The following is a 288,358-nucleotide window of genomic DNA, read 5'->3' on the forward strand; positions in this document are numbered from 1 at the left end:
AGAATATTTCTGATTGCCTTCCTGGTATCACTAATAAAACCATACCAGTGTAATTAGGGATTCATCCAAAACTTGAAATCTATGCTGAAAAATGAAATGGAGATTTTGCAGTTTAGTTTTCCTTGGGAATTAGGGCAAATATACAGCCTTCTAAGTTGTTTCTGTCAGCACTGAAAACATCCTTACCCTCGACTAACATAGGCAGTGCAGCAAGCTCTGCTGAGGCTTTCAGCCCTGGAAGTCCACAAAACTTCTGTCTGCCAGTGGTCTGTTGGCCAGGCAGACTACTCTCCTTGGTGCCTTTTCCCCAGGGAGGTGAGCTACCAAGAGACTGGAAGTGGGACAGGCAGGAAACCTGCCTGAGAGCTCTTGCTTTGCTTCTTTCTAAATTTCACTGGCAGTGGTGCACATTTGCATAGTGTTTCAGGTTCAGTTAATACAGCACTGTGTAGTGAAAAAAGTTTTCTCTGTTCTTCCCTCCCTGCTTTTGTTTTAATCTTATCAGAAAACAGCTAAATTTTCTGGTTACAAGCTTCCATTAGAAAATGTCAAAGAAAAATTCGTAGTCTAATTTTTAAATGGTAATAACTGCAAACTTTCCCACTGGGATGCTCTTACCCCAAGAAATCGGGTTATTTTCCTGTCTCAGTACTTTCTGAAATAAGCTACATTCAGTTCTGGAGGAGGTAACTGTATTTATTGCATGAGAACTCAGGTTTGTGAGAGTTCAGTGTTGTTTTCCAAGACTGTCTTGTTTTATTCTCTGGATGGCAGTCCCACTACGACTGGTTATATAAAAGTGCCTCAGTCTCTGCCTCAAAAATAAAAAGTTCAACCCCAAAAGCAAAGGGCAGAGAAAGTGTAGAAGAAGTGAATGGATGTTCTTACTCAGGATGATGCACAGGGCAAGGTCACTGATGGAGCCAGGAGCCATGTCTAGATTGTCTGATTGTCTTTTAATTTAACCTTCACTATCAGTTAAAAATGAAATTGAACACAGACTCTACTGTCCTCTCCTTACCAGTTGTCTTCAAATTCACCCCCTCTGGCACCTGAGCTTAAGAGGCAGATGTTTCCTAGGGCCATCCACCTTCAATTCAGAGCCACTTGTATGGTGATGCTGTGCTGCTGCTCTACAGCTGCTTTCCAAGTGTGCTCCCAATGAGCCAATTAAAGCAGGCAAGATACCTAAAGAAATAAATAAATAGTCTTTGGCAGCCACTTCATTAAGGAATCCAAGTGCCTGTCTCCTGTCAGAACCACTGGAAGCTTTTTGCAAATGTGTAAGTGCATAAATTATGTCTGCGTGATTGCAGCTACCTATGCTCCTGGAGCAACACAGAACATCATGCCAGCTTGCTCTGTTTCTGTAATAATTAAAGGCATAAGTGATGGCTATGTGAAATTCAATGATGCTGAAACAAAAGCACGGACTTTTTACAGCCTTAACAGTGCTGCTGTCCTCAGTGCTTTCTTGGCTGACATCCTCCTTTGCCAATTATTTCTGTTCAGTTGTTTACTGCTACTCCTGAAACAGGCTGAATTCAGGAAGAAACAAAGTCCTGTCTCCACATAGGAGCACAGACCTTTCTTCCTTGCACAATCAGATAGATGAAGGAGGCACTAAAATACTGAGACTTTACTATGTTAAAAAATACAAACCCCTCCCTCAGAAGAATATCCTGTACCTTTGTGGCAGTTTAGATCATGTATCAGTCACAGTTAATATGATGGTTACATGCTGGGTTTTAACATTTTATTTCAAGTTATGTTACTACTGAATTTGTACAATAGGGTTACCATGTTTTTTTTTGTTTGTTTGTTTGTTGCTATTGCTAAAAACAGCACAAATTAATGTGATTTGTATAGAAATGACAATGCTGGTGTGAGACCCTTCCACTCCCCACTAAGCAGAAGGTGGGGCAGGAGGTATTTTGTACTGTAATTCCTACCAAGGGCTGTCATTGCTGCTGTTTTATGCTTAGAGGGAGGCTAAAAAAGAAAGTTTATGTATGATAAAAGAAACTGAGATCAAATGGTTGATCTTTCCTTAGTGACGTTATTGCAACCATGTTACCTAGGAATGCCAAGATAACAGATACAGAAATAGATTGGAAAATTTCCCAGAATGCCTTAATGAAATTATAAACAAAATGGGCATTACAGAGACGCACAGATCGTCTCTTGCAAAGCTACTCACTGTGATCAGTGCAGAGGACTTAGGAAACTGATAAGCTTCCATTAAGTAAATACTGACCGATTTCAGTGGGGTCCATCCATGAAGGAAATGGAAAACACACTTGTTACATTGGCATGTACTGGAATTTAGGTGCCCATTAAAGCTACTCCTTGCTAAGCTCCTACATTTAGTGGAGAATGTCATGGTTTTGCCTGTAGGCCTGGCACCTCGAGCAGCAAAATCCTGCTGGCAGAAATCCAGGCTGCTGTTCTGCAGGCATAGCCAAGGAAGTTGTCTGTATGAGATCACTGTACTGCTCAGCTTGTCAGGGAAGATGCCGGGATGATCGCCGATGTGCTTCAGTGCACACCTCACAAATTACAGCTATACCTGCGCATGTCTATAATTAGGCGTGTACAGAGGAGCTGAAATATTTCAGCATTGTCTCTGTCAGTACCTATTCTCTATACTCTGACATGAAGAGAATGAATAGAAGGGCTCATTTTCCTAAGAGGGAGCAGGTAAGCCAGAAGGGCCACACACAGCAAAAGCTGGCCAGTGCTTCCCATTGTATTGACAGTGCAGGTTAAAACTTGCAGGTACTAGTGGGGACAGCAGATGTGCATAGGTGCTGGGAAAGGCAGAAAGAAGTGCTAGCAGCAGCACAGGAAGCCCAGGGCAGGCAGGATGGTATCCAGCCTCATAATTGGGTTCAGCAGGACTCATGTGGCTCGGATTCTTTTAGACATTTAGCTGTGTTTACTAACAAAATTTCACCCAGCCTTGCCTAATTGGGATCATCTGGTAGTAAAATCATTGGAATACTCTATGTAAGGAGTAACAGTGTGCTTAGAATATATGAAACAGGTGTTGACCTTGAAGTGTTTCTGCAGTTAAGGTCCATATTCCGCTTAGATTTGTGAAGTACCTGAATAAATGAGTTATCAACCAACACATGATGGCTTCACTTCCCTAACATCCGACTGAGGTCACCAGTTGTCAGCCAGGCTCTGAAAATGTGAAGAGCGAAGTAAACGATGTTGGAGCAAAGTGGTGATTACAATGGCCAGCAGGAGGACAGAGGCTAAAGATATGCTAGGAAAGTCAGAAACCTACATTTCCGTAATCATAATGTACTTTGACTCACTCTTCCCTGCAGCTTGAGCTACTGCACAGTGCTTTCTAAAGAGGGCTTTTCCTGCTAGAAAAACAGAGTGGTGACCTTCAAGGCTGAAAATGTAGGTAAATGCCTTTTGAAACTCAGTAGCAAAGCTGTACTTAGTTTCAGCTGCCAAAAATGAAAGGCACATCTATGGTAACTCATTATATGTATTTATACATAAATACGTCACTAAATTAATCTCTGATGCTCTTTCATCTCAGTGCTTCAAACAGGACACAATATGCGAATACTATTTGATTGCGTGTTACATTGTATTTAGTGAAAGACGTAGTAGGTACGTTATATTAAAGGTAAATGTTTTTTACCTACAGAAATGTGTATGGTAAACTAAGATGCAGTGCATGTTTGTTTACATGTGTAGCAATGAATTTGATATTTTCCATTGAGTATTTCTATACGCAAAAACAATGCTGACAAATTTAAATGAATATAGTCACTTAAATAGTCTTCCAAGAATAATTCCACTTTTTCTTCAGTTTCTGTTCTCTCCTCTCTTTGTGGACCTTCAGTAACTGCATAGGTTTCTCCATGGAGAGATGAGAATACTTTAATTTCATTTAGGATCATAACTGTGTCGATCAGTACACAAGAGTGGGGGCTGAAGGACCAAGTCAGGAGGCTTCATTCTATATGCAATCAGGTACATCATTTCACAGGACATTTCCAAAGGTTCACGCAGGCAATACAAGCCACAAGTGCAGTCTCACAGCCACTTAAATGACTTTGAAGCCGAGAATGATGAGGATTTGTTTGTAGTAGTGTTGAACACAACAAGTGCATTAGGCCTTTGAGGTTAAATGTAGCCCTTGTGGAAGCTGGGTGTTCATGTCACCGGAGTTAAACCAAGGATGTATTTAGGCTGACGTGCTCACAAATGTTTGTGGTGCAGAAGTACAAAATGCCAAGTATAGTTGAAAGGTTCTGGGGCATGTGTGTGCAGATGGGTAGAAAGATAGGATTTCTTTCTGCTCTGTTTGGTATTTGTGTTTTGTTGTTGTTGTTTAATGTTTTGAAGTAATAATTTATTCTATATAGGATAATTGTTTGTTCTCTTTATTTCTTACTTATTCCAATATTGAGTTTTGCTGATTTGAAGCAAATGGAGAGATGACAGGTGTCAGATCAACAAATCTGAATGGAATGGGAATGAAATGAATCTGAAATGTCTAAAAAGGAAAAAAATCCTAGAAATTGTTTCTGTCTGAGGACAAGGGTACAAATAAGGAAAATGTATTTGTGTTTCCTGTTTATCTAAGTGAATATAAACAATTATGACCTGCACAAGGTCTCATAAGCTTACAAGGTCTGTTTGCCTGGGCAAGGTATTAGAGATAGCATGGCTTTGTCTGCAGCAAGTCAGTATGAAAGCTTTCACTTGTGCTAGAATGCTACTAGTGCAACAAATATGGGAAGATGTTTTGATCCATTTGCAGACTGATACTGGAACGCCTCTCCTCTCTGTGCATGGATCATAGTAACTCTGAGGGTGAATGGAACAGATTTTCCTTAGTGAAGAATATCCTCTTGAAAATGTTAAACTATTTTAAGGTAAATTCAAAGTGATCCATGCTCCTTCTTGTGAGAGCAGAAACTATTCTCACCATGCATATTATGAGTGTTGATAATGGCAACTCTGAGAGAATAAGCCAGTAACACACATTTTATTATTAGTTTTGGTTCCTGGGAGGTCTTTGCAAAACCCTCTAATGGAAACATGATTTGGCATGTTTGCAGCAAAGGGGAAGTTGGAGTAGAGTTCAAATTTGTCTGCCATAGGCAACCTGGCTTCACAAAATACTTTTGCCTGCTCACATCCTGCTGCCTGGCCATTTCCCATCTCAGGCTGGGCTGAGCTGCATTGGCAGGGCCAGACTCAGGTCAGGGAGTGGAACTCTGAGCAACTGGGATCTCAGCACTGATAGCCTCTATCCAGCTGGTCCAGGACAAATTCCGGGCCTGGTTCACCCTGTAGCACCCACACGGCAGGCTCCAGCAGGGGGCACAGCCACCCAGCACAAGGGGGCTGCTCCCAGCACGTGGCAAGCAGCAGGGTGCTGTGGAAGCAGGTGTCCCATGGCTGGATCCTAAAAGGATCTCCTCCCTGATAGCTACACAAGTCCCTGCCACTTTCAAAGGCACAGCACTTTGCCACAAGAGCACATAGTCCTTGTGTTTTATTTATAAACAACTTCCAACAATTCTGGGGCAGCCTGATGACCAATCTGTCACAACAATTATTTTATGAAAAAAAAAAAAAGAAAGAAAAAAGAAAAAAAGAGGAAAAATGTCAACTTCAACTCACAGACCAGATTTTTTGGAGCGTTTTCCCCAGGGACCTCCCTTGGTAGGGGTTATCCAGCAGGGCATATTGTGTGATCTGGCCTTTCTCCTTCATCCATCTGCATGAAACTCCATGCAGAAGAAGGGGCTCCCTCTTTCTGAGCCAGCTTGTGCAGGGAAACTGATATACAGCCTTCTGGGAGGTACAAATCAGGAGACTACTTAGGGAACAATCCTTCCCACAGTGCCTCCCAATGCACGCTTTAGCTCTGCATTCTCCTCAGTCAGGGCTCTGCCTCTGTGGCATAATTAACAGCCACTTGAGTTGTCTCTGTGTGTCTCAGTAGATCATCATGACAAGCGCAACACTGGCATTTTAGAACATGGTAGTAATTGATACCTAGATACAGCAGGTTGGCATCCCGATCTTTCTTAACTGATGACCAGAATCACAGATAAGCATTTATACTATTAACAGCATGAGTATGACACAATTTAATTTTGTGTACTATGTATGTAGCAGATAAGCAACGTAATAATTATGCTTTGTATATAACGTAACACTTTCCTTTCAGGGCTTTCCAAACTTTTGAAACTCAGTAATGAGTTTAGTCTCACCACAGCTGTTGCAATGGAAAAGCTGCTTGTTTTCAGAAACACCAAAGCAAAGATGTGAAGTGTTTTGCAAATTTTAGCATTAACTCACTTAGGGACAATGAACAAAAATCTCAGTTTTGTGGTATAAGTGTAAATTGTGTTTGTACTTGCCTGAAGTCTGACTGAAGTCTAACAAATATTCTGTTGATTAATCAGTAATTAATCATTTTACCTTTGGAACTCAAACTTTGAGCTTCTGGTGACAAAACTTAAGATTGTACAAACCAAGTGATAAAACAATCACTGTTCTTTTCCATAGGGTATTGTTTTAAACAAGTGAGGTATTCAGATATTAAATGCATGAATTCACCATCCTTTCCTATGGGAGTTAGGGAAAAGCCCTGGGCAGAAATCAGAACACTTCTTTTGATCAGTGTCTAACCTCTGCATATTCAAGTCATTATGATTATCAGAGTGATAATTTGGTAATTATAATCATGCTGCAAAACTCTTCTGTCATCTTTGGATTGTCCTGGAAAAGGGGTGAAGGAAATGGCTGGGGAAATGAGTATGGGATTAAAGACAGTGGTTATATTTCTGTAGGAAGGTGGTTCTTATCTCTGGAAAGATTTTTCTCAGTATCTGCACCCATAAAAATTTTGAAAAAAGTCAGTATTTGCACACATTATAATCTTTTTTTTTCATATTCAGTAATAATTGAACAGCTGTGTTCACATCTTACCTTATGCCCATGTGATAATTTATTGCTCAGACTGTATTACAGAACTCTCTGGTTTCTGAATCAGGATCTCCTGAAGCAGTATTCTCTCCCTCATCTAGCTCATGTCAGCCAAGCCAAGCCAACTTTTGGCTTCCTTTTTCCTCCTTTTGGAAATTCCTCCCTTTGGCTAGGATAGCCAGCCCATGGCCTACCTGCGTTAGCACTCCACTAAGTGGAGAAGTTGTTGCCACAAGTGAGAAGTTGTTTCTGCTGTAAGATTGCACTGTAGAAACATCCTTGGTCAGCACCTGGCGGATGCAAATCACTACACAAGCTATTTACTTTTTTCTTGGTAGGTGACTTATCCCCTTTAATGGGTTGAATCAGCTCACAAAGGGGTTAGGGCAGTGCCAGAGGTGGGGACCAACAGGAGAGCGAGCAGCAGAAACTCCCCTTCTGTGGAAATGGGGTTGGTTCAGCCCTTCCACTCAGCCAGTCTTCACTGGCCAGCATAGTAATCCATTGATTCAGAGACCAGAATGACCTGTCATTTGGGAACACTTCCCAAACAGCATTTATCCTCCACATGATCAGCAGCCTCCAGTGGAGTAATTTATATGGCCTCGTTGGTGGAATGAGAATAACTTTAGCACACAGCCATTGCTCATGTACCCACGTGTAGATGTCTGCTTCCAAGGGTAGGTGGGCTAGGGCACCCAGCATACCCCTGAGACTGGCAGACAGGACATGGCATAAGGGGAACAGCTGCTGGAGGCCGGGTGGGGCACAGGAGGACATCTCAGAAGGCACTATGAAACACCCGCATCCTTGCAAATGCCTTGAACCCGAAGTGAGTCCTCAGCTCTGACACTACACAGCTTCATCTACACCGATAAAACTGCCCGGGAGATCAAATAGTATGAGGCTAGAACAGTGACAGTGCCTACCCACAGACTTCCCTATGCCTCTGATCTAGTAACAACATACCAAATGTACAGCTGGGTACAAGTGCTTCCTCTTGACCCTACTGACTTCCTACAAAAACCCTGGCAGTTTTATTGTCATCTTGTTGTCCTCTTATTTCTTCGTGCCTTCTTTTAATCTAATGCTAACACAGAGCTTTTTATTTTAATACCAACAAAGGATTTCTGTGGCCAAAAAATACCTGCATAGTCCAGAAAGTGTTCAAAGATATATAGAAAAATTAAAGGCAGCCTTTTAAAAAGACATTCTCTCTGCAACTACTTTTCTGTACAACCACTTTATTGCATGACTTTTCTTTCCTGTACTCTAAAGAGCACGTAACTCTAAATTGCAAAGTAAAGTTCTTTTATAGACTATTTTTGCACAGATTCCAGATGGCACAGAGCAAGTGACTTTGCTATGTAAAGCTAAAGATTTCAGAGGAGGTGACTATAAAGACATACTCAGCTTTTGTACCCCCTTCATCACTATCTGCAGGATTAGTTCAGCCAATGAAGTAGTAGAACAAGAGAAAATCCTAGCAATCACTTCCAATTTTTGGTTATGAAGGTAAGCATCTTTTTACTCTTTTTTTTTCCTTTTTTTTTTTTTTTTTGCTGAATTGCCAATATGGTATATAACCAATATTTATAAAATTAAGCATGATGTTCTTATACAGCAAAGTGAGACATTCTTTTCCTCCTTTTAAATCAGTGGGCCACTGTATGCACATATGCATACCTGTATGGTCTCAGCACCATCAGAGATATTATGCAGTATGACTGATTGAGTTCTATCCTTCATTATAACAGCCCCTGCATGGGATTTGTGTAGCACATATTTTATTTAATAACAGTGATAAGTAATAGTAATACTAATCATAATAGATAAGTAGTAATTAACAGGAATGAATCCTGTTATTGCTTTCCTGCTGTGGGATTCCAAGCGATGGCTCTCATCTTCTAATGGGACAGCAAGTGGGCCAAGCATGGTTTCTAAATGCTATTATTGCTTCTGTTGCCTCAGGAGAGCAAGCACTGTGACACAGCTCATCCCTGTTGAGTTTGGCAGGACTTTCCAGGGCCATTGCAAGCTGGCCTCTCAAAAACCCATAGCAAACTGAAGATCTGTAGGTACTGCAAGCTGTTACAGTTGGGATGGAGCCTGTGAGCAGTTTGGCAATACCACTGTTACATATCAAGGTTTTTAGGCAAGAGAGAGCAGTGAACTCGTTTGTTCAGGAGAGATAGTGATATCAGTTTTTCTGGCTCTGGAAGCAGATAAACCTGAACAGAGCAAAAGAAGGTGAAAAGCCTAAGCCTGCTTAATTACACTTTCCTAACCACAGCTGGTAGATAAGCTCTGTCCTAGAGGCTGAAACCACTAAGACAAAAATCCAACCAAAAGATTCTCAGGATGCCCAGTATTTTCATAAGCAGCCACTTTATCAAAGCAACAGTCAGGCTTTTGCTCTCTTTCAAGGATCATGAGTTACACAAAAACAGGTTTTCAAGAAGTGTGAAAAAGTATGGAGAGTTAAGGCTGATGTATACATGCTCTTTACTGCCTTATCTCTCCACATGCATCACCCAAAATATGCACATACCCACCCACAAATGCACACCTGAAATAATATTACTGATCACTTGAAGCAGCACCTCCTGCTCCTGTGATTCTTTCATACTGCTATATAAGAGCAAATGTTTAGCACACAAATGTTTAGTTCCACAGACCCCATTATTTCAACCTCACTTCCTGTTCCTAGCCTAACACATTTAAAAAGAAGTATGTAGGAATGTCAAGCAAATATATGCATTAACATCCAGCACTGAGTACCACAAAGCCTGTCTCATCTTCCAACTTCTGCCACAGACCTGTGGCATGACCTCAGTATGCAGGCTTGGGTGGCCAGTGTAGGTATCCAGCTCATGTGCCTGTGCTTGAGATTTTTGCTTTTCACCTCTTTCTTGCCTCCTTCCCTTAGAAAATAGATCATTTTGTTGACCCCTCAGCAGGGAAAATGAAGGGATCAAACCCAAGAATCTAGCGAAGAAAATAAACTTTCTGTGGTGCTCTTTCCCAGGCTTGCAGGGATCTCAGATTCCTCTACAGATCTGCAGATGTACTTTCAGAAAACATACATAGGAAAAAAAAATCCTGCCTTTTGCCTATGAATGGATATCATCTGAGGCACACTTGGAACTACTACTAGAGTACAGAAAAATGGGAAATATAAATTTTTATATGGAAATGGTTATAATGAGGGAGTTTTTGTTGTTGCATTGCATTTTATATGCAAGTCTTCATGTACTTCAGAACCACAAAAGATCTTGCACTTTTTGCAATAGAACTATGGCCTCAAACTTAAGTGTGAATTGTGAAATGCTTCTGCTGCTTATGGCTGTGAAGAAAATACTGGGGGTAGGGAGTGAGGAAATGAACCATCGCGTGAAGGCAATGTTCTCATCACCCCACTTGTAAACACACCGAGCTGTTATCTAACCCATCTAAGCCATAGCCCCAGCAGAGAGGAGGGGCAGGCTTCTGTCTGAGCTGCCCACAGGAGCTGCACCCTTATGCGGCATTTCACTCCTGCACATTGTCATTTCCCTTCTATCTTGCATGAGCTGTGCTAAGAATAATGCAGGTGAGCATAGAGATAGGTGCTTTCAGAGCATGCTGTTGTTTTTTTAAGCATGTGATCAACTTGAAGTCTTTGGCTACTGTAGTGCAATGGAATAGGATTATGTTGAGACATGGCTTATTTTACAGATCTGAAAGATGACACAGTAATTCAGCTTTAAATTCCTTTACGACATTTTAATTCTGATTAGTGCTGTGTAAAGATTTATTACCAGCTGGCTGCCCAGGCTCAACAGTTTGGTTGTGGGATTTGCTCTGCCCCACCGCAGCAGCTGATCAGGCTGTGGCTGAGACTCAGTGCAGTGCAGTGGCACAGAATGACCCAGCTGTGGGCCTTCACTGATAAAACAGGCTTGGGATGACAGTAAATGGTCCTTGGCCACCTTGTTGTTTATTCCCTGGTACTCGATGAAAACTTCCTCTTTGGAAGGACAGGTCAGGATCAGCTAGTAGTCCCAGAGATGCCTGGCTTCTTTGTTCTGCTACTAGCAACATTCAAGGGCACCACTGAATTGTTTCCAGATTTCAGAGTATATAGGAGCCCTCTGTTTTCTCTGGCTTCCATTATTTGTGCGTTGTTTTGCTTTCAAGCAAGGCCAAATTGTAGAGAGAAATTACATCCTTTAATAAAGCAATTGATGCAGATGGAAAAAAAAAACCTTTCAGCACACAGTCTTCCTTCAAGTTTTTATTTATTTTAGTAACTGATGCTATGTTTAAATCACAATGTTGTCTCTCGCTGCTACTTACTATACCTTATGTTGACTTGTCAGCAATATAGTGCCTCATTTCCCAGCAGCTGCTAAGAGTTTAGTCAACATCCAGCCATACATTGGGATGGCAAACTATTCAAAACCACTCCTCACAGCAATGAAACCTAATGGTTTTTCTAGTAATTGAACACTGTGACAAGGGAGGAAAAAGTATTTGCTAAGTAGAGAGAATGATGATGGTGAGGTGCTCAAACTGACTAGACAGTTCTTTGTAAACCCTGAATGAAGCCACTCGTATTATTCAACCAAAGGTTCTTTGGTAAAATATAAATGGCATTGCTGTCTATCTGGTATAAAAATCAGTGCTACACATTCTGTACAGCCTTAGGAGGCATCCTGAATAAGGGATAGTTAGCCACTTACTGAAGGAGACAAGGAGCCCACAGAAAAAAAATTAAAGGTATGCGCATGAATGCAGGCAGAAGGACTTGCTAAGATTGTGCTCCTTGTCTTTTGAAGACTTAAGTTTGAAACCTTATCATTCTCACCCCATCCTTCCTAATGAAAGGTTATTTACAACTTGCACTGCTTTCTTGTGAGAATTTTTCAAATTACTTTTTTAATGGTTATGTAACAGTTATTTTCCCCTAAAAGAGGCTATGCATTTTTGTTTACTGCTCTCAAATGTAACTTATATAAGCATGAGAAGTGAGGCTTACGTACTCCTCAAGGCTGTGGAGGTGTTATACACTCTTTCAGTGTCCATGAAGGTTTTTGTATGTGCTGCAAGTAGAAGTGTTACCATTCAGAAAGCCAGGCAGTGGGAGGAATGTTCAGGTAGCCTACATGGGACCAGGACAGCAGAGGAAGAAGGACTGACGTTTCACCTAAATATAAGTATACAATTCCCAAACCTGGGGTCCAGATTTACTTGTTTAAGAGTCACGCTCGACAAAAGCAAGCTAACGTACAACAGCGTTTGTTGAATTGTGAATGATTTCTCCACATTCCTGTATCAAAACTACTATTTGGACACATGAGTAGAGCACGCCCTTGGAGCAAGCCCAGGCACATGCTGCCATGAGGGCACTGCCAGGTGACTTTTCAGCTGAGGTAGCATAGCTGGGGCTAACCTACAGGAAGCCAGGCTGGCACAGGAGCAGGACGTGCAAACAGAGAGCTACTGTTGGGGCAGCACTGCTCCTGGAACGTTGGTGGGGAGCCTTCCCATTGCTCAGACCCTGAGTAGCTTCAGGGGCAGTCTCATGGAGCAGGACAGTGAAGGAAGGTGGCTGCACCCAAATCCTGCCCCACCTGCAGTCTGGTGGCTGCAGGAAGCAGTTCTGAAAAGCTCTGAGCTGCCTTTCTCTGTGTGGAAAGCAGAGTTCCTAAGCTACTGCATCATGTCTATGCAGACAGCAGTCTCTTTGAGGAAGGATTGCTGGACCTGGATTTGCTAAGGGCCTCTGGTACAATGAGAGTAAACAATAATTTAGCACTGCCTCGTCAATTTCAGTGTGAGCAGCTGAAAAAATGTGACTCTGAAGAGCACAGTGGTCAAAATGCAGATAGGAATACCAAACAGGTTAGCTGTAGGTATCTCACAACCTGAGGGCTCCAAGATCTGGGTGTTTTTGGTTTTTTTTCTTCTGTGTTTGGACAATGTTAGACACTTCCATGTCAAAAAGCTGAAATTCACAAGAGCTAAGAGTGTGCCTCCACTTACTTATGGCTGGCATCCACGAAAGCTGGGGGTTGGACTTGATGATCTCTAGAGGTCCCTTCCAACCCCTACGATTCTGTGATTCTGTGATTTAACCCCGCTGCCTTCAGACAACAAAGCCAGCAGGGACTGGGCCCTGGAGCTGTTGGGAGAAGCACGGCCAGGGTGCTGGCCCTGCTGGAGCCAGACGGACTCGGCTGGTGACAACAGCAGATGGGCCAGGAAAGATGAAACGAAGGACCACGACACAAGCGGGTGATGGCCCTGCGTCAGGTCTCTGCCCTAGGTGTGGGTGAAGCTCCGTGCCCCATCGGCCCTACGGACGCACCGACCCCAAAGCAGAGCTACCCTCCCGCTGTCCGGCGCCCCAGCAGCGCGCCGTGCCGGGCAATGAGACACGGGGCCCGCATTCTCAGCAGGTGTACGCTGAACGAAGGCGCAGAAGGGCCGGGGGGCCGCAAGACGTTTTTGGGGTGCACAGTGCTGCTTGAGCCTCACCCCCTGCTTCTTTACCTGGGGGCCGGGGGCTCCCGTTCCGCAGCTGGGCGGGGGGCGGCGGTGGGCGGGTGTCCCGGGCGGTGGCGACGGCGGGCGGGCACTAAGACCGCACCGCCCCCGGGCGCTGCGCGGCGCGGCGGCTGCAGAAGAGGAGGAGACCGGCGGGCCCGGGAGGAGAGGCGCGGAAGGGAGCGGAGCTATGATAAACCCGGGGTACCGCTGAGGCGGGGCGGCCAGGCCGGAGGCGGGAGCTCTCCGGCTCCCGAGGCGGCAGGCGGCATTTCGGCGCGGGGAGCGGCTCCGCAGCCACCGGGCCAATGAACATGTCCGTGTTGACTTTGCAGGAATACGAATTCGAGAAGCAGTTCAACGAGCATGAGGCCATCCAGTGGATGCAGGAGAACTGGTGAGTGCCGGCGCCGAGCCCGGCCGGCCGCGCGGCCCCGCGGCTCCGCCGCTACCTGCCCGGCCCCGGATCCCCGCCAAACTTCATCTCCAGCCGCGCCGCTATCAACTTTGCGGGCTGCGCGGGGAGCGCTGGGGCCGGGATCCCCCTCCCCGTCACGGCCGCTCGCCCACGCCGCCCTCCGCGTCCCGGTGCCGCGCCGCCCGCCTGGGCCTCGCCCGCGCTGTGCCGCGCCGCCGCCCTCCGTCGCGCGGGCACCGGGCTCGTCCTGCGCGGCCCCGCGGTCCCCTCGGCCCGGGGAGCTCAGGGGGACGGCGGGCAGCGCCGTGGAGGCAGGAAGGTGGTGGTAGAGCTCGGGCGGGGGCTCGCAGCATCCTCCCGTGTCTCGTCCGGGCTTTTTCTTAAGGGCAGGATAAGCAACATGACCAGCTGGGGGTTGTGTATCCCTGCTGCCCTGCAGATGAGCTGTGTGGGTACCTCGTGTCGCTCGCCGCTCGTGTGGGCGCTCCGTATTGTGGCTCATGTGGGTAACTTGTTTTGGTACCCCATGCTGCGCTCATCTCTGGAGAAACGACAGCATGTAGGTGCTCTTCATCTGAGGGTGTTGGATGCTTCCCATTTCATCCATGTTCTGGAAGAAAACTGCCATCAGAATAGGACAAACTGGTAGAAGAGGGACGGGGTGATGTCTGAGGTGTGCATTAGCTGGATGAGCCACAGGAGATACAGTTCAGATTAAAGAATGTGACTGGGAACCAGGACTCCTGTGTCGTCCTCGTGGTTCTCCTGCTGTTCATTATATGACCTTGAGACAATTACATAACCTTTCCTGGGCCTCAGTTTCCCCAGCTGGTGAAACCCAGGAGTAGTAATGCTGAAGTGCCCTTGTGGGATGCTTTGGTGGCTGAGATGCTGTTTGCTGAGGGCCGAGGGAACATCAAGCACTGTATAAATGCTAAGCAGCGTTACTGAAGTCTCCCTGGCTGTCTGCTTGCTGCAGTTAGCTAGATGGGACTCAGCAGCACCAGGCCCTGCCACCCAGGCCCAGCAGAGGAAGCCATCAACTCTGAGCTCTGCTGTGCAGCCTGAGAGATGGGGTGATCTGTGTGCATGGACTCTCAGTGTAGTTTCTCCTAATATAAAAGAGCTGATGCATTCATAAGTTTCCTTTATATAGAAATAAAGGAGAAGAACAGTCTGCCTGCCATGATCTCTCTCCTAGCAAGCTTCTCTTGAAAATACTGGTAAAGCTTCTCTCAAATTTCAAGTTAGCTTACACATCTTTGTCTGACGAAAGTTTACGCACTTAATGAAACAGGTCCTGTTCCAGCACATGAGATGGTGGCAAACTAACAAATAAAAGATACCTGTACAAGGAGGCTTCCCCTCTTCCCATCAGGATGACTCTGTATGTTTGTCTGAACTGACACTGATGGCAGCGCTTGCCTTCCCTGCTTAGAAGGCATAACTTGGATGCACAAATCATGACCATTAGACAAGGTTATGAAGTAGGGATAAATGCTGTTGTTTCATCCTTAACAGGAGGGTGAAGGGGTATGGCTTCCTAGAAGTCTGTGGGAAGAATTTTTACTCTTGATAGTCATTATTTGTAGATTAAACAAGTCCTGGAAGTGTGGCATTTGTTATTTTACTTCCATGTCAGAAATAGTTCTTGATGCCTTACAAGTCCAAAAAATAACGATAAATAAGATCCATAGCATGTATGAGGCAAAGAAGTGGCTCTGAGCGTTGAGTGTGTCTTCTGGGTTTGGTGAAACATCTGTGGAGTCCAACTTGATTGCATATGAAGACAGACCAGATTTAGGCAGCATATGAATTCTTTTACATACCCTCTGGGTTCTTGGCTGTTTAAATACTAACAAACTCTTTAAATTATAAGTCTTCCAGCCAAGAGCTGGAAAAGCTTGAATGCAAAGTTCTAGGGTAGTGGCATGCCACTGTGGTTGGTCTGTATTTGTGATGGTGTAAGGGACAACATGGCTGCTTCTCTTTCACTATGGCTGAACCTTTTTTAGCTCCATCCTCCTGCTCCAGGCTGCTCCTCAGGGCGAAGGAATGTCGCAGGACACTTAGCACATCACCCATTGCAAATACCTGTGCTTGCCTTCAGCACTGTGTGTGCTGGGGTTGTTCTCCTTACTCCCACATCTGCTTCTAGAAGTGGTCCCCTGTGAGGCTGATGTGGATGGAGCCTTCCTGACAGCTGAGAGCTCTGACAGCAGTGTGTGAAGGCCTCCTTTCCTCATCCCAGGTGTTCTTTCAGTTTATGGAGCCCCTCATCCCGCATTGAGAGGGCTCTTTGGAGCGCTGGCCTACATTAGCTGTGCTGTACATAGGCTACTGTCGGCATCAGAGGGAAAATGAATGGTCCCTTCCCAGTACTTCCAAGCCCATGGACTTCCCGATGTGCTGTCCCACTACCCTCCTGCGTGGTGTCAGGGTGCGTGCGAGGCCACCAGCAGCAGGGGCAAAGAGCTGGTTCCCTACCCAATACCAGTAGCAGCAGGTTTGGGAGAGGCTATAGTGCTGCTAGGTCTGTTGGGTTCTGTGGAGCTCCTTGCACTCATGTTGTGGGAAAGCTGTTGTTTACCACCATCTACCATCAGATAGATGGATTTTCATGTAAGATGCAGCACCTCGCTGATCTTATCGTGCTTGTGTTGTGGGAGTTGGGATTTCGGCAAGATAAGAATTAAGCCAGGAGTTTATTAAAACAATTGCTTAAAATGAATTCTTGGATCAAGCTGTCCAACCACCTCCTCTCAAAATTCCTTGAAGAGAGATGAAGCAAATAATTTGTGGAATATTATTTTTAATCAGGCTGCTCTATGAGAGTGGGTGCTGCTCTAACCCTTGGTTTCTCAGAGTGGACGTGTTGTTGATTTTGCAGTGGGCTCGGGGCTTGGGCAGGCGTGCAGCAAAGGGACCGGCAGCGCTGCGATCCTGACTGCAGGCACTGCGGCGGCGGAAAGCGGCCGGAGCAGAGGTGGCAGAGATGGGTGTCGGGAGCGCTGGCAGCCGGGTGCCGCCGTGCTGCAGAGCGCCAGGTTGGGGCATCGGCACCGAGTGATAGTTGTTCCTGTTATAATTGTCTGGCCAATAATAATTATCTTCAGATGTCTGCTGACGAGGGGCTCGCCAATGGGGAGGCAGGAGGCCTGTGCTGACTGCACCGAGATTATCTGCCTGGGGTGACGTCACGCGAGGGCTTGCCGAAAATTGCAGAAACTTTTCCTGTGCTGCTCTGGCGGCCGCGGCAGAGCCCTGGGATCCCATCCTGAGCAATTGGTGCTCTGGGACCTCTGCACTGCAGGGTGCCGTTCTCCACATCCCTCTCCGTGTCTGTTTCCTTTAACCCTTGGTAGCCAGCAGTGAGCTCTCAGGTGGCAGCAGGCGGGTGAAAGCAGAGCTAGTTGCTCCCCGAGGATGCTGTGGGGCTGTAGTAAGTGGCCATTTTTGTTAATGGAGCTGTAGAACAGAGCGAAGCCCTGTGGAAAGTCAGAAGCACTTTGTTTTCCTCTTTAAGGGCTCTGGCAGCTCAGACATGACTGTGAAATGAACTCCATGAGCCCTAGATTAGTATAAATGCTTGTGTATTTGAAAAGTTGGTGTTAACTTTTTGTTACCAGAAATACTTATGTGACAGGAGACAAAGCGTACCCCTGATTCTGGGAGGCACTCACGCCCTGCTGTAAATCTCTTTCCAGTCTTGACTGAAAATAGATGTAGAAAGGCAATAGGTGAGCCAATTTGGGTTTCAAGATGTGCTTGCTTTTTAATAATTCATGCAGGCACCATCGTTCTGGACAGGTTTGTTTCCTAAATGCAGAACAAGCTTCTCTAATCCACTCAAGTACTCTTACCTCATGCAAAAATCAAGAATGAGAGGCTGTGCCTATCTCTCCAGGCATATGTGTGTGGCAGCCAAAGATTGATGTAAATTACATATTTATTTATTTATTTTTAAGCCGAGTGCTTGCAAAATGCTAGAGGAACGTAAAGAGGGATGCTGCAGGCACCCTGTCCTCCCGAGTGCCAAGGCAAGAGCGCAGAGTGCAGCATTGGAGCTCTTCTTCTCCACAGACGCTGTTATATTTGACTAAATTCAGAGAACCTAGGTTACCTTTACATTTATTCCGGTGCCCAGAAGGCTGTTCTGCTGTTCTCTGGTGCAATCTGGCCAGAAGATGGAAGGTATGGAGTGGTTTTGGTTCCACAGAAATTAGTGAATAGCAACTCCTTTGTGTTTCCTCCATCCTTTCCTGAGCAAAAGACTAATGTACTGCAGCATCACAGGACTCTGACTCTCTGAAAGTGCAAGGACAGAGCCAGTGGGGAGTAGCAGCACTTGTCGTTTCAGAGTTCAGATGATCAGGTATTTTCTGTCTCTGTGTGTGCCTGAGGAAAACAACAGAACAGAAAAGATGGTGGCACAGAAATATCATCCTGAAGATAAATGTGTTGGTGACTTCTTGATTCAGCCTGCTTCTGAAACACAGTCACTGGCCTTTCCTTCACCCTACTCCCGGAGTTTGAGCACATCTCTTGTCGTGCAGCTTCATGAATTTTTAAACCTCTGAGAGTGAAGACATTTCTTCTGCTTTGTATGTGAAACACTGCGTGCTCGTGGGAGTAGCCACCTAGTAAGAATGGCTGGCATGAACTCATTTAGGAGATTGCCATTATTTTCAATTGCAAATTTGAATCCTGAGGAGAGTTTTCGTTTAGGAAGAGCTGTAGAATGCTGAATTACTTTGGCACTTAGGAAAAATCAGCTGACACCTTTAGCTAGGTTCGTGTCATGAGAGCAGAGTGCAACTACCATGGATAGGACTTCTGATCACTCCATTTGCTCTCTACCTAATGTAACTGATCTCTCAGACCATTGAAAATGCAGTCAGCCTTTGTGACCAGTGCATCTATTGCTTCCTAAGGAGTAAAGCTGTGTCCCGTTCCTGTTGGCCTCAGCAGAGAAAGGTCTGGCCAATTATCGAACCCTCACATTTTTGCTTTGTGTTTGGAGTTGATGTCTTCTCCACAGCTGCCTGTAGTGGCACTGGTGATAAAGGGACGTTTGTACTTATTTCTTCCTTTAAATCTTTACTCAGACTCTACCCCTTGCTCAAGAGCCTAGCCCAAGCCCTTCTCAACTGACTTTCATCTGAATGATAAATGAAGAGATAAAAGTGGTGACATCTTGTAAGGGAAAGGCTGTAATGTTGCTGTTTTCCTAACAGTATTACCACTGGACTGGTTCCCCGAGTTACTTGGGGGTGCAGGCAATTGGGACAGGCTGATGTGTGAACACAGAGGCTCTGCTCTGCTTCAGAGTCCATTGATATGCAGGAGAACAGAAGTGGGATTTCCCTTTTTGCTTCAAGGGTAAACTTTATGAGTGGTTATGGAGCTTTCAGTAGCTTTGAGAGTGATTTTGTAGTACAAGATCCACTGGGAATGCACAAAGCAAGATGACAGAAAATAGTCTTTGGAAAGCTTAATCAAGGGAGAGTTTAGATGCTTTTTTTTTTTCTAATGAGCACTGTTAGAGATTAAAGTATATTACTGTTTTTAAACATAAGTTGGCATTGGCTAAAATGTAAACTAAGCTTTTTACTGACTGTATTGACATATGAGCTATTAATGCAACCACGTCACCTATATACTGCTATACTATTTGCTTGCTTATTTATTTATTGATTGATTGATTGTAAAACTGTTTTGTCAGACCACTTGAATCTTGTCCTAGGCTGTAGTTTGTGCTGACACAGTGCTTTGCAACATGATGCTTTATCCCATAGTGAAGCCTGCAGCGCTGCTGGCACTATGAGCCCTGCTGTTCTCTCTTCCATGTATGTGTGTCACAGTGAAGCGTTCTGTGGGCTTTCTGTGGGATGCAAGTGCAGTCTGGTGGGTTGCTCTGCAGGGACACTCAGGTTAGTGGCATCCTGGCCAGTAGTGATGTAGGTAGCAACATTGCAGTACGTGCACCTAGGCTAATTCAAGGAAGAAGCTCTATCACTTCCTTAAGATTGGAAAAGATCTCTAAGATCGTTAATCCATCCCCAGCCTGCCCCTACCATGTCCACTAACCACGACCCTCAGTGCCACATCTACACGCTTCTTGAACATGTCCAGATATGGTGACTCCACTGCCTCCCTGGGCAGCCTGTGCCAGTGCCTGATTACTCTTTCCAAGAAAAAAAAAAATCCTAATATCCAAGCTGAACCTCCCCTGGTGCAACTTGAGACCATTACTTCTCATCCTAAGGGGCAAAGCCGAAGTGGCAATGTGTATTGCTTTCCCATCCAAAGTAGCAATTGCACATGATGGCAGCTCTCCTTGTGCCCTTTGTACTGTGCTCCATTGCACATCGTCAACTGCAAGCCTTATTGACTCTTGTGGGGGCAACAATCTTACCTTTGATTGCCATGAGGCTTATTTGTGTTAATTATGGACTCAGGAGCAGGTGGAAATGCTCCAAAAGTAACATGACCTGATCTGTCAGGAAAAGTGGCCAGGATGTTGCAGAGGAGACATGCCATAAAGTGATGAAATGATGGGCAGATCTTGTCTCTGCCAAGCAATCTTTGACCCTGTATAGGGAGAGTGGTTATTTGGAGTGGTGAAGAAGAGGAGGTTGGTGGTGAAGAAGAGGAGGTTTACCTTGTGCTGGAGATCCCGGGGCTTTGCAGAGGTCGTGCAGTCATTTGTGCAGTGGGCAGTATGCAGGAGAGTGATGATTGGTGCATCCATCCCTGAGCATGGGGGAATCTGGCTTCAGATTCAACATAGCCATAGCCCAAGCCCATGTAGCCCATATTACAAACCATCATCCAGGAATAGTGTTGAGAATACGCTTGAGTCCCATGGTTTCAATGAAAGTTGGGGACTTACGTAATCTCTGAAAGCTGCTCCTTGTGTCTCAGTTTCTTAGCTAGAAAAAATGAAGCAGTTTCTTCCTGAGATATTACATTTTGTTTGCTTGGTTGTTTTAACCGTGTCACAGAGACTATTCTGAGGTGGTGAGACCTATATGGGTAGCTACGTTACAAGGATTCAGAAAATGTAGCTTTTATGCTATTACCATGCAGCTTTACATTTCTGTAGCACTGAAGAAGATTTTGTTCTTGGCACAGATGTGAGGCAAAGTCTGTCTCCTTGACTGTGGTAAATGGAGAGTAAGAAGCTGCTCTAATACTGGAGAGAAGGCAGTTTATTGTTCTTATCGTGAGATTAAACTGCAGAAGTCCAGACCATTCGTAATTACAAATTCATGGAAGGAATTGTCCTTCAGATAGTCTAATAAAGCTTCAGACATCTTCTGGTGATAACTTTTAAGTGGAAATTTTAAACCTTTCTGGTAATTAGCTCCAGCATATGAAGCTTGGAAATGGAGTGAAAAATAAATGATTATCCAGTCACAAGCTCCTCAATTTGAATGCACTGCTTCTGGCATCTGATGGCTTTGCTTACCTCCAGACGTGAAATTTATTGTCAGTCCAGAGTATTATTAAGGATGAATATCTACCCTATATGTCTTGAGCCATCAGTCATGTAAACACAACTAGAAAGAGCAATCCCAGGGATTGCCAATTAACATTTTAAGAGAAAGAGACAGTGGAGCAAGTTCATCTAGGTAAGGACACCAACATGGTATTGTTGAGGAGTCTAATCCTTTGACTAATAGAGTTGTCTGGTTTTCTTTTGTCTTTTTCATTTAAAGCTGTTAAGAGGTACTTAAGATGGTAGTAAATTCCTCTAAGTATAAACAAAAGTGGGATGCTGAAGTTGTTTCACTGTCCTGTTCAGGTAGTGGTTTTATTAAGAAATTTTTACAAAGTCTAGCTTTCCTCTTATTTTAGCTTTAATAGGGAATTTTCCCAGTTCTCCTATGCATCTACCCAATGCAGGACTTCTGTAAACATTGTTGGGAGTTTTGTGTTTTCAAACATACAACATACCCAGGCAGCTGAAAGCCTTGGGCTTTCTTCTTTTCTTGCGCTCTCTGGAGGGGATAGTTTTCCAACTCCTTTTTCATGTCTTCGCAGATCACAGTCAAGGGAGGTGTTTGTTCAGAACTGAGAACTTTTTGGACAGGTTTAGATTTTAGGTTTAGATTACTTGCTTACTTGTTTCTTAAACATCCTTGTTGACAGCTGGTGATTTCATTGTGTTTCCTAGGGAGAAGCTGAAATCATAGAGTTGCATTAATTGAACTAGGTATGCAACACTAATTGTGGACCCATGATTAAACGAATTATTCAAAAGACAAAAGTGTTTAGAGATGCAGAATGCTTTCACTATTTTGTCAGGGCATTGCCCTGTTAAGTTTTTGCGTAAGACCGCTGTTGGCTGCTATCTGAAACAAGATACTGACCTTGTTCAACTTTTCACCTCGCTTGGTCGCTCCTGTGTGCTGAAATACCATTTTCTGATCTCACACCTGATGAAGAAAATACTATTTTTGGTACCAGTCATGGCAGAACAGTCCGATAGTGACCTTCTGTGTTGCAATGGCTCTGTGTACACAGCGCAAGTTTGTTTTTTTTACATCATTATTTGTTGTTTAAGAACTCTGAAATACTGTGGAGTTAACTCCGTGATTTTCAAATCTTACTCAGATTGGCGATTTGTGCCAATCATACTGCCTTCACACCACTGCATTTTTGTGGATCTGACACTACACGAGATGCTCTTGTTCAAGGCACTGTCCATGTATGTTGCTTTCTGATGCAGTTGCATGGTCCTTGATTTCTGGAATAGAGCAATAACAAAAGAAGGCTGCTGGTTTGTAGCTTCGCTCAGCCTGTGTCGTATCTCATAACGAAAGGCACATCTCTTCTATAAAGCACATTGCAGCAACTAGCTGCAAAAATCCTGGACAAAGTCTATAGTAAATTTTCTGCTGAATTCAATATGAGAAAGTTTTTAAACTTGTATGTGTTAGATAAATGTAATGTAGCATGCGCTATGCGAAAATCTTTGTGACAACATGCATATTTTGAAATGGTCCTTACTGTAAGTAGAATAATTGGAAAGGATGCTGGAGGAATATGAAGAGAAAAGAAATTGTCTACGTTTAGGAAAAATGCATACCAGGCTAATAAAATGGGCTATCCAGGGAGAAATAGTAATTACAAGAGCTAACACATTGCTTTATTGCCTGGTGAGCGACCAGTGCTCTTTCCTGTGCTTTTTCCAGTAGTATGCCCTGATAGAAAAGAAAAATAGACTAGATTAAGAAAATAGGTCTATTAACATCTATTGTGTATCAACATTATAACTGGGAGCACAGATTTCAAACCCCAGGCTTTCCAAATTCTCTTTTTGCTGTAGCAGTCTCCATGACTCCAGCAGCTTTGATGTCATGAAACATATTCCCTGGTGGAAGGCCAATGGCTCCAGGGTAGACCTGCAAGGTATATAAGATCCTGAGGGCAGTCCTTGGATCTCTGAACTTCTATGAATAAGGTGAACAGTTTTGAAGTACATCAATTTAAATGGTATATGTAATTGAGGAAGCCCCTTGAGAGACCACAAATATTTTGCTTCGCTTTCCTTTTATAATTTTTGCCAGTCTTTTGTCATGATGGGCTGTTTCCTGATGACCTTACTAGTTACAATCCATATTTATTGCTGGCAAAGAGTAGGTCCGGTTCCATTAAACAAGATCATTAAAGTAGATCATGCTACTGCTTAAAGGGGAAGTGAATTAGACTTCAGACATCTTAAGTCCATTTTCCTTGCTTGAATTTTCAAGAATGAATCTTAGTGGAATTTTGAGAAGCTCTTGTATTGTAAAAATAGATACACTTGCGTTCACTGTATAACTATGGAGAGTTACTGTTTTTTAGTATCCTTTTGCCCTTCACTGAAGTCTAGACAGAATATTCCAGTCATGTGCTAGGTGAATTATATGCCTTAATGACAGAAAGCTAGGTAATGTCTCTAATGAGAGGAGGGATGCCTTGCAAGTAGTGGTTCTGCACCACTACTGTGGCTGCTCTGAGGGCTACTCAAAGCTGCTGTGGCTGGAAATCTCACCAGGCTAGCTTGGTGAGTTGACAAGCTTCGCTGACTTTCACCTGAGGTCTCTTCTCAGCTCCAAAGTCTTACATTACATTAAAGTAATTTTGACATTTTCAGTGCATAGAGTAGTCTGAAGCACATTGAATGTAATCTTTAAACCATCATGTGTGTTCCTTGGTCCTGCCCCTTGAATGTCAGCCAGCTTGTGGGGCAAAAGTGGCCTCCGTGTTACTCCTTGCTTATGGGGTTGATATCAAAGTGGGTTGGCCTGCCAGTGTTTGCTGGGTCTAGAGCAGGCAACCACAGCTGCAGTCAAATGACCAAGGCCACCTGACATGGCTTTGCCTGCGGCTATGACCTGTGGAGCTCAGAAAGGCCTGAAGAAGGCTGTAAACTAACTGCTCCAGCTTGCTTTTCTGGGAGCTGACTGCGTGTCTTTCCCAAAAGCAAGCCCATAAGAAATGGAGATGATGTGTCCATTGTGTGCTTCCATTGGTACTAAGTACCATGTGACTTGTGGCTCACACACTCAACAGTCTCCTTCAGGCTGCCTGAGCAGGCACGAAAGCTGTAAGCTATGAATAACTCCAACCCCTGGCTCCACTCAGGCCCACTCAGAATCCAAAACCCTTTGTCTGAGAGTGTTGTCCAAATGCTCATTGAACTCTGGCAGCTCAGGGCTGTGCCCACTGCCCTGTGCAGTCTGTTCCATGCCCACTGCCCTCTGGTGCAGAACCTTTCCCTAACCCCCAACTGTCCCTCCCTTGGCACAGCTCTATGCCCTTTCCTCAGGCCCTGTCGCTGTCCCCAGAGAGCAGAGCTCCCTGTGAAGAGCTGCAGTCACCATAAGGTCTCCTCTCAGCTTCTCTGCTCTGGGCTGTGCAAACCCAGGGGCCTCAGTGCTCCATGTTCGTCTTCCCCCAAGGGGGGTCAGACACCTATGTGTGAGTATGTATGGTGGCAGTGATGTTCGACAAAGCATTCGTTCAAATGGCAATGTGTGTGCTGTAAGTCGAACTCAGCTGCTGTTCCGTGGGCTTCCTGCAGGGCTGCCATGGAAAGGAGGGACAACACATGAGGAAAGTACATATGTGGTTAATGGGGTTATGTGTTAGATCAGAGGCTTGTTTCCCAGAGATGCTGGTTAGCGATAGCTTGTGTGCACCATTATCAGAAAAACAGACAACTGGTGGTAAGTTTGCTGGTGACTTGAAACCCTGTGAGTTTTTCAAGTCTTCCCAGCCCTGTCCCTCGTTGCCTTGTCCTACTCACCACTTTTTGTAGCAGCAGTTATAAGTGCAGTGCAGCCATGTGTGATTCCCTGGCCAAAGGCAGAAGGTCAGTGACTTGGTTTGCGGAGCTTGTGGGAAGATGAGCCAGGACATGGGCTAATTTGTAAACAGGTTCAGTGGAGTGTTTTCTGGCCTACAGTGCCAATGGGCTGATTCTGAGACCAGGCAGGCTTTGCAGTGACAAGTGACTAGATCTCTAGCGTCACCCTTTTATCTCTAAGCGTGATATAGATTTCTTTTTCCTACTCAAGGGGAGAAATGGAAGAAATCTGCAGCAAAACCTTCCCCAAAGCTACATGAAAATGAAATTGTCCTCCTTGCGATTGTGGCCCTTTGCACAGGAATGATGTGTCACCAAGTTGATAGGGTGGTATGGCTTTTCATCTGACTTCGCCTGCAGTACTTCTAGCAAGACTGCCCGACTAAGGTGTGCTGCCCGCATCTGCTGACTCACACTAGTGCTGCCTTTTTTCCTTGTGTTTCCTGGTGTTTTGATTTCCATCTCTGCTCCCAGGGCTGTGCCTTGGACGCTCTATGATCAGAGTGTGTGTGTTTGCCTATGATTGTGGTGAGAGGTATCTACATTTCAGGACAAATGTTAACATTGCTCATGTACAAGTGAGCAACAGCAATAAAATAAAGGGGATGAAGGCCCTCCACGGGAGTGACTGCTGTGCCTGTCCTTTGCTGCAGTGCTGTTCCCACGTGAAAGTGCTTCCAAAGCTGTGCGGTGCAAGAGCTGGCTGTGGGCATGGCTTAGGAGCATGCAGGAGCTTTAGGTCTGCTGGAGCCTTGCTGGTCTGCTTCTTCCATCTGTGGATAGGGAATCAAAGACTGACAGGATGCTTCCAGATGAGGTTCACCCAGCTCCTCTCCCTGTGTGATCTTCTCCCTTGCAGCCTTGCTTGTTTTCCCACTTTGATCTTCCACCCGAAGCCACTGAGTGACTGGTTCTCTTGTCACTTGAAAGGATGGCTGATCTTGATGTACAATACTTAGGTGCATCTGGAAGTACAGCTTGTTTCCTACTTATCTGCCCAAATACCATCAGATCCAGTCTTAGGCAAAATTCCCTAAAATGTTTGAGGAGTATGCAAAGACAATTACATCTTCAGTTCTTTTCACTTTACCGTCGAGCCTTCTAAATCTTCTCTGCGTGTATCTCAGCTGGTTGTGTCTATCTTGTCTTCTCAGTCTCTTCGGATTGAGTCACCATTTATTTTTCTTATCCACCTGTAGATTTTCGGGCCCACTTGTCAAAGCTGATTTGAACTCTGTCTCACAAAGTTGCCTCCATGTAATGCTTTTTTCTTTTTTTTTCTTTTTTTTTTTCAGCCAGATGATATACAGCGCTTTACTAGCAGTCCTCATACAAGGAGTGACATTGCATGGTCAATTACCAGGAAGCTAATTAGCAGGCAACTTCTTTCCTCGTGGAACAAAGAACATTACTTACCCCTTCCCAGGAGGTTGTACCACACACGATAACATCACAGCAGCACAGCTGTAAATGAAATGTGCTTTTTCCTGTTTGCCTTTCCCTGCTCATCAGTTTGTTCACAGCAGGAGTGGGCAGCCAGCACTCCCCAGCATCACCTGGTATAATGCAGCACTGAAGATGCCTTTGAAATCCTGTCTGTGTTGAAGATGACCTCTGCATAGCAGTTCTTTTTTTATTATGCTAACCTGTATTTATGATACTGCTTATTGCAGGTGTGGGTATTGCAGGTTTAGTCACACCAGGGATAGGGATAGCTGGCATTTGCAAACAGAATTTTAGGACTTGGAAATCTTGACATTTTTGATTTGGGACTTCTGCAAGTGCTGGAGGGCATTAAACTCACAGCTCCTCTGATATTTTCTTCTGTTAAATGTTTCTGCATAGCAGCAATGACTGTTGGCTTCTCAAACTGAGCACTGAAAGCCCTGCTGGCATTTCAGTATCAGTACTAAGGACTCATGACCAACTTTTCTCAGATTTGTATTTAGATTTTTGTCATTTATTCTGATATGCGCGGTACCAGATATGTTTGCAGACAGTACAAGTAGGGTGTGTGTACTCTCTGTGCTTAGTGATTCTCAAAAGCAGGGCCTGGCACTCTGGACCCATTCAGCAAGGACTAAATGATGACCAGAGCTGCATGTCCTCCATTAAATTAGTCCTTCTCTACTCCGGCTTCCTCTGTTGGCTTTTTTTACGTTATATTAACTGGAAAAGAAAATCTGACATCAACAATTTGTAAATAATAGATTTATATTCGTTTTACCCAACCAAACAGAAACCAGTCCTGGAACAGACAGTAATATGAGAGCTTTAGAAAAGATGCCTCATCTTTATCAGTCAGTGGTATCGTGTACTCTGCGCAGGCACTACGAGTGGGCTTTGTCTTCAGCGTGGTGCTATGTCCCAGGACAGTGTGAGCAGTGATGCTGCAGCAGAGGATTTCTCCTCCACCCCAGGCAGCAGCAGCTGCTTCCAGTGATGTTTGGATGTTCCCTTGTTCACCCACACAATGAGCTTGGAGGATGAATGGCTGCTTCAGAACTCAGGAGTGAAAATGGGAACCAGGACTCCATATCCATTCCCTGGCCCAAATCAGGCCATCCAGCTTTTTGTTTAAGATACAGGGTAGTGATTAGTACCTCCTGAAGATGCCTGGCTATGGGCAGAGACAGGGAAACATCCATTTATTAGTCCTTTCTTAGGCCAGATTTTCCCGCTGTTTATTTTACAAGCATGTTGAAGTATTTTAATGCAGTTAGTTGTTATTAAGGCTAAAATGTTAATTTTAATGACTTTAATAGACCTTTATTGTTCGTGTTTAATCCACTACTATTTACTTCTCTACATGGTATGTTGATACCTTTTAAAGCTTCAGACTTTGCAGCTCTCTGAAAGAGTACTCATTTTTCCCATATCCTTGGATGACTTTCTTTCTGCTATTGTTAACCAGTGTAGACTTCAGGACTGTATTTGGGCTAAAATTTGAAACCATCTTCACAAGACAGACTGATGTAGTTGTGAGAAGCATCAGTGGCTGGTTTGGAAAGAGCACCTGTGTCTGCCCAGCAGAGGTGGAGAGCGAGGCGAACAGATTTGGACTGATTCAAATGAGGCATAAGAGTGTGTACTAGCCAAGGTGATGTAAGAAGCTGTCCACAGACCGTCCGCCCTAGTTCAACTGAGATGAAACCCAGCTCTGGGTGTTTCCAGCCCACTTCAGGCTCCCAGAGAGAAACATCCTGCTGGTTACAGCATGAGAATAAGTATCAGCTGCTGCTTTTTTCTGTTTCGTTTGAACTTCTTTTGACATGAGAGTGCTTCTTCAGCAATTCAATTGTAAGTTCCAGAGTTTCTGAACTATATTAAAGTTTAATCTGCCCTCTAGTAGCTGACAGTTTCTATCCTGATTTGCAGTGATTCAAAATGAATCTAGCTTGGATTTAGTGGTACTCCAGGATACGGACATTTTGATCTTGTAAGTCAGGTTTTAAACTAAATGCACATTACATATACTCCTGCTTTATATAAGAAATAGAGTCAGCATATCACCTTTAAAGGTAAAATTATTAATGATTTCCTGACTAACTGAGAATTGCTGCTGTATTACTGTAGCTAAGCTATCAGAGAGCATCTTCCGGTTGACAATTCATCTCCTACAGGAATACCTTCTATGATTGGTATCAGAAACATGTACAAAAGGGGTACCTGTGGATGCCATGTTTCTGATACAGTGTTTGAGCTAGCAAACCCAGCCCTGCCACGTTTGGCTGAGGCAAAGTTTCCTCTAGTGCTGTAGGACGAGTTTTCTTCGTGAGCCACGTAATAGCATGCAGATTTTACAAAAGGGATTCAAATACATATCTAGATTTGATTCTTTTATGGATGTAATCCTCCTATGATTTTTCTATGTATTTTGTCAGGCTTTTCTGTCTCAATTTTGACATTAAATGCTTGCTAACCTTCCTTGGATCAGCTTTTGTTGTCTAATAACTTAAGGTAATATGTACAAATCCTGGGACTTATGTATTTAACTGATTTATGAGTAAATATTTTTCCACTCTTGTTTAAATTTTTGCTCGAGTTCAAAGAGGTGTGAAAAAATGACTGGTGCACTGCAGTCATTTTGCAGTTACTTGCATCTGAAGGATTTTCTACATTGACTCTTTTCTGGACATGACAAGTACTTTTCCACCAAGTAGATGCACCACTTGGGATACTTTCCATCAGATCTGTGCAGTTTTTACAGAAGTTGCACTAGACCTATTCTTTTGCAGGTATTAACACCATTTTATTTCTCTGCAAGTTGAGAATAATTTGGTATGCCTCCAAATTTGTCTTGTTGGTTTATTAGTTCACAGTGGGCTACCACATTTTCAGTGCTTAAATTCAGCAGCTCAGGTGACAGCATGACATAACCCATCAAGTTGAACCTGAAGTATTTGATTCCCATTGTCACTGTTGCATCTCTGTGACATTTGTTGCTTGCTCCTTGCCTTTTTCAGGATTTGATTTGTTTAGCTTAGAAAGTCTTTCGATGTTTCATTTGTAAACAAAGCTGATAAACACTTCTCTGATGTATCTAATCCAAGCAGGTAGGAAATGAAGCATTAAGTACAGACCTTTCAGAAGCAAAAAGCACAAGAACATTTCAGCTTTTAATATGTGAAATGTTCTCACCTTGTGGAGATAAGCTCTCCAAAATCACAGTTGTCCTTAGGTTATTCTGTGTGTACGGTCATGCTGTCTCTACTAACAGCTAATCTTTGATGCAGTTACTCTTCAGTTATGAAATCATCATTTTACTTGAGACACCAAGGCTTTTTGTCCTTTTTTAGTGCTTTTCCTTCTTTTTGCTCTTTATCGGTGCACCTGTAATATCTGCATTAAGTGTACATAGCATACAGGGCAAATATAAATGCAACAGTTTTTCCCAAGGCAAAGATTTTCTACAGACAGAAGGTAAAATCATATAGCCAGGTCCCTGAGAGCCTAGAAACTTCAGCACATGATATGTGGGAATCTGGATATTTTACGTGGAATTTTGCGTGACAGTCAAGTGTGGAAGCAGACTTAGCTCTGGATTTAAATGGAAACCTTTTAGCAAGTGATAAAATCATACGACCAAGTTTATACAGGTTATCTCTCAGCCATAACAGGTGTTCAAGCACAGATTAGAGTGCCCAATCCAGAATTACAGTAACACTGTTTTTTTTTTGCTCTCAGTAGAATGGTGGACAACTCTTGCTGTAAATCATATGGATACTGGTCATCCTTTCCCTTAGTCTCACACTTGCAGAACTGCAGAGGGATCAATCTGTTCTTTGTGGCACTTAGCTGCCTGCATGAGGAGAATACACTGGTTTCTGATGTATTTAGAGCCACTTGCCTTTTTCACAAGGGACAAATTAGGAAGTTGTTTTATAAGAATGAGTGGCTAGCTCTGTATATTTTAGTTGTTGTTAGAATTACTGCATATTTGTTTATTAGAGTTCATTCAAGCCAATGTTGTTTAGGCAGCATAAATAGCTGGAAAATAAGTGGGAAGTCTGAAGGATGAGTCTGAGGAGGTGGCGGTGGGGGAACACTATTCCCTTCGGTCTGTGGTTGTGGGAAAATATCAACCCCTCTGGACAGCATCCCAAAAGTTTGGAAAACTAGCTCAGTTTCAAGAGACTTGAGAATGCCATCTTCTGCGAGACCAGGCGGAATTTGCTGTATTCTGGCTCGTCTTTTTACCTCTCTCATTGAAAGTCTTCTCAAGCATAAATACTGCTAAACCTAAGTGCTCATAATGAAGGGGATTGCATATTGGAACCTCTTCAGCCACGGACAGGAGGAATTTGAAAGTGGACATCATTTGAGGCATGGTGAATCTCTTTGCAAAATTTAATTAACCTGTGCAGTGTTTAGCTACTGTGGTAATTATTGTGATTGGATCCCTTCAATGCTGGGTTTTGTGTAAACAGGAAATAATTAGAGAAGAAATGTGTTACTGTGCTTCCATTGCATTTCCTGTGCAAATCTGTAGGCTGAGCCGTTTGGGAATTTTCCCTCTAATTGTACCCTTGGTTGTATGAGTGGTGTTGATCGACTTTATGTGATGCCCCCACGCACACCTCATTGGAACTGATTCAGGCAAAGCACCTAATGTAATGAAAGGTGTTTCAGCTCAGTTTGCTGTCTAAAAATACCGAGGACTGAATTCAGCCCTACATTATGCAAGAGCAGTTTCAGGAAGATTGCACCCATGGGATGCTATGGGCTTGGCTCCATCCTCCTTGCAGACATCCCTGGGCAGGATCCACAGGGACTGTAGGTGTTGCAGTAGTAACAATATAGGTTAAAACAGTAGAAAAGACCACCTGAAGCAGAAAAGTCTTTGAAATGTTAATAAGGGGCAGCAAAGTGAAACTAGGGCATCAAGACATCAATAAAGCCTTGAAAATTGAAGGAATTTGTGCATAATTAATAGCAGTAACCAAAGCAGAGCAGCAGCCAAACATGAGTCTCAGCTGTTGGGTATGTCCTTTCTACTGAGAAGGAGAGGCAGGCTCAAGCGCTGTGAAACAATTCTAGAGATGCCAGCGGTGATTTTTTTGCTGGTGAAGATCTCAGAATTGTATCGTACTTTAATTTGGCCTCAGTGATATGTAGCTCTGAGGCATCTGAGAGTAGAATTTGTGACTGCATGCACGCAAGCCAGAAAACTTCCAGAATTGCCCCAAAGGACCAGGATCTTTCCAGAAGTGTGTAGTGTTGACTTAGAGAGCCATTGCCTGCATCTTACTCTTAGGTCTCAGTATATTGGCAACTAAAAGCTATGGATTTTCTTAATACTTTCTGCGTTAACAATCTGGATTATCCAAAGTTCATAGCTGCACTATATGGATGGATATGTAAATGTAAACTACCGAGTGACAATTTACGTGGAGAAAGAAATGAACTAATACAGCAGGAGAATTGCTGCCAGAATGCTCTGTAAGCTGCAGAAAGGGAAAGTATGAAAAATACCGTATTTTAATTTAATATCTATGGTTTCTTTGTTGTTGTTGTTGGGTTTTTTTGGGTTTTTTTTGTTTTTTTTTTTCCTTGAGTAGCGGTGCATTCACTCTTCTGCAAAGGGGTTCTTGATATTAATGAGCTACACTTGTGCCACAAAGATGATAAAGATAGGAACATCTCCCATGTGAAGAAAGGCTGAGTGACATGAGTCTGTTCAGGCTGGGGAAAAGAAGACAGAGGGGATCTAATAAATGCTTTTAAATATATAAAGGGAGATAGGAGGCAAATGGATGAGGCCAAGCTCTTCTTGGTAGTGTGTAGAGATGGGACAGGGAGTAATGGCCTAAAACTTGAAAATAGGAAGTTCTGTACTAACACGCTTAAGAACTTTCTTTACGATAAGGGTGATGGAGCACTGGAACAGATTGTCCAGAGAGGTTGTGGAGTCTCCTATGAAGATATTCAGACCCATCTGGATGGCTACTTGTGTGACCTACTGTAGGGTCCCTGCTTTAGCAGAGGGGCTGGACTCGATCTCCTGAGGTCCCTCCTAGCCCCTGCGATTCTGTAATAATATGAAGATACAGTAGTGGGAGTTAGGTGTTCCTATGTAAAGTGCCATTTTGCTTCTGCCCGATACATTTTCATCAAGGAGCATTTTTATGAAAATGCAGTTGAAATATGAAATAGGATATGTAATATATCCAGCTGTAGAGAAGGGTGCCTTTCAAATCTCTGTGCTCACTGGAGAGCTCATCTTTTATACATAGTTGCATTGGAGGGACTGTATTTAAATAACAGCCTGGAAAAATTACAGAAAATCAAATGGCTACATTTTTGCATGTAACATTTCAGAAGTTCAGTATCTCATATATATTTGCTGAGTCACAGAGTCACAGAATTATAGGGGTTGGAAGGGGCCTCTAGAGATCATCTAGTCCAACCCCCCTGCCAGAGGAGGCTCCCTAGACCAGGTTACACAGTTAGGCATCCAGACGGGTCTTGAATGTCTCCAGAGAAGGAGACTCGTCAGCCTCTCTGAGCAACTTGTTTCAGTGCTCTGACACCCTCACTTTGAACAAGTTCTTACACACATTTGTGCAGAACTTCCTATGCATCAGTTTATGGCCATTTCCCCTTATCCTATCACCATGTACCGCTGAGAAGAGTCCCGCTTCATCCCTTTGCCTCCTGCACCTTTAGATATTTATAGACATGGTTCAGATCCCCTCTGAGTCTTCTTTTCTCAAGGCTGAACAGACCCAGGTCTCTCAGCCTTTCCTCGTAAGGGAGGTGTTCCATGTCCTTTATCATCTTTGTAGCCCTCCAATGAACTATTTTCAGGAGATATCTGTCTTTTTTGTACAGGGTAGCCAGAACTGGGCATGGTACTCCAGGTGAAGCCTCACCAGGGCAAAGCATGGGGGGACGGGGGGGCACACTCTTTTTAATGCACCCCAGTATGAATAAATAAATAAATAAATAATGAAATGAATGAATGAATGTCACCTTGCCAGAACTTGCGCAATCAGGTGATGTATTCACTTGCACAATCATTAGAAACTAAAGTGTAGAAAGGTAAAACTGCTTTTGTAATGATAAAGCCAAAGATCTTTATTTCTGTGCAATTAAAATTTCACCTAGAATTGCGTAGTGAGTTGTCTGCACGTTTCCTTTGGTTTGTCTTGTCAGGTATCTTACCTTCAGAAAGATACATGGAAGATATGGGACATATGTTCTGGGCTACAGGTTGCCTGAACCTTCAGCTTTTCCTTCCACTGGGATCATGGTTAAGGCCTTACACTATGCTTTTTATTGTAGCCATCTGAAGGTTTCCTTCTTCCTATTTCTTCCTAAGGGCTGAGGATGTCCAGCAGTCAAATATTTTGGGTAGTCGACTGTTTTTTGGTTTGTCTTGTGTCATTTAGCCTCTGAGCACTTTGGTCTTTGATTTTTATAGCCAAGGAAGAAAGCCCAGCTTTTCTTCATGCTTTTAATCTTTGGGAAAATGCCTAGTAAAGAAAACAAGCAGGTACCACCTGCATTTGTGGTCCCTGATTATGCATAAAGGAGTGCTCACTGATATTGACTGTGTTTATATTCAGGTGATCAGGACATCACAGAGTTTAGTAAAAATGTGGAACAGCGCACAGAGAACACATGTAGAAAACATTTTGGTACTTTGGAAGATTTTGCCCTTTTCAGCTGTACTTGCTGTCAGTTCTTCTGCTGAGAACTCTTACATGCCCTTAGCTAGAAGCCTTTAATATTGACTTTCTGGATTTATTTATTTATTTTTTGAACTAGGTGAAAAGTATCTATTTATCAACGTCCCATACAGTTTTTCATGTGTTATCAGTGCTGATGGTAGCACTCAGGAAGATAAGGCTTGTCACCACATAAATAGCTGCTTGGAATGAGTCGCGTCTCTTCCTTTGCCCTTAGTCACTATGGTTCATGAGATCAGCTCAAGTGTTTGCTTAATCTCTTACCTACATAGTTTTGTTACATACTGTGTGCGTAGCAGTGCCTAGAGGTACCTTTGCCATGCATTTCCCATTGAATCACTGTACTTGTTCACCTATACCTTTGCCTGAATGAATCAACCAGGAGATGAAGATCCAAAAATGAGAAACTGTAAAATACCACAGGCGTTGTGCTTGAGTTGTGGATAGCAAACCATGTTTTTCATAGAGCAAGATGATAATATGTTTATAATGCTCATCAGAACTGCCACTGGTTTCACAAACCAAATGCTTAGCTAAAGTAGAACTAGAGCCTTGAAAAGAAAAGCATTAAACCCTTGTGATGTAAGTTTTATCAATATGCAATTTTCTGCATGATAGATTAAACAGAATTGAGTGTTGCTTAGCTTTGGTTTTGCTTTTATTTATTTCTTTTTTATTTTTATTTTTCCAACAAGGCACCAGTTCAGAACATTGATGTCAATGAATTTAAAGGCATCTGCTGTCTCTGGAGTGGGAAGCTGAGTTTGAGAAAATTGTTTCTCTTTTCCAATTATACCAGCTCTCCTCTTGTTACTTCCCAATATCAGTACATAGTCAGTGTGGAGGCATAAAATCCTTGCCTCTTTCTCTTTTGCACTGTGCAGTAGACATTGATAGTCCAGACAGTAAATTCCAAGAGCTTCTATCTCCTAAATACATCTGTTAATAAAAAGCCAGTTATTGACTCTCCTGGAGCAGACCCAGAGAAGTTTATGGCAGGTCGGCGACTGGAGTCTGCCTTTTGTGTGCCAGGCATTGCCAGGGCCAGGCTGAGCTCAGGGCCAGCTCTGCGGGTGCACTGAGCAGCAGCCAGTGACCTCCTGCTCTCTGCGGGGACATGGGGACTCAGTAACAGATACATCCTATAAAAGCACCAGCAAACTGACTGGGGAGCAGTCAGGCACCGCAGCCATGGGGGATTTGAGCCCGGGAACTGCTCTTGATAAAGTGAATCAAAGGCCAAGGGAAAAAGCACCTCAAATTGTTGGGAATTAAAAAAACAAATGAAATAAAAGAACAAACCCCTAACACAGTAATTTTAGCACAATACTGATTTGCTTCTTAAGATAAAGTCTGTCACTTTCAACATGAGAGGTTTCTAGTAATCTAATCCACTATTGTTTACTAAGTCTGATTTTGACTTTCTGAAAGACTGGGATTTATAACCAAATTGCTGTTAATTGTTCAATTGTTTTGGAAGCAGGTGTTTATTTTAGTTTATTGTAGGAGTGAAATGTGCAGTTAGGTCAGCAGAGACCAGCTAAGCCTTGTAAAGCTGCTTACGTTGTATTAGAGAACCTGTAAAGTAACAGGCAGCTCATTATTTCTTCTTCAAAGTTATTTCAGGAACGTTGCTGTGAAGTGCAGAAGATCCCACTTTAGAAGCCCAAATACTAAAAATAAAGAAACTCACTGCAAACAGCAACGGGATCTGTCAATAGGAAGATAGTGCCATACAGGAAAATACGAATACAGAACAAAATGTCCCATTTCTAGAGAATCAAAGTGTAGTGTTCTAGCAGTGCTATTAAAAAAGCACTTTGAGTGTCTGCATGAAGACAAACAGAGTTTTGCTCCATTGAGGTAATCCTTCTGTCACCCTTGCCTGCTAATATCAATATGCATGCAGTCTGTTTGGATTAAGTATTAGAGTTGATAAACAAGCCATGTGACTGTGTTTGTGCTTAAAATGACAATGCTGGCTGGCAGCATGGCTTCCTGGCTGAAAGCACCAGCCAACCAATGTGATACAGCACTTGGTGGCAGGGTAACACATGAGGACACGACTGCTGTGGTCCAGTGAAAGCCTTGGGCCAGTGCCAAGCTCCCCTCTGAGTGGTGGATCGGGTGTATAATGGGGAAACCAGCAGTTCTTTGTATTGATTTAAGGTTTGGAGGATTCGTAATGAGTGAATGAGTTATTTCTTTGAGTGTTCTCTGAAAGACTCATGCTCGATTTGGCTGATTTGTAGGGAAGCTAGAAATTGAAGAAAAAGACTGCTTATAAGGTGAGTTAAGGCTTCAGGATGTAGAGTGACTGTGAGCCTTTGAAAGGAACATGGAGCGCAATACTAACCATACTGTTGTTAGTGGTTTTGAAGATGACTGTGGTTATGATGCCTCCCCAGTGGGTTCCTGCTAATAAACACCTTATAAAAATCTGGTTTGCAAAAGGTACCTGGCAGCAGACCTACTGTAGGGATGCTGGTGTCTGAAAACTTCAGGCATGTATAGTCTTAGACTGTGAAGCCTAAGACAATGCTGCTCAATAAAAATTCTTCTTGGACTTTGATGTGTTGTATATTGCTAAGGAAAGCCCAATTGCTTACATACACGTATGCATACGTACATATATGACAGCTGCCCAGTTAGTAGTTCAGTGACTGATTGTTACCTTCCAAGAAGAATGAGCTGTCTTCATATGAGGTGTACTGTTCCTGGAGGTGTTCAAGAAACAGTAAATGTGATACTAAGGGATGTGGTTTATTGGGGAAATGTGGTAGGTCGATTGTTGATCTTTATGATCTTGGCAATTTCGTGACTCTATGACTTTCAAAAATGAAAAAAAAAATGAAGAAAAAAAAGTGCAAAACTGAAGCCTAAGTCTTGATCATTATGTCAAAAATTTCTTGGGATAACAGCCCTCTTCAACCACTTAATTTATCCTCCATCTGCACACGTGGGCATTCAAAGACCGTTGCCCAAACCACATATGAAGGAGTGCTCTGTCATAGTATCCAATCCACCCAGGCCTGAGGCAGTTTCAGTTTTAATTTTCTGTAGCCAAGATGAGTGGTGAGTATTTGTGGGGTCTCTCACCAGTGATCTCTTTCAGGAGATGTTCTAGTCCAGGTAGAGAAGTACATTCTTAGGAGGCTAAAGACAGAAGGGGAAAACTAAAGGAAAAGAAACCTAAGGTACTGTGTTTAGTTTACAATCATCAAAACAACAATATTCCCAAATCGCTCCATTTCCTGGCTGCGTTTTGAGTCAATACAGAAGCAACAGTAAGCTGACAATGCAAAGGACTGGGGGTACTATCCTATTAGTGAGGCATGTAATCTGGATTGAGCTCCTGTACAGTCATAAGAGAAGAGGCATCAGCTTGAGTTCAGTGCTGGAAGTTCTGCTTCTTCCGTTGTGCCTGCCCTACCTAAAGGCCCAGTTCTGTATGTCCTTGAACAAATAATTTTGTTGCATGTCTGTAGTAGCAGTTCTTAATTTTACTGTTCGGTCATCAGGGTCAATTTGTTCATTTGGGGATGTGCTTCTCTGTGGTCTGAAATATATCACTACCCAAACAGAAAAACATCACTTTTTGAAACCTGTGTGTGCTGTGTCTGTTGGCCATTATTGACATCCTGTGTAAACTTCTGGGTTTGCTCTCGTGCTGACAGCGAACAGTGTACCAGGAATAACACTGTTTGCCTCTGAAATGTTTTGTCTGAACTAATGAGTGACTGGCTGATCCTTTGTGGGTTTTACTATTTATTTATTTCTCAGTTTTCTTTAGAAGCACGCTAGGAGGTAAAAGCCAACAATCTGCGACAGTGAGTCAGAGAGGCTAATTGTGTCTTGCACAAAAAATCCACAAGCTTTTTCAGCTCAAATTATTTCTTTTCTGCTTTCATTGAATTCATTGCTGGTGAAAGGTTCTGGGTAAACAGTCCTAAGGACTGAATTTTTCTGACCATAGCTGAATAAAAGTAGCATGCTATGGTGACCTTTCTCCATTTCGCTTTTCTGCTGAAAGCAAATTGTTAGGCTGTTCCTCACTAAGCACAGGCTTAATGCAACCAACTCATCTCATACAGATTATCAAGTAGTCTTCAGGTAGTAAATGACCTTTGGTCACGGTGGACATGGGCCAGATCTGAACTAACAAACTGTGGAGGTAAAAGGATCTATATCCCATTACAAAACCACTATCCGGTCTTACTCATTAACATTTTAGTGGCAAAAGTTCAAATGAGTTATTTCATTAATAGTCATGAAACTAATTACATTGAAGTGCATCTGTCAGTAGTAAAGGCAACTGACTTCTGTGCTTCTGAATAAATTCAGTCTGCATTAGGAAATGTTATTCTGCCTCTAAATGAGAGAAACGCATTGCAAATCATGAAGAGGTATTAAAAGGGAGAATGCAGATGTGTCCTAAATGTGATATGCTTGATGCTGCAGTTCCCTAATGCAATCAATTAATGAAATGAATAATGAGAAATGTGTTTGAGTAGAGGAAGAAGGTCTTGGGTGATACTTTGTACCTTATTTCTTACCTCAGACACTGTAAAGTCAGCAAGATAAAAAAGGTTGTGGGGCAGTAGGGTTGTCACTGACCTGGATAAAATCAAAGTCAACTCAGTGTCAAGATTAGTTTGGAAATACAGAAATGAGGCATGCATATACTGAGGAGATCTGAGCAGAGCCCCAAAGGTATTTATTCAAGTGATTTCCACGGGTTTATGGCACCTGATTATGTCTGAGGATGTAGTTAGATTTCTTTAGTCAGGAACACAGGAAATTTAGGATGGAGCAACTCAAGTTTCCCAAGCGCTATTCCCACAGCCCAACACTGTAATGACTCCAGTTTGCTGGGTGTGAGAATGTGTCCCTCACATCACTCCCATACCCAATATAGCATAACAGTTCAGGTTTGCTCCCAGTGTTAACTCACCCCCAGGACTGCTGTTAGCCTTTGCTGTCATCATGCCATGCAGGGTCTTCCTAGTTTCCCATATCTTCCTGAACCTGCATGCACCCCACTGACACCACTGGAGTTATGCACTTGGAGGTACCTGCTGCCTTTGAGAATGGAAAGCAATGCTATCTGCTTTGCGTGGTTTGTTTTATACCAAGAAGTGTTCAGTGGGGCTGGTGAGGTGGTCTGTCCCTCCCCGTGTGCATGCAGGTCATCGGGGAAACAGTTCCATGTGAGGCCCAGGAATAAATGGTGTAACTTTTAGCCTCCACTAGACAGTTCTCAAGGGTTTCTAAGACACTTAGCTGTTGCTTACAGTCACACACTGTATTTATTCTTACAAAAACAAGATCATCTGAAGGTATCCTATGCAAAAAAATTATTTGCTTTATTGACTGAGTCAGGCATGTTTATTTGTTTCCTGAGACGAGCGGGTCAAAGATTATAGAAAGAAGGGAAGGAAGCCCTAAGACATTTTCTGCTAGTTCTTTCCAGTGGATAGCATTAACCTCAGAAGGGTCTCAAAAGCAAAGGTGCGAATGTGGCCAGCTCTACTTTTGCACCACGGTCTCCTGTCACTGAAATTGCACCATCTTTCCTGCGCTTCTGGAGACTGAAAAAAAAACTTTAAAGAGCGTGAGCAGTAGCAAAGTTACACAGGTATTTAAGGCAGGTGAACCTGTATGTAAAGTAATTATGGCATGCAGTCAGTTGTGTTTACCAGTTGTGTTTTGTTGGTTAGGAAAAGTACTCCATAGAAGTGTACAATATACGCATGTGAGTATACAGTAAGAGAAACTGCTAGTTATTACTGTAAATCTATCTGTATTTAAATGTCTTCCTGTGTTTTATAATGCTGTGGCATTTTGCTCAGGTATGGTTAGGGGAAAAATTAGATTGCCCCCTACTATTTTTGTGCTGTTAACAGGCTTTAGCAAATGCGTGTTACAGACACATTGTGGGTTACAGCATCTCCAAAGTTTAAGAAGACAAGAGGCAGGTTTCATATCTCTGCAACTAAGATACTTCAAGGGACTTACAGTGGAGTTGATGAGGTGGTGTAAATTCACATGTAATGCACATGGTGTATCCAATGAGTTGCTGCTGGAAAGTAAGGTGAAGCTTGGTTCCTTTTGCTCCCAGTGAGTTCTGCTTCTTCAGACATCCTTTAGAGTGTGTGTCCAATGTTTCAGCTTGCTCGGACTGCTGAGAGAAGAGGAATAGTTATCTGCATATAACATACATAATATAGTTAATATATATAAGTATATATTATGTTTTTTATAAAAACATTAAAAAGTTGAGCAACAAAACCATAAAACGAGTGGGATATTTGACCTTGTTTTTTGTGAAACTAATGCATCAGGCTGGTTTGATGGCAGTGGCTGCAATTCTTGGTGAGCTTTCAGGGTATTTGTCACAAATTGTTGATGAAATTTTACTCTTCCTGTGCTTCATCCTTGAAAACAGTTGTTTACAAATGCATGTATTGCCAAAAGTGATAGCGGTGTTGAAGGCTAATTCTAAACAAACTGGGCTACCATTGTATTATGTATCGGAAGAATAAATACTTAGTTTCCTTAACCAGGGACTTCCCAGGGCCAGGAGACCTTGAAGGGAAAATGAATCAGGGGTCTTTGGGGACATTGCCAAATTGGCAAGAAAACCCAAAGTTCTTATAATGGTATGAAAATTACTAACAGCCATTGTGAGGAGAACAGATCGGAAAATTACTAACTTTGTGACTTTTCTATTAAGTGTTGTACAGATAGTTTCATGCAGTGCTTGATCTGTGGGGAGCCAGCAGTGTGCAGTCCTGAAATAAGTAAGCAGTGTCTCTCCTGAGTGAGCAGTGATGGCAAACAGGGCAACAAATCTGCTTTTCAGACAGCAACATGAATAAGTATGATTATGAAGTGAGGGGTAATTCTGGTAAAGAGACATGATCTGATTTTTGAGTTGAGTATCTGTTGGCAATTCTGTATCTTCCATTTGAAAATTGGCAGTACATGTATTTATGTCAACTGAAACTGAAGTCACAAATATGCAATTATTTTTTTTCCAGCAATCTTGAAATATTTTCTCTAATTCTTTTATCACAATGGAAAGCACAACTGTGGACTTTTTTTTTTTTTTTGCTGTTCAGAGCACTGTGTTTAGCCAGTGTATCACAATGCATAAACTTATTTGCCATCACTTGAGTCCAGCACTGCACTGCGTCCTCCCCGTGCCCTGGTTTCAGCTCAGATAGGGTTAATAGCACATTGAGGTTTGATTGGTGCTGAGCGATGGGGGAGTGCTCAGAGCTAGGTCAGACCACTGGATGGGGCAGAGCTGCTGCCGTGATGGTCTGGCCTGGGCAGCTGCCAGGACAGGCTGGGCCAGGCTGTATGCTGGCTGTGGGTTGGTAATGACTGCTCTAGAGTCTTGTTGCAAGAGAAACCTGTGCTAGAGTAACTGTTACGAAGGAGCTGTTCAGTGCGCACTTGGAGTACCAGCAACCTGACATCAGTGCAAACATGATTTTGTGCTGTTGCCAGTGAAATGAACCATAACATCTCTAGCTATTGTGAGCAGGCAGAAAATGAATAGAAAGAGTCATCATTTTATTTTCCTTTGGTAGAGAGATCCTTGCTCTTGCTTCACTTGCAATGTTTCTTAGCAGCTTTGGATCCTCCCAGCTCCCTCGAGCTGTAGCAGGACCAGGGACACACCTGTGTGTGGGTAGTGGAAGCTGCACATCATGATTTACAGAGGGGGGGAAGGGCAGGCTGTAATGATAACCCCTTCTTCTTCCCTGTAAATGGCTGTCATAAGTGTCCATATTTTGTAGAGGACTTACACTAACTCCTTCAATTGACCAAAACATGAACTGACCACGTCAGATGCATGGTTCCCTTCTTCAGATACCTTAGTTTAGTTGATCATTGCAGAAAGGGGACACGTGGGGCTTTTAGATGGGGGATAGCTTTTTCAAATATTTCTTTTTCACTTAGTAAGCATATGAAACCAACACACACACTCAGGGAGGGACAGTTTTCCAACCAACTCAGCAAAGAACAGTGTTGAACACTTCAGAAGTATCTCAGGGAACCTAGGGAAGGGAACAGACCCATTTTCCTGATGGCTGCCCATGAAGGTGTCATGCAGAAGGAGGAATCATTGCATGTTTATCTGTCTCCTTAGAAAGGTTGTTTAAGGACAGATATTGGGAGAGGGGCTGGAGGGAGTAAGAAATAAAATAGGATTGTTCAAACTGTCAAGTTTGGCTGTCAGAGTTACGGTAGCAAATGCTGAAAACAGCATTCCTCAACTAACATGCAGCTTTACCAAGGCACTCTGAACTGGAAGGAAATTTTTCACTAATGCTCTGGAGCTGTGGACCAGATCTAAGCACATATCTGGCAGTGGGAGTTGGTGCTGTTTCACCATGTATTTTGTCTGTGTTTGGCCTCCTTGCTCTATTATTTCCCACTGGTCCAATGCAGATAAGAAGACAGATAATAAAGACAGGTTGTTATTTGATAGGCAGTAGAGCTGCTTCACCTGCAGCATTTGAGTTTGGCTTAGAGTTGCTGAGCTGTATTTCCCAGCTGTGGAAATAGGTGCTTATGCCCTAAGCAAGGGTTGTTCCCCGCTTCCCCACCCAATAAGCTGCAGCAACCTATGCTACTTCTACTTTGTCTTGATATATTTATGGCCAGAGATAGAGAGCTGTGTGGAAAAGCACAAAGTGTGCTTTACCTACGTGTGAATTTATGGCTGGAAGCAGACAATGGCTTGGCAGCCCATTGGCTTCTCTTGCACAGGCTGGGCAATGCAGGTTTCTCTGCAGCACCTCAGCCCTGACCTGGGCTGGCCTGACCTGACCTGGATTGACAGTGACTATTCATTCCTCCTTGCTTTTCTTGGTGGCTGCTGTGGAGGGGATAATGTGCAATCAGAAGGTCCTTTGGTGGATGAGACCGCCAAAAACTTGTCAGCCTCAGCTAGTCAAAACTTGGAGTTACCAATACTTCCAGCCCAGATGGGTGCTGATGTGTGTAATATAGCCAGGCTCCCTTTCTCAATCCTCGCCATGCACGCACACGCTGTGGACCAAACCCTGAACTCTTAACCCTGATCTTGTTCCATGACAATGCATAACCAGGGCCTCTGATGCAAACCAAGCCAACATGCTCCTGCTCTTCTTACAAATGTCATATTTACTTGCAATGGGATAGCAAATACTTCTCTAATTCATTACCAGAAACGCGCTGTTGTCAGCCAAACCAATACAGTGATGCAGCAAAGCGTTTCAGCAAATGAAATGATGAGGAATCCAAGCATGGGAACAGCTCAGGCAGGTTACTCCCCAGAGAAGTGTTTCAACACCGCGTTCCGTGTTTTCATCCAAAGTGGGGTCCTTTGAGCCATGTGCAAAGCCATGCAGTGAGACTGCTCTTGGGCAGACATGGGTGCTTTGGCCCCACAAAAGGATGTGAACTCATGGGAATGGGAGGCACAGTCCCCATAAAGAATATGCTGCTTTTGTGAGTCAACCCCAGAGGAATGCAGTTTTAATTTTATCTGCATCTGGCTGAGCTGCCAGCCTTTATCCATGCAGGTCTGTGTCAGTGGCAGGCTGGCTACCTGGCCCAGGGCTGCCTGGGGATCCCTGCCACTGCCACAGCAGTGGCAGCCTCTTCAGCCTCTCTCAGGGTCCAGGGAAGTTGTAGGGATCTCAGGGCTTGACCCTGCTGTTCCAGGGTCCTGAGAGGCCCTGGGGGCAGAACCCTACCAGTAAATGTGCAAAGGGGCACTGGGCCTGCTCGCTGCCCTTGTGTGGTCCTACTCTCTTCCTTCCTGATAACTGTAGCCTTCCTTGGGATGCAGCTGTCAGGAAGGTGTCTGTACATCTCTGTTGGTATGTTGCAGTAAGGCACATGGGTCTTGGTCAGAATTTCACTGTGTGCACCTGGCTCCATTACTATCTACAGCTGCTGGACAGTGAGCTGCAGCAAGGATGTTAGTCTCTTCTCTTGCTGAAGTAGAAGTGACCCTTGAACGACCATCTAGTAATGAACAGGGACACTCACAGCTCCATCAAGCGCTCAGAGGCCCTCCAGCCTGACCTTGGTGTCTCCAGCAATGGGGTTTCCACCTCTTTTCTGGGCAACCTGTGCCAGTGCTTCACCACCTGTACTGTAAAGCAGCAGTGAAGGAACTTCTGGAAAGTGAAGGAGAAGCATTTGCAAAGTGTAGCTGCTGGATTTGTGTGCTTTGGGCCTGTGATGTGAAAGAATTGAAACAGTGATACTACCCTGTGTACCATGGAGTCTTTCCCCTCCTGGTCAATGGTCCTAGACCTCTTTTAGCACAGTCATCCTGCAGATGTGACTTGGTTGCAGGCAGGCACGTCCAGATCCTGGAGCAGCATCATTTAGTAAGGAACCTGTAAGGTCATGCAGCTCCTCAGCTGGCCCGTAATCTTTCTCACAAGCTTGCCAGTCCCTATCTTTGATGTGCTTTTGCACTTAGAAAGCAGAATCTCATGGAACTTGCATGTCTCGATGGCTGGGAATTGTCTTCCAGCTTACATTCTGTCCATGCTGGTGTCTGTGTGTTTGCTCTCTGCCAGGGAACGTACATACACCACCTCACCTTCCCCCTTGTGTGGGAGTGAAAGCAACTGACCAGGCTGTTTGAACAGACACTGAGCAGAGAAGTGCTGTGAGGGCCTATGAAAGGCATCGAGAGATTTTTTTTTTTTTTTATTTAAAGCATCTGTGGTTAGCACACTGTGAGCTTCAAGATAGTCTTTCAGAGCTTGCGAGATGAACCACCCGCTGTGTTTGTTGTGATAGCTTTGTCCCAGCCTGCTGCTAGAGACTGTCTCGCTGCTTTTTGTGTTAGTTTATCATTGAATATGAATACAGAAATCCTCAATCTTCTAAAACACGTGCTCACTCCCCCCCTCCCTCCCAAATTAACCAAGGCTGAAGAGTAGTATAGTGCTTAACCAAAGGCAGCAAGGCCTTTTTGCATCCCTAGAAATTGAAATGGCTTTTGTAAGGCAGCCACAGTATTATTCTTTTTTTAAATGCAGGGAGGCATGTTTCCTTTTCATTTGTTAATTATAAAAGAAAATTAGTCAAGGAGAGCCTTGTTAAACAAGTCTGGCATTGAAGGAGAGAGAGAAAGAGAAGAAAAGGCCCTGCCTTTACTCTGTAGCTGGCTGACCTGACTCACAGCCATGACCTGAATTTGATTTCCTTCAGATTTGTGTTGCCGCATTTTTCCTCTGATTTTTTTTTTTTTCCCTCAGTCTAGCCCTGGCAGCTTCAGAAGGGATGGCAGAGTCCTACCTTGTGCCCCCAGGCACACCATGGAGAAGACAGTTAAGAAACTAGTTGCCAGGCATTGCAGGCAATACTCAAGGAGCAACTCGAGTCCCCTCTCTGGCAAGTGGCTGTGGTTGCTTCCGTTTCTCCTTTACACCAGCACTGTCAGAGGCAAGTGTTTCCCTAGCCTAATTTCTGTCTTTGTCAGGTACTTCTCTAGGGATAAACAGAGATTGTTTTCAGGTGTTTGCTACATGGTCTGTTCTGGCAGGAGACTTCAAGAAATGAACAATTTCATGCCAGGCTTTAATGTGCCTGGGGGAAGAGTTTTGGGTTTGCTTTCAAATTGTGCCTGGAAAGGAAGTTTGGTAAATTTTTCTGAGGAAAAAACAAAATGGATTCACTGGTTGAGGGGCCCTGGTGCCTAAATTCTCCAGGGCTGTCTCTGCCACGGCACTCTGGTCACCTTGGATCTGGGGAACTGAGGATATAGGGGGTTTCCCAAGAGAGTTCACACTATCCAGCATAGCAGGATAAGTCATACAACCATCTCTTGGGCTGTATTCTGTCATCTTTCAGTTATATTAGCTGCAGGATGTTTCAGTTTCCTACTGGGACATTTTCTTTTTGGCTACAGGACATATACTACCTCTAAAATGATTTAAAATACCTCCGTACACCATGGTAAGTAAGAGAAGCTTGATATCATTTTCTCCATTGCTCTATTAGATTAGTGCAGACACCAGATTCAGATAGGCACATCATTGCTGGCTCTTTTTATTATTAATTACAGTAGAAGTCCATTGGTTCCCGAGAGCTCCCGAGCTCTCACTTTCTCTCTTGTCATCTGCAGACTTTGGAAGGGCTGCCAGAACCAATTCATTTTCTTGAGACTACTCAGAAGAGTGTGAGCTGAGCCCACAATATGATCTCCAAGTTTAGCCATATCATTTGAATATAATTCTACTAAAAAAAAAAAAAAAGTTTGCAGTCTCCCTTTGAGTGCAAACTTAGTAGTGCTTTTGGTTAAATCTCTTCTACGCAAGACCAGGTTCTAGCACACTAACCTATTTGGTTCATGAAACTTATTTTCTGTAATTAATATTTAACAAGATCATTTAGCCCGTTTATGTAATATTATTAACAGTGTTATTTTGTTATATGAGTACCCTTGGCACTACTTAATGAGAGTGAGTGGGAAGTAGAATTGGGACTCATTCTTCCTGCCATCCAAGCAAAGAGGAGCACTTGGGAGATGCTGTGAGGTGTTGGGTGTATACTTGCACAGTATTTAAATACACATCAGAAGAAAGGAATATCTGCAGACTAAGGAGTACAAGCTGGTTGGGCTGTGAATGAAGTCACGTTCAGCCTATTGCATGGCTGGTGGCCCCATAACTCCCTTGTTTTATGTAGGGCAAAAGCCCTCGGCATGGGGTGGGATGGGTGGAGTGCAGGTTGCAGCCTGGATCTGACACTCTAGAAATGTGGGTGAGAAGCTCAGCTGCAGGAACATGGCATTCATTGGCCTTTCTCTTCTGTGCCTCCTTCTACATGCTCAGTCACATTGGTCAGACCCCTCTGCACACTCAGTCAGTAGCTAGAAGCAGCTCCTGATGTCCAGGTGTAGCTGAAGAACCACGACAGGAGCCAATTACTTTTTGCTTTTGAACATGGTAGGGGTGAGACGTGTGTTTATAAGTCATAGTGGATACTGGAGGCAGGAAAGGAAAATAAAGTGAAAAATTTTTGAGGTGAGGAGGAAAGGGAATTGCTGGCATGGATTCTTAGAGAAAGAGTAAATTCTTTCCCCTTTTGAACTTGAGGTTGAAACACATACAGTAGTGAAAGCTTGGTCTGAACAGGGTAACTGTGAAATTCTCTGATCTGCATTTATACTGCTCTTAGACTCAGTAATCTGAAAGGAGGCTACAGCTGAAGGGAAAAAAAAGAAGGGAAAGCAGTAAGTGTTAGCAAACTATCATTTGCTCCAGGGTATCAGGAAAGTGGAAAAACTTGTTGAATGCACGTTGTTACACATTTTTCTCTGGGTGCTTGTGTTTGCTCCATGGCAAACATGCAGTTACATTGATCATTACCAACCTCAAAGAGATAGCATTTGCCTTTCCCAGGGAGAGAAGCTTGTAAAAGCACGCTATTGTTAATGTATGTATAGAGCATTTGCACAGAAACTGGAGTGCCCAGTTGGTGCAGGCACTGGCATGGCACTGCTTTGGGCAAGGGAAGGTTGTTGTGTTCCCCCCCAGATCCTGCACGCAGCTGCCAAGGTAGTGTCAGAGCACCCCTGCACGAGGCGCTAATGAAAATGGGTTTGTTTATAGTTGCTCATAGTTTGACAGGAACAGTGGAGAAGTGCAGGAGACACAGGATTACTGGTGTCTTGTAAAAGCCATCTATAAGAAAGTGGTAAGGATAGGTGGTGAGAATAAATGGGTACATCGTACCCTCTGCGTGATATAAAAATTAATTGAGCAGTACCCTGGCTCTTTACTAAACCAAACTTTTCTTTAGTAAGCCTGCCTTGGAGAGAAACCCAGCAGTTACAGAGGAAATCAGTGGTGGACAATTCAATTAAGAAAAGTGATAGCAAAAGGAATACCTCTGGAGATGGAAACAAATTTTGGTTATGGAAAAATGGGGAAAAAAGCCCAGGTTGGATCACTTCTTTATTTCCCTACTTTTGTGGGAGGCTGCTTTCTATTTTAAAACATCTGAAGTGGTATCACTGACATGCCAGCAGGCTTTTTTGTTTGTTTACAGTAATTTGTTGTTTTTGCCCCTTGGTCACCAAGGTCATTAAATTCTGAAGGTGGTATTTGAATTGCGTAAAAGCATTTTTGTTTCCTTCCTTAGGAACTGTGTGTCGGTCACTGCTCCCTCCTGGTCGTGCTGATTTTCTTTTGTGCAGCATCTTGTGTGCAGACACTTCCACCCTGGACAAGATTCCTTTCCTTTCCTTTTGGTGCTTCTTGTGTTTCAACAGGTCCTCTGCAACCAGGATTTGGCAGAAACCAGAACTTGATCCTCCCCATGTGTACACAACACCTTAATGTTATGCTTGCTAATCCTTTAGTAACCTGGGCTCTTTGTACTTCGATGGAAAGTGAAATACTGCTAAGCAGTTTAAGATCCTGTCTAATTAGGTGAGGCAGCAACTAAGGGCAGGGAACAGCCATGGCTGGAGAGAAAAGAAGGACCCCAACTTTTCAGCTGGGCCAAGCTGGCATGTCCCATCACTTCTAATGGAAGATGTGGGTGCCTGCCTCAGGCATGAAAGTTTAGGCAAAGGTGAAAACCCCAAATGAGCTGTCATCAATTTATTGCTGACAGGATATAGATAAGCCACATTAATACTGTGTACTTTGTACTGCCTTGTGCCACTCCTGCTGGTTTATGCCTATTGCTGCAGGCTGGTTCAGGACTGCAAACAGGATGTTTGCCTAAAACACCTGAAAAACAGCCTGGCTAGGAGAGTAATTGGGGAAGGGGTGCTCAGGATCACACACATTTACCACATTCCTGCCCAGTTTTCATTTCCACTGCAGGTTTTAGAAGTGCCATCTGCCTGTTATTGTCTGAGCTGGCTTCTGAGAAGTGTGACCATAAGGAGAAAATTACTTCCACTGGTTTGGCAGTATTTCTCAGGGTGTTGTAAGTTCTCTTCTCAAATACATGTAGCTGGATTCAGGCTGGCTTGGTTCTTTCTTTGCCTTTGTAATGCTCTGTTTTAAAGGTATTGATTTCAGGTAGAACAATTCTAGATTTAAGGAGGAAGCTTTAGGTTGTGGCTGATAACGTGGGAATTGCAACAGCTTAGAAGTACTCAGAAATGTATTAACATATTTGTCTGAGGGTGGAAGCCTCTGGTAGGAACAAAAGTGTAAAATTCTTACATATGTGGTGAAGAAGTTTAGATCCTGAAAATGTCACTCGGTAGTTATTACTTAGCCAGCTAACACATTCCTTGCTGGGGGATGTGTTGGACAAGAGGAAGAGCATTGTGTCATAAGGAGGCAGCAACATTGGAAACCTGCCTTGAGATGGCTCTGAACTTCTTCCTGCTGGTGGAAAACCCTTACATTTTTCCAACCTGCTACCCAGTTGGGAAAAGAGGGAGTGGCTGTTTCGAAGTTCTCTCTGTTTTAGAGATGTGGTAGAAAAGATGAGAGATTGCACCTTTTATCTACCTATCTATCTATCTATCTATCTATCTATCTATCTATCTATATTTATTGTGGATTCTGTTGTTTTCCTGTCAGTTAAGAATTAGGTCCAGGTTCACTGCAGCTTTTTTTTTTGTCTTCCTTTGTCACTTGATCTCACAGCAGTAGACAAAGGTCAGATATCCTGAGATTTTATTAGATACTTCAAGCAATCTTTGCCATCATGCATCAGAAGGTGCTGCAGGACTGGTCAGAGCAGGTGGATGTTCTCCAGGTGGTCTGATTTTTCTTCACTGATGGATGATGCAAAAGATTCCTTGATTTCATTCTTGACTCAATTTTTTTTTTTTTTTTTGTGAGCTCTGTTGTCCCCCCTCCTCCTCCACAGAGCAGTGAGCACTTACAGGCTTTGAAAGCAAATCATTTACTCTGCAGCTCTGCTACAGAGATGTCAGTGGAACCAGTGTCCCCTTTTAATCAGACCTAAGCCACAAAATGGCATTGCTGGCTTGCTCAGATGCAACTCTCTGGATCTCGGTCTTCAGATGAGGAGTAGTGAGATCTTTGTAATTTGTTTTGCTCTTCAGACATCCCTTCCGTTTGGTTTCCTCAAGGATGATTTAATTTTTGCCAGCACTGCAAGAGTTACAAAGCGATTTTATCCATAAGGTGGTCACTGTGCCTGACATGTAAGGGCTTATTTGTACACGGCTCATGGCTGCCCTGTTTCTAAGGTTACGCTTTGCACCAGAGGAGAATCCTGTATGTCTCTTTTGGCTGGGCACCCGGTCAGAAAGATGAAAGCGTGTTTTGTTTGTTTGTGTTTTGCAATCCAGTAGCAGTTGTGGCAACATCATTTTGAGGTAGTATTGCAGAAGGCTGAAAGGGAACAACATCTGCTGGGATGTCATTTCAGACAGGCTGAAAAACAGCATGCTACTTGCAGTCACTGCATTTGTCATGTTTCAGGGTGTTGTTTTTTTTTCAATTTTAGCATCTGCTTTTTAATTTTTTTTTCCCCAATATTTTTGGGGATCCAACTGTCGCTATTTCCAAAGGTACTTACAAGTTGCATTTGCAGTGGTAGAGATAGCTGACCTGCATAGGTATACCTGCAGATGCAGGGGTATAGGTAGTGTTAGCAAAGTGTTCTTGCTGATTTGTTCTTTCCACTGTTGCATTGTGTCCTGTCAAATAAATAAGTATCTATCCCCAAAGCACTGACTAAAGCAGCACTTGTCTATATAAATAACGTCAAAAATTGCTTCAAGAAGTCTTGCTGGACCTGTAGGTCTTATGCTGATGTAATACTTAAATATAAACTCATTAAATGTCGTAATCATTGATTGTGTTGTTCAGATGAAGCAGATCAAAGGAGTGAGGCAATAGGAGATCTAGTTATTTTCAAGCTGTGTCTGTATGACATAACTCCACTTGTATCATTAATCACTTCCAGGTGACACCTGGGTACAAATAGAGCAGCTTTAACTGGAAGGGATGTAGGTCAGTAGTCCCCAAGTTCACTTGCTGTTGAACTTGTTTACTAGCTCCAGGTTTTTATTGTAGAGGCCAGAGGTTCCAATTTGCATTGATGAAATTAAGAGTGAAAGTACTGTAGCTTTTCATCAGAGCTGCAGTGCCATGACCTACATTGGCTTCTCTGTTTTCTACTCTCTCTCCAGCAGTTGCCTGAAAAGCTTAGCAAAGCCTGGAGAAACCCACTGTGGGCCCATGGGGACACTGCTTCCATCATCTCTGATAACCATTGTAACTCTTAGCATTAAATAGCTAGGTATCAAAGTGACACCGAAGAGTTTAGCCAAGGTTCCTGTTGGAGAGGAAGTCTCTCTGGTTATATGAGCAGCCATGATGACTCTTAACAGGTCCAGGGATGGTCATCATTTTGCTGGTACGTTCCTATGAGTCAGCTTGTATTTCTGATGCTGTAAATCTTGGGCCATTGTAGTAGTTATTTATGATTAGCGTCAGCAGTGAGGTCAGATTCTGGCCTGTCCCTAGGGAAGAATAGAGACGTTGAAGATGGGCACACAGGCTTTAGCAGAGGCTGAATGCTGTCACCTGCAATGCCAGCAGAACGTGAAAGCATCCATCTGGCCAGGCTGGGATTTTCATTGTTGTGCTAGGTAAAGACACCCTGTCAACACTGCAAGCACACTGTCACATACCTCCAATAGGAAGGTCACTGTTCAAAGCACAACATAGTAGCTGTGGTACCCTAGGACAGAGCCCAAGATGAAGCTGATTTGCCTTGGATGATAAACTTCTGGCAGCTGGTTTCAATACCCACAGTTCTAGGGCTTGTTTTGTTTTGTGTTCAGCAGTGCTTTCCACTTGAGGAGTAATTTTTCTCTCGCGACATTGCAGATATTTTGGATATTTGCTGCTGGCAGAGGGGTGCATGGGGGCTGCCCTAGCTGCTGGGAAGGACAGCCCTCATGTATCCAGCAGCGCCCCTCACAAGGAATTTGGAGGTCTGAGCACTCCTTGAGTGGCAAGTTTTGGAAATCAGAAGATCACTCTGAGATGCATCCCTGCATACTCTCCAGTAGCCTGTGATGTCAAAGAGCGTCATCTGTGAGTCACCTTCCTACCTGTCTGATTTGTCCTGGCTGCTCTAAATATAAATGTCAAAAGATGGTTAGGCTGTAGGAGTAAATGAGTCTGTGCTGACATGTGCTTTTAGGGCTGGTCTTTCTCTTCTGCATTTTGCTCTTTCTCCATTATGAGGGCTAGTGTGGTCAGTAGGAAACAAAGGCAGCAGAGCAAATCAAAGCCAGACTCTCAGACTGTTACCATGCACACATCTGACACATTGCATCTCTTTGTGCTTGCTCTGTCAGGGCTGAATCCGAGAAGAGGGAGAGAAAGGGTTGCTTTGACAGCATTTCTGAAGAAGACACCCTGAGAGACTGTGAAGCATTTTCACACCATTTTTTTGTACATGCAGAATTTAAACAAGCATCTGAGAGAAAGTTCCTTTGCTAAAGCTGCCAACCACTGCTGGTGGACTGTGGTCGTGGAGGTGCTGTGTGAGTTATGCTTTTGTAGCAGAAATGCTAAGTCATGGCCTGAACCAGTGATGGAGCAGCTGGTGAGAAGGCAGGGCCAACCCAGGGGAGCTCAGGTGCATGCAGTGTATCTGAGTGACCAGATGGGTGGAGCCAGGACCCACCTCTTCCCAGACCTTGTTTAAGAAGGCATACTTGAGGCCTTCTAAGTGTAAGCAGCAATTCTCCTTTGTTTCTGTGTCTGTGGCTTTTCTGTTTGGACTTATCTTTGTTTGCTGTAGCCAAAGGCTTTGCCGCTCCACTGTTGTTACTGCACTTTTTATCAAATTTATCAAATTATAGCTGCTTTGGGCTGAAGTGCTTCAATTAGGCTCTCCAGTTTGGAGTTTCAATAATAAACACAATTGTTTTCTGTTGAAAGCTGGGAAAAACAGGTAAGAAAAGCATCCTGCCTTTCGTCTTACCAAGCACCCTGTTGTTGTTTTGTTTTTGTTTTTTTGTTGTTAAAGTTTTGTTGTTTTTTTTTTTGTAAGGTAAACAAAATGTTGGTGAAGAATGCCACAAAAAGAACATTAGGAGCCTGAAACTGCCTGTTTCTTTGCCAGAAGCACTCTGCTCTGGCGATTGGGGTGGCTTTTATTTTTTATTTTTTTGACATGTACTCCCTTTAACAGCTTATGCAGAAGCAGTGATGAGTTTAAGAATGAGCTCTGCGTGTGAAAAATAAATACACTTTATTAAAAAAAACAACATTTCTAAAAGCCTATAGAAAGTAAACAGAAGTGGATAGATAACCCTGCTTAACTTTACTGTGCTCCTGCTGAGTGCTGTTATGGGGATAATCCTGTGTTACATTGTAGGGAGTAGTTAAAAGATCACCAAAGGTTGTCCTTCGTGGGTTCTATAAGGATTTCCTTAACCATTAAAGAATATCCTTTGGAGATATTGCATTTCATATCATATATCTATATCAGTTTGTTCAGTAGCATCAGAAAGCTCTACAACAATGACTCAGGCTCCTATTTTCAGAATAACGAAGTGACAACAGTGCATCTGGGCTGCAAACGCCTCGTCAGAGGTGCTGCGGTGTTTAGGACTACCTTGCTTCACATCACAGGGTGGCTTGTGCTGCTTTATGTGAGACTCATCTGGAGGCCTTGAGCCGTTATTTTTGAATGCTGTGTCATTTCTTCTCTTTTCAGTATTTTATAAATCGTTTATTTCTGCCTCCCTCTTCTCAGTTACGCTTCTTTTCCTTTTCTTTTTCCTGTCTCTGTTGCTCTAACAGACAGCAAATCTAATGAAGGATGTGAGCCTCTGAAAAGCACATAAGTACCCAAACCTTCTATAAAACACAGAATCTCTCTTTGCACAAATGCACACAATGCAGAGGGTCAAACACTGCGGGCTGTGTTCCAGGTGAATGTAGTTAGTACCTCCTGTCCCTGCTTTAGGATTTTTATAAGAGGGTGACCAAAGTGCTCTGTGGGCAGCCAGAGGCTATTGATATGTGTCTAGGTGCAGGTGGCGTCCCTCGCATTTTCAGCCTTCCTCTTTTCGCAGGGACCTTCAGTCTGAGCGGAGCATCTTACAGCTCCTCTAGAAAATTCCTCTGCCTACCTTTTGGGGGAACAAGCTGGCAACTTTCTGCAGCGAGATATAGAGTTGTATTCAGTATACATAGTACTTAGTCCCTGAAGTCTGAAAATGTAGGAAGGTGGGAGACAACTGTGAGAAACAGAAATGCCAGAAAAATGTGGAGGATTTGGCAGCCTTGTCTTTATGTCTACTGTGTTACCCTGCAGAACAGTGTTTATGACAAACAAATGAACGTGGTAGCATCGAAGTTACTGGATGCAAGTCTGTCACAGATTTACTTAAGGCTATTTTATCTAACCTTCAAGGTGGTTTCTGCTCTGCTTAGAGAATCTAAAGATAGTAGTAATGAAAAGGTGCAGTGCTGTAGAATGACCCCAAAACTCTGTCTTTAAAAAGCCTCATTTGATATGAGCCTCCTTTAGCTAAAAGCACGACAGGTATGATTGGATGCTGCCAGATTGCTGTTGCTTTTTGTGTCCAGTCCAGTAGCCAGACTGCATTCATGAATCTCTCATGAACGTGTATCACAAAATTATTGCTAGGAAGGTGGGTAATACTGATCTAACACTGTTAAATGGAATAATACGAGTACATACTTTTACAACTCCTTTATAACTGTATCACCTGGACTGCCCAGTCTTTTATCCATTATTATGCTGAGGAGAGTGGAAAGTTAACTGGCAGAAGTAGAGACTAGCAAAAGTTGTCAGAAGTCATTAAAAAAAAAAAAAAAGAAAAAGAAAGAGATGTTCAAATAAGTGTTGCTTCACTCTTTGTCTGAAACAGCTTCCAGCTGTTCTCCACATCACATCATGCGAGCAGTTATACCTCACGTCTGGCACTGGCAGCACAGAGCCATGTGCAATAGGAATGCAGTTTGCTATCACTGCAGACAGTGCTGAACTCATTACAAAGCTGGTAAAAGTGACCTAAAATTTATCTGTTCTAATTAGTGTAATCTGGCTGTTGACCTCATTCAGCTGACTGAACTCACAAGGAATAATGTCAGTAATAAGGACCAGAATGAAATATCATCTAGTGTGAATTATTATGGTGTATCTTGCTGAGGAATAAAGAAGCCCAGTGCAGTTATGAAGACCATTGTATTCACTTTGGAAGCCTGCAGTGTGCCATGCCCTGAGCAGAGTTCAGTCTTTCAGGCTTCCTGTGACAGGAGGAACATGAGAGCTTGTCACTTGCTCTCACCTTTCCTGGGATATTGATAAAATAGTTGCCTTTCTTGAAAATGTGTGTATCTTTTTTTTTGGGATACAGAAGTAACCAACACCTCCAGCTGCAAAGCCGTATTCCACTGATATTTTTGTATATAACTATAGCTTTTATAGAGAAAAATCTACACCTAAATATAGCCACCCGGTCAGGCCATCATGAGAGCTGTACATTAATGGTATTTTACTTAGTGTAATACAGCGATGTGTGGGAAGGAATCCCAGTCTGATTCTATTTTTGGGAATTTACAATGAGTTATAGTACCAGAGTTCAAATGCTTGCTGATTATTGCTGAACTGGACTACTGTCAGGCATTTTAAAAATAAGGCTTGCAGTGTTACCAGTATCATGGAAGTTCCTCAACAGAGCCCTGCATGACCTTTCAGCACGTTCTCTGTCATTGCAGAATTGTCATTCTACAGTGACAATTGTAAGCAGGGCTTGCAGCAGGGTATGACGTGGCATCATTGCAGTTTAATGGGGCTATTGACCTCTTGCAGCTGGCTGTTGTGGGTCTCTCAGTACTGCCTGGCAATACCTAAGATCTTTAAGTGTCTTTTGGGAAGAAACAGTGGGAAACAAAAATGCTAACTAGAACAAAATAGGATATGAAAATAACAAGTCACAAACCCTCATGAAGCATTCATCTCATTGTGCTGGTAGAAGGTGGAAGACCAATGAGCTCTCTAATGTCTATTCTGATCCTCAAAGAAGATCAGTCTTCATAAACTGAGAAAGAGAGCCAAATGTGGCTGCCCTTTGGAGGAGAGCTACCCCAAAGTCAGTTTTGCTTGCTGTAATACCTGGACCTATATACAGGCATGTAGATTTGTACAGGAACAGAAGTCTCCACTGGGCTGTACGAATGTCTTCTGCAGAGTTTCATTTCAAGGAAACACATGGGTACTTGGCAGTTATGTCCAGCTGTGAATCTGCTATCTATCTGATACTAATTTGCTTCTTGACAGGCATTTTTGTTTGTTTTGTTTTGCAGGAAGAAGTCTTTTCTATTTTCAGCACTGTATGCTGCCTTCATATTTGGTGGTCGGCACCTAATGAACAAACGAGCAAAATTTGAACTGAGGAAACCACTAGTGCTCTGGTCCCTGAGCCTTGCTGTCTTCAGGTAGGCCTTTCTTCTCATCAGCTGTTTTTGATGGTAGTCTCTGGAAAGAGTTTTGGTTTCTTAAGGTTGAACAGCAGTGCTAGTATAGCAACAAGCTTGCCCAGAAGTAGCCTTTTTTTAGTGGTGCTCTCCAGGGTTATGTTCTGATCCAGTCATCACCATTGAAATGGTCCCCTTTGACTTGCCTGATCATACAGCATTCAAAGAGGGGAGAAATCAGTAAAGCTCTTTGAAGGCAAAGGTGAAAAAGAAGGTGAAGACGGAAGAAAAAGCATGAATCATTGCAATAAATTCTCTGTGCAAACTACAAATGGAAATGAACCAATTAAGATGCTAGTCTGCTTCTCATTTGCTAGTTGGTAGTACAGTTGTATGGGTGCATATGCAGAATATTTAATTGAGACTCTGACCTCTATTATAGTGAGTTAAACCTGGGCCACTGTGACTGAGATCAGAATTTGGCTCCTGGTTATTCCATCAGAAACAAATATAGCAGATGGGTGGCTCCACAGCAAAAAAGGCTTTATTTTAGTGATGGATATCTCCAGTTGTGTGTTGCCCCTCTATCACAGTATGGGAAAATCAGGTTCTCATTCTTGATAGTTCACTCTACAGTATAGAAACCATTTGTAAACAAATATCTAGCACTGATACCTGTATCTTTTTCTAATATCAGTATAATAATTACTGATTTTATTAGTTCACAAGTACAGAAAGCATGTTTGCATACTGAGCAGCTGTGAATGTTGAATTGTTTTTCACAGGATGAGAGTATTTTAAGCTGAGAGTTTCTGTGGGGTAAATCAAAGCAGGAACAGAGAAGTTTGATTATTTTGGCTTCTTATATTTATTTCCTTTCTTCTCCAGGATCATTCTATCTCACTTCCTAAAACTCTGTCAAGGAAAAATAAATTATATTTTTCACTTAGCATGTTCTAGCTAAATGAGATACCTGTAGAACTTTAAACTGTTTTTGCTTAATTTTAATTATTCAAAGATTCCTAAAATAATAATATAAAACCTTTGAGCATTCTGGGATAACTTTGAGAGCAAGTTCTTACACTGAAAATTTACTGTTTTTCTTTTATGGCATTTGCTGCTTTGCCTCTGGCTGTGTGTCAAGTGTCATTTTGTTACTATGCTGTACATAACTGTCATCTCTTGTTGAATTTCAGTAAGTGCTGAATTGTTTCCTAGGTGATGCGTCATTTGTGAATCAGTTTGTAAAGTGATTTGTAGCCAGCTGGATCCCTAAGTATATATTCCAATTACACTGTTACAGAGCATAGCCGGTAGAAATCAACTGACGTATGCAGAGCAGTTGTAGCTCCTGTCCTGATCTACAGGCAGGAAGCACAACTTCAGAACTGTGCTTTGAAGAAGGTCACTAGGATGTGTTGTTTTTTTTTTATCACATTGTTTTGAGGTGGCTCCTGTGGCTGGCATGCACAGCGTGGGGCTTGTAAGCAGTTTCACTGATTAGTTTCTTCTTGAAGACAAAGCAATGCTGTAATCAACTAATAGCAATAGCATGCGCTGTATTGTGAAGTGCTTTGTAGGTGGACTGAGAACATTCAGGCTTTGAAATCAACATGTTCATTACTTGATAGTTGGAGTTTCTCTTCACGATCTTATGAAATAGCTAATGCACAGCCTATAGTAGCTGCTGTGGAAGTCTGGGTGAAATCTGAAATTGTGGTCTTCACCTTTGTGAAGCTTCAAGTTGCCAGAATGAGCTCTTCAGAGTCACTCCCAACTTTATTGACTGTCATAAACATTACAAGGAACTTGAATTTTACCTTCCAAGAGACTTTTTTTCTGTCTCCTTGCATGACTAGGTGTTTTGTTTGCACATGCTTGGTCTGAAAGATATTTCTGCTTCCTCTAAAAGTAAACTTGGATAGATTTAGATGCTGTTGTTTTACTAGTAGACTTACAACAGATCCAGGAAAATACTTCTCAGTTTTAAAATGTCTTCCTTGTTTGCTTTATGGACTGTTGAAATTCTATGACTTTTACAATACCCTTTGGAAATGCTTAGTAATGTACCTCTGTTGCAGTTAAAGTGAGGAAGAAAAACCTGCCTAGAGAGCCCTCAGTATTGTCCTCAGCCTCAAGGTCAGAGCGAGACTTTTTTTCAGAGTCCTTGTTTATTTCTCTGCTAGCACACCTTCCATTTTACCTACTTCACATATCCTCAGAAATAGTAACACTTAGCAGAGGCAGGAAAAATTGTATTGTGGACTTTAAGAAAAAAAAAAAAAAAAAAAGAGGAAATTGCTAGGCGATGTCCCTCTTTCACAATGTATCCTGCACACCTTGCTCTTGCCAAGATCATTTAAATGTGGTAGCAGCTACTGTAGGAAACTTGCCACGCTTATAAATAAACAAAACAACTACACCACCCTACTGAGCTTGCTGAGCATTCAGGGAGTTCAGTCAAGAGTGAGTTTTGTGTCAACACTGGCAGCCAGCAGGATCTGTGAGACAGAAAAGCAGCTTTATTTCCCTTTGGAAGCATCAACTAGTTTCGAACATTTAGTCTCTGGGATAAAGTTACTGCTCCTCTGTGAATACCTCTGTAGAGGCAGTGACAATAAATCTTGCTTTTCACTTTCGAACCACTGTGAAAACATGATCTTCTGAAGTCCTTTGCTGATAAATTAGTTCGAGATGTTTTTCTTGGGTTGTTTTCCTTGTTCCTGCTAGCAGATTTCTAGCTGTTCCAAGCACTGAAGACGTTGTGTGACATGACATGATTTCAGTCTTATTTTTTTAATTCCATTTTATGCACTGTAATAGTTTGAAGCCAGTTGGCTGTACGTTGTTGTCCTGAGGGAGCAGCTCTGTGCTATTCCTTGTCAGCATGAGCCCACTTTTTGTTTTTCAGACTTGTAAGACCCCAAAGAAACTGTTGCTGATTCACCTGCAAGTCAAAGTGAATGTCAGTGGTGTATTTTTGAATATTTCTGAAAGTGAAAAACCTGCAAAAACATGAGTTGAATTGCTAGTTCTATGTTTGTTCTCCTTTTACATGAAGTTAGGGTCATTTGAAATCAACAAAGCTGAGACCAAGAGTCTCACAGGAGGACACACAGTCGTTGATTCATGGTTTCAGTACATCTCAGCTGGATTTTTGTAGTTCTTTTCATGGGCTTGGGTAGCACTGCCATCAAGGAGCTCACACAAGGATATGATTGCCTTGCCTTCACACAAGACAGTGGCATGGCACTGTTTTCAGTCGCTCTCTGTCCTCAAAGAGCTGCTGTCAGAATAATTAGGGTCAGGATACTAACTAATAATAGCAAAATGTTGTTTTCTCTAAGGATTGCAGTCACATTGATAGAAAAGAGGAGGAACCTAGAGCATCCACTGTGGTGTGGTTGTATGCAGGCAGAAAGACAGAAGCTAAATCTGATTTGGCTGGTGCCATGAGAGGCATGATTTGCCTTTGTGTGGCCAAACCACACATTCCTAATGTTGCTATCATCATCTGAGGTCACGCAGATTCTAATCCAGCTTTATCTGAGATTTGCAGCAGAGGCTGATGTCAGTATAGGGTGTCTGTATGTCATTTTTCCTGGGAAACACTTCCTCTTGAAGAGGTGAAAATGGTGTAAGTGGCCACTGGCTGCTTCCCACAAAGCCTCAGAAGTGAAATATTCCAGTAGAAGCCTATTTTGTATTTGAAAGGCAAAACTGTCTCACTGGAAGAAGGTGACTCACTTCTCTTTTATGAGACTGCTGTAATGGATTTGTTTCCACAAACATGGCAGCATTTTGTAGAAAGGTATGCACTTGTTCTGCAGATTGCTCCCAACAAGATAGCCCAAAATAAATAATTAAATGAGCAGCTCTACCCTGAGATGGGCTGAACAGAAAAGACTGAACGTAACTTTAAAAACAGGAGTCCTATTGTTTGGATTTGTGACTCTGAAATACCTTCTAGTTACTATGCCCGTGTGTAAGACTGTTGATGAAAAATCCTTCAAGTTTTCATCCTGTCTCAAGGTCTGCCATCCACCATGGAGATTAAAGCACAGCTTCATTTTGTGTGTTGCTGAGCAGCTCATTAAAATCTTAAAATACTCTGAAATTTTATATAGATTCTGAAAATGAGTTCAAAGAGAACATAATAAGTAGCATTTAAGGTGAATTAATTATCATTTTTAAACTTGAAAGCAAGCAAATTGTATTATATTTAAGAGTCACTGATATTCTCAACATGAGATTGCTCAGAACCCAAATATATGATTAATGATTTATTTCAGTTGAGCCATACTCGTCTGTACAAACGTAACTGATTTTCTTATGTAACAGATATTAGGAACATCTTTTTAATTACAATTTAGGAACCAAAGTTGAAAGCTGGGTGAAAAGCAGGAGTTCAGAGTGGTTGGAAAGAAGACAAAAATCCCTTGGATGAGGCATACCATGAATCAATGACTGTGTGTCCTTCTGTGAGACTCTTGGTCTCAGCTTTGCTGATTTCTAGGATGCCAATGTTTTTTGAAACATGCTAACTAAAAAGTACTTTGGTGTCAATGAATGACCCTAACTTCTTGTTCAAAGAAGTACAAACACAGAACTGGCAATTCAGCTCGTACATACAGGGATGTATGTGCATACATTATTTCCTGTAAGCTAAACTAATCCCAAGAGGGAAATACGAACAGTGCTATGCAGGGTGCATTTATAAATTGCAGAACAAATGCTAGCTGGCATTAAAATAACAGTGTGAAGGTGGAAGAAATATGTGGACTAAGAGCAATAAAGTCCTGTCAGGAAGACATATGCCCAATATATGTGTTATTTATTCCAAATAAGAAGAGCATCTCACTACAAACCCAGAACTGTTTTTGATGCCACATGAGACCTAGCTAATGCAACTCCACAGGAGATGCAGATACCATGGGGTAAACAATTCCTGTTAAAATCTCTTTCCTTAAAATCATAGAATCCCCGAAGTTGGCGAAGACCTCTAAGATCATCTAGTCCAACCATCCATCACCAATATTTCCCAATAAACCATGTCTCTCAGTACAACATCTAAACGTTTCTTGAACATCTCCAGGGACGGTGATTCTACCACTTCCCTTGGCAGCCACTAAATTAAGTGTGGAACTAGACTTCCTTTCTTTAAAAAATATCTTTCTTTTCTATCTGTTTTTTTATTCAAACACAGTTTGAATACAGTATTTTATTTGGAAACCAGTTGTATCACTTGTTTGGTCCTGCTGACCCAACTCAAAATCAGTGAGAGTGTTGACACTGTCACTCCAAATTACACTTTTCTCATGCAGTCACCCTGCCCCAGCCCATGGGAGCCGACCTCTCTCAACACTGAATGGTGAGCAGACCAAACAGTGTATCTGGGGAGTGAAGAGCTGAGCCTGCACATGCCACACATCTGTGATGAGCTACAGTTTAGCAAAGACACCATGTAACAAGTGTAAAATGTTCTAAGGTGTTCTTTTGTGCAGGTGAGCTTCCTCATGCCTGACAACTCCACACCTTCCCTAGATCTCTGCTCCATCCCTGGCTGATTCGCTGTTCACCAGCTGCAGGCAGCCCCCTGGGCTGGGCTGCCTGTGGGAGTGCTGAGCCAAAAGTGGAGATCAGTGACTCCAGACCTGTAGTTGCCATTCAATTTATGGCTCTGAGCATCTCATTATAGCTGTATTATAACTTTTAGCTTCTTTAAGCCTTTTTTTTATTCAGTCAAATGCTAGTCTTTATCTGTAACTTAGATCTTACTGGAGTTGTTACCTGCCTGTTTTACAGCTTTAGTGATTGCTGATTCCATTGGGTGGCTTGATTCTCTGCTAAATCTTTTACTGTATTATATTTTGGCTTTATTTGTCCAGGATAATTTCAAACTCCTGAATACATACATTTCAATGCTATTCATGGTGGTTACTTTGCCAACTTGATACATTTGATCCTATAAGTACTTTTAAATTATCCTGCAGAAAAAGATGTCACTTTTTTTTTTTTTTTAGATTATCATTTAAGTCTCTGGAATATTAGTTATTCTAAAATTTTCTTGAGATAACATTGGATGCTGAGAATAATTTCAGTGATGACACAGGAAGAAGTGCAAATGCCCCTAAAGCATTCATTAAGGATCTCTTAAGAGGTACGCTATGCTTATGAATCCTCATGGGCTGCTTTAGAAATTCTCAGATGAATTCCTTAATTCTTATGAGATTTTGCACCAAATATGGGGCTTAAGCAGAAAATGGATTTTTTTTCTCCTTTTTTTTTTATCAGTGTAGCCACAGTCTAAACTTGCTGAAATAAATATCTAAGGACTAAGAAATAGTTCTTGACAGAAAACTGCCTTGCTGTGTATACAGCCTTTGCAGGGTGCTGGGGCTCTTCACTTGCAGCCAGAATCCTGTTATTATTTAGTATTGGAAGAGTGAGTTATTGTTTGAGAAATGACAGCTTTCATCAAGAAATAGTGTTTCTGCAAGTCTGGTGTGCCAGGTGGTCAGGTACCAGCATCAGGTAAAAGCACAGTGAGGAGCAAAGAATAGATGACGGGTAATTACTATTGATTGGGTTGTAACCGACTCTTTGGAAGTCAGATGAAATACAGGGATGTGTGGGTAGAGCAGGAAAATGACTTTTCACTCTTTGAAAGAATGCAGTTGAATGTTTTTCAGCATTGTATGGTGTCTTTGTAAGCAAATTCTGATGTTCTTTCATGTTTCTGGGTGATGACCAAGCACAACTGCTGTAAAAACTACTCACAAGAATCTGATGCTGGCATTTGTTTTTCTGCAGCTCTCTGTAAGCAGCACAGGCTTCTCCACCAGCCCACAATGTGGGGCTGCATTATTTTTGAACTCTGCACCTCAGGATTGCCTGAGTATAGCTAATCCCAGTTGTAAGGAAGACAGTTGCAGGATCAAACTGCATTTCCTGGAGGGAGAATTCAGGTTTGGTGAGGAGGGACCAGAAGTCAGTAGCTGTTGCAGATTGATTTTTATCTGCAGATAAATAAGCTTTTCCAAGTAGCAGTTTCAGCAATTGAGTAGAGGTGTTGAGCTTGCTGCTTTAGCTGGAGAGAATCAAATAGGTTTTTCTCTGCTGTGGTGTTAACGTGATTAAAATTTCTCAATGACAGCATCCATTGATCTGGAGCCCTGCAGAGATGTCACTGTTGGGGATGCTCAGTGGAGGTCCCTGGAGAGGAAAGCAAATAAGCCTGTTTTTTGTTTTGCTTTCCTTCAGTTTTGTCAATAAAAAGGACAAAGAAATGGTTTTAGGAACCAGGTGAATTGTGACTGAGAGAGGGAAGGGATGAAGGGAGTGACCCCACGTAGAAGTATTTGCAGAGGGGGGAAAGAGATTGATGTAAGGAGAGCAGTGTCTGCCCTCACTTGAAGCCACAGAGTGAGCTGTCACTTTAACATACCTCCAATTCCTCAATTACTTCCCAATAATTCATCACATGGGAAAGTCATAACCACCCAGGAATGAATGCATATGCTTATGTGTATATAAACCTGAATGATATATTATTTCTTAGAGCCATGTAAAATATTTGCACAATTTTTAAATCACTCTGAGCTGGCCTGGTTTCAGGTTTGGTCCCCACTGAAAACTCAACTGATTTATATTGAAAAGCTTGCTGAAGAAACATTTGCATCAGATACAGCAAATGGATCTGAAATGCAAGGTTTATGTGTTGGAGGGGTAATGATGGAAGGGGAATTCTCTAAGTTTTGCTTTGGGGTTTTGATAGGACTGAGCCCAAACCTCAAAGTATGCGTGAACTTATGCAAAGAAAATTCTTTGGGCTAAACCAGGGATAAAAACTGCAAGGATCAGCAGAACTTTTGCTTGCACACATGGTACTCAGAGTTAGAGCACCCCATCATAATGCACGTTCAGTACCGCTGACTGCTACGCTTTAGGGTGGGTGCCACACTGAGAGGAGCATATGTTATTCCTCAATTCCTCCTTTTTTTTTTTTTCTTTTTTGAACAAAACTGTGGTTTGATTCCACCCTGAATGGGACTCCATCACCTTCAAAGTGAGTGAGCCGTGAGCTCCATCTGTTTTGCTGCCTGCTTAGGGGATGGGAGAGGGGAGAGGCTGAGGAGCAATGGGGCAGTAGGGCTTTAGAAGGAAAGTTTCTCTGCAGAGGGCTTGCCAAATTCTTTGTGCTCTTGCTGCCTTGCAGATGGGGTAACTATTTGTGTCTGTGTGTTTTGGAGGCACCACAATGGAGACAATCCATCTCTAGTTAGCAAATACACTTTCTGAAAGAAAGCACGTATTTCCAAATGATGTGTCCCCTCAGCTGCAGAAGTGAAATTACAAGTTGGAACAGAAGCATCATTTCAAGCTTTCAGGGAGTTCAGGAAGCTTTAGACATTTATTACCCCAAATCATGCGTGAAAATTGTGCTCTTAATTACAATAGTTTAGTCATTATGAAGACTATAGGTACCTTATAGCTTTTCAGATGCATGAACTGAAGAAAATGAGTTCTATGTTCTTTCTAAAGTATGAGATTAATGTAAGTGCTCTTCAAATCTGGTTTCATAACCTTTGAAAATGCGCTTCTAAAAGGTGTTCAGATTTTGTAGTCAAAAGGGACATCGTAGAACCAAGTTGTTTTTTCCATACTTTTTTCTTGTTCCTGCCAATTGCAAGAGAATAATTAATGTTCCCAAATAATTTTAGCAACCAGACAAACTTTGGAGAACACAGGTGCACAAGTTACTGTGCTTTAAATTATCTATTGGAAGCTGAGCACAAAAATGTCTAAGCTCCTGCACAAACCTACTTCTTGAATAGTACAGTTTTACACTAAAATTCAGTTTTATACTGGAAGTGCTATAGACGGAATGAGAATATAAATTATTATTGTAGTTCAGCAGTACCAGAAAAGAGTTGCTCATGTTTTCATACCTGTGCCTAAAGTTTGTTTAGTTAAAATATGGGGAAATTATAGCTAGCTTTTTTTTTTTTTTTTTTTTTTCCAGTGAAACAGAAACAGTATAGAGCAGAAAGGAATTCTACTTAGGTTCTCAGGTAATATTATGATAGTTGCAAGTCCCACCATTGCAGTCTTCGGCAAAATCCCCAGACTGACTTTGAAATAATGAGATTTCTTTTTATTGTGAGAGTTTGGGGTCCTGTTTTTGTCCATGCAGGTTACTACACCTGTGACCAGGATGACTTGGTTATGCCTTCAGGCTGCTTCTTCCTAAACTTGGATAGAAGCCTGTTGAAAAGAACTTCCCACAGAATCACTTCCTGAATGGCATTAAATAGTCACATTTTCTGCCATTTTATCAAATGAGGTCATTAGCAAAGAAAGTAGTGAGGTTTTAAGAACACTGACACAGAATTTTCCACCTTATTGGTGTTTTTTTATATCTGCACCTGTCACAAGGAGTTGGGCATGGACCAGAATCCACTGCAGGAGGGTGGTTTTAAATGCCTGATTTTCTTCTGGAGTTCACTGGTGCAAGTAAAGGGATCGGCGGGAGCAGTCATACAAAGCAACCATGATAATTACAACAGCAGCAAAAAATCCATGAGGAAAAAGAATTCAAATATTTTCTCCTTTCATAGAACAGGTTGCTACAAACTGGTCTTACAAAAATTTGGGAGGCAAGACGAAGTGAAATAGAAGCAGGGATGCTCTTAAAATTCATTATATAGGCTCTTGTTTGTGGCTTGTGTCCAGCTGTGTCAGATCAAATCCATGCTTGTATTAGCCTGATATGTCAAGGGAAAATAGGAGTACAATAGCAGGCATGCATTGCTCTTATCTGCTCTCTAGCTAATTTTTCAGCTGTTTGTGTTTCTTGTATAGCAGGGCTTTATGAACTTTTCACTGTGTTTCTCTGCACATTGCTTTGTATTTTATGTCCTGAAAGTATGCTGCCAACATACCAGAGGTGCCCATGATGAAAAGGTGATGTTAAGAAGTATATTTCTGTAGACTGTTCATCTTTTTTTATTATTATTTAATGTCTACAAACTTTTTAAAGATGTAGCTGTGCCTGGGATGATTAAGAAAGAGAATTTGGGACTTGGAAGTTCTGAGAGTACTATTAAGAAGAGAGGAAAAAAAATTGTGGTAGGTCAGAAAATGCTCTGTATAAGAATCTTCTCTCTAAAGATGCCTCAAGCCAGAGCATTTAATGTGGATTCACTAAATATGTTTTTCACTGATAGAGTGAGGTCAGATGTCCTTCTCTGGAAGTCAGACAGATCTCACGAGCGAGGCACTGAACCACACACAGTTCATGATGTTGCACAACATTGCTTGTCCTGGCTCAGGCACAGATTTTTGACGGGACACTTAAATTTCAGTTTGTCTCACCTCTCAGACTTTGAAACGGATCAGTGCTTAGCCACTTTACAAGGCTGTTGAAAGAGTAAACACCATTAAGGACTGAAATATTCACAAATACAATGCTGAGATCCTTGGATATGACAATGCAGAGAGATGTCTGAAGGAAGTTAGGTCTGAACCTGAGTGGAACCCAGCTGAAGAACAACTTTGTCCTTGGCAGATCTTTATGCATGGACATCTGAGCTAAAGCAATTGCTGGCCTGGATATTGTTCAGGCACTGGTATCTGTGGGACAACCCAAACTGGCAGTGATAGATCACTTGACTGTTGGAAAAGAGATAAAACCAACATTTTGATACAGCAACAAGAAAGGTCTACTCTGTAGGGGTTGGAGATGTCCTTTTTATCACAAGCAGATCTGATGAGGGGATGGGGTTTTTCTGTGAGGTACGTGGGCAAGTTCTGGGAGGTAACATGGGAAGGTGGTTTGTACATGTTTACCAAAAACATGTGCAGGGCCAGGTCTCTCTCTTTCCATCTCTAACTTTGACGTTGCTCAAAGCACCTCAGAAATGTTGAAAGATGGTGAGACAACAGCCTATTTATGTTAATTTTTGTATGGCAACCATTGAGTCACAGCCTGACCACTGATTGAGCACCTGGAGAAAAGACCTGGTCAGCCCTGGGAGCACAGGTGAATGCAATTCACATGTATGACAGGAAGGGGTGGAACCAAGGCTCAAACCCTCTTAGACCCCATTTAAGGGCTGACTGACACTGAGGAAGGATCTCTTGTTGGAGAGCCTGCCTTCGTGGAGTTTTTCCCTGCAAGCCTTCCATTTTCTTCTTTCTTTGTAACATCTCATTGCATTGGTCCTGGTGCCATTATACCACTATAATTTTCTTTGCCATCTCTTATAAAAAATAACAGTTGGACTAAGTTTATCTGCTGTAATTTCAACAACTGTGTCTCTGAGTTTTCAAAGGAACTCACTATTAAGGACTCTTCTCTTTTAGATGCTTGTAAAATGCCTCGTAAATGTTACATTTAGTGTTAAGAGTGGCCAAATATCCAGTCAGTATCATTTTTTTCCAAAGTTATTTTTATAATTCAGTGAATACATTCTTACCGTATATCCTTCGCTGCCCAAGAGGCTGATGTATTTAATTGAAAAATGTAATCCTTAGTTCAACAAATGAAGCAAAATATTTGTAACCTCCAGCTGCAGACATATAAAGATGGCTTTTCTAGTCAGTTATTAATATATAAGATAAATTAGAAAATGTTTTTTATGTGCTGTTGTTGTGCCATGTTGACCATTTTGGATGGTGAATGTCAGATCCTTTTCTGGGTTGCTTTTCTGTGAGATTAGAGGACATGTCCTATTGCAGTGACTGAGCCACTTGAGATACAAATAGGATCCTTGGATTTCCATGTAGACCACTGAATGAGATCCGAAAGGTCTCTCTCAGTTATTTCCCATGTTTCATCTGTAGTCAATGATCGGTTTCTTAGCTTATGGTTGCTCACTTTGCTGCAAGGATACCATGTTTTTTCAATGACAGATAGATAAGCTGAAAGCAATATTGTAGTTTCTATACTGTATGTGTTCCTGAATCCATCCAATGAAGTTTAAGGGCAATTAGTCGGGAAATGTATTTCTTCCTCAGCCCATGCCTTCATATGTTAGGAATACCATATGTATAGTATTTCACAGCAGGTCTTGCCAGTCCCCTTCCTGCAGGGGAATGAATGTCATCTCTCCGCAGACTCTTGAAAGGTTATTGTTATGTTTTTAATTCTTCCGCAGCCTGAAACTGTCTGACATGTCTACCCAAAGGCTTCAAATGTGTGCCCAGGCACCTATAAAAACCAGCAGGCTCAATCACAGCTGTAGTATCCTTTCCTCATCTTGCACCACTCAAGGAGCTGCTTTAACCTGGACATTCCCTTTTGATTTCAACTCAGCTATGTGTCATTACTGTCACTGAAGCCAGATCATAGTAGAAATGAAAGAAATGTGATTTTGTATTTTGCTTTACAGATTGAAGGGGGGCTGCCGTAAACCTCCTGTCGTAACTACTAAAATTTTGTATGAGGGTCTTCTCCTTGCTAACACAAAAGCTTGTTGGCTCTTAGAACACTTCTTCTGCAGGGTCTGAGGCCACTGGAGAGCATAAACACAGATAAGACAAGGGGGAATGGCTATAAACTAAAAGAGGGGAGATTTAGGTTAGGTGTTAGGAAGAAATTCTTTACTCAGAGGGTGGTGAAGCCCTGGCACTGCTGCCCAAAAAACCTGCAGGTTCTCCATCCCTGGAGGCATTCAAGGCCAGCTTGGATGGTCTCTGGGCAGCCTAACCTGGTGGTGGAACCAGCCCATGTCAGGGGGGTCAGCACTGGGTGATCTTTAAGGTCCTTTCCAACTGAAGCCATTCTGTGATTGATCTTAGGTTTGGAGGAGGCAAACAGCTCCATAAAATTATGCTGCTCTTCCCACTGGTTAGTAGTATCATCACCCTAGCCTTAGCAAGGTACCAAGTACACTGTGATCTGACTACTTTGCCTGTCCACACTGGTCTTAGTTTACCACTTCTTATTTCAGGAGTTTCTTGGCCATGCCAGATTCAAGGGTAGCTATCCAGTGGGCAGCTAAGGTGGCTTCAGCTGTATTTCTGTTCAAGAAACTTAGTCCAGACAGTTACTTCTCATACAGACACTTTCTCAGTATGTTTTCCCAGTATCTGCTTATATTTTATGTGTTTCCAGGCCCCCCCATGATGCCAGCCCAAGGGATGCCCGTGCACCCTGCGCTTGCCCCACGCACCACCCACTCCACAGCTTTTTGCTCCCACATCAGGATGGAAGTTCTCACGCAGTACAGCACAGAAAGGCCATTTGATTTTGTTAAGAAACTGAGCAGAAAGGAGAAAGGAAACTTGATCTGACGAGCAAAACCCTTGCTGATCAGGCCTGAAAGCTGAATGCAGCTTGATTTATCACAAAGGAGGTTTAGAAAGTGCCACATTCTTCAGTGGAGCTGACCTTCGAATGTCTCTTTCTAACGCAGGGTCCTTCCTCTGTAAATATTTTGCTTGCTAAACTAAAAAAAAAGATGCCTTCTTTTTTCTTACCATTGCTGTGTGACAAGGAAGGGCTGCAAGGCTGTGTAGATGCCAGTGTTGGTGAGGAACGCCTGCTCTTCTGGGCCCTGATTCCCCTCAATTTGGGTGTCCCCGGACCACGTTTGGAGGAATCCCATTTGCAGATATTCTGTGAGTTGCCCCCTGGGCAAACAGACAGAATTTGGGTTTTGCTTTCCAACAGCCAGGCCGTGGGGCTCTGGGTGCTCGACCAGCCTTGCCAAGTCTCTGTGCTGAGGAGTCCCTACGAAGTCCTTCAGGTAATTCTGTAGTACTGGGCAGCACAGCATGGTTTTGCTGTCCATGGGCTCCCTGCTGCTCCCTACTGGTGCCTCATCTGCACAGATTACAGCACACGGAGACACGCTTTAGAAAATAAAAGTGCTTCACTTTTGATCCCTCTAGCTAATATATTTTACACTCACTCTGGTCACTGTGTCTGCAGAGACCTGTCTAATAGGCACTGGGTGTTTGTATCAGCTTGTTTGTATTCTTTTAGGGTGCAAATCCAGAGAAAAGGATTTCCTCTCTGTGGATTTCACAGCACTAGTATGCTTTCAGGATGTGCTGCTGCATTTTATGCTGAACTGTGTGCTGAAAAGTTAGGGTGTAGGCTTGTTTCTAGATAGGAAAATGGTATATCAGAGTTAATAATGGCTGAGTAGGACATTATGAAATGCAGTAATGCCATTGCTGTGGGATAAATGTAAGCCTAGATATCTTTATCTTTTTAAATGTATTTTTTAATGCAGCAGCCACATTCCCTCTCAGTCCTGCAGCGTAGCTTCTGGGCTGGGATGTGCTATGAGCCATGCCAGCTGCAGGGAAGTAGCTGCAGCAGGAGGAGCTGGATCTACCACAGTGACAACTGGGGCCAAATGAAGGTTTCAACTGCCTGCTGCCCTCTCTGGCTTTTGGGAACCATCCTTCTGACTGCAGGGTGGATGAAACATGGAGCAGTGAGCAGCCTTTGACCGCTGTTGCCTGCTTTGCCTTCTGTCACATCAGAGAGCTCCTGGCCCTCAATTTTACTTTGGAAATGCTGCCCTGACCCATGTGTGCGATGGCTTTTGAGGCCTTCATTTGAAAAGTTTATGAGGGTAAAGTTTTAGATTTATTTTACTCATGGATGCATTTTGCTCATGTTATAGCCAGCAAAATATCAGCTGGGCATTTGTTAGCCTAGCTGAGCAGCCACTGCCTGGAGGGAGGCGAATGTAGGACATTTTGAGTCTGAATAGATGAGAAGGCTGCATTAGCTGGTGCAGTTTGTTTCTGATCTCTCTCTCTCTCATTGCAAAAGGCTGTAATTGTACAGTAATTCACTGCTACCTTATTTCTGAAATCCCTGCAGATAATTCACACTATACAAACTGCTTTGGTAAGCAGTTCACTTCAATACCTCACAAAGACTACAGCATAGAACAGGGCGAGGACAGAATGAAACAGAAATGATTTACTGAGCAAGCAGAGTCATCACTCTGCTGCACATCATGTCTTTGCAAGATAGAAATGTGTTGGTTGATCTCACAGAACAAACAAGATTAAGTGGCAGAAGCGTAACAAGCTCTCTAGATCCAAGGTATATTTGCAGGCGTGCAGTAGATCTCTTTCCATCTCTGGTGGCGTGTGCTTGTTGGCAAGTGTTTGGCACAAACTGCTACCTGCCCATGGCATATATTTAGGATCAGTTACTTGCAGTTTGCTTCTTGCTTATTCATAATGCCTTTCTTTGTGAATTATACTAAAATCTGGTTTGTTCTTCACTGATGCTGATTTCAAGTCAGTCTGACACACCATGTAAAGCCTCTATCACTTCTTCTGGAGTCATGAACCTCTCTTTAGGGAAGCTGCTGTACCACAGAATTACTTCTGCTGCAGTTAAGAATGTATGTGTGTCCATGCGCACCTGCTCCAAGGAGAGCTCTGCAGTTGATGCTGAACAGAAGGAATCAAATCCACGCAGTCTCTAGAACAGCAAATTGCTCTCTTATCATTCCAGATCAAGTCTGTGGGCACCCATTCTGAGTTGCCTGTAGTGAAATCAACATCTGCCTGTTGCTTGAGCCGATGCCCCTCTTATCTGAGTATGTGCTCATGAGTTCTCCTTGCCTTTAAAACTTCAGTAATATGTAATATTTTAGGAGAGCAGTACAATTTCTTTGCAAACAAAGACTCATAGTTGCTGCTGTTTGACTTCCTAATTTAAGATTTCCTCCTTTTTTGCCATTTTAATGTCAGCTCTAAAGTATTTGCTAATGGGAAAAGTAGGTAACTGGCTGTGTATTGTTAGCTATTCTGACTGATCTTCCTCCACCCAGTTTTGCCACCACCTAAAACACAGGAGGCAAGCAGCAACCTGCCCTGGCCAAGTTGAGGAGTTCAGTGTCTCGGGAAGTGATTTGATCACATTGCTGTGAAGATCGCCTGTCTTGAGAACAAGAAATGCAGCTCCTGGGAAAACAGAGCATATGTGAAACACTGGCGAAAAGGCATGGACCAAGTTGCACCGGTTTCAAAACTCCTTCAGCAGGCTTGGGCACTCTCTGCCAGGTGGAAGAGACTAAGGCCAGAAAGATGTGAGAAAAGCGTGCACAGGCAGCACTTCTGGGAGGGAACATGGAGGAGCTACACTACAGGCTGTGGGGATGCCTGGAGCGCTGTGCTTTCCTTCTCTGTGAAGGGATGGATGACTCCAAAATCTGTATGTAGAAGACTGCCACTGCTGTCTTGTCCAATCGTGGGAATATATGCATAACTTTGTGGCGGTATATCTAGGTTATATATATCTTAGGTTTATCTAAATTCCTTCTGTATCACAGCAGGATGGGGTTTTCGTTTGCATACAGAACAGGAGGACTTGTCTGGCAGTACAGCCCATGAGCAAGTACCACCATTCAAATAGCAGCTAATAATAGTAGCTTCTAAGGAGAACAGAGCAATGTTGACCACTGAATTTTTTGAGGAACAGTGAAACCTCACGCAACAAAACGGAGCAGCACAGGAGCATTGTTGCATTGGGCAGGGGTGGGCAAAGGGCAGTGCTGCTGCTAGCAGAGGGCAAGTTGGACTGGTTACATTAATGCGGCAGATTTGGAAATCTAAAAACTTTATGCAAATAATATAAAAATGTTTATCAAGAGCTTGGCAGGCTTACTTGAAAGATCCAGTCTGACAAAGTAAGACAGTTAGGACAGGGCCACAGGGAAGCTAGAGGGGAGATAAGGTGCGCCTGGGTAGAAGCACAGGGTTGTGTGATATAAAAGCAAGATGTACTCATCCCCAGAAGAATTTGGGCATTTCTTTGCTCCAGTTTTCTGAAAGGTGCTCATTTTATTTTGTATTCATCATAGCTTTTGAAGGCCTTCCAAGCTGTGGTGTTAAACGATGGGCAAGCATGTTCTTCTGAGGCAATTACTTCTGCAAAGTGTCTCACTGCTGAGACAGAAGCTCCTTCCATCAGCTGATGTCTTCTGTTACCTGAACCCATCTCTTCCTTAATCGTACTAATCAGTATAATTTCAGATCTCATGATGTTTCTCATTTACAAAATACTGTTACCTTGTACCTCACTGATTATATGAGGGTGAATCCATGCTGTTTACAACCATTCAACCACTCAGTTCTTCTGTTAGCAATGATCTGTCAAGAGATGAAGTCAGCACGTGCACCAGACCACCAGCCCTGACTGCAACATTCTGCTGCAATCTGTGCACCCTGCTTGTTTTCTTCACTGCTCAGAACTCCCGTGGATGTAACACATACAGGGGGAAATGAGAGAAACCTCAGGAAATCAGAAGAGGGAGTTGATCCTGGTTGTACTGATGGCAGCTCTTTATTAACTCATGTTTTGTAATGTTCTAGCCATCAGCATCAAAGCTGTGTATGTTGTTTGCAGTGGAAGTAGGTGTCTCCAGCTGTTCCTGAAAACAGAAGACTTCTTCCTGTAGTAATGAGATTGGAAAGGTAACACCAGTGTTTCTGACTTTCACCATGGAATTCTACTGCAGTCCACTTTGCAAATATGAGTTCAGAATAACTTCCTAGAAGCCAGAAGAGTTACTCCAACTTTAAGGCTGTCTCAAGCTCATTTTTTTCAGCACATCTACATCTTTTTTTCTCATAATGAAGTGACCACATGTAGATGCCAAGTATCTACTCAACTTTCTTCATTTTCTCTTTCTTTTTTAAAGTATATTTGGTGCTGTTCGAACCGCTCCTTACATGCTGTACGTTTTGATGACCAAAGGCCTGAAGCAGTCAGTGTGTGACCAGAGTTTTTACAATGGACCTGTCAGCAAATTCTGGGCGTATGCATTTGTACTAAGCAAAGCACCTGAACTAGGTGAGTACCCTGTCTCCCTTTTTCTTGCTATGCCTGTTTAGAGCAGAATGAAGAGAGCGTTCTCTCTAGATGCCATTAAGTTCAGTGCTGTCTTTCTGAAAAAATAGCTTGGTCTTTGTTGTTGTTTCAAAACTGAGTTTTTTTGCTACTAATTTGGCAGAGTGTAAAGCCCCTAGATTGGTTGCTCTAGCCATATAGGGATGTGTCATGTATTAACATACACCTCAGGTTGTCCAGGTGAAGGTCTCCGAAGTGTGCCTCACTTAGAGACATCTTCAAAGCTGAAATTACAGCTCAGCTTTGTAGTTTCATGTAAGTTGTAAGTTCATGTAGTCTATCTGCCAGCCATGGATTTCAGCTATCTAACAAGTGCTGAACATAAGCAATGAATTCACAGTTGTGAGGCATCATGTAAGTGGCAGAAGGTTTTCCTGTTCCTCCTTAGAGCTCTTGCTGTTGTACATTGTCTTCATCTCCAGGTGGCTACTCCTTGAGGGTTATTTGGCATCCTAACAGAGTCGGAGCTGTAGGCAGAGTGGAAACCAGGAAAAGCTAATAAGAAATCTCCATCAGAAAACATCAGTTAATGATGTAGTTCCAGAGAGGATTTTCAAGTCTACAAAAGTTTGCTAGGAACACGCTGCCACCCTTCTAATACCCAAGCTTGCCAAAAAGCACTCTTCATGTGCTTTGTGTTTTTGTGTTTGTTATCCCACCTCTTCCAGCAGCCTGAGATTCAATTCCAGAATTGCTTTTAGCTGGGATCTAATGCTTTGCAAGTTCAGGCACTAGATTTGTAAGTCTAGGTATAGCCCCAAGGGACCAGTAAACTTCATGATCACGATGCAGATGTTGAGAAAGCATCACATCCCTTTTGCTCCCCATGAAATTTTTGTGAGAATAAAGGGTGATTTCCTTGGTATTCTCTTCAGCATTACTACGTCTGGCCAGTCACTTCTGAAGCAGTCAGTGATTACAGACAAATCTGAGTAGCATCACTGGGAGCTGCCCACCCTGTGGATATTGGTGCAAGCTGTTGTGTTGGCAGTAAGCTACCTTTATTCTGCAGTATTCATCCTTAAATATATGTGCGAGCATGCAATTACAAACAGTAATGTGCTTCTTCCCTGAATGCTGAAAGCTATCTTGAGATGGAAATCGGTTTCCCACAACATCCCTGGCTGCTTAAATCCCAAATCCAGTATGATGCGGCTTTTTATGAACAGCTGTCTCTCCAGTGATTTATTTGTAATGATACTGATGATATGCATGCCAAAGCCAACTTAACATCCCATCTGCGTGTGTTCTGATCCCACAGCTTATTAGTATAACAGAGGATTGCTTTAATAGGAAGGAGACAGTGATTCAGCAACCCTTCAGCTTTCCTTTTGGAGGATGCCTTTACCAAACCTCAAAGGGTTGCAGAATTCACTGTGTGAAGGTGTGCAGCAAAATAAGTCTTTATGTTTCAGCAGAGAATTTGATTCAGCAAATTACAGGATAGCAATTCATCAGCATAAACACTGGAAGGGATGGACACCAACTGTTTTGCTGTGTCAGAATCCTTTGGTTTCCTGCTGCTTAAATTACTGCAAAACCACTGAAATCTCATTTGGTTAAACCTAGAGGATGTCAGCTTAAACTGTGCATCAACAATAAATTGGTCATATGATTACTTATTAACATGTGAGTCAACATCTTTCAGCTAATGAGATAAACAGAAGTATTATGGCTTATATGGCTTATTGGAGACCTAGAGCAGACAGTGCAGTTTCAGTTCCAGCCCTCACTGATACTCTTATTTGGATTTTCCAGGGATATAAATATTTGTAGAAATAGGGCCCCTGCTTCACATTTCAAGGTGCCTGTTTGGAAACACTATCTGTAACAATAGCACATAAGTAGCATACATATATATTCATTATATCTAATTATATATAGGTTATATCTAATTGGGATGCTCAGTGCAATCACAGGAAGCAGACAGGAAAAAGGCAGGAATGAGGAATTAATTTGCTTTTTTTAAAACAGTAACATGAATTTGCAGGGAGAACATTCATTTTAACATAAACCAGATTTCTTTCTAAAAGTTTTTTTTTTCCTTTCTGGCAGTTAATACATTAAACAACGTAGGTTACATATGCAATAGCTTTTTGCATAATAACTTTTAATTAGAGCCAGTTGCAGGTAGGCATTCAAATCACAGTGCTGCTTCCTCTGTAGATTTTCTGCTCTCTGGTTTTCTCTTGTGGTCAGAGTGCACAATGGACAGTCCGACAGTCAGAGGTGATGCATGTACATCCACCTGCCTCACTTCAGGCTTTCACAGTTATGTTTACAGCAAAGACCTATGGAGTTTTCAAACAGGGGCTGTCCACTCAGCAAAATGGGGATGTGTGGGTTTTCCAGAAAGAACAAAGACGTAAGACCCAAGCTGGTGCTCAGATCTGATGAACTCTGAGTTCAGTTGCTGAGGTGTTCTTTCATGCTCCAAAAGTGTATACTCCAGCAAAAGCAATGGGAAGAGTGCATTACAGAATTCAGTAACTGTGGAATTGCTTGATGTGTTTCTCATTTCCTCCCCTCCCTTTTTTTTTTTCTTTCTTTTTTTTTTTTTTGTTACAGGAGATACAATATTCATTATTCTTAGGAAACAGAAGCTCATCTTCTTACACTGGTACCATCACATTACTGTGTTACTTTATTCTTGGTATTCCTACAAGGACATGGTGGCTGGCGGTGGCTGGTTTATGACCATGAACTATGGAGTGCACGCCGTTATGTACTCTTACTATGCCTTGCGGGCTGCTGGCTTCAGAGTGTCACGCAAGTTTGCCATGTTCATCACCTTGTCGCAGATCACCCAGATGTTGGTCGGCTGTGTAATCAACTACCTGGTCTTCTCCTGGATGCAGCATGGCCAGTGCCATTCCCACGTGCAGAACATCATCTGGTCCTCCCTCATGTACCTCAGCTACTTTGTGCTCTTCTGCCATTTTTTCTTTGAGGCCTATATTGGCAAAGCCACAAAAGCAAGGAAGGTTGAGTAGTGGTAGAAATGAGACAGAAGCCATAGCTCAGGGTCATCAAGAAGAACAAAATTACAAGAAAAGAAAATGGCACAAGGAAACACATATATGTATGGTGCAGCTAAAACTTGGCAGCTTAGGGAAAGTTAGCTTGGTTTAACCCAGTAAGTTTATGATCCTATCATGGTGAGGACTCACTGAAATCTACTCTAACTCAGAGGACTGCTGACAAAAGACTTCTTCCTTCTTGTACCTGCCTGCTCCAGAAAAGAAAGGAGAAAAGGAGAAACAGAAAAAACAAGTGAGAGAAAAAACAAGTGAGAAGAAAACAGAAGAAAAGCAGAAAGGAATAATACTGAGGGGAAAACAAACTACATTAAATAAATGGTGTGTTTTCCTGGGATGGAAGAGCCTTCTATTGTGAAAAGTTTCTAAATTCCTTCTAATAGTTTTTCAGCATTAAACTTGAACAAGGCGAAGCAGAGAGCTGACAAAAAAAAAAAAAAAAAAAGCAAGCCCATTTACATTCACAGTAGGATTGTGAAATTAAAATCTTTTCTCTAAAAGCTTTATACCTGTAGCCAAAATGAAACCCGAGAGGATGTCACGTGCACCTATGTGGAAAGTGGTTGAACTTCATTGTGGTCATGAATAGCAGCGAGAAGAGATTGAGTGCTCTGCTCTGTCCCGTGCCAGGGAAGTAGAGCTGGGAGGCAGGCACCTCTCTGGGGTGCAGGAAGGAGCAGGACTGGTACAAGAGCCTAATGTGAAAAGATGTGCTGTTGCAATACATATCTCAGCGAGTGCATTTTCCAAGTATGCTTTTCAGCTAAAGGCAAGGAGTTTCTGCAGCAGGATAAGTCATAGAGGGCTAAATCAACCGTTATTTGCTAAATTACCAGGGGCTAATAGCAGATGAATGTTCAGGAAGGAGACGGAGGCGACTCCTGAAACATGATTTTTAAGAATTACCCATTAATCTCAAATTAACCCACAGTAACACGGAATGGAATGAGAAATGAGAAGCCACCCTAGCCGGCGAGCGATGCCTCTTCCCATTGATTCCCAAGCTGTGTGCCAGACTAACCCACAAGGAGAGGGGAAGAGGTGCAGGACCGGGCAGTGCTGGGTGGTTCTGTGCCTCTGCACTCACCTGCCAGGCTGGGAGAAGATGTGCCAAGAGTCCTTCTCTGGTCACATGGAGATACTACTGCAAAACATGCCAGAATAGGATTTTCTTGGGATTGGTGTAGGAAATTAGTCTGAGCGGAGTGATTTTGCTGCAACGGCTTAGCTCTAATGTCCAGAGAGAATTGTTCTTCATTAAACGTGTATCTCACTCTCTGCAGAGTCTGTACTGTAACATCAGACTGACCACTAAAGAAGACACTCTTCTTCTCTGAAGTCATCTACAGAAATAAGGAGAAACGTATTTCGCTCTGAACCTTAGAGAGCTAGTTGATAACAGCCATATTCTCTCAAAGATGAATAGATTGCATTATCTGTGATACTCCAGTCCTTACAAAGCCAAATAAAATGTGTACAAGTTCCTAGTATTTCAAAGACGCAAATATGTAAACTTGATGTTAAATGTGTTAATGTAGTACTCTAAATTGTATCAGTTAGGTAGCTTAACTAAACAATTAGAAGAACTAGATCAACAAAATAGGGACTGCTGTTCTGCGTAGAATACACACACCTATAACTACACCCATATACACATTCTGTGAATTGTCAACGAGAAAAAAGCCCAGCAGCAGAGAATCACGTTTCCTGGCTAACGCAAAAGATTGTCATTATCTTTCTTGTTTTAATTTGAGATTGTACAGTGCAAAGGGTTTGGGTTTTTTTTCTAAATTATGATTTTCAGCTTTAATTGTGCTGTCATTCATGAAAGCTGCTTTAGTATCCTGTTAAGAGATGACAAGGGCTTTCGGTGTCTCATTATTTACAAAAGAAAAACAAATAAAGTTACATTCCATGTTATGTGAATGGTCTTACAAATCAAAATGCCTCTTTAGGCTGAAATCATAATTATAACAAGCAGAAATGACGTTTACATTTGTGTTAAGTTATTGATGTGCCGACGTTATTTTATGGTACACAACAAACAGCAAAATGTGATATCCAGTAATGAAGCTATGATATTCATTAATAGGACTACTGTATACATGGGAACAATAGACAAACCAATTAAATGTGTAAACCATTCTGTTTTACAGCTTGGGATTAGATAACTGTAATGCTGAGTAAGCCTTTGTCCTCGCGCTTAATTTTGCCCTGGCTAAGAACCAGGTTATGAAGACTGAGTAACAGGGAATACCCAAAATTCAAGCCTCCTACCCCTAGATGGGAAACGCTAGTAGACGCCCCATTGTGCCTCACAAGGAGCTACATGCAACCCCTGGTAGCTAGAGGCTTGCAGGTAGAGGCTTAAAAACCCAAGAATCTTTTCAAGCAGGAAATAATACTGCAGCTACGTGAAGACCTGTGGCCCAACTTTAGCACAAACAGAAAACAGGGTGGGTTGCTAACGAGTGTGCAAACAACCCACTGTGTTTTGTACACTGTGTTCCTTAATTGCGTAAGTTAAAAAAATAAAAAAAAATTAAAAAAGAAGCATTCTGTGCATGCCAGATGGAAACGCTGGCAATGCCAACACTGAGTTCAGCAGAAAAGGCATTTTACACTGTTCTCTGAAAGCCCTTGCAGGTGCTGTTTGATACCAACCTGCCTGCATTCCCTGTGAGCGCTCAGGTTAGACTTAGAGGTGTCCCCAGCCATACCAAATGTAAGGTCCCTTCTCTGCTGCCTGGGCAGCAGCTCCAGAACAGGGGCTGGCCTCCAGGCCTCCTCCAGATACAGTACAGGCGTGCCCTAGACATGCAGGGGAACCAGTGGGAGGGGTCTGGTGGGAGGATAGTTTTGCAGGAGAGTATGTGTGCAGGGAAAGGACAGCAAGATCAGACCCGTAAGGAACAAATGAGGGTTCAACTGCCATCAGAAGTTGGGTGTCACACTGCTGTTTGCTTCAGGAGCTGGCATGTCACAGAGGCATTTCCACAGGTCATATGGCCATAAAGCTTTTGCTCTGAAATTTTACACTGGAGGCAAATGTGGCAACATTAAAGAAGTTGGAGGATAAGACCAAAGTAAACATATGCTGTTTTTTCTTTTTTTTTTTTTTTCCCTAAGAAGTGCATACTTGATATTTAGACATCACTTTTAACCCTCTCAATATGTACTTAAACAGTGAGGCAGTCATCCCTAAGTTATTGACACCTCTAATATTCCAGCTGTTCCAACCAAACACAGCTAATTGGGTCTTACTGATTTCCCCTGGTTTGAGCCTTGAGGTCACACTTGCTCACTTTTCTGTCACTACCATAAACCTTTTTTTTTTGTTTGTTTGTTTTTTGTCAAAAGCTTAAAGTAAAGCCTCAGTTCTACCATACATACTTTGGGGGACTGCAGCTTGCACAGCGCACCAAATATTATGGGATCTGTGACAGTGACCACAGTGCTGTCAGGGGATTCACTGCTGAAGTCAGGCAAGTTACACTGATGATACGGTCAGTCTGCCAGGGCTGGAGTCTTTGTTTTATGTCAGACACATTCATCCAATCTGCTGAAATACAGGGTTGTGTAGGTTTACCTGTAGGCTACCATGAGCAGGATTGGGTAGGGAAACAACAAAAAGCTGGGTAATTGCAAACCCCCTTCAAGCTGTGCCTGTGAGAAGGAAAGCCCTCGTGCTGACAAGAGTCCTGTAAGTCAGTCACTAACAACGTGCATCTCAGCTCACTGATAACACATAAGCGGCTGCTTCCCAAAGACATCTTTCACCACAGTTTCAGAGGAAAACTAATAAAAGCACTGTCTTACCATAAGGGTTGAAGCATGAGAAAGGAATCCCTTGGTGAGGTCCAGCTGAGCAGCAGGGATAGATAAAGCCTCTTTGGTAAGGGAGTGCAAGCTGCAGGCGAGGTGGCAGTGCAGACTGGTCAGTGTCCAGGCAGGGAGGAAGCATTGGGGCCAGAGCTGAGTCTCCATCTGGGCTGACTCGTGCCCGGTGCTGCTTGTCATGAGGCAGGCTGCAGCCAAAGGCCTCCTGTGGTCCGCTGATCTGTGCTTTTAACAGCCAGCCAGCTGCTGGGCCTGTCGTTTTTCTCTCCTAAAAAGAAAAACATGGGAGAATGAATTAACTGAGAGCAACGACACCTAGGGGATCAATATCAGGTTTTCAGGTAGCAGCCAGTGTAAGGCACCAATTTAAGGCAGCAGTTACCAGGGCTGTGACACAGCAGCCTTTATAAGCACGTGCCATAATATCTTTAGTATTTGTATTCTGCCTCTGTAGTTCAGAACCAATAATGGAGCTATTGATACACAAGTTGTAAAAGCACAACCGCTTTTAAATAACAAAAGTGGCTTTGGGTGAGGAAGAAAGCTCAGCAGAGTGCAGACTGTGCCACATCAGCTCAGCACGTGGCTGAATACTTACAGAAAATGAGATTGCTGGTGAGGTGCCCAGAGAAGTCCACCCGTTTTGCACTGATCTGTCGCAGCACAGTGGGTTCAGAGAGCAGTGACATGAAGCACCCAGGCCCTGGTGTTAGTCCTCTGTCCTATTCCCCAGGCTTGACTCCTTGAGCCCTCTAAAAGAGAAGCAATACAACTCAGTATTGTCAGTGTGTTTCTACTCTTTTAGTTCAGTACATTGTCATAGAATCCCACAGAATGGCAGCAGTTGGAAGGGACCTCTAGAGACCATCAAGTCCAACCCTCCTGCTGAAGCTGACAAAATATAGCAGAGGATGGTTGTCCATTCCATTTATTTTATTAACACCAAGCTAAAAGATGAGTCCCTGATCCTGCTATCACAAATGTTCCACGGTAGTCAGTGTACATGGACACAGAAACCCTTTGCTTACAGGGGCAAGGACAGGATCAGTGCCTTGTTGCAGACTTATTTTCTAGCAGAGTAACAACCACACACAGGGCAGAATTAATTTGATTTCTTAAACACAAATAAGGCACAAGAGCCCTCCAGCTAAGAGAGACCAGGGATGTCTCAGTGCTCAATAAAATGCTGCATGAAGTGGGGTCAGAGGGTATTTCCCAATGGGTATGAAGTGATATTCCCCTGATATAGCGACCTTCCTGAGAAGTCTCATGTCTGTCTGGCCCTGGACAGCTTCAGTCAGAGTTGTGTGCTGGAAAAACACTGCTCTGATTGATTTATCTGCTTTCTCTAAAGAGCCACTACATGCTTTAGGCTTTCAGGAGCCTTAAAGCTTGATCTAGATTTCTATTCAGAAAAAAAAAAGGAAAAAAAAAAAAGGGGGAAATGTAATACATGTACAATAGCTAAGAGAGAATAGTATGAGAAATATCTTTATTTTACCATTTTCAAATGGCTATTTCACTACATAAAAGGAAGTTTTTATTTTTATTTTTTTTTTGGTATATTGATATTCCAAATAAAATTTTAACTTTTGGTTCAAAATAAAACGTATCTCCGTGTTTTATTAATCCATAGTACCCAATCAGTTCCCTATAGTGCCTTCAAGTCCAGCTGTTGAGAAAGAAAAACAGTTCTCTGGCCATCAGACTATAGCTTGGCTGCTCTGCCTTTCGTTTCCCAGCAAATGTCTGCCACATTCCTATTTCCATGTGCCACACAGAAGTGCTATGCACATTTTCTTTGTGAGCACACACATGGATCTGTATGACTTGAGTGCAGCACAGCTGATGCTCACACGTCCTCTATATTCACATCTGCCCTTTGGCAGTCCTGATCTCTGCATCTCCAGGGTGAAACAAAACCTGAACCTTCGTGTGCCCTTTTATTCCTGAGCTTTTTGGAATGTGCTATATAAAATCATATATTTCTGTTGATAAAAGCTTTACATGTCACAGGCAAAGGATTTTGGAGGGGAAATAGGTATTTTTTTCCGTGAGAATTTTACTAAAAGTACCAGGATTGGTACTAGGATTGGTCAGGCCCATATTTGGACTGGTTGGGGAAAAAAACAGTGACATTTACAGCCCAGTGGTGGCACAGGAATTGCCAAGGGCACTGAAAGCCTTTTCCCCACACATTCATCAGGCAGACAGTGGAACCCAGCTAACAAGGGCTTTGCTGTTCACCTCATTGGCTTTTGACATGGCTTTATCTACGTAAGATAAATGGCACACATGGCTGATGGAAATTCAGAGCACGTCTGCAAGATACCCAAGTCTGCAGCTTTTGAGGGGAGCCCTGTTTACTCAGGAACACTTGTGCAAGCAAGGCCTGGTTTAGGGAGATAAAAGCTATCTCTTAGAGGAATGAACATGACACTGTGTCATTTCTGACTAGAACCCACAGCTACTTCCACGCACTGAGATTTAGACTGGAAGGATGTAACACATTGAGCCACAGGTAAACAAACAAACCCTCACATCTGGTAACTGGTACAGTGCAAGCATGGAACTTGGATACAGGCAAAAGCTGAAGAGGAAGAGGCGCTCTGCTCTAGCACAGCATGGGTGCAAGGAATCCTTGTCCTGAGGGTCCCTGATCCTGTCCATGGGCTGTAACTGCACTCCAGAGGGGGGCAGAGATGACCCAGGGGGCCTGGAGAAGGCTTTGGGAAATGGGGTGACCAAGAGATACTATCAGAGATGATGGGATTTTTGCTTCTGGGGTCACAGCTAATATCAGCAGTGCACTGAGGGCAGTAGAGATGGTCAGACTGTTAACAGGACTTGTTTAAAACAAAAAGTAAGGGTATGCAGAGACAGCTGGCTTCTCAGAAACGTCTATTGGATCTGGCTAACTGCATGGTCAAGAGAAAACTGAACAACTTATGAAGACACCAGTTGAAGCTCTTACTTCTGGCTGAGGGCCTTAGAGCACTCCCACCCTACCTTCTACTGGAGCAGCAAGCCTTGTGAGGGCACAAGGCAAAATCTATGTAAGCTAAGGTTGTTAAATATGGTTATACTTACCAAACAAACTTCAGGATATCTGCTCACAGAGTAATATATAACTGTCTGTGTGGACACCTTTGATCTGATATTTTCTCTGCATGATCTTGGAATAACAGTCACCAAGGTTGGAAAAGACCCTTAAGATCATTTGGTCCTATCATCCACCTATCACCAATACCACCCATTAGCCATATCCGTAAGTTCCACATCTCCACATTTCTTGAGCACCTCCAGGGATGGTGGTGGAGTCAAGCTCTGGGCAGCTTGTTCCAATGCATCATCACTCCTTCAGAGAAGAAATCCTAATATCCAACCTGGACCTCCCCTGGTACAACTTAAAACCATTATCTCTTGTGCTATCACTGTTACCTGAGAGAAGATCTTTGGCTTGTTCAAATTAAATGGGGCAAAACCTGTTCCTTTAAGCAGAAGAAGAGGAAAATGAGATGTGGCTGCATGCCAGGATCATTGCATACAGCAAGTAGTTTTGGTGGGCTACAAGGATTTGCACACAGAGGCTGGGAACACCTACCTTGCTCAGAGGGTATGGGCAAGAGAGAAATCCTTTGTAGCCAGCTGCCAAGCACTGGTAGGAAAGAATAAGGCTCCTCTCCTTTCTCTATTACAGCAAGGTTAAGAAGCCTAGGGGTTGTTCTCTGGGAATAAAAGCATCAGATTGCTGGGCAGTGGCCAGCTGTCAACAGCACCAAGGGTGCTTTCCAGACATGAATGATTTAGTTCCATGCAGGTGTCATTCTTTTTTTTTAAATGATTGAAGCAGTAATGGTAATTTAAAAGAAGAAGTCCAGACTACTGCTTTAAGTAAACTGTTCCTCAGTCCTACTGATAAGCTCAGATGGCACTCTGCAGTCTGAAGAGCTCTACTGCAGTTCTGAAGACCATTCTTTGCAAACATAAAAGAGAAAGGAAAGCGCCCAGGATAATAACAAGCCAAGACCTTGTGCATGCAGTAGCCTACAGAGCCGAGACCAAGCAAGAACCACAGAATCCTTAAAGTTGGAATTGACCTTTAAAGTTCACCTGGTCCAACTCCCCTGCAATGAATGGGGACATTGAGATATCTCTCTTTCAGTCTTTTTTGTTTGTTTGTTTTTACTCATGTAGAAGTCTTTCACTTACGCAAAAATGTAAGGCGGTATTATCCATTGGCTTCCATAACTATTTGCAAGGGCCTCAAGTGTGAAAACTCCAGTCCTGTTTGCAACTTGCCTGAACTATTCCCAGTCATACTTGCCTATATCTGTTCATGTCTGTGGCAGCAGTCATGCACTGCACAAGAGTAGAGCAAGAAGACTATGCTGAATTCACACCAGCTGTTTATACTGTCACGTAATGTATACCTTATAGTGATTATAACTTTGCAGAGGGAGGAATAATTAAAATAATTAAGTCAAGATGAACCATAAAACCTGAAGGAGTAGCATTCATTAGAGAGCGACTCATCTTTAAGCATATTCCTCAATTGCAGCTGGAGCCAAGTATTGCTATAATTATCACTAACAAGGAACATTTCAAAAGTCAATATATAGAAAGACTCAAAAGAAAATACTGTGGGATTTAAGCTAAGCTGATTTCTCCATTGGTCATGTAAATGCTAAGAAGGGAACAAATCTCTTCCATGAAAAAAAGGAATCTCGCCAGCAGGATTTCTTAACACATCCTAAGCTTTGGAGTAACTACTGCACTGACACTTCTTCAGCTTGTTTTCGAAGACTCAAAGTGAAAATCTCAATGTAACAATTAGAGGGCAGTACTAATTACAGGGTTTGTGTGATCTCATCCTCTAAGCACGATTCCTCTCCTCCCACAGCTCCTGCTGCTCACTGCCAGCTGTCTGCACCTGTGCAGAGGTCACCTATCGAGGACCTGCTGCCAGGTGGTGACAGTCTCTGCTCTGCAGTACAAAAAGACCATGGATGCACGGTGCCTGTGTGGCTCTCTGCCTCTCTTTAGTGCAGCAGGAGCAGCTCGCAGTGCAGCTAGGCCAGCCAGTGCTTCCCTTTCCTGCAAATGCTTGGGTTGATAAGCCCTCAGCTGGGAACAGATCCTAAAATAAAAGCTCACATCAGGTTCTGCTGTTGCACCTTCCAAAGACAGAGGTTGGTGCTGCAGTCGAAGGAAGCAAAACAATCAGCCCATGCAGATGTAGGAGCCACTGCCTCACCAGAGAGATTCGGCTTTAGTGCCACAATCAAATGCCATGAGTGCATGATACCCATTGAGGTTTTCTGGACAGAATTTAAAGGATGAAGAAAAGCAGCAACTTTCCATTGGGAGCACTGTGCTGTGAGAGTGGGGGACATGAATGAGGTGCAATTCAAAGCATGCTTCCACTGCACCACATGGCACTCTGTGGTCCATGAGCAGCGAATGGCAAATGAGGAAAGAAAAGGTATGCGTCCCAACACAAGCATTGCCTTCAGAAGAAAGTGAGCATCTCTGTGGCTTCTCTAGCTGCCTGCCCTATGCCTTCCCCCAGCACTTCTCTGCTCTAATTTCTTTTTAATTTTCTGCTTCCAGTTGGATGGTTAAAATCATTCATGTGAGACCACAGAGTTTACAGTGCAGCAAATCCCTCTGGCCTGCTGGATCTGCCCTATGGTGTTGGTGGCCATAGGTCAAGTTCCTGCTGCCACAGGTATATTGGGCATCTAAAGGCAAAGACTGTAGATGCAGAAGTGGCAAAGGAAGCCTCTTCTGCTCGCTCTCTCTTCAACTGCTAGCCGGAAGGATTCTCAGATCAACGAGTAACTCCTGTTTTACCAAGCCTGATACTGATCAAAGACAGCAGCATTTCCCACACCTCTAGGGAAGAGAATCACAGGTGGCGTGCTGTGCTGTTAGGATGTTTGGTACCAAGAAACCAAGCTCCTATGATGTTTCTACAGGTCTATATTTTCCCACTAGAAGAGCTGCCAAAATCAAATTTCCTTGCTTCAACTGTTAATGAAGCAGAAGACATCTCAGCATTCTTTCCGTCTCTTTCTGCTTTTCCTCCTTTTTAAGAAGTCTTTGTCTTATGGCACAGCTTGTGGAGTTGCTAAGTCTGGGACAAGGGAGCACCAATGAATCATTTCTCCATCTTTAGTGAAGTTATCAAAGAAGAACATACAAAGCCAAGAGAAGCAGAAACAAAACAATCTTGCTTGGGAATAGAAACCACTATTTTTCTTTCATATGATGCAGTTACTTTTTTTCCTAGTATCTGACATAAAATAGACTGAGGCAAATCTGTCTCTGCTACTAGCCTGACAGCCACATGGAATTTCAGCGGAAAGTACTTCAAAAAAGCTGTACAGTTCATTCAAATAGTAGTTTAAATGACAAAGAGATAAAATGAAGGAAGTAGATATCACTCAGTTACTGTTAAGTCTATAAGATCTTGTAAATAGAGGAAGATCAGTGAGCATAACTAGAATTAAAATCACTGCGTGGACCACAATACCTGTGTGTCAAGCACAACAGATTAGATGAGCTTTATTTGGCTGTAACCCAAAACCCTTTAATAAAACAGCATTGCTTATCCTTCTATTTTCAATCCAGGGTTAGGACATAGTTCTATAGCAGGTATACTTAAAAAGCAATTGTTTTGCCCAAACGGTGCAGCAAGCCACAACACAGACCAAGTTACGTTGATTCCCTGCACCATTATTTTTACACTTAGACTTCCAGACCACAAAAACCATTTACAGAAAGTCACAGAAAAAATTACTCCCATTCATCCAAGTAAGTAAGAGCCATTCAGTGTGATAAAGAACAAACAAAAATCCTATGTTACAGATAGTAATTCAGTCACTACCTATTTATGTATCAGCCAAAATTGGAAGTTTTTTCCTAATCCTACCTCCTTCCTCTACCTAAGTGGGGGTTTGATTGAATTCCTACAAACATGTCCTGCAGATAGGTGTAAGTTTTGCAGAGGCACGATTTTTTTTTTTTAAATATATTACAGTGGCTTTCAGTCAGAATGATTTAATGCCACGGGACTTCTTGCTCTCTGCTCTTGAGTAATTTCAAAACTTGATGAAATATCTCACGCAGAGCTTCTTCTGAATCATGCCAGCCACAGAGCAGCTCCTTCTCTGGAGATGAATAGAAAACTAATTCTGTTTTGAATCATACACATGCACTGTAAATTGCAAGCTGACACATTATTTTTCATTCTATGGGGTGCACGAAGGCCTTTTTGGGAGAAGAATTCTTTGCTACTGACAGTCACTTTCTCATTCATTAAAACAAAATCATGTTTCCCGATGATAATCTCTATTATTCTGAAAATAGAAAGCCTCAAAAACATCAATAGATAAATTTTCAAATAACGGCCATTCTGAAGAAGGCCATTCAGAAAGTCTCGTTCTGAAACAGACAGCTGGTTTGACCTTCTCAGGCTGTTCTTCAGAGCATCCATGGAGGATTTATAGCACATGCATAAGCAAATGGTAGAAGCAGGAGGAGAGGAGTGCTGCAGCGGACTGTATGGCAAGGCTGTGGTGTGGCATTTCTACCACTGGAAGTACTGAAGAATGGAGTATTTCTTAGGAGGATACAATATTACAGGAGAATGTGGTATTGTTATGAAGATAGTTGTCCTTCATTTCAGAGCAGAAAGAGCTAGGTAATCTATTGGATTGTCTCTCAGTCCGGTGCTCCTTCCTATGACTGTTATTATGACCCTTAATGGGTTTTCTAAGCATACTAGAGCCAGATAAAGCATTTTCTGAGAAAAACAAAGCTCATGATTACCAAGTTGTATGCTTGGTAATAACAGTACAACATTTCATTTTCTAAAAATGGCTGAACAGGTTTTATTCCAGTGGATCAGATATGGCTGGGAAAGTATACTTAACTTGTGGAAAACAATCGAAAGAAGCCTTCATGCAGCTACTGGCAGAAAAATTTTAAAAGCATAATCAGTCTATGTATGAAATTAATGGAAAATTATGATAGAGAAGCAGTAAATCTGAGAAGCAACCACTGTTTCTCCAAGAGTCACCTTGAGCCACGGATGGCAACAGAATTTCTATGAAGTTTCAACAGCAAACATTAATGTATTCTGTCCTAAGACAGATTCATAGAATCATGGAATCTCCAAGGTTGGAAAAGACCCCTATCCACCTACCACCACATTCACTAACCCATGTCTCTCACTGCCACATCCCTATTGTTCGTGAACACATCTCCAGGGACAGTGACCACAACACCACCCTGGGCAGCCCATGCCAACGCCTGATCACCTCTTTTAGAGTGGTTTTTAATATGCAACCTGAACCTCCTTTGCCACAGCTTGAGGCCATTCTCCCTCCTCCTAGTTAAACATCTGATTTTGAGAAGACAAACAAGAAAAGCTTTCCACCAGGTTTTGCATTTTCTGGTTGAAATCTTTGCTGAAGCAATAATAAGCACAATGCACAGAAGTGTTTAGGAAGGAACCAGTGTCTCTGAATGTGAGTTGCAGGGGAAAATCCTCATGAAATGCAGGTTTCTCTTTCCTACCAGCCCTTCCATGGCAGCCATTCTTAGAGTGCCCTCTGCAAGGTGCTGAGTCTCTCTTACATCTTTCTCCTTCCTAACCCCCCATTTCCTTACTGGAATTAATTTTCCTGCACACTTACTTGTTTAATAATAACTGCCCCTTGCTGAATGTTATTTGACAATATCTGATGAAGCAGTATGAAGAAATAGGCAAGTCATAAACCAGCTCCAATTAAAAAAAGTTCCACTTAGAGCATGAAACAAATACCCCAAGCAGCATCAAGTACCAATAAATAAACAAGTAAATAAATAAATAAATAGGACAATTAAGATGTGGAGATGTGTTTGCATCTGCCCAGAATGCTTACGGATGCACGTGCTGTTTATATACAGACTGAAGAGCTTGCAGGCAGCAGCTTAAAACACACATTGTGCAGGGGCACACAAAGCCAGTGGGAATCCTGCCTGTATCTCAGTAACCAGGGTCTCCCTGCAGCAAAACCCATCTTAATTGAGTTGTTGTTTCTCATTCTTCATCTAAACTTGGATCATGCTGGGAATATCTGAAGACAGATATTTTTTGCTTTAACTCCGCATGCAACAGAACACCTTGGTTTACAACTCGCATACCCATGGGCTACAGCCCAGTTGCAGTGGGGAAAAGCCCACTCATGGCTCTGCATGGAGGCTGCCTGAGAAGAGAGAGGGCCAGAACTGTTCTAGAGCCCAGGCTTCAGTATTTGCAGATCTGGTGCATGTTCTGGGGACATATAAGTGAAGCCTGAGAGGAAAATGCCTGCACAGCAAGGCCAGCTGCAAAAAGCAGTCTGAGGAGGCAAAGCACAGCTGTAAGCTGCCCCTCATCACTGGGGTCCTGTTTGCACAAATGACCAAATTCCATTTCACAGAGCTTTCATTTTCCACATGTAGAACACTAACTCCAAAAATCAAACAAGATATTTCAGAGTAATAGGCGCAGCTTATTCTTTGTTACAGAGGGCCAGATCCAGGTGTCACACAAATTCAATCCAAACACCTTTTTGAGGCTTTAGATTATTATTTCCACCAAGACCGTATCTTACAGAAACATCTGCTGATTGGGAAAGCGGAGAAGCAAAGAGGAAAGGCTTTGTTTTCAGACATAACAACTGTGTGTCAACTGCCTCGAGAAACCGCAAAATGCCTCCCGCATCGTACATTTGATCCAAGAAACCCATCACCGCGTTTACTTACGAAGCGCTCGAAATGGATCCCGGGCAGACTCGCTCCCCGACGCCGGCAGCCGCCGCCGTGTCTCCTTCCCTGTGCCAAAGCCCCCTCTGCTGGACGCCAGCCCTCCTCTGCCTCCGAGCGGTGGGCGAGCGGGGGAAACGATCCTCTGACCCGCTGAGCTGAGCCCATCAGGGCTGCCTCAAGGCACAGGTGAGCAGAAGGTGTCAGAGGACCTGATTTGACAGCAAACCACCTGCTGCTGCACTGCCGGTTTGTTCTTCTGTCTGTCGCTTAACTGTGGTCCAAAAGCATGAGTTTGGTGGGTAGCCTGTCTGTAACAAAGTCTCCATTCAGCCTGAGACATTCTTCCTGATGGCTCGGAGCAGAGGTCTCTTGTTTCAACGCTATCCAAATGGGTTATCTACACTATGCTGTGTTTTTTACTGTACTGAAAATGATGTTCTACACAAGCATGTGTTTGAGAGGCACTAATGCAGCCATTCACTCTGACTCAACAGAGACTAAACACAACAGCAAGTCCTCAAAAACAAACAAAAAACATGGGGGATACAGTTAGTTTGCAATAAATCTCTTCTAAATATGGCTTGCTGGAGTGATGTGACAGCATCCCACTATGACAGGAGGGAAAACATCCCCAGAAAGCAAAGGGATGGTTTGGAGAAGTGAGAATCCCAAACCTTTTGAAAGGTGAGAATAAAAAGCAGCTGAAACACATGACTGAGAAGGAAGGTGTAATTTTGTGGAGGCTTCCAGGGTAGAAGAGGTGGGGCAGTTTTGCGGGTAGAGCTAATGAAATTAGAGACTCAGAAAGAGACGAAGGAAGTACTCCCACCCAAAAGGAAGGTTTCTGTGAGAGGAGGAACAGCCTGCACAGCTGTTCAAACTGGTTCACTGCAGTGAACAGCCACTCAACAAATTTCCCTTCTTCTGGAAAGCAATGAAGTTATATAATGTACTTTTCCTTTGACAGACATATTGTAAATAAGTGTATTACTGTGAACTCTGACTTATTTTCTAGAGTGTGTGTTCCACATGGGCAAGAACAGGTATTCTTTCTTGCTTCTCTGTTGCAGAAGCCATCTCTACCTACCAGTCTGACCTCAGGATCCAGATGGAAAACAAACAGGACAGGAAAACCTTCCTTGAATTGTGCTTTTAAAAGCCACTAACTCTGACAAAATAAAACTTCACAAGCCTTGATTAGCAATGTCATCTAACACGCCCTTTCCTGACTTCCTTCTTTACATTCCTGGAAATTGGAATATAACATCATGCAGCAGAGAGCTTGCCTGAAGCTTCCACCATAGCTCAACTCCTTGACCTCCAAAGCATTTGCTCAAAACTGCTGCCAACTTTATCCTTTTGTCTTCTCCTTCTTCCTATGCACCCTGTAAATTCGGCTCTTTCATTCCCTCCAAGCAATTACTTGCTCAGACCGAGGCTGTGTCAAAGGGATCTTGTCCTGGGTTGTTATCTCAATTCAGCCATGTGGAAATGGCTTTTCTTCTTTTTCTGAGCTTCTTCCTACTTGAATTTTAAAACTTGCAGTTACAGCTCTGTAATTTTCAACCACTTTAGATTCAGTCTTTCATCCCTAGCTGGAGCTGGAACAACCCACTCTCAACAAACTACATCCAGGGATGGATGTGCCCCGTCTCTTTTCATTTGCAGGACACTGGAGACCAATCATAATTTCCTCAAAAGTATTGCTAGTTCTATGATTCCAGAAAGAACTATTATATTCTCTAAATTGTAGTCGCAAGTGCCATTCTGCAAACTACACAACCGTTTAATCTACCAATTATTTTAATAAATGGATGTATAATTATCTACCGAGTCAGCTTGTAAGCAAATACTTTGTTCCCAAACTGACTGTGGCTTGGCTGTGATGGATCATGCTTGGGACAAGTTCCAGCCCCTGGTTGGGAGAGCAAAAATCATTGTGCAGCAAAATTCATGCCTCTGTTGCACTGAATACTTTTGCATCACAGTCTGAATTAAACTCCTTTCAAATATTTGTCCCTATGAAATTTGTTACCAGAGAACAGTCAAAACCAAACACAGAACTAGCTGCCAAAATTCCTTCAACTGTTAATATAGAGCATACACATTTTTACAACACCCGCTTTCAAGTGCACAGCTCTACGCCCTCAGCCAGCAACAAAGCCTCTCATTGATAGTGCTAAGGTCAAAATCCATATGATTTAATAACAGCATCTTTACCAGCCTGCTTCAGAGATGATAGGAAGAGTTGTTAACAGTCTCATAAATCCAGCCAAAAAGATTAACCAAGCTGCCCAGTCATATGTTACTACTGAATATATATGTTCTTTGAGCATGGTGAATAAACACATCTGTGTTTACTGTTATATGCTGATTGGAGCCATTGTTTCCCTGTATATTAGTGCATATATCATATCATAAAAGCATAGAATGGCTTAGGTTGAAAGGGACCTTAAAGATCACCCAGTTCAAACTCCTTGCTGTGGGCTGGTTGCCCCCCACCAGCTCAGGCTAACCAGGGCCCTGCCCAGCCTGGCCTTGGACACCTCCAGGGATGGGGCAGCCACGATCACTCTGAGCAGCCAGTGCCAGGGACTCACTGTCCTCCAAGTAAAGAATTTCCTCCTAATATGTAACCTAAATCTCCCCTCTTTTAGTTTAAAGCCATTCCTCCTCATCATACCACTATCAGACCATATAAAAAGTCATTTCTGAACACCTATCAGCATTATGCTTCAATATATCTTTTGATGTATTGGCTATGGCTGAACAGTTTCTGGACTTCTGTTAATACATAGTACTAGGTAAAACTAACACTCGAAGAAACCAGCAGCCTGTGCTAGCACTCTGCAGGACTTGCATTTGCACTTAGCTGAGGTGATACTCCCCCATGACATATGCTCATTGCTCTTCTACATTTAAATACTACTTGCTTTTGAACTGAAGAATGAGCAACAGCTGATATATACCTACATAAAGACTCACCTTTAAAGGGTTTAATCAATAACATGAAAGGAGATATTAGCACTTAAGATTATTGTCTCAAACCCCAGCATGAAATCCTCCTACAAATAAAACCCACCTAACTTTCCTCCTACAGAGTTTAGAGTCCAATGACCTGGTTTCACAACAAGATAAACACACTGAAGTCCTAAGAGACACCAAATGCCTTGGCAAGCTGAACAGTGACTGTAAGCTTTACCAGAGTGGTGGCTCTCCCCCAGCTGCTCATGGGCAGAGGATCCAGGCTGTGGCTCGGAGACCTCGGCCACTGCTTGGCAGTGCAGCACACAGCCCAGATCTACCTGCAGTCACCCTATTCTTGCAGTTTTTAGACACTCCCAGTATCTTCTGACATTTCTTGACAGTGTTTTCAAATATAGGTTTGCATAGCTTGTGGCTAGTCCATTTTATATAATGTGCATTAATTGTTTTCACTTTACACAACTAATTTTCTATCAGTCTATAAGGTTAAAAGAAGTCTGTGATGAACATTTTTGAATAACAATCATCAGATCTTTCTGTAAGAAAAAGAGGTATTTCTAAACCAAACCTCCCAGATCCTTGTTTCTTTTTTTTTTTTTCTCCTATCACACATTATAGTATGGAAATCACAGAATCATAGAATCAAATGAGCTCTTTCTCTCTTCACCTTCCTACCTGTCACCTTAAAACAATGGTTTTAATTTCTATTCCTCTTATGTACATTTAATGAAATTCCTTGACAGTTGATAGTTTGGGGAATATAGCTACTACTGGATAAGATGAAGAACCTGTGCAGATCCTCATTTAGCCTTCACATCCTTCCAAGATCCAGAGGTATGCAGGGAATTTTGGTTGAAAGTAGCACCAAAAATTTCTGTAGGTACCTCCTGCCCTCTGTCCTCCCTCCTCCCCCCAAAAAAGGAAAAATTCTGCACAAATTCCTAAGCATGTCAAAGCTGTTGCTATGCATCTTCTCAAAGATACATCAAATTGCCAAATTCTCCTAGCACTTTCCAAAATGTTTAATAAGAGCTTTGGGAGAAACACTGTTTTTAAGTTAGATTAATTAGTTCATAGTTCTTTGTTTAATGGCGCTGTCTGGCAGCAGTACAGGCTGGGGTTTTTAATAGTGCCTTATTTTACAGCTTCACAGATGTTCACACCCAGTTTTTGCAATGTGAATTTATGCATTTCGATTTGATAGGTGTCAATAACAAGGATATTTATCACTTGGGAAAAAATGAAAGGGAAAAAAGAGAGAAAACAGTTTGTAGCATAAATTCAACAGGAAACTCACCTGGGAGGTCATCATCTGTTGCCTCCAAGCAGTCTTGGCATGCAACTCAAGTTATATTCCAGATGCAAAAATTGGAGTGGTAATTTCAAAAGCTTATAAGTCTGTGAGACTAACATCCATAAGTCTATGGGTCTCAATCAGATGCAATCTCAAGTCCTGAGTGAACTGGCTGATATAGTTGCCAAGCCACTCTTAATGATGTTTGAAGAATCACAGTGAACAGGTGAAGTCCTCAGTAACTGGAAACAAAATCAAGATTGCTTCAATTTTTAAGAAGGGTATAAAGGATGACCCGGGAACTATAGACCTGTTAATGTTACCTCTGTGCCTGGGAAGATCATGGAGCAGATCCTCCTGGAAGCTATGCTAAGGAACAAGGAAGAGAGAGGGTGTTATAGGATAATCAGAGCAGCTTCACCAAGGGCTGATCCTGCCTGATCAGCCTTGTATCTTTTTATAATTGTGTAACTGCGCTACTGGGCATGGGAAGAGCCACTGATGTCATCTATCTGGACCTTAGTAAGACCTCTGATACACTACCCTGTAAAACCCTCCTCTCCATATTGGAAAAATAAGCTCCAGGGGGACCTGAGAGTGACCTTTCATTATCTAAAAGGGAAGTATAAGAAAGAAGGGGACCGAGTCTTTAGCAGAGTCTGCTGTGACAGGACAATGGGAAACAGCTTCAGTTTATAGAGGGGAGATTTAGCTGGGTTATAAGGAAGAAGCTTTTTACAGTGAGGGTGGTGATGCACTAGCACAAATTGCCCAGAGAGATGGGATACCCCATTCCTGGAGACATTCAAGGTCAGTTTGGAAAGGCTCTGAGAACCTGATAGAGCTGTAGGTGTCCCTTTTCATTGCAGGGAAGTTGGATCAGATGACTTCTAAGGGTCCCTTCCAAATCAAATGATTCTGATTCTAGGAATTCACCAGGGGCAGAACCTGGAAAGAGGTAACAGTGATTACCAAATTTCTTCCCTTCTATTGCCCCAGATCTCTGAACTCCCCTGCTGGAAAATGACTTGTACCACTCCCTTGATAAACAGTCACTCCCTGTCCCTGATCCTGCCACATCTCCAACATCAGACACATCTTTCAGCCCCCGCAGATATGCCTCAAGAAAGGAGACAACAAAGTCAAAGGCTTGGAGACTGCACTCTCCTTCAGCAAGCTGCTGACTATGTGCATGTTCTCCGGATTGTGTGGTGCTGTTCTGATGCTCTGTGTTGGTCCCTGGCTGAGGCTGCCACAGTTCCTCTCTCCTGTGCTCTTAGGTTTCTGCTGCTCAGAAATCAAGGTGCCAGCGGTACCAATGTGTGCTCATCTCACTGGGAGACGGCAGCTGGCTTGGCCAAGGCATGCAGGAGACTTGGAAGCTGGGGTCCACTACATCTGTGGAGGCTGCAACCCAATCAGGAACCACTGAAAACAATGAAAATGCACCTTGAAATCAGCAGAAGCAAGATATTTGAAAGTGCTCCTCATTTTGGGTCTTTTCACTCCTGGCACACCAGCCAGGAGGCCTGTGGGGCCCACTGTGCTGAGGCTGAGGCACTTTGTGAGGCCTCAAGGAGAAAGGCACTGGCGCCAGGTGAGGACTCCTGGCTGCGAACTGCTAGGGCTATGCAGCTGACCTAATGCATTATTGCACCAAAATAACTCGCTCGCTCTCTGCCTCAGGTGCCCTATTCATAAATACAAATAATGTTCCTCCCCAGTCAGAATTCATGAACATCAGTAAGGCACTTAAGAGTTCATATGGAAGTGTATTCTCTATAAATGTAAATATAGGCCAATAATATTGCACACTGAGCTACCATTCCTTTAAGAAACAGCTGGAAATACATTCTGGGGGGATCTATGTACTTTCAGAAATTTCAAAAAGGTTCAGAGAGCAAAGACTGTGAGCTGGCTCTGCTCCATTAAAGTGAGCCCTGTTCCATTAAGTTTAATCTCTCTTTAATCAGGTACATTATCAGATACAATTTTTCCAGGACAGCACTGGACAGGTAACCCAACATTTTACTCTCTGAATGTTAGTAACTACAGTTCCTTTTGCCAGAATCTCTTTACCAATGCACACAGAAGAAAACAGCACTAGTAAATTAAAAGCTCTGTTAGATGCCTTGTAACATTGACTGGTATTTTATGACTGTTTAGGTTTCCAAAGAAACATGCACAAATTACCCAATCAATCCAGGCTGCTCAGGTTTCACCTGCCCCGTCTCACCAGCCAGCTCTATGCCTGCTGCACAGCCCAAGACCCTGTGCCAGGAGATGAATGCCACAACCTGGCACTGCCCAGCTGTCTCCAGGCCTGCCAGTCAGAGGAAAACTCCACAGTATTCAGTCAAGCCAAAGACCACTTTCCCCAGCAAGTTATTCCAAAGACAGACAATGAACTGAAGCTGTCCCTGTGCAGGCTGAAAAGCAGCAGTGGCCTTATGTGTCAGGCAAAGACAGAGAGCAGTTTGCAGGACTAGCTGAACATGATCATCTGGCCCACCAGGCCCTGGAGCAGGGAAAAGATAACAATACAACATCACGAGTATATGAGATGTGCCATGAGAGGAAGAACAAAGCCTTGTCCAAACATTCAGAATAAGCAAGTAGGATGGAATGGAATTGTGATTCATGTAGAATTCCCCCTAGCCACTTATCCCATTATAGGTGAGCAAGTTCCCAAGAGCCAAAAGAGCCCTATGCCCTCAAAGAACTACAGTGGACAAGCCCCTAGTTGCCTCCAAGAGATTCAGAATGCCCATGCAAGTTGGATGCCATGGGGTCAATAGCAAAGTGTGCTTCATAATCTAGAGTTCTGAGACCACATACAGTCTCACAAAAGCTTTGCCACTCTTACTTACAGAATCATAGATTCTTTTGAGAAGGAAGAGACCTACAAAGGTGATCTGGTTCAAATCCCCTGTAATGAACAGGAGCACCTTCAGATCTATCAGGTGCTCAGAGCCTCTCCAAACTGACCTTGGGTGTCTCCAGGAATGGGGCATCCCATCTCTCTGAGCAGTTTATGTCAGTGCATCACCACCTTCACTGTAAAAAACTTCCTTATGTCCAAGTTACATCTCCCTTTGTTTAATTTGAAGCCATTTCCTCTGTCACAGCAGACTCTGTTAAAGACTCGGCCCCCTTCTTTCTTATTCTTCCCCTTTACATAATGAAAGGTCACTCTCAGGTCCCCCTGGAGCCTTCTCTTCTCCAGGCTGAACAGCCCCAGCTCTCTCAGCCTATCCATGCAGGAGTGGTGTTCCATCCCTTGGATCGTTTTTGTGTCTCTCTTCTGGATGCATTCCAACAGATCCATGTCTATCCTGTACTGAGGACTCCATGTCTGGATGCAGTACTCTGGGTGAGTAGAGCAGAGAGCAGAGTAGAGGGGCAGGATCACCTCCCTACCCTGCTGACCATGCTTCTGTTGGTGCAGCCCAGGATACAGTTGGCTTTCTGGGCTGCGAGCGCACATTGCTGGCTCATGTCCAGCTGCCATCCACCAGTACCCCCATGACATTTTTGACAGGACTGTGCTCTCTAAAAACAAAGTTTCTTCTCCTAATGCAAAATAAAATTATAAACAGGTTAAGCCAAACAAAGCTCAAGTGTCACCTCTTCTCCTCTGGGGAAAGGGAAAGAGCAAGGCTTTCTCCCTTCTCCTTACAAACAGACAAGTTTGGGATGTAAGTGGTTTAATGCAAGTAGATCAACCTCTGGGACTGTCCACATGGGAAAAGTGAAGAAAAAACTTTTAGCCTAAGCCTTGGCAAATGAGTTTTTTCCTGTCAGTGAAGACTTTGACTAATGTGCCTTATTATCTTTCTTCACACCCCATTTCGCTTCCAGCTGGGTCTCATTCTGAAGCATTACACAAACTCTTGATACACATTACGGATCTCTGGTTGACTCTCTGCACTGAATATGCCCACAGAGCTACATACTATTCTTTTACAAAGATAGAAAATATTTAAACTACTGAAATGGTAACATGATCAAGAGTCCAGTTACCTCTGATTTTAATGGGATCAGGTTTTCATGATCTAATACTTATTAATCAATGATATACTCCCATGTTTTAGTGGTAGAGATTAGCTAAAGTAGGAAAAACTTGTCTTAGATCTCTAAATCGTTAAAAAAGAGTCCCTAGATCCATCTTCTGTGAGGTATCAGGTCATTGTCACATTTAACCTATTTCTCCTTTAATCTTATGCAGAACTTCTATTACATTTCATCACAGTGACTTCTTCTGGAGGTACAAATGCATAGGCTGACTTCTTAAAAGGTGAAAGTTAACTACAGGATTTTTGTCTTTTCTCTTCATTCTGTCCTCTCAACCCAAAGCCCTCCACTCAAGCCTGTAGCATCACCCAAGAAAGTGCTGATGGTGCATTAATTTAAATACAAACATAAGCTTTCCTAAGCTTTGGTGGTCTACATTCAAACTGTGTGGACCACTGGAGCAGGTTGGGAGCAAGAAATAGCAGTCAGCAGGAGCACTGACTACAGCACAGCACTGGAGTGCTACCATGCAGAAGACAGGACTGTATTTTCTACCAGCTTGGAGGTGAGCTGCTGGTCAAGGAAGGCATGGTTGCTAGCAGGGCCTCCCATGTAACACTAGAGAGGGCCTCAAAGCATTTTATGCTAGTGCTTTGCTTCAGGAAGTTTCTTGCTCCTTGTCAGGTGTGGGTGTATATGCTCATCAGCTTGAGAGACTGTTTACCAGACACCACTGAACAGTCTGGAGGGAGTCACTAATAAAGCATTTTTATACTCCAATTGTGGTTCTGTTCAACCAAAGCTTGACACTAGGTTTACCTATAAAACTGTGCAAGAGCTCTTAGTTACAGGAGCATATAAAATGTAACTTCTTACTGACATATTTACCCTACATACCACTCTTTTTCAGTCACCTCATAACCTCACAGAGATAGAAATTAGGACAGTGGTCCATTCTAGTGCCACACATCTCAGTTTGTCTGAGCCAACAAGATGTACCCACTGACAGCAGGTCCTGACCAATGCCAGGACACTCAGCCTGCCTCGCTGTGCACTTCAGTGGCCTATAGGCACACATTATAGGTGCCTAATCCCCGACTGTGCTTACAAGATCTTCATACTCGTTATTCAGTGAAAAGTAAAATATTCTTATCTATTAAATCTTTGGTATCTGCAACTATTCCCCTAGGCATAAAAGATAATGACTCAGGAGGCACAGATTTAATTATCAGTTTTTACTGTAAGATGATGATGTTTATTGATATCGCTATCAGACAGACACTGAAACGAAGCAGATGTTAATCTGAGGTTAAGCTCCAGAAGGCGCCTAGCAGTCTGACCAAAGGGACTGATGCTCATCAGATAATAAAAGAGGAGAGGCTCCCTCCCTCCCTCCTGAGGCCTGCACAGAGCTCAAAGAGCTACTGATGCATTTTGCAAACTCCTCCTCATACCATTTCCAACACATTCAACAAGTAACATGTCTGATAATGCAGAGCTTTCAGCCAGTCCTTGTAGACTGTTTAACCTAACATCCTATTGTGCTTACACGGGGACTTAAGGGTTGGTTTCCTTTAATTTTTCCGCAGCACACCATACCAGAGAAGTAGAAAACACAGCAACACCAAGTTGCTCTGCTTCCACTGCTGTGAATAGAAAGACTGTCACTGATGCCTTTTGCACCAACATCTGACTTGGATAAATCCACAGCAAGACAGAAGACAAAATTCTGCTCTCTAATTTGAATGCTACAGCATAAAGGGACAGGATCTTCACGGGGGAAGGAGAGGACAGTGAAATAACAGCAACTTGTATGTGTTGAGAGCAGTAAAAAAGTACATGGACAGCTCACACACATACATATTAACACTAGAACATACAAAAGGACTAATGAGATGATGCAAATGATCATTTTGTTTGGTAGTTTTTGTAGCTATCTCAGAGATATGTATTTTTCCCCACAGTTGTCTGCCAGCATCAGAGGACAAGTGAACAATATGCTAAACCAATATGCTACTTCCTAGCTGCAACAACATCGTAAGTAGGGAACTCACTTTAGCAGGGGAGTTGGACTCAATCTCTAGAGGTCACTTCCAGTTCCCAGTACTCTGCAATTCTCTAATATTTTTTTCATTACCTTGTGCAGAGCAGCTAAAACATTTACTACATTGTCCATCCTCAAAGAGCAGTTACACAGAATACCTGGTATCAGGAGAGAAATATGCTGGACTGCGTTGGTGCAAGAAGTCACCTTCTCTGTTACAGTGAATGTCAGAGATTAATAGCACATGAGGATATGCTCCTTTAGGTCCTGCTCTTACCTTCACCTGTGACCTAACACCTGGCAACAAGACCCTTAACAAGCTGACACCAGTGTATACTTAAAAACTGTCTCTAAACTGTTGCTATATCCCACTTGGAGGAGAGATTCAATACTCCTTTGGAGGCTGACAGAGCTATGGGGGGAAATGTGTAATCTTTTTTTCCAACTAAAAATAAGAAAGGGAGAAAGACCAATCTTTAGAATTTCAACATCCAAGAACATATTATATCATATGATTTGCCACCCTTAATCTTCATGCCTAACTGAAGGGAATTTGTGGTTTCATTTCAGGCTCTTTTGGACTGTTTTTCATGTCAAAATTACGTATTTGCTATAATTTGTCTCTCTTCCAAGATTTACAGAAACAAAGGAAACATTTGAATGAGATTTGAGACAACTTCTTTCTCACCTGTCAGGAAGGTAATCCCCAACCTGCAGATAAATGTGGGTGTGTGGTTTCCAGTATTCTCACTCCATATGTCTTCACAAACACCAAATAGATCTAATGCAAAAGGACGTTTTTTTTTCCCATAGATCAGAAGGTTACAGTGATAGACCTTGCCCAGGATGATCCAATCTTTCATCCATATAATGCCTTTGTCTGCACTCCCTGTGGAAATATGGATCTCCTGGCACAGAAATCAGGAGACAGGTTGTAGGCATTACAATCTGTTCCAGCACCATCCACCCCATACATATCAGCTGTAAAACACAACAAAAGCATAATGCCCTATTTAGGAATCGAGCTTTACAGGGGAAAATTTGCAAAATGTTGACTACCGTAACTCTGAAATGAAGACACTTCATAGTGGTGTTCTGTTCTGAGGCTGATTCCCAGTGAAAAGCAGTGTAGGATGGTTTGGGCCAGCTCTCCCCTTCCCATATTTTTGTACCTGTGGGACAGTCTTTAATTAGCTGAGACAGAAAGATTGAGAGTTCAAATACATTATCTTTTTTTTTTTTTTCCTTAAAATAGGCAGCTGGGGAGAGGAGAGAGGGAGCCAAAGCAGAGCTGCTTTATGGGGGAGCTCTGGCACTGACTGGGCAGCTGAGTTGGACAAGATTTTCCTTGAAATCCCATTGAGACACTGAGGCCACAACTAGTGCATAATGTAGAACTGTCTATATGACACATCATAGCACCTCTTTCTGCCATAAATGGACAGAAGCGATATGTATTTCACAGCCATACACACAGACAGCTTTTTGCAAAAATGTTTACATTTCCTTTTCATAGCTCTAAGAAATCGATCTGTAAAGATATTTCATATGAGACGGCATTTGACCCTGAAATATTGTCCTGAGAGACTGTGTTGCTCTCTTCCATCTGACACATTTTTCTGAGGGCATCAGCATATGGATTTGCACCTCAGCAGTGTCATGAACAAAGAATTGCTATTGTTTTAATATGCTAACACTGGGACATTTAAATATTGATATTGTCAGGTACTACTTCACAATTCCCATTAGATTTTTTTTTTTTTTTGTAAAACACATACTTATGAAATAAGGTATTGCTGTATTCGCTCACAAAACTCCATGTTATAACAGTACCAAGCATCTGGTTTTGATCAGAAGTCAGGAAATTCACAGTTCAAGCTGGAACTCCATCCTTTCCTAAACCCACCGCACTGAAGTTCTGCAACTCACACATAAGCAGACTCTGCAGCCTTCAGAAACACAAAACATCACTGCCCTTAACTGGGCTCAACAGACATACGGGTTTGAAGTTAGGAGACACTCCGGGGCCAATCCCACTTTTTGGGGCTTCCTGCTGGAGCAACTTGAACAGTGGTAATAAGGCAAGACAAAGAGACAAAACATCATTTCTAATAGCCCACAGAATGGTATTGGTGCTGTAAAGTACATTTGCTCGAGATGGAATGTTGACATCAAAATCCAGGTTCTATCTGAAAATCAGTTTCAATTTTTTGGAGGTTCTATTCAAATGAATTTATACTTCCTTCCTCTAACTCCTCAATAGAGATTTTGTTGGTAGAATACAGTATGATTGAGCACGAAAATAATTTTCTAGTGTAAATCTGTTTTAAATTATTTTGTTCAGAAGTGCAGCAAAAATCCAGAGGGAGAGAGAAAATAAATGAACGTAATTCACATAAAAATGAGGTTTCAATTCCTGTCGAACAGACAGTTTTGAATGTCCCATTTGGTAATTTTCAGGAGATCCATTTTGTTAGTAAATAAATAGATTTCTCTTGTGGGGATTTTGTGAGGGTTCTACTGTAAATCTAGCATTCAATCATTTGTTTCAATCTGTGTTTTGCTGTCGTTGTTTTGCAGCTGTTTGATTTTTTATTCTGCCCCTGGTGCTGAGGCACACCCTCAGCCAGAAATTTGATTAAAAAACCAAACAAATAAACAAACAAAAACAACAAAAAAAGCTACTCCTGTTGGGAAAAAAATGGGAGTTTGAAAATACAGGGAGATATTTTTGATGAATGCAAACTCTTAAAGCCCTAGAACAATTCAAGAGTTCAGCAAAAGCACAGGATCCGGCGGCATTCTGCAGATAGTCAAAGGGAACTTTAAGAGGCTCCTTGCAGCTAAGATGCTGTACATTCCCATGACTCTCTGAAGCTTGGCTAAGCCCTCCAGTTCTGCAAGAAAAATGTTCACAGAATGTTTGGAGAGAGGCAGGAAACACAGCAGAACTGACACTGTAACTGGAAGTCTTGTATGCATCTCCCAGGCCTCTCCATTTTTTGCAGTGCTTATTTTTTATACGTCTGGAAAGACAGAGATGCTGCTGCAAACTTATCCTCACTTCTCTATACAGCACCCACCATTATATTTACCTTTTAAAGACAATGTGTTCTACAGCTCAGAGTGTCACTTTCATCTAACATCTGAAATACTAAAGCAATTAACTGATCCAAGTGGTAAACTAAGTTTTACATTTCTGGGGATATCGAAAGATCCTGCTTGAGAAACTGTCAATTGATGCTGCTTCTCAGCCTTGTTGGTGAAAGCAAATGGTCTTCCTACATAAATGTGTGGTTCAGTGGTGCTATATGGTTTCTCAGTAAAATGATACATGGTAATTACCATTCAGATAGGTAACCTATGAAAGAGTATCAATATTTGATCTACGTCATTTTTAGCTTGAGTGCAGCAGTGGGCACACGTGTAAAGTACCATCTAGTGTGCATTTAGGCTGCAGAGTTGCTCAATCATGGCCCTGCCCAGTTCCTCTGCATTGGACCCACAGATGGGGCACAGGAAACATTTATCTACAGGCTGGGGCAGGAGTGAGACTTCTGGTATTTCTGTAATATATCTATTGGTCATTGGTACATCATCATCATCATCTCTTATTTTAAATCCTTAAATTAATAGCATGCAAAATATAGACAGAAACATACCAAAACATACTCATGAGAACAAAAAGGGATGGCTACAGAAGAGGTAGCTTCCTATATGAAAATGATAGAAAGAGAAGTCTATAAAAAAATTTGAGAGATGGCTTAGATTTGTCATCAGGAGGTCTAGTTCTGATGAACCATTGCCTTCAATGACAAATCCTTCTTTCCTTCTTCCAGACCATTTGCATTATAAGTAACCCCCCTTTTTCATTCTTGTTTCAAAATCCACAAGCCATTCTCATTGAAGATGCTTCTTGTCCTTCCAGGAATTTATTTGGCCTTCATTTTTCTAAAGAAGCAGACTGTAGATGCTTGTTATCTGTGCATAGCATAGAGGATGAATATGAATACTTAGTAGTGGACTAAATATGACCCTTTTATTTAGCAGATGGGAAACAGAGGCATACTGGTAGGTTACAAAGCCATGTAAACACAAGGCTGAATGACCTGTAATAGAACAATGGGTGGTGAAAGAAATAGCAAAAAAACAATCCAGGAGAAAGAAAAAAGCACATTAAACTGGAAAAAGGTGAAACATGAAATCTATCCTTTTCTATAAACACATGTGGAAAGAATAACATCTAGTTTTTTATCCCCAGCTTTTTTTTTTTTTTCCTCTATACATTCCAAGGGAAGATCTGCCAACTTTTGGCTGTATCCATTTCTCTTCTGTTGTTTGCCAGTATTAGTGCACTCTAGCACACATTCCTTCCTAAGACTTTAAAATGTGTCATTTGTTTGGTCTAACTGTTTAAAAAACCTATCCACTCTTACCTCCCTTGCTCATAGCAAGCTGGGTGGCATACAGTGTATTGGCATAACACTTATATACGACAGGTTTGCTTGAAACTTGTAACTGAAAAGACTGTTAAACCAAAATTCACACTGCATGCTTTGTGTTATTGTAGATCAGAAGACATTACACTGATACATTTGAATGCTTTTAATGCTTCCTTCATCCTTAAATATACACTGAGGCAAACATACCTGTGTTTTGCTTGTGGAAGCCTCCTGGTGTAGAGCTTCAGTACTTCTGTTATGTAAAGCATTTCTAAAATCTTAGATATGGGTCTGCTTAGCATTACACATATAAACAGAGGGTGAATTCATCTCTACACAAAAGGTTTCACTGCGTTAGGATTTGAATTGGAAATTATGGGGAACAGACTCAAAACAAAAGGCTGTTTTAACCAAGAAAGATTAGTTGCCAGCACTCAAAATATTGAGTGAGTTACGGTGCTCAGGAATCACTCTCCACATATAATAAAGTGAGAGAGGTATAGGAGTCATATCTGAGTCTAAGCTAAATGTGCTAAAGCAACGTTCACTTGAATTAGGATTTAATCTGTCTGAAGCAGCATGAAATGCAGTTCTCAGTCAGCTTGATTCCAAATCTACTGATTCAATGCTAGTGTTATTTGTAAGAATAGTTCTTCTTTGGGAATCTCTTCCAGAGATGAAAAAACATAGTAAGAATTAACAGAATATAAGTAAGCATTCTTATGCCTTTCTCTCCATCTCTCCTCCAGTCTCTTCTCTTTTATTTTCTTCAAGTGGAGGAGGAGTGTTCAAAGACTCATTTTGCCTGATGCCACCCAATGAACTGTGAAGTGAGCGAACAAAGCACTTCTGATTACTACTACCACTCTTTAACTCAGCATCCTCAGCCACAGAGCTCTGAGTTCTCATTTTGTGGGAATGTTATGTGGGATGAAGAAGAAGAGAGCCACTGGCTGGACAAACTCTCTAGTTCTGGTTTATTATTACATCCAGCCACAAGGCAGATTAGATCCAGTTCCAACTGCCTGAAGCAGTTGGTAGTGGTTCAGTTCTGGGGTCACAAATTACTTGCTGTTACGAAAATGCGTTTTGATATACTCACTCCCTTTGGTTGACAAGCATTATTAAGTTTGACAAAGGAGAAAAGAACTGTTAGGATTAAAGCATAGAACAAGCAGTAGGGACTGTTATTACATAAGTAAGTCCTCTGAAGCTGATATTCAACACATTTCTGGGTTCAGGCAAGTAAAATTCTCTTAGAGATCAAAAATCATTGTATAGCGATTAAGGATACTGCCAAATCCAAAGAATGGACAGTTAATACTATGTTTAGGCTCTCATTTAGCAGATTTTGCAGGGAATAGTGTTACTTAAAACTGAATGATGTTGACCATCGGAGAAACAAGGAAAGATACTATAATCTTATGCAATCCCAGTTTTGGTCTGTTCCCTTGACCTGGATTAACCTTTTTCCTTTTATCTATATTTTAATTCCAAACACCTCACTTGAATGTGACTGTAGCTATGTCTCTGCTAAGACCTTTAATGAGCAACACTAAGGTCAGCGGAAATAAATCTGAACTCTATTATTATTTCATACAAATACTGTAGGGATCTTTGAGCCTCCTATAATTATTAGTATTTTCAAACTCCAGTGAGATGTTCAGCATCTGGCTGTGTTTAGTTTATTGATCTCTTTTTTAAAAGGTTACATTTCAAGAGCCATTTAAAATCTGTGCTTCTGCCTAATTCTCACTATTTACAGCCACACACACTGGGCAAAGTCAGCACAGAAATGGGCCCAGTGCTCTTTATCAGACAAGAAACAAACACAAAAATGATGGTTAAAATTTTAGTCTAAATAATTCAGTGCACTGCAACAAGATTATGTGAGGTTACATTCTTTAAGCAGCATCCCTGATAACCAGAACAGTAATAATTTATTCACTATTTCTTTCCTGGGTGATGAAAAATATAAAGTCATATATAACACACTTTCAAAACTCTTCCACTGTAACTACTGTTGATAGTTCAATGAAATATCAACTGCGCATTCTATCATTTTATTACAGCACACTGAAATGTACTATTCTGTGTAATCAATATTAACAACAATCACGTCCATTAAAATGCGCACAATATTCTCTAGGCTGAATACGGCACATGAAACTTGTAGGCTTTAATCAATAAAAAGCCCAGAGGTGCATGGAAATTGCTGAGTCATGAAACTACAGAGCTATTGGCCTGTTTTTTCGAGTTTTTTTCCAAACTGGTTTGGATGAAGGCCATTACTGCTACATGAGCTGCAAAATGGCTGGTAGACAGAATCCCATAGCAGGAGTGGGTCAGACTAAAGGCCACAATAGAGGTAAGGATATAGTTATTTTAAGGTTTGGAAAGGTAACAGTGGCATGTGGCAGTTGGTGCAAGCAAAACCAAGGATCTGGGAATCAGACGCTTACCTCAAAGTTTAACTTCTCACCTGGAAGAAAAGAAGATACCAGTCTTCAGGGTCCTGATCTACAGAGCTCAAAAGGCTTTGGTTTAGCTCCTGCTATGTTAAAGGATCTGAACTCTCCCTTTCAAAAAGAGAGTAGGCAGAAGAAGATGTATTGGTTGTAACATCAAGGCTTGAATAGGAAGAAGCGATAGTGGCCAGGGTTCCAATACAAAAGGGTTTTTGCATCTTTTAATATGATCATTGCATCAGTTTTTATCAAAATTCAAGATTCAAAGCTTTGAAATTGGAGGATGTTATAGACCCCTAAAGCTGACTAGAAGGAGCTAGGGCTTTTCACTTGTCTGAATCTAACCCATTCCAGTATTGAGGAGTGCCTGAAAGTTAATCCTGTGATGAATGGTCTTCACAAAGTTGGCTGTTCCTTGTCCACCTCAAAACTGGCATTAAGCAGTAGTATCCATAAAAGATCAGAGGAACATGAGCTAACTTAGGCTATCATCTGTGCAGATTGTGTTTTGGATGCATTCCTGGGGCTCTGAGGGAGGCTTCTAATACCACTAACATCTTTCCTTTTCACAAGCACTGAGATAAAGATAGCAAGTTATCAGGGTGTGAAGCAATAACACCGAGTGTGTCCTGAAGGCTAACTGAGCAGTGTAGGCATCACCTTGAAATAACATGAGATAAAATTACTTCCAGTAAGACTAAACCACAATATATATTAGCAAGGCAAATGCTCTCCTAATCCCATTCTGAATGTTTTTTACTTTTTTCATAGAATTTTTCTGAAATATTTCCATCCTGAAATAGACACCCAGGATGGAAAAAAAATACTCAAAGAGATAGAAGTCTGGAAAGTTGCAAGTAACTGAAAATAAGGACTTAAAAATGAAATTTGTCATGCTTTCACATAACTGGGAACCATTGCACTGCCTATATCCATTATGAATGAGGATAAAACATTTCTCATTCACTTATGATGAAAATCTGGCTATAGAGAATTGAAAAGTCAAGAGCAACAAAATCAGGATTTATTAAACAAAACAAACTTATTTTCTGCCCTGCTCTCCGGAATTGCCTAATAGTTTTCTCGCTCTGGGCTTCTCAAGATTTTTCCCTCACTGTTTTAAAATCCTTCTTTTGTAGCTTAATAGAACACACATTCATTTCATTTTTAAAAGTCAAGGGATGGCAGAATGACTTGAGATTAATACTAAGTTAGCTACAAACCCAGAATGTTTAATAATTTCAAAAGTATCCGAGGTAAAATATGAATAAATAAATATGCAAAAAATATAATAATAATATCTCCATCATTCTACCATTTGACTTCAGCTGATTTGCACACAAAGCCTGAGAATAACTTGCTGACCAGTTTGAAAACATAGTTTGAAATCATCCATAATTTTTCTAGACAAAGAAGTAGCAACATTCATAAGAGAACCATTTAAATGTGCACAAAACTAAATATTTAGCTTCTACTGGTTTATGAAAATTGTGAAATTAAAATCACAAATGAAAACTTACCATAAACTTGCTGGGATCTAATTATGAGCTTCAGATGATAATCTTCAATTTTACGGATTCTCCAAGTGGTGAAAGAAGAACTCATGGTCCCTGTGGGTACTACACCAGCATGTTACACTACAGTTGCATGAAACCAATGGAGCCATAGACAAACATGATATGGTTTAAATGAGAAGTTTTGCTCACACTTCTTTCAGAACAAGAGGGACACCAAGCATCTTTCTTTATTACTATTTTTATAAATCAAAAGCTTTATAAACATACAAATGATCAAATATATTATAATTATGTTGAAATACCATCTCAAGCTTTTATCATTAAGGATTATTTTGAGTTTTCTGCTGAGCATAGGAAACATTTAGAACTTTTAACACTCTAAATATGAAATCATATTGTTTTGATTTTCCTATCTCATTCTCCTAAGAAGGCTATCAAATTTAAAATTAGATCTTCAGACTGAAGGAGAGCAAAGTAAACAAAACACGGAATAGAATACGAAACTAATTTGTTAGGAGTCTGAAATATCTTTGTTTAGACAAGAATCAAAGTTACAAGTCTTTATTTCCTTTGATCAGGGAAACATCCAACAAAATGTTCACTGTCATTCAACATAACACTTAGATTTTAAGCACAGAAACATATTTCACCAGAGATAAACAAAGTGCAGGGATAAAAGTCATTTTACTGTGTAGCTCTCATAAAAATAAACTGCTTTGTTTTATAGCTGGACTTTCTTCCCAACAACATATATCAGATTGATAACAAACTGTGAAATACTGGAGAACCCAACCTAGATACTTTTTACACTGTTAATGAAATTAGACTATACTTAAATTAAAATCCAATCTACTGAATACTACTGTTTCAGTCAAGCGGTTCCTCTCACCTTAATACAATTTTTTTAGGCCAACCCTCCTCAGCCACATTTTTCATGTAAGCACTTCTGTCTCCATTCATACAAGAGAATGTGATTTCATTGCTGCTAATTCCAACCATGCTTTGGATATGTCTGTTTTACATGTTTATTCTCAATTCAGATCTGACTCAGTAATTCAAAATTATCCACCAAAAAAAAAAAAAAATCACATTGGAAGAATAAACCACAAAGTGACAACTGTCTACAAAACGGAGCCTTACAGTTTCTGTAGTTCAAACACCTCTGGTTCAATGTTCTTACTGTTTACATGAGTATAAATCAGAAGTAACTTTACAAAGTTACTCTGGAGTGCAATTATTTTAGGCAAAATATACTCTCGTCTATCACTGGTCTACAAAGTTGGTAACCAAATAACATCATATTGTACTTTCATAGTGGAACTCTAAAAAATAAAAAGTAAGATGCTAAAAATGCCAATGAATAATATTAACTGCCATTATATAGCTAATTAATTATGAAAACACTATTGGTGGCCACTGTATTGGAGCTTGGAGGAAATCTTCTATGATTATAGCAGCAGATTTCAAACTTAGAGGTCTGAGATATCCCCTGTAATTAGAAAGTCATTAGTAACATAGCTAATTTCCAGTCATCTTCCCAAACATTCTGAAAAAAAAATCCTTAGTAATTAAAGTTTAACAGTGAAAATCATGTGAAATGATAAAGAACTAAGCTACAACTCTGTATATGACAGACTACTATAAGCAAGTAAGTTCTTAGCAAGTAACTGGAAGAAAGCTGTAGCTGTTAGAAAGTCAGTTTAGACACTTTAGCTTTCTAACTCAAGAAAAAGGGTGCTGTTTTCCAATCAATCCCATGGCAGCACAAATCACTTATGTAAATGTCAGTCCAAACTGAGGCAGTATTTTATTTGTTTGTCCCACTTCTCATGATCTTTTGGTGCAGAAACTGGAATTCTTTTCCAACAATAAATCCCATGTAACAGTGCAGATTTTGCTGCCAGCCACAAAAAAAAAAAAAAAGAAAAAAGAAGAATCACTTTCTCCGCAAATGTTTCATTTCACTTTAGGGATGTGGCCGTCACTAACACCATACACACACAAACACTCATCCAACTCACCAAATCTGAGAAACACAGGACCACATTTGGTATCAGTTATTAATACAACGGCTCCAGTGAAGTCCCAGAATTACACTGATCTGAGAGCAATTCTGAGGAGAGGGTTGTAGTGCCCATGAAAAAAACTATTAACAAAAAAGATTCATTTTTATCTCATTTCCCTGCTTCATCTTCAATCTTAGTTTCTCTGCTGTTGTCCTTGTGGCCCACTATTTAGGCAATTTTCTGGACTCTGTGCACATAAAGACCATCTCTTGTGAGAACCTCTATTAGAAAATTTTTATCTCTAAGAAACTGCCCACTAGTATGTTTTCTCTGTGTCCTTTTAGCTGCCAATTTAATGAAACTTGCAGTGTTGACCCCAAAATGATACTTGTAGAGTACTCGTTGTTAATGTACTGCTCACAGTAATTCTTCCAAGTGGAGATATCAGGGAAGGACTGGTAACGATTTCTCTGATCCATTTTTATTTGTGTTGTTGGTTGGTTGGTTGGTTGGTTTTCTAGTGCACAAGAAAAAAACAATGAGGGCTATTTCAGTGTTTCCTAAGTTCTCATTTTCCAGTGACTTCCTTTTTTCCACTCAGCTCAGATTTCTTCTAGTCTGGCTGCATCAGCAGACTGGCTGGGGCAGGCTGACAGGGCTTGGGGTGGGCTCTCCAGGCTGCCTGGGAAAGGTCCTTCTCTGCTACTGAGGGTTCAAGAAATTTTTCTCTGCTGGGAACCTCTTCTGGGCAGCCTTGCTCTTTCTTGTCTTCCACCAAAGTCTCTGCCACTTTGTCATATGTTATAGGCTGTTCCACTGAACAAAATGGATATATGTTACTGAAAGCCCTTTAGGATGCTTCACAACACGTAGACTAGAAGACAGCTAACAGTAACTTAGAAGAAATTTACCAAAAAATTGAGAAAAACAACTGATACAAAAAGAATAAAGAAGAGAAAGTCAGTAACTTGAATTGAGATTTTAATAAGAGACATGCCCTAGACAAATTTCATATTTTTCTACTCATGTAAGAACAGGAAAAGATATACCTATGACAGGAATACCACCTGCCTGGCAAAAGTAAAGTCCCCACTCCAAAGTCTAAAGTTCTCAGAATTATTCAGTGACACAGTGAAGACCTTTCTTCAACATCTTTAAAAAAGACATCATATTATTTATCAGTCTTGTTCTCTAAAGTGGTTGAACCACTTTTCTTAATAATTTCAGACACTTATCGTGAAATTTCTGTTCCAGAAGCTGGATTTTGTGAAACTACTAGTGAGAACAGTCTCCTAATGGGAAACATCAGACTTCTTTCACTTGGTTCACATGGACAACATGGTTCTACACACATTCACAATATTAGTCCAAGCAAGTAAATGTGAGGCATATTTTCTCCTGATGAATACATTGATTTTCCAGAATACATCTAAGGACAGGATGCATAGTTATGAGGATCTTACAAGACGCTTGCCTATTTCAGTATCCTCAGATATTTGTGTTTTCATATTTCTAAAGGGCTGATGCAAACCAGGTTGTCTGGTAACTTCTGTGGACAGGAAGTAAGTATCGATAAGACAAATAGTTAAGGACATCCACCTTTCCCCATCTGTTTTCACCACATATGCAATTAGGAGATTCAGTTGACTCTACAGTGCAGAGTTTTCTAAACTCAGAGCAATCCATCCATTAACCTGTGGGCCAAGAAAGCCTATTGTGTGCTCCTGTGCCACCTGCCACTTTTGCACCAGCAATAGGAGGAATATCTCCTTCATTCAACTCTTTTTTTTTTTTCTGAGCACCAAGCATTCCTTGGGCAGTCATGTTGTTTAACATAAAAAAAGCAAGACTGCCATTGCTGCTCCAGGACAAAAGGTTTCTAGGGAGATCTGTACTCTTTGTATCCTGTAAGTTACCCTGCTTGAATGCGTAAGGACTATCAAAGCATATATTTCCAAGGATATGTGTTCCCCATCAGTGTGATTCGGATAACCAGTTGTTATGAAGTAAACATTAAATTTTCTGTAAACACAAAAAATAATATTACTATCATGAGAAGCATCTGGCTTCTTATGAGTGTGAAAACACAGTTGCAGTATAATTTCTGATGAATAATCTACAAAGCAGAGGACCAAGCTGCAAACACAGTTTCTGCTGTGCACAGTCCGCTTTAAACAAGGCAGTGGTATCGTCTGATTTCTCTGTCTTCTCTACCAGCCACTGCTCCTGCTGGTACAAAGGTGAGGAGAGATGTAATAATCCTACTCACCATATTGCGAAGAATAGGCAGGATGAGGGTCTGCTGTCTCGCACTCAATTAGATCAACCGCTTTAATCTCCAGAGAACTGCTACACTCCTTGACAACCGCAAACTGCAAATACATACAATACGCACAAAAAATAGCCCAAATTAATATGAAATGAACCCGTTTTCTGAAACCCAAGAGGCAGACTAGAAAGGCCACACAGTCCAACCACAATAGGGGTAAAAAGGTCATTCTGGCTTCTGGGATGACCCTTCCCCTGCAGATAATTAAACACTGGAGTTGATGACAGCCCTGGTCTTTCTTTGGAAAGCTCAAGTCCCAGACTAGTAAAGAAGTGCCTGCTCTCTTGCTCTGCAAATCAACCTTTCCAGATGCAAGAACAGAAGTACATGAAAACTGACTCCTTCCACGGTATTTCAGGTCTCATTTATAGTATTAAGGAGGCCTGTAACCAGACAGCAGGAAACCCTGTCAGACACAGGGAAGGAAGCAAACCTCCCTTTCCCAGCTCTTAGCAGCACCTGGGGCTGCAATTCCATCATCCCACAGTGACAGTGGAAGACAAGTGTGACCACACCATGAAGATGGGACCCTCTGGAGGAGCATGCTGTAAAGCTCAGAGGGAGAAGAAAAAGAACAGGCACAGGGGAAAGTGATGTGCTTAAACAGTATAGAGGGAAAGAGGGAAACTCAGATGAAGAATAGGAAAACATAGGGGAGGAAGGGTGGCATCTAGAGAACAGAACTGGGGAAGAATAGAAAATGTCTGTAAATAAGATGTTCCAAAAATATTATTGACAGATTCAATGGTCTAGGTGGAAAATGGGCAGAGTTCTGTGACTAACTCACATCTATAGCTGATGTGATCATTTAGGCATCTTTTTGCATGCATAAAATCCATGGTCTTACAGCTGCTAACCCACATGTGACAGACCCCCTCCCAGAGGAGCTCCAGCTACATACAGTTTTGTGGAATGCCTTTGACTGTGTGAAATAGAATACTTCTAGATTTACAAGTCTCAGAGTAGCATCAAAATCTGGTCATGTGCTGAAGTTTACCAAAGCTTTCATATTCCAGGGACAAAGCTAGCCTGGCTTACAGATCTCTGGTACAAATGTGAAAAAATCACCAAAGGCACACCATCACTCAATTGTAGCTTTCTCTAGCAAAATAAAGAGAGAAGTGAATGATCCTTAGCATTTAGCAAATGTGATAAGATTAAAACTCATCCAGTACAGTAGCATGAGTGGGAAACATCAAAAATGTCTTTGTACTCCATCCCTTTCCCCAGAGCCACAAATTATCAGGAGCACTACAGGCTGCAAAAGGAGAGAACTTAACTAGTCCTTTATTAGAACTACTTTTTTTTGTTGTTGTTGTTAACATAAATCTGTTCACTTTAAGTGAACAGCAGAAGTGGGCAACTTTCCTGTGGCTTTTTGGCAGCTCTTCATTTTCTAACTTGAGTGTCTGCACACAAGATGCCCCAATGAACTGAATAGTTACAGTTACATCACCACAGAGAAAATCACATGCATGAAACCACAGGAATCCATTACTGTGAAAGATGCAATAATTAGCAAAGGGTCAGTGATTTCCCCTTCCAGTCTCCAACAAGCCATTTACAATGAATTATTTTATTATTAATGCATTTGTTGTCTCCCAGAAGAAGAATGTGTGGTGAAATTCAACACAAGTGTGTAACAGATTAATAGGTAGGATTTGTTTTTGTTTATTCTGTTTATTGCTTAGCTGTCTAATTAGTCCTATATCCAGCAAAAATGTCACCAATCACTAGCATTAACTGCAAGAATAACAGCAGGCAGGGTCAGAACTTATGAGTCTCAGGCCTCCTGGAGCAGGACTCCCAGGCAACAAGCTGTTCTCAGTCCCAACAAATGTTTCTGATTTTGCCAGCTCCAGATATTTTGCAAACCATGTTTTTTGTCTCTGCTGTGAACAAATGATGGCATCGCAAAGATTCAGCACATTAGTCTGGTATCTGAGGGAACAGATGGCTGGCCAGGTCAGCAGCTAGTAACAAAAGGCCCACGAAGCTCTCAGGCTGACCAGCTAAGGAGCTATTTCACATCATAACTAGGGTCAGTACTCTTTGAATATGTTCAGCAGTTACACACAAATCCTGCCAGACACTCAGTATAAACAATATGTGAGGCATTCTTTGTGTTGATTAAAAATGCTCAGATCTGCACTACAGATAGCTCATGATACTCAGGCCCTCAAACACACCCTTGAGCAGAGCAAGCTCATCTCATTCTGGTTTCAAAGCTCAGAAACAGAGTCAAACTTCAGGCTCAGGTGAATAAAGTCTAGATTTAAAGTATCCATTATTATTGAAGTAAATTTATAGATCCAAATTCGTCTGTCATCTTGTTTACCCCAAACCAGTTTGGAACCCTTCAACTATGGCTTGATGTGAAAGGCTTTCAATCCTTTCATTAATACCTATACCAGATTATTATGTTTACAGTTATCCCCATAAAAAGTAGGTGCATCACTAGAATTTATCTCCAAGTCAGAACAAGTAAACTCTTTCAGCAGTTATACTGTTCTGACAAAGAGTTTCTGTTTGGGCACAGAAGCAGCCACAGGTGCCAATTACATCCTCTTGGCCCACCCCAAGTTCCAACTGCCACCACCCAGCAGCATAATGTTCTTTTAACACCAGTGAAAATCAGGACTCTAGACCAAATCTCCTGGGTCCAGATTCACTGGTGCAACTTCAAAATTGGCAACAGAATCACAGAATTGTTGAGGTTGGAAAAGACCTTCAAGATCATCAAGTCCAACCACAACCTAGCCACACTATCCTGACTTTAACAACCGACTACTAAATCATGCCCCTGAGCACCACATCCAAACAGTTTTTAAACATATCCAGGGATGGTTACTCAACCAACTCCCTGGGGAGCTTATTCCATTGCTTAACAACCCCTTCTGTAAAGAAGTTTTTCCCAATATCTAACCTAAAACTCCCCTGATGCAACTTGAGGCCATTTCCCCTTGTCCTGTCACCTGTTACCAATGAGAAGAGGAATGGTCAGTACAAGCATGGCACTTCTATCTACAACTGTGCTAAATTTGTATTTTATATTCTCTCCCAAACTGGTTGTTAACATCCTGGGAGGTTCTCTTTAATGGGCAGCAGTTCCTAATACCACAACATTTAATTGCATCAGACCCCAAAATAAAGTTCACCATCTCAGGTAGCACACACAATACTTGTCTTCCAAGAAGCCTTTTATATGGAGGGCATACTTTCCTGTGAAAATAACTCTGATATGCCATGTCATCACATTGCCATTTCCTTAATTTAGAACACAGTTCCCCAACTGTTGTGTTCAAAGCTAACAATAACACCCACTAATGTCTGCAATACATCCAGGCAGCTGTGAACTTTGAGGGATAACAATGAGGTAAGATGAACTAGGGTTCACAGCAAAGCACTTGATGACTCTAGCAGTTATTTAATGTATTTAAGATGTGAATTATTTGATGGATAAGCTCAAGTGGATCCCTAACACTCTTTGATCCTTCCTACTTCCCTCTTCACTCCATATTAATATAGTTACCCGAGACTTGTTGCAAGTAGGTGTCACGTTCTCATTGTCAGTGCAGCTACTGGCATCCCTTATCGCTTCTGCATAATGGTTCTTCTTATAAAAGTTTCGACTTCTGCAACAGAACAAAAGCTGAAACAAATTATTTCACTTTGGGAGGAACAGATGCTGCTTCCTTTCACACTTTATTCTGTAGGTGTTTACAGAAGGGACATACATTTTGTTCTCTTTCATTCCTCTGAAAAGGAGAATTAGTGTTAACTACAGCACAGAGGTTAAAACTAAAAGCTTATCAAAAATAAAAGTCAGTAAAAAGCAAATTAATACTTGTTCTACCGCGTCATCTGTGAAGGTTCATTCATTAGGGGAAAAAAAAAATAGACCTCAATTTAAAACACCCCTTTCATTTTCGTATGTTTTTCTAGAACTAAAATCTTGAGTTGAGAAAAGGTTACAAATAGTCAGCTCCAAGTGGCTACCTCTATGCATTCAGAAACTCTTATTTTTGTGGTTCAGCTGTGATTGCTTGTAAGGCAGGACTAAAAGCCAGTATAGACTCCAAAGCAGAAGACATGGTCAGGAGAAAAAGAGTTCATTTATACTGTTTGAGATTCAAATGAGCACAGCTTTACTGACTTCACATACAATTTTTTCTTCTCCTTGACATGAGATAAAAAAGTCATGTTTCACTCTTTGAATTCCAGAAGATATGTTTCAAGGTATAGCTTCCTTTTACTTGATCTATTCAAAATGAAATTTAACAGATATGTATCTAAGAATATAGCAATTTTCCTTTTTTCCTCCATAGGTCATACACTAACTGGAAATTTGCAACATGCCATAATTACCGTATGCTACTTCCCTAATGAAAAAACAATGTAAATAAGACTTGGCTTGTGCTAGAAATGAGAGATACATCTCTACCATGGATTTTTTCTCTGGATTCCATAACTTTCTAATGTGTGCTCAGCCATGAATAAAATTTGTAACTGTCTCTAGAAGAGTGTAAAACTGAATCAAGTAGGTGTCAGATCTGAGGACATATCCATGAAGCAGAATGCTGAGAAATAAGATCAATTACTCCATTATCACTCCATTTTTACCTTCCTGGCACTGCAATAATTTTGCTGTGTGTGTTTTAAAGCTCACCTGGACATATCTGCTCAGCAGTACATGTTATCATACTAACAGAACTTGAGCCCATTGCTCTGTGGGTAAAACAGGGCAGGGCACATTGCATCTCAGGCACAGCTCTCAGGAGGATGCCCTGCTCAAGGGGATCACTCTAGTGCTGTGGCTCACTTTGTAGCTCGTAGAATGACAGATGCCACGCAGACACAGTAGGTACAACAGCCTCTGTGAGCACAAGCAGAAGGTGGAAACAAGTTGGCTGAGCCTGGGCAACATGCCAAGGATTTCTCAATCCTAATCCCAGGCCTTCTGCCAATCTTTGGGTGACCTCAGCCAAGCTGAGGTGTTAGATTTGTGATCCTTGCTGAAAGAGAAATTGTTTCCCTGCTTCTTAAATAAGACAGGGAACTTGTAACCCTATACATACAATGTAAACCTTAAGTGGAGAGCAACACTGTTACCTACAGCAGGCTACAGCCGCTGTACAAACAAACACAGTACTTCAGCACACTTGTCCTCCAGTTCATACAGTTTTCAAATTGGAAAATGGAGCTTTTTGTTTCCTCCAATTAGAAAGAGAGAGAAGTCTGAATCATGCTGAGGAAGAAATAGGACTGCTGTAGACTCAATCAGTGAATTTCAAAATACAGTAGATTGTGGGAAAAAGCTGTATAGTGATTTCAAGACAAATATTGGTTTCCAGACTCCAGTTAAACAGGGATTTTAGATGAGCAGTTTCATTTTGATCCAGTTAGGCTAGTAATAGCTGCAGTACAAATGCAGTCAAGCATGTAATTGAAAACTTGTTGTTGAGATAAATAGTTATATTGATCAAACACATTTGGTGAGAAAGAAAAGTAAATCAGGGTGAAATGACAAGAGGGAGAGAGGAAGGGAAGAGATATTCATTATCTTTATACCTTAAAATTGTCCATATTGTAGCTATTTTCCATGACAGTTTAAAAGATGTATATGGGAAATACAGGGATCTAATGATTCATCTATTCTGCATGTATCATTCCACTGATTAGCTTCTGAATCCCAGGTCATGAGAACAAATCAGCCTGCACTTAGCTTTAAATCTGGAGCTCTATCATCAGAGAAATGTGACAGCTTATATACTTTTATGGACAACTATGCTGAGAACCATTACATAGGAGCAGAAAATATTAACTTTCATAGCTAGTTTCTCTTGCAGCTTAATTTTTTATGCCTAGGAGGTTCTAATTTTAAAATTAGTCTAAACCACAAAGAAAACCCCTGCATAAGAAAGGCGGGTAGGCATGCAGTGGGGGACTGTCGATTTGGCTGCTGTCCGGCTTTTTGTTTGTTTACCCAGTTACTTGTTAAATAAAAAATGTACATTTAAACAAGAGCCTCTGAGAATGGTTTTTCTGACAAGGTCATGGCCAAAAGACTAACTTATTAAATGCTGAATACTTTCCTGTCTTAGAGACATCGATGACATTTATTTCACAACAGAGTGGGTTCATAAATAGTGACTATAGGATTCTTTTTGCCATGAGAAGAATTCCAAACCTGCAAAACTCATTACAGCCATGGAAAATGCCAGGGAGTACTTTTACAACAGATGTGCCTTAGACCCACATCTACTACCAGGAAAGCTGCTTTCACATTCACTGCTGCAGGCATCACTGTAGAAATGAGCTCCTGAAGGGCAACACAGCACTTTTCTCACTGGCAAGGCGATATTAAGGTGCAGTCCTACACTGAAAGGGGAGTAAAACAAAACTGATATAGCTAGCAGAGAAGAGAAAAGCCCTACCATGGCACCTGCAGACACCTAGAGCTCTTTAGGGAAACTAATGAAGAAGTAAATACAATGCTCTGAAACTCTCTCATCAGTACAAATTATGACTCCTCTTCAAACCCAAACAGGTTTGTTTTTTCTCACCCCAAGACACACATTACTCTTTAACAACAATGTGAGTACTGCAGGGAAGGGGCATGCCAGAATTTTGTGAATTATTCATACAACCAATTATTGAAATGCAAGAGAGGAGCAAGGACATTATGGATTTTCCAACAGCTGAGGAATAGTACCAATTCTTCTCCACAGGCCACCTAATGAAGGCCACAATCAACTCAACCCCTCTGCTGCATGCTCACAACACGAGATTGGTAGCAGTACCTGGAGCAGTAGGCAGCCAGTGACCCTAGCAGCAGCACCAGCACCACTATGCACACGGCAATGGTGATGTTCCGCACCTTCATCCGCTCGGCATGCTGCTGCTCCCACCACTCCAGGTCGCTGAACTGGCACCTCTCCCCAACATAGCCTGTCACACAGCTGCCAAAAGGAAGCAAGAGCATTTTGTGAGTGGCAGCAGAGAAAACAACCCAAATCATCACCTCAGCCACCTTGCACATTGATTTATTATTGGCAACCTCTGTGGAAATATCTTGCTGAATTTAGCAGGGGTAAAGACAAGATGACATTAAAGGACTGTCTGCAAAAACATGTAGAATTCAATATTAAATGTAAATCTATTAATGTTAATATAAATCTATTGAAGCACTCTCTCAAATTATTCAGCAAGACCCTGTGTATCAGATTCCAAAGGGTAAAATATTTTCAAAAATTCCAGACTGCTTTTTTATGATCTATGTTTCCCTTGGATTTTCTATTTAACTCTTTCCAGAAGCAAGGTTCCATTTTTGTGAACTAGGCAACTTACAAGTTATTATCTCTTGGAGGGTCATTTTGCTGAGGAAATCAAAGTTTAATCTGAGTAATTAATTAGGTGTTTGAAAAACGTGTGTGGGTTAGAAATGTCTTCATAATTTAGTTTTATTACAAGCTTCTTCTGTAGGTTCTTTTTGTCTATTACTTTGAAGATTTTTTACCACTGTAAAAACCCATCATTGAAATAACTTATAAAGGAATGGAATGTATAAATCAAAACGACTATAAAGTGAAGAAATACGTTAAAAATATTAATTAATGAATACAGTCGGTAATTTGTGAAAATTCTGCTAGATAACGTTTTCCCATGACTTTCTGCTGCTATTTGACAGCCTACATGAATGAATGCTGCCATCTAGTGCTCACGGTGTAGAATTAGTTCAGTGCAGGCCCTCTCCACAGCACGGAGCTTAGTCCAATACCGAAGAATATGGAAACATGGGTTCTTATTATACACTAACAGTTTTTAATAATAATAACAACAATAATAATAATAATAATAACAATAATAATAATAATAATAATAATAATAATTTCCCATTTAAATGTTCTGCAGTTGTAGACTCTTCAGTTTCAGTGTGAGCAATTGAATGAGGAGAAAAAAAATGAGCTTCAAATGATGGTGATTTATTCTAAAAAGTTATAGCAAACACTAGAGATGAGCATAAGTCATACCAACTCCCATAACAGCCGTGGTGACCTTAGCAGATCCACAGCACAAACATCTACTTTGTTCCCATACATATATGTAGAGAGTTACATTCCCCAGTTATTCCTGAGGGTACAGAGGTCAGCTGGTAGCATTAAATGAACAGCAAGGCCAACAGGTAGATGCAAGCCAATGCCAGAGGGATAGCAAGCACTGCCTTCACACAAGTTTGTGAGTGACGGGTAATTTAATAACTTTCCTCACACTTCAAGAGCAAAGAATTGAGCCTTCAGGGAACAAATCCAAACCTACTATTAATTACAATGGGTATGAATGAAGTGAACATTTATAGGAAAGACCAGAATCTAAAGAAAATTACCAGCATAGGTGATAAATGGACAATTTATGGGCAAGCACTTCGTAATCTGCACTTAACTGTGCCCCAAGGATACTGTTAATCAACACAGATGATATACAGTTCTGTACTTACTTGCAGGCATAGTCTTGTAGGTCAGAAACATAATTGCACATTCCCCCATGGAGGCAGTATGAATCATAGGAAGGGGGGCATCCTATGAAGTCACCTGGCACAGGGCGTGTAGAGTATTCATCACTGACGACAGCAGGAGACAAAGTAGATTCTGAAATACAGGATATCACGAAGACATATCAAGCTGTTGGCTATGCTGTCATGAAAGAGTTCCAGAAATTCAAAATAGGATAATAGGTAAGAATCTCTAACTTCAACCAAATACTTATTTTTAATCTATTTGCTTATTTTGCTTATCAAATCTGGGCACACAGAAGTTAGCTGTGTTCTGTCAATTTAGATGTGTGAGTACAATTCTGGGGAAAAAAAAAAAAAAAAAGCCAAAAAAACCAAACTGGCTGCCCTGTTACTTATTATTAAATGATTTCTTACCCAGCTTGAGAGTACAATCTCCATCATGCACAGAGTCAGATATAAAGGTGAAAGGTGACTGCACTTTGTGCATATGGATCTTAACTTGAAAAGTTTTCACAGGAAAAATGGACATTTTTGCACAAACTGTTTCTACTCTGCAGCCATCCATTTGGTAGCATCTGTGCAAGCTATTTCAAGTATACTTAATAGCTTCACTGGAAGCACAGAACTCCCCTGACCCAATTCTTCAAAGATTTCTGTAGCCTGCTTGCAATTGCACAGACAATCACCTCCATAAGCATCCCAACTGACTAGCTTCACAGGGAGCTCTGATATCTCTGCATATGACCTATATTGCAGAGATATTTTTATAGAACAGAAACACAATTTTGCCTACTTCAGTGCTACGCCAAACCTGTAAGTCAGAACGGAACATTTAAACAAAATAATTTCTAGCAGTGTGGCTCTGCAGCATTACACCTGATCCCACATATTTATGGGATCAATTTTATGACTCACACCAGTTTTATTGCAACATGACCTTTAATGACATTTGTTTTCTTAAAATTTCCTTTGCAGGATAGCTTTCAGGGTAAAGAGCCCAGACTGGAAAAGAATAAGCGACAGCAGTGAATCCCATGTGTTCTGCATTCTGCAAAGAAAATTTCAGCCTGCTAAAAGAGCTTACTAGGCAAAGTCTTAAAACAGCATGTTAACACACATGATGACAAGAGACTGTAGTTACAGCTGAGGGATCCATAGGGCATTACTTCCAAGTCATACATCATTTAAAACCATCATTTCCTGAGTGACACTTGAAGCTACTGAAAGCTTAAATGACTCAAAATGGGGGTGAGGATCCTGATCAATGTTCTACTTTAAAAAGCCATAACTTCCTTCTGTTTTTCTGCAGAGAAATACCTACAACAATTATGCAGTGTCCTTCTTTCATTAAACAGTCACTTGATCTGTGGTAAATTCACCCTGATGAAGAAGGCTGACATGGAGAAAGGTGGTGTGTCACTTTGCTCCACATTTTCAGAAAATGCAGCTGCCACACTGAGGAACTGAAATGAGCATCAGATGCTATGAGCTGCTCCTTTCATTAATTTAGTAACCAGATTTTCTGAAGAATATCAGAGTCTTTTGAAAAATTATGATCTGAAAAACTTATTCTGAAGACTGAAATGGGACTTCAGTTATGATCAGTCCTTGTGCTAGAGTCCCACAGAGATAAAGAACACATAGTTTGAAGAACAGCACAGCCCAAAATCAACTCAAAAACATCATCTCCAGGGACGATTTACTTCTGCTCTTGATCTCAAAGGCCATTAGATAGATGTGCCATTTCATTTAGGCAGTATAGTTTAGCACTAAATGTTAATGCAGATATTTCCAGACTAAACTCAAATCCATTCTCCTAAAGCAATCCTGAATGTTTTCACAATCTGCCTGGTATGTCACTACCATGGTCATTCCTTAATTTTCCAGTATAGCAATTTGGCTGAGACCACAGATCCTAGTTATGGACCACTTCATTTTAATTCTCACTGCAAACACTCACCACAACCCATGGCAGTTCCATAAGCATTATCAGCACAGGAGCAAGTGAAGTTTCCTTCTGTATTTGTGCAGGTTCTGTTCTCTCCACAGGTGTGAGTCCCCATCTTGCACTCATCAATATCTATCACCCAAACAGTCTGCAGTTAGAAGAATGAAATGCCTCAGAGTATCAGTTAAAGGGGCAGCAGAAGCACCACAGTCTCCTGGTATCGGGGAAAAATGCCAGGGGCCTTCCATCCACACATTTGCCTTGGTAGAAATTGGAGCAGAGGAGCAACCAGCTCCATAGCAGTATATTCATATTCCAAGAACCATGATGAAACACAAGATGAGTTCATTTTATACCATCTCTGAATGTATCTATAGGTTTCTAGACACTGTGCATATAACGAGGCATCTAAAGCTGAAGAACAATATTACTTAGACATCAGTTTCTGTTTTTTTTGTTGTTGTTTGTTTTTTTGTTTTTTTTTTCTTTTCAACTCATCAAACATAAAAGTAGTTTCAGTCTTATTCACATCAACACAGAATCTCAACAAGTCTAAAATGTTATGGAAATATATCTGGCCACATCATGAACTTGAAGACTTGAAGATAATTGACTATGTTTAATAACAGTGATAGATACTACAGTGATTCTAGCTGGGCACCTAAATCACAGATAGTAATCCACAGCTGACTGCAGACGTGCCTGGTAGGTGGTGAGGGACAGCCAGAAGAGGTTGTCATTTCTATCTGCACTTCCAAATATTTCCAAAAACATGTTTCTGACCTCTGGGATAGAAAGATTTTTCCAGCCTCTTGTCTCTGACACTCTCTACATCCTGCCCATAATAATATCTTAATTTTTCAGTGGCCTTTACCTGTGTTGAGAACCAAAGTCCAGTAAAGGCCATGTAAGATTTAGGTCAAAATGAATGGGCTTTGAACTAGACTATAAAGGAGGAAGGAAAAGGGAAAAGGACAAAAGAGAAATGAAGACTCTTATAAAGCTCTGAACAAACTGTGCTACTCAAATACTGGAGGGGAAAAAAAGTTTCCTGTTCCTTCATAATTGATGTAAAATGGCTTAAAAAAATTAAGAAATGATCTGAAGACCTGGTGTTAGAGCCACGTGGGAGAATTAGTGAGTCTGATTGTTAACAAGATTCAAAATGTATTCAGATTCTCTTCTAAGTGTCAACACCTTGAACCTCATGCCTACCCAGATAACTTGTATTATTTGATGAGTATTATGACACACTCAATGCCTGCTTTTGTTTGTATTCATGACAGTGATTTCCAATAAAGCTCTACTGGTTCTCTACCTCCATTTCCCTCCTCCACTCATTTTTTCTCTCCTGCTGTAGCAACTAAAAAGAGTGCAGAGAGGAACTGACAACTGACAACTACAGGCTTTGCATAAACATCAGTTGTTGAGGCTGCCACACTTCAGACAGGAAGGAAAGAATAAAAAAGCAAGAAACAGTTAATGTCAGCTGTCCGGGGGAGACATTGTAAGGATCCACACCCCTACAAGATTATTCAAAAAGAACAAGAACCGATCATTATGGACACAAGACAACTCCACAGCTTGATGCAGAGCTAGCCCAAATTATGTGAAGTGTCTCTTGCTCATTCCTCCTGCTTCAACCTACCAGAAGCAGCACTGTCCTCATGCACTCCCATACCTTCACAATGGAGCCCATCTCCCACGTAGCCCTCCAGGCATTTACAGACATAGCCACCTTCAGTGTTGATACAGCCTGACTGGTTTCGATTACAGTGGTCCATATTTGCAGCACACTCATCGACATCTGCAAGATGAAATAGGGAGAAGGGACACACAGATCATGAAACAATCATCTTTCTCAGATGATGCTGTTACCTGTCATTTGTGTGGATAAAGTCGAGGGAAAAGAGAACGACATGGTGTTCTTTCTTTGGTATGACAAAGATGCTCTGAAGAGACTGAAAAATCAAACAGCTGCTTTCAGCTGCAGAGACAGATGTTACAAAAAAAAAAAAAGAAAATTTACTTAAAAAAAAAAATCTGGATGGAATAATCCCATTCAAAATTAGTCTTACATCCTTATTGTCTTAACCTCTACTCAGAGAGGAATTTTGTGTTGAAGAAGAAACAGAATATAAAAAATAAGTACCATGGGTCATTGAAAGTAGAATTTACACCCAAACACTTCCTTTTTTCCATTCTTCTTCTTTCTGGATAAACATAGACTCCTGTGAGTCTCTCTGCTTGAAGAAAAATAGGTAACTTGTTCTGTTTCTGATGCCTTTTGGTACACAAGTCCAAAAATTTGTTTTTGTATCTGACTGTTAGTCTCTAGAGCTAGACTAAAACAGAAGCAGCCCTTTTATATATATACTACATTAGGAATACTAACTCTTAAGAAATTTCTTAGCATGTACTTCTAAATTCTACATTAACTACCATTTCTATGGACTGAGTATTTATAATTGGACAATTTTTACAAATAAATACTTTAGGCTTTTATTCCTATTATCTTCATTATTGCTTGTTGATATTAATTGGATTAATGCTCATATTCAGGGGAAAATAAGCTATGTGATAATCAGACATTTCACCTCATGTACTCTCTGCTCATCAACCGTTTCAAAACAAGTGATCTCATTGACCTTTTTGTGATGATTCACGCAGCAGAGCTACCAATGGGAGAAAAAACAGGCTTTCCTCCTTAGCCCACATCTACATTTCTTTTGAAGGCTGTGTTAAGTGTTTTTCATTACCATAGCATGATTTGCCCTTCCTGGTAAATCCTTTCAAACACTGGCACACAGCACCATCTTCCAGCAAAACACACTGTGCATTGAGATCACATTCTAGTGCAGCACAGTCATCTTCATCTATAACACAAAATAGATATGTTTGTACAGATCAAAAAAGCACTATACTGAAATAAAATCAATTAGAAAAACAAAACATAGGGTCATAGTTCGAGTATCACTGAAGTAGCACAGTGAGTATCACTGAACTTTATTTAGGCTTGGATAATATTATCAAGTTTTGTTGACGTAGTAAAGTGTCACAAAGGCAAACAGAAAAGCAGTTCTACATAGCATAATTGCACAGATCACTCTTGTTACAAGACCATTAAGAACACCATCAGTCTTGGCTTGGTCTCTCTTCCTTTAAGACATGATTTCTTACTGAGGTATGACAACTTTCAGTCTCTACCTGATATCATGATTTCAGCCATCAAAGAAACTTCTACTTTCTTCTTTTCTCCTTTTTCTGTACCCTTAAATACTGCACTGCTTCGTGTGCTCTGGAGTGGGGTCTTTGGTGCTGGCATTGGCCCTGCATCCTGCACAGAGATAGTTTCTGAAGAGAGAACAAAAAAGTGACACTGACTATTTACATTTACTGAACGAACTTTCTGATTTTCTACCACTGATCTAGTTTCCAATTATTACAGTGTTTTCAGTCTTCTTTTTTTTTTTTAATAAAAATCGTTTTTACACAGGGTAGCCTGTTTCTGGCTTCAAATTATTCCTGAAACCACTTACTGGTGTTTATTTAAATACAAAAACAAAAAACAAAAAAAACAACGAATGCAACTATGTCAGCACCACAGACACTGCTCTCACAGATAGTATCAAGGAAAACATGCAATGGTCAGACTACATCTTATTGTCCTAGGACAACATCCCAGTGTTTCTTGAAGGAAATTTGTTCCATTTGTTTCTTGCAAACAAACTAAAGCATTTATGAAAATGTATCTTAGATGCATTAGTCCCTTAGGAGGAGTGGCATGTTCAGATGGGAGACAACACATCAACTGTAGAGAACAGGAGCAGAGCTGACAATGGTGAACTCTGGGTCACAGTTCAAAATAAAGTACAAGGACAGGGCTGGAAAGCAGAGTTCATTCTGATACATCTTAAGAGACAAAGAAGTTTCTGCTCTCGCATAAGCTTTGGTACTATGTAAATATTCTCCCCTTCTTTCTGCAGGATCTGTACTCAAACAAATAGCAGTAACTGCTCACCTCAGCAATATCATTTCAATTAGCTGCTGGTTTTACTAGTGGACTTCATGAAGTTTCTTGTAATAGCAAGACATGGTTCTAAATCATAGCACCCTAATCAAAGATACTGAAGTTCCACTAATCCATGCATGAAAAATTACATTACAAAACTTGAGTGATCCAGCCTCCTTGGGGTGAAACAACAGCAACAAATCAGAGAGAAAAGGTGAGAATCAGGGTGAAACTATATTGCATACAGTAGAAAGTGCCTATATTTTTAAATCTTCAGAAAATCTGTCATTCGTTATGCAAATGTTTTTCAGTGTTATTTGCCAAATTCTTTAAGGAAATCTTTTTTGGAATTAAAGGATTGTACCTGCTCTCGCATTAGAAGCATTCAGAGGGTGACAGGTTTTTCCATCTTGAGTTTTCCCAAATCCTGGATGGCATGTGCAATGGGCAATTCCAAAATTGTTTTCACAGATCTGATCACAGCCTCCATTCATATAAAGGCAAGGATTTGCCCCTAATGAAGAAAACCAGGCAACTTAACAACCTGCTTCTTCAGTCAACATCTCCTCTTAGCTGTGCAGTTAGAGCAGTGGGAAACAAAATAAGGACAGAAAAAAACTAAAAAAACTAGTAGTTTTTAAGGGGTGTTTGTTGTGTGACATTTTTATCTTTTTTTTTTTTAGATAAAAACAGACATATAAAGCATAAATATTATCACCTAGCTTCTGTCAAGAAAGCAGATTTGCATGCGCTCTTTGTAATAAATGTGTGACTTTTTATATTATTATTTTCTTATTATTTCTCCTTTAATTTTTAGAGTCCTAACATCCCATGAAAGAACATTACAAGGGCATGAGGAACCTGTGATTATCTTCTCTCAGCCATGGTCTATTGAATTACTTGATTTTCTTTTTCTGCTTACAGGGAGATTGTTCCAAAGAGAAAATCAAATTATTTGGTCCAAAACTAATATAAATTACAAAACCTTTGTCCATGTTATTTATTATTTGTTTGTGAGAGGGGTGCTAATAAACTAAAATAGATAGGAATTACAGGACTGTGGTAGCCTTGTGGCTGCTGATGAGCATATATTCTTGGGCATGATCATAAATATAAATCATTTGTTAGTATTCCTAGACACATGCCTAGATGATGCTTTCAATGAATGCCTGTTGAACTGCAAGGGGGCTTTAAAGAACCTGTTTCTGAGAAGATAATCCTCTCCCCAAAGACATGAGAATATCTCTTATATTGACATCAGTGAACATCAAGAGGAGGCTGGAAGGGAATGACTGCTTAATTTTTGCAGTATACCTGGTTTCGCCAAAGGATGAACTACAACCATTGATGAGGGTCTCAGCATGCTGCCTCGAAGACGTACCCTGTTTTGGCCGGTCTTCTTGTCCACCCTCATTAGTGATGGCCTAGACCAGTCAGAAAGCCAAAGGTGATCCTCAAACACCGCTACAGCAAAGGGGTGGCCTACAAAGAAATAAGATTCCTCATTTCCACATCTGTAGATTATACACGAGAAACCAAATACGTAAGACCAGTATCTGCACCAGAAGACTTCATATTCCTAGTCTGACTTCCCAAGAGAATCTCAGCAATTCAGAGTCCAAAGGACACTTCTGTCTGTAAGGGTAAACATAAAAATCTTTGCAAAATTATTCTACTTCTACGATCTCTGTTGTGGTAAAAAAAATTGCCGTTAGTTCAAATGGGTCTATGCATTCTTCCTATTCATGTAGAAATCTCCTGATTTCAGTGTAGCCTGTGGACAGTTTTTGCAGTGAAAGGTAAGAACACATCTTGATCTTCCACAGAAGTCTAACTGGTCTAATGAGGGGGGGTTCTTCCTGTCTGAACCAGATTTGTTTCTTCCTGGTTCTCCCCCACAATCTGAATATGTACCTCACTTTGTACCACTGTTGTCTGAGCCTCGAGAGACATGCCTGAGAGGCATGTCTTTTTGACATAAGATGTTATGCTCTATCTTGGATGTAAGCCTCAATCGGGTGACGTTTAGCTTTAATAATGAATGTAAGACCCCCTCAAAGTAATATTTTTTAACAAAAATCAGAGCCAAACAAGTAAATTAGATAAATTAGATCCTTGGAGAAGTAGTATATGATGATATATCTTAAATGCACACCCCAAATAAACTGGGAGGAAAAAAATGCAATCCTGCATAAGAAAATTTCTAAGATATTTTATAAATGTTTTTAAACGTTAAATTAAATAGCATATTTTTATTTTCCTAGCACTTCACCATCTACACTGAATTTAATCACCAGACATTAGTCTTAGCTCTTCTTTCCATGAAATTTGAACAACTAGCACAAAATCGGTATGTTGGCTCCATCTAAACATTCATTCACAGTTTAAAGATCTACTGGCTATACTATCAACAACAACATCCTCTTTGACCAGAATTGTTTTAATCTCTTCACTTGTAAACACATTAGGGATTAAACCTAGAGTCACAATATCATTAACAGAGATCTCAGGAAGAGGGAAGTTAATAGTCGCATCTAAGCAGAAGTCTTACTCAAAACAGTGCAAACTCAAACCACTGAATAAAGAAAATGAATAGTAGTGGTATTTACTGCCTTGGACAAGTGCTTACAAACTGTTTTACTTAAAGCTGAAAATGGGGCTAGGAGAAGAGCAGAACTATAATCATGCCTATTTCGTATGCAACTAAATTAAATGAATTCCCAGTACAGGGGCACTAGAGGGAGCTGCTGTAACAAAAATTCGTACCGCTGCACGCTAGGTATCACAGAATCGTAGGTTCACTTGAGTTGGAATGGACCCTAAACGGTCGCCTATTCCAACTCCCCTGCAATGAACAGGGACACCTACAGCTCTATCAGGTTTTCAGAGCCCCTCCAGCCTGACCGGGAATGTCTCCAGGAATGGGGCACTACCACCTCTCGGGGCAACCTGTGCCAGTGCCTCACCACATTTATTGTAAAAAACTTCTTTTGGATATCCAGTCAAAATCTCCTTCTTCCTGACCCCATCTCTACACATCCTAGCAGCATCCCTAAACTCCTCTCAAGTTACCTGTCTTTGCTTCCCCTGCCTATACATTTTCTTCTTGCTCTCCAGTTTGATCAGCTGGTCCTGTCTCAGCCATGCCAGTCTCTTGCCTTCTTTTCACAGTTTTCTACCCCAGGCAGCCTCCAGTCCTGATGTCACTAAACAATTTATTTGCGTTGTTGAGCAACAGATTCAGTACTGTATTACCCCTGCTGGGACAATCAATTTCTTATCACAAGAAGCTGTCCTCAATGCATTCCAGGAGCCTCCTGGATTGCCTACAGCTCACTGTGTTAAATTCCCAGCAGATGTCAGGATAGTTAAAGGTCCCCAGCAGGACAAGAGCCTGCTGGTCATTATGATGCTTCCTGTAGCTGTAGGAAGAAAACTTCATGCACAGGGTTCTACTTGATCAGGTGGCCTGTAGTAGACACCATCCACAAAGCTCCCTCCATTGCCTCAGTCTCTAACTCTCACCCATAGACTTCCAACTTGCTCATAGCCATTTGTCAGGGAGAGCTTTTCGCATTCCATGTGAACAAACACTTCCCTTTCTTCCTTCAGAGTAATGGTGTCCAAGAACAAAAGCTGCATTCTGATCTCACTAATCAGTGAAACATCAAGAAATCAAGTCTCTCCACATCTTCAAACTCACACCCCTGAAAGTCTGCACTTATCTCACCCCATATAGGCACTGATGTCCTTTTCTCCCATCTCCAGTCATCCATATCACAAACCCTACCTCATTTACCATACCCTGTTTTTCTCCTGTGCTCTTAGCTCTCTTTCTCCCCAAAAGACACATAGCCCTGCTCCTTCTGGAGAAAGAAAGTGAGACATTCAGTACGATTCAAGGCCCTTCTTCTCAAGTCAGCTGCAAGAATGTGAAGCAGAGCAAGAGATAAATGCTGGAAGGTCACTCTTCTCAGGGTTGATAATATCCTACAGACTGCAGAACGACACTTCCTCTTGGATCTCACCCTGCACACCTCCAAACATATGGGAGGGGAGCTGGGAATGACCACAAGTCTTCACAGAGCAGAGCCCAGAACAGCAGCAGCTTAACCATAATGGCAAAGTTACCGCAAAGTTAACAATAACCATGGTGTCGAGCCAAGGCCCCTCATGTTTGTATGTAAACTTACAGAAAAAGAAAAAAATCTGGTTCCCAGAGAGCTGTCATGCACAAAAGGGAATTGTCCTCTCCATAAATCAGTTTGCCACATACAAGATTTTCAAACACATGGTTCACTTTAAGTGTGGTACATCAGTTCCTCATTGCTAATACTTTTGTTTTCTTGCTCCAGAAAGAATCATTTACATGTCAAACAATAGCAATCTCAGCATTCACAACTAACAGCATACAGCACAAATCGTTTTTCCATTCAATATCTATTGCGTGTTTACAATTTTTCCAGTATTCAACGCTGTGCAGATGCAGGTTCTTTGCTCAAGGACCATAACACCAAGATTAATTGTGTTCCAGCTTATGACAATATAACTCACTGGCATAATAAATACAGCAGAACTTGATTTAAACTAAGCAGCCATGCATGGAACAAGCAAAACACAGTTTTAACTTTTTTCTTCTTTTCATTTTTGTGGGGAAGGCAGACAAAGTCTCAATATAATGTAAAATGGCTGATGTATAAAAGCAGAGATTGTCAGAAAAGTGTTCTTTTGTTAAAATGGATCAGTAAGTATAATTTGGTTGACAGATCAGAGAATTAAGTAATGCCATTAACTTCAGTATAGAGTTGCAAGCAATACACAGCACAGCCAGCAATCAGTGATTTCCATACATAATAATGTATGCACATACACATGCATGCTGACAAGAAGCAGTAGGTAATTATCAACCCCAAAGCCTCACCTACATCATTCTGTGCAAGAATTCGACGACCAGAACCATCCAGATTTGCACTCTCAACCACTGACTGCTTAGCATCACACCAAAATAATTTGTTGGCTAAGTAGTCAAGAGCTATTCCACTGGGATGCACCAGACCCATGCTGGCTATAACCCGACGATCAGTGCCTTCTAATGAAGAGCTGGCAATCTGGGGATGGACCCCCATTTCAGTCCAGAATAATCTCCTTTAGAAAACAAAACACACACAAGAAGTCAGTAAGGAAGCAGTTGTCATCCACTCTGTGGAGCTCTTTCAAAAAGAAGAAAGAAAGGTGCTTGCTGCAGGACAAATATCTTGACTCCTGATCTTTTATAACTTGCCATAAGATTCCAGTTGATTACACTGGGACTTATGCAGAATCCCTGCTATGTTTGTCAGCACAAAACCTTCCAAATCAACTCCTGTTTAAGCTACATTCCAAATCTTTCTATCTGCTTTACAAACTTTCCTCAAGTGCTGACAGCAGCATAGCAAACTCAATAGAAGACTTCAGGCATTACCCAGCTTGTTGGCTAAACAATGATGTAACATTGTATTCATGCAAACAAAATCACTCACCACCCATGGAGAGCAAGCAAGAGTTGCCTTAAAAAAAAAAAAATCAGTGGCAGATCTTGCCTCATCTCTTAATCACTTCATGATTCTCAGGGTCTCCCTCTACAGTCCTGAGTGTTACACACTGAACACTGCGTGTTTTTCAAGAAACAGTGAAAGAAAGCTCAAAACAGAAATGTCTAAACCCACAAATTGCTTTCAAAGTTTGGACTCAGCCCCTCGGGGCATAGCTTCCTTTATCAGGTTACCAGAGGTACCCCTGGTTTCACTTAGCTTTGTTTACACATGCAGTTTTCATAGGTTCATAGGTACATTAGGTTGGAAAGGACCTGTAGCCAATGCAGGGATCAGTATTCTTGATAGGCTTTCTTCTACCTCAGATTCCTCTTTAGTATTGGCTTTACATTTACAGACACTGTCACTCCTCTCACCACTCTCTAACAAAGCAGGGTTTAGTGATGTTTCCTTTCCCCTGTAGCTTTTGCTGCAAGCTGTGCAAGCTTTATGCCTCTTCAGATAAGCAATCTCCCTGAACAGACCTGTTTTGTGCAAAATGTCACTACCATCTTCCATCTCTATGGAAAGATTTCTTCAGGTCTTCTATGCCCACGGTAAAGCTAACAAAACATCCCCCCTGATTTGGTTTCAAGCAACAATATTTAGTAATAGCAGGATATGAGCATAAAAAAGAACCTCAGCAGCTGATCTGAATCCCTTTAAAACCACCTTACTACAGGTGCATCGGCTGAAATCCATTGAACTTCAACATTGATTAAAATGATCAGAATTTCATCAGTAATCCTACAATTTCAGGGTTTCTGTGATCATCTCAGCACTGACCAAGAGGAAATAAGGTGTCCTTAAATCAACACACCTCCACAACAGTGGATTTCTGAGGAAACTGAAGCATGGACATAAAAAATCCTTTGCAAAGAACATATGTTAAAAGCATCTATACCTTCTTCACAGCAATACATATGGAAAAACAAAGCGAGTATCAGTTAGGGTGATTTTAGTAGCTTCTATTTTTCTGTAGTTTTATCTCTAATGGTTATATTATTTTTTAATCTAAATGGGAAATTAACCTGTCCCAACTCACAACAAAAACCCAGAAATAAATCACTGCAGCTCACATCACTCTGCTAGGCAATTACTGTAAAGCTTAATGTAGTTCTCGTCTGCCAAAAGGGCAAGGCTGGCATGTTCATTTTCAGAAAGCCTCACTAACTATTACATGATTAACCATGTCTATCACTCCTTACCTTGCAAATGGGTGAATAGCAATCCCTCGGGGCTGGGAGATATCCTTCCAGATTATCATTTTTCTTTGCATTCCATTCAAATTGCTCCTTTCAATGCATGCCTTCCTGCAATACATATGGCACCATTAGGTCCTCCCCACTATCTTTCTAACTACATTTTAAGGCAGAATGTACTAAGCTTTTCCATTGCTTTCATTTAGCACAAAACTGTAAGCAATCTCATTGCAAAGACATAAGTAATCCTTCTGACATGGGATGTCCAGTTCTTTTATCTATAAGTAATTGAAGTTACAGCCCCATTATCTGGTCCATTATGATAAAATACCTGCTGCTCTGTAGATGACTTGAAGTTCTCCTTTTTTGGGAAAATAATTAGTTGGAAGTATGATTGCTAGCAGATTAATGTTAACTTTAAAAGAAATTGGGAGAAAAAACAGCTTCTAATTAAGTGACATTATCAAATAAGTAAAGAATTTTTTTTTAATAGCACATTTTTTAGCATTTACACACTGTATCTATTTTATAGGGACAGAAGAAGTAGAAGTCTTTATAGCCACTTGTATAATCTAGAGCAGTCACGTATACAACCTATATTCTCTGCTTCCCAATCCATTTTTTTTTCCAGAAAACTGTTGATGTTTATTGCTAGAAACTGCACCTTGTTGAACAAATGTCAGGAACACATGAAAGCAAGCCTATGTATCTCCTTTCTGAATCCACAAAGAAATACCACACAAAGATGGAAGGAAATATACACACATACAAGGGCTGCTCTGAAAGTAATGCCTCCTATTTTATTATGTTGGCCTATGATGTCAGAGGAGGATGTTAGTATGGCTGTAAATGGTTGAATCTTCCCGTTAGTATTCCACTACATGTTGTCGCCATGTGACAGATGGCAGCAGAGGGTCAGACCCATAAAACAGTGTTTGAAATGAAAATGTGTATGAAGAAAAACTGTGTCACAGAATTCCTCCATGGATATTCGTTGAGGTTTGCTGATCATTTATGGAGACCAAACAGTGTATGTGACTACAGTAAGTTTGTGAGTGATGTGTTTCATCAGTGGAGATACTGACATGGAGAATAAGCCACATTCTGGGTGGCCATGCACAGCTGTGCATGAAATGAAGAGCATCTTGGATCAGGTCATCCATGTGAGTCAACTGGAACCGATGACAGTGTTGGAATATTGCTGGGTTTGTGCCAGATGAGTCTCACAAATGCTCACACAGGAACAGAAAGAACACCATATGCAAGTTTGTCAGCAACTACTGTACTGTACCAGTAAGATACAGTTTCCTGTATTACATCATTACCAGTGTCAACATGTGGTGTTGCCATTATGAGCTGGAGTCAAAGCAGCCAAGCAGCCATCCCTGGAGTTTCAAGATTCAAATTCTGAATTGAAGAAAAAGTTCAAGATGCAGCGCTCAGCAGGTAAAGTGATGTGCACGCTTTTGGGATAGGAAAGGGGTAAATCTTCTGGATTTCCTGGAACCTGGACAAACCATCCACTATTACAACTGCTACATCATGATGCTGACAAAACTGAAGGCTTGAATTTCCAGAGTCAGGCCAGAGAAGAAGACAACTTTTCTCTCACAATGCGATAATGTCAGGACTCATTCTAGTTTGAAAACCGTGGAACACACTGCCCATCTTGGCTGAACAATTCTGCCATACCCACTGCACAGTCCAGATTTGGCAACCTTCTGACTTTCATTTGTGTGGGTCCATGAAAGATGGATTGTAGTGGCAACATCTGCTGGTGCAGATTTTAAGATCGTACCACACAGTCTCTTATGTATTGCTGGCAAAGATACATAGCTATTGGTGATAACTATATTAAAAAATAGTTGTCTGTAGCTGAGAATTTGCTCTATCAAAATTGTTATCATGCTTTTTGTTTCTGTTGTAGTTTCCATGGAAATAAATATGCAGCATTACTTTCAGAGCAACCTACATATACGTGGAATAGAAACAGATAAACCCAGTAAGTGAGGAGGAAGTAGCAGGTACAAATACATGGCTACATCCTTGGATCTTATCTTATGAAGTATCACAATTTCCCAATTCACAAGAAATTCAGTCATATTTATATGAGAGTATGATTGCATAGAGGAGTTTGTACCTAATACCAAGGAAGTGAAATGGCAGTAGACCTAACAGAGAGAGTGACTGTAATTGGGACTATCTTTTTTTGACTAATAAAATATGGGTTTAGCTGGAGCATCATGACTGCTCCTCAAGGAATCTGCACTGCATGTTCTGTTCTGACACCACCTTTTTACCGTAACTTTTTTCCTCTTACTCTGCATGTAACTTTGGGTAACATGAAATCATACTGATTGCTAGTGGTCAATTTCCTTTAATAACAGAGAACTGACAAAGAAACTTATCTTAAAATAATTGCCCATTAACTTTTAGGGTCATAAGTTCAACTGTCAACAATACTGAGTCCATCCTGAAATGTATTCAGTGCAGTAATACTCTCGCATATATTTTAAACTTAGTGCATATATTCACTGCATAGTGAATATATACATATATGACAGTATGCACATAGTCACACATGTACACACATATATATGTATATATGCAGTACATGCTTTAGATTCTTTGCAAATGAGTCCAAAACCTTGCTCAAAGATAAAAATACAACAGTGGACTGAACATGAACTTCCTGCATCACAGTTTTAAAGAACCTTTCAGCCAAATGAACCAAAGATCACAACTATCCAAGCAGAATGTGAAGCATTACTGAATTTAGAGTGATATCTCAGCTATTCACATGTCACTAGTCATTTATTCCAAATATCTTATGGCATGCTTCAACATAAATGCACTGTATTGTATGTACCCTCGGTCTGTCCAATACAATTTACGGTTAATCCAGTCCACAGCAAGGCCTTCGGGTATATCTATAGCTCCATGAATAACTTTTTCCCGATTTGAGCCATCCAGATTAGCTCGTTCTATCCACTTCAAAGCAGTATGGGCAAAGTAAATCTGTGAAGAAATAACACGAGACGTATTTAGTTCCCACTGCACTTTCTGCTTTATTTCCCTCATCTCATAGTTCCCCTTCTGAATGAATTTTTTTGTCTCAGATGTCCCCTGAATGCTTATTCTCAAAAAGCTTCACAGGCCACCTGTGATTTTTGACCAAAGAAAAGGCACGTGTCCTTTGACCAGTAGGATTGCTGAAGGCTGCTTGTGCTTAGCAGTAAATCCTAATTGCCCTACATACAGTTGCCTCAATATCCTACGGGTTGTTGCAGTGAATAGCCACCTCACGTGAAGCACAACCAAGAAAGCAAAAGCAGGAGCAAGCAAAAAGAAGCATGTTATCATGTTACTTTCTGCTCATTAAGAAAAGGAGGCTACTGCCACCAGAGCAGGTGATTTACACTGGGTACAATGCAGAACAACTGTGAGCTCCCCCACAGGGCCCTGCTTCAGGGCAGGTAGCCACATTTCAGTGGCACCTGAAATGATCCCCCTGTAACATGGCTCTGGTAACATTCCCGTTTGTTTAGCTCTGTCCATCTGATACCTGAAATGTTTCCAGCAGCATAACTGAGCTCCTCACTGGCTTTCACTGTACTATCCAGTACCCTTTGTATCACCTTAACAGTGTAAATAAATCTCACCATCTGAAAAAATGACTATCAGCCATGGGAGATTCAGCAAAGTATAGCTGAACTCCTCTTCCAAACTCCACAGGAAAAAGCAGGGCACAGGGACGTGGCCGTACATACAAACTGCTCTCTGTGAAGAAAAGACTCCTCTTTCCAGTATAAATACCTTATATTGAGAACAATAAATCCAGCAAGCACTCAGCAGTTTTATTTAGTAACTAACATTACTCCTAGGCTTAGTAGGGACTGTAACAAGTAGCTCTTCTGAAAAAAAAAATATACAAATACAAATTCCCTGTAAACTGACTGTGTCAACATACACATTACGGAAGGATGAAAACATGCACATTAAGGTAGCAAGAAAAGGGTGAAAATCCAGTTTGTTCAACATCTTGTGCCAGCAGCACTCCTGGACAGGCAACAGAGCATCACTCAATGCAATGTGTAATCTGGATCACTGACAGCAGAAAGGTTAAGGCACATGAGAGCCCAATCCATTTGTCCTTGCAACACTTCAAAATCCTCTCATTTTTAATACCTTACCTTATTTTCCACTGGGTCAGAATCCAGCGCTAAGACTACTCCCATCTGCCCATCAAGTAAACTTGCATAATCTGTTCCATCAAAACTGATCCGGCGGATATCTTGGCTGTTTGCAAACAACAGAAATGGCCTAGGGCCTGTTGAAGAAAAATTGCACATGTACATTCTACTAGCTTCAAAATGGTCTCTAGATGACATCACTATGTAGGATGCTGTAGGTAGGAATGACAGCTCCTGCATGTGCTCTGTTTCTCTGCGCTCTTTTTGGTACTTTAATAATATAATCACCGATACCTTAACTACTGAAGTAGGTTCTGGGCATTGCTTGTTATTTCTCTCTTCACATTTCATATTTTTTTTCTATTCTGTATAATTATGTACATCTTTTCATGGCCAAATTATTTAATTCCCAGTTAACTATATTAATTACCTGAGGTGAACCCCAAGTGAGCAATTGAACCTTTGTTTCCAGAAGTACTGAAAGTATGAAAACATAAGTAACAAAGGAACAAGAAAAGAAGAGACAAAAGCTTGAATATAACATTTAGAAATTAAGATATACTTCCACTCTACTGTTAGTTAAATGTCTTAAGTGTATAGCAGGGAAAGACAGAAGGAATTTGGTAGTATTTTATTTTATTAGCCTCTAGAGCCTGGATTTAAATCTCACATACCTGAGGTAACCTCATGCATTTCTAAAGTTAATTTGGCAGTCTAAAACTATTTCCTGAGAGAACATTGTCAGAGTTCTTCTTACTGAGCTAAAAGCAACATTAGGATTAATTGTGCTAGAACCTGTACATTTTCAAAATAGGTTATTTTCCTAAATGTTGCACAGAGTAGTATAGAACTAGTGCAAAATTGCATTCCAGTTATGCTACTCACTTCAAAAGCCTCTGAAATATTTTTTTTTCATTCAGAAATAAGCAGGATTATCAAGATACTGACCTATAGCAGTGCAGTGCTTTCTGTCTCGTTGTAGCTTATATCCAGGAAAGCAAGCACACTCCCAGGAGAATGGGTTTAAAGAAGAACATATCTGACTACAGCCACCATTATCTGGAGATGTGCAACCTTAAACAGAGCATTGGAAAATTTTAACTTTGCCATCCTAAGGAAAAAATACAACAAAATCATAAGTTTAAGTAAGTGAGCAATCTACTCAGTATAAAGTGACGGACAGAATTCTGAAAAGCCTCATGCTGGAAGAAGAAGTCCAGCAAAATGAAATACAATTAGGTTCAGCTTCTCCTAGAACCTTTCCTGAAAACTCAGGACACAAGGTGGGGTTGTATGAGATTGGGGATATATGATCAGACTTCCATGTGTTGATTGGTTCTGAGAACTGTTTCATTCATGGAAATCTCACCCAAAACAAAATGGTAACAAATTCTATCAGAGTTGCCACTCCATGCAAAGCAATGGCTAATCAACATTGTTATCCAAGTTAATTAATTGAGGATGGTGACCTGGTGAAATACAGTGGCTTTCTAACAAGGCAAGATTTTAGGCAAGATGGAAGGAAACCATTCATTTTTCCTGCAGCTGTACAATCTTGGCCTGAGCTTATTCAGTGGAGCATCCCCAGCAAAACAATGACGCTGCTACATGTGTATGGTACAGTGTGAAGTAAGTAGCAGATATAAAAGCAGAAGGGGATTTATGAAGGCATGAGTCTGGCATTAGCTGTGCTATCTTGACCCCTAGACTTACAAAAATACAGCTGAAAAGTACAACTCCCTGAATTTGGAGAGCTGCTAGAATTCAGAATGACAGATGAGTGGGTGGAGCTTCTCCAAATACTCTAACTCCAAAATTCCATTCTAGGTAGATGGAATAACTCTAACTGCTGCAAGTTAGAGTGACTCAGAGCCTGGGTTGGTCAATGCTTATAAAATTAACCTTCAGATTTCACCCAAGCCCTGATTTCGTACTGTCTGTCCTATGATTCATATCAAATATAAACTGCAGATGTCACCTGCAACCAGCATCTGGGAGATGCCTTGTTCTGTGCTGACAGCAGAAGAATTTGGCCCGTAAATATTGGATGCTGTTGCTATTAAGCATGTATTAAAAATAAAGATGAATTTTGAACATCTCAGTGCTCAGAGCCGGACATTCCACTGCCTCCTATTTTGTATAGTCATTTACAACTGTGCAAAATGACTGTAAAGTGCCACCATTTACTTCTGGCTCTCTGTGCCAAGAACAAACTGAGTTTGGCAGTCATTACCATTAGAAAAAAAAAGTTAAGCACTTACCTGTGCATGCTTTGCCATCCTCTTTGAGTACAGATCCTTCAGGACAAAAGCAAACAGGCCCTTTAGATGTCTGAAGGCAACCGTGGCTACATTCAGTGTCGTTATTTACACAGGAAATTAGCTCTACAGTAATATAAAGAGGAAAAATAAATAAATAATAGAAGTATTTACTAAACCTTCTTCAAAAGATGTATTAAAATTTTCAAAGTTGTTATTTGGTTGGTTTTCATTTTTGTTTTCCTTTTTCCAATTTTTTCACCCTCTCTTAATTAAAACAAAGGAAAAACCCAAACTTATGGCTGTGTCATGAAGCCATTACACTGACTAGCCAAAATTTACAATTTTTTATGAAGGGGTTATATTAAAATAGAAACACATAAGAAAATGAACATTTTACATTTTATCAACAGTGGATCAAGCTTCCAATATATGAGGAAGTTAGACTTAATGTGAAAAATGTGAAGATAAGAATGAAAAACCAACAATTCCCTCTTCTATGCAGGTCCATGGGATCTTCTCCATTCACCTCTGCCCTGTAGTTCTGCATTGCTTTGCGGCCCCATTCTAATACCACATGGCAGCACTCTGCAACTAACACAGCTTTCACACATTTTCTTTTTAGAACCAGCTGCATAGACCAGCTTAAATGGGGCGTAGCTGTTGTAAATACTCCTCCCAGACAGTTGTGCTCTGAACTGGATTGCTCTAACCTTTTATGCTGAGTGAAGAGGGTGAAGAAAATGATCCCATGTTTATTTCCCTCCAGAGCACGTGGCTTTGAATGAACAGCTGTGTACAGGACAGTCTCAAGGTACGTAGGATGGTGACATATCTGGCCTGTGCTGCAGTGGTTATGGAGTTATACTGCCCATTCTGCATCCCTAAACTGTTAGAAAAACTGCATTTTCTGTCTAATTTGAAGCATTCAAACTAGGCATAGAGTTCAATTTAGTCATCCAGAGTAGGAATGTGTAATCTCGGACACATGGGGACATTGCACCACCCAACAGCCTCTGGCCACTGTTCTTCTGTCACATCTGACTGCCTCATGCAGCCATCTCCCATAGCCTGGACACCCACACTTAGGTCCCTGAGTCCTGTACCTGGCTTGGACTTAAGAGGAGAAATGCCTCTTTGAGCTTTAAAAAACAACAGACTGCTTGCCTATATTTAGACATTAGTGTTGATATTTAATGTGCCCTGTGTCCTGCCACAATCCAGACTGAACCCACTGCTGTGTACTGGCACTTCTAAAGAGAATGAACAGTAATGCTTCATTCCTGTGGAAACAAGGAAGGAGGACCCTTACATGATCCTTCTAAAGTAGAAAAGTGACTAGTGATATCCCAATACCTGAAAACTTTGTTGAATTTCACATTTTATGTTCTAGAAAGACTTGATTCATTTGTAGGCTGAGTATGCATAATGCTACATTACAGAAGAAAAGTTGTTGCCAGCTAGCAAACATCTCAGCAAATACTGAAAATCTTATGGCCATAACTCAACATGGGAGCTGCAAGCACACATCTAGAACCAGATACATAGATGCATGAAACCTGAACCCACGTTGCTCTCCAAGAGGCACAGGCATACACGATTACTCACGTGTGACTTAATTCTTTAAATATGTCATCTGTTCTTGGTTCACACAGTTTAAGCTGATCCTACTTGTATAGTAAAAGAGAGAAGCAATGCAACATGCAAAACTTCCAGAGGCTTCAGAGTTATACAAGGACTGCCTCCAATATTATGGAATCACAGAATTGTTTGAGTTGGACGGGACCCTTAAAGACCATCTAGTCCAACTCCCCTCCAACAAACAGGGACACCTACAACTCCATCAGTTGCTCAGAGCCCCTCCAGCCTGATCTGGGGTGTTTCCAGGGATGGGCATCCTCCATTTCTTTGGGCAACCTGTGCCAGTGCCTCACTACCCTTACTGTAATACAATTCTTCCTTATATCCAATCATACCATAGACGTCTTTGAATCGGTGATACTTACCATGACATGTTTTCCTATCAGGCAGCAGAACAAAACCTCTTGGGCAGGTGCAGTAATAGGAACCAGGGATGTTCACGCAGCCCAGAGTACAACCATGATTCCAGAAGCCACATTCATTGATATCTGTCAAAAGAAACACTCACTGTGTCAGAATACAGTCATAAGCCAATGTCAGGGAAATTAGTTAACAAAGCAAACTAACAGTCTTCAAAAAATATCTCATTTCCCCTTAAAATATGTTGGTCCTAGTAAATAGTTTTTTAAAAGCAAGTCTTCATACCTAATTCAAATAAACTTCAAAAGCCTTCAAGCAACATATTCAAGCTGTATGTGCCCAGTATGTGTGTCCAGAGGCAAAGCATAGCTTCCCAATACAGATTCCAGTGTCAGAGTCCTGTGTGCACCCTAAAAATTCACATTAGATACTTCCCTCTGACAAAAAATCTTTTTTTAAAAATGGCTCCAACATGACTTCAGAAAAATTCTCAAAACAAGGAAGTGGTTCAGAAGTTCCATTTTGGAAAATAATTCTGTATAATTTCCTGAGAATTACATGGCTGCTGTAAATGTTTTAAGCTCATAATTTTGTTTTCTTTATATCTATCCAACTTTGGTCCTGCAGTGAAAATGCTTACAGAAGATGTTAACCTTAATTATTAATATTAGACTTTGATTAAAGCAATCCTGACTTGAAGATTTACACTTTTTAGGAATTAATGCAATTTTTAAAGGTGAGGCTTTAAAACATCCATTGTGTTCCAATATTATTCAACATTTCACCTTTGGTGATACAATCCATTCTTAATTTTATCAGGACCCATAAGAATGGCAACTTCTTAGGCTAAGACCAACGTTTCTCACAAGGACAGCATTTATGACATTTTGTTGTATCTTTTTAGACTGTTTTAGAACATGGAAGGACACTAACATGGCACCTCAGAGTGTTTCTTCATCCTCAAGATTAGAATAAAGTAAAAGAGCAGAGGAATCTTTTCATCTAGTGGAATAAAGCTTAGAGTATTACCTTCACAAAACTGCTTATTTCGACTTAAAATAAAGCCACTAGAACATTTACATCGATGAGTTCTCAAGTCCGGTCTACAGATTCTTCTTCTGCACTTTTCTTTGTTCAAATCACAGATTCCTTTTTCTGGAAGACCAAACATAATGTAAATGTAACCTTCTGTTCAAGGAGAAACTGTTTTGAGCAAAGATTCTCAGTGACACATTCTCTCCTTCTCAACAGTTATTTGCTCAACCTGAGGAACTTATTTTGTAATAACTTATTATTGGTAAAGTCAAAAAAACAAACAAAAAATCACTATAAAATTAAAGTGCTTGTAGAACAATGAGTACATTTTCCAGAGACAAAGAGTAAGTTCCTTCAGAGGAAGAAAAGATGAGCCCACAACAGAAGCCTTACTACTACTCTCTTCACAGAACAAGGGAAACAGACACTGAAGCATCTCTCTCCACAGGAAGGATTGGTAGAGCCTTGTATCAGCTCAGTTACCTTCCACTGGTAGCTGATATGGTGCTTCCGCAGATATGCAACACTCATGCTCTTATTTTTGTCTCATAAAATATTATTTTTGTTTTAATCTTTCTAATCTTCTTCCAGGATTGCTTGCCCCTTTTCCAAGCTAAGAATAGCTGGACTGCTGCCACTGGATATGGGTATGTAGCCACCCACACACAACTCTGTGCTTGCCCTCTACTGTATGTGTAATACAGGGAATCATAGGTTCATATAAGCAAGGAAGATATTGGCTTTGAAAGAATTGCTTATACTGTCTCCAGTTCAACATTTTAATTCCAAGAGATGGACACCAGCATAATATTAAATTTTAGCATTTAGTCTTTTGCTAGCCACAGAGGAAGAAAAACTGGCCATCAGTAGCAATGTCAGATCACATCTATAAAAGAGTGAACTAATTTCCTAGATAGACACTTCATCTTGGCTGAAAGCATCAGGAGTGGACATATTTGCATCAGGCTGATTAATTTTTTGCTAACAAAAATCACATTGCTAAATGAAAAACAATGAATGGATGACTAGATGGATATTATGTGGGCTATTACGCATGTTAGCTTATTAGAAACTTGAATCTTATTTAGTTTAATATGACCTTATCTTTTTGTAGAACCTGTTTTGAATGTACAAGCTAGTCCCTTTATCTTCATCTCTATTGCAGCTGAATCAGGAAGATATTATGGTGAGGTGTCTAACTTCCAAATACAGAGCAATTACAATGACAGCAGTGCAAATATATGCAATCTCAAAACAATACCAGATGATACTCAAGGCAGCATCTCAAAACTAAAAGTGAATAGATCCTAAGTCATAAATCACAAAAATGTTAAGATAATCTTTTCTGTAAGAATAGTCACTATGAATCTTATTTTCTCACTGCCCCCTACCCTAACACTTTTTGAATGGAAATGGTTGTTCTCAGATGATAGCCTGACACCAGAATCTCACATTGTAAAGAAACAGGAAGTAATTCCTCAAAAAAAAAAAAAAAAAAAAAAAAAAAAAAAAAGATAATTATATATATATATATATTTGATAATTAATTATATATATATATCCTGGGAGTTCTGAATAACATTTCCTCTTAACTTATTAATCTGTCAGATAAGATATTTTCTAAAAATTCCAAAGGGAGCATTTGAGATTTTAAAGTAATTAAAGCGTCTTATGATCCATTAATAAAAGTGGAAAGAGCATTCCAACAGGCATTTGTAAATGCACATACTGACATCAAATCTAGGGTTAGTTATCAAAGAGATTTCTATTAAACTAAAGGCCATCTTCCAGATACTACCACGCCAAAGTTGTTGTGTGGGGTTATAGCAAATCCCACAGCTGAATTAATGCTTTTCTCCCTACTTAATTGTCCCTGATCAGTTCAGGAAAGCCTTTTGAAAGAGAAGATAAAAAAGGGGACATGAGAAATGTAAGCAGTACAATAAATAATCCAAATTTCTGTCAAAAATCTGATCATATCAGTTGAGCACTTCTAGTAAGGACTCATTTGGTATCTGCTTTAAAGAAGGCCTGATAATTCACAGCTGACACTACAGTGTAACATACACTTTGTTATCTTGTACAGAGCATCCAATTAGTCTAGGTATGCTTTTATCTCCAGGTTTCTCTGTTGTAAGATCAGCTATAAATCTCATTTGTACTCCAGGCTCATTAGCCCTTCTTTCATATCAGTTCTTGCACTGGATAGGCCAAGCAATGTTCATCCAAAGTCCAAAAGGCTCATCTGGATTCAGCCTGTTAAGCTTCTTTCTACTCCATCACTTCCCAGACATTTTTACAAGGTATTTAGAATCAAATAGAACTACTGCTGAAAATGCTACCATAGACATGGTGGAATTTTAGGAGTAAATAATGCAAGGCATTTAATAACACAAATATTTAATTTATTAAAGAGAGGTGGGGACAACTTCTCTTGACAGTGGAAAGAGAAACATTGGAAAATAACATGTTCTGGTGGAAGAATTAAGGGCCTGTAGTCAATGAGCATTATGCTACATCCTTTTGTGGAGAGAACATAAGTAACAACTAATAGCCCATGAGGTTCAGGAGAATGCTGTCATGAATTACCTTTCTTAGTCACTGTTTCTCCCTGTCCACCTTCATGAAAAAGTAGATATGGCAACAGGTGGTACCCAAGAAGGCTTCATGAGAAAACACTTGGGACCTTCCAAATTTTGGAATCTTTGCAACAACTCTGAGCCATGTGTGGACATGTCACTACACTGTCTACCTCACAAATGCTCCCTTTCATAGTTGCACCATGTGTATGCACCAAATGTGCGAAGAAAGAGCTTTAATTTGCCAACCCAACTGTTTTTCTCAAAGAAAGCACAGTACCAGTATTGCCTGTGAATGAAGGTCCCCTGAGATTACAAGCGTGTTTGATTTCCAAGATCACTTTCTATTTTTCATCTCAACAGATCCTTGCACTGCAAACAAAACACTTGGAAGGGAAAGCTCTCTTGAAGACTTTGTTTTTCCCATGTTTCAGGAAAGAGATAGAGCACGATACTTCATGAAGCCATTGGCTGGCATGAAGAAAGACAAAGACTGTTATATAGTAGATATTTCAAAGTGTCTCAAAAGAGACAGACATAGTTTCATTTTTGCTCATACAAGCACACATCACTTTCTCCCACCTGTGACCATATTCCCCTGGGAGTTCTGCAACACTGCTTGACACTCCCAAATGTTTACATGCTCAGTTCTTCAGGTCAAAGGAAAACTGGTGACATTCAGTTAAAACAATGTTACTTTATGTCTGCTTTCCCAAGATCAGAAAGCAAGACACTATCTTCCCTGGGCCCCTTCCACTTCCTCCTGCCTCAACAGGAATCATCAAGTAAGGCTATCTGCAATCAACTTTCATCTTCTGATCCCACAGCAAAGTGCAGTGGCAAGGCTATCTCATACTGCAGGCTGCAAATGATACCAATTAAAGACACCTAGGGCTCTCATTTAATAGCTACTATGGCAGCTTCAGACCTGTCTTAAACAAGATGACTTCTAATTCAGTGAAGCTGAGACATCCACACTATCACCTGTGGGTCATACTATATTCTTCTTAAAATCCTTCAGTGCCATAATAGTTAATCAGAGGTATTTAGATGTGCATTACATTAAACTTTCCAGGAGAAAACTGGCATTTGATGAATATAATGTACACACACCAAAAAAAGAAAAATTAAAAAGCTGTATGTTCTTTATATTTAGAAGTAAAGTATAAAAATATTTTTTGTGAAAAAATAAAAGGAAGGAAAAGGAAAGTGGAAGGAGAGGGGAAAAAAACTGGAAGGGAAGGGAAAAATATGACTGGAGAAAAGTTAGAATCACAGGGGCTGGAAGAGACCTCTGGAGATCATTGAATTATTTCCATATGTATTCATCTTAATGAAACGAACATTTAATGCTCAGTAGCTCCTTACTGAAACTGTAGACTTATGAGTTGCTGAAGTTGAGGGAAACCTGGTGACTGACTTTAGTGAGGCCTGGAATTTTGCAGGAGAAAAATACTACTGTGAAAGGTCAATGTGTACTACATTGTTACTCTCACAAATACATCACAGTTTACTTACCAAACTCTTGAAGATCTGTTCTTGCACCAGGCTGTTTAAATGGATGCACTACTTTTATCTCCACAGGTGGAAAAAGTGATGGTTTCAGACTAATAGTGACTACAATATTTCCAGTATACTTGTTGGCTGTCCATATTGTACCAGACTTCAACTCCGAATAGTACAGGTGGTCAGCAAAGAGAGACATACCAAGCAACTGATACCTACAACATTGAGAAATAAGTATGAAATGGCACATCATCTGATTCCAGTCTATACTGAATCATACATTTTCTGAGGCATGCATTAAGTCAAGTTCACTGTAAATAGCTTTTATTTTCTTATAGTGTATATGTGAGAGTCAGATGAGATGCCAGAGATACTCCCAGCACTCAGAATCCATCAGATTTACAAGAAACAGCTACAAAAATTGTGATCATTTCTCACAGGGTATAAGAGACGCTGTTTAAGACTGACTCAGCTGACAGAGACAGCTTCTAGAATTAAACTAAAGAATTAAAATGGACATTTGCTCTGTTGAAGCATTTAGGCCAGAAAACTCTCCTCATTTCCCAATGTGGCATTGAAAAGTGCCTTCTCTGAACATTATGGCTGTACCGAGAAATTAGAGTGGAGATGGAAGGACGGGAATAGGGTTTTCCTGAAAGCTGTCTGGTTGCTGCGCTCAGCCAGGCACTGGGGAGATGAAGGTAACTGCAAATCTGCTGACATTCTCTGGAGAGCCTGAGCACAGGGCATCACTCACACCTCCCTGAACAGCAGCTGAGAAGGACAACAGGTTTAGAGGAGGACAGGGAAGACCTGAAAGAGCTCAGGCTCTTGAGCACAGGTCAGACACCTGAGCTAACCTACGGTGACCTTGGACAAATCATTTAAGCTCTCTGCTTTTGGCTTCTCTATCTGCAGAAAAAGGCCACTAATAAACACTCCAAGAGGATTTCTGAGGATTAAGTAGTTATCATTTGCTAAAAGCTTAGAAGATGGAGAGTACTAAGTGGCAGTATTATCTGCAGTGAATCCAACAGTTGTTTTTTTATGCATTAGTAGAACTGCAGTTACAAACCATGTATATGCATTATGGCATTATGAAGCAACAAAATAAAAGTCCCCTTATGCTCTCTTTAACTGCATGCCTAGGAAATTACAGTTTTATTTCTGACAACCCAGAAAAACTCACCGTCCAGAACTTCGGAGCAAACGAACAGCACCCCCTTCATAGTCACATGATCCAATATGGGAAATCTCTTTCCCATGATCATGCTGGATCCAGTATAGCCTTATGTCAACCAAATCTAGTGAGATGGCCTTTATTATTTCTGTGGTTCTTAGAATATTTCTCATATCACTTCCATTGAGGGACACACGGTATATGCTGGAAACTGTACCATCTGATGACCAAAACAGTATTCTGTAGGAAAGAGGAATGTTTTCGGAAAAAAAAAAAAAAAAGTATTTATATGCTTACAAGATCACATCACTGCTATGTATTCCTTGCTCCTATGTATGGACTTTTCTCAGTCTTACCAAAGTGCATCCAGAACCAAAACTAATAGTAAAGCAATGGGCTTCTTTAATACATATTGAATTCTTCCAGGAAAAACCCATATATGCCTCTCAAAACATAGGTCTACTTCGAATGGAAATCATTTTTGCCAACAATGTGTTGTCTGTTTAATGGAATCAATATTGCCACTAAGTTTTGTTAGATTTTTCTCCTGTTTTAATTAATGTGTTTCTATCAGCAACTTCATGATTGTTCAGGAAGCAATGAGATACTAGACATTTACATCATGCATGTCAAGGAGGAGTCAGCTTAGCTTAACCACGAGGTACAATCATGTCTTTCCCTGCTTTGTTCTGCCATGCAGCCAAAGAGGGAAACTAGAACAAACTCTGAAATCTACAGTGGACTGCTTCAAACTTGGGAAAAGGCATGTCTTTGAGGCACATGTTTGTTGCCCTCTGCCTCTGGAGAGGAAGTCACCTCCCAAAATTCAAGACCAACACAACACACAGTGGTACTTAGAAATACCAAACCATTTCCTTCTACCTTCCTCCTGGTTATAGCAGCCAGCCTATAATGTTGTTAAATTAAGGTCCTGTCAAAATAAAGCTCCAATATCCAAATAAGTTCGGCACTGAGCCTACTTACATCTCAGGTTATTCATGGATCAGAACTAAGATTTAATGATTTGACCAAGGTTAGCAACAGTTCTTATAACAGAGCAAGCTAACCCTCATTTGTCTGTTTTATTTCTTAAGGCTTGGGTTTAGATTCTTTGCTTTAGCTTCTTACGCTTATGCACAAAAATTACAAAACACTTCATAATTTTGCCTCATCTTTACAAAATTGCAACATTAACAGTATGAAACAGTGTAGCATAAAGCCAGCTTTACAGTGTTAATCTATAGTTAAAGACCCCGAAAAGGATTAGATCTCACCAGCAAGAGATTATACTAAACAAGTAGAAAGAATCAACCCTTGCCTCCATAGATTTTCTCCGTCACATGCTCTCCAGTCATCACAGATTTTCAAAGTTTTTTTTTTACATGCAAAAACAAGTTTCCAGAAGGACAGTCCAGCTTTCTACTGCCATTTTTAAAAATCCATTAACATCTGCTTACATTTCTACACCACCTTTAGTTATTTAAGAAACTTCAGTGCTCTGGAAGGTTGAATAAATGCAAATATTCACATTTTGTCAATTAGGAAACTAGGAAACAGCAGTAATTATAGTCTCTGTGCAGATATTTTGCAAATGAGTTTGTGATATGAACAAACAGGAAGAGAGAAGAACTAAGATTACAAGACAGCTGGAGTAATTGCCAGCATTTACCTTATTTTACCTCTTTTATTTTTAATCCTGATTTTTTAGCACTTCTAAATACCATTAAAAAAATCTTAGAGCTATAGTCAAATTATTAATAGTAAGACAATCTTATTACTGCTAATATCTAGGCACATTCACTAAGAAAAACTTTTACTAAGGCATCATGCTGACTTGCATTACTTAAGGGTTGCACAGGCTTTAGGAAAGACACTGTTAGCATCAGACTTAGATAATGTTTATACCTTTGTTCATAAATATATATATTTTTTAATTCAAATTAGAAATAAAGCCTTTAGAATTTCCATACAAGCAAAACATACCAGGACAGAAATATGATATCAGAATCCTTGGAATCTATTTTCTTTATAGTTTATTACTTGTTTACTGGTTGCTCTGTAAGCATATAAGTATAGTTTCAGAGCATGGTGAATCACAGCTAGGTGAATATACAAACTTGAGTCTCCACAAACACTTGTGTGAGTTCAGGAAATATATTTCCATTATGACATTTGTAACATATCCATATACAGCATTTGACAGTGGATTTAAGGACTCGAAGATTTTGAAAACTAGTAAGCACTATATTAAAAGCAAATCAGAAAAAACGCATATTTTAAATGAAAATACACTAATTTAGTCTAAATGTGCCAGGTTGGGAACTAAAGAACTCCCAGCATGTGCAGGCATTATAGCCTTGGCTGCCCCAAGTCTTCTTCCCACTGCCCTGAAACTCTGTTTTCTTTGAGAAAGAATTACCAGACCCTCAAATCTCACCAATGAATTTTGCTCTGATAACCAATAGGTATCGATTCTGCATTAGACATCAGTAGCCATCTCTCACACACTTCCCTTGTTCTTTCTTCTATATTTAATTTTTTATTTCATTACTTCCAAAGAAGGGAGATCTAGATTAGATGTTTGACATAAATTTTTCACTTTGAGGCACTGGCTGCCCAGAAAAGGTGTGAATACTCCATCCCTGAAAGTTAGATGGGGTTGGATTAGACTGGATGGGACCCTGGGCTGCCTGACCTAGTGGGAGGCAACAAGAACACAGCAGGGAGTCAGAACTGGAAGGTCCCTTCCAACCCAAGCCATTCTATGGTTCCATGATTCTATCATTTTGTCAACATTCAAGTAGGTATTGTACAACAGATAAAACACCATGCACAGAGTATCTCTACAGTTGATTAACCACAGTCACAGTACTTAATTAGAGTTCACTTTAATGAAATTACTAACCTAGTTAAAATTACCTTTGCTCAGCATCAATGGCAATCTTTGTGGGCTGGCCAATATTTCTTAGAAGAACTCGACGTTTCTTCCCATTCATGTCTGTTGCTTCTATGGTTGCTTTCTGTCTGTTGGCCCAGAGAATGCCTTGATTTATCCAGTCAATAGCAAATCCTGAAATGCCTTTGTCTATGTAACATAATCTCTGTAAACAACAAATATTGCCAACAAGAAGAATTGGGGTTACCATAAGTTTGACTTTCAATATGTTGACTGAGATTTCCCATCTCATTGCACTGGCCTGCTTCATTTTCTCTCAGACCTGTATTGTTGCTCTTTCTTTTTTTTTAATCATTTTCAGTTTCCTTTTGTTCTTTTACACTCCTTTTGAATGAGTGAACCACAGGTAAAAGGGAAAATATTCTTCGTGATACACTAGACCCATCTTCTAGCTACAATTTCTGCCTACATTTCAAACATAATGAGGTATCCAGATGGAAGACAGCCTAACACACTGTTGCTGGAATTTGATCCTTAAAAAACAGCTTAAAATATATAGTTAAGATTCCACATGAGTACAGCAAAATATAGCAATCTCTGTCCAATAAAAGAAGGTTCTCATAGTACTGAAGTGCAGACATACCAGCCTGTCCTCCCTTTAATGAGACAGAGGCAATGAACTGCCCAGTTTTTTTTCTGAACAAAGGATGCAGTTCTAAAAGAAGCATTTATGCAACCATAGAAACCGATAAAAAGATTGAGAAAAAAAAGAGTAGGAATTCGAACACATTCTTCTCATACCATTTGTGGTGGTTTGAGTTATGGCAAACAGGAAGGCAAACTTTCATAATGACAAGGATTAATTTAAAACTGATAAAGATGTTATTGTCTTCAAAGGTTTGGCTTGTCTACGTTTCCTCTCTTTCTGCTGATCCACAGAAAACACAAAAGTACTGTGAATGTCAGTGAAACAGCCTAGGCTCAGAAACAGAATCATTATGGCTGCAAAAACTGTTTAATAAGTCTGAAGTATCAATAAACAGGAACTGTAGAATTGCACCTAAGAGCAGGTGCTTCTGCACAGGATTTTATGCCCAGTAACTCAGAGAATTGGAGAGATGATGATTTTACCTCTCTTTTTGTGCCATTCAGGTGAATTCTTTGCAAAAGTTGCCTTTCTGAATCTACCCAGTACACCTTTTCTTCTGTATAATGAAAATCCATCAGTCCTGATGGACCAGCATCAGCCACCAATCTTTCATGATTGGTCCCTTCAGTATCAATTCTGAAGATTGCACTTCCATGGCGAAAAAGTAAGAATGGTGCAGGGTCTGGTGTGGAGAAAAAGAGAGAGACAGAGAGAGAGAGAGAGACCAGTTAATGGATAAGCATTGCATTTTTGCTGCATTGCATTGAGTTTCTGGTTGGATATTAGGAAAAAATTCTCCAAAAGAGTGGATGGGCACTGAAACAGGCAGCCTGAGGAGATGGTGGAGTCACCATACCTGGAGGTGCACAAGAACTCTGTAGGTGTAATACTTAGGGACATGGGTTAGTGGGCAATACTGGTGGGTAGGTAATTGGTTGGACTAGATGATCTTAGACATCTTTTCTAGTCTTAACGATTATATGATTTCTCAAGTTCTCAACAGTATTATCCTAGACAAAGTAGAAGATTTAACCTTCTCACTCATACTTAACGGTAACTTTCTAGGTACATTAAAGAGAATCAATGACCAACGTGACATAAATGTATTGGTCCATTCACATTTATTGCTGAAAATCCATTAGATCAAAAGACCTGAGTAATGAAACTGAGATTGCAGAAAAAAGTTTTAATTAGAACACATACTTGGAGATACAGAGACCAATCTTTAGTATACCATTGAAGCACATTCAAAGGAGAAAGTCCTGTGATGGTTGTTACCATTGGGTTTTATAAAATGGTTGCCTGAAACAACAGACCATGGCATACAAGAAAGTCCCTTGTTATGAACTTCCAAATAAAAGCATTGATACAGATCCAACAGAATGATGGCTTTAAAATCTATCTAATAATTTGTTGAATTTATTTTTTTCCAAGAATTCAGCCCCCTTCACAGCAGAAGAAAGAGTGCAAGTTTGATTTCTGCACTGAACAAGTTCTGACAGCAACCAGGGTGTAGTTAACTGCTGCTCACAGGGAAGATGATCAGCACTCTGATTTCTAGACTACTAAAATGGTGTGTATTAGGAGTATTCAGGTTATTACCCAGTTATAACAACTGCTTTTAGGATGTTACTGTATTCCTTTTTCTGGTGCTACTTCCACCAAGGAATCCCATGTGAGCATGTTTAAACTATGAAGACTTGCTTTACATAAATGGTAAATGAACAGTGAAGTGCAGCAAGGTTAATTTATCTCAGGAATGTGACAGCTGTACTGAAGAATTTTCGCCAACTAGAAGACCAAGAACATTTTTATACTTTGTTTTTGTCCTTTCCACTCTCTGAATTTCCCAGGAGCCTGTAAACGAGGGCTGTAAATGGAACAGGGGCTGAGTAAATCTGATTCTGATCACAGAGGACCAATTAGATTTCGGATTAAATTTTATCACCCCTCAACTACCATTACTACTACTATAAATATCAGTAATAACCTCTAAAGAAGTTGAAACAACATTATAAAGCAAGATTGTTATTTGAAAGATACCTGAGCACAAACTGCAAGTTAATATGTTTCTTTTCATGTCTCTTCAGTTCAAAGGTAAATGGTTTACAAAGCAGTCAAATAAAAAAAAGATCTACTTAAATGTCCATACATTTTTAAGCAGTATTGAAGAAATCTACCCTGCCTCTTTATGTTGGTGACATTATGGGAGCTGCACAGAATAATTCTGATTGTTGTATAATACTGATTATCATGGAGACTAACAACATCCAGAGGAATTCAAGGACATCTCCAAACTCTTCATTTGAAAACCAGCTCTGCCACATCCCATCTCCACATTAGGGAGAATCTCAGGTGAACACTAGTCAGTAAAAGAAGAACTGAACTCCTGGACTGGGAGGGAGTTGTGGCAAATCCCAGACAGGAACCAAAACCAGACATTCAGGAAACCATCAGGGAGAGGTGAGAGGTGAACTTTAGAGCACTCCCAAACCATATTCTAGATGCAATATAAGGTTAATACAATTAATAAAATCCAACTCATTTTTTTCCCAGTTGAATACAAAATTAAGGTTATTTAGAAGACATAATGATGGATATTTTCCACTCAGAAGGGTTAAAATCTTTTTAAATGTCAATGCATCTTACATGTTCAAAAATCAATTGAAACCCTCAAGAGAGCAAGAGAGAAAAAGACCTCACTTTAGCACTCATGTTTATTATGAAAATGCCCTGTTTGTTTTTTTTTAAACAAAAAATAATCACTACCTGCCTAGCATTTCACAGCTCAGCCTCTAACCTAATTATGCTGAGTAAACATCAATGCCAACATATTAAAAGAGATGAAGGTAGCAAAATCTTACATGCTGCTGTCTTATTCTGGTAGAAGTAGGGACATGGTAACAGAGTGAACGCAATTCTGAACACAGAGGAAGAGTACCTTCGCTGAATAGAAAATCATGGTTTGTTTTCTTTTTTTTGTGTGTGTGCTTTCATGTTTCCCACCATGTACCATCCAGTCTTCATCAATACTTCATTCACTTTCCCCTCACCACACATCAGGTTTTTTTCAGACACCAAACCAGAACTGATATGCAGTATTTAAGTTAGTATCATGAGTAGGGTTCAGTGAGATGTAGTTCACTTCAAAATATATTGCTAACTGCTATCTGAACTCTAAAATATGTTTTTTAGTTGTAAAAAAGAAAAATGAACTTACCATTCATGTAGCAAGAGCGTCTGTCGATATCCAAGGTGTAACCAGGCAAGCAGGAGCAGAAGTAGGATCCTGGCACATTTGTACAGGTTTGGTCACAGGTTCCCAGACCACCTTCAAGGCATTCATCAATATCTGAAATGTGATTTTGAAAAGATCAGGGCAATTCAACTAGAAACAGCAGTGCAGGGCAAACAGAAAGAAAACCCTTCACCAAGAAAGTTATGTGCAAAATATCCCATTAAGAGAGGAAAGGAAGGTTACTGTATTACTTTAGGCATTGCTTTCAGGATTACCTTTGCATACACAGTGGTCTTTATTTTTTGGGAAGACTATCTAGGGAAATTACCATTCTACCCAGCGTCTGGGCACTCTACACAAACTCTACACTCTCCAATTGTTCAAACAGAGGGAACAGACTCGTCTCATACTCCAATTCTGTGATTTACATAATCATTTGCTATGCAAATGTTGCCTGCAGCTGCTTCCCGCTATCATTATCCCTCTATCCACAATAACAGTTTTGAAAATAAACTACCAAATTTCACAAAACAGCACAGCAGCAGTCTGCCATGGCAGTGAGCTCATTTTTGTTCAAGCCCTTTGAGTTTCAAAAATGTACGAAACACTTTAAAAATTAAACTCTGAGATCAGCAAGCCCAAACCAAGGCAAAAAACAAACTAATTGGAAATCTGACTTTTTACTGGTAGAGAATAAATAGAAGTAAATATGAAAACTAAGGACCTTACTTTTTACAAAGTCCCCATTAAGAATCCCATTCTGTAGTAAGGGGCAGGCCCTCCTTTGCTGCACTCAGCGCTGTGGGTAATGGTCCCTAAAAGCCCAGAGAATCTTCAGTTCCTACTGAAATCAAATGCATCTGATAGCAACTTCCTGAGGTCGTTGGCATCATACCCTTCTGTAATTCTTGGATAAGCACAGTGGAGGATGCTCTGAGGGGCAGCTTTTCCCTCAGCCAAGATTAAAAAATTAAAAAGTGTACACAGTAAGGATAAAAGCATGATTTGAGTGTAAGAAAACAGCTTCTCAGTGAAAAAAGTGAGAGCTCTGTCTGTTTAGCTTATTAGAAAGAAAATTGGAGGAGATTTGACCACAGTATACAGATACCTTCACAGAGTACCAGCTTTTCTGAGAGACACTTTAATCTCTTGCAGGAAATAATTAACAAAGATTCATGGCTGAGAACTGAAATGAGGAAAGTTCAATTCAGTTAACACAAAATGTGATTCAGTAAGGGAACTGCTAAGCTAACACAAAAAAAAAAAAAAACCTGTGACACTGTGAATACCACTAGCAGGAGTTCTCAAGGCAAGACCAGAATAGGAGACATGCTTTAACAAGCACAGGATACTGAGCTGTATACCAAGGTAACTGGACAATGGCCCACGGTTTACAGGGTGGTCTCTTCCAGCATTAAGCAGTACAAGTCTATGGAACCGACTGTCCAGGAAAGATCACACTGATCATTCGGGTTAAAAGTATTTATGTTGTTTCTCCAGGTAGTTGTACTTGAAGAGAGGATTTTAGGGTTATCAGTGTGGCGGTTTTCACCGCTAGCAAAGTTCACACAATTAAGACAACTCACACATACTGAAAAGTGAACAATCATTCCAGCTGAAGACTAATTGCTAATGCAAGTAGAGTCATGTGGAGACAGAACACCCAGGTATCGAGGGATGAACCTTCCAGTGGTAGACAGGAAGCAACAAGAAACACCGAGCTGCTGTTAAACACGCCACAACATTCTTAATGCTTGACGTTCATTCTGACAACAGTGGAAGAGAGTCCTGTTCTTAAAATACTCCTTTCTTTTTGTAAAGCCTGGGGGTGGGAGGGATGGAAAATAAATAAATAAATGTTTCCTAATGATTTGAAGAACTTGACCACAACATCCGTAAAGTGAAACTTGCCATGCCTTCACCTGTGCTCCTTGTGCCAAAGCAATGCACATAGTTGTACAGCATCCTGCTGTAGCTGTTTCACATCTCCCGGCAACCACTTCTCCCAGTGGGAACTTTGTCCTATGAAAGAAATCGGCTTAGGGAGCACAAAAGCTGTCTGCAGTGCCCTGACAGCCAGTTCTGAAAGGACAAATGAGGTTCTGCTCTGTTCTCAAAGGCTTCTTTATGCAGAAAATGCCTTGAAAATCAACAAAAACGATGAATCATTTCATCATGATGTTGGCAGCCCTCAATGACTTTGCATACAAATATGCTGCTTTGTTGAGAGTCCTGAGAAATGCTCTGGTTGCAGAAGGTGAAGTATTAGTATGCCTGGCAGGGACACAGAGAAACCACAGTGAGCCAGAAGTCGCCTTTCATTATGGCTCCAAGCACACAGATTATAGATGTAAAATATACACGTGCAGATAGGCACACTCACTCAAATTTGTTTAATGTGGACTTCGACCGGGGATGAATTGAATTCACTTTATCTAGCCACCAGCATAACCTTTTCAACAAAGTTGAACTTGACATTTCAGCTGGGATACAAAGAAAGCAACCCATCCTTTTAACTATTTGGTTAAAAACATACAACCAAAGAAGCAGAGGATAGCAGAGAAGACGCTTCAGCTACCAACAGGTCACAGTAAGATAGAAGTGGCACACTTAGTATCTCTGTTCCTAAATATTTTAAATGAGATTTAGAGTACAACCCAGTTGCTCACTGTTTTTGAGAGGGGAGTGCTCCTATATCACAGTAAGAAAGGGCTACAGAGGTAGTCATATCACAGATATACAAAAGCTAGAGCAATAAAATGGAATACTAGTAGTATAAAGTAGAATCAAATTCAAATTGAGCAACTATTTGTAGACATCTTGAAGAAAATCAGCAAAAGATCCCAAGGGACTGATATCTTCAATATTCTACCTTTCTGGACTCAGTATTCAAGAGTAAAGCCACAAGAATAGAAAAATATATGTTATGCACAAATTAGTAATGACTAAATCACATCCAAGGTATGATTATAGTTCCAGCAGACCTCTGCTTTCCAGATCCCAGAGTTAAGTTTTCAATACAATGCTTTTGGGTTGCCTTTCATGATGCTCGAATTTCATGATGCTATTACTTATCCCTCTTTGAACTGCATCAGCAAGTATTGTCTTTCAGCTGCTTTTAAAAGGAAATTTCAAATGATATACTAGAAAGTCATCACTTTTGCTTAAAAGAGAACATCAGATTAATATCTGTTATACTAAGAAAAACATTGATGGTCTTGCAGTAGTAGCCCTCAAATCTCCTCCTTCGCCCCTTTTCAGCATTAAACTTCACGTGTAGTATGATGCCAATTCTGTTATTTCTTGTGAAACATTTCCTTCCTTTCTAGTTTGATCCAAGGTTTTATAGGTAAGGACAGTATTTGCCCATAATCAGCTGGATCCAAATTCCAGAGAATTCAGTAGGAAACTTCTTTTGGCTTGGCCTTTGTGTTCAAGTAGAATAATTCCCGTTTATTATTTGGTAACAGTACTTTCAACCAACTTTTCCAAGGAAGTGTAATATGAAGTGAGAAAGGTGGAAGATAGCTGCTGAAAAAAAGGCAAACAAATGTGCCTCAACTCCAGATTTTCTAAAAAACAGGGATACAGTGGGATCTCAACAGGATTATCCCTTAAATCTAAGTCATGACAGGGGAAGATAACATTATTCCCATTTCACTGGCCCTTACTGCTCCTCATGCAATATTTGCAGAGTCTGTGAATTTGCCAGGTTTCATTTCAAATTTCTCAGAAAATAACATAAGATTTCTAAACAGAGTGTGAGGCTGCATGGAGCAAATTAAAGCCAGCATTTAGCTAGCTAAGATGAATTTAAAGATGTAATATGAAAGAGGAATACTTCAATATTCCATGTCACCAGCATTCCACGATGGGAGAGTGGTGGACAGCAAAAAAGAAAGGAGGAAATTTTGAGATACAGAAAGAAGCATCTGACTGAAATTGTTGACCTAGATAGATACACTTGTTACCTTCAGTTGCAAGCTATACCTCTGTAGAAATGTGCATCATGCTGAAGAATTGAAAAGAGCTTATCAGTTAATGTCAGAAGTTAGCAGAGACAGTAGAGTAAGGTTCTGTGGGTAGGTACAATTTTAATGACATGGGTTGTTTTTCCCTTCTTATTTTTTACAATATTATTTATATGCATATTCTTAATAACTATCTTTCTTCACTGTTAAAGCTTACAGAATGAGCTCTCAAAGTCAGGCCTGAAGCCAAGGTACATGACAAATCTTGTAGTATTCATAACATAATACTCTTGGTAGCCCAAGAGGAACAGGCACTAGTGTCCTGTTGAAAATTGGTAATGCAAGAGGCTGCTCTATGGGTGCCTTCAAATAAATACTACCATGTGGGACCCATGTGGGACATTTTCTTAATTTCAAGTGGGAAAAGTATCTATATTCCCTGAGACTAAAATAACAGTGTTATTAAATCAATACTTCAAGAAGGGACAATCATTTGATTTCAACAGGGATGAGACCCATCTCCTGGTATCCCATGAATGCTTACATAGTTAACAATCTGAGGAATCAAAGCTCTCTCTATGTACCTATTTTTACCTTGTAGGAAGAATCATTGCAAGGCCAAAACTATTTTTATTTTAAGAAGGTTTTGTTTTCATGAGGGTCTAAGGAAGATGAGTTATTTAACTGTAACTCAATTCCCACATTTCACATCAGTGTAAAATAAATTAAGTCAAGATGACAATGTCAAGAATAGAAAAAATGCTTCCAATTGCATCATAGATTTCATATAAATGGATATGCTCTTGCAACAATCTAGTCTTATTTTGATTTCATGCTCTGTTCTCCCATATTTTGTCTCTTACAAACTGTGCTGTTCTGAGATGCATTCTCCTCCACTTAAAGGTCTTTCCCCTCTTGGCACACCAAATCAGGATTCAAATAATGTCTCCTGAAATAACTGTATAAAATTATGTGAAACATTTAGCATTAGATTTCACTATCCTTCAACAGGATGAGATGCCTTTGATCCTTTAATATCCCTAGAAATGAAAGGAACTAATTAAGAATTTATTTAACAATGTAAGAAGAACAAAGCCTAGGCCTTCATCTGTAGTGGCTGTATGGAAAACAACTCTATAAAGTTGGAAAAACACTTTCCAGTCAGTGCTGTTTGTAAGAGACAGCTTCTCTATTCACTGTAGTCCTTACATCTGGCAGGATGCCACCACAGTCACAGATGATACAGAGTATTTTACAATTGGTATATTAATTACAGCTCACCAAGAATGGTTGCCAAGCCACAGTTCGCAGCCTGCTATCATTGTTCACAGCTCAGTGATATGAGTCATGTCTCCTACTCACCACTTGCATCCCCACTATTACCTTCAAAGTCTGCCCCCAGCTTCCTACCACTTGCTTCCACTGTCTCTATCTCACATAGTTAATGAACTAGAATATCACACATCCGCTCTTCTGGTCAGAACAGAATTTGTGTCTCCAGTTCACTGAAGAAAGAACAAAGGAAATCCACTCCATCAAAGCATCCTTCAGTCTAATATTTCACATCAAAATTTTGTCTTCGCTTAATCCCCTGTAAATCAGTGGTCTCAAATGGAAAAGATACCTTAGCATAGCTCTTTTTTTTTTTTTAATGTTTCACAGAACTGCTCACAGTAACATCAGCTCTTATGCAGAAGACTACTTCTATCAGTTCTTCTTGTACTGTCTGCTGAACTAGTGGTCATTCTGTTTTGGTGCTTTACCCAGATTCTCCTCAAGGCCAATAGAGCAATTGGATACCTAATTTTTAACAGAAAAGATGCAATATGATGTCTCCATTAATGGAAGAATAATGCATATTAATGTGCAAAATAGGTCACCTGAAATAAAAAAAAATACCTTGTCAACTTTTGGATGTGGAGTACATTTTGACCCAAAGGAGAGAGCCATCAATTCAATTCAGGATTACTCCATTATACACAAAGTATTAACAAGGCAACCCAATAATGAAGAAGTCATGACTAATGTACATCCTAATTAGATCACACAAGCTAGGTTCACATTAGTAAATAGTGTGGACCTATAGGTGAGGCTCTGTAGGGTGCAACTTTTACTGGGGATCTGATGTCCAGATTGCACACATTTCCATGTAGGGTTATGGAGAACCTGGTCTAGTCTGGTCCTGTGGACCAAATGGCTATCAACAGCTGAGAGGACAGATGTTCTCCTAGGGTACACCTTTTGGTCTAGGCTGACCTAAAGGGAATCCAGATCATGTACTCTGAGACTGTTCCACAATGTGGACGCAAGCATGGTAAGAGGCAACAGTGTGGAGTTTAATTTCAGAAGCGTGTTCCTCCTCTGAATTCAAGAATCATTGTAGAGGCACCCTAGATGTGCTTGGTGCTCTGACAAGCCTTTGGTCAGTTTATCATTTGTACATAAGAAATGCCTACCTCTTCTCAATATGTGGACATTTAAAGTGTACTTCTATTTTCTGCTTACAAGCTGGTATTTCTTGGCAGGACATACATAAGAGGCACCTGTTATTAAGTCACTGGAGTCATGTCAAGAACTGAGTCAGTCTCTGAAGCCCAAGTAACTAAGGCAAAAGCATGAAAGTAATAGGTCTGGATGCAAGGCTTCCAGGACATTTCCTTATCTTCTTACCAGAAAAAAAAAAAAAACGCCCTTTGAGGTAGCAGGGTGAGAAGAAGGTTTCTGTCCAGCTTTGTTCTACGCTTTGTGAACAGTAAGAATCTGCATTTCACATGTTCCAAATCACTGGTGGCTATATATACTAACTGATGTTAATGTAATACAACTCCCTCAAACTTTAGCAGTACAGTTCCAAATACATCTTTATTTAATGTATGAGTCATTTACTGTATATTTGCACACCGATATATAGATGATCCATAGAAAGAGCAGTTTTTAAAGTTATCCAGCCCATATCTAAGTATTTACTTGAACACATACACAATCATTAATTTTCACTTTCTATATGCATATGGAAGTACAAAAATACAGGCACAAATTATACATACATAGAAGCAGAAATGTGTGCATGAGTGTGTAAGAATACAGAGACACAATAGCTATGCAATGGAATTTTTGTGACTAGCAAGCAGTTCTGATCTCTTATTGCCCATTAAACCTTCAACCTGCTTTCTGATAGCTGATCTGGCAGACACGGGACTGATTTCTGAATAAGAAACTAAACAAAAGATTCATTGTGAAAAGGAAGACATACTGAGAAGCTGCTTTATCAATTCTGCTGCTACAACACACAGGCAATTTGTATAGAAAACTCATTATAATTATAAAGTTCAGTCAAATTAATACAAATGCTTTTTTTCTTAATTTGTGAATTATCCACCACTTACCTACACAGACAGAGCTTTCACTTTTTAATCTGTATCCATTAGGACAGTTCCAGTGCTGCAGAACCGAAGGGCTGGCAAAGCCAATGGTAAAAAACACTGGCAAGAAAGAAAAAGGGAAGAGAAACATAGTCTTGAGTTTTTTAAACTGTCACTCGAGAAGAGCTAGATTGTCTGCAGTCATATCCAGGGTGAGATGAACATGTGTAATCCCAAAAGGTCTCTGTGATCTCCTGCTTTACACTCAGACATCTTATCACAGCACAAAGCTTTATCTTTGCCTTGCTTTTCTTGTCACTCCAGCGTTGTCTGACTACAACCTTGAAGAAATTCCTGGGAGATTTCTTCCCCACACACGTTGTTCTCTCTCTCTCTCTCTCTTGTTTCTTTCTTTTCTTTTTTTTTTTTCTTTTTCGGAAGCCAAGTATGAAATGCCTGACGCTCTCGCCACAAATTTAACACAGCTTAATGCTCACAAGGACCACTACAAATTTCCTCACAGCACACAGAGCTGCCGTTTGGGTCTTAAAAGCAAGAATCTCAGAAAACTTCATCGCTGCCCTCAGTGAAGTGCAGGGAGTGCGATCTCCAGGTACTGCCCTGCAAAATGCAGTTACTTTTCACACACAGACTTGGAGAGACTCTTCTTTCCTTTTCAAGGCTCCACTTGCCCCACCTCTTCTCTTTTTAGTACCACTCGAGTGAACCCTGTGTTTGCAAATAGTAACGTGGTCAGTTCCTTACTCCAGGGAACAGAGCCAGAATGTAGATGCCCGGCTGCCCGTAATGAGCGGCCTATTTAGAAAAGCAGCCCCTCATGCCTGAGAAGTACCTATAGTGTGACAGCCACATTTTTCTCACAGGCTGCAGCCTGATTAAACCTTGCCTGTTCAGTCATGAGTAGCTGCATTCATTTTAATACCTTCTTGCATTTTACTACTACAAACAAATCTTGTCACCAAAATGCTTTGTGCTAAGATTATTACTCCAGTAAATGGAAATACAGACTGTCTTAAGGTCAGATTCAGGTTTAGAGTATTTATGTCATTTTGTTTTCAAAAAAGGTGCATCTGTCTCCCTCAAGCTGGAATGTGGCCCTTCTGCCATCAGAGACCAATACATTTCTGAGCACACATAAGTCTTGTTGGGGCTGTAGTGCACTTTTACACCTGCTTGGCTGAAATAGATGCACCAGAGAAATTCCAGGTGCACCAGTCTCCCAGATCTGCAGTGTTAGAGCACAAATGTGGGTCAAGTGCTGAATATTTCATGTGCTTTCAGCTAAGCAGGTGTTTCAGTGGCTGTCTGTGCCTGGCTGTGTTGTGCTAACTGCTCTGAGGCATTTTGGTTCCATTGCTTTTCTCTCTTTTTTTTTAATCCTCTCAAGTCCTCAGTATTGCACTGGAACGAACACTAACACAGCAACAGCTGGGAACATCAGTAGCAGCAGACAGCAACCTGCAGCTGCATGAGCTCCTCCCTGGGAATTTTCCCCTCCCCCCATGCTGTCCTGAATCGATATGAGTCCTGACTAGCACTGACAGAAAATAAGAAGCATAAAAACTGATTATCAGCTAGGCTACTGTCCACTAAGAGCAACTGCTTCTTGATGTTTCAGGTCTGTAGCCATGTTCTGCTTGCTCAATCTTCACTGTTACAGTTAATACAACTAATTAAATCCAGGCTGACAAATGGGAGACACGTTTTCTTAAACTCTGCTCAGAACTGAGTCTCTATTCTGTGTGCTATAAAATCCAATAATAGTAATGAAATTATGCAGGGGCAGACTCATGCCAAACAGTGTTTGCTTCTCCAAATAGTCCGCTGGAATACAAAAGGGCAACTGATGGAATGGCATTGCTCCACTTTCACATTGAGGATTACAGGATCGTGCCCAGCGTCCATGGTACATGCCACATGGGTCTGTTCTACTATTTCTGCTACCATGGGTTCCTCCTCACATTATTTTCTTTGCTATTCATGCTGGGAACACACAACCTGAGCAGCTGGAAAGGAATGTGGCACTTCTCTGTGAGTTTGCTGAATTGCAACAGTGGCAGTCCCAGCACCGCTCTGATCTCTTCCAACAGAGACTCAGGCAAATCACTGGTAAACAAAACCAATAAACTCTCCCTTTCATATTAAAATACAGAAGTAATTTCTGAGTTACTCCTGAGGCTCTCACATTATTTTAATCTCTCATTTACATTACTGTCTTTATTGAACAATTCATTCTTCTGCTCTTCTACTGCTATCCATTTACTCTTTTTGTCCTTACTCAAAACATCATCAAAACCATGTCCAAACTTTCCTTTTTTTTTTTTTTTTTTCTAAATTAACAGTGAAAAGAGAACTGTCTGATGCACCAATATCACAATGATGTTTCCTAGAAGAAGACCAAGAGTGGTTTGTAGAGTCATTGATATCACCATCCTAGAAATACAGGGGTGGCATAAGAACAGGTTGAATAAACAGTAGTGGAAATAGGTTTTCAGTTCTCACAGGCCAAAAGTACATCAGCCCAAACATAAACTTCATCCCAGCTGGGTGAAATGATCAAAGCCTGAGGATGTACACAATCGAACGTGGACAGAACTGATCACATCCACCTAGACCAGTACAAGAAATTCTCAACAAAGAATGGAACTTATCCAGCTCTACCACAGCTAAACTCACGTATACCACTTTTCACCAGGTAGTTCAGCATGCCATGCACAATGATTCCTTCCCACTTGAACTCATTCAGCAATTAAGTCACTTCAAATATGCTATCACAAAGCAAATTATTGTGCCTGTCTAGATGCATGAAGTGCAGCAATTTATTTCAGTCTAACATTCACACAATAAATCAGATGAATTACTACAGTAGCCTTGTTTGTGGCACTCATTACACAATCAGCCCAAATGATCTCAAAATCATCTGTCCCTGTACATCAAAGAGTGAGTTGACTTCTTTTAATCTGATTCTTTACTCAATGACTGATGAACTAATAACAAACAAACACTCTTTCTATCCTTTCTTCTGGACTTCCCACTATCTCACTGAGCTTTTGAGGGCTAGCTTTGCCAAAGCTGGTAAAGATCAGCTAGTTATCCAACTGGAAAGGGCCTTGTCCCCTACCCTGGCAGAGAACTGCTGTTGTCTGATTCAAGGACAATATGTTCTGGCTCTTTCTGAACTGTGAAGGAAAGAGAGCCCTCCCTCCATTTCCCAAGGCTTTCAGTACCAATACTGTATTAATTTGCACATTGTTCAAATCATATATTGGCTTTTATTCTTGCTTACTACACATTATGCTTGCTTGTCAGCACTTTGAATTCTCTTCCTGTCAGCCTCTGGAAGTTTGATCTTGGCCTCAACCATATTCTAATCTGGTTAAAATTATATTTTATAGTCAGCACCATACTAATTACTGCCAATAAGGGTTAATGATTATATGCAAGAGTTCACTGAAGTGACATAGAAAATGTGCAATGGCTATTTCTAGCAAGAGCTCAGAGCAGCAAGGAACACTCAGAAACCCTAAAAGCAGTCCCCAGATCCATCCCAATGGCCTCAGGGTACCTGCCAGCCCTAGCTCAGAGTGCCCATGAGACAGGAGCATAATTCTGACCAAAGATGTATTGCCAACTGAGGCAGAAGCTGATGAACGCAAGTAATTTTAATTATATTAGGGATTTCTGATAGCCTTCAGGGAAGAAAAAAAGGCAGTAAAAAACAATCAGCAAGTGAGAGAGCAACATATTCTAGTGATCACCAACAGCCAGTAATGTCTGAAGTTTCCTCCCAAGGTATGATGGCCACTCTGTTTTCCGGCCTCAGGCATGCCTCTCACAGTTCTACTCAATCTAATGGGAGATGATACTTGGCTGGCAGGATATTTTAATTTAATTTATTGGTAAATTTAATTGAAGAACAGAGTTTTACTATGAAAGCATTATGGAAAAACTGGGTGCTGTTACAGGTAATCTCTTTCCAATTGCTTCATTTTCTTTTATAGCAGCAATGACAACAAATATCCACAGGAGTTTTTTTGACTGTTTACAATTTTTCCAACTTAAATCTGAAAAGAAAAAGAACGACAAAACAAAAACAAAAACAAAAAACCCTACCCAATTCTTCTGAAAATTTACTCTGAACTATAACCAATACTGTATTTTCAAAGACCTTTTATGTTTTATGTTTTGATAGGTACCTTCCATCACTGGCATCCACAGAAGGATCCAGAAGGAAAGCTCAACACGCACTCCCTCACACCCAGATAGAGAGAACAGCAGCAAAACGTTATGGGGAAGCCACATAGCACATTGCTAACTTATGACATTTATCAGTGTTAGATGCCTACATTAGGCCTCTATGTTAGCAGGCATAAAGGAGTGGCTAAAATAGCATGTTGAAAGAGTCATTTGGCTCTCTGAAGTGGAGATAAAACTGAAGATAAAGCAAGTTGTTAGTTACCATGGATAAGGTCTATGCTGCTTGTTATGTGAGAACATTTGAGAAAATATCTTAGTAACAGGTATGTAGGGCTTTACTTCACAAAAAAATGCATCCTCCCCATACTCTATGCTCCACAGCTACTTTCCATCCCAGAGATAATGCACTCACAGCAAAATGATTCTCTCCAAAGAAAGGCACTCAACAAAATCTGGCACGGATTTTCAGACCTGCTGAGCACTCAAAGGTTTCCACTTGCACCAGTAAGACAGCAGGATTTCACATAGGCTGTAGGTGCCTATTCTGAAGCCCATCCACCAGAAATATTGTTACTTTTACTTCTTTGTTTTATCCCAAGTTCAGGGCTGTAAAGATTAATAATTGAAATTATTGTTTCAGTAAACTTTGGTATCTCCATTACAGACCTTTTCAGCTGGTTCATTCTTGTACTCTTGCTGCTTTCAAAAAAAAATGAACACTAACAGACATTTTGTGCTTTTGTTTTACAGCTATGTGGAGTAAAATAGCTGTGACTCACCAATTGGATCCACTTTCTTTGTGGTTCACAAAGACACCTCTGTCACACCCATTTGACATGCTTGTACAAACACACAACAGCATGAACTTGTGTCTGTGTATCACTGATGCAGGTCCCAGCAGGATGGTTAATAAATAGAAGGAGCAGCCTTTCCTATAGCCAGCTTTCCACAGCAAAGCACCTGAGATGAACTCAAGACCAGAATTACCAGTCTATGCCTGGCACTGAGCTCCTACGAGTGGATTACAGGATGCTCCCTTTTGCTGACAGACTTGAAAGCTCTTCATCTGAAGTGGAACTGGCCTGAGCACACACAGGGCACATTCTCTTTGCAGAAATGCAACACTTTCCTGTGAATGGCCACACAATTGGTGCCACATGAGCCAGTTGGTGAATGGCTGAGCGACCAAGAGCGGGCGTAACCAAACACACTGCTCACTGTTGGGAATGTTCAGTGCCCGGTTGCTTATAGGACATACTCAGGAGATTTCCAGAAGCAGACGTGTCCTGATTAATAAATAGTTGAGCAGCAGAATCTTTCAACGAATTTGCCCAGACTCTGCTGAAAGTTAGTTTACACTGAAAGAGCAAGTTAGTGGTGTGATGGCATTTAGTGAATTAAATAATTTCGAAGGAATGCCGCAGATCTAAGGAGAAAGACTGTACATATCACAGATCCTACCCACAGTGGCAATAAAAGCTTCACATATGGATTTCCTATTCCGTATCAGGAAGAAGTTGGCAGAGAGAGCAGCAAGTGATCTCTGTGGGGCTGCCGGGGTAGGAAGCAGCCTGACCTGATACCACCTCAGAGCGAGCCCCACAGCTGCAGGGAGTGCAGTGCCAGAGCCTCCTGCTGACCCAAATGCCACCAAGATAATGATACCCCAGAACTTGACATGCAAATCCTGCAGCTATCAAACACACCCTGCTTGGGGCCACAGCTGTCAGTTCTCCACCTAGACAGCGACACAGAGAGAGGAGCAGCAGGGAAAAAAGGCAGGGAGCATTCAGCACAATCAATAGTCCATGTTATATATAACTTTCAGAGAGTGTTTCTGTGTAACTGAAAACTTCAGACAGATCCTGCACTGCCAGTGTGAGCGTGAACATGGACACTCTAAGTCATACTCTACTAGCAGAGAATTTCAGAGAAGGAGAGACAACTCTTAGCATTAGTTTCCTTGCTTTTGGTGTCTTGCAAAACACTACAGCTCTATGGATATCCCCTAAGATTTTCTATAGGACTCAGAAACAGTGTTTCTATGTTTTCAAAGATAATAACACAGCCTTGGCCCAAGACCACTGAGCACTAGATTAAGTATTAAGGAGCAGGGGCAACAAGCATGCAGTGACTGCAGAACCAGCAAACCAGACTACAAGCAAAGTGCCCACTAACAGTGAAATACATTCTTAAAAAATGTCTACTCAGATGCATGGCAACCAGCAATGTCTGCCTAGCTAGAAAATGACCAAACAGACTCCTGAAAGATCTGGCTACCTCATTCACATCCGCCAGCTTTTATTGGCAGGGAGGTGGATACAGCAGAAGCCCTCTGTGGTTTTACCAGAGCTAGTGTATTGCTTCAGTAGGAGCGTACCATTTGCATAAATTAATGAGAGCGTTTTTGGGACTCACTGCCTTGTATGCTACAAAAAAAAAAAAAAAGCTTCCCTCTCTCAAGTTATTTCACTATTTAACAAACTAAAGCACAATTACAATGAACACATTAACTAATATGAAGTCATAATCTATAATATCAACACCAACTTGTTATAGCATCAGTATTAACAGCTAGACTACTTTAGGGCCAGACTGCCTGATATTTAAATTCTTCCATAGTTAAGGTTAAATGAGCATTAGGACAAAATCATTAAAGGAAGTATCCATCCAAACCCTTCCCAGTAACACCAACAGGAGAGGACTGGATGTATTCCTTATGCAGTTGTTTTGAAAAATCAGACATAGTTGCCCAGATTTTCAAAATGAAACAAGACTCCATTAAGGGGAGAGGAATTCTATTCTGCATGCATTTCCTAGTGCTACAAAAACCTCAAGCTTTGCACCTTTTAGTTTGACTTCCTTATTTAGAACTGGGCTGATGGGCAAGACAGCACGCATCATCAGAAGAAATCCAAATATACCTAAAAGACCTGAGCCGATGAATAATGCTAATATCATCAACATATCTCTAGGCATGCTTACAGAAGGATATACCTTACAGATGTTGGTATACAGGTCAAAGACAGTGATTACTGCATAAATTCTTAATACTCCCTAGATGCTCATCACTGCAAAACATGCAGGCCGAGGGCATGGACTCTCCTCAAATGTTCTTGGATCACAGGCTCATCTTCACATTCCAACATTAAATACCTAGGGATATTAAATACCCAGCTCTCTGCATTCAGACAGTAAGGAGAAACTCAACCTTTGCTAACTGAAGTCAATAGCAAACTTCCAGTAACTGCAATAAAATCCCACTCAATTTGGCATATCCTATGAAAGAGATAGGTTCTTGTCCATCCCCATAAGCTCTAAGTAATCATATTTCCTTTTTCTCCCACAGAAACCAAAATGGATCAACATCCTGAGTAAGAGAATATCTTAACAGTATGATCTGCCGGGGCTGCATAAATTTGTGTTTTGTTTTTTTTTTTTTTAAACCTGTATAATGTACTGCAAACCCAGTAATCAGAAAGAATAGAAATACTAATATTAATATATTTGTACTTTTTTCTTAAGAATAGCAAAATTAAAGATAAAACAAGGGGAAGATTTGAGTAAGTTTTCAAGATATGTTTTTCAGACTATGTAATTTTACACTGGTCTCAAGCACATTGCTATTGCATGAGGATATGAAGCAGGCATTTCTTTTCTGTCTTGTTCCTAATAGTGGTCCCAGCAATGTAGATTAATTAGCAATTGATATCAAAGTTCCTTGTTCTCTACCAGAAACAGTCACTACTCACTGCTACCCAACAAAGCAATTACACTATCAGAAATGAGTTATGGAAAACTCTCTGAGTCATAGCACTCTGTGGGTCATTTATTTCACTGTAACTAATGCTTTTGTCAGAAGATGAAGAAGAATAAACTAATAAGTTCAGAAAGACTCAAGAGAGAAAAGAACTATAAGTGTTTAAGGTGGAAAAGTTTGCCTATACTGCTGCGTGGCATCATACCCTAACTTCACGTTAATATAAATCAATTTATGATGAAAACTTACATCTAAATTTTCATAATTTCTCCTGACAAACAAGTTGGACTACTCCTAGAAGTACCGTGCTATTTACAAGATTATAAAAAGAAAACAATTCTTACTGATGCAGCAAACATTTTGGCAATCAGCACTCAAAGTGGTTAGGGTTTGAAGAAATACTCTTCAGATTTGACTACTGAACTCAAACAAACTGTTTTCTGTGGCTCCCTGAAAAGTTACCAAAGAGCAGAATTTCCACAAAACCAGAAAAAGTAGTCAGTCAATACCACAGAAGGAAATAGCATGTTATTTCTTAAATGGCAGTTCCTTTACGTTTCTGCAGCCTTGTTTCTGAGGCAACAGGTACTTTAAAATCTGTGAATGACACCTTTATGGCAAATAGCATGGCTGTTTCTCACAAGCTGTTGACCTCTGAAGATGGTGGAACTGCAATGAAACTGCCAGACAGAGCTCCCTGCTCTTGCACGAGTACCAGATATAAGATAGGTTCCCAATAGATATCTAGACCAGAATAAACAACTCATGAATATTTTCAATTGTCTGTGATTATCATTGCTTTACTTACATCTGAGCTTTTTACAGTGATGTAAGGAAAACATGCAGTAGTCTTGTATAGGCTCCATGTGAAAGATCTTGATCACCTCTGGTCTCCCTAATAGGCTATCAGTTATCACGGCAGCTTTGAAACTAAACAGGAAGGAGTGCTTTGTCTAACAGCTACTATAACACAGAAAGTGGCTTGTCATCTGCTTGTCTTGCAGCTGAAATTATTGAGACATGGGAGCATCCTCTCAGTTTCTCACTTAGTCCAGCCTTTCAGGAGACACTGTCCTAACTAATTAATGTGAACTTATTCTTGATGCCTGTAAGTTGCTTGAAACAACGTGCAACAGGATTCATCTCACTGTAACTGGAGTACTGCTTCACATTCTTGAACTGCCAGCATCTGCTGAAATACCTGTGGACTTAGAAACACCACTGAATTGCAGTTCTCAGGATGTGGTCAGGAAGTTATTTATGGTAACTTTTCAGAACCCTTTCCTAATTTTTATCCCCAATCCACCCAAGTTTAGCATCACACTAAACTAGCTAAACTTCTGCCTGAACATGAAGTGTTTCAGGCAATCAGTAAAGCTAAATCATCATTGAAAACCTCAAGAAAATGTCACTTTTCCCTATCAATAAACAAGGAACTGCATTAGTTCTCTCTCAAAACCTTGCCTCATGAATTCCTTGTCACAGAGAAATACTCCATCTATGAATGCTGGACAACTCTATTCAACCATTGTGCCTGACCAAAACATAGAACATTATTTGTCTGGCTTGTGAAAAACGTAGCTTACATTGTTTCTGCTGCTGATTACCATATCCAAAGGGAATGTCTGCTCTGCTGTCAAAGAATAATGGATGTTCAAGCAAGATAAAGAACCACATTTTTTGTCACAGAAATGAGCCTGTACTCCTCTAGGAAGATTCCTTCCTCATGTAGAGAAATAATTAGGACAAATCTACTAAAATTAACTAAGCTCAAATTTTAGGCTGAAATCAAACTGATTGGAAGAGACCTCTAGGAACTGAGTGTTTTGTATAAATTGATGTAGTGCAGGTGTGGCACAAAACACTGAATCTGTAAGATGGAAATAATCCTCATCTATGAGTCTGAGTTCCAGAACAGGCAGGAACGTTACAATTTCTGATTTCATTCTCCTGCTTCAGAAGGAAGGAAACTGTGCCACCACATCACATTTGCATTAAAGGATAAGATGTATAAATGTGTTTTGTTTTTTAAACTAATTGAGGAAAAACCAAAAGAGGTGTCTCAAGATCTACGAATTCCCCCCATGAAAACACCCATGAATAATGTCGTTCATGTATGATCTGAAGGTAGCAGCACAATTCAGGATTATTCTAACGTAAAAGAACGCTCTATCAAAAATGAAATGAGAATAAAATCTAAAGAATTTCAGGAAAAAGTGCTATTACTTTGAATTTAATTTTCCATGTCTCATAGATGGCTGTTTGCTATATCCTTATCTTGATCTCTTTCTCCCTTCTTAATTTATACTTCCACTTGATCTTCAGCACAGGAGATTAGGCTATGAAACTAAAAGAAATAAAATTGGTAATGGTTATTTTTGCAGATTCCAATGTTTGGCCAAATCTTAGCAGCATAAAATTCAGGACACATGACTCAGAAGTTGATCCGATCAGCTCAAGGCTTTAGACTTGCATCATTAATTGAATCAGGTTCTCACAGTAAAAAATGTACTTACAAGTACTGGACTTTATATCTCTTTTCTTCAACAAAAGTACAATTGTTTTAAAGACTGAAAATTTTTACAAAGCGGACTTTTCACATTATTTTGTTCCTATTTACCAAACCATATTAAACTGGGAGAATAAATGCTAGAGAGTTAAGAAATAACATGATTTTGAGATCTGTTTAGGAATTTACTCCAAAGGATTAGAGAAACAGCTGTTTGAGGACTCTAAAGGACTCATACAACTGCATGCCTAATTGAATGGAAAGACTGAAAATACACCAACAAAGCACTTGTTATTTTGACTGAATAAGCAAGCCATTGCATTTACATAGTAGCTAAACTGACTACCAGTGATCATCCCTCAGGATGGTTCTTAATTTCCACCTAGTTGAGCAGCGTGTCTCAGGTATCAAAAGCCAGTACCGGAGGCCTCAGAAGAAAGCACATGAGCTCTGTATTGAGTAACTCTGGAACACTGTATCTTTACTCTCAATTCTTATGTGCATAAGGTTCTTTTACCCTATATTAAGAGACAAGAAAGCATTCAATTTCAATCTTCTCTGGTCATTACATATTTTACCAAATTCTCTTCCAGTCACACTCCTTCCATTAAAACAAAAGCAAAACCCCCGCACACCACTGCCAAATATCTTTCACTCCTCCTTAAAAAGATGTATCTGAACTTTTATTACTCATCATACATATAAAGCATACTCATGGCAGCTACCACATTTTGGAGAAGTCTGACACATTTGGATAAACGGGTATTCTATTGTCATGAGGCACAAAGTAGTTTGTGCAGTCAATTCTTTGCATAGGACCCTTAATAACTTTCGAAAATAACAGGACTTGGTAAGGCAAAAAATATTTAAGATACATGCCTCACAGGTGCTACTAAATTTCCAGAAATAATCAGAGCATTTTCATCTTCCCTCCTAAGCAAAGTTAGGACTTTAATTCATAAAAATATAAACAACAATAAAAATAATTATTAAAAATGCTGTTTTTATTACTTAGTTTTTGAGAAATACCTTTTTGTTCATAATTGCTTTCTGCATAACCAATTGAAAAGACTCCCATCCTAAACACTAATGAAAAACGTACTCAGTATTACAGAGAGAATTCTCTCCTTGCTATTGGGTGTTTCAGACTGATATTTCTGGGTCCATGAGCGAAATTCAATTTAGTCTACCTACCAGACACAAACCTAACAAATAATCTCTTTTAAAAGAAAATCATAGATCACAATAGTCTGTCATGGTATATTACATCTAGGATTCACCCCCTATCCAGAACTGTTTCTGATGTATACCCAAGTAGACTAACTCTGTTTCAAGCACACTTTTTAGTTCCCCCAGTGCCCTTGGTTCCATACTTTAACATTATAGCTGTTCCCATTTTGTCAAAAGAGTATACATATTGAGCTCTCCTTGTACTATGAAGGCAGAATCTTCACCATCCCTTTATGGCTACCTGTCTGCAGATACCCCTCTCAATATCATTGCTGAACTAGAACTGCAAGCAGAAGACTTTGCAGCACCTATTTCAAGCATTCTCAAGGATATTATCCCTCCCATTCTCAGCCTTCTTTTGTATTTTCTCTCATTTCTTCTTGAATTTCCTCTTATTCCCACAGTTACACCCATCTCATACAGTCCAGAGCTATAAATGAAGAAGGAAGGGTCATGCAAGTACACAGTCACATATAAAAACAATGTTTTATTTTCACATCAAAACAACTACTACTTTAATTATTTCTTTGAGAAGGTAATGAATATAAAACATCATTTCTTTAGTCTATCAACTAAGCCCAAATATATATGGTGTTGCTATTACAGACATTTTCACAGTACACATGAAAGAGTTCTCTTTCCTAATCCCCTACCTGGGACAAGTATGAGTCTCTTACAGTAGTGCAAAGAATACAAAATCTAGTGTGGGCAACAGAAAGGACTAAAATACGATTTTCAAGTTTGGCTTAGTAAGTGCACATTGAAGATAGAATTGTTTTTAACTACAACGAGTGCTGAGACCCTTTTAAGTAAAAATTGAGTCTATTTGGAATTCAGTTATTTCATTGCAGGTAATGTGTAAAAAGATTTCTAACCTTTCTGGTGAAACACAGGATGAATTGAGCCAACAAAGTGCAAAAACATGAAAGGCCGCACATAAACTTTGGTCAAATCTTCTCCCAAGACTCATTCTGTCCAACCATAGGTCACAGTCATCCACTGTTCATTGTGAAGATTCATTCAGCATTCCATTTCAGAAGACACTAGACAAATAGATTATGGGTAACAAAACAGCAACAACAAAACTATCTTCAGCACTTCAATTACACCACCCCTTGGTGATGCAATGTGCACATATTTACTGTGCACTCAATCCCTGTCTAAATTCTCCAACAAGTTTTGACATGAAATATAGATACACAATCAGGTTATATAACTTCATTGTTTCAAGTGTAGGAAAAAAATAATGTATATGGTGTTCTTTAAAAAAAAAAAAAAAGTCCTTCACAGTACACTCCATCTTCAGTAAACTGATAATACTAGTGTTCTTAACTAATTCCTAACTTTAAAACATATTAAGTCACCAAAGATTAGTCAAACCAATAGGTTTCACAATTGCAAATGAGCTCTCTCAAATAAGCTTTGCGCTGCCACAATCTGATACATTGACACAGCATCTAAAAAAAATCACCCTAAAATTAGATTCAAGTTCCTTGTAGAGCTTTGCAACCTAAAATCAAATGTTATCCAGGAATTAAAAATATAAAAATAATCACTTCTATTGAGGAAAAACAGTTTTTTGTTGGGAAAACCTTCAGCAATATCTGCTGATTCTACTATCTATATGGAGAATAGAAGGCAAGTAGTGTAACACTTCAAGTTAACACATTAGATCTCATTAAAATTTATCTCATATATATTCAGACAAATTATGTTTTTGACACAAGAAACTACTTTCCTTAAAAAAATGACAAAAAAAAAAAAAAACCATATCCAAAGTCAAAATGTTCCACTCAGAAAACTAAAAATATATTCATTTAAATCAAAATTATCCATGGAAGAAGGTAGATCATTTTTTTACCACTCATACTAGTAACAGAAGAAACACCAAGGTTAATCCTAAAAGCATATATGGGTAAATTAATTTTGCAATTTTTAACACCTTACTTGCTTCTTTAGTTCATCTCTTAGTTTCAGATATTGGTCCTGTTATCCCTGACATGTAGATATTATGAGAAATTCTGAGTGTATTTATTTTCTGCCATTTATGTTGCTTTATTATTTAAGTTGCTTTTGTGACAAATAGTTACCCTAATCAGCCTATGCTTTAAACAAGGCAAGCTCTACAGCATTCCAGTGGGTAAAGTTTAATGCTATACTAATTACACCAAGAAATGCCACTATTTGCAATTTAATTAACTAAACTTTGGTTTGTAGCTGCTAAGTAATGTTTCTTGGTTTGGAAAGAGAAGATTTCCAGTTTCCAAGTAAAGTAAACAGTTATTTTAGGTATAAAAAGGTCCAAGGAAACTGAATAGTTTTCATTTTTAGGAAAAAAACGTTATTCCTATTTCACACAATTCTAACTGAAATACCTGAACCTTAAATAATACAGTTCTGTTATATACTTCACGTATATTGAAAAAGCAGCTTCAGAATTGACAGCCTATTATTATTTGTTACACATAATTCTATATTCATTGTTATTACTAACACTGGATTTTCTAAATATTGGGAAGCATTCTCACAATTAATTTCAAGTGTGCTCATTAAGCTTCATTAGGCATCCAACATGGCCTGAGGACAAGACCTCCTATTGTATCTCAAAGTATTCTATAGTAGTACAGGGTAGTATATAATACAGTGTAAAATATCACTAAGTGGCATTGTGTTTTGTATTACAAAATGCCATAAAATTCTCTCTACAGAGATTTCTGAAATTGAAGTATACAACCACATGAATGCAAATAAATTCTAAGGCTGGGATTTTGTAATAAGATTGTTTGCTGTATATTAATAGTATCAATATACAGCATAATTCCCTGGGTGACTCATAATGACATCTTACCCAAGTTTCAGAACACTAAAGAAGCTCCTTCACAACAGCACCACCAAAATGACAATATGATATATATTGTAGCTCTCAAGAGTTCATAAACTGTGGATACTTAGGATCACTTCCAGTTCTATATACTTTACAAAGAGAGTTGTATGAGAAATTTTTAAAGCTCCAACTTCAATAAAAGTGATTTAATTTTTTTTCTATCATTTTTAAATACATAGTGTTTATGAAAGGTGTGATAATGTTTGATTTGTACAACGAGTACATCATACAGTTAAATGAGAGAAAAAAGAATGATGTTTCAATTAAAGGAGAAATAGAAGATCTTTAAGCAAGTAACCATTTCACGCTATCTTTATCTTTCAAGGAACGCCATTCCTTCACATCCAAAGTCACAGACATACAGAAAAAAAAATCTTCAGTTCCCTTTCCTATCCATCATTCTACCCATCTGGTAGGGTCCATGATATCAGATGATATAATATCACTACCTGACAACAACCTGGTTCCTGATGCAGTATCATCACTTAAAATAATTTTATCCACTATATATTCCATCTCCTCCATCCTCACACAGGTTCAACAGAGATACTCAGACCGAGAGCCCTCACTTTTGAAGGTCATTTGAGAATCCATGCTTGACCTAGAACAAAGGAGAAGTCTTTCTGACTCATCTGTGTACCTTCTTGCCCAGAGCTCTCCTCCTGCATTTACTGCACGAGGCTTAAGAGAGAGTGTTTCAAATTTCACATAAGTCTCTTTAGCAAGGTCAGCTTCCTTAGGAGCTTTGGGTTTCACACGAAGTTTTAAAACTTTGTAGAGTAAAAAAATGATCAAAGGTAAAACAACTACACATGCTGCACTGCTAGCGATTATTAAAATAGAAAACTGAGAGCTGCTTTCGTCACTGAACGTGTCAGTAGTGAAAATAATGCACTGCTCTTTTGTGGGTGGCACTCCTTTGGGTGAAACACATGCCATATACTGAGTACCAGGTTGCAAACCATCAATTGTGACTTTGCTTTTGCTAGAATCAGTGCTTAGAGGCAACATCTCTTCATCTCCATATTTTGAATATAACACAGTCACTGCAGTGTTGCTTGAGGCATTGACAGTTTTCCAAGTCAGAGTCACTCTTTCATCTGTTTCAGTGATCACCCTTAGGTCCTTCACAGTAACATTTTGCTCAGCCGTAACTGCTGCCTTACGTGAATTCTCCTCACCTTTCTTGCTCATCTCTTCAATCTGCTCTGGCTTCTCACCTTTCTTGCTTGTGCCCCCAGTCTGCTTTTTGCTTTCATTTGTCTTTGAACTTTTATTTCCATAGACCATGGACCTGGACTGCTTCTTGTCAGTAACTCTAGCATTTGCTGATCTTTCAGTGGTAACCTGTGCTGTGGTGGTTGTTACAGTGGTGAGAGGTGTAGTTGTTCTCTCAGGTTCCTTCTTGGATTCCTCCAGTGTGGTATTCTGTCTCTCAGCCTCCTGCTTCCTTCCATACTTCTGTGGCAACACAGTTGTAGTTACAACACCAACCACTGTAACGGTAACAGCAGCTTCTGACATTCCTGCTAAATTCTTTGCTTTACATCTGTATTCCCCTGCATCCTTGTACGAAATCCCAGTCAAGCTTAGTATGGACCATCGGACACCTTCCCCAGGTGTTTCTTGAATCACTACAAGAAAACAAAGTATTATAAAAAGGAGCTAAAAGCAAAAGTAAGCAGCATTATTTTTTTTCTCTGAAATTATTACTACTGGAATGAAATATATGGATAAAATGTTTTTTTGTTTTTTTTTTTTATTTCACACATAAATGTTAACTATGGAACTTCCTGTAGAACAGTGCTCAACTTGGCTCAAAATAGAATTTCAGGAGAAATTAAAAGGTAGTCTGCAGTTGTATTAAGTAAAACAAAAACAAGAGATCAAAACATCTTAAAGCCAAGCAACTACAAAGTGTAAGTCTCCCTGATTTCAAGCAACATTGAGCACAACAGCTATATAAAAAAATGTCAGAAGTTACCCTTGTCATAAAACACTTCAATACTTTGGACTATTACTCTCTTCAGAGCGAAGAATTACAATAAATGCTAGCTAATTGCCATTATCAATCAACTTTTTTTTGGACATTACTGCATAAATATCTACCATAGCATATTACAGCAAAAATGGTATTAGGCAATTGCAGTTTCTTTAGTATTCATGATGGGCGCTGCAAATAAGCAATAAGTATTTGCAAATAAGAAAATATGCTTTTTTGGAAAACCCCACATTTACAGTGCTATGCTTTAAGTTGCTCCTTTATGGCTCTCTAGGTTTTCCTAATATCACAAAGATTTCAGACCAAAAAGGAGATTTCAAGTAATAAATTCTTCCTGCTTCTCAGCTTCTAAATTATTACCAACTAGTCCAATCTCTGTTTTTCTTCATTCTTCCCACCTTCATCCATTTTCACACACAGTTCTTATTACAGACCACAAACAGAATCAAAATAATGTGTTGGACCTGGAGAAAGAATTTCCTAACATCTGTTTTATGGATGCATCTGTCAGAATGGTGCAATACCAAGTCCACTGTTACTAATAAGAATGATCTCAAAGCATGGGAAACCCAGCAATTTCAGGCTCTCTCATGTCCTCTAACAGGGCTATTTCTGTAAAAGTGCTATTATACCTGTATAGTTCACTGGTATATTGTCTGACCTAGTCCAAGTAAGCTGTGGTGTTGGGTATCCAGTCGCATCACAGCGTAGTAGAACATTGCTTCCCAGTGGGGAGGTGATTTTGGTTGCTGATGTCATCACAGATGGCTTAAGACACTGTTCTAACTCAGCTCTCTGGAACAAGATTCCTGCCAAGCTCTCTGGACCACTACATGTAACCAGTGGGTCAAGAAGTATGACTGAGTTGTCCACAATTTTGGAAAATTCAATTAGCTTTGAAATGCGACAGTCACAAAACCATGGGTTGTCCTGCAAGCCTGAAGAAAGAGAGAATAGAAAAACAAAAAAGGCATTGTCAAGCAATATACAAATGTAATTTCAATGTGACATATGACTACCATCAAGTACAATTCAAGAAGAACCACATGCCTATTTTGAATTAATATTTTTCTACTGTTCTCCTTTTAACAATTCTATTAACTGATAGGTTGGGAATTTTTTTTTGCAGAGGTAAAAAAGACGTTTTTAAAGAAAAAGAAATGCTTTTTAAGTTAAATCTTTTCTTCACATACATTTGCAGAAGCATAGTAATAAATTGGCATTACCTTTGCTTAACTTTGCTACTTATCTAGGAGAAAACCCTTTGAAAAGGTATCTTAAGATTGATGACAAATTTTCACCTGACTGTGGCTTCTGGAGAGAGCTTCTCAGGGTTATTGAACTCTGACACCCCCTCTGCATTTTTTACTTCTTTGGGCTCGTACAGTTTGATATTTTCAGACACTTGGTCTAGGCTTGCAGAGAAAATGATGGAGTAGGGTTAGAGCTTACATCAACATCTCTGCCTATGGAAAAAGGGATATGGGCTAAGGAGAAAATCTCTAGGACAACATTCTTATCTGGTTCTGAACCATACCAATATTCTTAGAAATCTGGCTTTAATTTATGACAGTCTCAGAAAAATATTCAAATACAGGAGAATAGAAGAAAATGGGAAAGACCCCAGGAAAAGCTGACTGATATAATGATTTTTATGATGGCATACAAGAACACTGTCTCTTCTTTTGTTATAGGCTATAACATTCGCTTCTTAGTTCTAAGGTCTTTGAATGGGAGGTTTTTCCATTTGCTAAAGTCATTATGACAAACAAGAGTAGCCACTTCTCAGAAGTGTGACTAAACCATCAGATGGTGTCATCAGATGTTATGTTGACCTCAACACAGCAATACTCACTTTACCAGGTAAAAAATTGCACAGTATATCACTCATGGGTTCAAATATTTTGTACTTTTGGGCCTAAACTTTTCATTTTCTTCTAGCTCTAGCAATAAACAGAACTTACTGACCAAAATGAGGGATAGTATGCAAGAGTTGCTCACAACTGAATTTATTGACTAGTGCAACAGACAAGTCACTTACTAATAAAAAATTAAAAGAAAAAAAATGAAACATCTGCCAATGTTTCTCAGGGTGTGATTTTAGGAATTATCAAAACAACAAATGAAAAATACCTGCCTTCCATTTTGGAAGAAACCTATTGATGAAAGAGTATATGAATAATTAACGACTAGTTCCTTTCATCACCTGACTGAGATTAGGTTATTTTAAGCACCATAGCGGTGATTGGCTAAAATAGTGATAAACCCTGATTAATCCCTGCTTTTAAAACAAGACCTGACCTGAAGAGATTCCCTGACATCACAATCCAATTTCACCCCTTCCAGACACAAGAGATTTTGTGTCTATTCACCACCTACCGCCCTCAGGAATGGAGAAGGAGAAATCAAGGAAGTCTCACCAGCAACAGCTCTTCTTTAAGAAAAAAAGAATCTCCAAAATATAAAACTAACTTCCTTTGAAACTCAAATATATATTTATAAGCAAAAGTGATTTCATCTGTTTGCCACATGTCTAAGCGCATCAATTGTTTCCTTATAAAAGCTCTAGACAATTAAGAATAAACATCCACCTACCTTTTAATCTAGGCAACCTTAGTTTGCAGTTAGGAATAATATTCCTGTATTCTTTTATTCTCATTGGCTAATAAGTAATAAATTTTCCTTACTTTTTCAAGTAGAAGAGACTGTAGGAGTATTTGAAAATGAAATTCCCCCTAAGGTATAAACAGGGAGTCAAGGTCCCCTGGAAACAAGCCCTCAACCAACAGTTCCTCTGTACCAAACGATGTGGAAATGCATGTGAACTGTCCAGCACAGCCTCTATGCAAAATGATACTAGAAATATATCGTTATACTACCTTCTGTTTCCTGCAAGCTTTGGTGCAAGAAAGGACAGATTTATTATTGTTTCTAATACTACTGCAAAAGGTCTTTCAAATATATTAATATATAGCTCTCATATTCTCCCAGTATTGAAAAGGAGAACTAAAAATGTTACAGTCTAAACAGACTAAACAAAAGAGGTAGAATAGAAGGAACTGTGAAGCAAAGCCATTAGATTGGGTGTTTATTCAGTCTAGCCCAGGACACAGGTTTGATCATCTCAGGTTGTTCTGAAGGTCTGGTTTCAGTGGATGAAGAAAGCTGAAGTCAGGAGACTCTCTACTGTATTTCAGTGCAAAGGAGTTACTTCAGTTCAGTACCTTATCTCCCCCATCTGTCACGGTGTCCAGCAGTACTGGCTGAAGAAGCAGGGCATATATACACACAATACCAACAGCTAGAGGAGTTACTCCCTTATGCCTGTGGCTCATCCCTTCTGTTTATCTGTGTCTTGCTGATACCTGGCAGCACGCACTTTATTGGCGGCAAACTTGCAGAGCTGTTGTAAGTCATCAAGTCAGGCAAATTCCCAAAATAAAAAGATGAAAGCACTTGGAAGTAAGAATAACACTGAATTTGGTTACACTTCAGTTAGCTACTGAAGAGGACAGAAACAGGAATGAAAACTTCTGAAATTTAACAATTTGTGTTCACAAGGTGACAGGAGAAAGAACATATGAAAGAATAAAGTTTTTATAAAAGCTACAAGTTGAAGAAACTAGGAGAAAAGGGGAGCTTTAATAAAGGAATGTGGTACAATGCCCCCAGGAAACAAATTCCAAAGAAGAGAATTTAAAATTATCAAGTCTCAAATGGTATGTAGATTTAATGGAACACTAAATACTTATAAATCCTGTCCTCTTTTGGAGAAATATTAGGGCAGGTTATTGACCTGAAATTGGAATATTGACCAAAGCAAAGCTAAAATCATTAAATATTTTTGCACTACAATATATGAGTGCAATGCACATTAAAATTAAATAAGGATTATAAACTACTCTATAAAAATATTCTTGATTTAGCATAATTTAAGTTTACTTTCACACATTATACGTACAAACATGCATATAAATGGCAAATACATGCATATGTGTGCCCATGCATGCATATTTTTGCAGTCTTCTCAGTAAACAAGAATTCCCCATGCTAAGTCAATATGGATGTCTAGCATTTGAAACAGCTACAAGTAAGATTTCCTTTGTAAATCAGTAACTGGTCTTAGAACATAACTTTCAATTGCTGCAAAACAGTAATACATGAAACATTCAAGTTTGGGGTCAATTGAAGGATTCATCAAAACAAGCAACCTAACCAAGCAACCTCTTTTGATTGAAGCTACAAAACTGATCCATGGATCTAAACAGTAAATTCTTTTTCCCTTACTGTGTCCCAGTGCTTCCTATACATTAATAGCAAGTGTGGAGTATCAGGATGAGCAGCATCTACCTCATAGCCTAGCACAACCAGTGGAAACCCAATGGACCTGCTGTGCTTCAAATTTTTGGCACCTCTAAAAGCAACAGAGGCAAGATTTCATTTTACTGCCACTCTGTCAAATCCTGGACTAAAACTCCTCTGTTCCTCTCAGCGACTCGCTAGATGTAATTTTCCATATGGAAAATGCTGCTATCATCACTCATATCAGAAGTATCAATCTCTGTACAGCAGCCAATGCTGAAACTTAGCTGTGATTTGGATCAAAGTATTAGATTAAAGCTCTAGTGCTAACCAAGATAGGGCCAGCTGAACCCATACACTGGTTCCTTGATTGTTTCCACTGTTTAATTGTCAGCTCATTCCACAGCTTTGTTTCCAACAGTTCCCCAGAGTACTCTCCAAGACAAAGCCAAGATCTGTGCACACTCCAGGGACCTCTTCCAATGGAATCTTGGATGAAATCGCCTCAAAGTTCTCTCTGTCCTATTCATTCCCCCAGCACACAGCATGCAGCAGCTTTGCACCTTCAAAACCATCCTGCAAAGCCTGCCAGCCAGTATTTAACATACATATTGTTTCATGGTATGAAAGCACAATAGTTGCATTCTCTCTTTAATTCAGTCAGCATACCTCCAACTGCTTGCTTAGATTTTAGAGACACTGGAACATCCCATCAAACCCACAGAAAACCAAGGGTCAAGTCTTGCAAAATGCTGAATAGCCATCCAGGTTTAAAAAGAGAGCTGGCTTTGCACTGTGAGGATGTGAGACAGAGAGAACCACTTAGCCACAGGGCCAGGAATCATCCCCTGATCCCCCTTCACATAACACACTGCAGAACATCATGCAGTGGGGAGCAATGAAGCCACCCAGCAGGACAGAAATTATGAACTGGCATAAGGAGATACACTAATCTGCCAGTCACTTTGGTTTCTCCAAGAGGCCTCAAAGTGAACATGGGGAACCTGAACTTTCTCTTAGATGCAACTCTCTTAATGTTCAGTCAAGACATTCCAGATAAAATTGCCTCCTAGTGTTAAAAAAAAAAAATACATTTGCACAGATAAAATTGGGGCTTTGCTGCTGTTGATGTTGTTAATTAAATACAAGTGACAATTTTGTTTTGCCAGAAGTAGGAGGGGAGCAAGTTCAAGCCATAAGTACTTACACTAAGTAGAATCTGACTGTTATTTTCCTGACTAGACAAAAACAGCATTTATTTGCTTCGGGTTCCAGCTTCTAGCAGTGCTCTGGCTGCAGTAACCATTCCATGTAGGTACATGGGCCAGACTGAATGCTCCCACAGAGCACCAATCTTGAGCATCAAAATCAGCACTGTGTGTAATTGTGGGCATCACATTTAAAGATAAACTCTCTCCTCCTCTACTCACTCCCTTCCTTCTCCCTCCCTCACCCCTCTCTCCACCCCCCTGCCCAACAAAAAAAAAAAAAAGTGTCCAAAGAGAACCAGTATATATGGTAGAAAATGAAAAACTCAGTCTACAAGAAGCAGCTGAAAGAAACAGCACAACCAGCTAAGAAAGCAAAATGCCAGCAGGGAAGGAAAATGTATGAAAGGTTATTACGAGAGAAGGCAATTAGTTTTTCTGCATGTTCATCTCATGTAGGACAATACTTAATCAGGTTAATCAGCTTAGTTTGTAGTAAGGGAGATTGAGGTTAGATATTAAGAGAAACTTTCTCACTGTACTGAAAGATAAGCCATGGGAGAGGTTTCCAGGGAAGGCTCTGGAGTGGGCTGCCCCTTAGCCAAAGGGTAGGCAGGGTTCAGTCCATATAGACCTGCATCCCAGCAGGCTAGAGGCTTTCTGAAATCCTTCCTGGTCCCTTCTGTGATCCTTATCTCTACTTCAGAGGAGAGGAAGGGCAACAATGGGATATGTTTCTCCTTCCTCAGGCTCCAGCACAAGGCGTGTCAGAGAGAAAATAATGTCACAGAGAACATCTTATCCCATTGTTCAAAGTCAGCAACTCCTATGGCTGGAACAATATAGAGACATCTCAATTCCTAGGGCATTCTTCTTGTTTCTTTTAACTATTCATTCCTAAAAACTGACTGCTTCACAGCAGTCTAACAGGGATCAAAGGATGAGCCCCTGGTAATGGGTATGAGTGGCCAAACTGACTTTGCAAGCTGCAGTAATGCAGATAGTAAAGCTAACAGCAAGTAGAAGTGAAGCTTTTGAAAATGACCAGTTACACAAGAAGTACTGTGCTTTCTAGTCTCCGAAGAAAAAGCAATTTCTGATTCATTATAGTTTCTTACACAGCAAGCACTGTCAGCCTGCAATGAGATGGTTGTAAGAAGGCTGTGCTGTCAACAAAGGAAAATTCAATATGCAACCCACAGATTATCTAAGGTAGATTTACTCAGTGCAACACAGTGAAAGTACTACCCATCAATCTACATTCTCAAACTGAAATCTACAGTGAAGAATACACGGAGCATCCCTCACAGTGTAATCTTAAAAAAGAAGAAGTAAGGTTCTGAATGCAGCATGGATCCCTCTCTGCAGAACTGTGCCCACTTGTAGGTCATACATTAAAATGATCCAAAGGTCACATCCTATGTTGATAGAAAAGTCAATGTTGGTCTCAGAGGGCCTACCAGGACTGAAGGAGCCAGGCACAGTGTGGGCAACAATGAACACAGTGCAGATCAGATGTCATGGAAGGGAGAAAGAGGAGGGGGAAAAGCGGGGAGAAGAATGGGTCTGGATTTTTTTTGTTAATTATTTATTTAATAAGTAGTAGTAATGAGGGCTGTGTAAGCAAAGGCAACTGAATAACCTCTAGGATATTCCCACATGAGGACATCATCAGGAGGATTAGATCTAGCCCCGTCAGCTCCTGTGTTATTGCCTTCAGTATAGAGTATTGAGCTGACTTAATTTTACAGGCTTTTTTTTTTTAATCCCAAATTAACCAAGATCTTTTTAAAGCTGCAAACTTACAGTTGCCACGCATGTAATCATTCAGGCTACTTTTATTTATGAAGTTATTTGCTATCTCATCTGAACAAGAGCTTCAGATCAAACTTTCTGCTGTAAAACAAAATCGCTGAACAAATGAATGCTTAATAATGACTTTGGATCAAGAAAGTGAAATTACTGAGCAGCACAGTGCACAGAGGGTACCAAACTCCTGCAGTTAGATTATAGGAAACCAGTTATCCACCTAGTGCTGGTTTTGCTCCTTTCCACTTCTGCGCTACATTACAAGAACACCAGAACATGCACTTACACAGTGACAGACAAGAAAGCTATCAAGGGACCTGATGCAGCTATATTCTGAAACTGCAGATGGTAAATAGGTACCTGCAAGGCTATAAAGCATGCAAAAACTTGATAAAACACAAGGTCACAAAAATAAATGATGTCATGGTCTAAAAGAAACTGGAGAGAGAGAATAATACTATGAACAGTGAGAGTCCAGCCAAGCTATACTTAAATGCTCCCTTTAAATACTATAAAAAGCACCATGACAATGTGTGTATCAGGGATCCTTATTCTTCTTGTATTCACAATGTGAGTTGGCAGAAATGTCAGCTTTAGAACAATGCAAGGTTAACATGAGTCATGGGGAAACTACTGCATTTCAGAATAGGCTTTCATACTAAGCATCTATTCTAGCTACTCATCTGGCTTGCAAGTCACTACTAAAAACAGCTGCAAGAGGACATGATTGTGTTTATGAAATGTGCTCAGAAGCACAATTTTTGGAAGACCTGCACTTATCCAGATACTGAATATTTCATACTGAAGCAGGAATCCAGTACACACTTTTTTAACCCTGAGATAACAATATACATAAAGGTTACTGTCTTTCCTGAATGTTTTTCTATCAATAGCAGAAAACAGACACATAGGTGCACAGACAGACAAACTACAGAGCAAGCCAGAAAAAAGACCTGTACTAGAAACCCACCTGAATCCCAGGCCTGTCCCTCCCTGCTCTCCCTTTCAACTTAACATTTAGGTATATTTTAATAGGGAATGATACAAGTTCCTTAACATACCCAGAATGACTCTCTGAGTTGCCAGAATGTCCGTGCTCTTGGGTGGGATAACTTCTGAGAAGGGCGGCCAAATGTCCATCAGGTCCGAGGGCAGGGTAGTGAGCTTGTTGCTGGAGATGTCCAGGTAGGTGAGGTTCTTTAGGTACCTGCCAGCCTCAGCTGGAATGCTGGTCACTTTATTGTTATGCAAATCAAGAGTCCTCAAGTTGGGCATCTCCACAAGGGACTCCCAAGGGAAAGTCGAGATCAGATTACCATCCAGCCGGAGCTCATGCAGTTGTTTCAGGTTGTAGAAGCTGCTGATATCAATGTTGGCTACACAGTTGTAAGTCACCCACAAATATTTGAGTTCTACTAGATAGTAAAAGGCTTCAGTGGGAATCCTTCGTATGACAGTTTTTTCTATACGAAGTTTTACAGTATCCACAGGAACGTTCACAGGGATCTCAAACATGTCAGGGTCATTACAGAGAACAGACCTAGCATCAAAAAGAAATATATATATACAGATCTGCATTTCTTTGTCAGAAAGTTTTATTTCACATTTAAATGCTATTAACTTCTGCAACATTAGTGACAGAATAAAAAGAACAAAATCAGAAACAGTCTGCATTAGAATTTTAAAAGACAAACGTGAATTTTCTAAAGAGAAAATGAATATAAATAGCAATGAAAATTCTATATGAAGTCTAGATTTGTTTTATTCCAAAGCTTGGAAGCACCAGCTTCTATCTAATATTTCGTTGTCAACCAAAAAAGAAAAGACACTGTATAGTAAATTACATATTTATCCCAAATGGGAACTACATGACATATTTTATTAAAATGAAGAATATTGGATACTAGTTTCTAGGTTTTTTTGTTTGTTTGTTTTTGGTTTTTGCCACAATGAAGATTCAAAGCATTTACATATCTTTTTTACTTCTCAGAGTAGACTGAAAATTGAAAATGCCAGCATATTTCTCTAAAGGAGAGACATCTAGCCCTATATCTGGTGTCTAAACAGGAACAATATGCTTTATAGAGATTCTACAGAACTTCCTGTTCCTATTGGCTTCAGTGAAATGACATTCCTCTGCATTCCCAGGAATCAGGAAGTTTCCCTTTCTTTTGGATACACAGTTTGCATGCATTAGTTTTAAGAGTCCCCTCTGCCCTAGAAACTTATCTTAAATTTACTCCACCTTTTCTCTACATTCTTCAGTTTTGCTTTCTCTTCCTGTCATTTTATACTAGACATTCCGTGACAATAAGTAGCTGAAACAGTATATCCCAAAACTGACGCAATAATATCAATTAACCCAATTCTTTATTACCAAAAATTACCAATTATCTGTGAATAAAAAAAAAGAAACTACTGAATTTATTTAAACCAGAATCACTTTACAGTAGACAAAGCTTGTGGAAATAGAAAGAACATTGCAGTATTAGGAAAAACAAGGGACAGAAATTGCCTTCTACAGTGAAAATGAAGATTTAGGGTAGCCTAAATCTTACCATTAAGCACAAAGCCACTAAAACAAAACATGACCACCTGCTCCAATCCAGGAACACTGCTAGCCAAATAACACTAAAGTAAATTCTGCCATTATTTCAAAGCAATCATGATTACAGTTTATCTGCAACGTATGTGAGGACATTATTTTCAGTTTCCTCAATCCTTTTCCCTATAAACCAACTAGTATAACAAATAACAAATTGCATACCTTGTTCCAGTGCCATCACTTCTGCCATGGTAAACACAAGTGCATTGCGAAGGACAAAAACCACACACTTCTTCAGAAATGCTCATTATAAGGTATAAATAAAAAAGCAGATGCATGGCTTCTACCCAACACAACTGACACAAAAAAAAACCCCTGAAGACTTTATTCCTACACATGCGTGTGCAGCATGCTATGGATGCAAATGCAGACATCCATTTAGTAACAGCAGATTACATCAGATTAACTGAGATCTTTAGTTGCTTAACCTTCAAACATATCCTGAAAGGGTTCCATTAAACCAGCTTGTTCTTTCTCATGTCAGAACACCACACTGTGTCAAGTGCTACACAACATGTTTCCAAGCTATTTTAATACATGCTTGTTATATTTAATACATGCTTGTTATATGATTAGCATGTAGTAAAACATGTATTCGCTCTTTCTGAGGGGCAGTGCAAGAGTTACTGTCCATGAAGTGTTCCAAGGTTCTGGGAAGAAAGCAGGTATAAGAAGAAGATTTTGTATGGCATTGACTTTATTTCTAAAAAGGGCAAATTAATAGGAAGCCTAGTGTCTGGAACTTCAAAAAACAAAAATAAAAATAAAAAATAAATCCTGTAAAGACACAATTTACCAATAATACACAAATTTTAAATAACATCTCCACTCTGCAAAGCCACACTTTGGTTGTATGTGTACACAATAATACCTAAATAAAATGATAGAAGTGAACCATCTGTTGGTACAAACTGTTCTCAAAATCCTGTTAAATTAAATCTCACATGGTCAGACTTAAAGTGTACTTTCGAAAAAGTTGCTTTAACCCACCATTCTGGGGGAACCTCAAAAAATTACATCACACATTCCACATAAATTAATAAATCTAACAATTAGCTTTCCCAAATGACTGCATTGCTTATAGTGGAACTCTGTCAGACCGTCACTATAGATCCTAGGAGAAAAAAGAACCCAAAAAATGAATAACTGTATAACCGTAGCTGTACAAAGCCACAGTGACTGAGGTGTGCCTGAAGGATCACTAAGAATTTGGACTGGCATTCAAAAAGATATTCTCAAAATCTCAGGATCATAAAGAATGTGTACTACTATCCATCAATGGCCCTATATGCAGCCACTCCCTCCAACCCAAATAAATCCACTGCTGATGTTGGCAAAGTTCTTTTTCAAAAATTACACAACAGACATCCACAAGACTGACTTAGGAATAATGAGAAATCATCTTTACTGTTTTATGTGCCACCTGAATATCAGTCCTTAGGGAGCATTTTGTCCCACTGTCGGGATTTGCTGTGCAGGGGAGAGCACTAGAATTATATCATTACTAAAACAAAAGCAGTCCATCCCACAGACTCATTTGATTCTGTGAGCCAAAAGTTGAAAGATACACAAAATATCATTAAACTCTTTCAAAATCCTGAAAGCTGTGGGGTTTTGCTAGATATTCTGATAACCTCACCATATTCACAGAAGCAAAACTGTGCAAAAGGTGTCAGAACACACACGTGATATAGAAATATAAACATATAGGGAGAATCTGGGCCTGGAAACTTTCAAGCAAAGTAGAGAGAAAGTCATTTGCAAGAGGAATTAAAGGTGCTATATCTACGTTACTGAACCTAAGCACTTCCTACTTCAGTCTCTCCTTGCCCTCATGTCACCCTGTCCAATCCTGTAAGTCACATGGAACACTTCAATGGCCTTTTCTGTTTGTTCCAGAAACATCAAGCCAATAAGCCTCATTCTTGAAAACTAAAATTGCACAGCTTTGTTTTGTTCTCTTTTTTCTTTTTAACCTATCTAAAAATACTGCAGTGATTAACAGAAAACAGCTGAGCGGATGAGGCAGATTATTATTCCAAAAATTAACTGTAACTCAGATTTGACTCCATTCCACAAGATGTATGCAGAAAAATGAAATGAGTTTTACGATGTTAGTGCACTTTGAGAAACACTCATGGGCAAAGCATTGTTTATAGTTATTTCTTGTCTTGTCTGACATCGCACCATTGCCAGGATTGCCCTCCGAAACCTGCAAAGGACAAGAAAGGGAAAGCAGAAAGATCACTATCTGGAGAGCCAAATACAAACACAAACTGGGTATGCTTTTCTAAGTATTACAACTGTTTTCAACTTCAGTAAAACTTGCTTAGTAAAAAAAAAAAAAATCACATATTCGGAATTCAGAAGGACTTGAATCTTTTCTACTTCCATGTACAGGAATAATTCAATCAAGTTTTTTTTCCCACAACAAGTGTCACAGCAGCTTTTGCTTATTGAATGACTGGGTTTAGCTACAACAAAAGCATAGTTTGGAGAAGGGGATGAAAAAGTGATGGACTTTCATGGACTCAGCAAAATCAGAGCACACAAGCCAGACAGAGATCATGGCCTCTTTGTAGCTTGGTAGGAAAGAAATGAAGGATCCCAGTTCCCATTCAGAAGCAACAGCTTAGTTAGGGCATTTCATATGCTTCCTCAATATAGAAGAACAGCCTTAACTTGTTTAAAGAGAAAGCGCAAGTCCCTCCTAATCAACCACAATATGACACATCTTAAGCCAAGCAAGGAATTCCTTGCTTGGAATTCACTAATATGAAGTATAAGACATTTTGGTCATGGTCATTAAAACAACTTGTCTGCTGTTGATTAATTCAAATTCCAAAATAAGTTTCCTCAGAGAAACCACAGAAGGATTCTCAAAAGGAACTTACGTAATCTTCACTAACATTCTTCCAAAAACCTTTATCAATTTAATCTGATGTTGATCAAAGCAATTTACTTTAGATTTTGTTGTCCAAAAGGTTATCTTTGGTAAATTGAGAGCTGTTTACCCTCTGATCTCTTCACCAATCAGTTTTTCATACTCTATGGATGATTGTTATGTAGACCAGTACAAAATTAAGAACACTTACTTTTTGTTTGCAATGACGTAAATGCAGGGATTATAGAACGTGGAAGATTTTGCAAATAAAGGAGCTATGATGGCCATTGCAGGAGAAATTTTCTTTGGGTCTCCAAAGGAAGACCATAAACACACAATGGAGTAGGGAGACCATGCCACCAGAAACATTACAATCATCACAACAGACATCTGTAAAACAAGAGTAACACACAAATAACCTGAAGATTAAGACCTCACAACCTAACTCCAAAAGCACATCAGTGTGATAACGATAATAAGAGCTATCCAGTACTAGATAATGACATGTAAATGAAAATATCTGATAATTCTTGACATCTCACAGCAAAATCTTATTTTCAATATTTAATAAGACATCATGCCATATTTTGGCATGCTGTTGTTTTGTTACAATTTTCCTTTGTGATTAGCACTAGTCATTATTTTAAATCCAACCATCAAAATTAAAAGGGCCATAGAGGACTTTACATGTGAATTATGGCCACCACTTCAGCACTGAAAATGTACTGCATATCAGCAAATCATCTTCTCCAAATTAAACATTAGAGTAACTGTATTATCATCTTTATTTTCACATTTATCTTCAACATCCATCAGAGAATGACTATAAAAAATAAAATATCATATTTAAAAATGATCAGGTAGTCAACATCATCTACATCATAGAAAATACCAACTTTTGTACAAATCACCTTAATTTAAACACTAAATACTCCTCCCTTTCTGTGTTCAGGTATAAACAGCCTGGAAACTACTTTCTAATCCTGCTAGAGAAAACATGATAAACTGATTCCTGAAGATAAAAAACTGCCAGAAGGACAGGCTTCCTTTCAAAACAGACTTGAGATACACATCAAGACAAAGAGCTCAGAATGCAATTTCTTTTTGCTGTTGTGAAGAGAGTGGAAGGAATCCAGTGAAAAGAGGTCACCTTGAGATGCTATTACAAACAATAAATATGAACAGAAACAGCAAGGAAACTCAACATCCTGCAGATTAAATTTTCATATAAAAATTGATGTTTCCCATTCACACCCAGGAAAAAGATGTCTTGCATAATAAAAAAAATAGATAAAATATCTAAGACAAATAATCAACCCGATAAACTTATTTCATAAGGTTTAACTAAGGTTTTGTTAAATAAAGTAAATGTTCTGTGACACGCAGGCTATGTCCTTATACTTATGGAACCCAAAAATGTTGCTTTAATTCAATGAAGCACAACAGCCACATTCAAGCATTATATGAAAGAAGATATGAGCAGTCAGCTGTCTTCTCTGCCCCTTCCTCTCACAGATAACACTCAGGGACATCCAGGCTAAGACACCAGGACACATCAAGCCACCAGCAGGCCCAAACAACAACAACCTGAGAGTAGTGGAAGGGCAGGAGTGGAATCAACTAGGACTGACTTTTCTGGCTTTTGTCAGGGATGTGAACCAGTAATAGAAATCAGAATGGAAGCCTCAAACTGATCAGAAAGGCAAAACAAATCACCCCAAAACTAAATGAAACTTCAGAAATTCTGAAATGCTCTTTTCCTAGTGTAAGATTCCCTGGCGTTGTTCACCGGTGTCCATATTCTGCCCTTCAGTGAGAGTCAAAATGAGAAACAGGAGTTAATCAACAAATCTGTGTGAGCTGTTTTGGAGCACAACCAACAGGCAAGCTCTACTCCACCCACAGAAGGTTTCTACTTCAATACTAAGACAACATCTATAATAACTTCAAACAGTGATTCTTAACACAAAAGAGCACTTCCATTTAGAAGTCCTTCACGCACAGAAAGCTTAAAAGATGCCAAAGTGTGAAAAATCAACAATCCATTTCTAAAGAAGAATTATGCTTAACTACAAGGCTTCCTTATTTTTTTTAATACAATTCATAGACAACTGTGAAACTGATGAAAAAAATGCATCTTCACAAATTTGAGTCTATAGCTATAACTGAATCGTCAGTTTAAAGCATTCTGAGTTATTCAGAAGTGTAAAATGTTCTTAACTAAGGGTTGTTGCTTTTTTTTCTTCATAATCTAGCAATAAGAACATTTTGCAAGGAATGTTAAGTTTGCATTGATAACTAATTCAAATGCAAAGGTGCATTCTTTTCAGTCTACTCCTTATTTCTGTATGTTTTCTTATCATGCCCAACCATATCTTCACCCAAAAATCAAAAGAGCCAATACACTTAAAGCTTTCTCAAGGACTCTCATATGGTAAAAGAATGTTAGCTTTTCAGGGAGGATGTATCATTCTATGCCATAATTCACATTTGCTATTGTTTACCTAAGAAAGAGATAAGCTCAACAGGCTAAAAACAAAAAAACAACAAGGGATCAGAAGAAGCACACAATCTGGGAGCTTGGAAACGCACTTTCATTTACAGACCATGAGTGCAAAGCAGAGCTGAGCATTTCTGACCAATTACACTTGTGCTCTTCCAGGTTAACCTAAAGACTCTGAAGACAAAAAGAGTAAAAGTATCTTCGGCAGTCCTCCTAGGACGTTGATGAAGTATGTTTCTATACAATGACAGGGCAGAGGCAAGGAAAATTCATGTGGTTCCCAGACTCCAAAACAGCTGTTCATCTGGAAAGAATAAAGAATCTAGTGATGTTAGTCAAGCCAAGAGATTTCACCAAGGCTAAATTTCACTTAATATTTAGTAAGAAAGAAGGAAACGGGAGTGCAGAAAACAGAAAGGCTGCGCTGTTCCTATGTTTCCAAAACTAATGGAAAAGAACATGCTTAAGATGAAACATACCATCATTTACCATACCTTTGTCACATCAACTTGGTCAGACCAATCCATGTTAATGCTCTCCAGGCAGTTACTGCTGGTGTAATGTTTCATTGTCCGGGAAACATTGTAATAACAGTAAAACATGACTGTTAAGGGTACAACAAAATTAACAGCAATTACACTCATTGTGTAGGAAACAAAGGACCTGATAAAAGAGAAAAACAAAACATAGTAACTTACAAATATCCATCCATGAAAAGTTACTGAAGAATTTGATATTTTGAATTCATTATGAAATTTGAAATAAACTTTTAGAGAATTAGAAAAAAACCTTTAGTCTTTAGTTTTTATTAACATCTGCAGAGTTTTTTTTTTTAATGAACATTCCTCTAGGTTTCAAGCATTGCTCATTTTCTACCTTTTTTCTTGACTTGCTCTAGATTTCCTTTTTTTTTTTTTTAATTACATTTATAAATTAGGCTTCATACTTCACCAAGAATTTATTGCCACGCAATGGTAAATTAAATAGCCTTAACTTTCAACAAGAGAACAAATTTAAAAGAAAAAATGTGGTGAAATCTTACACATCATTTTTCCTCCAATTGACCGTGCAAGTCGCTCCAGTTGGATCTGGAGCATAGCCAGCCCAGCCTACAGTAGGCATGGATGCCCAAAAAACTGCATTGATCCATGCAGCCAGGATCAGAGAGGCATAGTTACAGGTAGTCATTCTTCTTCCTGTGACAAAGCATATGTGGTCACAAACTGTTGCCATCTTTTCCTCCTTTAGTGATGAATTTAGACCACAAGTAGGTGAGAGCAAACCTGCGTAGCGTTAATAATAACAATCCTCTCGTGGAACTACACTCCCAAACACTGTAGCATACATGCTTCCTATCACTGAAATACATTTAAGCTTTCCAGACTTAAAAGCCACATAATTTCATCATCCACTACAACTCACAGCATACACAGAAAACCCAACCCTAACGCCATGCCAAAAGGCCTCCTATGTGACATAGAAAGAAAGAACAAAGAGGAATTGACTGTTCCAATACAGCTGTAATAAAGAAGAGAACATTCAGTGCAGTGCTGATTCAGTACTAGAAGCAAAAGCAGACTTGACAGACATCAAAACTTCTCATAACTCAGGCTTTTGTGTGCTTCAGTATATAGATGTGGCCCTCTAACAACAGGAAAATACAACTTATAAACCAAATAACAGCCTACCTTTGAAATTCTCATGTTCACAAGCAGTACCATACATGCAAACTGTATTGCTCACCATATACTGCGGTATCATACTCTGTTTTAATTATACCCAGCTCTTTAATTATGGAGTCATTCTCAAGAAAACAATACAGCTTGACTCTTAGTTCATAGAAGTCTAACAGCTACGAATGTTTGACCAAACAGGTAGTACCTATATCAGGCCTGCAGATTGTCAGGTAACGGTCAACTGCAACAACAGTGAGCAAACCAATACTTGCCATCCCAAAAAATATATTTAAGGCAGCATAAATCTGAAATTATAAAAAAACAAACAAACAACATAGCTTTTCTGAGAAATCTTTCAAAAGCACAAGTAAAAATTTGCATAACAAATCTAAGACACAATGATACTTTATACTCAGCCAGCGTTCTCTTCTGTAAGCAAGGTACTGCAGGAACTAATTCAGTGCAGGCAATTTGGTGATGGTTCATTTAAAATGAGATGTTTCAGAAGGAATCTGCCTATTTGCACACCAAAATTCCTAAGAAGACAATCTAATACAATGTGTATCTACTGGTAAACTTGAGACTCAGAGACAAAGAGTGTGAGGGGTTTTTCAGTTCATGTTTTCAATATACATTAAGGAGTCCCAAAGAACATTTGATTCATCATTGAAAGATTAGAATCATGTAAGGCTTTAACAAATCTGGGATCCTGAATTGTCACTCTTCTTTCTGCTTTATATTAGTCCACTGATACGGTACACCAATTTTCCCCATTGGTCCCCATTTTTACTTGGTGTCAGGTCTGACCAGTTCACAGTGATAGTACTGTACACATGCTGCAGTCCCAGTATGCTCCAAAAGCACCTGCACTGTCATCCCATGGGCAGCCTGGCTGGGAAGAATGACAAGGAGGGTTGTGCTACCATTGGCACTCCCAAAATTCAGAGTCCTGCGCCAGACCGCATGCCACCCACAGCTATAGCAGAACCACATGACATTCAGCTGTCTCAGTTGACAGGATTTATTTGGTTTGGGTTGACATGAGCCATGTTTTAAATGATCTCAAGAAACCCCAGACCATTGATAGTGAGATTTCATATCAAATTCAACATACTGCAAGTCAATCCAACGATATCAAAGCTGAGGCATCCTGTCAAAGAACAACAAGAATTTTGAGTTTGCAATAATTGTGTTCTCAGGCAAGTGATGCCAGATTATAAATACCACTATATACAGGACCAGAATATATAGCATTGCTAGCATTTTTCTTGAGTCTCATTTTTGGCACACACTTTCACATTACTGTTCATTTTCCTCAACACCAAGCCCAGCAGTTTCTTTAAATGTAGACTTAAACCACAGAACGTAATAAGTAAAGGGCACTTTCTCTGTGCCACAGAAGTACAATTTGTCAGTCAGTCTTAACTCTTCAAAATAGGCAGCTATTTAAATTAAGCCAAATCTTTGATAGTGCCCTTTAATAGTCTCACAGACCTTTCCTTTGGATATCCCTTTATTCCATCCTAAGGAAGATGTATTTGTCAGGCAAAACATACTAAGGTCTGTCAAACTTATCACCAAAACAGCAGCCATACCCAAAGCCTGCTTACCACCAAATGAGTTATCGAAAGAGCACATTCTACTGCTGTAATTTTCTTCATATGGGGACTTCCTTTCCTAAGGCTTTGCTTCTTAAAGCTAACATAAAATTTCTAGTTGATAAACATAAGGTCACATTTCAATGTTTTCAGACTTTACATTGTAAGTTTAGAATGGGATTCAAAACAGAACCTACATTCAGAAACTGAGGCCTTTATAGAACAACAGCTCCATGCCTAGAGTCAAATTTTGCATTTTTATCTTATTTCTTATGAGAACAGATATCAATTAGAGCTACTAATTTCTCAACTTGCATTTAGGTGCTCAAAACTTTTGCCCTGCCTAAATTGCAATACCTGGCATCCAGTATGTCCAAACTTCCAGCTTCCATGCAGGTCTGAAGCAGCAGACATAGGATAGCCAATGCCACTAACACCAATGTCAGTGAAAGCCAAGTTGATAATAATTGCATTGGTTGCTGTCCGAAGCTCTTTGTACTTAACAAAGATGCCTAACACAACGATGTTACTGAAAATGCTTATCACCCCTAAGGAAACAGAAAGAAAAATTTTACAGAAAATGTAAACAAGGTATTAAGACACATACAAAAGAAAATGCAGTCTATTGTAATATTTAAGTCCTAACCAAAAAATATTTTCAGTTGAGCATAATTTTGCTCAAGAGTAAAGAGCAAACACCTGAAAAAGAGAAAAAAATAGCTTTTGTAATTAGATTCATCTGACTTGGATTCAGTAAGGTACAGAAGTGGGGTGTTTCATCAAACATGGGACTTCCTATACAGTGGCAATAGGCAGAGCAGATATCCAAAAGCGCTGAGAATTGAGATTTAACACTTCATCCACAGAGTACATTGCTGTCTTCCACGGCTGAAAAGAACAGAAGTTGCTTACTGGCAGAAAAGCAGTTTTTAATGTGATTCACTTGACCTAGCAGAAGGTTTCTACCACCACCTGAATCTTTCAATTCTCAAAAAATATATATGCATATTCAAGTAAATGTTATATTCCCAGGCAAAAGCATACAGAAAATGAGTCACTAGGCATTGTCTTCTCTACCTTCACACCAGCCAGACACTAGTATCTTCTCACTAGGCCTGAATTCTTCACAGGCATCATTATTGGCTCACATTGCTGCAAACCATTTATTTTCTAAGCCTTGAGAAACAGCCTAAATAATACTTGGAGCTTGCCACAGTGGCATGCTGAGGCTGCACCAAAGACGTTTACTTCATCTGACAAGCTCCAGTCAGTATCATAGCCATGGAAGAAGTTTAGCTACGTACTTATTTTGCTCCTACCTCACGAGTAGTTGTAGATCTGGGGAGGGCACATCTTCTACCCTGTTTCTTTCCTTCTAGCACAGGATTGTCATCTGCTTTCTTTGCAGAATTAGTACTCCAAAGCCCGATCTCCCTGTACTCCAGAAACTTAAACACAGGGACTGCCTAATCTGCAATGTGACAAGCTCTTTTACATTTAAACTCTTCAGAAGTATACAATAGAAATGGCATCAAAGGTGATCAGACTCTGCCTGAAGGCTATGAGGTAACACAAGACATGGTGAGTAGACAGAGTTGTAATAGAGAAATACAGTAATAAAGCTAGCATGTACACTCTCCTGACCATATCTAATGACTCTAGAATTTGCTTGGGGCCTCATAATACTCTCCAAAGGGTTCAGAACACTGCTCCATAGGATCTGCTGCATCAGCAAGTTTTGTTTGACCCTGGTACCTAAAATGAATGATACTGAGGTTTTATTAATCTTGCTCTTCCTCTCTCTGAGCCAAACCATAACGAATGGCTCTTGGAATTAGTATACATAGCAATCCCACAAGATAGGGTTGAGTTTTTTATTCTGATTTTATGCTCTTCAGATTCAGAAATATTCAGAGCAAACTGCCATCATCTAGATCACTACTAACCCACTACTAATTACAGTCATAAGAGCTAATAAAGTTAAAAATACCAGTTTGCACCTCACTTGAGAAAGGCTCATAGCCCTTTATAAGCAAAGCTGAGAACTGTAACATGTTCAAGAAAACAGCAATTAAAATTAATAATAATAATAAAAAAAAGCGTAAACCAACCCTGTAAGTAGTATCAGGATTTTTTTAAGTTGCTCATGAATTCCCTTGTCACACACAGCTGTTACAATACCACTGAACTAAATGCTAAAGTTACAGACATTTGTATAACTTGGGCACTTTAAATTACAAGCACAAAGCAGAATATTATGCTGGTAAAATCAACAATGAAATACTCATGGAAATGCCCCTTGGAAATATTCAGCTTTTTCTGTTAAAACATTTCACCTATGAACAAGAACACTGTTCTTTGCATCATTACAGTCCCGTAAGGATAATTCTGTAAAGAGCTTTAGTGAATAGGCATCATGCTGAATACAGAGCAAGAAAGTCTGAAATAATAACATCTGGCTCTACAAAGGATATTAACTTCACATCCTTATTGCCACGGCCACAGAGCACAGCAGACACAAACAAGTACAGACAATTAGACTCAGTGGAAACTGAGCAACAAGCAATCCAACACAGTAAAATCCAACTTTTGCCCTCAGGAGTGAAATAAGTTCTGCAGAAAATATTAATTCTCAGTTATTTCTCTTTTCCATTCTCTTTTTAATAACCCCAAGCATGTATTTTCTCAGGTACAGCATAGTACATAAGAATTACGTTAAAGACTATGTTGGTAGTATACAGCCACTCACCTAAAGTATTTAAAAAAATTTTAGGAACAACGTTGTAATGCTATGAGCCCCTAAAATGAACAAAAGCAGGAAGCTGGGGTACAGACATGAGGTGAGCAACAAGAAGCATCCTCCACAACAGCCTACTCAGCCGCATTGGTAGGTAGCATACTGAGAGAGGAAACATGCCAGAGTCACAAATTTCTAAAACTGTACAGGCTTCTTATGAGACATGCTTTAAAAGATTTCAGGTTGGATATAAAGAAACATTTATTCTCTGAAAGAGTGGTCAGGCACTGGAATGGGCTGCCCAGGGAGGTGACAGTCACAGTCCTTGAAGGTGTTCAAGAAACATCTAGATGTTGTACTGAGGGACACAGTTTAGTGATATTGGCAGTTAGTGGATGGTGGGACTGGATGATTTTGAAGGTCTCTTCCAACCTTGGTGATACTATAATTCTATGATTTTACAGCTACTTAGAATGAACTAAAGGTAGATGAAATGCCCTATCAGAGAAAACTGGGACACACAAGTAGTAGCATCAAAAATATTGAAGGAGAAGTTTAGTTCCATGTATTACATGGAATTTACTTTTTTGGTCAGCAATTTAAAACTGTACCAGAGGACTTCACCATTACAAGGTGAAGGACAACCAGAAGGCTTCTTCCTGGAGTCAGTGTCTCCATCATCATCACTGAAATTAATACGTTGAACCACTGTAGACTGCAATAGTTAACAATGCCTTCCTTCCTCAGAAAACAAAGCAATTACTGATGAAAGGTGTTCAAGCCTTTTAAAAAGGAAAAGAACACTGTATCTGACTTCCATTGCATTTATTAGATATCTGCTTATTAATACAACCTACATTTTCAAGATGTGAGATCTGCTGTGGTAAAGCACTTGCAAAGTAAACAATCACAGTTTGAAACATGCTAGAGACCTTACTATCAAAAACATTACTAATGAAGAAAGCAAAGGTCAACATACAGCTGACAGGTTTGATAGATTCTCCCATTCTAGGAAGAAGCTGAGTTGATTCTGGATAATAAATGATAGTTTTAATCCTCAACATCAGGTGGTCAAACTATCTGAAAATACCAACTGGCTACATACAGCGTAAATCCAAATTAAAATATAACAAAGCACTGTACACACCTGCAGCACCTAATGGATACAGTTACCTGCAAACAATGCTGTGGTATTGCAGAGTTTTTTTGGTCTTCCAGTACTTCACCATCAGCCAGCCTTACAGCTGCTCAACAGGCTGGCATACCTATGCAGCTATTCTAACAATTTCCATAAAAATCTGAAATGAACTATTGCCTTTGCATTCACATTGATGCAAAATATCCTCTATACCAGTGATTTGACATTTCCCACTTGAAACACATACACTAAATAAAATGACTATTTCACATCTCTAAGTAAATTAATATTTTAAGGTATCTGAGCAGCTAATTATAACACAGAAAAAGTGTGGTATAGTCTACTAAATGTATTTATAAATTGATCTTATTTTCCATACCAAAAATATAGAAGGCATATGTTTCTAAACACAGAAGGTTTCAGTATTTGGCCAAGATGTTATTTCATTGCTATAGCAGTCAACGCTTCAGAAAAACATTCCTGCAATATTTGCAGCTATAATAATGAGAAAATTAAAAAAAAATGACAACAACAAAACAATCATTCCAGTTAAGTCAAAGGCTGTTGCAGTCATAGAAAACACATGATGTCAAGCATTTCAACATGCTTTTTCTAACATGTGTCATAAGTGAAAAATACATCTGCAAGTGGAGTCTGCTGTTCTTTGATAAATGACCAGCTCCCTCCCTCTCAGTCACATTCCAACTCTTCCCCTTACATCCCCCTATCAGACACCCTGCTCACATGCTCAGACTACACATATATTACTATGAACATGTGGCCCACGAGACATCTCAAGTTAGCTTCAAGCACATCACAGAAAAATGCAAGATGTGACAGCTATGTCCTATTTTTATCCCTTTTGCAAGCTGGCGGAAATTAATTCTTACTCTCTTCTATAATTACATATCAACAAAACATATTTTTTAACACAGAACACTGCCTTCAAATATAGAGCAGAGAACATGTAGGTTTCTGCATACTTCAGTCTGATGGTTGACTTGTCAGTAAAGTATGGAAAAAAGCTGTTGGACACTTGTAAGTCAGAATGAAATACACTGCTGTTGTTATACAAAATAACCATTCAAATCTACAGTTCTATTTGAGAACGTTATGCAACAATTTGCCAAAGCCCATACCTGCTGTTATTAAGTAAGCTGCAACTATGTTGTGCTCCGTCTGTGTGAAGGCAGAATGAGCTTCAGCATCACTTTCTGAGGAATTGGCTGAATCATTCCAATGCATTTTGGATGCACAAAACTGTCGTCTATACCTTGCAATAATTCATCTAGAAGACAAAATGCTACCGAATCCCTTCAGGCAAATTCAAAATTCATTATCCAGCAGACTGACTGAACAATTGAAAAAAGAGGCAAGGAAGGGTTACTTCACCATTACTGCTGACAGCTTCCAAGTGTGATCTTATTGGACAAAGTGCAAAGAAGTTTATACTCCCAATCTATGTAGGAGAAAAGCTTGTTCATTAAAACAAAGAGCAATACAGAACCAAGTAAACTTCCAACAGGATGCTTAAATTTTGTTCTTACTGCTAAAGAGATTAACAGTCACATGCCTCCAAATTTTTTTCTTCAAATCTCTTGTGCAACACTTGAGAAAACTCAGGAGAAAATTGACTCTGGTTAGTTGGCTTTCAGCCTGGTTTGGAATTACTTCCAATAGTCACAGGGAACACAACCACAGCATGAACACAAATGACAGTTACATTAAAAGACCTTTACTGTATCCACCCCTTCAAATCCTCAAATACCTCCTTCTCTTCAAGAGTCATAATTTAATTGAAACACACAAATCAATGGCAGACACAAGAACTTCATCCAGTATTTTCTGAAGAATAGTTTGAAACTCAGAAAATTCAATCGTCACATTCCTAAAATGCCCTGGTCTGCAGAAAATGAGTGTTGAACATCCAACTCCATGTTGAACATGGAGTTGGAACACACTCCTTCTCTCAGACTTACTTGGTGAAATTTTCTTAAGCAGAAAATCATTAGGCATTTACCAAAGGTGACATAGCTTTTGTCTCTTCAATTATGAGGTAGTAGCACACTAGAGAGAGATTACAAAGGCCTTTTACAAAATCCTTTGTAAATATGAGCTGCAACAAACCCCTGCCCAAAGAGATTATATCAACCCAAGCAATCAAAAGCCTTTACCACTGTTTGCCCTTCAAAGAGTTTTATACCCGTACTATATATAAATACGATACAAAAATTCTACAGTTGTATGCAGTTCACAGGCAGCTGGGACCACGTCTGTGAGCAGGATGTACTGCCCCAGGCAGCACTGAGGAACAAAGCCATTCCAGATGAAGGTCATATATCTGAAGGTCTACTCTATTCTCTAACCCATGAAACACCCACAGAGCTTTCTCCCATCCCTTTTTAAAATAGGCATTCTCCACCTTTCATCTATTTCAACCTAAAGGTGAGCAAATTTTAGTATGAAACTTATACAGTCGTGACAATTAGTCATCATTGCTACAGATCATATGTCACAATACTGTCAACAAATGTTTTAATAGCATAGAACTACACTCACTCTTAGCTCAAAGGGCATTTGTATTAATGTGGTGTTTTCTCTGTCAGAAGAGGATTAGGCAGGAGCAGGGTGGGAGGGATTTGAAAGGGAAAATGATATGTTCATAATGTGATGAATCTACTTCTCTAGTATTTAATCATTCCACCTTGAAAGATAAAACCATAATGATCATTTGATATCTTCCCTCCCCCAAAACCTTGGCAAAATTTTGAACAGCATCGCCAATCATGCAACTTCCATAGAAGTCAGAGCTTGCAGTGCTTACTACCTCAAAAATCACATAATCTCTCCTCATGAGGCTCCATCCGAAGTACTGTGTCCAGGCCTAGGGCCCCCAGTACAGGAAGGATGCAGAGCTGCTGGATCAGGTCCAGAGGACAGACACAAAGATAAGAAGGCAGGAACACTTCTATGAAGAAAGGCTGAGGGAGCTGGGCTTGGAGAAAGCTCCAGAGAGGCCTAACTGCATCCTTCCAATGCTTGAAGGAAACTTACAAGCAGGAGGGGGACTGATTTTTTATGTGGTTCTATTCTTATTCAGATAGGATTTCAGACTTAGAGCAACATAGTTAATGAGACAGGAAGATTTTATAGATACTTACTGGTTAAAATGCAAGTTTCTGAGGGGTTGTTCTTCCTATGTAGCATAACATTGTTTCTTTTTTTCTTAAAGTTGGCTGATCTTATAGGAAAAAGAATTCAGAGGGAAACCAAGTCAAAATTAAGGGCAAAATCACAAAATCAGAGTGGTTTAGTTTGGAAGGGACCTTACAGCCCACTCAGTTCCAATCCCCTGCCATGGGCTGGTTGCTGCCCCACCAGCATAGGCTGCCCAGGGCTCCATCCTATCTGGTCCTGAACCTCTCCAGGGTTGGGGCACCCACAATCTCTCTGGGCAGCAGTGCCATCACTTCATCACCTTCCAAGTAAAGAGTTTTTTCCTAACATCTAACCTGAATTTCCCCTCTTTTAATTTAAAACCATTCCTCTTTCTCCTATCATTATCAGACCATGAAGAAGTTGCTCCACCTCCTGCTTGTAAGCTCCTTCAAATTCTGGAAGGCTGCAACAAGGTCTTACCATAATCTTTAATTTTCCAAGCTAAACATACCCAGCTCTTACACCCTAGGTCATATAGGAACATCTCTGGAAGAAGTGTTGGATTTTTTTTTGTTTACTTTTTTTTTTTCTTTTCCTAAAACACTGCAGTTTATAAAACAAAACCAAAATATAAAGCAAAGAATTCACTATTAAGATACAACAAATGACCTTGAATTATAGAGATTTTCCTTTCAACTTGGCCCAAATCAGTACAAAAATAAAGTAGCTTACATTCTTCAATTTATAGATCCACACACAGTAGAAGTAGAAATACTGCTTGGACTCGAAAAAAATAAATCCCTCCCACATTTATTAAAGCGCATCCACACTAGGGGGCTGTATAAGGCGTACTGCCTTTAATCTCAATTCCACAAACATTTAAATGGTTCAAAATGAAAGGCAGACAAATTAATAAATTATTATTTTCTCACACACAGAGTCTCTAGATTATTATTGGAAAAAGTTTGACTCTCTACTGTAAAGAGATTTTCAGGTGATTGACAAGATGCCCTGATAAGGCCCCCCCAAATCCTTTTACTTGCCATATTTGATATATTAACCTTGATTTTCTCAGGATATAATTTCTTGCCAAGATAAGGCTTTGCCAAACTGAAAGTAACTCTGTACCAGTATAATAGTATGCCTCAGGAAGACATCCATTAGTTGCTGTCACTGTTAGAGAGAATCATTTCTGTCCTACAGCTGCATCCCTACACTCAAGTATCCCTATTAGAACATAACTGCACTTTTTCACAAAACCACTCTTGAGTCTTTGCCTCTTGCCTTGTAATGGCTTCAGACTTAAATATGACTCACGACTCCACCTGCTGTAAGATTGAAATGATTCACTTCTTGTCCTAGGATGTAAGATGGCACTTTGTCAACAGCCACATCAGTGGAATTGAAAGGTGATGTCAAGGTAGCCTTTTGATACTCTAGGAGAAAGCACATCTCTAAAGCATGCAGCAAGAACAGCAGCATAGATATGAATTTGGGTATAAAAGCGAGGACTGCATTATCCTGGCCTTTCAAAGCCAGAAGAATAAGGAAAGATCTTAACTCACCTATGCACAACTAGGCACAGAGGCATTACTGAAGAATGTAACTATTACAGAGGATACATTTACAAATACACCAGTTCCAGCTTTGATGCAGACCGGTATCATTCAGACCAGTATCGTTCATTTATAACGTGGTATGACAGAGATGGTTTACAATAGCTACAATTCTACAATACCTAAAGTCAGAGCCCTACCTCCATAGACTTAGTAACATACAGTAAACAGACTAAATGCTTTTAAAGATCTGTATTTAATTGACCTAACTAAAACTAAGTGCGTGGTAATACCAATACAGTAATCAGCATTCCAGAATTCCTGATGGTGCCATGGTCAAATAGACTCGGTTTCTTCTCATAAAAGCAGATCTAGTAGAAAATTAAATGTTTCTTTTAAACATTTTTAACTGCTATCTTATATAGAGCAAGTGTTCAGACAACACAATTGAATTCTTGAAGACTTCTTGCCAGCTTGTTTCAAGTTTTGTTTCAGAAATAATTCAGAATTAAGAGATGTGTATGTTAGTGATCTGTAGCTGTCCAATTTTAACACTAAAAAATAACCTCACTTCCTTTTTGTAAGCAAAAGGCTATTAGCACCGATTTTCCATTTCCATTCAAATTATGTTCATTAAATAAAAAGTACAACAGTACAATCAATTCTGAAAATTACTCTCATGCACATTGAACATGATGCTCAATATGTTTTCATGTCAATTGATCTACATATTCCTCTTCAGAAATGCTTAGTATGAGATCTGCCAATGGACTCCTTGCTCCTGATGAAATCCAAAGAGTAAGATTCTTTTCAATTCTTACTTAATTTCCAAAGTTAAAAACAGATGACATGGTGCTTCTGTGTGCTTTAATAAGGGGCACTTACTACCTTCTCAACACTCCTCATAATACATCTGATTTGAGAGATTGGGAATGTATTCATACAGAATTTTCCACGTATTTTTAAAGCAATACTAAACTGAAAACACTGCATGCAGATGAGCATTATAATGGGTACAATGCTATAATGTGTTGGAAAGCACAGCAATAACAGCAGGGTGACAAAAGCCTTTGGCTGCAGCAAACCAGGACAAGTCTAAACGCAGCAGCCACAGACAAAGAAACAAAGGAAAAAAGCTGCTTACTTTTGGAAGGCCTCTTGCAGATAGGAAACTCCAGCAAGATCCCCTCGCCTTCACTGCCAACCCTTAAATGAGGTCTGGGAAGGGGTGGATCCTGGCACCAACCCTTCTGGTCACTGGTACATTGCATGCACCTGAGCTCCCGAGTTGGCTCTACCTTCCCACCAGCTGTTCTATCACTGGTTCAGGCCATGACTCAGCATTTCCACAATGGGCTATTTCATTTTAGCCCTCTGCAAGCTCAGCGCACAACAGAGGTGATATATCAGGATATCAAAACCTCAAGAAAAACTGGCTAAGGGGAAGAGGGGAGCAGTTAAAAACTCTCAGCAATTTTGTTATGAGCGAAATTAGATACAAGGAGGTGACCTAAGAATAGAATTAACTCTGTGTTACTCCTTAAATAATATCTTATCGTGTCTTAATGCCTTTGGTTTTCATTAAGATTCAGAGAGAAGAATCTACAAAATATTCTTTGTTACTTTCCTCTCCTTGTATTTATTATTATACATTAAAAAAATTCCTAATGACAAAAAATCTGAAGTTTAGTTTGTAAAAAATGGTCCATAAAGGTTATTTAAACAGCACGTCTTCTTTAGGGTGACCCAAAATACATCATATAAAACAATGAGAACAAGAGATCTTATCCAAGTCACACACAGGTAATAAGTTCATGCTGACAAATGTGCATGCAGAGAACCCAGAGGGGCTTTTCTTACAAAAAAGTTTGTTTACTCCAGACTCCAACATGAAGTCAAGCACCAACTAAGTCATTTGCCAGAAACAAACAGTTTAAGAATAACATTGAACCTTGTCTTAGTTTAAAAAGTTCAAGTATGTTTTCCATTCTTCTTCAAGGGCTGCATATTCTGTTCATGTGTTGACAGTCATTGTCATTTCATAGCTTCCAGCTCTTTATGAACAATTTTTTCACGGTCTTTTCTACTTTTTTTTCTTGCTCCTCACTTCTGCAGATGACGTGGTGAGCAGCAGGAGGACTATGATTGATCCATTTTTAATGCCCTCTCCCTGTTTTAAAAGGGAAGAAAAACACTTAATTCATTATCATAGATGCTTAATTCAGATTATCTCAGACGCTGTTAAATACATTATATATACAAAATTCCATAAATTGATAAAATAATTTATTGTTGTCTGCTCTTATAGACAGACCCTTTTCATGTAGGAATTATCATGGTCTTTACAAAGCATCAAAAACCAGAAAATACTGAACTTTGGTTTAAACAAGTTACTGGGAAGCATGGTAAGTTTTTACATAAAACTATGAACACCCATGTGAGAGAAAAAGAAAATGCAGCGTTCTGTTTAATACTTAGAAGTTTTAGAAATCCAGAGCCATTCTTATTATGGAAACATAACATCTGCACACTTACCTCTAAAACCTCCTCCACCACCTCTTCCTCCTCTAAATCCTCCTCCTCCTCCACCTCTTCCTCCACCTCCTCTAAATCCTCCACCTCCTCTTCCTCCACCTCTTCCTCCTCCAAATCCTCCTGAACATAGGAAAGAAATTACACTTTCTGAAGCATGTAAATTCTGTTACACATAACAACTTCGTTCACTGACAGTTTCTGAAAGGAAAACTAAACCAAATCAGAAATGGCTAACTACTTCATCCTACTTAGCTCTTCTGAGGACCATCTACAGCATTTTAGCTGTTGTTGAATATCCAGTAACTGATGTCTAATATACTAATGCATTAATAAAACTCCAATATAATTTTTAGCAGTCATGAAAAAAGCTAACTACAATTATTATATATGAAATCCGCAAGGCAACAGAACAAAAAACTTTGAAATACTTATGCCAACTTGCACATAAGGTGGCAGAGTGGTAAGAACTCAACTTCAGCTGAGTATATCACAGACTATGCTTAAAAAGCAAAGGATGAGAACTACCAGGTCATTTACTCCTTCCCTCAAACACTGCATTTAAACTGTTTTGTCCAAACTAGATTTTAGAACATAGTAAAAATACAGCTTTCATTATTTTGAATGGGTATTATCTAATATCTTTTAACGCAACTTGGTTAATAGTCATGCTTTCTGACTTGGTTATAGATCAGTGTACTTCCTTTTCTGCATTTTGGAGAGATGGTACAGAAACTAGCTCTTGCTTTGGAAAGACGTCACTGTCTCTTCCACTGAGTCATCAAACATAAACTGAGTTATCAAACTGAAAAGTGCTTATCATTTTTCTTGTCAACAGATGTGTTTATTCAAGTACAGAACAGTAACTTCACCAAACAAACAAATGAAATAACCACTCTGCAGCTTTCATTTTTGGGGTCTTACCTCTACCACCACCTCTTCCTCCTCCACGTCCTCCACCACGTCCTCCTCTACCGCCTCCTCGAGGAGCACCTTTTTCTCCAGGAGGCCTTGGTAAAAATCTCTGAAGGGGTAGCAACTTTGCTGGATCAATGTAAAACTGCAGGAAAGAGTTCCATTAGGCTTTGAGAATATCGAGGTTAAATTGTTAACAGTCAAAATTTGGTCTTAACTCATTGTGCCAAACTGCATTTTGCAATGAGCAAAATAAATCATATACAGAATAAATCAGCGTTATGAAGTTATTAAAATACAGATGATATGCATACTTATTAAGTTTCATTCATTACATCTTACTTTTTTTTTTTGTTCTTTAGGAGAACAGCATGACAGATGTAAAAGTGAAAAGGATGAGTAAAAAAAACATTCTCAAAGGACAGCTAGATTTAAAGTCAATCAAATCTCTTAAAGCTTTTATTACATGTGTAACTGACGACACACAACAGAATTCTGTTACTGAAAATCAGCTAACCTTTTGCATTTTTTTGAATGAAGAGGCTCTCATGTTCTCAGACAGTTTCACTGAAAAATACTGTTAGCTTCTTTAAGGAACACACCAGAAACAAAGCGTCAGAAGTAGCACTTTTGATTATTACATGGAAGAATTTAGACACTTCAGACATTCTCTAAATTCACATTTTACAAATGAAGCTAAACATCACCACTGCAAGTGAAATATTACAACTTCATGATCAGGAATAACTGCTTCTAATTTTTCTCATAGTTATAAAGACAGTATTTTGTAGAAACATTACTTTTTCCTTCCCGTGTATTAAGGTGTAAACAACATACCAGCAGAAAAGAATACATGAAAATGTAACCACAAAGAAACATATCTGCTTGACAAGTTACCATCTCTGACACTTATCCAGATCAATGTGGATGCTGCAGTGGCTTTGCTATGACTGTCTCAGCTTTGAACAACTTTGTGCCTAGTTGTGGAAAGAGATGGGCCAGCACAGCTACTCAATACAATCACAAGCTCCATTTCATCCTACAGCACCTTAGTGGATGCTCTCTGTAACTCCACAGACAACCCTGTATGGATTCTGTGGCTTTCAAAAATGCAAGGATGGTTATTTGTGATCTGCTGGCTGTTCAACAGTATTCAAGATTAAATGGGGAGTTAAGGAACTGGAAAATACAGTTGAGCTCCCTTTATATTTCTTGGTATGCTATTATAAGAAGAAAACGTTTATGAACTTCAAGTAATTCTCGTGCAAAAAGTAAATCTGTAAATTAACGCATTCAGATTGGAAGGGCGTTCTAAGCCTGTTTTAAGCATATAAACTAGGACTAAGTAATCAACTATTTTCACATTTTAGGGCAAACCCACCAAACAAGCCAACAGGATTTGTGAAGGATACAAAATCTCGTAGCTGCCCAAAAATTTCATCCACTTTGCCAATCTGTTCCTTATTATCCAAGTACACTGGCGCATTGAAATAAGGCACCTTGTTTTCTTCTGTTTTACATTTACAAACAAGATCATCTTCACACGGATGCATGAACTCTCCCAGTACTGAAATAAAGAACAAACAAGCTGAAGATCTTCAACACTTACTGCACGTTAAAAAATACAGCGTCTGCAAGTGACTTACAAACTACCCTCTCCGGAGGGCCCTGGTCATATCCGCCTCTGTTGAAGCCTCCTCGTCCACCTCCCCGTCCAAAGCCACCTCGTCCACCACGATTAAAGCCACCTCTGTCACCGCCACCTCCTCCGCGATTAAAGCCGCCTCCTCCTCTTCCTCCTCCTCGCCCTCCGCCACCTCCTCCTCTTCCACGAAAGGACATTTTCTACTGCCTCCTGCGTTGCAGACGGAAATCAGTTCTTTAAGAAGTATTTGTTGTTTAACGTGCTGTCTGAATCGAGGTCCCCCGACGGCCCTGTTTAACAGCCACCCGACTGAAAACACGCATACACGTCATTATCAAGCTTCTCCCTTAAACAACACACACATTAGAACACACATGAGGGACGTGGCTAGCGGGCTCGGTGGGGATAGGTCGATAGTTGGACTGGATGAGATCATTAGAGATCTTCTCCAACTTTAGATCCTACAGCAACGGCTACCCATCAGGAGTGACTGACCATATCATGGTCGCGCACCACGCTCCGCAACCGCAGCCCCACAGAGAGGCGTCGAGCAGCCAGCTTCCCACGGGGCGGCCTCCCCGGACACGGCGCCGGGCCCTGAGAGCAGACCAAAGGCTCTAACGACCCTAACAACCGTCCGCACGCACCCCAACCCACGCCGCCCGCCTAAGCCGCTCACACGTGCGTACCCAGCGTCCATGAGAGCGTCGCCGTCGCGCGTGACGTCATCATCACGCGCCGGAAAGGCCGCCCGCCCGCCCGCCGTAAAGGAGGCTCGAGCGCCCAACTGCACTGTCGCAAAAGGGTCCTCGCGGGGGCTGCTGCTCAGTTGTGCCGGGCTAGAGCGCGTTTCTCCTGGAAACCGCGCGTATGGGCGGATGCTCTGAGCTTTGGCCGCTGCCCGAGCAGTTCTCTGTGCAAACCTTAGCTGGTTCTGCTCTCACACGATGGCACGGAGTTAATAGAGTTGCTTCTTCCGTCTGTCTGCCTGCGTGCGGACATACGTATCTCACATAAGAACGCATCTCCCCTTACAGCGCCCTGCAGAGCTGGCTGCCTGCTGCCAGGAGGTGGCCCCTGGGCTCCATCGGTCTCCTTTAGCAACAAGAGGGGAGAGAGAGACCCTGCTAAGCACTCCCTTGTAATCGTTGGCTTCAAGGGCTTTCCTTTGGTTCTCTCTTCATTATTTACAGTAAAACAGGCTGAATGGTGTGGGAACCGTGTGGAGAGATCAGACTGATCCGTTCATAGTTAAGGCTCCCATAATTGTTTCTGAGTCTGCTTCAAAGTATTTTACCAATGGTTAAAAATTAAACCTAACAACTGGCAATGGGGTAGATCCTGGCCAGGGGAATTTCTCTACAAAGAGATAAAACTTCATCATGAGAGTGGTGGTGGTTCTTTTGGTTTGCTTCTCTCACTTTTGTTTCTGTCAAGCACAGGTAAGAAATTATTTTATTATGGTATCCGTTTATTTTAAAAATAAACAACAGCCAACAGTTAAAACAATTTTATTACTATAAAAACTGAAACAGTGGATTTTTTTTTTAAATTACCTTCATAGCATTTGCATTTCATACATCTGTTTTAGCTCAGATTGAAAATTTGAATCCTGCTGTTTCTCCTCCATGTATCGGTTCTATCTGAGGTTTATGATAACAGGCTTCTGGAAAAGCTTTTAATTGGGATCCTATGCCAACTTACAAGTCTGGCTGAGCTCAGAAAGGTTCTGTTGAAGAATCCCTTCTGGCAAAAGCCTCTCAGGAAGTCCTGATGGGTTACACATTCAGCATACCCTGAACTTTTCAGAAAAACCCGTAGATAAAGATCAGCACATTTTGTTGCTATTCAGTCAGAACTAATGAGAAACTTCTAGTGCAATATGGGAGTTAGGCCAAGCCGGGTCTGGCTCACAGTTTGGTATGTAAATGTAAAGATAATGCATAGGATTCTACTGACCTGAGAACAGGAAGAATTTAATACGATTATACAGCCCTTAAAAGGGTGGGAGGAACTCGGATTAAATTCTGCTCCGGCAACATTCCCACTGCCTTTACTAAGGCCAGGATTTCTTCATGAGAACTTTAAACTTTGGCTCTGTTGATTCAGTGAAAGCACTCAAAGCTGTTAAATCCCATCTGACAACTGCCTTTTCTTTCTCATTTTTATGTAAAGTCTAGCTTCATAGTTTTCATGTTTCAACATTCCCCCTACCCTCAGATCTTAGTGAGCAAAAACGCTCAGCCAACAATGGAATAACCAGAGAGCTGCCAGAATAGGTGTTATCGCTCACCTTAAGACAGTCAGATGGAGGGACCAGGAGCACTCCTTGCAGTCCATAATAACCAGAAACCACACTGCAAACCCACTGCTGTGCAAGATCCAGGAACAAAACTGACAGGGAGGGGCATTAAATTTTCACGTTACTTGAAGACACACTTGTTACTTGCAATGAAACAAATCATTAATTTTAGATTTTTTTTTCCAAGTAGTTATTGGCTATAGTTAAATTCAACAGGGACAATAAAAAGGTCTTGAAAAAAATCAAGTTGCTACTCTTTTATTATTTATTTTGTTTTATTTTTTCTGGTGTTTCACTCCCCTTATATTTTAATTTGCTTACAATTCCATTGCTGTGATGTGCTATAAACCACCAGCTTGAAATGTTTACCATCTTCTGTTGTGCAGGTCAGCTGATTTTTGAAGAGTATAGTTTGTGGGTGATCAGTAACAGTGAAGATCACACCTGGGGAATGATCTGAAAAAGAAAAAAAACTGAGAAAAATAGAAAGATGGATAACCCAAGGAGAAGGGGATAAACACTACAGATAATATTTAGTACTTCCATGCTTACGAGATAGAAAAAGGCTCACAAACGCTTTGTAAGGGATCTGCAGAACCTCTGGTGCAATCTCTAGTCCTGTTCACTGGTTGGTTTTGGTATTTTTTCAATTTGTGCCTTGCAGAATGCAGCATCTAGCATTTCAGAAGAACAGTTTTCACATGTTGAGCCTGCTCAGCCAGTTGAGCAAGACAATTACCTCATAGAAGAATGTGTAAGCAACAAATACACACACAAGTCCTGTAAGAAAGTTTTTTGTCACCCATGGGAACGATGTGTGGAGGGAAAATGCCTTTGTAAGCTTCCCTACCAGTGTCCAAAGAATGGCACTTCAGTTTGTTCTACCACTGGAAAGCACTTTCATACTTACTGCCACCTAAAGAGCTATGAGTGTCAACGTCCCGAAGCAAAGTTTCTGAACACAGGAAAATGCGTGTCTACAGGTATTATTATCTCTTTTTTTTTTTTTTTAATGTATCAGTCATTCATTTATGGTCAAGTACAATCTTTACTATTTACAGCTCAGAAAACTCATCTGTATTTCCTTGCACTAGTAAAAACATGACAAAGACATCTCCCTGAAATTGTACAGTACATGTTGATTTTCATTAAAAAAATGAAGTAATTGGCAGATTGGTATGCTGACCACCAGATGAATTCCACCTGGTTTTTACACTGCATCAAACTACTTTTCAATTCTCTTCTTCATCAGCTCGAACTTTGCTAAGGACATGAAGAAATGGCTCCACTAAATAGATGGGTGGGCTCCCTTAGCAGAAGCAGTCATTCTCCCCACCCAATTTCCAGCCCTGGCTCTACTTATCTCAGGAGAAGCAGCCAGCTGGGCTAGAGCTCTCCTGCCCTGTCCTTGCTCCAGTACCACCCCTCTCCCCCACTAAAGCAGCAGCTTGGTCTATTGCCATTGGGGTGACAAAATTCACCTTTGCTTATGCTGCTGAAAAGCACCAAAGAGACTCTGTGTTCCTCTCACTCCCCTTATGCCTTCAATAAGTCAGTAAGTTGAGGCTTGGGAAGCTGATGACCTTAGCTCTACTGCAAACAGCACAAGTTTTGCTACAAAAGTGCTGGAGGTACAGAAGCAGGAGCTGACAATGTCACCATGTTGCTGTAAGCACGCTTACTGTTATCCTCATTTCTGAAGCTTGTATATTTTGAAAAAGAGACAGGCTCAAAGCCTGTCAGTTCTCAGAAAAATCTGCAATAATACTTCAAGGTTCTGATTCCCAACCTACTGTTCATTCCATACGAACTCTGGATATCTACAACATACTTTAGGTCTGGTTTCTTCCTGTACTGTCTTTCCACTAGATACATCCATAGAATACAATTTTATTTGGGATTTTAATTTTTTTTTCTAGAAACATTTAAAATCTCTTTGGTCTGTAACGATTCACTTTTGCTTCAAGTAAAACCTGTGAATAACGAGGACCTTTTTGTATGTGACAGCAAGTGGACTATGAATGAAGCAAACGTGGCCTGCAGACACCTTGGCTTTGAATTGTAAGTTTGGGAACTTCTCTCTGTGATTGCAATGGATGTGAACACATAGTGATGCTTGTATAAAGGTCAGTGAGTCAGCCAACTGTTAAGAGAAAATTCACGAACAATTGGCTACAATAAAGCTTCTGGAAACCAAAAGCCAAAACATAGATTTCTGCATTTTCTTACAAATAACACTGTTTAAACCATCAGTATTTTACCTTTAAAATAAAGCCAGACTCTGATAGGTGAGTTTTCCCTCTGGTCTGTGTAAGAGAAAGTGCATCGATAGACAATCCCCAGATGGCTCTGAGCAATGAACTGCCTGTAGAGAAAAGTTTCTTAAACTGGCTGGCCAAATGGTACAGCTCTGTTTTGCTACTTGCACCAGCCAGACTAACAAGAATCAGAACACAGGATTTTTTCTTCATTCCTTGACCTGCCAGCATTGCTTGCTTTGCCCACCAGAAACAGCAGAAGCCATACACAGCTTGTTCTTTTTCCTGAGACCACAGCAATGACTGAGTTACACTTTGTAGTCATCATAAAGAGTCAACTATGTATCCTGTACATAATCATTTTAAACAATAACATAACTAAGCCAGATAGGACTGCCTCTCCAACCCTACACAGAGACTAAGAATGCTCTCACAATGCCTACATTTGTCCCTTGTAGATGAGAATTCAATATTTCCCAGTCCTGATTCCAACATTTTTTTGATAGCATAGAGAAAGGTTTGTCCTGGGACAGAGCATTCAGCCTTTGACTCTCATTGCAAGTCTCTCCAGTTATTTATTTACTCACTCCATATATACTTAAGGTAGAGGAGAATCTCACTGTTTAGAGGATAACATTCAGGTGATTAATGAATGCCAATCTTGCAATGGCCTCAGCTTCCTCAGTATGTGTTGGTTTTGATGACACCACCTGTACTCAGCCTCAAGCAAGATGGTTTCTATCACCATGCACAGCAACTGAGATAACAGTGTCATAGATTCTGTGGCAGTTCTATGATGGCAAAAATTGGCTCTTTGTTTAACCTTTTCTTCCGAAGTAAATATCTCCTATTTTCCTCCTTACTCTTACAGCACTCCATGGGAAATCTGTATTTTTTTAATTTCCTTAGCAATGATCAAAGGTCTTTAACACTGGGAAAAATCATATAAATTCTAAGCAATAAAAGCAGCAGACAACCCATTGTGAAATTACAGAATTTGTTATTATTATTTGTATCTTTACAGAGGTGCTGAATATTACCACACTGACTACAATATCACAGAACCATCACACTGTTTCCAAGTAACTTGCAGAGGCCTAGAGACAAGTCTTGCTGAATGTTACATAGAGAAGAAACTGAGAACTAGTAATGAGGGATTTGTTAGCCTCCAGTGCCAGAAAATTATCCGAGGTTAGTGACTTTTTTTGGCTTTAAATCTACTTAAAGCTCTTCATGTTAAGTTTATTTGAAATAAATGTATTAAGGATCTATTCTGCTGAAATCTCAGCCACTGCAAACCTGCAATGAATTCTTTTGATTTTTATCTTTTTTTTTTTTTTTTTTTTAAATAATCCTTTTGCAACATTTAAGACAACTGAGGCAATCTTGAATTTATGACTGGAAAATAATTCACTGTTGCTCCTAGAATTTCTTGACAGATACTAAGCAAAAGTAGACAAATTCCACCCACAGTTCTGGTTGTTCCCCCATCCCTTCCAAGGCACGTTATATCCCACAGCTCTTGTCCCTCCTAGGTTAACTGATAAGGAGATAGGTGACAACCTCCTACTTCTTCCTTTGGTCTTGCTTTCAGCGATCAACTGGAGCTATCATTTCTGCTTTAGTCCATGTCTAGAAGAAATAAAGATTCATTTTGCCAGGTTACTGAGAGTTGTAGGAGAAAAATAAGTAGTCACATTGAAAGTTTGAAGAGGAGGCAATGAATACATTAAAATAAAGATTCTACTTAACTAGGCCTCAAGACACCTACTTTTGACAGGCCAAACTGCTGAATGAATAAAACGTGTAAGCTGAGTATTTCCTTGGGCAGTTACGAACTAACTTCATTTTCATCTCACTGTACAGAATGTTCAGCTGGTGAGTTCAACTGCGCGAATGACAAGTGCATTTCTGTGACTAAAACCTGTGATGGTATAAATGACTGTGGAGACCTAAGTGATGAACTGTGCTGTAAAGGTAATAATTTATTTTCTCAGCTGTTGAAAAAACATTTCAGCAGGAAACCATCCCCAAGGAATTCTTACAGTGACGTAACAATAAAGTCTCTATTGCAAAGTCACTATATTAAGGTAAGAAAACTACAGTTTCTGTATAGGAAAATACAAAAAAGTTGTATGATTCTACAGTTAGATAATTATAATAATATAAATAATGAAAATTTCCAAAACAAGCAACTGAGCTCTGAGGATCTGGATTTCTTCTGATAAGAAATAATGAGATAACTTAGCAGGCTGTTGATACAAACAAAAACAAAGAAACAAAGCCTAACTGTATTAGAATTAAATGTATCTTCAGTAGGTCAAAACTGACAGTAATCAAACAAAACTATGTGTTGCTGGGGTTTTTGTTTTTTTTTTTTTTCAATGAACTATCTTAAAGTAAAATAAGATCTTTCTTAAACTCATAAATTTTAAAACATCAAGTTAGTAAAATGAGCATAGTCAGGGATTCACTTATTTTACATTTACAGACCCTACTTTCAGGATCGATTTATAAATAGCAAAGTCCCCCATAACATGGATATTTTATCAGGTTTGTATTTTAAGAAGCTCTCTAATTATGTGAGGTTGCTGAATCATATGGTCCTGTGCTTTACTGTTTTATTTCTTTTATATCACAGAATGCAGAAACAACAGTTTCCACTGTCAATCAAATATCTGTATTCCAAATAAGAATGTGTGTAACAAAGAAGTTGACTGCCTAACAGGAGAGGATGAAGCTCAAGCTCTCTGTTCAGGTTTCTTTTTAAGATGTATTTTTCTTTTTTTTCCTTTTCCTTTTGTTACACTAAATTAAACCTACAGACTACACAATGCATATCATTAAATCATTTATCAGATTAGCAAAACCAAAATAAATGCAAGAATTAGTCTTATTGATGTTATGTTACACATACTGGGAGACTAAGAAAAAGTTACATACTTTTCCGTCCCTTCCTGCTAGAAATAAATGACAAAAAAACTAAAGGACAAAAGAAAGAGATGATGTTTTAGTAGGCTTAAAGCAGATCATGTCTTTTGCATACGTGGCCATCTATCAAACTGGTATCCTGTTTTTGGCAAGAAAACATAGATGGAGCAGGCAGGAATATCCTGGTGCATAAAGGAATTAATTTAACTAGGTTGTTAATATAATAGTTCATCTGTACTGTTCTCCTTACCATTGAAAATATCTTGTTTTGTTTTGAACTTAGAATATTTTAGATAAGAGACTAAGTCTAAAGCCAAAAAGTAAACATTTTCGGTACATGGTAATTGGTAAAGGTAAACTGAACCCTAAAAGTAAACACTGCTGTCAGTAACATGAGAACAGAGCCAATCCTCAGCCTCCATTTAGGAAGTGAATTCAATGGGTATTTTGTTTGAATAAAAGCTGACAAACCAGATTCAGGAAGCATTTAATTTACCTCTTGTGTTGAATACACTCCCTTACTCTGTTAAAGGAGGCACAGAGTACAGAGAAGCAGCAACTAAATTGGAAACAAAAAATATATAAATCCTTTTACCTCTTTACCTAATGCTCCTTTGGGCTTTAGAAAGCTCCAGAAGATTGATGGAGCAGGAGGAGGAATTTCTGGTGTTTCCAGGAATAGAAGTCTATCACTTTAGCAAATAAAAAAAGAGAAACAACAAAGGAGGCCAGGAAGACTAGAAAAGAGGAGATGCCATGTAGTTATAAATGAGTATCTGTCATGTGTAAGCTGTGGCAGCAAAGAATGGCGAGGAAGAATGGACACAGCAGGCACAATACTTACAGAGTGTTTCTGCCCACATGAAAGGGTATGCACCTACCCAGTTAAAAATGTATCATTATTTTGGTACACAACCAAACATTCAAGTAACAGAACAATATAAATATTTATAAATATTCTTAGTATTCTATTATTCCACTACAGGCAAACCAAAACATGTTGAAAATCACAGTATGGATGCAGGTAAGTAACCCCACACAAAACTGCATACTTTCTTCTTAGTGGCTTTCTAGCTACCAGCCATTCAGCCAGACCTGCAATGCTCACCTACATGAACTTTGTGGTTTAGTAGCACACACTCTGAGGCTTAACTATTTGGCTAGTTTTCCAGTAATCTCAACAACAATAATAATTCATCCTGCCTCAGTATTCACATCTATATGTATTAGCAATGGATAGAGGTGAACTCTAAGCAAGTCTGTGGCAACTGCTTTGAAATTATTTACCTGAATGATGTCAGCAATGAAAAATAAAGGGAAATAATGTGATGCTAAGACAGAAGTAATCTTCAAAGCAAAAACAGATGTAACATTCCAGGTCTTTTGCTTTCCTGCCACTTCAGCTACCTGCATACTCACAGCACTCATGATTTCAAGGTAAAGATAAGTCTGTCTCCATGTACAGAGAATGAATCCTTGAATTCTGAGACATATTTTTCTTTTTTTTTAAAGAAAGAAAATTGACAAAGACATTTCTTCCCCAAATAAACTGCGGTGCTGTAAATCACACATTAACTCGACGGAAAAGAATCATAGGTGGACAAATTGCAAGAAAGGTAAAAATTAATAGTAACCCCCCCCCACACACACACAACCAAACCTTACAGATATAGGGTCACGTGTTCATTCAGTAACAATTTAAATGGTCATTATTGTCCTTCTGTTAAAATGTACAGAAATAAAGAAAAAATTAACTACAACACTAATTTCATGTTTTACATTAGTAGTGGCAATTGCACTGAATGAATATAAAGAGAAGCACGATTCATAAGGTAAAATACCAAGCTGCAACATACTACATTACAGTGCAAGTATGCATTGAATATGATCCAGCAAAATAATTAATACTATGGCGACGTATGATAATTATAGTCATAAATGTAACATTTGATCATACCAGGTCAGATCCTCTACCAGGCTTTTTTTAGGAGTTTCTTGACAAAAAGTTGGGGAGGGAGACATTGTATAATATCAGAAGACTGAACAAAATTACTGTAGTTTAGAATACACGGCCCAAATTACAGACATTTCTCAATAGCGGATTTAGTCAAGGAGACGAGGTGATATGGTGTTTCCCTTTATGGATGAAATTATCATTGTGCTATTTTTCATATTATTTGGGTTTCTGTCATTTTAATAGGGTGAATTTCCTTGGCAAGTGGCAATTAAAGAAACTGGCACTGAAGGTGCAACGGTGTACTGTGGAGGGGTTTATATAGGTGGCTGCTGGGTTCTGACTGCTGCACACTGTGTCAGGTAAAAGCAACAACCTGAGAAATGATTTCCTTGCAAAGTCAGAAAGACGAATCTGTGCATTACTGCTCTTTCCAGCTGCTTGGTTGCTAATTTTTGCTTGCCCATTCAATAAAACAATTAAAATCACTGACTTACTTTTCCCATTAACGATGGGAAGGATTCAAAGACAGAGTATTCTGTCAGTGTGCAAGAAAGTAATTATGAGTAATCTCCTCTCAGCACCTGCCCCCTGAGAATGTCCCTGGTGCCACATATTTCCCAGAACCAGCAGAATCAGGAAGGAATGACCATCCCATCCCAGCATTCCATGTATATTTGCTCATTCTACTTCCATCTGACATCAGAGGCATAATCCTCGCTTCCTCTTTGTGAGGGCACTAAACACACTGGCCTTTTTGTACTGTCTTTCTGTATTAGCTTCAGAACTCAGAAAAAAAGTGTAACAGAACTCAGAAAAAAAGTGTTCCTTTTGCTTCAGAACAACCTGGACACAGAAGTCCTGAAAAAAACTATATGTATGTAATATGAATTTTTGTTCTACAGAAACTTTGATAAAATGTGAAAATGTATGACTAACTGAAACATACAATGCTTGTGGTAGACTCCAAAACATTTTATTTCACTGGCTCTTCTTCCAGAGCGACTCGAGTTCATCAATACCGTGTCTGGATTGGGTTGTTGGATACAATACAGTATGACAGAGAGACAGACACTTACAGACTGAAGCAACTGATAATCCATGAGAATTATAATGCTGCAACATACGAAAATGACATCGCTCTGCTGGAGCTGAAAGGTCACGGAAAAGGAGAGTGCTCCCTGAAATACAGCACACCTGCCTGCATCCCCTGGTCAGAGTATATGTTCAAGGCCGGCGATAAATGCAAGGTTTCTGGATGGGGACTAGAGAAAGGTATTTGATTCTGAGTTTACTATTAAAACATATTATTTTTATCAGTGTTTTTCCAACAGTGGTTAGCCCTTATATTGAAAAGGCTGAAGAGTGGAGCATGAAAAGCACTCACAAGAGGCTGAGCACAGCAATACAGGCCACTGACATCTGGCTGTCAGTTGTTTTTGTACTGCTTTGTCTCTTGTCCCAGTAAATTGGTCTGGAGGACACCTCTGTTTGAGAACTAACCTGACAAAAGGCAATGTTCAGTTTGCTTTTGTATCTGCTCCCTGACTCCATGGCAGCACATTGCAGCAAGAGAGCAGGAATGCTATGGCAGGAGTGAGATGGCAGCATTCAGATCCTTAAGCTTGTAGTACATAACTCATCTGTAACTGCAAGGTCCAATCCCCTCATCTTTTTGAAAAAGAAAGGTAATGAGGATGATCAGAGACATTTTTCCATTTCACAGAAAATAATATACTGGTCTCCCAGTGTCTAGAAACCTTGATATGGAAAACATGGAAAAAAATGAAGAAAATAACAAATGGAAGGAGTAAAAATAACATAAAAATTGAAACTACTGCATTTAATACTGCAATTAAACCTCTTTGTTTTTATTTTGAAAAAATATGGGTAATGTATGGCAACGCATTTGGGGGAGTGTTAGTGGCAGTTTAAGGTACCTGGTTTATAAAATTTAAGATTACAATCAGTAGATAAACAAATCTATAACTTTCAATTCAGGATATTAAAAGTGTTTCATATGCATTTACCAATTTAAATTTAGAAAAGTTCATTATTTTCTTTTCTAGGTTATACCAAACAATATGTGCTCAAGTGGGGAAATGTTAATTTATTTCAGAATTGTTCTGAAATGTACCCAGGACGATTTTTTAAAAAAATGGCTTGTGCAGGCAAGTATTATAGTATTTCTTACTGTAATTTCTTTACCATCAAGCACACAGTTTTTAAGTCTGATATATTGGCTTGGAATCATTTAGACTTGGAAAATACAATAAACCAAATGCAACATCATCATTAGCAAAATACTAGTCATTGGAGCCTACAGTTATCTGCTATTATCTATTTATAAACAGTTATGGTGACAGTATGCCAAGTTGCAGTGATTGTGGGCAAATTTCTGCACACAGTTGGAGTCATGTTTTCTAAACACACGAGCACTTTACAGCCCACTGAACTTCCTCCTGCCTCTATTTTATTCTGGTTCAGGAACATATTTAAGCAAATGCCTTTTTTTGGAGCACATTCATAGTCCTATTGACTAGCATGTGACTATTCATCTACTATTTTCTACCACTAAACCTCACTCCAGGAAAAATACTATAAACTTTTCAAACAAAGATTAGTCTGGCCAGGAAACTGCTTGTCATTCCTAATACTAAAATAAGCATTTTGAGTGCACATTTTTGCTTTTCAAGTAACAAAAGGTATTGCCAAACACGTCTTGAAGAACAATGAGCTTTCGACTTAACAGGACAGATAGTTTCAACTGTTCTTTAAAGTAAAGGCAATATTTAAACAAACTATGCAACACGACAAATAAAAACTGGATAAAAAAGCTTAACCATTTGTGAATAAATTCAGTACAATGCAAATGCAGAGACAAATTTTGGAATTAAGGACTGGTATCTGCTGGGGTTACTTGTATGAGGTCATGTTAATTCTACTGAGTAAGGGCAACAACACCTAGCTTTGTAGGATTAGTATTTCTAATCCTGAAACACTCAAAAACCACCTTCTCAATAAGGGAAAGACTCAAGGAAGAGGTTACATGTTTAAAAACATGGGGAGTCTTGCTTAGTACGGGTTCCTCCATACTAGTGAATCAACCAAGTAGAAAGGAGGAGTAAGGATGTTTTCACACACTTTTCCTGAGTCTATGGGACAAATCATAAACTGTATTCTAATTCTCTAGCAAGCTTTTGCCAATAACATATTCTTTCTTCTTTATTTATTTATTTCTACAATTGGTGCATTTGATAAATTGGAAACACGTAGCTTTGAAACCCCAGAAACTTGTAGCCTATACATTGTGTCTCAGAGCTGTTACCTGCTATTCCAGAGGGTCAGTGCTTTAAGTGCCATATCTGCTAGGACTCTGCTAAAGACAGTTGCACCCTCTAGCATCCCATCATTCATGTACTCCCCTTGGACCTGCCCACCTTTTGCCATAAAGCTTGTAGAGAAACTGATTTTGAGGTTTCTGCTTCTGTATAGCTCAGATGAAACTAGCCAATGCATTACTGGGTAGAGAGGACACCAAGAGCAGATGGAGAGCAATATGAATATTATGATAGCTTAATTTCCAGGGGGATCAATCTACTAATCTCCTTTCCTTCTACCTTCTGTCCACTTCTTATAAACTATGTCTGAAGATTTATTATATGTCTGAATTCTTCTCTGCTACAAAAATAGAACAAAAATCCGATCTCTGACGTGAAAACAAGGGGAGCGGGGGCCTGAACTTCAAAATAATTAAGTAATAGACCAAATTAGTTGGGAATTTCCAGTACTGGTGACTGTTAGGCAGGCATCTGTCAGGAAGTGACATGGATCTAAAAGACCTCCTGAGCTCTACTCTGCGTGCTAGTTTGCATAAACTTACTTTTGGGTTGGTTTTTTTTTCCCACTTTTTTGCTGCAGGTACTTATGATGGCTCCATTGACAGCTGCAAAGGTGATTCAGGAGGTCCCCTGGTCTGCTTTGATGCAGAAAATGTGGCGTATGTCTGGGGTGTTGTGAGTTGGGGGGAAAACTGTGGGGAGGCCGGTCACCCTGGCGTCTACACACAAGTTGCCAGCTATTACGATTGGATTAGCCACCATGTGACAAGGAGTCTCATTTCACGGTACAATATCTGAAGCTCAGGAAACTGAACACTTGTTATCATTCATGCAGAGATGAACACTAGTCCATTTTTACAATACGCAGCCATGTACCTTAGCAAATATTAGTACAAATCTTGAAATAACATAGTTTGAAAATGTTCAATTCTCTATGAATACTACAATTTTGCATAAGTCTGTACAAAAGAGTTTTACAGTCATATAAGTCCACAGAAAAATTATCTAATAAAACCATGTTTACTACAGGGAAATTCAAGTATCTGTCTTTTTGTTATTTCTTTTCCCCCTCCCCACATTTCACACCGCATTTCAACAGCAGTTGTTTATTTCAAATGGACAGCTATACTGAAAGCAGTGGTCAGAAAAGGACTGCACTGACAATATGTGAATGTCACAGAAAGGGCAGTAACCAGAGAGAATGTGAAAGCAATTCCATCATCACAGGGTGTAGTTCATTAAAACCTCAAGATGCTGCTTTGCTGAGCAGTTGATTCTTTAGGCTTACTGTGAAAGAAGACTTCAGACTGTTAACTGATGGATTACTCAAGCACAAGCTTCCTGCACCAACCTACAAAAAAATGAAACATTAATGTGAAGAAAAAATGCATCCTTAAGGGACTTGATCCTGTATTATGTAGTCATGGGAAGTTTGGCCACTCAGCTACTGGGCAAGTTACCCACAAACAGAATGATGTGGCAGGCAGGGTTGGCCCTGAGTCCGCTAGGAAAGCTCAGGCTCTTTTTTAAGAGCCAGTATTTGGCTTCTTTGGTACAAACGACTTCAGGACCATTTCAGTCCTGTCAAACTGTGCAACAGTTCTGTAACACACTTTGCTGGATTCCAATTTACAAGTTTTCAAATACCTATTTTACTTCATTGCTCTAAATAAGCCATCCCTCCAAATCAAAAGCATATGTTCACACAATGCTGTTGTTGGGGGGAAACAGGGTGTGTTCTGTGTGGGCTTTGCTAGTTTGGGGTTTTAGTTTTTAATAATTCATCATTATGTGCTTCAGACACCATTTTTACATTTTCACTGACTTCATTTTGCACTGTCTTGTAAAAAAATAAAAAATAAAAAGCTCCATCATCATGAATTTGGTAAGTAAGTCCGTCTTGGTCACCTCCAAGCTGTAAGATGTAAGAATAGAGACTGCTTCCTTCACCCACCCCTAGCAAGGCTTCCCGTTCAGGAAAGTGTGTAAGCACACCCCTCCACTAGCAATGCTCCGCCGAACGAGGGCTCCTGCACAGCAAAATCAGAGACAGGATCTTTACAGGATACGTGCGGCAAGAGCTCCCTCTTCTGCCTAACAACATCAGCTAACAGGTTTTCCTACTGTTTCTCCGGCTGACGATAACGAACATAAAAAGCTGAAGAGGAAAAACAAACAAAAGCCCAAACACGCAGCAGCATTTCCCTTTGTGCCCGCCCGTAGATCAGACAGCCTTTCCGTTTTCTTTACATTTCCCGTCTTCTGCAGCTACTCGCGTTCTGAAGTCCCACTCTGACTGTATTTTGGGGAATTCCACGCATCTTAAAACAAAGCTTTCGTTGCAGAAATTGAAACAATTCCACGTGGTTCACCGTATCTCACCTAAGAAGCGCAAAACGCGACGTAAGAGCAGGGGGCTCACAGAGTGCTGCTATCAACAGCCCAGCGTTGGGCTTTCGGTGCTAACAGAGCTCCTCCTGCCCCGCCCTACTCACTCACGGCCGAACCTGTTACCTGAAAGCGAATCGCCCGCACGTCGAAGTCCTCGGAGCACGTCCGCACGGCGCGCGTCGAACCACGGCCACCAGCGAGCGCCAGCCGCGCTCCCCAGCAGGGCGCGCCCTGCCCGCAGCCCCGCCCAGCCGTCGGGGCGGTGCCCGCGGGGCCGATGGCGGCGGCTCGGGCGGTGCGTGCGGAGCGCTGCGGCCGCGCACCGGGGGCTTAGCGAGCGCCCGGCGGGCATGGCCCGCGCCCTGCTGCTGCTGTTGCTGCTGCTGATGGCGGGCGCCTGGCTGGGCCCGCGACCGCCGGCTGTCCGGAGCCAGGAAGCGCCGCAGACCCCCGACTGGAGGATGACGCTGAAGACCATCCGGAACGGCGTGCACAAGATCGACGTGTATCTCAACGCGGCGCTCGACCTCCTGGGCGGCGAGGACGGCCTCTGCCAGTACAAGTGCAGCGACGGTGAGGCGGGTGGGACCCCTCCGGCAGCCGTCTGTAGCTCCGGGAACGGGCTTCGCCGTGCCGCCCTGCCCCGCTCCGGGAGCGGCGGCCTTCCCCGCCACCAGCGGCGTGTGCGGGGAGCCGGCACCCGGCAGGCCGAGCCCGACCACGGCCGTGTTTCCTGGCAGAGGGTTGCAAAGGTTAGGCCGAAAACATCAGAGTAGTATTCTTAATTGCTTAGGAAGTGGCTTAGAGTAAGTTCAGTAATTCTTCAGAGAACCTGTTTTTTAATCTAATCCTGTGTGTGATGTATCAATTCTAGTCACTCGGGGCTGGTTTTTATGTTTTTGTTCTTGTTTTTTTTAGCTTGAAAGCTAGAAAGATTTATTTGCTCAGGTGCCCTCTTCTTTTTTTTAATTTTATTTTAATTTTATTTTTTTAAGTGCTTAGTTCTCTTAATTTGCTAGGAATTGCGGACATTTGGGTGCTTATATCAGATGTGCAGCTGGTACAGTCTCAGGCCCAACAGAATGCCTGAGCTGAGTTTTGACAGTACTAAAAATCTGTAAAAAAGAACAAAAAACAAACAAAAACTCTTTGAAGCAATAGAAATTATCTTTTTTCAGGATCAAAGCCCTTTCCTCGCTATGGATATAAGCCTTCACCGCCAAGTGGTTGTGGATCACCTCTGTTTGGAGTTCATGTAAGTCCATTCAGGGGTTTCTGTGGGAGTGTGCTTTGAATATACTGACTTTCCTTGAGATGGATGGTGTTTTTCCTCCCACTTTTTAAGGATGAGACAGCGCCTCGATGCCTTGTCCATGCTTTTATTAACTCCAGCACATGTTTTGGCAGCAGCACCTGGAAAATGTTAGTATTATAGGTAAACATAGCATAAACATTTTCATTGCCAGCATCAATAGCAACTAGCTGCTGTACTGGGTCTGACTGGCATGGAGCGGGCTGTCTTCCTAGCAGCCCACACCTTACTTGTGATTTGGGGCTAAACCAGCATTGATAACCCATCACTGATGTCTATTGCTGAGCAGTGCTTGTACAGCACTATGACTTGCACTTGTTTCTTCATTGTGCCCAGTGAGTAGGCTGGGGCTGGGCAAGGAGCTGGGAGGGGACGCAGCTGGGACAGCTGACTCAGAGAAACCAAAGGGATGTTCCCTACCATGTAACCTCACACTTGGCAATACAACCAAAGTGAACAGGGAAGGGGCAGAGAGGAAGGGGGTTGGTTTCTGAGGGACAGGCTGGGCATGAGACTGCTCCAGGGGGTTGGTGAGTGACTGTGAGTGACTGCTTTTGCATAGTGAGTGTTTTTTCCCTTTTTCACTCACGTATTAAACTTCTGTCTAGAACTGTGCGTTTTCTTGTTTTTGACCTGCCTGTTGTCTCCCCTGACCTGTGAGGGGGCAGGGGTTAAGCAGGCAACTGTGTGGGTATTTGGCTGCTAGCTGGGGTCAAACCAGCACAGCTTACTGGAGGTGAACAGCAAACTACAGAGATAAGTGAATGACAGCTGTTGATTGTGTTAGTTTTTGTTTTCTGTATTTTATACTCTATCATATTCATAGACTCTACCTTTTCTGTCTTATACATTGCTAATGGTGCATGTGGGATTTTCCTCACAGTTTGACATCGGTATCCCTTTGATGACAAAGTGCTGCAACCACCATGATAGATGTTATGATACTTGTGGCAATAAAAAAAATGACTGTGATGAGCAATTTCAGTCCTGCCTCTCCAAAATTTGCAGAGATGTGCAGAAAACACTTGGAATATCAGAGAGTGTACAGGGTAAGTCTGACAAATGTTTGTTTTTGCCCCTGAGTTTAAATGAGCTTGTCTGGCAAAGAGTCTTTTTGCAGTACAGTAATGGTACATTTCCACAAACTGATGCTGTTGCTGAAAGATGCCTTGTTCTGTCCCTCTGTATGCAGCCAAGGCACTCGTGCAGCTGAGCAATTACACAGCATAGGAAAATGATTAAAGTTAAAACTAACTAACCTTGAGCTGAAAAAATAAGGCTTCCCTTCTAGGATTATCAAAACATGCTATAATTATTGCATTTGCTGTAGTGTAGCTGAATGTTCACTGTTTTGTTGACTCAGTTCTAGATGTCTAGTACGTGTTAATATGTAGTAGACAAATACTGAATTTTTTCCTTTTGTGAAATAGGGTATTAGAGTAATACATTGTTACATTGAAGCAGTTAATACTATCCCGTAGTGCATACATCTTAGGTTTTGCCCAAACAGCCTGTAATCCTGTGATTGTATTGCTTCTGATTGTCAGACCGCATCTGATTGATATGTTCATAAGTTCATAAGTTCATAAGGTTGGAAAGGACCTATAAGATCATCTAGTCCAACCATCCTCCTATCACTATCTCTACCCAACTACTAAATTAAGTCCTTTAGCACCTCATCTAAACGCTTCTTGAACAGCGCTAGGGATGGTGCCTCAACCACCTCCCTAGGCAGGCCATTCCAGTGCCTGACCACTCTTTCAGAAAAGAAATGCTTCCTGAGGTCTAATCTAAATCTTCCCTGGCGCAACTTGTGGCCATTCCCTCTCGTCCTGTCATTACTTATCAGGGAGAAGAGGCCTACCCCCTCCTCACCACAACCCCCCTTCAGGAAGTGGTAGAGTGCTATAAGGTCTCCTCTGAGCCTCCTCTTCTCCAGACTAAACAATCCCAGCTCCCTCAGCCGCTCCTCATAAGACTTGTGCTCCAGGCCCCTCACCAGTTTTGTTGCCCTTCTCTGAACACGCTCCAGGGCCTCAATGTCCTTCTTGTAGTGAGGGGCCCAAAACTGAACACAGTACTCGAGGTGCGGCCGTACCAGAGCTGAGTACAGGGGGATGATCACCTCCCTGCTCCTGCTGGCTACACTATTTCTAATACAGGCCAGGATGCTGTTGGCCTTCTTAGCCACCTGGGCACACTGCCGGCTCATGTTGAGCCGAGCATCAACCAACACCCCCAGGTCCTTTTCCTCTCTACATTCTTCAAGCCATTCTGCCCCAAGCCTATAGCATTGCATGGGGTTATTGTGGCCAAAGTGCAGGACCCGGCACTTGGTCTTATTGAACCTCATCCCATTTTGCTCAGCCCAGCTGTTCAGCCTATCCAAATCCCTCTGAAGGGCCTCCCTACCCTCAGGCAGTTTGACACATCCTCCCAGCTTTGTGTCATCTGCAAACTTACTGAGGGTACACTCAATTCCCTCGTCTAGGTCATCAATAAAGATATTAAACAAGATGGGCCCCAAAACTGACCCTTGGGGGACACCACTCGTAACAGGACGCCAGCTGGACTTAACTCCATTAACCACTACCCTCTGGGCACGGCCCTCCAGCCAGTTCTCCACCCAGAGAAGAGTGAACCTGTCCACACCACGGGCTGCCAGTTTCCTTAGGAGAATACTGTGGGAAATAATGTGACAAAAACACACTTAACTTAGACAGTGGTTCTTTTTAGTAAGTAGTCCCAATGAGAACAATCAGTTTTTACAACAAGCCTGTGTTTGAACTTCTCAAATTCAGAGGTCATCATGTTTGTCCTTTGTCAGAACTGGTGAATATTTACTCATTTCTGTTGAGCTCAGTTTGCTGGAGTCATGCCTATTAGTTTGGTATTCTATTTAAAGAGTGCTTCTAACTGAACACCTCTTTGCTTGCAGCTTGTGAATCAATTGTTCAGCTGTTGTTTGATGCAGTTATACACTTAGGATGTAAGCCGTACCTTGACAGCCAGAGAGCTTCATGTATGTGTCGCTATGAAGATAAGACAGATCTCTGAAAAAGGCATGGATATCCTGCAGTTTGGAGTGAAGTAAAACGACTGGAATGAAGGAAATTTTTGTGTCAGGCGTGAGATGTGTAAAACTTTATTTTTTTATCATGAAGTCATCCATAAAGGAGAAGGACCAATGCATGAAGGGCAGGCATGTGAAGACCAGCTCCAGCCCATCACACAGGAGATGTCGATGAAGAGGTAGGCTGACTTACCAAAGACTGGGTCAGACTCAACAGCCAGATGGAAGCTGCCATTGTATTCCAGGTCCACCTCAAACCTCAGCTGTCTGGGGAAGCTCTCCTCATTGCAGACCGCTGTCCAGATGAGTCTGATGGCTTTGAAGATAGGCAGGATGTTGCCCAGATAGATGTCCTTGAAGCTGAGCTCCTTCAGCACCTTCCTTGTCAACTTGGTCTGGAGTAGCTTCTCAAACTCCACATTAATCTTATTTATCACCCAATTCCTGACCAGGGCCATGTCTCTGAGCTCCCTGAAGAAAAAGACAAAGATGGCTGGAGGTGGGATCTGGAGGAGGCTTTGACTGCTGTGGTAGCATAGCACTGGGCTCCAAGCCCTTGGTGAGAGCTGAGGCAGCCAGCACGGATGCCAGGACTGGCTCTTGGGCTCCCTAGCTGCCTGGTCGTCTTCAGCTCTGGCCACTCTGGGAGGCTCCAGCATCTTCCTGGAGAGGAGCAGGAACATGAGAACATGAGGAAGCAGCTGGCTAGCACCAAGAACAAGATACTATACACCAGCAGCATCGTTGCCCCAAATGCACCAAGCCTCATAGCATAACCTTGAAAGGTGCCCCTGCTTGGGGGGAGATCCTGTCCTACAGCCCAGTGCTATGCAGGAGAGCTTGAGAAGCTGTTTGTGCTGCTCACTGGTTATGAGGTAAGATGAATGACTCATAGTCATACTTTGTTTTTAGGTACATGCTTGGTTGGCACTCAGATGTTGAACCAGGTGTCTTCTATCAGTTCTTTCAGTCTACCACTTTGAGACCCATTTGTGGTTGTCTTAAGAGTTACCAGTACTGTTGCTCATTGACCTTCTACACAAGGCCTTATGTACAAGGCCAAGCTGAAGGAGGAAACTGAGAGAAAGAAAGAAGGGGGTGGAGCACACCATCAAATGAGTATGGTCCCTGTGGTGGCCACAGGGAATCTGGAGGATTTCAGGAAATGTGTAGATGTGGCAATTAGGGACACGGTTTTGTGGGCAAGGTGGTGATGGGTTGATGGTTGGACTAGATGATCTTGGGATGTCTTTTCCAACCTTAATGATCTGTATTAAACACTGACATGAATGTATTGGTTTGAAGGTCTCTATGCTATTCTTTCTCATGTTTAAAAAAAAAGAAAAAGAAAAAAGTATTAAGTCTTCCTTGTCTTCTTTACACTATAAGCTTGGAAACTGAAATTAGACGCCTTTGGTGTATGTATATTTGGGGTATACTATTGTAGAATACAAGTGCTATTTTCAATTAAAAATATATGTATATTTATAAGGAAACTGCATAGTGCGGAAAGCAGAGGTGCAGAAGAGTTGCATCTCAGATTATTTTTAATATAGGCCAAATGTTAGGTTTCCAAGCAGCTGATGCATCTGATAGATAACAACAGGAAAGAGAGTTCTCTGGAATTAAAATGGCACCTTGAATAGTCCTTCACCTCGAATAGATGCCTTCAGATCTCTCTGATGTACTCTGTCCTGTGGTTTTGTTTTAAAACAAAGAAAAAAGCCCTAAGCAAGGTGTATGTCTGCACTATATATTTCTACCTGATTCGGTATCGAACTTACTTCTTTAGCAGTCTTCTGATCAGTTTGTTGATCCTTTTAAGGATTGACTCCTAAAATGAACAGTTTGTGACCCAAGGACTTCTGATTTGACGAAGTGCTGGAATGTAGTTGTAATGTTACATACTTTTAAAAAAGATTCAAGTGTTTATTTTTCAAATAAAACATTGCATTGTGTATTATATGCAGAAAGGACATACTGTTCAAAGCAGTTGATTTATATTTGTCTCATGGCACAATGTAGTTACTGTATTCACCTTTGCTTTCATTTAGTCCATTCTGATTGGAAACTGGAAGATTTCACGGATAGGGTCAGCGTGCCCAACAAACCTTTTTATTTAAAATGTCCTCTGTAATACTGATGGAAATTTGAGCTTGTATTTCTGTCTTCTTTTCCCGTGACCTCTGTGAGGCTGACAGACATCTGAGCCTTTACTTCTGACTTCTGTCATCTCTTCTATGACTGCTGTAGCTGAAATCATCTGATGTCTGAATTATTTGGGATTTGCCCTCTGTACTGATCTTTTTTTGCTGATCTCCAGTTGTCAGACCTCATTTAACTTTTGCATTGAGTCATGTCCTGCCGTCCTGAGTTGCCTTAGAAATCCACGGAATATGACTGAAAATCAAAATATTGCATCCATGAACAAGGAAAATAAGCTATGCAGAAAGCCTAAAGTTAACCTAAGTCATGGATTGTAATGTGATTTCTCTTCTGGAAGTATATTTATATGTTTTTGCTTTACTACTTTTTTTGTGGTATTTTTGTTTCGTTTTTCACAGGAGCTTATGGTATGTGACACAATAGAAGTGTCTCATAAAATAAAATTCCTGACAAAATTCCTTGGCCGTGCTTCCTGGTTTTATTTTCCTATTTGTGGGCATGAAATAACATGGCAAGTGACACTTCTGCCAAGTTCTACAAAACCATGTCTTAAGACCTTGTGGTGCCTCTAAAGTCAGAGGTTATTTTGTCATAGAATTAAAGTGACTCTGTATTATCCTGATTGTTTAAAATTAAAACTATGATGCAGTGAGTCCAACACAGTGTCATAATTCAGCTAGGTAATTTGAGTAAAAGTGAGCTTCAACTATATGCTTAAATTGACATAGAAGAAAATTTTCACTGTTGGAAAGCACTGAGCTTTGTTCCTTTCTGTATTAACCCATAAATGCACCATGAAAGCATTTCATTGTTGCCCTCAAACCATTTTTAATACTGAAAAGAGCTCTGACACTGCTAACTAACACAACTGATGCTGTGATAGCTGTGCTAGTAAATAAAGGAAGCATTTATCTTCTAGGGAGCCTTTGTCTAAGTTTTGGCTGTAGCAGGAGTCCTTGGTTATAATTCCCTGCAAATTATACCAAACACCTTCTACAGTGCTAAATCCTAAGCTACATCTTAAAATGAATCATAGACAGTGCAGTACGGATTAGCGGTGTCATTTAACACATTGAGACAAAGTACCTGTTTGGGACTTCAGAACGGATTGCTGCTACACAGCCCTAGGCTGGGCTCTGCAGTTGCTCCCTCATACAGAATTACTGCAGCCAAAAGGCGTAAGGGGCAGCTCTAATAGGAGCTCAGAGAACTAGAAAAGAATCTAAAAACAGAATCTGCATAGTTAAGTCTGTTTTACAGGATAAGAAAGGTGTTGTACTCTGGTAATCATATCCTGTTTCAACTGAATACACAAAAAGAATTCAAACAATTTCATCTTGATCTCGTTGGCTGCTAGTGGGTTGAAGATGGCAAGCCCAAACATGGGAAAAACATGTGAAAGCAGCAAGAAATATCCATTGCTCCTTCAACCACTTGGAAACCACCTTGTCCAAAATGCCTTATTTGTACAACAAACATGTAGAACAAGTCAGACTGGATAAAAGTACCTAAAATTGCTGTCTAAAGCCACCTCCTTTTGTGCCTGTAGCAGTGCTGCTCTCTGGGAGCTGACTGGCACATCAGTGTGCCCTAGAGCCCACTGAGCAATGTGCCCATCCCCGTTACAAACCTGCACAGCTCAGGTAGAGCAGGATGGATTTGCGCTTCTGTTTATACATAACTACAGAATCATACAATCCTCAAGGTTGGAAAAGGCCTCCAAAAGGCCATCCAGTCCAAACATCCACCCGCTAAACCATGTCCCTCAGTACAATATCTACGCTGTACTTAAACACCCCCAGGGACAGTGACTCAACCACCTCTCCAGGCAGCCTGTTCCAGTACCTGACCACTTTTTGGGGGAAGAGCTTTTTCTTAACATTCAACCTGAATCTTTTCTGGCCCAACTTGAGTTCATTCCTTCTCATCCAGAACTTAGTTATGTAGGAAAAGAGGCTGACGTCCACCTCACAACCTCTTTTCAGGGAGTTGTAGAGAGCAAGAAGGTTTTCCCTGAGCCTCCTCCAGATTGAACAATCCCAGCTCCCTCAGCTGCTTCCCATAAGACATGCTCCAGATCCCTCACCAGTTTCACTGCTCTGTGGCCTCAATGTCTTTCTTGTAGTGAGAAGCCCAAAACTGAATGCAGTACTTGAGGTATGGCCTCACCAGTGCTGAGTATAGAGGAATGATCACCTCCCAATCTTCTGCTGGCAACACTATTCCTGATACAAGCCAGAATGCCATTGGCCTGCCTGGGCACCTGGGCACACTGCTGACTCATCCTGAGTTGAATGTTGATCAATACCCCAGGTCCATTTCTTCCACAGCCTTCCTGTCACTTTGCCCCAAGCCTGTAGCATTGTCTGGGGTTGTTGCAACCATAGTGCGGGACCTGGCACTTGGTCTTGTTGAACTTCATCCTGCTGGCCTCAGCCCAGCTATCCAGCCTCTGCAGAGCCTTCTTACCCCCAGGCAGATCAACACTTGATGTCATCTGCAAACTTACTGTGTGCGCTCAATCCTGTTTTCCAGGTCATTAGTAAAGACATTGAACAGGACAGGCCCCAGTACTGACCCCTGGGGAACACCACTCGTGACCAACCACCAGCTGGATTTAACTCCATTCACCACCACTCTCTGGGCCTGGCCCTCCAGCCAGTTCCTTACCCAGCAAAGAGAGTACCTGTCCAAGCAAGGGGCTGCCATCTTCTCCAGGAGAATAATGTCAGAGAGTGTCAAAAGCTCTGCTTAAGTCTGGGTGGACCACACAAACAGCTTTTTCCTCATCCACCAGGCAGGTCACTCGATTATAGGAGATGAGGTTGGTCAAGCAGGACCTGCTTTTTGTGAACCTATGCTGGCTAAGCCTGATTCCCTCCATTGTCTTGCACAGCCGTGTGATCTCCCTCAAAATGATCCTTTCCTGGCACCCCTAGATCCTTACGGCCTTTCTCGGAGATGGGAGACACACTGGCAAGCCTCCGGTCTACTGGGATCTCTCTGGTTCACCACGAAGAGGCAGAGGCTGCCCTCGCCCAGTGCTCGGCCAAACGAAAGCGATTCTCCGGCTGCACTCGGGGCTCCGGGGGACGTCCCGCCCCGTTTCCTCCGGAGGCAGCGCGGAGGAGGCGGGCCGGCACACGGCACACGGCGCGGAGCCGGGCTCTCGACATGTCGGGAGCGGAGCGGCGGCGGGCGGCAGGTAGGCGGGCGGTTGTTGGCGGCTGCCTCGCTCCCTGCCCCACTGGGGGCTGCGGGCTGAGGGCGGCGGCGAGACGGAGCCCCGGGCCGGAGCCGGGGGACGGAGCTGCGGGGAGCTCGGCCTTGTCCGTCTGCGAAACAAAGGGGTGGGGGGTGGGGGACGAGGCGGAAACACCGATCTGCACGGAGACCCGGAACGAAAGTCAGGTTACTGCTGGAGGTAAGCGCGCTATCAGTGCGAGAGGCGAACGGGAGACCGTGCCTGCCCCGCTGCCTTCAGCGTTTAGTTTAAAGCTCATAGGTGACTCAGCCTGCCGCCAAGCACCAGCTAATTCAAACTAATATGTAACTCCTGCAAGGATGAACAAAATCACTTTCTAAGGAAGTGTTCACTTTCAGAGGAGGTGAGCCGTTTACTGGAAGATTGCTGAAATCTGGACTGCTCGGGCGCGAATGTTGATATCTGTAATGTAACTCGGAAGAGGTGAAACTAGAATGCTCAAGATGGAAGAAGCCACATGTGGGCAGAGCAGCTGCAGCACATGTGGGCTTGGGCTCCCCATGTTGAAGGGTCCAACGTTTTCTTCTGTTTCCCCTTCATTTGAGAGTAGCCCCCGGTGTCCAGGCATTCAGGGAGGCACTAACATCACTCTGAGCATAACAAATGATACTACTGGCATTGAATTTGCAACCCATGGCACTCTTCTTCATAGTGGGAAACAAGCCTGGCTTTGGCATGCCATTTTCCTGGCAGTAGTTGTCAGTATCTTTTTGGTTCCCCAGGATGCTGTTAGGCATACACATATGTTTTTTGTGCAGTTGGTATTTTCTAAGTATTATGTCCTTTGGCCTTTCTGAAATGTTATGACATTAAAATGCATTCAAGTAAGATACAGCCAGATCCCAGTGTCGTTCAGTGCGTGCCTGTGTTTTAATTCCTATAAAACAATCAGTCTCCACAAGATTTAAGACAGGTAATCCCTTAGAGAGGGATCAGCTCTTAGCCTGTGTAAAACAAGCAGACAGCTCTTCATACACCACTTTTTTTGTTTGTTTACCTGAATGAAACTGCTATGTGCCAGTGGCAGTGAAAAGCTCAAGGCTGGCAACTTGCTAAACAGCTTTAAAAGAACAAGTAAAGCATCTTCCCCAAGTTTCCTTTGGCTCAGGCATTCTATAGTCTTTCTGTATCTACATGACAGCATGTTCTGTTCAAAAGTTTGACTTTAACCTTTTAAAAGTCTGTTGAGGGTTTTGGGAGTGTTTACTTTGACTCCCTCTCCTTCAAGCTGAGGCAGAAGTATCAAACAGATATCAGGTACACAAGCAAAAAAAAAAGTGTAAATGTAAATATACAGATCTCTGGCTCATATTATGAACAAAATTACAGGCACAAGTGTTGCTGCTACATTGTCTACGCTAATTTTCAGCACTTCTGTCATTAGTCTGAATTGCATGTTTTTTCAAGCAAACTGAAATATCTTTTTATCCTTCAGATCACTAGCGGTATTTGCAAGACCCAACACTTGAAAGCATGATCAGTATTTACAAATGGAAAAGTTTGTGCATAAATAATAACACTGAAAAGTGTGTGACTTCCTTTGAGCTGTCTCTCAGTCTTCTTTAGTATGGAGTTCAATGTAAGGGCTTCTGAAGTCAGCTCTAAAGCTTCAAGCTTACTCTGGTGTCTTCATGAACATCTCAATCAACACATATTAGTTCATTTTCCAAAAGGCACTGCTCAGATGTGAAAAACAGGGACAAAAACAAGGAACAGGTAGCGTCATGTATACAAAATAGTTTCTAAAATATATATATTTGTGACCATGTCTTCTACTCTGATTGCAGGCCATGTTCAGTTGGATAGCAGACCTACATCAACCACCACAGGTACAATACAACATATAGTTTTCATAATGTGGTAGTTAGTCTCTAGTGATAGTAGTAGAAACTATGATAAGAAGAGCCCACTGAGATGTTTAAGAAAAAAAAAAATTAAGTATTTTGGCCTGGCCATCTGCAAAGCCTTCAGTTTTGCACCCTCTCAAGATGTGCACGTTCCCAGTTGTTTCCACAATGTGCATTCTGTTACTGGAGATACTTAATTTAGCAGAAGAAAAGGTATAAATTTGCATATTTTTAATTGTTGTTACTAATGCATACAGTTTTGCTACCTTCTCAGCTCTGCTGAGGCTGCACCTTGAGTACTGTGTTCAGTTTTGGGACATCATAGAATCATAGGGGTTGGAAGGGACCTCAAGAGATCATCGAGTCCAACCCTCCTGCCAAAGCAGGTTCCCTACACCAGGTCACACAGGTAGGCATCCAGGCGGGTCTTGAATATCTCCAGAGAAAGAGATTCCACAACCCCCCTGTGCAGCTGTGCCAGTGCTCCGTCACCCTCACCGTAAAGAAGTTCTTGTGCACATTCGTGCAGAACCTCTACATAGAGGCCCTGGAGTATGTCCAGAGAAGGGCAGTGATGCTGTGAGGGGTCTGGAGCACAGGTGTTTTGGGGAATGGCTGTGGGAGCTGGGATTGTTCAGTCTGGAGAAGAGGAGGCTCAGGGAACACCTTACTGCTCTCTACAACTGAAAGGTGGTTGTGTTGAGGAGTGTGTTAGCTTCTTCTCCTGCCTAACTAGTGATAGGATGAGAAGGAATGGCCCCAAGTTGCACCAGGGGAGGTTCAGGTTGGATATTAGGAAAAATTTCTTCTCCAAAAGAGCAGTCAGGCACTGGAACAGGCTGCCCAGGGAGGTGGTTGAGTCGCTGTCCTTTGAGGCGTTCAAGAATAGTGTGAAGTTGTACTGAGGGACATGGTTTTTTGGGGAAATATTGGTAGTGGGTGGGCAGTTGGACTGGATGATCTTGGAGGTCTTTTCCAACCTTGGTGATTCTATGATTGGGTGATTGATAAGCTGCACCTAACATCAGTTTTACATTAGCAATGCCACTAAATAATAATTTTAAAAAATACCAGTGTATTTTTAGGTTATGTAAAATCCTAATTACTGAGTCAAAGAGACTGTTTAAATATAGACAGCTAACTACTTATGTATTCAGAGATCATGATGTATGTATTTAAGTAGAATCAGATCGCTAGCTAAGTAAAAAATGTGCATCTTTACAACTTAAAATTCATAGTGTTGTAGTCAAAATTTTAAGAACAGCCTCCTAAATTTTGGGGTATGAATGCTAATGAAGCTGTTAAACTGCATGCCTACTTAGCTGATATGTGGATGAGCTTTTAGTTCATCATTCACAAGTTCAAACCTTTCCTGTAAAGATTTTGTGGCTAAATCACTTTTTTTCCTAGCAGATGGAAATCAGAACATCACAGAAGTGGATGCATTTGATAAAAGGTAGAGTTCTGATGGCAGTGATGGAAAGATGGCTTTATGAGATCAGTTGAAAGCTTCCTGGTTTTCCTTAAGAACACAACTGGATTACTCACTCAACCTCACCTATTTACACAACATGTTCCTAGTTTTAGCAACATCAGGTGTAGAACTATCCTTCTTATGATGAAGGCATGCAGAAAGTGTTCTTAGGAGCAGATTCCTATTATGTTGGCATTGTGCAGAGACTGGCAAAAACACCATCACAATCTATGGATAACTGCGGAAAGCAATAGAGTGTAACACAAGAATATAGTCCTCTAGAGAGAGGGTAAAGGGGCAATGAGGTAGTGGTTCCATGAATTTTTTCTGCTACATCATGCAACATTGTCTAGCACTAGAAAAGGTAAACTGCCTGTCTGGTAGCTTCCTTTGCCTTGCTCACTCAGTGAATACGGCTGATCAGAGGAAGAATTCTGTAGGAACCATCCTTGAATGGTCATTTGATGGTTCCAAGGACATAACCATCCATAAGCCATATATCTTGCTAAATCCTAAGGAACAAAAATTACCAGAATCCGAACAAACTCTGACACAGGTGAAATATCATAATTGCAGAGCTAAAGTGTAGCATTTTTGCATTTTATCATGTTACGTACTCCAACTGGGGAGAGTGTGATAAAGCATCCCACTTATTTTTCTGACTGGTTTTCCAGCTAACACTTTAGAAATCCCTAGACTTTGAGTAAGTATGCAGAATTCCTGCTCCCTGTTAGAATTCTGCTGCAGACATTATGAACAGACGTTTTAAAGAGCTGCTCATAGTAAATTGGAGAAGCAGAAATGCTTAATGAAACATTATGTTCACTTTGTTGTGAAACAAAAGCTTTTTGGAATAAACTGTGATCTTTAAGTAACTTCTGCAGGTGAGTATTCTGAACTTTTTCTAGGAATTGCACCAAATCTGAACATTCTGTGTCAGGAAAAAAAAAAAAAAAAAAACAGTAAGATGCCAAATACAACAGCTATGCCTACTGACAGCTCCAGGGCAGCATGACCTAGACTGTCATTCTGCAACTACAGCACAGGCCTTATCTGTTGCGAGGAACTGTCATTAGAAGTATTTTATCTTCTCTCTGTACTGATGCCTCCATCAATAGAAGCAGCATGATTTGTCCCTCTAAATACAGCCATGCCAAAGCCTGGAGAGGACCCTTTCGGTCAAAGTGTAAATCATAGCATGTTACTGCAGACCTCGTGTTTGCTCATAAAACAATTAATAAAACTGAATGTTATTCCCAACATACAAGTGCTCTTTCCAACACTGTCCCTCAGCTTTAGGACTCTGTTGGTTGGTTGCTAAACACCGCTCAGCAGTTGTACCATCATAGCTTTCATTTTTATGTGTAAATGCTACAAACTTGTTCACTTCTCACAAACAGTATGTATACTACTTCATCAACCAGTATACAGTATATATAGGCTGCTGTTTATGATGTAACACTCAGTTCAGTTAGAAGAAGTGGAAGCAAATTTCACACAGTTAAACTTCCAAATAAATACATACACACCATACAACTCTGCTAAAGCACTACTTAGCTAAACATGTAACATGGAGAATTGGAGCCAAATCTGAAGTGCACTTTTATATGCCTTACTGTGTTATTAACATGACAGCATCCTGAAAACAGAAAATACAAATCTAGAGAAACTGTTCAGCACAAACTGACAGAGCCTTGTCCCCAGCCAGTGCCTACTTTTTATTGAACTGTTTAAAAAGATTCAGTGACTTAGGTTCTTTCTAAAATAGTGCACATCTTAAAGTCTTGTCTTCTGAAACTGGATTCTCAAAGTCTCTAGTCAATTACAACAGTCTCAGCTAGCAGGAATACAGGAAAGAAATTCCATTAGCAACTAATTAACTCATCAAGAAAGTTTTCCATCTCTGGAAACAGGCAAACATTTGACCCTGCAGAGCAATACAAAATGAACCATCAAAGAAGAGGAGTTGCGTTAATCTTCAATCACGAGCACTTTTTTTGGCATCTGAAGCTGCCAGATAGACGTGGGACTTTGGCAGACAGAAACAATCTGAAACGCAGGTAAGAAACTTGGTTTCTCCCTGAAGTCAAATAAGTAGCTATCTAGATCTTATATTTAAGTACAGAAGAAAATATTTTGCAGACAGAAGCATCCATGCAACCTTGACGAAGAAAGACATCATTAAAAAAACTTTAAGGGACATTCCTGTATGTCACAGAAACTGCTGGCACAAGACACATGTCTGCAGTGAGTCCAGGACTCTCATAGGCCAAAGTCTTCAAAAAGTAACTTGCAGTAGATACTACATCTGCACTGAACAAGTCCAAAATCATTTTCAGTTGTTATTTTCATAATGCATAAACATGAATATTAGCTATCTCATAGTGAAACCAATTGTGTTAGTAGGAACTGATATAGAATTTGAGAAAATGTTCTTACTAATATATATGTGTTTTAACAATAGTTTGACAGACCTTGGATTTGAAGTCAAAATTTTTGATGATCTGAAAGCAGAAGATGTGCTGCAGAAAGTTTATGAAGGTAGGAGAACGTATATTAGTTATGCTTAACTATTTATAGAAGAATTTCTAGATGTGTTTTCTGTTCTCTATGCTCATCTAACTTAAAATTATTTTTGTGTACAACATTTAACATTAGAGGAGTTTAAGGGTTACACTTCAGATTGTTTTATTGCAACGTAAGCAAATCTACGCAGGGAGCTAATGAAGTTGCCAAGAGCTGAAAGAAGTTAACTTCAAGCTAGGAGAAGTTAGTGACATTCTTCTTTCTACTTTAAGTGGCCTTATCTTGAACCATGCTTAATCACTGTACCTTCTGATTTCTGCAGTCTTATGCTGTCTGAAAATATGGTTCACTTAAAAAAAATGCCTGATCTGAGATTAAATTATATAATACAAACGTGCTGTGCTTTTTAAACCTAAAAATCACTGCTTGGTTATCTAAACAGCACTTGATGTTTCTAGCCTCTCTAGATGACTACAGCAATGCTGACTGCTTTGTTTGTGTGTTCTTGAGTCACGGTGAGAATGATCACGTATACGCATATGACGCCCAAATCAAAATTGAGACAATCACAAACATGTTCAGAGGAGACAAGTGCCAAAGTCTGGTAGGAAAACCGAAGATATTTATAATTCAGGTAAGATGCTCTCAGTGTACACTTAATGGCAGTGAAGAAAGTAACATTGGTTTTTGAAGAAAGTGTACAGCCTCAGCTCAGTTCCTCCCATTCACTCTTCCTATCCATAGGTTAGGCTGAAGGAAGTTATCTAGCTTCCTTACATCCACTGTTTTCCCCTAGGCAAGTCCCTTTACTTAAACAAACATACTTCCTCATTGATTGTTTGTTTATTTCCATGAGCAATGCTCATCATAGAACTATTAAGATTAGAAAAGATCTCTAGGATCTAGATGATCATGGATGGACTATCATCTAAAACTGGCATCTCTGGAAAATTTAAAGAATCATATTAAGGCTTTATTGTCACAAAAACACCTCTAGTACTATGCAAAAAAACCTCATACAATAACTTCCTGTTTTCAAAAGATAATGCAAGCTGGAAAGGATTTCTGGAGGTCTATAGTCCAGCTCCTTGTTCAAAGCAGTCAGATATGGGGTTAGTCCAAATTCCTGAGGGCCCATCTTTATTTATGTTACAATTAGTGAACTCAAACAGGAACTTAACCTTAGTAGACTGTAATTCTAATAGTTGCAGAGTAACTCTAAGAATTACCTTTTTTTCAAATGAAAGGTGACAGGTACAAGGCTGCTACAAATATCAGAACATTGTTTATTAATTTTTCATTAGGACTTATATGGCTTTTTTAAATCAGATGCCAAAGTTGTAAAAATATTTAAGTATTTCAATTTTGTCATATAAATTGTATTTGGAAATATTTATAAGATACTCATCAAAAAGTGAATTACGTTAGTTCAGTTCACGAACTGAGTCCTTTCATGGCAGAAAGAACAATCAGTATAATGCTTACCTTTGGAAATTGCAGAGTAAACAGCAAGGACAGAACTTCATCACGGCAAAGGAAAGGGAATGTTCATGTCTCTCTCTTTTGTGATAGCTCTTAAGTAAAGCCTGTTGCATGCTTTGTAAATTTTAAGTGTGCTCTTATTTTCTTCTTTTCCACGTATACTCTTTCTGCAACAGAGACAATCCTGGGCTTATTTAATGGCTTCTCATTAAATAAATAAATAAATCTGCAGCATAGTAGACAGCATACAACGATGGTTGTGTTACAGAGCATTTATTCAGTACGGCATTGTCAGGTTGAGGGAGGTGATCCTTTCTCTCTCCCCAGCTGATGAGGTTGCATTCAAAGTCTTGTGCCCAGTTCCGAGCTCCCCAGTACACAAGATATGGGCTTACTGGAATGAGTGCAGTGCAGGGCTGTGAAAATGATGACAGAGCTGGAATGTGTTTCATATCAGGAGAAGCTACAGTTATTCAACCTAACAACCCAAAGAAGACAAAGAAGAGGGATTTTATCAGTATATATGAATACCCAGTAGGGGGAGCAGGAATGAAGAAGCAGTCAGGATCTCCTCACTTGAGCATAGTGGACACAAACTAAACACATGAAACATCTCAACCCAAGAAAACACTTTTTTACTGTGTAGGTGAACAAACACTGGAAGATGTAATGCAACTTTGGAGATAATCAAAAGCCAACTGAACAGTCTTGCTTTAGCTGACCCTGCTTGAGCTAAGGAGTTTGGAGTACATGAACTCAAGATGTCCATCCAGTCTCAACAACGATGCAGTCATCTCAGAGCTTTTATTGGATTTCATCACCAGTATTTTAATTGATAGAGAACTACATGGATCTTTATGAATCCACGTGGATGGTTGATGTGTAACATAACAAGAGTCCCCTCTGCTTAAAAGTATCATGGTAACACAGATCAGCTATACAGAGGTGAATGCATAATCATCCTTTTCTCCTTGACAGGCATGTCGAGGTGATAAACATGATGACCCAGTTCTTGTTCAGGATTTAGTAGACAGCAAAGATGAAACCACTGTTAACCAGACTGAAGTGGATGCAGCTGGCGTCTATACCCTGCCTGCTGGTGCAGACTTTATTATGTGCTATTCTGTGGCACAAGGTAGAGTTCTATTATATGTCTGTGTGTCTGTCACTATAACAAGCTTGAATACTTCCTCACTTTGCATTCAACATAATGAGTACAGTTCCATGTCATCTGTCTTGCATGTCTGTTAAATGACATCTGGGAAGGAGCCCCATATGTCAAGGAAAAAGTAAAAACAAATACTCAGAATTGCAGTTAATTTGCCAAACAATCATTCTCTTCATAATTTTGCTGCTGAGCTGTCTACTGACAGCAAACATTTCCCTTTTCTTTAAGACTATAGTATTCTAGTGGCTTGTCTATGCCCCTGTACTACATGGCTGTACTCCCAGTCCATCATCTGCCTTGTCTGCCCTAAACTGTATTCCTCTTGGCTAGACATAATAAATGATATCAAAGTCATTTCCTTCTACAATTTCCAGTGAAATGACATAATTTAACGTGGTAGGATTTACATCCAGTAGTAATTTCATTAGGTGAGACTAGCAAGGAGGAACTCTTGAGAATATTTTTCAGGGGCAATAGCTACTTATGACTGAATATAATTTTACATTCTTGTTCTACAATAGGTTACTTTTCTCACCGTGAAACTATAAACGGCTCCTGGTACATTCAAGATTTGTGCGAGGCACTCAAGAAGCATGGCTCTTCCTTGGAGTTCACAGAACTTCTTACTGTCGTGAACAGAAAAGTTTCTCATCGCAAAGTGGATATGTGCAGAGATATAAATGCTATAGGAAAAAAACAGATTCCTTGTTTTGCTTCAATGTTGACAAAAAAGTTGTATTTTCATCCAAAATCTAAGTAGGTTGCTATTTAATAATGACATTCTTTAATGCCCACTGCAGAAGTGAGGAAACTACCATATTAGATTTGAGAGATTCATACTCTGTAATAGATTTGCAAAAACACCAGGATCAAACCTTACCATTTGTATATACAATAGTTTCTAAAATCTTAAGGCAAATTTAAAGCTAATATTACAGCTCTGTTCATCTCAGGGAATTTGGAAAAAGTTTACTGGTGCTAGATTAGTAATAGGTGCTCAGATTTTATTGAAATGGTACTCTAGATAACTTCTAAGGAAAAACAAAGGTTTCCGCTTGCAACTCTATCAGTTTAATCATGGCACATTTTACCTGGTGTAGGGAACCTGCTTTGGCAGGGGGGTTGGACTCAATGATCTCTTGAGGTCCCTTCCAACCCCTATGATTCTGATTTTAAACTATTTCCAAAGCTTTTTAAACACTGTATTAGGTTAGCTTATCTTGCTCCAAGACTACAGTTTACAGGAAATATACTTGTGAGATGTTTTGTGTTTTTTTTTTAAATCTGTGTACAACAGCATCCATTTAATTTTTATACTTCTACTGAGGGTGGGGATTTAAGATTTTTTTTCCCCTCTGAACACTAAAAATTGATTTCATTCCTTGAGTGCAATTGTAGTTCTAATGCAAATTAAAGGCTTCTTTTGCTGGCACATAATTTTCATTTGTGGCATAATTAAAGCTTGCTGGTGCTTTGCGTCCTCACAGGGAAAGAAAACAGTAGTGAAATAAAGCAGCAAATAGCCTGCTTTGAAATAATGTGAGTTTGGGTACAAATACACTCCTAGACATGGTAAGCTTAACTTGTACAAATGACACAAATGATGTATTGGTTTCAGGCTCACTTGCAACTCTTCTAGATATCTTTAGGCAGCTTTGCAATATACAGAGTAAGTAAACCTTAATATGCCAGATCTTGATGTTGGACCAGGCTTTGCCTCCACTGGGCTGCCAAGATCAGCTGTACCCTGTCATTTTGTATACAAAACTGATAGTACACTTATCATCAGATGTTTCAGGTTGCTACTGCTGCAGCATTAGTAGTTGCAATACCTGATAGAAACAATGTTTTAAAAATTAGTTTTCGCATTATTGATACATAACGCTTTACTCTGGTAGACAACTGAGAATTCAAGCTAAGGAATGTTAATTCACTTTTCTGGGTATAAAATAATTGATTTACTGGTTCTTCTTTAGTTAAAACCTTTTGTAACATCTGCAACTCAGAACACAGTACAAGTCTTAATATGGCTACTTTGAAGCTTTGAGTATATCATGTGTATGTAAATATTTTGCTAAGTTCTTTCATTTCAATAAAACAATGTTAAAACAATTTTACAGTAAATGAGTTTGATGTGTTTTTGTTTTTTTCCAGCAACACTGACTAAAAAGCTTACTTTTGTCAAAATCTAACCTCCACCAATGGTGTTACACCAACAAAATCAGTACACAGAGAGCTAGGGAAAAGCAAATAATAATTTCAGAGAAAAAAGAAAACACCTAAATAATAGTACTTGATTTAGGAGTTAATTACTTGCTGAGCTAACAGTCCAGAAAAGACAGCCCTCATTTTAGAGAGCGTTCCTATCACTGTACCTGGAAGCAGAATGCCTCCATTTTACTAATGTGACATCACAAATATCTGAAGAACTCTGCTTCATCACTTTCTTTAGACGATTGAAACCTAAAGTAAAAAAACAAACCCAAAGCCATCAAGTGACCAAATCATTTTAATAAATATTTATTGTAACTTTCAAAATTATAGTGGTCAAAAATACCCAGTTTCTGTAATTAAATGTTCATATCACTTTTGAAAAGACAGCTCTAAGGCATACCAAAACCAAAGTCAGTCCTTGTTAGTAATTTCCTGGATTGGAAGTCTGAGGTGCAGCGCTTGACGCAAACGCTTCAGAGACTCTTCTGCCTGCAGAGGGAGAAAGAGGAAGTTTATTTGCAGCCCTCCATTTTTCCCTCTCTTACATACATACAGTATTTTTCCTTCTTCAGAAGACCCTGGTCTTATACAAGAAGCCAGACTAATCGAATGAAGGCTGCTCAATTGCTGCACCAATTTCACATCCTCCCCAACGAGTATTATTTTCTTAAAATTAAATTCATACTCAGGATACTGAAAAAGCAACAAGCTCCAGCCTAGGCACATCCAGCCTGCAGGCCACACACAGCCCAGCCCACCCTATGATTCCCCCCTGCTGAGCAGCCCAGCCCAGCCCCAGGCACACACCCATTGCTCAGCACCAACCAAACCTTGGTGCTATCAGCACTGCCTGGGCTGAAACCAGGGCATGGGGAGGGTGCACTGCAGTGCCAAGTGCAAATAAGTTTATGCATGCGTGATACACTGGCTAAACACAGTCCTGTGAACAGTGAAAAGTATGTAACCACGCCTTCCACAGTGGTAAAGAAATTTGATAAAGGTTTCAAGGTTGCTGAAAAAAATAATCAATTTTTCGGTATATTTGTGATTCTATTTTCAGTTGCCAAAAATACATTAAAATACATTATCTACCAATTTTTATATGGAAGGTATGGAAGGCATAGGAAGGTATAGAGTTGCAATCATATTTTCAACTCAAAGAAAAAATTGACCATTGCTCTATACCAAACTTTTATAAGCCTGAGAAAAATACCCCCCACTTCACAGCCACACCTTATTCATATCATTGCTTTCAGCACTACATACATTTGTCAAAAACTGTTTTCAAGGATGAAGCATGGGAAGAGTAAAATTTGTTACTTATGCACATGAACTATACTATATATAGTTTATGTGGGCATCTCCAGAAATAATGCCTACTATATTATGTGAACATGATGTCATAGGTGGACATTGGTAGTATGGCAGTAGAGGTTGAACCTTTCCAACAGCGTTCAATGGCATTTTGTTCCAATATGGCAGATGGCAGCAGAGGAACAGTCTGACAGGACAGGAAATCGTTATGAAGCAAAGTTGTGTCACTAAACTCCTCTGTGCAGAGAAAAATGGCACTCAGTGACATTCATTGACACTTCCTGAACACTTATGGAAACCCAACGGTGGATGTGAGCACAGTGAAACAGTGGGTGGTGCATTTCAGCAGTGGTGACAGTGACACTGGATGGCCACTGCTGATGCACATTTTGAGAACCTTCTCCCTGATAAATAACGACAGGACAAGAGGGAATGGCCACAAGTAGCGCAAGGGAAGATTTAGATTAGACCTGAGGAAGCATTTCTTTTCTGAAAGAGTAGTCAGGCACTGGAATGGCCTGCCTAGGGAGATGGTTGAGGCACCATCCCTAGCGCTGCTCAAGAAGCGTTTAGATGAGGTGCTAAAGGATTTAATTTAGTAGTTGGGTAGAGATAGTGATAGGAGGATGGTTGGACTAGATGATCTTATAGGTCCTTTCCAACCTTATGAACTTATGAACCACAGCATGCAGGCTCTCCATTACTGGAGAAAATGCATGGTTAAATGTTAACATTGGTGACTAATGGAAAAAGTGTTTCATTGCTGAGAATGTGATCTATGAAAGTGTTACTTCCATCTTTGTATCAGATGTAATTTACACAGAAATACATAGAAGGTGTAACTTCTTGTTCAACCTATGTATTTGCAGCTCTTTGCTGGGTGCAACCAAGGGAAGCCAAAAGGCTGGGCATCCATGTTCTGGCTTTATGCTAAATGCAACTTATGAAATGATACCCTTAACCATTGGTCTTGAACTAAAATTAGAGGCACTTTCAATTCTTTATTGACAGACAGAGGGCAGGGTTGGAGAAATTGCATGTGGAAATAAGAATTGAGGAGTGGGATCTGCTACATTTTCCATGAAGATCATAGTTCCCTCCAGGCATGCACAACACCTTTTATAAAATACAGGAATCTGGGTGGAATTCTAATCTTTTCCACTTAAGAAGGATTAAGCTGTCAAATGATGAACTCTACAAGACTCTCTCCTTCCAATGAGGGGAAAAGACTTACCACAGAAATGCAGCAAACAATCTCTGAAAGCAGTGTGGCTATTCTATTAAAATGTCTGGAAATGTGACATTCAAATATGGGAAAAAAAATGCATAGGGCTCAAAACCTAACTTATGTGCTTGAAATTTAACTCGAAGGTCTCCTTTTCTGATGAACCACTGAAGTAGTCTATGTGCCCCAAAGGCAGACATGGTATGGCCATTAAAAAACAAATGAGTTAATAAGCAATATGCTGTTCTGAACATAAGTAACAAACCCACTCTGAGGTCAATTTTCCAATAGCTGAGAGTTTACTGGCAGTCTTAACCTGGAGGAGACCATGTTATTTAAGTATTGTAATTAAATACCTCTGCAAGTTCTTCTTTTAGCTTGTTATATTGTTCCACATTAAAATGCTGGGCTCTGGATTTCCGGTAGAAGTAGTGGAGGAGCTGCCTGTCTTTAGCACCAGGGTAAATGTAGTCCTAGAGAGGAAAGAAAGGTACATATTTGAGGTTAGCAAGAAAAAGGAGTCCAGGTAAGAGAAATTCAGCCTGTTTCACGATTATTCATCTAGTTCCACAGGCATGTACACACACGAGCACAAATACAGACACATGCTGTTAAGAGACTACACACAGGTATCATTTTTATCATGTTGAAAATAATTTTCTATTATAATAGATAGCTTGAGCCTCGTGACTGAAGCCACCTGAGCACCTGAGTAAATGGAAAATCATATCCAAGGAGTCAGAGAAAGTCCAACTACTATTTTTCAGAGTTACTTGAAATCATGCCAAGACAACTGTCCTAAAGAAGACAAGCAGTAATCTGTATAAAGAGATCTATGTGTATCTAGATACACAAAGTAGGAATCTCTCTGCCCTTCTTAAGGATCAGTAAGAAGGAATAAAACTCACATTTAGTATTCAAGATAACTTAGAAAAATTTAAATAAAATGATATTTCATTCATCACTTCTCATTCCCTGGCTTATGAAGTTTTACACATAATAGTTCTGCTCAGAAGTTGGTCTGCAGTGCAGGTGTAACAGTGCGTGGCTTGATAACGTAAGGCATTTATGTCTAATCCCATCAGAAATCTCTCTCAACCCCCCTCAATCTGATGGCAAGGCTACTTACTAAATTATATTTTAATCAGAGTTCAAACACTAGGATTTTCTGTTTCTGTACTCCTTTACAATATTTACAGGAGGAGGAATCACCTGTTTAGTAAGAACAAAGTAGGCATAGAAAGCCATGGCACTCCCATAGGTGATGAAGTATGTGACTGGCTCCATGATGTCCCACGAATAGACCCACCATGTTAGCCACGCCAACGCTCCACCTTGTGTTGACATCAGAGCTAAACCAACCCATAGAAGCCTGGAGGTCTTTGCCTCAGCACTGTCCATAATTCTGGCTTTCATCTGTGAAGAAGAAACAAAAGAAATAAACACAGGAACTTGTTTAAACAAACAGTTGAGGAGCTCATCAGTTGTACTACATTTATTCCTGCTGGGATAGATCTACTTTCAAAGCTCTCCTCTTACAGTCTTAGGCTGTGAAGAAAGAAAAGGACTGAAACCCAAGGGCAACTAGATCTCAGATGCCGCTGTTAATTTTCCCTTCCCACTGCTTCAGATTTACATCTGCTGGATTTCTATTTATCATTAAAGGCAGGTCTTGTTAACATTGAGGCTGGTTCTCACACATAGCAGGTCTGAAGCCAAGGAAAAGTTCATTCATCCTGACAGGCTCTTGATTCCTTCCTTCAAGTTGAGTTACCTTCACTTACGCTAGAGCAATATTTATAACTCCACTCCTTAGATCACAGGAACCATTACACCATACAATCTACCTTTGTTGACTTGCTGACACAGGAAACTGCAGTCTAAGCCACAGATGATTTTTAAGCTTACTGTGTATTTTTCTTTTGGGGAGGGGGGGAGGGGGGTTCTGGGAAGGTATTCTATAATAGGTATTCAGAATTCATGCAGCAACAGGTGATTAAGTGGATGTACAATCCCAAAACCAGCCATGGTAAAGTTTGTTCCTGACAGATTTCTCCAGGTTTTGTGGCTTCTACCCAGGGAACATGCACTGTAGGACAGTAAGCGAAATGAACTGGAATTTATTTGAACTGTATTTGAATTGACTTTGTTTATATGAGAAAGCAGACACCCTGTGCATCCATGTTGAACTTTTCCTACCACAGGACTTACTCCTGATGCAAGGAAATGCTTTTACATTCAAAAACAAAGCAACAACCTCCCTCCCTTCCAACCTGTTCAAGAGGCATCAGCTGCTCTTTCAGGTGGTCCAGTTTCTGCAGCAATTCTCTCTCTTTCCTGATCTGGTGATCTTCTAAATGCAGAGCCACAAACAGTCTGTGAACCAAGGATTTGATATCTTCCATTTCAGTGGCATGCTCACTACTCAGTTTATCTGAAGAGAAAGTGTTTGTCATTATAAAACATTGGAAGAATCTACCCTTCATCGTTCTCTCCCCTGACCTGCACCCCCAGAAAGCAAGACCATCCAAAAGGTATAAAACTGGAGAGAAATTATTTTCTCCAGAGAGGTTCCCATTTCCTGAGACTACTCACACCCTTCACTAAATCTAGAGAGGCAATCAGAGCTATTAAAGCATGGCTCTTACCTTTTACAGGAGTAGACACACTGTATGTTGTGTTGTTGATAACAAGTTTAAAGTCATTCATTAGTAAGACCTCCATCAAGGTTGCATCAGAGATCTTGCTACCATCTGCAGAGTAAGATTTAAGATCTAGACAGATTATGCTAATCATAACAAATCAAACATTAGCTGATCTTTATTAATGTTTGGAAGGGAACTTTGGAAGGTACTTCTAGTAAATCCTGTAATTAAACATTACGGAGGAACTTAGTGCAGAGTGTACACTTGAATACTTTCCCTATCAACATCTTTTGGGAAATATTCTCACTTTCATCAGGCTTTACTAGTATTGTAACTATTATTTCACTAAGTAGTCTCCAGTGCTTTTCTCCAATAATTGGATTACCCTGGAAATGGGCCTTGATTGGACAGACTTGCATTTCAAGGGAAAAAGTGTTAAAAGAGCTCAGCTGCATATGATCTGGCTCTACACAAACCTAGCATACTGCTCTTCTATGATGCATGCATTTCTAAAACTTAATTTCACCATGCTTATCAGTATTAGCACCTGCATTTGCATTATTTGGATAAGGACAATATGACTAAAAATCCTGAAAAGTCACGCAATCAGCCTTGAAGCACATACGTGAATTTGAAAATGTTGTTATTCCCCAAAGCATCTCTCTTATTCTGACAAAAATTAAAGCTCATATAGTTGATCATAAAGAACGAACTTGCAAGTGTTTCTTGTAAGAGACTTCCTAAATCCCTGCTTATGAAAATGTTCCAATGAATCAAAAGGAATGTGCAGCTGAGTAATCCATCAGAAAACTAAGCTCAAGGCTTACTTCTAAGAGTTTCAGTGGATGTGAAAATCAGGCCTGAGAATACAAAATTGATTAGAAGTGTAATTATATTCTCTCTACTATAAGCAGGCTCATACTTTGATTATGAGTATGACTAGAATTGACCAATTGAAATTGTAGGATAAAGGAAAAAAGTCCTGCATGAAACAGCCACAAATGGTGATGGAAAGACCTGCATTTTTGTTTCTACACCTACACACCAGTTTGCATCTCCACTTAAAAGTAGAATAAAGAGTGTTTGGAGATTAAAACACCTTCAGAGGCCTTACATTCAATTACAGATTTATATATTTCCTTAAGCTGTTATAATCAGCAGGAACAAGTCTTGTTGCAGCACTTTTCATATTTTTATTGAAGTCTTTATGGTACTTGCAATCATTCTGTTGTAATGGCTGTTCTGAGTTGAGATAGCTAGACAGACTGTCCAGTGCAAGGCAGACCAGGAGCCACAGAGGCATTACTCTAAAACACTATAGAGAATCCTTTCCTACTTTTCTCCTACAAAAAAAAAACTCATAGGAACATTACTTCACAACAAAACAAGAAAAATATATTGTTCACATCTATTTGCAATGACTTAAAACTGCAGACAAGGGAATAACTGAAATCTGCTATCAGGAAAGCTGGTGTATATACTTCTTCCCTTCATCCCCTCTCAACCATTGTCTTTTGCAAAAGGTCCTTTCCTGCCTGACTAAGAGGAAACATTGCTTGGAGTTGAAAGGTCCAAGAGCCAGCAACAAGCTGCTCCACCAATAGCTGTTTGATCTGGGCTTTGTACGCTGCACATACAGAGGGTGTCTTCACCCACCTCTGCAAAGGGGTGAGCAGGAACAGAAAATAGAAGCTTTATTCTTGAGCAGAATAAATGGACTACTCACTTGATGTGGGTAGGAAAGTAAACATGGAAGGATTTCAGTTCAGAATTTGAAATGTTAGTGTGCCCATACACTTTTTCTCCCCTTTTTTTATAAAATGGTGTAATAGAACATCAAATGTCATTTGCATGCTAATTAAGGTGACATTTATAAAATGACATTTAAACAAAAATGTTTCCAAAAAGAAGTGCCAGACAGGTTCTTTGTTCTGGATCTGATACATTGCAGATTAACCTGTCCAAACCTATCACTAGCTGAAAAGTGGAAAAGTTCAGGGGAGGAGGGGTTGTTTTGTTTTAGAAAATTCCATACAGGCTTTCAGAAAAGGTTCATTTTTCCTCCTGTACTTAAGCACAGGAATTCAAAGATGAACAAAGGGCTATTTTTTTTTTTTGTCTATCGGTATTTTGCAAGACCAGGTCTACTGAAAATGAAAGTGAGTCATCAAACAGAGCACTAACGCTTTCAATTAAGGCTGAGTTTCATTTAATGGCTAAATGACAGTGAGAAGTATCTGCATTAAATCCAACCTTCATAATTTTTCATTAATAATACATGCTTAAATTCAACTCACAATACTTGACCGATAGTTTCTCTTTACAGTATCAGTTTCCTGATGAATTAATCATCTAAGCTGTTCTCTACCCCTACAATTGCCTGGCACTTAAGAATACAGCGTAGAAACTGAAGTAGTTTCAATCAAAACAGACATTATTTTTATTCCTAAGTCAGAGTTTTAAGGAGATGACACTAGATGAAGAGAGCCCAAATTTCTCTACAGTTTGGAACCTGATGTTCACCTATACTGAAAATGCTAGACTTCTAGGTATCTTGCAGAAATTACCTTGTGCTTCACAGAAGTCTGGTTTGCCCTGAAGCAGAATGAGTAGTTAACATAAAAGCTTTTGCAGACCTAACATGGAAGAATGGGGTTCAGCAGTGAATCACAGATACTGAATTCATGTGTGCTTCTGCAGAAATAGCAGTACTGAGAGATACTACAGGAATTAGCCCTGTCTCATCCCATAGAAAAAAACATTTTTACTGTGAACTCCCATGTTAAGGGGAAGCTACTGGCAATGATGATTTGCTACGGCGCTGTCTGAAAATATAGGAGAATTCTACAAAATTGTATTTTCTAGAGAAGTTTCTACTTTTGCTGTCCAGCCAATACTGTACTAAAAAAAAAATTGCATAAGAACATCCTCCCAGAAAAAGTCAACTCATACAACTTCCTGCATACAAGAAGCTGATGCATGCACTGTGATCCATACAGATCACATCTTCATCACTCTAGAGAATACATAAATACATTGCTTTACATTATATTTCCCTGTTTTACCATGTGTACTCACAAAAGTAACTAAGGCAGCTTTTCCAAGGCCTCTGGCTTCCTAACCTTCTAGAAAAAATGATTTGTTTACAGATCCCTTAAAAGTTCCTGCAGCTCCCTACAATATCATTCACAAAGAAAGGGAACATAATGAACGCATCCAGTTATGAACCTTTGGACCAACATTCCCAGACACCATATGTTCTTCTATGGATTACCTGAACAAAATTATATCTTTTTATAGGAGTATACCTTTTTTTTGTTCAGCTGGCTTGATGCTTTTGATAAGGAGTTGTTTTGTGGAGAGTGGGTGTGAGGAAACAGATGCTTTTAGTTAAAGGATTGCATACCTATCACAAAATAGCCACTTGAATAAATAATTTCCAGAGAACGCAAGTATCTATTCTGTCAGCTTCAGTCAAGAGAGCTACATCCAGCTCTATGTTTGTGATCAAGTTCTTCCTTGGAGCAGGGAAGGGCTCACAAGACTTTTCAGAATTGTTGTGGAAAAAACTAGAGATTTGACAAAACACGAACCAGGTTGTCTTAAGGAAATCACCTGAATGATCATGACAGTGAGATAATCAGTGCTACGAAGAAAAAGACCACATCAACACTAACACGTGTTTTCCTTTCACCCTAAAGCTGATTAATGAAGCCTCTCCAGAATTCCAGAAAGCTGTTCTTTATCATTGTATGCTTTTTCTTTTTGCTTAGCTCCTAATACGTTCTCCATGTGAATTCATATTTGCATTAAGGCAAGCATTCTTCCAGCTTCCAGAGAACACAGAACAACTGGTAGACATCACACTGCAGAGACAGACCAGTTGCTTTTCAGAAATGATGACAGAACAAGGATGAAAGGAAATGATGAAAATTAGAGAAGACATTTATTAAAAGATAGCATGACAAAGAGAAGCCATCTGAAAAAGATAATGGAGCAACCTACTGGGAAGATTGCAGTAGTATATCCAACTCTGCATTTTACATCAGCTCAAGAGAACTCAGATTCTGAATATGAAACACCAATAAACCTCAGAAGCATTAATCTCAAGAATAAAGCAAAATATGATGTGGATTTTAAATTATGCTTAAGATGGAAAGTACAGATGATTTGAACAGAAATTAATTCACTTTGAAGATGGACTGAAACATAAGATACCTGTTGCAAAGACTTCTGCTCTCACAATTCCTTTATCTTCTCTCTGTACATCCTGCAGAAACGCCCCCACTGTGGCTACCACTGGTTTAACAGCAAACTGGCAGCGTTCTCTTCTTGTAGGTAACGTAAGAGTTATAATGGGAAGACCATGCCTGTAATTAACAGTTACTTCTGGGAAAAGAACAACAACGAAAAGCGAGTGAAAAGCTGTATTCTAAGTTATTGCTTTAAAAACAGCAACAACTTAAGCTAAGGATTAATAAATGTCACCACATGGTACATATCCTTAAGGAATGCAGTGCTATATCTTCTGGGACATGCTGAGGGGAGGCCTCATGGCAGCCTACAGCTCCTCACAGGGAATGGAGGAGCAGTACTGAGCTCTGCTCTCTGGTGACAGTGAGAAAGCCCAAGGGAATGGCATGGAGCTGTGTCAGGGGAGGTTTAGAGAAAGGTTCTTCATCAGAGAGTGGTGAGCATGGAACAGGCTGCCCAGGGCAATGGGCATGACACCAGGCTGCTGGAGTTCAAGAAGCACTTGGACAACACTCCTAGTTGTAGGGTTTGACTTTTGAGTGGTCGTTTCTGGAGTCAGAACTGGACTCAACAATCTGTGGGTCTCTTCCAACTCAGGGCATGTTAAGCTTTTGACTCTATGCATGTGACACACAATGAACTTCATCTCTCAGCAGAATGTCCATCATCCAGATGAGTTAGGTGCTGGCCTGCCCACTCTCAGCTGACAGCAGCACACCTCCTGCTAATGGAGAAGATAAAAGCAAATAGCCTTACCATCAGAGGGCACCAGCACGCTGTAGCAGGCTCCTTCACGGAGTGCCCAGGTCCTGGGGTACCTCCAGAGCTGCACCTGCAGCACAGATACAGGGAGAATTTCAGCAAGATCAGTATACAAGACAGCCCATCAGAGGCAGCACCAGCTGTGGGGATCTATTTCTGTGCCACACAACAGGTAAGATGTGCTTCTGAAAAAGCCCCTTCCTTACCAACTCTTATCTAAAAGGCAGAACCATCTTTCTGGTAAAGATAAATGCTGTCAAAGCTATAAAGAACCTATATTTAAACTGTGCTGTACAAAAAGTTTAATTAACTCAAAAAAAAAAAAAAGGAAGGAAAGAAATGGGAAAAAAAAGGCAGTGCTCCTGAAGTACTTTGTGTAACTCTCTCTCCACATTGCAGTACCTAAAAGCACAGGAGCTCTGCAACACTCAGCCTGTAACAAGCCCCAAAACTACATGTATTGCCTCACTCTGTTCCCACTGCTGAATCACAAACAGAACGTACTCCTGTTTTATCAAATAAAACAAGAGCCAGTATAGCCTGATGGGACTCCCCTTTGCTTCATTATATGCTAATCAGAATTTAAGCATTGGCATTTGGATCATTAAAATACAACACTAACAAGGCAGCTTGGCAGTTACAAAGCATCCCCTCTGACAGCCACTGGTGCTCTGGGTAAAGGTGACCAGGAGTGGTTATTTCCCAGACAAGGTTTGGATGTAATACATACAGCACATCATCCTGAAGGCCAAAGCATTTTGGAACCTACAAGCCAAAGCCCTGTGAGAAACCAGAGAAGGCAAGCTGCAAAGGAAGGAGACCTCACCTGCCTGTCATCCTCACGGGATTTACTGGTTTGTAAAGAAATCCAGGCTCTCCTATTTGAACAGGAATATCCTATAAGGATGAACACTGAATTTATCTGTAAGGAATAAATCTGTCATGCACTGTGTGATTCAGAGGTACTGACTCTACCCTGGGTTTCTTCCTGGAACAAGCATTGCTCAGAATTTAAAGAAGTTAAAAATAAACCACTCTGGGAATGTCCAACACTGAGAAATTTGTACATTATAAACTTCAGGCACCAGAGGTAGTCATAAAACCTACAAAAACAGCAAAATACCTAAACACACCAGTATTATTAAACACACAAGCAGTAGCAGACCCAGAAAGGCAAAAAGCCAACAACACACCGTGACTTGCTCATGCTCTCACCTGAGAGAAAGGCTTTATCTGTAACAAAGCACTTGTACACAACTACCAGAGCCTATCTACAGGGGGCAATTATACACACACACTTAGAAACATACATAAGGAAACAACATTTATAACTGTAAATATCTGTTACTTGTTTGTCTAAAGGATATACTCCTCACTGCAGCTTTTTTAAAATAACTGAGTTCCCAATTACAAGCACTTTCTATTCAAGAATAACTGGAAAGTGTGGGGGCTGAGTGATCCTTCTCTCTGCAACTCCAGATACGTACCTCATGTTTCAGTGAAGCCACTAAGCCATGAGCTTGTCTCCTACAGCAAAGCAACCGTCCCTTTCCCAAGCAGTTTGGCACAGCTGCCATCCTGCTGCTGGCATGGAAACAAGGGCAGCCACCACCACAGCTGGAAGGAGGGCTTAAGAAGAGCAGGGAAGGACCAGAACAGCAATATCCCCTTCATGTTTTAAAATAAATTTCAAGAAAAAAAAAACATTCCACCTACCTACCTACCATTTTCAGATAGTAACTATTCTGGCAAGAAATCTTTTAGGGTGTTGTCTGACCACTGCTGCAAACTGAAGCTCAAATTTGTGTGCAACCAGTTTGATACAAGAAGTCAAGCACCATCATCACTGCAGGATGCAGCATGAAAGCCTCTCATCTTCCTCTACATCATGTATGCAAACACTAATTTTCCACAGAGCAGAAATTACTAAGTAGATAAGAAAGGCAAGAATTAAAATATGTTTCTCATGAAAAAGTTACCTTGAAATTCTACAAAAATATTCAACAGCAGACTCTAAGAACACAGAAAGCACCACTTTATTTCATTTTGGCTTGCCATGCCAAAAGATCGTAAAAATACTCAAAATGCAGCTGGCCAACAATCCCACATTTGAAACTTTTGATGTGGCTTACAGAAGCTTAAGATACAGCAGTTTTGTTATTTCAACAAAGATAGCACACTGCTCCCACACCTGAACTTCACTCAGCTGTGCTCACTGGCACAAGGCTTACTGTGCCCTTGTGGCTCCAGCAGCACGACAGCAAATCTCATCTGTCCTTCTAGTGTCAGACAATGTCAGTAATGCTTCAAGACAAACTTCACAAAAAAATATAATGCTACAGTCTCCAGTAGCCTCACTGCCTCCTCTCTAAGGTAACAGAAATTGAAATAGAAAAACACACTGCAATTCAATATGCCACTAAGCATCAGCTTTTTGCTCATTTTAAATATGTCACAGTAAAAACAGTAACTGAAAGGCATATTGCAGTGATCTTTCTAACAGACATACTACAGAAATCTACTGGCATTTTCCATATTAACTAGTGTGGTTTTTTGATTTTTTTTATTTAGTCTTGCATTGTTTTTAGTTATAAATCTGCAATAAGCACAGCCAGTCCTCTTCATATGAATGATGTCCACTTGTCTAAGAGAAACAAATCAGGCAAATAACTGATTACAGAATAACAAGCTGCAATGTGAGAGTGAAATATCCCCAGAAATTTCAGGAAGATTGAAAACCAAAGGAAACAAAAAATCATCCAGCATCTCCTCTTACTATTTTAGCAAACATTCTTCCCTTTCCCTTCCTACTGAGGAAGGAGATCTAGAAGTCCTTTTGCATCTGAGGTATCAGACATCTTCCATTTTCATTCAGTTTCAGCCACATCTAGCTGTCCAAAAGGTGCTGTCCTTCCCAACCTACCTCCTCTTTGAAACAGAAGGAAAGGTACAACACCTAGTACTAAGCTTGCAAACCCAGAGGGATAAGATTTGGAGAGTGAGAGATTACAACATGGAAAACACGCTTGTGTTTAATCAAAAACAAAAGCTAGCCTACCCTGAGAGCTGTGCCATCTGCAGTCTAACAACACACAGTGAAAAGAGCGGTCTGCCGGCACAGATGGGACTTCTCAATTTCTCCCATTGAATGCATCCTTGTTCCTGTGCTGTGCTTTCTTGATAGAAATCCCAAGCTGAGAAATGCTGTTGTATTTGACTTTAAGAATAACGAGAGAGACATTGTTTTAAAAAATACACTTATAATATATTCCATTCGATAAGAAAATGGACCAGCTGAATCTTTTCCTTCTAAGGTCCAAGAAAGTACACATCTTAATGCATACAGCTGCTTTCATATCTCTCAAAAACATGCTTCTATTCATCTCTAGGGGAAATAGTCTTCAAATTACCAGTCAGAAAAATCTTGCTTACATTGCAGAGATAACAGAAGAGTAATAACAGAAGGATGCAAAGTCAGATCAATACACTTGCAGATTTACCACAGTTTTAGCCAACTCTTGTTCTCTTCTTAGAGCACTTCTCAGATTGGAAGCATCAGGCAGGTTGCAGCACATTGGAAAAAACAACATTGTTCAGAAAACAGAGCTGCTCATCAACACTTCCATTTAGAATGGACTTATCTACTTAGAACATAACTAGCGGTACCCAGGCCTCAAACCATAAAAAGCAGGGGATATCTTAATATACCTAAAAGAGGCACTTGGCAAAATGCATGAGTATTGTTTCCTCAGGCTTTTCTTTATTTTAGCTGTGCTTTAAGGCATTTGAAGCTTGGCTAATTAAGAGGAAAGTGCTTAGGATATCAGACCAAGCTTAAAATTAGTACCTGGCAGAGGGATACAAGAAGTCACTGAGAACCAGCAGTGGCAGAGAAGCTATCAGGGACAGCTCACGCTCAGTTTTCATGAAGTTTGCTTGCAGGTAATGCACTGCCAATCAGCTCTGCCAAGCTGATGGAAGAGAAGTAGCTGCTGAAGAAGAAAGGAAAGCTGACAGCTCAACAGTATTGCTGTTCCTCTTTCACCACCTCTCCAGCAAGTTTTCATCTCATCTCCGCTGCAGACACAACCAGTTCCTGCCTACAGAGTAGGTACTCAGCCTCACGTCTACGCCTCACTTTGCCCCAGCATAATTTAACACAAATCCAGAAGCAATTAGCTGAGTGCTCCACTACTAAAAAACTTCCTCCTTTTTACCTGCAGCAACATTTCTAGCAATTATTTGTCCATTAATTATTGAAACAGACCATGATAAGTTGTCTTTATTATAAACATCCTTACCTCTGCTCCTTCATTTCTTGTTAAAGGTCTGCTATAGAACATGCTCAAGCACCTTGGAAATAGCATTTTGCACAGGCAACCATGAACATGTACTTCTCCAAAGGGAAAACAATTCTTTTGATTAGCTGATGAAAAATTGGTCAGAACATACAGATAAGGTCAGTCTGATCTCAGTATACTTTTTAACCTTGTTAAGAATTAACCAATTAAATCAACGGCATAAGGCAAGTAAGCAGAAGGCTGATCTTTTCCTTCCAATATATTCTGATGGGCAACATCAAAAACATTTCTAAGGCAAACACTAAGAACACCCACAGCCAGTAACCAGAGAACTTAACATAATTTAACAGAAACCCCAACCGATTTTGTCAAAACAACCAACACCAGATGCAATACGTAGAGCTATCCAGCCCACCTGTCTTCACTCTAGATCATTAGATCATAAGGCTGCACATTTATTTAAATTTTCTACTGAGCAGGCAATGGGAACTGTTGCCCTGAGTTGTCTGGCACCTGTGCTGGGATGTGACTGCTGAGCCTCCCCCATAGCAAACCTGTACATGTGCTGCTCACATTGCCTTTCAGCTCCATTTCTTCTTCCTCTGTTTATTTCCTAGGACATTTACTTGAAGAGACTGCACTCTTAATGCAGAATTTACCAAGTACTTATACGAATCCCTCTTTCATCATTACCGTGAAGTCAAGGAGCACCAAGCCATGCAGAACAAGAACCCAAAAGGCAAGAACTACAACTCTTCTTCTCAGGCTCACACAAGTACCCATACGGAACAGTTTTTCTAGCAGAAGATTATCCCAAAATGCTTTAACACAGTGACTCAAACTACTGAAACTACACAATGAGATAGCAACACACTACAAACTGAAAAGGTATTTGTCATTAAAAGAGTTCTCTCTCAGAAAACAACTTGTCTCAGTGTGCTTTTTGGGAAGACTACACCATGAAACTTAGAACTCTGTAGCAGCAGAATGACAAAAACATTGTCCCAGCTGAGCCAGTAGACCTCAGCAGTTTAACCTGTTTAGACTAACGGCTGTTTAGCCTCAGAAACATCTCCAATGTAGATGTCTGTAGAGTGGAAGAAGCTACTTAGATTGAAAGCCTTCAGGGCTTTTTTGCTGGGGAAAGAATGCCATCAAGAGGAACATGACATACAGGCTTGAGTTCTGCACCCAGCTGAACCTCATGAGGTTCAACAAATCTAAGTGCAAGATCTTGCACCTGGGTCAAAGCAACCCCCATTATCAATACGAGCTAGGGGATGAAAGGATTGAGCACAGCCCTGCTGAAAAAAGACCTGGGGGTAATGGTAGATGGCAAGTTGGACATGAGCTAGCAACATGTCCTTACAGCCCAGAAAACCAGCCATATCCTGGACTGCATCAAAAGAAGCATGGCCAGTAGGTTGAGGGAGGTGATCCTGCCCCCTACTCTGCACTGGTGAGAGCTCACCTGGAGTACTACATCCAGATGTGGAGTCCTCAGAACAGGAGAGACATGGGCCTATTGGAGCACATCCAGAGAAGGGCCACAAAAATGAATCATGGAGTGGAACACCTCTCCTATGAGGACAGGCTGAGAGCACTGGGACTGTTCAGCTTGGACAAGAGAAGGCTCCAGGGTGGCAGATAACAGCCTTCCACGATAGGACAAGGGGAAATGACTTCAAGCTTAGAAAGGGTAGATTTTGGTTGGATATAAGGAAAAAACTCTTCTACAGTGAGGGTGGTGAGGCACTGGAACAGGTTGCCCAGAGGTGTGGTTGATGCCCACTGGAGACTTTCAAAGTGAGGCTGCATAAGGCCCTGGGCAACGTGATCCAGCTGTGGATGTGCCTGTTCATTGCAGGGGCATTGGATTAGATGGTCTTCAGAGGTCCCTTCCAACTATTCTATGACTCTGAATTTTTTTTTTCCCCACTCTTGAGAGAGTCCTTGCAGCTTCCTTAAGAAGGATTCAGATCTGGCCACCTTATACATCTATGCCTCCTGTGCTTCAGAACATTTGCATCCTTCACTTCCAGATGGATTTCCTTATTTTTGTTGACCTAAAATTATTATGATTTTAGAACAAATTCAAGTGACACCGCCTTACTGTTTGTGAAATCTCTACGTTTTACCAGTAATTGCATTTCTCTCTACAGACTTATGATGCTCAAACATCAGTGGGTAGGAGCATCTTAAACAGCCTCCTAAAACGCATAGCATCACTGAATTCACATCACCTCACTGACACCTTATTCATGAATAAGATAAGTACAGTTCAGTAAGTATCACTAATCATTACATCGGTAGCTCTATTAGGCCTCACTGGCTCCTATCTTGCATTTGTGAATCATTAAGATTTAAAATGGACTACAGTGCTTTTTGCACAGACTCCTTGTTAGGAAAGAAGACAAATTTTCAAGTGAGTTTTACAAAAAGAATTTGCTCCAAAAAGATAAATCACATTAAATACAATAGAGATAATGGCAAAGCGTTTCATACAGCACAAGCACAATAAGTGCTTAAGAATTCCCTGCAATAAAAGAAACTGCCTATTTTCTCCTCTAGGTCAAGCTAGCCTGTCATTTCATACCTACATTGTATCATGCATGATTACCTGCTTCCTTACAAAACTGCCTACCAAGCAGACCCCAACCTTTGTCAAATGGAAACAGCTGACTTTTTCCTTTCTGTTTTGAAATCCTAAGCTATCTGCTGCAGGCAATTTCCAGGCAGTCAGTAAGCCTAATTTTAAAAAATCACTTGCTTTTTGTTTCATACTTAGGGCATTCATACTCCCTTAAAAGTAACATTCACATGTGGACAAAGTGGAATTAAAAGTTTTCTTAGAAAATCATTTACTGCCTTTAAAGGACTCACAAACTACTTCTTCCATGGAAAGAGAGGCAACATCAAATGCTTTCTCTTCCCTCCGCCTAAACTAGACAGCCCTGAAAGCCACGTGGACTGTGCTCAGACAACTAAGTCACTGCAAAAACTTTCTTCTGGTAAGGAACATCATTTCAGGTTAATCCAACAGGATCTACTTCTGTTTTACTGCCAAATACTGTTCATTATTTGCAGAACCTTAGTGCTTGCATTCCAGCCTCACTATCAGTTCCAGGATGCATTCCAGCATCTCAAAGCTCTAACAAGAAGAGGACCTTGTGTGTTGCCTCAGGTGCCAAGCAGGAAGCAAGCAGCAGCCATGGGGCTGCCAATCTATGCCAGTCAAGCAGAGAGGCTGAATCCCTGGAAGTCCCCATTATTATTCCTTGCTCCTTACTACTAGATTTCCAGTAGCTTTACACAAGAGCTTATTAGATGAGAATCATAATAGGCATTAATCAGGAAAGTACATGAGATATCCAGAGACAAAAATGTTCATTCATACTAGCTAAGAACACAAAGACATTCACAGAAGAGGAAAGACCTACCACATACCCCAGTGCCCACACAAATCCACCTGACCGATGTAGGCAATCAGTAATAAACAAGCTGGCAACTGGAAGAAAGTGATCTCAGCACAGAATCACAAAGATTTCTGCTTACCATCTGTTCTGTTTCTCCAGCATGCTGCTGCACCAAGTAAAAGATACAGACCTTGTTGACTGTGAGATTAAAAAGCAGGAATAATTAGCCTGATTAGGCTTTCCTTGTTTCATAAATTAAACAACACAAGTTTACATCCCTACAAAAGGATCTACACCCCTTCCCAGAAGGAAGGCAGGAGCTGATGGATTTAAATGTCCAGCACTGCCTGTGCCCAGCAAGCAGGGAGACAGTGAGGTGCATATGCACACGGGAACACAGCTCTTCCTTCCCCTCCTAGGCCACCAGCAAGGAGCCTCCTCAGATGGCTCAGAATCACAAATGGGCTCAAGACATCTCCTCAGAGCAGCAACTTTCTGACAGAGAGATGCACATTGAACCCACCCCACTGGGAATCTCTCAGATTTCACAATATGATGAAACACTGCCATATGTTACTGCATAGAGTTCTCCTCTGCTAGCAATAGCTCATCATTCTTTTTGTCTTCGAAAGAGCACTACATCAGGACATTTAATGTGGGTTTTGCTAACTATGGCAGCTCGATGGCTTTGTCATGCAGTAGTTCTGTTTTGTCTCACAACTGTCACTGCAGTGTACTGAAGATACTTGTCAACTTAGCTTTAGGAGAGTCACTCTCATAGCCTTCAGCTATTTTGCTAAAGACAGAAAAGAGCTGCAACAAGTGGAAGTGACAAGCAGAGCACACAGGGTTAGCTCAGCACCCTGCTCCCTCCAGTGACTGCACAGACAAGGCCCGCTCCCTTGTCTGACATTGGATTTCCCTTCCCAATAAGGGCATGAAGTACAGCTAACAGGATACACTGTCCTGTAAACTTGAGATCCAAGCTGACTGTGACACTGCCATCGAGATGAGCAGAGTGGGTGGGTACATTGCCAGGCTTGTAAATGCACATTTGCCTGCAGGCACCCTGCAGAGCACAATTCACTTTCCATATGCTGCATGTCCTTCACAACAGATTCAAATAACGCTGACTGTGACTAATGTCAGAGGATGAAGCCAGACTCAATACATTGATCTGACCACCCTAAATGGATGAGATTTTTCATTCTAAATATTTATTGGATTTCTGTCCAGCATAGCACCATGTCCATCCAGTAATGAATTGCCATTTTCTCCCTGGGGAAGGTGTTTAAAAGCCAAGAGCATTTCACTCTTGAGGAGTCACACATGAGATATCCAAAGCTTCCTTCTTACTTCAGCCATATCGCCAACCACTCATACAGTTCCTTTCTATTTCCTATGCTCTTACCTCTCATGCTTGTTTATTTATGAACCTCTATAGTTATTGCCTAGGCCAATGATGTGTATTTAATCTTTTTTTTTCCCCTTATAAAATAATCTCTACAGCCTTTAACTATTGACACTGCTTGTGAGTTCCCTTCAATGATCTGGGTTTGCAGTAATAGGAAGCCTGGAGACAAACAGTATTCCTCTCACTGCACTACATCAACTCCCCAGCTGAAGCAGCAACTTTGCTTTCCAGTGGCACTCACAAAACATTCAGTGTGTCTTGAACCAGGCATTCCTGGTTCTTGATTGAGGACACAAACTGTCCTCAATCAAGAAGCAGATACTTTTGCAGCCGTGCCCTAGAGAAACATGATCCCTGCATGGTTTACTACCTCAGAATACTGAGGGGTGAAGAAAAATGAGACCAGGAGCAGCCTGCTGTGGGTAAATAATTAACTATCAGAACAATACCAACCTAATTCCCAACCTGCTTCTCACCTACACTTTAGCATGACGCTTAGATGTCTGAAGCCAGTAGCACAACCTACTCACTAGTGTAGGCTAGAAGCAAACAGCTCTTACTAGCAGACTATTTTCTTTAAAAGTACTTGGAGTAGACAGAGGGATGACATTTTCCAGCTATGGATTAAGTGTTCTCTGGCTGACTATAGACAAGCTGTTGAACAACATCAAGTCCCTGTGGCTATGGGCAAAGGTCAGCAGAAGGCAGCCCTGAATACTGGTACCTCCTAGCCCTAGTGCTGCCTGCTCCAGGGAGTGGCCAATCCTCACCTGTCACTAATGTGCAGCAAGAGCCCACTGCTTCCATCAGAAGCATTGTTTTGCTTTTTAAAATGAGAATTTCACAATCCACTATTTCATCAGTGCAAAGCCAGGACAGCACCATAGCAGACACCTCTAGGTTCCCAGCAACAGTTGAAGTGCTGTACTCCTTGGACAGCACAGGACTCACTCTCCTGGCATGTTATTAGCATGAGTAAATTTACTCCAGCACTGGCATCAAAACAGGCCATAATGTTACATTTGGCAGCAGATGAGAAAAAGTGATGCCTCATTTCTTTTTTTCTTCAAGCTCTTAAACTAGGACTAATGCCAGTTGCTTGGATTTTTCCAACTCCAGGGCTTTGACTGGGAAATCCCTGCCATGGAAAACACAGATCCCCAGCACCAGCAACACACTACTCTTCTTACAAGAACAGAGCAGCTGGGACCAGCTCTCACCACTTGCTGCTCTACTGTGAAGACCGGTGCTGAAAGGGAACAACCTTCCCCACAAACACACAGCAGGAGAATTCTTGTTGTCATGTGAGTAACATTTACATCTGAATTGTCTTGAGAAAACACCATACTGGACAACCTGCAGTAGCTTGTACTTAACACCTCAAGAGAGCTTTTCTGGAGTGCAAAAGATCACCTGACTAATTCAAGGATGGCTTACCAACAGTCTAGCAAGTGAGCAAAAAATATCTAATTAGCAATAAAAGATCCATGTTTGCAAAGTGACATCCTGGAAGAAAACAAGGGATAGAACAGTCACAGTCACCACACCAACATTTTGCTGCAGTGTGCTTTTGCTGTCTGCCAGTTCCTCAAGGGAAGATCTGATATGGGTTAATGAATGCACTGAAAATCTCTTTACTCACTTGTTCTGTGGGGATGATGGGCAGGAAGACCCACCAGTCTCTATGCCCACTTTCCCCTCATCTGTATTTTCCTTTCACATAGAATAACACTAAGTTCAGTTAAGAATCTGCCTTCTTCCACATCTGCTTGTTGCAGCTGAAGTCTGATGCACTCTGCTCACATTTAAGCAGAGGCATTAATAAACGCTACACAAATTATTTAATCAAAACTGGATATCCTGAACATTTCTGCATTTGTGAGGAGATAAAAAGGCCAGGTACAGGTCACACTGAGCAAAGTGCAACGGGCCAGTAACAATACTAACTACTCAATAAATATTGATAGTTTGAGATAAACACCAAAGTCCAACAGCTCTGTTTTCACCATTGATTTGGATAAGCACTTTTGTTCAACATTTCATTTCCCCTGCATACATGCTGCTGGGGCTCAACCATAGTTTCTTGGACTTGCACATTTCCTGCTGGCTTCTCCTGGAGCACTGCACTGCCCTGACAGCAGACCCTAACCATCTGAAGGCTGGAAATGGTGCAGTGTATTTTCCTTAAAGCTCAAGTCCTTGAGTCAGGTGACAGCTCACCACCACAGAGCTTCCTCCAAAACACAGGAACTACTAGGAAAATCACAAAGACCAACAGCCATACCTAAGGGCTCGAATTCTAAATGTTGCACAGCATCCAAAATTATTAGCATGTACATGTCTTTTTTTTTTTCAAGTTTGTTCATAATTTCTGATATCTATTATGTTATTGCATGCAGCAATACAGTTAGGAATATTCGTAACTTACGTAAAGGTTTTGTGCATTACAAAAAACTACAGACTACTGATGGTTAATGCCAAGGGAGACCAGACATGGTGTAATGGCTTGTGATGGAGTGCATGCTCATAAGATTGTCCTCCTAACAAACTCAAAGTGTATTCATATTTGAAAGGCAGCAAAAACATGTTTTTCCATCAGCTGGTGAAGGGAATTCCCAAAGACAGTTGCATCCCTGTTCACCAGAGGAGTGACAGCCATTGCAGAAGGCAAGGCAACTGTCACACAAGGAAACAAGCTTTATGAAGTGCTGAAGGATGACACTACTGTGACGGCTTGCCTTAATCAGGGTGTGGTCTATAGAAGATATACACTATACACTTTCAGTGCCAAGAAGATAGCTCAGGGTCAGTATCCTCAGGAGCACACATGGCTCAACAGCTGCAATTTACTTGCACAAAGCCTGGGCTCTTTTAATTGACCCAGCTCAGTCATTTACCTTTCTAGGATGCCTACAGTCACGGGCATTGCAACACCAAGCCTGGAACTGCACAGCTCTGGGCCAGGATGCTTCAAGCATACCCAGTTTTATTACACCAGAAAGACTGATTACGAATACTGAGCACACATCTTTGGCTTCTGGCTAAAGATTGCAAACCTAAATATGAACTACACTTTAATATCCTACAGCATGCAAGACTCTATGGCTTCAGATACAGATAGCTCCAGTTTTAGATGACTACAATAAAGACTATGAGAGCATACTCTCACAACTAACAGATTGCAATGAGAAAAAAAAAGTGATGGGAACCTCACTGCAAAAATCTCAACTGTTTGCATATTGAAGTGAGGCTAGCTCCAGCTTTGAAGGAAAAGGAAGAAAAAAAAGACATCACCCACTTCACAGTAAACTGCTTTTGCTTGAAATCAGCTGCAACTAGCTGTGAAACTGTACCAGCTGGATTGATTGCAAGTAAAAGATGCTGCTATGGTGCCACATTCTGTGAATATACTCTTGCAGGATCCTTTGAGATTTTTATTAGGCCTCCCTTAGTTTAGAGAGTATAAGTCAAGCTGAGAGCCATTCTGCAGCAGGTCATCTCCCAAATCAAAGCCCCCAGGAGTCCACCCATTCTGAACCTTTCTAGTCTGCAGTGCTGCACCTTTAGCGAAGCTTATGCTTTGAGATACTGAAGGGAGAACAATAGCTTTCAGAAGTTTACCAACCAACAGTAAGCTGCCAAAATGCATGCCATGAGTGTAAGTACCACAATACCTGAACAGTCTGAGAGTCACTTAAAAGCAGCCTTTGAGAAAGTGTGAAGAACCCAGGATACAGCCAGCAGCATAATCAGTTAAACAAGAATGTGTGAACTAAAAGCCAGATCTAGCACAAATTCCATGTAGAATTTAGCATCAGGGTTTGGTTACCACATACAGAAGTTCCTCACAAAACAGCTCCAATACTTGACTCAGTTTTTCCTGTTTGAACATGTAGTGAAGTGAAACCAGAGGCACTAAGAAGACAGACACCTTACCCTCCCCTCTGGTAGCAGAAGCAAGCAAATAGCTTAAGATCACGAGTTGCTGTGTGGCAATTCCCTCACAATTCAGACCCAGAAGATGCTAATATTGCTATCAAAAAGCAGGAAATAACAGTGCTCTAAGAACCCACTATTCTTATAGGCTCATAAGGTTGGAAAGGACCTACAAGATCTAGTCCAACCATCCTCCTATCACTATCCCTACCCAACTACTAAATCAAATCCCTTAGCACCTCATCTAAACGCTTCTTGAACAGCGCTAGGGATGGTGCCTCAACCACCTCCCTAGGCAGGCCATTCCAGTACCTGACCACTCTTTCAGAAAAAAAATGTTTCCTCAGGTCTAATCTAAATCTTCCCCGGAATTGATATTATTCTTATTATATATTTTGATATTGCATGTCTATGACAGGTGTGTTCCTTCCTCTAGGCTTCTGTTTTTTGTAATTGTTTTAATTTTACTGTTTGCAAACTCCTCTTTCCAGCTTCTGTCATTCTCTAGGGCATGGCAGAGATAGGAGCTGCAGAAAAGGAAACTGAGCTACCCAGTGGCTACACAGCACATTTGCCATCTTCTCACTCTAATGTAGCTTATGCTGTGATTAAAAACTTTTCTATTTTCTACTCACTTGCACAGCCCAGTCCTCTGACCCTCTCCCAAAGAATCACTTCAGCATGCAGCTTCTAACTCACCTGCTTACTAAGTGACCACTGCAATAAAAGGTCACAGCCAACTCACCCTCTGTCCCATAATTGCAGCCCACAGAGAGACCCCTGCTGCAAGGCAAGGTTTATGCTAGCTGTGGGAGAGGCCAGGCATGGAACACAAGGGCCACAGGGGGCTCTAGGAGGGCAGGTGTTCAGGTCTTTTTAAACCTACATGTAAAGGTGAAGGAAAGGTTTTACTAAAAAAATAAATAAATAGAAGTCTGTCTTCCACAGACTGCACTATGGGATGTGGCATTGCTCTGCTGAGAGGCTGGTTCAAAAAGCAAGTAAAGAATACCAAGTAAGAGATATTTTGCAAGAGAAGGTTTAGAGAATGAGACAGGTCCTAAGAAAAGAAATATAGAAAACTTGAACAAAGCCACAGCAACACTGTTTAGTGAACATAATAGTAAAAGGACTCCAACCAGCAGGTGTACTCTCCATGGAGAAATGTTCTTTCTTTCAAATACATTTGTCTTCTGCACAGCAGAGCACTCTGCCCAAACTGATTTCCTCATGATATATTAAATTTGATTTGCCAGGAAGAAAAGCAATGTAATCTCCTCCACTCAAACACATGAGATATTTAAAGATCACAGAAGCATCTCTGAATCAACCTCATGGACTCTTTCTCTACAGTTAAGCAATAATAGGGAGAGCAGGAAGATGAAACTGTTACCTGCATTGGAGAGTAACAAAATACTTCATACAAGATGACATTGTATCTCCTCTCCATCTGACTAGAATGTGAAGGCTGAAGTAATCACGATCTAAAATGACCAGAGAGCAAATGACAAGATAATTGCTTCAATATTGCTTATCTGAAATTGAGAAAAAAGTTACAATCTTGTCTGTGTATAATGTATTCATTTTTTCTGTCCTTTTGATGATGCACCATCTGCTCACTGTGATAAGTGCAGCTTCTAAAAGCACAAGTTTTCTGTTTTCACAGTGAACATTATCTCAAGGAGCGCTACGTATTCACTCCCCAGCAAAAGGAGGTTGTGCACCACCACACCAGCACAAAGCTGTTTACTCACACACTGCCTGCTTACACTTGACGTGGCTGCACAGAGCATGAGATCGCTCCTAGTCAGCCAGGAATGGATGAAGAGTCAGTTATGGACCAATTAGAAACAATACAATATTTAGCAGGCAAATGGCCAATCAGTGTTCATTTTTAGTTTCTATTCTCTTCTTCAGCTATTGTGTTATAGCAGATAAAGCCACTCTGAGAGACTTACAAGTGGTGAACTCAACCTTCAGAGTCTAAATCCACACTTCCCCAGCCCTTGGGGAATCACAGACACCATGCCACACATTCCCTGAGAGCCATCTACCCTCACAGTGAACAGACCACATATTTCTCACATACTCATTCAGCTACAAACGGCTCACAGAAGCACATTTACAGAGCATGCTGACCCCCCACACTGCAGGAATGAAAGAGCAGCCAGACTGGCAGACACAAAGCACTCTGCAGATGGTACACAAGAGACACTGCACCTTCAGGTGCAGTGTCAAGATGATCCAGGATGCATGAGTCAGATAAGGATAGAAAAGGTCACAGCAAAGAAACTGGCAGGCATGGAAATTGTCCTGTGCCTAGCCTCCCTGTTCCAGTTCAGAGAACAAATGGCTTAATTGTTTGCTGGGCTCACTGCTTTAGCCTAGGACGCTTAGCTAGGGAGACAGCCTGTCTCTTCCTTTCAACTTTCTGGAAAAAGGAGAAAGGAATCATCAACTGAGAGCTAGTGTTAGACATCCTTAACAGAAGCATCTCAATCAACACTATATTACAACAAGGCTCAGAAGTGACTGTGAAAGACCTCTGGGCTCAGAAGAGCTTACTGCTTTCTCACCTGGCTGCAATAACAGAATGAGCAATTCATCTTTGCTGTTGACTTGCTGCCAGGGTGGAAAAGATCCTGGAGAAATCAACTGCCTCTACCAATTCCATTAGTTTTCCTTTAGTTCACTGCCCTGCAGATGCAGGAGGGTGGTGGTAAAAAAAGAAAATCAAAATTTTAATGTTTAACTAAATGCTGAGAACAGACATACCCCTTGCTTTCCTTCCAGTGCCAAGTTTCTTACTGTACAGGAAGGACTTCAGAAGGTGGAATAGTCACCACAAAAATTAAATCAAAACAAATAAAAAGAAACAATCCCTTTCATTCTTCTCCCACTCCTTCAGAAACAAGATATTATGGGCTTTAAATTTTTCAGTTTTAAGCTTCAAAACAATATTTTAATACATGGAAAGAGCATCGGAAAAAAAAAACATTATTAGAAGAGATTAATGTTCTTAAGACACACTACATTTGTAAACAGTATTAAGTATTAGCACTCAAGCAGTGATTGTGGTGACTTCAGAGCACCTGAGGCATTCGCAGAGCGATTTTCCTCACACATTCTTAAAAAGTTCAATATCAATCAGTCTTTTTACAGGTACAGAAAAAAGCCTCACTCAGAGCGCTGGAAGGAACAGGGCTTGCCTAGGATGTTCCTCATCCCATAAGGCCTAAAAGTGTACTCATGCTTACAGCACTGCTTGGATTATCACAGCAACACTTGAAATTGCAGTATTATTTCCTGTTATCTCCTTCACAATGTCAGTGAGCCTCACACAGGTACCGCTTCATGGCATGACTGCTCCTATCCCCACTTTAAACTGAAAAGAAAAAACCCAAAACATAAAAGCAAACACTGTCAGAAGGGTTACCAACAGACAGATATCTACATCTGCACTTCCCTTTGCCTGTTGGATATAAGTACAGTCACTTATTTCTAAAGTTTTCAGAAGCATGGCCTATTACTTTGCTATCATGTAAGAATGCTCTTCACAACACATGGTAAAATACTGAACAGCTAGAGCACGCTCAGAAGTAAAAAGGATGATGAATCTCCATGATACACACATCCCTCTCCAAAAGCAAGTTTATCAGAGCAAGTGCAGCTATCTCCCATCTGCCAGACATGGAAAGAATAAGAGCAGAAAGCATCCAGCAGCCATCCCTAGCACTGCCCTGTTATTCTGGCGTAGACACAGTTTCATTGTTCTTGGATACTAACTTACTGAGATATACACAATTCCTGCAGTAGATGACTACAATCTTTTAAATGACCTGAAGACATTTGTAAGTTAATATATTGAGTAAACAGCACTTCCATAGACAATTCAGGTGGGTGTATGGCATTGTGTTAACAATACAAGGATTCTGAACTAGAAAACAGCATTTGGATAATTAAGCAAACTTTAGTTGTAAGAAATGAAAAGAGGGGGAAAGCTCACCCAGTGGCCACAAATTATTCCCAGCTTCAATTATACACCACTCTCCAAAGGACCTACGTAGGCTGCAAATAAATATGCATCATCCCTGTCATGTAAGTGGAGTACTCAATTGCACAAGACACTCAATAACCTAAATTCCATAGCTGCTGTGATGCCCTGTGGTTCCTACTTTGGTAGAGTATCTTGGAAGCAGGCAAAAGCTAAATGATAGGGGAAAAACAAGGAAAAACATTTTAAGTTATCCTGTGGCTGTTTGGACACATCTAGTTTGATATCATACATACCACCTAAAACCAGAGGACAAACTGGAAATGAGTAACACTAAAAGCAGTATGGCAATCTGGAATAAAACAGGAGTAACTAGAAGTTATTATCTGGAAGGACAAGACAAAGTTAGGGCCAGTTTGAAGCACAGCAAAGCCAACAGCTTGTCAGCTGAGAGTATTAAAAAAATATACTTTCAAATGATATGGATGACACTGAAGGACAAAACCAAAAATACTCATTGCCCTGCTTTCTGCAGGTATCCAACCCCAGTAGTTCCCCAACTGGCTATAATTTGCAATCAGGAAGAATCCTTCCCTCAACAAGGAGCATACTTCATTTCCTACCATGGAAAGTAAACAAACTTGCAACACTTTTCACAGGCATATTTGCAAACCCATCTCACAGCTTATACATAATCTTAACCGTGCAGATAGACAATAAGAGAAACCCACACACAAAAGTGGGACATGTTCTGAATAAACAACGTTAAACAGAACTAATGCTTTGTAAAGAAACAGCTTTCCCATTTCAGTTCCTTCCTTACTCTCTCAATACAAGCCGTGCCTAGGAGACACTGTCACCACACCAGCAACACCACACAGCACAGAAACAGTTTTGCAAGAGTACTGTGGAACTGCAAGGGAACCTAGTTTTAAAAAGCTACAAGAAACAGCATAACTCAGGCTTTGATTCCAATAGCAGCTGAAATCTCCAGGGCTGTAGGCAGCCTGGTACAGATCTCCACTGCATGAACTAAACTGAGAATCTCATGTATATGAGTGGCCATAAAAAGCAAATCCATTTTAGTTTCTCTGCAGTGCCAAATCTGGTAGATTGTGTTTTAAAAAAGTGTTTTCTGGCTCTGACTGTTTATGAGCAGCCAAGAAAATATGGCAACTTTCAGCTCAATTTTGTGTTAACACATCTGTTCTCCATCACGACACAGGAAGAACTCTTCCTCACTAAAAGCCGTAAAAGCTGAGCATTTCTTTGAGCATGGGGTTCACATGTGCAAAGCAAGAGGAAACAAAACAGCTGGCAGCCCCAAAGTTTCAGCACAAACCAAACAGCTGTGGCATTACAAATCTGGGACTCCACCAAAATGAACCACATCCTTCTGGGAAGGAAATTCTGTGCTGCAGTAATAAGGCCTGCCCCCAAAAAACACAGTATTTCACCTGAAAAACTGTGTGTCTATGTAAATGCTGAATACTTCTCAGCATGAAAAAGTCATGCTATACAAATCAACTCATATAACTAAAAAGCCAAGTTGGTAAAATAAAGTTGGATTTCCATAAACATTATGCTGAAAGCATAGTGGCCTTAATCAGAGCCATCAAAGAAGGTGAGGATTTTGTTCAACTGTGGAGCTGAAAAGCTGACAGTTGAGGATCCTGCTCTTCAGGTGGCAATTGCTGCTTTTACAGAAAAACCATGGCAAAAATTAGGCATTCCAGAGCATATGATTTACCCCTGGGGTAGCTTATTTATTGGTCAGAAGCACAGCATACAAATAGATACCTTGCTTACACATCTGCTCACACAAGCATCCCCATGGCATATGACAACTCTACATAGACACAAAAATATCACCTCCAGCTTTGCCGATGGAGGCCCACAGTCAGTGCCACAGAAGATGCCTGGACATATTAATCTCCATCACAGCTTGCAGTACGACAGTGAGCTGGAGAGCAGGGCACCAGAACACACCAAGGCTTAAGTTAACATGTTTTATGATAAAAGTTAACTGCCTGAGCTGCTCTACAGAAGCACAAATTTGAAAGGTGTCCAAAGATAAACACAGGAGGGGGGGGGAAAAAAAGTAAACAAGCCTCATGTTGTCATGCTAATGGCTCTGTAGGAAAAAAGAAAAAAAAACACCTCAGAACAGCTAATATAAAAAGCATTTCATATTAACTTACTCCAAGAACTATCACTTCAGAAAAATCCTCAACAGAAACTCTCCTTAAACCAGAAAGTGCGAGAATTTCACTCCTGAATTGTGTCACTGTCATGTTCCCTCCCACTGGAGGGCAGGGGATCATTCTCCTGCTCATTTCTCCTCCTCTTCTCCTTTTTGGCACACCCTCCTGAAACTTCGTCAGTTTTCAGCCTCACTTCAGGGCCCTTCAGAAGCACAAAGCTTGTTTCAAAGCTGCACCCCACCAAAGTCAGAGGTAATAAATTGGACACGTAGCATCAGAGAGTTCTGAATGGCAATGTAAATGCTCCCTACAAGAGGCAACATTCTTAGCACTCCACATTTAAACCTCAAGAGATGAAGACAGCTAAGCCAATATTTATTTTAATTCCCTTCTTAAGTGTCTTCCTAACACAGCTGTGACAGAGCTAAGAAAGCTTCTCAGATTAACAGAGTAGGGCCAAATTAACACTAGGGGATTCTGCAGGTGGCTCTTTAAGCACACTGGGTGCAGTAATCTGTGTCAAGACACACATGTGTAGGTGCTGGATGTTTCTGAGTGGGGCACAACACCCGTGCAGGCCACACAGCCCCACTCAGCACTTCCTTGTACATCATCACCTCCCGGACGGGTCTCCCTTCCTTCGGGCAGAGGACAGCATCGTGGTCTGCTACATCACATCAACATCAGCAAACGCACACACATCTCTGCTGTTAAAAACGGTCACCAGGGATCACAGCTCGTCCTTCCCTGGCAGGCAGCCACAGGGCCTGCTAGCCGCCCTGCCCTGTAGCCTGGGGACCTCTGTTAGCCTCAGAGGCTGCACACAACGAAGTGCCACAGCAGCACTTGAAAAGTTCTGTGGTTTTTCTTTTTGTCTTTCACTTCTCCTAAGTCATAACAGCGCCCCGTAACTCCTCTACCCCGAAGAACCGCTGGGCTGTGCCGGCGGGCGAGGCGACAGCCGCGTCGGTGGCAGCGAAACAGCCGCCGTATGACGCCGGCATAGGGCGCTCCCGGGTGGCCCCACCACCCCAGGACTGCTGCCCCGCCCCGCCGCTCCCCGCCGGCGGCCGAACTTCCCGAGCGGTGCCTCGCCGCCGGACCGAGCCCCCCCCCCCCCCCACTCACCTGCGCCGCCGAGAGGGGCGGGCGGCCATCCCCTCTGCTCCGCACCGCCCGGCAGCCCACCAGCAGCCGGATCCGCCCGTCGCCCGGCGGCAGGCTCCGCACCGCCCGCCCCAGTCCAGCCAGCATCGCCCCAGACCTCCTCCTCCGGGATCGGCTCGGGGTGGGCGTGGGCGAGAGCACGAGCGGAGGGCGTTTCCTCCGGCGGTGTGAGCGGGGCGCTTCCTTCCCGCCCGCCGTCCGCTGCAGCTCGGTGCCGAAAGCGGATTTCAGTAACTGCGTTTGTAAGCAGGGTATAGAAAAATCATGGATCTCTCGCACCTGAACGGCTGCCCCTTATACAGCCTTTGTTTCACACTAGCTGCTTTACCAGCCAAATTGCCCAGCTGGAAGGAACCTGATTATTACCAACCAGTGCTTCGGCAGAATAAACAGAAATGAACAGCTGAACACAGAACGTCCTGAAGTTCAGTATTTTCAAGAGAGGTCAGTTCACAGCAGTAGCACAATTTGCAGAGCAAACTGCAATTGCCATTTACCGCACATTAGCTTATCCCACCAAGTCACCACAACCACAGGTTCCAAGCTCAGTGTAAAGCACTGAAGCAAATCAGCCCCATCCTGTTACAGCAGGGAAACAGAGAAGTGCTGGATTCACTGTTTTTCTCTGCTGTTGGTAATGCTCATCCACAGCAGCAATGCGTACTACAAAACACAGCTGTACCCAGTGGGGATGGAAGTCTCTTTGAAACTGCAGATTTGGAAGAGCATCGCTACCATGGAGGAGCTCCACCATGGCTTGAACATAGATTGCTCTAGGGAACTAAGTCCCCACACTCCAACATATTCCAGTTGGGGAAGGGAGATGCACATGCCCCTCTTCAGGAACTGGGAATCAAAGTGTCATGTCATTTCTACAGGCCAAGAGAGCAGGACAAACATTTTACTTGCTAGGCCTTCTGTCACCAAACAATAACTTTGAAAAACCTGCCCTCTATTTACATTTCACACCTTTCAGAAGGCATCATAAGGTAACTTCTGCTTCACTCTAAGAGTGAAGTGCTCTGTATTTTCCTCATTCCTTAACTGATTGCTAACTTTTCATCCCATACCTCAAAGCTATCTGCAAAACACTTCTAAACTAGCATCATCCATAACATTTGACAAGACAAACATCTAGCGATAAAAACATTTACTAGAGAATGAATAGCAAAGCTAGTAAAACAAAAATTCTCATCCCTTGCTCACAGGGGCCCCACCAGAACACCTGGTTCAAGCAACAACCAGAAGGAATGAAGGGCATTGACATGGAAGCCCAGGTGCTCCAAGTCCTAGTGAGTAGTTGTGACCTCACATAAGAAGAAGAAATGGTGTCCCACAGGTACCAGCCTGTCATCTAGACAGAGTGACAAAGAATCCCAAAACTGATCACTTGGAGAGCTGAACCCTGATTTCAGGCAAATCTCACTACTCATCCCTGAGCTATTAATAAATAGTTGGAGCTTTCCAAAGAGCCACACAGATGAAACCCAGACTCCTATATTTTCATGAAGAGAGTAGCAAATAAAATTCTTTTGATTCTTTTGGATGCAGTAACAATACCAAGTCTATTTGTTGTAAAGACAGAACAACTTTTTCCACCATAGAGAATTATGTTCCCTCCCTGAGCAGAGAATAAAGATTTGTCTTCAAAATGCAGAAGTAGAAAATATTAGCTCGCTAATCCTCCTGCTTTATGGCAGGGAAAGAGTGAGATGAGGCCCATTCCTGACTTGCACAGGGCAGACAAGAGATCTGCATTTTCTGTAGAGCAGTAGATCATTCAAGTAAGATTTCCTAACCAGACTGCTGGAAGACACAGCACCACATTGGAAAAGACCTGGACTCCAATTATAGAGATAAATTCTGACTCAAGGAATGGGAAGTGCTTAGATTGGGTGGAGGGAAGATCATAAATTGCACTTTTACTACAGAGTTGCCAGGCCGCCTAGAATGCACTGGAGTACTTAGTAAGTCAGCAGGTACCTGAATTATGATTGTAAAGGAGGTTGTGTCATCATAGCTCCAGGGCCATTTGAAGCCCAGCAGGCCAATCTGCCATCAGAGGGATGATAGAGTTCAGCTACTCCGTTGCTGCAGCACTTGCACCAAGAGCCTCAGCCCTCTCAACTACTTCAGCTCCTCTTAACAGAAGCTTAGCAAACCTTTGTTTACATACAGAGTTTTCCTCACTTTGGAAGTTGTAATGACCTGCACAAGTCCTCTGAATGTCTTACAGCTTAAAAGATGAGGCAAAGTACATGTAATTGGAGTGGGACTGGAATTGGCATTTGCTGGGACCGTATCACAGCACCACCCCTTGTATGCAGACAGCCTTGACAAAGGTCCCATGCAATGCTCAGGGCTCTCAGTACATTCTGGCTTATCTCAGATGCTATATAACAAATTTTTTTCCTAACACATTTACTAAGGAATCTAGGTAGCACTGCTAGAATTGACTGTAACAAGAAATTAGGATGAAAAATAACAGAGGAGAGAAATGGCTGAAGTAAATCACACATCACAAGCTGAAATACTTCTCTTAGTACCAGGCATCCTATTTCAAGAAGTGTCTTAGTGAATATTGCAAGAAGACAGATCACTATCAAAAAAATTTAATCAGAGAAACTGAAAGCCAGAAAAAGTAAGATACCAGCACAGCAAAGACTGCTGGTGGGTGTCTCCTGCTCACACCAGCTGAAAGCATGTCAGAAGCTACAGAACGTTCACAACTTCTCAGAAATAAAAATAGGTAACTATACTTTCTTCACAAGTAATTAAGTTGCAAAACTGTTCATTACAGGAAATGATTAAATCTAAGGTCAACAACACTGTTAAACTGATTAGCAAAAATGCTGACAGGGTTTCACTTGTCAAGGTTTAAGCTAATCTCTAAACATGCAAGATACAGAGGAAAGACAGGTCAGGTTAACCTCCACACTAGAGGTTCCTCACTTTTCACCCCAGACCATTTAATACCTGACACTGTCAGACAAGACAGGATTTTGGTACGGGTTGATCTCCACTGCCACTCAATGATCTAGCTGCTGTTCAACAGTTAAGTGGCTGATGGACTCCTCAATTGCTGCTCTTCTCAACATTGCATTCTTCTCACAGAACCAATCCATCCATGCTGCTGGGGATGCTCATCATAGTTGCAAAGCCACCTTCCACTCTTTTCTAGACCTTTCAAAATACATATTTTGAAGGCTGAAAAATGTAATGCTTACTTCCTAAGACTGAATTACACTGTTGTGTAAAAAAGTATACTTGGTAATTGGGAATGATCATTTGGACATGGGGGAGTTCAGAAATTCCCATGGCCTTATTTTGAATTAGGTACTTAGACTAAAGTTTTAAAAGAAATATACAGTATTTCGAAATGCAGTTATATCAAGAAATTGCTGAAATCAAACATCAGAACAGTTCAGAAGCTGTGCACATGCTTAGCAGCCCTGCTGGAGATATCCAGAGCACAGATCAGCAGGTCCTATCCTACTCGTCATTTCTCCCAAGCTTCACTCAGGAAGGGCAGCAGTGCATTCAGATGCAAAGAAGTGCAGAGAAAAACGCTTTGCAGAAGATGATAGATAGATACTGATTTTATCTCTCAGTTATTTTCTAATACAAAAATTGAAGTTTTTCTATTAAAGACCTTTCCAAACAATTGATGAGAAAGAATAACATTTTCTGTGGCTAGCAGACTACTGAGATGGTAAATCACCAACTCCTCCTTATACTTGAGGAGTTTTGTGTCAGTAAACCCTTCATTCAGGAATCTCATAAAGCCTTAGTGTCTCCCAAGGGGAGACTTCCTCCTCATGCTGCAGGAAAAAAAAAAAAAAACAGAAAGAACCTATTCCTTTCCAACAGGAAAAACTGTCAACTTTTTAATTTTACATATTTGTCATTTCTCTTTTAATGGTAAGATGATTAAGGATGTAATTTGAAATCTGTATTTGCTGATGTCTCTGAGGTAGCAGTCTCTTAATAACTGAAAAATCAAATACTCAGTGCTACAAACCACATATGTAATTTTAAGAAGATAAAGAACAAATCATTAAGGTAAACTAGAGCAAGAAAAATAATGTTAATAACTTATTCTTCTTTTCAAACCACTGTTACAAGTTCTGAAATGTCACCAGTTGTTATGCCATCTCCTCTTCTGTAGAAATGCACAGCTACTTGTATATAATTGATATTTCTAATCAGGCACCTGCAAATAATTGCATCCCTTTTCCTAAAAACCTTCAGAGGAAAATCAGAAAAAAGTAAGTATTTAATTTTCTAGACATGAAAGTTGTAAAGGAAAGACAAAGAGCCTGCAAGTGGACATTAATGATCATCAAGAGTAGAGGACTGGAGCAATAATGGAAGAATACTACAATGGGGTTATCTGTATTTTCACTGTTCTTGTAATAATCTCCTGTACTCAGTACTAATCATGTGAGAATTCACTTGTTACACTCAACCTTTGGACTTCTTGTGAAAGCCAATCATCAGAAGCCGGTAAGCAAACAGAAGATATTAAGAGACTTCTAATTTCAGTTACTTACAGTAGCAGCAGCAACTTCCCAGACTCCCACATTTGACTATAATGTAATATCAATATAACTAAAACTTCAATTTATTTAAACGGAAGCGGGGCTGGGAAAAGACAGGTAAAGAAAGATGTACCAGTTTGGTCATTGTAGTCTCCTTCCCCTCACACATTTACAATTCTCAGTCACATCATACCAAAAAGGTATGTTACAGTCTTAGAATTACACAGGTCCTATAGCCTTTATGTTACTCTCTTCTAGCTGAGAATTTACCATTCCGTGGAAGCGATAACATATAAAAGTCAGAAGTAGGGCATTTAAATTGAAAGATGCTCATCTTTGCAATTAGAATAATTTTTGAGACGCTCTGCTCTTCATCAAATAGCATTTATTACTGCAAAGTCTTCTATGAACAGGCATATCAGTACTGAAATCCTTCCAGTCTGATTTAGAAACAACATCCAGCATTGTCTCACACATCTATTACAGGATAACATACTAAATGGAAATTTTATCTCAAGTAATCTTTAGGAAACTTAAACACATCTAAAGACAACACAAACTATATTTTCCCCAAACAATGACTTGGTGCTAACCTACAGAATAAAACTTGAACAATTTAACTAGCACAGCTTTTTAAGCATTTGCAAACCATAGTGTAACACAACAGAAAGTGTAACAAAATAGCAGTGTAGCAAGGTCTTAAGTTACAAAAAATGAGTACTAAGATATAATAGAAGGCACAAAAGATAAAAGAAGCAATCTTACCTTCAGAAGGCCTCAGGTATACAGGGATCCTCAGACAGCTGCCTACACCTCCACTACCAACACTTAAATGAGGTCTGGGAAGGAGTGGATCTTAGTTCCATGGCTTCCAATCACTCAGGTGCATTGCATTCACCTGAGCCATCCTGAGTTGCCCCTGACTTCCTATCAGGTGCCCAATCACAACTTAGCATTTACACTACACATAACTAGTACATTTTCCCTCAACTATTCAAGTTCTGTTTTCAGGGAATATAGTAGTTATGCAACATGTTAATATTTTAAAGACCTCTTTAAAGTAAAATGTAATGCTACCAATTATCATTTACTTCTTGGTACTTAATTATTTCATTTTCCCAGAATGGCTTGGGTTGGAAAGGACTCCAAGGATTATCAAGTTCCAACTGCTTTGCCACAGGTAGGACCACCACTCTCCATATCTGGTACTAATGCAGGCTGCCCAAGGCCCTGTTCAACTTGGGCTTGAAAACCTCCATGGACAGGGCATCCACAACCTTTCTGGACAGCTTATTACAGCACCTCACCACTCTCTCTGTAAAAAACTCCCCCAGTGTTCAACCTATACCTTCCCTCCTTGAGCTTAAAACCATTCTCCCTGTTCTGTCACTATCTACCACTGTAAAGTTGATTCCTCTCCTGTTTATAGATCCCTTTTAAATACTGGAAGGCTGCAATGAGGTCTCCTCACAGCTTTCTCCAGGCTATGCAAGCCCTATTGCATCCCCTTCCCTCCTGGCTTAAAACCACATCAATGACCTCCACCAGCTCTTTGGGTAGGATCCATTTCATTCTTAGAGATAGGTGACAGCTGTCTGCAGCCATCAGACCAGGTGCTGAGTAAATTGCTCCCTGGTAAAAAAATCTAAAGTTCCTGTGGGACCACCACCCTCTCAGCCACTTATTCATTACCTGAGTTTTTCTAGCCTGCTCAGTATCCATCACCACCCATAAAGGATGGAAGAAAATATCATTTGTAGTCCTGCTTCCTCAGCCAACTGGCCTGAAATCTTTTTTGATAGTTTGCAAACTTTTCTGAGTGACTTCATTGCTGCCTGCTTGTAATGGGAAGTAATCAAAGGAGTGAACCAGATCTGGGAGCTTTCATCCTTGACCCAGGCCCCAGGGAAGCAGCACACTTCCCTATGAGTCAGGTCCAGTCTGTGTTTGGACTTTCTGTTCTCCTGAGAAGGAAATTGCCTACAATAATCCTTCTGCCTTTCCTGGCAGAGGCAGTCTCTAGACACAGAGCTGACCATCTTGCCCTTGGCAATATCTTAGGCAAACCTTCCCTACCTCCTTGCTCACCTTCCTTTCAGTGTCTAGTGCTTCAGTCCCTATTACTTAGGGGCACCTGGGGAAGTGAAGTAAGTAGGAAAGGGGTTTGCCCATGATGCTGAATCAGGACTGTCTTCTAGCACTCCCCATCTCTCAGGTCCTTCCCCGACCTGACAGCAACAGGGCCGGGAGTCCATCACTTCAATATGTCATCTTCAGTACTTTTCTCTCTGTCATGCCAGGGAGTTAGTCCACCAGTCCAACTCTTGCTCGCGCGTTCCCTGACGGTCCTCAGCCTCTCCGCCTCCTCCTCGAGCTGTGCCACCACACCGAGCAGATCATCCACCTGCTCATACCTCACACAGGTAGGGTTCCTGCCACCCTCCCTGGACAGCAGCATGCTCCGGTACTCCCTGCATCTGGAGACCTCATTCTTGGGCTGTCCGGGCAGCCATTGTCATCCTGGGGCGAGCTGGCTACCTGGCAGAAACTATGGTAAATCTCAGGAAGCGCTCCCCAGTGCTTCCATTTGCACCATAAGCGCTTCAAAGACGACACGATTCTGAGTCCATTGCATTGCCACAGACAGTACGTATTCACCAATGACCCGCGAGGTCGCTGCCATCACACGCTTATCTCAGGGAGTGATTTATGGTGTCCAGTCTTGCATTCCATGGTCTCTTCTGCCTCCTAGCGTCCTTGTGGCAGCATGACAGCCCATCCTTCACCCGCTGCTTTTCTTTGCTCGCCCTTCAGATGAACTTTCTTCGTTGACTCACGTTCGGAGGGAGAACGCCTATTATAAGTAATTTATAGGTACTGAAATTGGAAGATTGGCTCAATCTGCACTCGGCCATCATTTCTAAACATCTGCTCGTCCTTGGATAGAGATAAGTTCAGCAACCTGTCTGTTAATGATATATAATGGAGTGTTGGAAAATAGGTAGGATAGGGGTCTTGACATCTGCCTGTTACATCCCAGTTCTACTCCCAGGGTGGGACAATTAGGCCTTGAGTGGAAGCCTTGGCTTCTTTTCATGTTTGATAAGCCTACCTGCACCTTTTCATTGTTGTGTTTCAATTGCAAAATGTTTGTTAAAACAAAACAGCTTTTCTAGTTTATAATGCTACATCCATAACTATTCACAACATCTAAAAGCTATTACAGGTTTGTAAGAACTAATCAGATCATACAACAATTCAGTAGCTATATTTCTAAAATAATAATAATAATTATATTATTATTATTTGAATAATTTCAATAGCTATATTACTAAAATATATTGTGTATTTACTTCTTCATGTCATCATTAAACACACAAAAATGCCAATTGCCATACATTAGTGATTGCTCTGTGAATTATTTCTAATATGCCTTAAAAAACAAAACAAACCAACCAAACAAACAAACAAAAACCCTGAACCAAACCATCTAAACTTCAAAACCTGATTTTAAAATCTGGGCTAAATCAAAATGAAGCCCCACCAGTAAGTTAACAAAATATTAGCAAGAAAAAAGTTTCAGAAAGATGCAGCAGTTATCTCCATTTTGCAACTTTTGATTTAAAAGCATTTTAATGCCTTACTTTCATTGCTGCAAATTCATTTATTCTCTCTCCTCTCCCCTACCCCTGCACATAAACACACACTCCTTATTTTTTCCTCTTTTATATCACAGTAGAAATCACTGCATCAGGTCAGACTGGGCAACTACCTATGTTTATGCTAAATGGCAGACAAAACAAACTACAGAAGCCTGGACCAAGAATACAGCAGTCTATGGAATGTAAAAAAAAAAAAAAAGTTAACAGATATGCCTTCTTTAGGATAATA

The 288,358-nt window shown here is 40.6% G+C and overlaps 9 protein-coding genes and 1 long non-coding RNA gene across 13 annotated transcripts; 4 read left to right on the forward strand and 6 right to left on the reverse strand.

The window, feature by feature from the left end:
* The first annotated feature begins 13,654 nt into the window (after positions 1-13,654).
* ELOVL6 (ELOVL fatty acid elongase 6) lies at positions 13,655-78,901 on the forward strand. 2 transcript variants are annotated; one of them, XM_065736901.1, is made up of 5 exons: positions 13,655-13,713; positions 13,845-13,906; positions 56,821-56,952; positions 74,619-74,770; positions 77,396-78,901. In XM_065736901.1, exons 2-5 carry the CDS (start codon positions 13,893-13,895, stop codon positions 77,818-77,820), a joined length of 723 nt encoding a protein of 240 aa, XP_065592973.1. In that variant the 5' UTR covers positions 13,655-13,713; positions 13,845-13,892; the 3' UTR covers positions 77,821-78,901. The 2 variants fall into 2 exon arrangements, with proteins under 2 accessions (XP_065592973.1, XP_065592972.1); XM_065736900.1 differs by having other exon boundaries at positions 13,655-13,906.
* A 33,875-nt stretch (positions 78,902-112,776) lies between these two features.
* EGF (epidermal growth factor) lies at positions 112,777-165,385 on the reverse strand. The gene is made up of 25 exons (XM_065736889.1): positions 164,745-165,385; positions 157,370-157,501; positions 154,632-154,831; positions 153,524-153,705; positions 150,614-150,844; positions 149,437-149,639; positions 145,334-145,459; positions 144,310-144,432; positions 142,307-142,429; positions 140,994-141,119; positions 140,046-140,182; positions 138,722-138,870; positions 135,859-135,963; positions 134,002-134,225; positions 130,395-130,562; positions 129,445-129,594; positions 128,276-128,422; positions 127,828-127,944; positions 126,750-126,875; positions 125,081-125,200; positions 123,103-123,253; positions 121,409-121,567; positions 118,138-118,240; positions 114,546-114,648; positions 112,777-113,092 (listed from the first exon to the last, which is right to left on the reverse strand). The coding sequence occupies exons 1-25, from the start codon at positions 164,869-164,871 to the stop codon at positions 112,890-112,892; spliced, it is 3,735 nt and encodes a 1,244-aa protein (XP_065592961.1). The 5' UTR covers positions 164,872-165,385; the 3' UTR covers positions 112,777-112,889.
* Positions 165,386-179,846: 14,461 nt separating this feature from the next.
* Positions 179,847-191,540, reverse strand: LRIT3 (leucine rich repeat, Ig-like and transmembrane domains 3). 2 transcript variants are annotated; one of them, XM_065736894.1, is made up of 5 exons: positions 191,410-191,525; positions 189,704-190,182; positions 181,956-182,261; positions 180,557-180,955; positions 179,847-180,517 (listed from the first exon to the last, which is right to left on the reverse strand). In XM_065736894.1, the coding sequence occupies exons 1-5, from the start codon at positions 191,523-191,525 to the stop codon at positions 179,859-179,861; spliced, it is 1,959 nt and encodes a 652-aa protein (XP_065592966.1). In that variant the 3' UTR covers positions 179,847-179,858. The 2 variants fall into 2 exon arrangements, with proteins under 2 accessions (XP_065592966.1, XP_065592965.1); XM_065736893.1 differs by having other exon boundaries at positions 179,847-180,955; positions 191,410-191,540.
* Positions 191,541-192,029: 489 nt separating this feature from the next.
* Positions 192,030-205,293, reverse strand: RRH (retinal pigment epithelium-derived rhodopsin homolog). Its single transcript, XM_065736890.1, has 7 exons — positions 204,923-205,293; positions 200,266-200,456; positions 198,516-198,615; positions 197,677-197,830; positions 197,129-197,297; positions 194,343-194,521; positions 192,030-193,459 (listed from the first exon to the last, which is right to left on the reverse strand). Exons 1-7 carry the CDS (start codon positions 205,026-205,028, stop codon positions 193,354-193,356), a joined length of 1,005 nt encoding a protein of 334 aa, XP_065592962.1. The 5' UTR covers positions 205,029-205,293; the 3' UTR covers positions 192,030-193,353.
* A 5,189-nt stretch (positions 205,294-210,482) lies between these two features.
* Positions 210,483-214,254, reverse strand: GAR1 (GAR1 ribonucleoprotein). Its single transcript, XM_065736891.1, has 7 exons — positions 214,238-214,254; positions 213,592-213,800; positions 213,358-213,512; positions 212,463-212,522; positions 211,955-212,090; positions 211,034-211,153; positions 210,483-210,668 (listed from the first exon to the last, which is right to left on the reverse strand). Exons 2-7 carry the CDS (start codon positions 213,785-213,787, stop codon positions 210,655-210,657), a joined length of 681 nt encoding a protein of 226 aa, XP_065592963.1. The 5' UTR covers positions 213,788-213,800; positions 214,238-214,254; the 3' UTR covers positions 210,483-210,654.
* A 458-nt stretch (positions 214,255-214,712) lies between these two features.
* Positions 214,713-227,415, forward strand: CFI (complement factor I). The gene is made up of 12 exons (XM_065736896.1): positions 214,713-215,032; positions 216,557-216,875; positions 217,812-217,953; positions 219,175-219,341; positions 220,017-220,127; positions 220,792-220,908; positions 222,067-222,105; positions 222,594-222,697; positions 223,282-223,397; positions 224,036-224,310; positions 225,105-225,206; positions 226,957-227,415. Exons 1-12 carry the CDS (start codon positions 214,973-214,975, stop codon positions 227,172-227,174), a joined length of 1,770 nt encoding a protein of 589 aa, XP_065592968.1. The 5' UTR covers positions 214,713-214,972; the 3' UTR covers positions 227,175-227,415.
* Positions 215,143-218,795, reverse strand: LOC136048952 (uncharacterized). The gene is made up of 2 exons (XR_010622244.1): positions 218,154-218,795; positions 215,143-216,348 (listed from the first exon to the last, which is right to left on the reverse strand). It is a non-coding gene; the product is annotated as an uncharacterized LOC136048952 (long non-coding RNA).
* Positions 227,416-229,052: 1,637 nt separating the features above from the next.
* PLA2G12A (phospholipase A2 group XIIA) lies at positions 229,053-233,881 on the forward strand. The gene is made up of 4 exons (XM_065736892.1): positions 229,053-229,340; positions 229,946-230,022; positions 230,963-231,128; positions 233,018-233,881. Exons 1-4 carry the CDS (start codon positions 229,118-229,120, stop codon positions 233,134-233,136), a joined length of 585 nt encoding a protein of 194 aa, XP_065592964.1. The 5' UTR covers positions 229,053-229,117; the 3' UTR covers positions 233,137-233,881.
* Positions 233,882-233,917: 36 nt separating this feature from the next.
* CASP6 (caspase 6) lies at positions 233,918-248,150 on the forward strand. 2 transcript variants are annotated; one of them, XM_065736899.1, is made up of 8 exons: positions 233,918-234,027; positions 240,371-240,412; positions 241,844-241,886; positions 243,818-243,964; positions 244,369-244,445; positions 244,889-245,064; positions 246,891-247,047; positions 247,602-248,150. In XM_065736899.1, the coding sequence occupies exons 4-8, from the start codon at positions 243,849-243,851 to the stop codon at positions 247,838-247,840; spliced, it is 765 nt and encodes a 254-aa protein (XP_065592971.1). In that variant the 5' UTR covers positions 233,918-234,027; positions 240,371-240,412; positions 241,844-241,886; positions 243,818-243,848; the 3' UTR covers positions 247,841-248,150. The 2 variants fall into 2 exon arrangements, with proteins under 2 accessions (XP_065592971.1, XP_065592970.1); XM_065736898.1 differs by lacking the exon at positions 233,918-234,027 and adding an exon at positions 238,426-238,523.
* Positions 248,151-249,593: 1,443 nt separating this feature from the next.
* On the reverse strand, positions 249,594-280,039 carry MCUB (mitochondrial calcium uniporter dominant negative subunit beta). Its single transcript, XM_065736897.1, has 8 exons — positions 279,888-280,039; positions 259,489-259,564; positions 258,697-258,867; positions 254,482-254,586; positions 254,107-254,267; positions 253,046-253,249; positions 252,190-252,306; positions 249,594-249,783 (listed from the first exon to the last, which is right to left on the reverse strand). The coding sequence occupies exons 1-8, from the start codon at positions 280,011-280,013 to the stop codon at positions 249,706-249,708; spliced, it is 1,038 nt and encodes a 345-aa protein (XP_065592969.1). The 5' UTR covers positions 280,014-280,039; the 3' UTR covers positions 249,594-249,705.
* Between the last annotated feature and the right edge of the window lie 8,319 nt (positions 280,040-288,358).

Source organism: Cyrtonyx montezumae, unplaced genomic scaffold, assembly GCF_038088225.1.
Source record: "Cyrtonyx montezumae isolate F1298 unplaced genomic scaffold, pur_monq_1.0 scaffold_2, whole genome shotgun sequence".
Taxonomy (NCBI): Eukaryota; Metazoa; Chordata; class Aves; order Galliformes; family Odontophoridae; genus Cyrtonyx; species Cyrtonyx montezumae.

Excerpts from the sequence above, each read along its gene's own strand:
- ELOVL6 (XM_065736900.1), top strand. The coding sequence starts at position 13,818 with ATGAACATGTCCGTGTTGACTTTGCAGGAATACGAATTCGAGAAGCAG. Across the intron at positions 13,907-56,820 it reads CAGTGGATGCAGGAGAACTG|GAAGAAGTCTTTTCTATTTT; the intron begins GTGAGTGCCGGC and ends TTTGTTTTGCAG. Across the intron at positions 74,771-77,395 it reads AAGCAAAGCACCTGAACTAG|GAGATACAATATTCATTATT; the intron begins GTGAGTACCCTG and ends TTTTTGTTACAG.
- EGF (XM_065736889.1), bottom strand. The coding sequence starts at position 164,871 with ATGTTTCTCTTCCCTTTTTCTTTCTTGCCAGTGTTTTTTACCATTGGC. Across the intron at positions 125,201-126,749 it reads AGATGGGCTCCATTGTGAAG|ATATTGATGAGTGCAAGATG; the intron begins GTATGGGAGTGC and ends TTTGGGTGATAG. Across the intron at positions 123,254-125,080 it reads TGGAACTGCCATGGGTTGTG|AATCTACTTTGTCTCCTGCT; the intron begins GTGAGTGTTTGC and ends CCTGTATTTCAG.
- RRH (XM_065736890.1), bottom strand. The coding sequence starts at position 205,028 with ATGCATTGGAATGATTCAGCCAATTCCTCAGAAAGTGATGCTGAAGCT. Across the intron at positions 200,457-204,922 it reads AGCTTACTTAATAACAGCAG|GGGTGATAAGCATTTTCAGT; the intron begins GTATGGGCTTTG and ends CTGTTTCCTTAG. Across the intron at positions 194,522-197,128 it reads ACCAAGTTGATGTGACAAAG|ATGTCTGTTGTGATGATTGT; the intron begins GTATGGTAAATG and ends CTTGTTTTACAG.
- LRIT3 (XM_065736893.1), bottom strand. The coding sequence starts at position 191,525 with ATGCATCTGCTTTTTTATTTATACCTTATAATGAGCATTTCTGAAGAA. Across the intron at positions 190,183-191,409 it reads AGTGATGGCACTGGAACAAG|GTCTGTTCTCTGTAATGACC; the intron begins GTATGCAATTTG and ends TTTTGATGCTAG. Across the intron at positions 182,262-189,703 it reads AACTCAGAGAGTCATTCTGG|GCTTGCAGGACAACCCATGG; the intron begins GTATGTTAAGGA and ends CTCTTTCTTCAG.
- PLA2G12A (XM_065736892.1), top strand. The coding sequence starts at position 229,118 with ATGGCCCGCGCCCTGCTGCTGCTGTTGCTGCTGCTGATGGCGGGCGCC. Across the intron at positions 230,023-230,962 it reads CACCTCTGTTTGGAGTTCAT|TTTGACATCGGTATCCCTTT; the intron begins GTAAGTCCATTC and ends TTTTCCTCACAG. Across the intron at positions 231,129-233,017 it reads AATATCAGAGAGTGTACAGG|CTTGTGAATCAATTGTTCAG; the intron begins GTAAGTCTGACA and ends CTTTGCTTGCAG.
- GAR1 (XM_065736891.1), bottom strand. The coding sequence starts at position 213,787 with ATGTCCTTTCGTGGAAGAGGAGGAGGTGGCGGAGGGCGAGGAGGAGGA. Across the intron at positions 213,513-213,591 it reads CCCTCCGGAGAGGGTAGTTT|TACTGGGAGAGTTCATGCAT; the intron begins GTAAGTCACTTG and ends TCTTTATTTCAG. Across the intron at positions 211,154-211,954 it reads AGGAAGAGGTGGTGGTAGAG|GAGGATTTGGAGGAGGAAGA; the intron begins GTAAGACCCCAA and ends TCCTATGTTCAG.
- CFI (XM_065736896.1), top strand. The coding sequence starts at position 214,973 with ATGAGAGTGGTGGTGGTTCTTTTGGTTTGCTTCTCTCACTTTTGTTTC. Across the intron at positions 215,033-216,556 it reads TTTGTTTCTGTCAAGCACAG|AATGCAGCATCTAGCATTTC; the intron begins GTAAGAAATTAT and ends TGTGCCTTGCAG. Across the intron at positions 224,311-225,104 it reads TGGATGGGGACTAGAGAAAG|GTTATACCAAACAATATGTG; the intron begins GTATTTGATTCT and ends TTTCTTTTCTAG.
- CASP6 (XM_065736898.1), top strand. The coding sequence starts at position 238,493 with ATGTCGGGAGCGGAGCGGCGGCGGGCGGCAG. Across the intron at positions 240,413-241,843 it reads ACCTACATCAACCACCACAG|ATGGAAATCAGAACATCACA; the intron begins GTACAATACAAC and ends TTTTCCTAGCAG. Across the intron at positions 247,048-247,601 it reads GTGCTATTCTGTGGCACAAG|GTTACTTTTCTCACCGTGAA; the intron begins GTAGAGTTCTAT and ends GTTCTACAATAG.
- MCUB (XM_065736897.1), bottom strand. The coding sequence starts at position 280,013 with ATGCTGGCTGGACTGGGGCGGGCGGTGCGGAGCCTGCCGCCGGGCGAC. Across the intron at positions 259,565-279,887 it reads CGCCCCTCTCGGCGGCGCAG|GTGCAGCTCTGGAGGTACCC; the intron begins GTGAGTGGGGGG and ends TCTGTGCTGCAG. Across the intron at positions 258,868-259,488 it reads CGTGCTGGTGCCCTCTGATG|AAGTAACTGTTAATTACAGG; the intron begins GTAAGGCTATTT and ends TTCTTTTCCCAG.